General features: G+C 45.0%; 1 protein-coding gene across 1 annotated transcript; it reads left to right on the top strand.

Moving 5' to 3' along the window:
• Positions 1-10,004: 10,004 nt before the first annotated feature.
• GTF3C6 (general transcription factor IIIC subunit 6) lies at positions 10,005-133,819 on the top strand. Its single transcript, XM_085653681.1, has 6 exons — positions 10,005-10,170; positions 79,997-80,077; positions 105,950-106,013; positions 107,185-107,229; positions 107,451-107,561; positions 131,934-133,819. The coding sequence occupies exons 1-6, from the start codon at positions 10,087-10,089 to the stop codon at positions 132,242-132,244; spliced, it is 696 nt and encodes a 231-aa protein (XP_085509807.1). The 5' UTR covers positions 10,005-10,086; the 3' UTR covers positions 132,245-133,819.
• The last annotated feature ends 117,354 nt before the right edge of the window (positions 133,820-251,173 follow it).

Genomic DNA, 251,173 nt, shown 5'->3' with positions numbered 1-251,173 from the left:
CAGTAATTTTTCGATTTTGTAAAGTAGGGCTTTTAGTATATAAACGTGTGAAATTGGTAATGTCTTGTTCCAATTGATTTTGTTTAGCAATATTTTGTTTGTTGAACTGGGCTGCATCTCGCATAAGTCTACCACGAATATCAGCTTTAGCAGCAGCCCATATGACCCTGTGAGAATCCACTGAATTATGATTAAATGTGAGATAATCATGAAGATGTTCTTGCAATTGTTTTTTACGAAGGGGTGTTTTATGACGTTGGATGTTCATTCTCCAGGGTTTATGACCTGGTTTGGGTGTCCCAGTCTGTAGGCACAAGAGGACCGGAGAATGATCAGAGATGGATGCCTCCAAAATACAAGAATCTTGGATTGATTGGACCGTTCTTTGAGAAATTAAAAAGTAATCCAATCTTGATAAGGTGCCATGGGAGGGAGATGTGAATGTATATTCAACATCATTTGGGTGTGATAAGCGCCAATGATCTATAAGGCCGTTGTCTGCAATGATATCATTCATAAGGGCTCTGTCCGCTGCATTATTCTTATCAAGAGGTCCAGTTTTGTCCAAAACTGGATCTCTCACCAGGTTCCAATCGCCTCCGATGATGTATTGTGAGGCATCAATCTCCGACAGCAAACGATTCAAACGTAGAAAGAAATCTTTTTTAGCACCAGTAGGAGCATAAACTGAACCCACACATATATGAATATTACCAATGCACATTTTTGCAAAAACATATCTGCCTTGTGAGTCTTCCCATGTTTTAAGTACACGAACTGGTAATGTTTTTCTGCTAAGGATTGCTACCCCACATTTTCGAGTAGGGCCTGCTTCTGAAGAAGACCCATTGCTGATACTACTGTGGATAACTTTACCCACCCAATCTCTACGAAGTTTTTCAGACTCGAGTGTATTTAGATGAGTCTCTTGAAGAAGAGCCTCATCCACCTTTTTAGATTGTAAATAGGAAAGAACCTTCTTCCGTTTGATATAGTGTGTTAATCCATTGACATTCCAGGATATAGCAAATAAATCATGAGCAAGGACCATGTTAGAAATAAAAAAATAAAAAAATAAAAAAAAAAGAGAGAGACTTGCAAAAAGATGTGATGGAAATGGATATAGAAGAGGAAAGGGAAAAAGCCACCAATAAGAGAGATAAATAAAGATAAAGTATAGACAGCAAATAAAGAAAGATTTATAGACTACAAAAGAATAATAGAAAGAGTAGAATAGAATAACAATAGACTTTTAACCGCGGGTCTGGGCGCACTATAGCACCGCTCTGGGCCGGGACTCCATTAATAAGGAAAATCCAGGGCTAGAACATTTAAAGAGAGAAAAAAGAAGGAAAAAATTTAAAGTGGCCAATAACATTGATATGAGAAGCTAGGAAAGAAAACCCTGAAAGAATAAAATAAAGTAAAAATAGAAAATATGAACTAAGCTGGTAAGGAATATAAAGGGATATAAAATCTGCCCTTTAAAGGATAGCATATTAAGAGAGCATAACATTTATATTATAACATTTTGGAAATATATTAGAAGATTTAAGTCATAGTAAACTAAATATTGATAAAGATATAGGATTTGAAATATATAAATATCTAAGAATAGGTCAAATAGTCATCATAGATAAAATAACTATATTGCATGTGATAGATAAATCATGCACTAATAACCTATAAAGGACATCATCAAGAAATATAATAGTAGTGAATAATCAAAATCCATAACCTAAATAATAGCCCTAATAAAAAATAAGCATGAAAAGTTAATACTGAGACATTTTGATGACTAATATACTTAAAATGCTACAGAGTTGTGACTATCTATTCATGAATACAGGAAAATAAATAGAACATTCCAAAAGGACAAGAGAATTTAACCAGTAAAACAGCACAGAGATCATCTATATCTGTCAATTAGAGAGACATAAGCAAAAGTACCTGCAACCTATGGCTTAATAAGTTATATAGGAGCCATGACATCAAAATTATTTCTCATTAGAGGCAGACTTTAGAGGAGAACGGGACTTATCTCGACGTTGTTCCTGAGTTAAGGTGGAGACAGTGTTTAAGGCGGAAGATGTATCATCTTGACTGCGAATAGACCGTTCAAATTCTCTGCCTCTTTGACGGGATTCATGTGGATTGCGACGCATTTCATCCACAGATGTGGGAATAGCTTGAGGATTCCGAGAAGGAGCAGGGGTAGGAGCAGACTGCGTGTCCATGCCATGTCTTGAGATGTCATGTCAACCAAAAAACGTTGTAATTCATCTGGATTGTAGAAGTCTCTGGTGTCCCCATTCTTAGAGACTCGAAAGCGTGCTGGATCAAACAAACCATACTTAATGTCTAATTTCCTCAATTGAGGTCTCATGGAGAGAAACGCTTTCCTTCTTTCATTGGTGTCACGGGAAAAATCAGCTGCCAATCGTATTTCATAACCGTCATAAGAGTAGGAACCCTGAGTACGTGCTGCTATCAGTAGTTGTCGAACTTGCTCATGCCTTAGGAAACAAGCAATAAGGGGTCTTGGACGTGTGTCTTTACCGTGCCATGGATGACCTAATCGATGTGCTCTCTGGATCTCAAGCGGTGGATCGAACTGTATGCCAACTAATTTAGGGAGTACATCACACAAAAAGGCTCTGGTATTCTGGCCTTCAATTTTTTCTGGAAATCCAAAAAAACGAATATTGTCTCTTCTGCTGCGGTCTTCTAAATCCACTAACTTACTACGCAGAAAAGGAAGTTCTTCATCTCTAGACTGCGTTGATGCGATTTTATTTTCAACAATTGTCAAACGTTGATCAAGACCCTCTGTTTTAGCATGGAATAGTGCTATGTCAGCTCGTATTGATTTAGTTTCTGAGGTAAGAGATGAAATGTTTATATCCATGTCTGTTAGCCGACAGCTGATTGTTGAAATTTCTTGGAAAAGACGATCCATGGCAGCATTGGATACCGCCAAGGAAGTATTATGTGCCTTATTAGAAGTTGATGCAGTGGAGTTTTTTCCAGACATCTTGCGTGGTTGTTTTAATACATCAGCAAATAAAAGTGAATGAGAAGGTGTGTTTCCACTCTTGTTATTAGACATTCACTTCTAACTTCAAATGTTGGGGAATATTTAAAACTGCAGACAAACAACCCTTCAAGTAGAGCGATCCAAAAAGCAAGATATAATCAAGTGCTACTGGAGTCAAAAAGCATTGAGGAAAATATCGCAGCAGTTTTATGTAGATTAGAAAAGTAAGCAACCAGTAAACCTGCAGCTGAAAAATCTCCTTATTTTAATGAAAATTATCATGAGAGAAATACTTAAGTTGTGAGGAGAAAAATAAATGAGGAGTTTGCGCTATATGAATAGCATTGATGCATATTGATGTACATGCAGACAGCATTAAACCTTTCAGGGAATGCTGGAAAAATCACTGCAACAATGATTTCCCTCACTTTCTTTCAGTAATAATCCTCATGTGAGAGAAAAAAATGCAGATAGCGCAATTCTGAACTTTTATTATGTTAAGCCTCAAGTGGAGTTGTCATTCATCATATATAAAATATGAGACCGGGAATATTACATCCAGACTGAGGCCTGCAACACTTGTAGCCCAATTAGCAGGTAAGCAGTGAATATAATGTGCTATCAACTCACTTCCTTTTTTAACACATGTCTGTACACCAATTACTTTTAGCCAAAAGTAAAGCTGCCTTTTTTCATAAATAAATTTTCCATTGTTAGTCCATTTAGCAGAGGAGTCAGCAGGAATACAAGTCACACATGCTCCAGGAAACATAAATTATTACTGGGCCTGGCAGTCATGTGTTGATGCAATGTTTCTTATTTCACTGAAGCAGTTGAAAAAAGCTTAACCTTTACCAAGAGAACATAAATTACTGCTGGGCCTGGCAGAAGTGTATTGAAACAATGTTTCTTGCTTGAAAAGGAACTGTGGAAAAATGCTTAAAAAGGCAACTTAATAATATGAGACAGCAGAATTTCTTTAAATTGTTGTATTAGCAGTGAATTGTGAGTGTTTTTTTCCTCAGAATACAACACTTCAGTTATAGATGATTATAAAAAGGGCCGGTTTACCTCATGAAGAAAAAATGTTTTTGACCGGGAATGTTTCCTCCAGCCGTGTCTCTGGAGTCACAGCCCAATTAGCAGTGAGGTCATCGGGAGTTCAGGTTACGCAAGCACCGGGGATCCTAGGATTCTGCAAGGCCCGGCAAGCCACAATGTATCCACACTTCAGAAAAGCCAGTTAGAGATGGTCTAGCAGGACAGAATTTTCACAGCTGACAGCTTCAATGTTCCGATTGCTCAGAAATGCCAAAAGAACATCCTTAGACACCTGCAAATAGATGTTCAGTCCATTTGAGTGCCGGCCCAGAGCAGAGCCTCACAGTTAGGCGGCCATCTTCCTACGTGGCCAGACCACGCCCCCCGGGATATGATTCCTCGATGTTTGACACCAAACATGACATGGTTCTGTGCAGCCACTCTCAAGTTATCACGCTATCGCGATTACTTATAATGCGGTTAAGAGTATATGGTATGGCTGCACTACAAACAACCCAGCAATAGTTTTAACGAAGGTTGCAGAGGGGCACTACTCAGGTAGGGGTTCCCCCTCACACATATCTCAGCACCCTGCCTTGTAGGATTAGCAAGGCCTGCCTTAGGGGTGACCTATGAGGATATATGTGTTGTATTTAGGTGGGATACAGGATACCTATATCCCTGTAAGGGGTGCAAGTACCACCTTACCCAGACTACAGTAGTGGTCTGGTGGCGTCAGTCTGTATGGCTGTCCCAGGGGTGGCACAATAAGTGCTGCAGCCCCTGGTAGGCCTCTGAGGGACCCATGCCCTGGGTACCATCTACAAGGGGCTGATAGGGTGTCCTCAGTATCCAATTGATATGTACCTAGGGTACTCACATCAGTTTAGAGAGGAGGCAGATAGGCTGGGGTCCTGGATAGCAGGGCCACAGCCTGGCTAGAGTCAGAAAAGAGTCAAAACATCAGCAAAAAGTTGGGGGCAACTATGCAGTCAATGCCACTCTCCTACAGATCTAATTACTCTTTGGATGAAGTTATGGGTTTTGGAGATAATTCATTGATGACATTTCCTTCACTGGTAAATTGCATTTGACACAGTGTATTATAAGATCTTGCCTGAGTTCCTTTGTGCATGTACAAGCTTATATTTTATTTTAAAATTATTTCTTCTTGAAAGATCTTACTTTGTTCAAATTGCTATTTTCCTATTAGATCAATTATGAAGGTCCTTGTGGAGGAAGTAAAGAAGCCCTTACACAATGATGCAGCACAGCAGTTTGACTGGCCAGCAAATGGGAGTGCAAGGTTAGCAGGCAGGCACATAGTGGGGAATCTTTGTAGGGTGAAAGGATTCCCTCCTCCACGGGTGAGGCCATGGAGGGGGAATTATGGAAGCCCTCTCCAACCAGTGCGGAGTTTGTGTCGCTGTGACGTTACTGCTTGATTGAAGAAATGTATTACAAGTGAGTAGTGACATCATTTTCTTGTTATAGGAACGTTCTGATATCAGAAACATCGGATTCCTACTTATTGTACTAAAATCTGTGTGTCATGCATATTGTTGTGAATACTTATTGAAGAGATTCTATGACACTGAATCATGGAAGGCAATCAGTTGGCTTCAATTCAGTAATAAACGAGGTCAAACCCAATGGTTTTGACTTTTGTAAGTAAAAAAAGTTGCTCAAGTTTGACTATGACATTTGCAATCACTCCCAGGCATTTTGTTCTTAAAGGGACATAAATCATCAGGCTCACATTAACTTACCCTGCATTGCATAACAGGACATTGCTTTATTTACAGTATACCATACTCAATTAGCTTAGATCATTCTGATTACTATGAATTACTCTACATAAAGTGACTATGATTCTTTTTTTCTACTTTAGATGACCAGAGGGTTGTATCAGTTATGTGTCTTGTGGAATATCTGTATGCATAAGAATCTGTAAAACAGGCATGTCTGTAGTGTTGTATTTCAAGTATGTTTTATGAAGACATTTGCAGTTGGGAGCGGAGATACTGATGAGTTCAGACATCTTTCCCATTTCTCCTATTTGTTCATGTATATAAAGGTGCTACTGACTTATCTTTAAGTTACTGAAGTTTCTTTACATGGGGATTGTTGGAGCACTTTGCCCAGCATTTGATTACAGAACGAGATGTATGATGCTTTTCCTTGTGCTATAATACAAAAGCAGAGAGCTCTGATTAGACTGCATTTAATAAAGAATCACAGGCAAAGACAATAGGTCAGGTTGTATAAGTGAAAATACTTTTAAATTTTTTGACAATTGTGTATATGTATTGTTTTGTCAATGGGTCACAATGGGTCAACGGGTGGGTGGATGGCAGGAAGAGTGCGCAGCTTGATGAATGTGTGGATGACTGCATAAATTAAAGATTGCTTTGATGACTGTGGAAGTGTGTGTATAGAAAGGGAGATGAATGGCTAGAGAGATAAATAGGTAGAGGAGTGTGCTCTTGTGGTGTTGCCTGTCGCAGCCCAACATGTGCTTTGCACCATCACTCAGTAGTTCTGAGTGCATATGGCGATCTCACTCAGAAATCTTGACTCCATAGCCAGGATTTCCCCCATAAATCAGTAATCCTCAGAGCGTGTTCAGATGTGCACCTTCACTCATTGCTCATGAAGGCATATTCAAATCTGTGGCATCCCTCAATAATCTTTCATGTGTTTTCAGATCAGCCCATTTTTTTTTAGTAAACATTAATACATGTTCAGATTTGTACCATTACTGGTTATTGTCTGAAGTGCAATAGCCAGCAGCGAGCTCCAGAAGCAACCAATGCAGAGGAAAAGGAGCAACTAGAGATTGTGCAATAGTGCTCACCCTGTGACTGAATTTGGATGCTGAAATGGACCTGGAGCTACACTAGCTGAAGCACCATAGCTGTCAAGTTTTATATTGATTTGTGGTCGAAAGGCTTCAATCTATTTTGGTGATCCTTAAAAAGGATGCAGACTTCTAACCATTTAGCCGATCAAAATGTACAAAGGAATTCAACTAGCTCTCCATAAATTGTCAAAACCTTATAAATCAAGGCCAGAACTATAATAGGAAAAAGACAGTGAGGCTACAGCGACAGGCGGAGGAGATTGTAGTGACAACTGCCCTGAGAGGACAAAATAACAACCTAAAGACGAAGACTAAAGCACACATATCTGATATCATGGAACCATTTAGCCAGAAAATGAGTTCTAGGGGAAGACATGTTGGAGGGATGGAATGGGTATGGAGTGCTCTAAATGTGCTCTAAAGATAGAGGGGCTGGTTAGAAAAGGCTGCTTGGTTCTTAAACATTGTATCAGAGGTTGGGAGGTAGACACTAGGGACAAAAGGGAGCGTGAAACTGTCAGTCAGTGAGCATGGACTCCTGGGCTCAAGCAGAGGTTCAAGGGGCATGCCTAGGAAAAAGTCCCAATCAGGTCAAAGACCACCTCAACTCAACATGCAAACGGGCCAAAACTTACAAGAAAGCTAGAAAGATCAGTGCTCTCTATCTGAAGAGCCACATACAATCTGCTCTTATTTCCCTCTACCATCATTTCTTTGACGAATGAAGGATCTCATTTAAGGCTCTGTAAGGGACGTTCATATCCATACACAAAATAGGCTCCAGTTTATGTATATGAAGCACCTCTTACATTGACAGACCACACCAAGAACCCCAAGATCTAATGGCAATTTCCATTCCATTTCGCCAAGATTTAGTAAAAACTATATAAGTGCTCGAACTCTGGAAGCTCGGTAAATGCTTTTATGGCACTCCCTTCATAACCAACCTCCAACACTACTAACAGATCTTGGGATTCAACAAAGAGCTTAAGGGAAAACTCGAAACTACATGTGTTTCAAATAAACACAGCTATTACCTTTGCAACCTCACTGGGTCTTCGTTAGCATCAGGTCATTTCAGTAATTTATTTTTCTATCTTGTAATGGAGAAAAAAACAAATAAACATGGTCAATAATAAGGATTAAAATGAACTTTGAACATAGTTCTTGCGGTGGCTGGTGTGTTAGGCACTTCTGCTCAATATAAAATTGTCAGTTTACAAATCTGTTATTACAATGAATTTATCGCATGGAAAAAGTAGACAAATAGTCAATTTTGCAAAACAATAGGCAAAATATTAAGACAACTATGAAAAAGCAAGGTTGGCAAGAATGTGCCCATGTATATTTTCCCAAACTTCGCTATTCATTTAAACACTCTTTATTACATAGTTTCAAAATCACAAAATAAAATAGCATTGAATTTATAATGTTGCAGTTAATGACAAGAGACGCAATGTTAAACAGGGCAAAAGGACATTACTGCGCTAAAAGAAATGAAATAACTTTAAAGTATGGAAGCAGATTCAAAATGGCCTAATTGAATAGTGTAGGGACAATGCAAAGATAAGTGGGGAGAGATGAGGAGGGGATAAAGGAGAAACAACAAGCTTCTCATTCTTCAACTGTTGCCCTGTAGGGAAAATTGACAATTTTCTCTTGACCCTACAGTCCACCCTCGCGCACTTCTTACGAGCCCAGTATTAAATAATTGTCTGAACTTCACCTGTTCCTTCTCACAAGTGCATAGTGTTTAAAATCCTCTCCTAATCTGGTTCTTCCACTTTTCTACACTATATTTTCCTTTTAATTCTTCAGTTTACAGTTCTGTTACCTCTTCTATGACTTTGGCTTGAGCATCTTTTTCATGCTCCTATTTAAAACGTGAGTGGTGCGACATTAATATTAACATTAAAATAGAGTAACAAGAACATGACATATCTGTATTTAGACAATTGACCATGTCAAAAAGAGACCTAGATTCTACGACTCGTTCATGTGAAGGGACGAGCCACTTTGGACACATAGAATTGCTGATCCACAACTTTTGTCAGCGATTTGTCTACCTTAGATTTTGGTGTTATTCCATTCGTTTCATATGTATTTTGATTTCTTTACCATTTCCTATGTTATCACTGAGGTCAAAGATTGCATGGCATTCACTACTGAAAAGAGTAGTAAAATATGCTAATTAGCCCTCTCTACTAATACTTTTCAGAAATTCAGAGCTTTGGTTAAATATATTGTGTGAAAAAATAATATACCCGATTGAAATGTGGAAGGGTTTAAGACTTAGTCCTGCAATAATGTTGGATAGAACAATCTTAAATTATACGAGCATAGATAAAGTTAAATGTATAGGAAGTTGGATCAAACCTCACAGTCACTGAATACATCATGAGTATTACGAAACATAGTTTGCGTTGGTATAGCTAAACGGTGTGGTTGAATGCCATCTTAGCAAAGCTTTCTTTTTTGTGAAAAAAGTACTTACTAACTTTCCAAATCACTATGTAGTATGTTATCTGTCCGAAATAGTGCAGCGGAAAAGAAGATACGATCCCTATACTTTATCGATAATGAACTTCGCCATACTGCTAGTTTCGCCCAAGCCACGCATCGAGAACACAGAGAGCAAGCAGCCAGTTGCTCCAACTGGGCAACTGAATGAAAGAGTCCGCTCCTTCCTAATATGCCACTGTGACCAAAGGCGCCTTAGGGAGCGAGGTGAGCATGGTAGCCATCTTAGAGCAGCATCTCAGCGTCAAATTCAATGCTAATTTTGCAAAAATATTGAGAATCTAAACATTTTCGAATTCATTTCCAAAAAGATAATAATATGTATGCCACTGATAAATACTATAAACGTCGTGTAGATTTAATGTATTACGAAATTCATATTTAATTTATACCTCTATGTATGAAATGTGCGGTTTTCTGGCTTTCTCGTTTTCGTCGTGTTTTACATTGGTATTGTTACGCCCTGTTCCGTTTAGCGAATTATATGACCACCACGTTCCAAACAACTTCATTGTCCTTCGTTTGTCTCCACAGCAGTCATTGCTTGTCTTCTTCGTTCACCTGCAGCAGCCATGTTTGTAAAGTCAGCCGAGCCCTATTAGAAGGAAACGTACGGTGCTTTGAGATGGAGGTGCCCACCGTGGGCCCCGCGGGAACGGCTGGGGCTGGTCCACCGCAGGAGGATGACGATGATGATGAGGAAGAAGAGGTATGAACACCAGAGGGATGGTTGCCTCACAGTAACATTTTATGCTGGCAAGATGGCTTCCGTGAGTTAACGCAAGGCTAATATTCCGTAGGTCACGAGTTCGAACCCCGAAAGCGCCAGCTTCTTCCGCTAATCCTCCGATTTAGTAGAATTGTGCATCATTAAATAGGGATAATAATGCTGTGTATATATAGCGCATAGATGCGTTCAATAAAAACAACTTATTACTCAGAGTTACAGGAAGCTCTAGAATAATAAAATATAAGTAGTTATTTCTGTGCTTTTCCACAACGTCTCCTTGGTAAGAAACTTCAAAAGGTGCTTTCTACTCGTTTCATACCGTACTCTAGAATAACATTCAGTTCATAAATACAGCACCTACTATATAACTCCTGTAAGAAGGACCTAATAATCCTCCGACCTGGTTCTGGGTCTCATACTTCAGCGCCAAATAGACCAGGGAGCAAAGTTGATTCGCAGACCCACAATTCTAAGTAAAACAGGATGAACTACTCACATATGGAGCAGCGAAACTTGAAACCTGTGAGTCAGGAGTTCAAATGTTTTCCCAGATATGGTCTAAATACATCCTTCCAGTACCGTGCATTAGGGGTTAGACTAACGCATTTTAGAGCGGGTGTCCGCATCACCGCTTTAAAATGCCTAAGTCAGGCAAATATACCACCTCAGGGACCACTCTGATGGGTGCTGTAATTAGGGGAGGCTGCAATTCAATTAAGCAGCAAGGTCAATGTGCTGCCCAGATGCCTGCTTTTTTTACCTCGTCAAACTTAATTTCACCTTGAGAAAATTGAATACATAGCACCACACCGTGTCCCAGGAAATCACCCAGTTACTGAGGCAGTTTAATGAAGCGAGCCGCACTGCCCGGCTAGAGACAGTAGCAAGTGGTCTGTCTGTCGTGAACAGAGACAATCCGGACCTGCCATAAGTGCCAATGCTTTGGTCCCTCGCGTAGATCATGGGGTAGTGCATTGCCTCATATTTTAGCAATACCGGCAAGGCGCCTGCCTCACTGTGACCACTCTGCAGGATTGGCTGAGAGCAGACACTTGTTTTTCTTGCCGTGCCCACTTTGTCATCCGAGTGGCGCCTCATCCGTGTGCAACACAACAGGGTAGCAACCCAGGAGGATAGAGCTCATTGGCACTGAGCACACCTGTCATCAGTTTTTCACTGATCACTGCCAACTGATTGCCCCCAGCTGCCAGGCTTCGGCCCCCCACAGTAAATACAATGATCAGTGCTGTAGTCTCCTTCTGGCTTGAAACAGGAGGTGCAGTAACAGGGAGCACTGTTACATCTGAAGCCAGGCAGGCCGTGCCGGTACCGGATTTTCTCATCTTCAGTACTGTAGCACTCCAAGGTTCTGAATGATCATCCCCAGCCTTGTCGGCTGCATGAAAACACTAGCTCAGCCTGGCAGCGTGTAACTGGACTGTTTTTTTTTTTTTTACTTTTGGCACAGATGAGTTAAACGGGGCTGTGAATGGGGTTAAAGTAAGACTGGGATAGACCAGTAGCGTTCCCACCTTTCCAAGAAAATAATACCCTAGTGGTTCTTATTTTAAGATTTAGCAACGCCTGAACGGCTGCAATGTACAGGACAGGGCCGCACTGCTTCTATTGGATGGCAATGGGGTTAGAATGGTTTTGAACTGACTGGGCTGGCTCAGATGGATTTAAACAGTGTTAGAGCACATTGAGTGGGGTAGATCTGCTGGGTGTGAACAAGTTTTGAACACTCTGGGTGGGTTTGCTGTTTCTGATACTGTTAATGGAGTTAGGATGAACTGGGTTGGGTCAAGCTACTTATTAGGTGTCTTAATGGTGTTAGAATGTATCATGTATTCAGGCTAGTGCTTGTCATTGCTTGAAAGGTGGCATTTTGTGATATGAAGGACTTTCAATGGACTTTATTGCTTGGTTTTGCTGGTAAGAAAGTGTCACTTGAGGTGTCACACATTAGATAGTAGTATGGCACTCATGACCACACTGAACCTTTGGAAATGTCACACATAAGTAATCTGAAAACTGGGCAGCTATGTACATATCCTCCTTCCTTACCCCTTCTCTTATTTTATTCATAGCGGCCAGGTTTTAGCTTTGGTTATGTGTGTTATTTCTTTATTCTCAGTCTGCTTATGTCTGATATTTTAGTACTTTATGTGTAATACTTTGAGTGACACTCTAGCGCAAGTAGAACACAGGAGTAGCATCCACATACAGCAATACATTTCAGAAATAACCCTCATTTGTGAAATTCAGTGGGCTTAACTACTATCACACACTACTAACCAGACAATATGAGTATGACCCTTCCAATAACAATCTCTTCTAGCCAGCTCAGATACAGCATTTCACTCACACAACATAATACGGTCTACTACCCCTGCATAAATCACCAACACTACAACTGTGAAACTTATATAAACAATAAGGCGAAAAGGGACTAAAATAACTATGCCTCGAAAATATCTTTGCAACACCACGAGCTACAAATGGACTCTGCCCCCTAATACAAAGTATATATTACAAAATATCACATCAGAGCGTATTTCACCACCACTTTACAACTAACTCTCATGGTATCATGTAAACGCCTAAATAGATAGCACCGCACCCCACACATAGCTCTTTGTTAGACTTAGCATCCTTGGCGTGGTTCCCCTGACCTTTTGCCTCTACCTGCTGTATTATTTGATGCTGTGCTGGATTTCCTTTTTGCTGGCTTAGATGATTTGGGCACTTTGCCACTGCTGATCAGTGTCAAAGTGCAAGTGCTCCCTGTATAAATTGTGGTTGTAATTGGTTATCCATGATTGGCATTTTTGATTTACTGGTAAGACCCTGGTAAAGTACACCGAGTGTGCCAGCGCCTGTAAATCAAATGCTACTAGTGAACCTGCAGCATTGATTGTGCCACCCACATGAGTAGCCCTGTAAAGGTATCTCAGACCTGCCACTGCAGTGTCTGTTCACAGTTCTAAACTACCATGACGACCTGGCAAGTGCTCCCACTTGCCAGGCCCTAACCTTCCCTAACCTTCCTTTTCTTACATGTAAGGCACCCCTATGGTAGAGAAGTGGAGTTTAGGCTCTCTAAACTCAGAATTTAATAATACATTTTTAAGGAAGATGGTTTTTAAACTGTGTTTTTGAAAATGCCACTTTTTAGAAAGTAGGCATTTTCTTATTGAACCATTCTGTGTGCCTCTGCTATTTTGTGTATTGAGTGTCTAGGTTTGGAGTTACAGTGGCTGGGGATGTTCATTCACTGTAGACAGCCACCAGGGGGTTGAGGTGTGTCCTGCCTTTCCTGGGTGACTCATCACTGAGCTTAATAGACCTTGGCTGCATTTAGAGTAGTGGGAGGATTTTCACTTGCACCTGAAGAGGCAGTGACTCCTCTACACAATGCTGTCTCCACCCCCTGTAGTGGTGCTGACCCAAAGAGGACAGAACTGGTTTAGACTGGGCTCAGAGACCCATGCCACAAAGAGAACAAACAGTGGTTCTGCCACAACACACATCTAAATGGTTTACAAGTTCTTTTTTTATTCCTTTCACTGTTAGGACAACAATAAATGTTCATATACAGCAGTCTTAACTCATATTCAAAGTAAATAGCACAAACTAATTGTGTTATTCTGAAATTTATTTTTGTCAAAAAAGGATTTTTTTATTAACTCAAAGGAACAGGACATACACACTGTTTTGGTGCAAACAAGTGAAACAAGTGAAATAAAGTGTGAAGTATACACAAATCGTAAAAAATGCATTAGATACATACATAGGTGATATACATATTCAGGTACGGAGTTAAAATATATAAATATAATTATCGTCCGCCAGCGCCCTGGTTTTCCAAAAAATCTGAAAATAGAGAAAGCAAAATGTAAGGCGCTGGAAAGAAGGTGGAGGAAGAACTATGCTTCCAACTCCAAAACTGCTTATAAAATGGCCAAAAAAGAATATCAAAATCTTTGTAGGTCAGCTCGCGCGGAGTATGTATCAACAACCATCTTTGGTGCTCTGAACTGCTCCAAAACACTATTGAGCATGGTTAAGGAACTCGCTGGCTCCGGAACCCAATCTAGGCCCCCTTCACTTAATAATCGGCAGTGTGAGGAACTGGCTACTTTCTTTGTCCAGAAAGTAGAGAAAATATGTTCGGAAATAGTGAGCTTGCAGTGTGACAGCCCCCCTCCATAGCCGCCCACTCACTCCAACCAGTATTCGCACTGCCCTCAGCTGACAATATTCACCCTGACCAGGATAGGGTGCCTTAAGCACCTTTTAATAATCTGGATGCATGGCCCTTACTAAACACAACCTCCTTTAAATGTCTTCTAGACAGCGTAAAATCAGGATCGCCCAGGGACCCTTTTCCTATCTCTGTGCTCAAGCAACTTGAGCCGTCATCTCTGCTTGTAATTATGGATCTTTTGAATGCCTCCTTAAAGCAAGCCACAGTTCCATCAGAATGGAAGCATGCCATGGTGCTCCCCCTTTTGAAGAAGGCCAACGTGAATCCCGACTTGCCCTCTAACTATCGGCCCATTTCTTTGCTGCCGACTTTCTCCAAAATTTTAGAGAAACACATTCACGCTCAGCTTTCCAACTTTGTAGAATCAAAAAAGTTCCTTCACCCATCCCAATCGGGCTTCAGAGCCGGTTTCTCTACGGAAACACCTCTACTTGGGGTAACGGAAAGACTGCGTCTTCACCTGGATGCTGCAGACACGGTGGCTTTTATTTTGCTGGACTTAAGCGCAGCATTCGACATGGTGTCTCACACCGTGTTAGTGAAAACATTACGATCATTTGGTATCTGCGGCTCAGCTCTAAATTGGCTCATTTTATTTCTTGCCAACTGTACTTTCCAAGTCCTCGCCCCAACAGCCTGCTCCGATACCCATTCTTCACCTTATGGGGTACCTCAGGGGTCCATCCTTAGCCCTTTACTATTCAATCTATACGTTAGACCTTCAGCTGATGTTGCTGAAAATGCCGGGTTGTCCCTGTTCTCTTACACAGTTGACTCCCAGATTATCTTTTCTCTTCTCTTTCTATGAAGAATGCGGCTGAGTCTTCCCCCCCCCCCCCCCCCTCCAGCTGGGCTTGGGAAAAATTGCATCATGGATGCAGGCTAATTACCTTAAGCTCAACGGAGAGACGACTGAGGTCTTGATATTGGGTAAAAACAAAGATCTCTGGGGCCCACAACGTTGGCTTAGTGAGATGAGTGCACTTCCCCAACCCTCCCGTCAAGTCTGTAATTTGGGGGTCATCATTGATGACTCACTAACTATGCAACTTCACGCTGTCAAGGTAGTCGCCACATGTTTTACCACCCTGAAGTGGCTAAAAAAGATGCTGCGAGAGTCCACCCAGAGAACAGTAGTCCAGGCGCTAATCACCTCAAGACTGGACTACGGTAATGTTCTTTACCTAGGGTCCAACAAGGAGGTCACTCGCAGGCTGAAAATGGTTCAGAACTCCACTGCAAGGTTACTTTGCCGGGTTCCTAGAGCCACCTCTGTCTCCGGTCACCTGCGGGACCTGCAGTGGCTCAAGGTTGAGAACCGAATTAAGTTCAAAACCCTGAGCTACATGTTCCAAATCAAAACATGTGTAGCCCCTCAGTATCTGCAGTCTCTGATCTGCCCCTATGTGCCTCTTAGATGCCTTCGCGCATCTACTCAAGGGAAATTCTCTGTACCCAGAGCCAGACTATCTTGGATGGGTGGCAGATCGTTTGCATACCTCGGTCCCTTACTCTGGAATTCCCTTCCCTTATCTATTCTGAATGAAACGGTATATGGCCAATTTCACAAATCATTGAAAACATGGCTTTTTAACCAGTAATCATTTAAGCAGTTATACATTCCATGGTCTGCCTGGCGCCGGGAAACCCTTTTTGGGTAGCTGTTGCGCCTTATAAATTTAACTAATAATAATATAAGTCTCACAATGACCTAGAGATTAATCCTAATCAGTTTATGCTGGTCAAATTGGAATATGATGCTCCTAATTATGCGTCGACGTTTCGACCCCTGTAAATCTGTGCTACATATAAGCGCTCATGTGAACAGAAGAAACCCAAGCCTTTCTGTATCCATATCAACCTCACCCTGCTCGAACCCTAGGCTGACAGTCACTGCCTGCACACTGAGCAGCACTGTAATCTGATAGCTCGTGCTGGCGCAGCACCTCAAGTAATAAAACAAGGACTGAGGGATAAGCGCTGAAATGTGTTATTTTAACCCGTGATGCGTGGCATTTGGCAGGGGACTGTTTACTCATGTGAATTCTCAAATCCCAGACAGGGGACTCAGGGCATAGGAGGCACAAAATCTGGGGGCGTAACGTAGAGCTGCACCAGGGGGTCTGTCTTGGCTCTAATAGCCAAAGTCCGTGTGAGCCATCAAAAGATGTAATTCTGGTAACAAATGTCATAACAAAATGTGTTAAATATTATGAAATGAGAAGAATGTGTTTTTCAACATTCCTGTGTCTCAATTAAGTGCATTTGTTTATATAACTGAATTGACTGACCTTTATTGAAAGTTTTTTAAAAATACGAAATAATGAATAATACCTGCTTGTCCTAATGTTGTTGCCACTAGTTACCTAAAATCTGTCAGTTTGTCATGTTCTCTATTAATATAGCATGTATTGGTATCAAATGTGAAGGAATATTACTTTGTATTAACCATTAAATACAAGTGCCTTTTTTGCATAGCACACCTCTTCTACTGAATTACGTCAACATGCTCTCTAAAATCTTGGTTAAAGGAATAGGTATACAGGGAAGTAAAATGATGGGCCATGGATTACTCAGTTTCCAAGTGGGGAAGCTGGGATTCAAGTATTTGTTGCGTGTTGAAAAACAAAAAGTCTTTGGAATTATGCACTTGTAGGGCCTCATTTATGAGAAGTGACGCATCGCTGCGTGAAAGAAGCGATGCGTCACTTCTCAGTGTGCCCTCCTTGCGACATGATGGATGCGTCATATTTACTGTATGACGCATCATGTCGCGTGGAGTTACAGATGCGTCGGTAGGCGCAAAAGTGACGCATTGCTGGAGTGGGTTACAAAAGTGATGCAACTCCAGCAATGTGTCTCTTCACATGGGGCAAGCCCTGTGTGAAAGGGCCTGCGTCAGTCTTACGCCTGCTGCGAGGCAGGCGTAAGATATTGATGCATTTGCACCCTAGAGGTGGCACAGTGAAATCTGGTTGATTTCACTGCGTCACTTCTACGAGGCTTACTTACGTGGGAACGCCCACCCTGCATACATTACACCTGACGCAGGTATAATGTAGCGCAGGGGTTTACAAAGTAACGCATCTGCTTAGATGCGTGACTTTGTAAATAGGGCGCAACAGGAGGCATGTTTTACGCCGCCGATGCGTCACAAAAAGTGACACAACGGAAGCACAAAACTGTCGCAAGGCCTCATAAATAAATAAGGCCCATAGTATTTAGCATTCAAGCAAATAGGGTGTTTCGCAAGCATACTGAATTCGCATCCCTCGCATGGATTTATGATGTTTCGTCTTTTTTCACTAAGTTCAAGTACATCAGCAGTGGATCCTCTGAGATTCATGTTCAGGAAAGGGGTGTATTGTTTTTAAAGAGCACTTTGCTGATTAGAGAATATTTGAGCAGCAACCTCCTAGATGAATGCATTTATTTGGGCATTACCATCGTGCCAGGGCATGATAGGCTCTTCAGTTCTATATTTGTTTCCTCCACAGTCAACGCGGTTGAAAAAAGTTAGCTAGCTGGTCGATGTTTGTTGAACCAAGTGGGGGTGCGCAGCTCAAAAAAGTCCAACAGGCCAGTGTAAGTGGAAAACTAACTTCTTTATTCGAAAATTTTTCTTTTTATAAAGCATATGATTTTAGACAATCCTTCCAACGCGTTTTGTTCCCATATAGGGAACTTCCTCAGGGCAAACACAGTATCATACGAGTAGGTACTGATCGAAAGGTATATCTGCCAGAGTTGCAAGAGCCCGTTGTCTAAAAGCAATAGTTGTTCACACAGAATGAAATGCTCCTTTTTGATCCTGTTTCGGATAGAAAAGAAATTTCAAATCCGCAACTCAAGATTAGAGAGGAATCCAACTATGATAGGTTGAACCCATCCACATAAATCAATGATCTGGAGGTAGCTGCAAAGAACACCCATGCCCCTCCAGGATTGGAAGACGTATTAAGTCGATATGGCGAGGATGAGACCCAAGTCTAGGATCAGAGGGTAGCTGTAATCGTACCCATGCTACTTCAGGCTTAGCGGCATTCTCAGATCAGTATGACGACAATGAGGTACATCTCCAATTTTGGAACGTATCTGTGATAATACCGAAGATGCTCCAAGGTTGGAAGACTTCTCAGATCGGTATTGCGACAATGAGATATAACTCAAATGGCGAGTATCTTTTGCAGTATCATAAAGTCTTCATTACGTTATTCCAAGGCGGTGACTTCATTCAGCCCACGTGTATTGCATCATGGCTCATAAAGTGTAATTACTAAGTGCGCAGAGTTCCTATTAAACTCAATATCTGGAAACGTGCTGCATGTCTTCCTCCACTTACACTGGCCTGTTGGACTTTTTTGAGCTGCGCACCCCCACTTGGTTCAACTATCTTTGATCTGGAGCACAGCGACGCCACTCAACGGCTGACGTAGGGGTTGGTTGCACAGTGCCTCCACACATAGGAACTGGTACGAGGTGCGGCATAGAAGGTCCACCGTTGCTCTTTCGTTTTGGGTTTATGCTGGTCGATATTTGTGTTCAATGCTTGTCAGTTGTCAGTTGTGTTGAGTATAATCACTGTATGATTAAACTGTATTTCCTGTTACATGTGCTCCATTCGAACAGTCAGCCGATTCGGTTAGAGAACTAGTATATTGTCATGATCAGGGTTCTCTGCTTCATAACAAAACTTATATTTCTCTTATTGATAAGGATTATTACTGCACTGGTTGCTGAGCCACTCACTACACGCTGTCGGTATTACCGTCTGCAAATGCCACAGGACCTTCGATGGAGACTAGAGTGTTCATGACTTGTTTGCTTGTTGTTATTTAAAGTGAGATAGAGTCCTTGCATATTGCAAATTCCTGAAGTCTTTATACTGAAATGTATTTTTGTATAACTTAACACAGTTCTTTTCTTCACTATTGACGTGTTCTATAACGTTATGTGCCCTTTTAAAAGATGATCCTTCATTTTTTTTATAAAACGTTTCTCTAAATTTGTTTCACAACTAGAGTGCGGGACGGCGATCCAGTTACCTAGCAATGAGATTTACTGTCTAAATCTTCATCTCAATCTTTGTTTTTAAGCCACATGAACATGTTTTCCTTGGTGGATATTGTTCGAGGAAATTGTTGGATTAGAAAAGCCTTAACCTCTTCGATGCCGATGACGGAACGGTTCCGTCATGCACGCCGGTTGGGCTGTGCATATGACGGAACCGTTCCGTCATGGCCCCGCCCGCGCTCAGATCTTTCAGCACTGCGCGGGAATCCGCGCAGCGCTGAAGAGGTTAAAAACACAGTTCTACTAGTTTGTTTTTCACTGTGTTTCAGTTTTTATGCACAGACGTGTTAAACTCTTAAATTACATTGGAGCAATGGTTCTCAACCAGTTGTCTGCTGACCGCTGCGAGCACCGCAGCTGTTTAGGGAACTAAATATTAGCAGATTAATAAAGCATGCACTCATAAAAAATGCAGAATTCAAATGGAAAATTAAAAAATACTCTATAAATAGCTTGTGTGGCCTTTTCCTTCCTCTTCTTGTGTATGTCCCTTCCCTGGAACATGGATGCTTTACAAGTGTCCTTCCACTGCTTACTTTTCCACTACTACAATTTTCTTTGGGGTTAAGCACTCCATACATTAGAGTGCATGTGTAATCCGTTTTCTTCCTCCATCTACTTCTCTCCCTCTACAATCTGTGTTCCTATTTTCCTATTTGTCGCCTGTGTGGTTCTCCCCGACCATTCAATGTAACACTTGCTCTCATGTACTTCTCCACCTACACTGCTTTTATCACCTGTTTGGCACGCCACAGCCTATATCACGGTGCTGTCTCTCCTATTTCTTCTCCCAAACCTATTCTTTGTTGCTTCCATCCCTTGCTCTCTATCTTGCTTTGCACCTATCGAGCCCTTACAAGTTGCTTCCTACCTTCCACGACTCCCATGTTGTTTACCCCTGCTATGCCCATTATAATGCTTCCCCCACCCACATCCTTTGTGATGCTCCCCCCACCATAGTGATTCTTATTTTCTATTTACCAATCCAGGTTATGTGAGTTTCTTAGTCACGCTTCACAGCATTGTAGATGCTGTACAGCATAGCTAGAAACATTAGCAAAGCCATTAGGGCCCAAATATGAGACCTATTGGATTTGCAGCAATTTGCCCTCCCTTCTTCTTTTCCCATTTATTCTCTCTCTCCTACTTCTTCCTCATCCTATAATCTCTCTCCTACATCCTACCCTCCTTTTCTCAAACCCCAATTTAATTTCAATGTGCACTCTATACTCTTCAGCCCTTTCACTTTCATTTATAATTGTCTTTTTGATTTCTCTCTCTTTACCATCTCCTTTCTCTTTTACATCCTTATTGTTGCCATTTGATACCCTTTTTTAGGTCTCGACCTTGCTATTGCGTAAGCGATCGCAAAGCGAGACTATAGAAAGCGGGTTTGAAAAGTGCTCCCAAAAAGCGGATTGCATGGCTAGCACGCGCACAATCACGCGCATCGTGCCGCCATGCAATCCGCCTTTTGGGAGCACTTCAAAGGGTCCGCTCCCCCGCCCCCAAGTGCGCGCGCGCCATGCTCCGCCGGGCTGTTTTTTCTCCAGGGCTTAACAGCCCCAGTCAGATCCCGGCACATGCGCTCATAAATCTTGTTTTGGTTGTTGTGTGTTTTTAGGTCTCGGCTAGCGAAGGCTGCCCTTGCGCAGTCTCGCTCGTGAGACATAATGACTTGGAGAAGAGGGGCTTGAACCCGCCCCTCTTCTCTCCTCTTCTCCATTGGCTGGCCTCTTAAATGCTGGCCAGCCATTGGAGAAGAGGCTTGTCTCGCAAAACAAGCCCCGTCCTTTTCGGGTTCGTGGGTGTGTTTTTTCGTTGCTTTTCGCTGGGCGTGTTTAAACGCCCCCGAATCCGAAAATACGCCCCCGAATCTGAAAACGCCGCTGCCTTTCTCCGAGGCATTTCTGCTTCCCCTCGGAGAAAGGCAGTGGTGTGCTTGTTTTTTCCTGTGTGCAAACGAGGGAAAAACGCCCGAATCCTACAGAACTGCTGTCTTAAACATTGGTGAAAACGGCAGAAGAGAAATCGTAACCGAAGGGAACGTACATGGCCCTGAAAACAACGAAAGACCCACGGAGAGGAAAAAAACATTTTTTTTTCTTCAGCTCCGACCGTTGCACCAAAAGTGGGTGCGTGTGATGGTGTGGTGTATCAGGTACAGCCCCCCCAGTTCCCGGAAAGCATGTCAGGTTTGCACGTTCCGTGGTCAGTGGGGGGGGGGCGGTGATAGCAGATGAATGCGTGTGAGCGCCCCCACGCTTTCGGCAGGGGAGGAGGGTTCAAGAGTCTCACCGAGTGCTCGCAGCCCAACCACATGGGGAACTGCAGCCATTTCCTGCCGCAGTAGTGAAGCCTTGCCGGCTGGGCCCCGAGTACCGAAATGGCTGCAGGGAGCAGCCACGTCTGAGTTGCGTTCCTTGTTCGCTAATTAAATTTCTTTCTTTGCTGATCACTTCTAATAGGCTCGGACGGGAATAATTATGCGGAGACATTTCATGGCCTGCCGGATCAGGAATTCCCAGGGAGTTGGTGACAGGCCTTTCAGTCGCCGGCAGCCTTCCCCCCGGCGCCGAACAAGGCCCGAGCCGCGGCCCCGGGGGGAGCCGGGAGCCCAGCCTGCTCTCACTGTCACTCACACCCCGGCCTCCTCCTCCTCGGCGCCCCCACCCCTCCAATTCCCTCCCCTCCACTCCTCTTCACACCCACTCACTCCCCTCGCCCCTCCTCCGAATTCCGCCGCCACCCCCTCCTCCACACAGCCGATTCTACCCCTTCCCGCCCCCTCCCGCCCCCTGCTCCCTTTCTTGCCGCTGGCAGCCGCTGCGGGGGACCTCCAGCCCGGCCTCCACACTCACAGAATGAGCTTCTCTTAAAGGGCAGCTCTCGACGCCCCTTGATCTCTGATCCCCGAATAAGTGACTTTTTTTTTTTTACAATCCCAGTACTTTGGTATGGCCGATTTTGACTGTATCCCCATTGACTTTCACATTAGGTCGCCTCCGCATTTTATCCTTCCTGGCCCACCACTGACCCTACTCCCGCCAGGTTAGCCCCGCCCTTTCGTCCGTGTCTGGTCTCGCGCGGCACTCTCTCATGTTAATGAATGTTTTATCACACTAGGTGTACTTCTCAATGGAGGTCAGCGATTGTTTAAATTGTCATGTAAGCCCCTTTCATGTGAGCTTGTAGCAATCACAGAGTACGGACAGCGGCGGGGGGCCAGGTTCCTGCCCAGAGCAGCCCTCTCATCGGAGCATGCACACCCCCTGTAGTCCCCACTCCCAGTAAATACATCGGGTGTCTACTCTCTGTCGACACGATGTGTATGCAGGCCGTTGGGGCCTGCTGCCTTCTGGGACTCCACTGCATATATACAAGGGTGCCCCCCTCCTGTGAATACTCTACATTTACAGGTGTCATGCACGGGGGCACGGTGGGTGGCAGGACTGCTGTTCTCATCCACATTATAATATCCGCCGCCTCCTTCAGACCCCAGTATAAACAAGGGGTGTTCGCCTCCTGAGAACAGACACCATTAAGAGGAGTCATGTTGGGGGGTGGGGGGGAGAGGGGGGGCTCGGTGAAGGAAGAGTGGCAACACTCCTACCCTGGCACTATTCTAACCCTCATTATAATATCACCCCCTCTCAACCCCCTGTAAACAAGGGTGCCTCCCCCCCCCTCTGCATTTACAGGTGTGGTGTGCAGGGCACGGTGCAGGGAGGGTTGCAGACTGATGCCCTGGCACTATTCTCACTGCATTATTATACCACATATCCCCCTGAGGACCCATATAAACTCCTGGGACAGGCACCATTAACAGAATAGGGGCAGAGAGAGGAAAGGAGAGCTGTGACAATGCTCCCCCCAGCATCTCATCTCACCCCTGAACCCCTCCCTGCCCCCCTCCAGGTTCTCCACACCTCACAGTGAAAGCCCTCGCTCGTTTTGCCACCTTGATGTTTTCGGGGGTGTTCGACGTGTTTCGGCTCACCCACGTCTTTACTTCAAGCAGTGACTCCTAGGGGCCAAGACAGAGCATTGGTGCGTTCACCAGGTAACAGCAGAACAAGTGCAGCGGGCAGAGCAGGTCTGCGAGATTACTGCGCGCCGGGCTGTCTGTGGCTAACGCACCTATCTTGACACTGTATGCTACTTGTTCAGCGTGTGTGCTGAGCAGATAAATAAATACATACAGGATGCACCACAAACACCTGTCTTATCACAGGGTTCCTTGTGGATGGAAGGTGCGCTTAAACATAGGTTGAAATACATAAAAAACTGCAGTCAACATACAAAGCACTCAGGTGAGGCATACACTAATCGGAGGTGCACACGCGCATGTGTCTCAGCGCTTGGACGCGTGTGTTTCACAAGGCGACATAAATTCGACATTATCTCGCGGAGGGAGAATGGCATTGTGCGCCGACGAAGCGGTCCATTATTGACTACGTCTTTGCCAAAATAGGAAAGAGCCGCGTTAGCGCCATTTCATTAATGCATTCACACTCCATGCTCAGGTGCATCGCGGTCTGTCGCGACCAGACCCATGCCGCCCACGGACCCGATAGGCCATCCTTACAAGCGTCTGTTCTCCAGACTTCAATGGAACCCCCCTACCGTAAGCACGCGCTCTTGTGCGAGGGGGAGAAACATGCGCACGGTTACTCGCACACAAACATAACAGGTGTATTTACAGGGCGCACGTCCCCCTCACCCCCGCACACGTTTTGCGCTAGTAACTGATAACTGGTGCTTCTTTCACAAACACACGCGCTTTCACCAGCACCCTGTCCCGCTATACGCTGGTGAACACAGAAACACAAACCGATGCAATACACGAATTCACTTGCTGTCACACAGATGCACACAGAGATTTATCACACATACACAACATCCTTTCTTTCACCAGCACCCTGTCCCGCGATACGCTGGTGAACACAGAAACACAAACCGATGCAATACACGAATTCACACGCTGTCACTCTCACAGACAGATGCACACACAGAACTGTACTCGCACATACAAAACATACATGCTTTCGCCAGCACCCTCTCCCCCCACACACAGGTGTACTCACTCACATATTGATGCGATGCACACATGCACACACTATTCCTCTCACAGACAGATGCACGAGGAGACACACAGGGTTGTACTCACACACACACACAGACACATACAGAACACCAAATTGCACTCACACTCCCCCGTACTGTGTACTTTTCCTGTACTTTGTCCAGGTTTAAATAATTTGTTTCACTTTTTGTGCTCTGGTTGTTGTTCAATCAAATAAACTCTTTTTTTTAAAAAACATATAAGTCCAGTAAAGCAATACATGTGTTTACAACTTTCTCCCATAGACATCATACAATATTGCAGATATGCAAGATAAATATAAAACGTGGGGCATACATACATAGGTAGTAGTAGTGTGTAGGGTTTTGTTTCATCTACTGTTAAAAAACAGTTTCATTTTGAACCAATCTTACTCTGTCTGTGTGTGGGTAACTCTGTGTGTGTGTAGGTGGCTCTGTGTGGGTGGCTCTATTTGTGTGTGGGTTGCTCTATGTGAATAGCTCTGTGTAGGTGGCTCTGTGTGGGTTGCTCTTTGTGTGTGGGTGTCTTTGTGTGTGTGGCTCTGTGTGTGGGTGCAAATGCAATAGGTCTCGCATTTGAGAGACATTAAGCTATTGACATTGTAAATAACAATGCCGTTTCTTTAAATGTTTTAAAAACATAAACAAAAATAATGTCATGAGCAATGCCAATAGCTCTAACTTTAACAATGCCGAGACCATTGCATTGTAAATGCTTGTTTAATCGGCCAGCAGTTCCTCGGGTGCATCAAATTCATCTGGTAAAATACAATAAGTACAAACATTTTACGAACGTCCTCCTTAGTACTTCTCAGCATTGTTAATACTGAAGACTCATGCTATGGAAGGAAATATTTCATGGACACCAACCCTGAAATGTAATGTGGACAAGATACAGTGCAAGTAGTTTCTTCAAACAATTAGTGATTAAAAACACTGCTGCCTCGCGGGTAACGAGTTCGAGTCCCGCCTCAAACCACCCCAAGGTCAGTAAAGAAATACAGTAAATTCGGTAATAGTTCCTCTGTTGTTTACAGCTCGGAGTAGGACAGTTGTCGCCGCGGGTGCTGTCTGCTTATTAACGGTGCCGGCCATAACCTCCACTGGTCCCTTCACTGCCATGATTGACTTTACTAAGCTTTCTCGAGGGAAAAAACGCGACAGCCAATGCAGTTCAAACTTTCACTTTTGACTTACAACAACAATAATGTCACGCACACCACTTTCATATGTCACCAGCCACCACTGGAACTCAAGTAAGTTCACACCGCATTTCCTCTATCTTTACTCACCTTTTCATCTACCCTACTTCCATTCACTTTTAACATTTTCACTTTCCTTCTCCCTCCGTCTTCACCACCCTTCTGCTTTCACTCCCTCCTCAGTTCTCGCCTACACTTTTCCTCCCGCACGTTTCCTTCCTCCCCCTTTCACTCCCTATTGAGGTCATGCTTTTTGCACATGCCTTCTTGTCTGTCTCGTGCCATGGGCAGGCTGTGTTGTTTCCTGTCCTTAGTCATACGTAAGCGGGTCTTATGTAATTGTAAACCAGTTCTCTGCATGCAATGGGTGCCCTAAGCATGAGTCAGTGTGTGTGAAGTTGTGGGTGCATGCATGAACGCGTCGGTGTGTGTGTGTATTCGCGAGCATAAGTTAGCTTGTGTAAGTATGGGTTTGTCCGTGAGTGTATCAGCGTGTGATTAAGTGGTGGGTGTGAGTGTCGCCTGTGTGCAATTTGGATGTGTGTCCGTAAGTTGTGTGTGCCAGCGTGCATGTAAGCTTGAGTCAGTGTGTGCACAAGTTATGGTGTGTGTGTGTCAGCTTGTGTGCAAGTTGTGTGTGTGTGTGTGTGTGTGTGGAAGTATGAATGTGTGCATGAGTGTGCCAGTGTGTGCGCAAGTTATGGTGTGCGGGTGTCATCATGTGTCAGCATGTTGTGTGTGGGAGAGTGTAAGTGTGTGTGCAACTTGTGTGTGAGTGTCAGTGTGTGTGTAAGCACGAGTCATTGTGAGTGCAAGGTATGGTGTGTGTGTGTGTTCCAGCCTGCTGCGTTGTGAGTCTGTCTGCCTCGGCAGTACCCCGTCTCTTCTCCGATCTAGGCGAGGAATGCGCTCTCCTCCCACATCCTCAGCCAGCCTCCTCCGGCACTCCCTCCCACTCGCTCCTCCTGCAGCCTCTTCCTCCCCAGGGACAGCGGCCTACCCCTAAACATCCCCAGTCGGCCCACAACCTCAACCAGCCTCCCCCGTCACTGCTCCCCACCACAGCCTCGCCCTCCCCTGTCCCATCCCCAGCCTGCCCCACATCCTCACCCAGCCTCCCCCATCACTGCTCCCCGCCCCAGCCTCTCCCTGCCCAGGGACACCACCCACCTCCCCCCCCCCCCCCAGCACGCCCCAATCCGTCCAGCACTGGAGGGGGTCCTGCACCTACCGTGGCACCCTAGGTGCTGCAAGTGGGGGTGCTGCGCCTGCCCTGGCCCCCAAGGCGCTGGAGGTTGGCTACTAATGCGAGACCTATTGCATTGCAAATGCTTGTTCCCCTTGTCTCATTTTCTCTTCCTCTTTCATGTCCCTATCAACTTCTTCTTTCTAGTCTCCTTGCTATCTTTCACACCATCATTTTTATTGCCTTTTCTCTCTGTTCTGAATTTTGCCCTTTTGCACTCCTCCTTTTCCCTTCTTTATTCTTAACATTTTCTCTCTCCTCACTAGCCTGTCTCCATATCTTTGTCTCTCCGCCCTCTCATGTCTGCTGTCCCTTTTTGCACAACTTCCTTCTCCACTGGCAAACACAAAGCTGCAGTTTCTGACTTTTGACCTTTCACCAAGCCACAAAGTTTCCCAAAAGGCCAAACATTTCTGTGTTTTTCAAAGTCTTTATCCAAAACACATAGACTGGACTCCAAACTCAAAATGGACCGCCACATCAACGCAGTCTCGTCCTCCTGCTTCCACACCCTCCGCCTCCTACGCAAGACCTTCAAATGGATCCCCCTCGAACACAGAAAGACCGTCACTCACGCCCTGGTCACCAGCAGACTCGACTACGGCAACGCACTCTACGCTGGAATAAACAAAAACCTCACACGCAAGCTGCAGAACATCCAGAACGCCACCGCAAGACTGGTCTTAAACCTGCCAAGACACTGCCACATCTCCCAGCACCTGCACACACTCCACTGGCTCCCTATCGAAACCAGAGTCATCTTCAAGATGCTCACCCATGCTCACAAGGCCCTCCACGACACCGGACCAGCATACCTGAACAGTTGATTCAAATTCCACGCACCTCAAAGGACCCTACAATCAGCCCAGCTCTCCCACGCCGTGGTCCCCCCGCACCAGAAAGACCAGATCAGGCGGCCACTCCTTCTCCTTCCTCGCGGCCAGAGACTGGAACGCCCTCCTGCTCCACCTCAGACAAACAGCATCACTCCCCATCTCCACAAGAAACCTCAAAACCTGGCTCTTCGACAGCCCCCCTCCTTGATGGAATGGAACCTGCAAACCCCCCCTCCCCCAGTACCTTGAGACTCCTACGGGTGAGTAGTAGCGCTCAACAAAGGCATGATTGATTGATTGATTAATTTGCAATACCGATAGCTCTAACTCTCGCAAATGCGAGACCTAATGCATTGCAAATGCTTGTTTTTTCAGATTCGGGTCTAAGAAAGAGCTTTCCCAGCAGCCTGTGGCGGTGTGTTTAAAAAAAAAAAAACAAATTATGAAAACAAAAGTAAAATGAGGCTGCTGGCTCATGTTATTTTCACTTGCATCGGTGCTCGGAGGCATATTCCACCTCCCTCCCCAGCACCAATTTTGATGTTAGAGGTATTGTTCCAATGCTATAACTCCATACTGGATCCATACTTGGGTTTGGGGGGAATTGACTTACTAGAACCTACTGAGGGGGGAAGTGCCCCCCAGGCATAGTTAAGTGCTTGCCCAGAAAAAACAATCAGCCTTTGTGCCCCCCTCGACCCCTGGCGGTGATTGAGGGCGTTATACCCATCATCCATCCCGGAGGGCCAGAAAGTCTTTGACGCCAGGGATTTCAGCCGGCCAAAACTAAAAAAGGGGTGGTGCAGCCCATCCAGGCATTTGGGCCGTGCCCTAACCCCTGAATCGGCACAACTTTCTGCACTCCCTTGGGCGGATTGGGGGTTTACTCCAAATCAGCCCTCTAAGGGGGCAGAAAAAAATACTTGACACTAGGGAGAAAATAGGCCAAAATCAAGAAGGTGTGGGGGCTATCTAACCAGGCTTCGGGCCGTGCCTCTATACTAGAAAGTGTGCAAAAGTATTTTACTCCCAGTCTGCCCCCGGGAACCCACTAGACACCAGGGACCAGATGCCATCAAAAAGACGAGGTGGTGGCAGCATAATCTGGCATGGGACCATGCTTCCAACCCAGAACAGGCACAACAGACTTTCTGTCCTCCCCAGGGGCGAATTGGGGACTATACCTCAATCTGCCCACCCTGGGGAACAGAAAAGGCGCTAAGCACCAAGGGCAAGTGGCCCCCCCCCCAAAAAAAAAGAAATGAGTGGGGGGCTCCCCACTCACACATCAGGCTGTGCTCCCCCCTACAAGGAGCACAACAGTCTTTCTGCCAATACAGGGGCAGTATAGGGAGTTTGCCTCAATAGACCCCTCCAACCCGTGGGGCAGAAAGCTCACTAGACACCAGGGAAAAATAGTTCAAAGAACAGGTACCACAACCTGAGAGTTTAATGTACTCCTGAAATTTAGCCGTACTAATATTATTTTTCAAATTAGTGCTCAAAATTTTAGCTTGAAATCCTAGATCATCAGTGACTGTTTCAGAAGAAAATTTATAGTAAACCCCAATCTTTTTTTTTTTGGGCCATTGGCCATCGAGATAGCATTCAATTTAGCACAATACACTACAAGTTACTATCATTTTTAGGTCTCGCCTACGCAGCGCGCATGCGCTGCATAGGAAAGACCTTTAGCCGTCGCTACAGCTTTGAGGGCAAAAACGTGCACACGTTGCATTGCTTCCAATGGCAACGCGTGCACGTGTGGAGATTCACTTGCGGGAGCGAGCGGCTGGCGCCATATGTTATCAATTATCGCACGCCAGCCGCTCGCTCCCGCAAGTGAAACGAGCAGGCCCCCTCCTCTCCCCCTGCTGCCGTGCTTCTGTTCTCCTCCTCGTACATCGTAGAAAAGCGGTTTGACTTTTTCTGTGCATAATCGTGTCTAGTAGCAATTAAATAAAATGTCGGAAGTCAAATCCACCATAGCAACTTGGCAAGATTTCTGTTGTGTTTTATTCATATTAATGACAAGGGTCGGCTGTATAGGTCTCCGGATATCCGCTTTTGAAACGTTCGAAGCCTCAACGAAAAAATACATCAGGAATGTTAGTTGCGCTGCAACATTTGCGATTGGACTAGTGATCTCGCAAGAGTTCTTTGTGCGAGTCCCTGTGATATTAGCTGGTAGACCCCGTACATCTCTTTCACCCCCAACATGGCACCGAAGGCCAAGCATGTGGTCCGTTGGCTGCGCTTCCGACTTTGGTGAAGGAAACCAGGGTTCGAGCCTCGAGGTCCCGTCCACATCCTGTGATTCTGGGCAAATCACTTAATCTCCCCGTGCCTGAATATGTAATGTAAATACGGTGCTCATGTACAGCGCTCCAATACCTTCGGGTCGAGTTTGCGCTATATAAAAGATGCAGGACAAAGAAAAAAAAGAAGGAAGGTAAGAGCTGGTGGCCGAGTGAGCGGGCCTTTGGGGAATTTCTGGGGAAAAGAGCTCCCTGAAGGGATTGTTTTGTGGAGAAACGTGATAATTGGCAACGTACAGACTTTAATTGTACAATTTGTATATTTTGCCTGGTGTAGTAGCTCAGCAGGTGACCTAGAAAAAGGTACATATGTGCATGCTTTGGTTACAGGGAAACAAGTGCTGCCCACTACCGTAGTCTGACTACGAGCCTTGCTTGCAATTCCAAAACGACAGTTTGCAAAGGGAATATTGTCGAAGTAACGTTAAACTAATTGTCTCAAGCGGTTTTCTGAACTTGGCTGCTTAGCCCATTCGTCTTTACGAAATCTGTTCAACTTAATTGTTTTATCTGTTCTGTTTGTAATTTCATTTTTGCTTGCTTAACTGAGACTGTCTTCTTCCTAGCTGTCTCTGTTAAAACCGAAGCAAAGTCCAAGGCTTTGAAAGCCAAGCATTGACATAGCCAATAGGTCTCGCTTTTGGGACCTTATAAGTATTTAGTTATGCAGCACAATATCCTTGGTGCAACAACATCAACTGTTGCATGGCTAAACACTTATAAGGTCCCAAAAGCGAGACCTATTGGCTATGCCAATGCTTGTTTTGTATGAAATCTCTAGTTTTCAAATATTTAAAGAATGTTTCTGTTGGACAGCCATAGTTTTTGCTATAACTGCCAAATGGGATATAGCGAATGATCAGTTCATATATGGCCTAGTGGCTTAATTTCACACTGGTTCCAGATTTTGGTTTAGTCATCGCAAAAAATTGTTGGTAACAATGTATAGTTCCATAATGGGATGTAATAATTTTATATTTTTTGAATTTTAAACGTCTGTTTCCAAATTGACCATGTCTTAATATCAACTTATACAACTTTAAATAATTCTTTTTTGTACTAGTTCTGTTCCATAAGCTTAGTAAATTAATGAAACTCATTTTTGCTTAAGCTTAATTCGTAAATAGAGGGGTGTTTGTATATCGTTTACATACTGATTGAGATTAAAGAACACCTATGTTGAATTATGGCAGAGAAATAACAAAATCTGAAGTTTGGAAATGTTGAGCCGCCTCTTGCTATCGGAAGTCTAAGATATTTCAATGCCCCACCTGTGCGTCCATACAAATATAAAAAAGTTGGCACATATAGAATTAATTTACTTAAAACCAAATGGCATGTAGATCAAGAGGTACTTCTCAGAAAAAATTAAAGAATTTTGGAAGCCGTGCTGTATTGGAGTATGTACTTGAAGTTCCGCCTACTCTCCTCCCATATTTGACATTGGCTTTGTCATTGCCTTTCGTAGATGCTGGCTTCTGATTCGTTATTCGGCTTGTTAGTCCCTCCTTAGTACCACCTTGTCTTCATTTGTTACCTCCCATGAGGACTGGACCTTTTACTTCGGTTGTTACACAGTTCGTATTCTTTAGTCTGTAAGCACTATTTTCTTTAGTGATTTTCTCTTACTGCAGGGGGGCAGGAGGGTCAAGCATTTGGAATGCAATAGGTCTCGCATTTGTGATAGTTTAAGCTATTGGCATTGTAAATGGCATTGTCTTTTATTTATGTTTTAAAAACCAAAACATAAATAAAGGACATTGTCATTTACAATGCCAATAGCTCAAACTCGTGTAAATGCGAGCTCTATTGCATTGCAGATGCTAGTTTGCTATACCCTGAAGCCAAATCTAGTTGCCTCAGATTCTATTGCTCTGTGGTGACGTTGTCATAATAGCAACATCATTGGTGTATGCAAGAATTTTTTATAGGGTGTCTATTATAAAGAATCAGGGTTATACACTGATTCTTAGGAAGTTTGAAAATAAAGGATTCCAGAGATTTACCAAACAAAAGTGGAGTGCAACAACACCCTTGCTGAGTTCCACGCATTATCTTTATATGTTCTGGCTCCTTACCCAGCAAAGCGAAATGCGAAAGATCAACTAATCTTAACAGGATCCCTGAGTTTGGGGTAGGCACAATGATCCGAGCATACACATGGTAGTCCAGCAATCTCATATCTGCATGACTTTTTTCTCCTAAGGGTTGGGCCCTTCTATGGAGGGTCACTTGGGCACAGGGGGGTTATTGTTGGGGGGGGGGGGGGGGGGAGGGGGGGAGATATGTCGCTAAGGGAGATTTGGTGGCTAGAAATGTACAAGGGGGTGTTCAGCAAATTAATACAGGGCTTGACACCCATAATTAAATAGAAATAGAACTCGAATGGAGTTTATAAATGTGATGTTCAGATTGGTACAGACATACAGAAGCAATGGCTATGGGTAAAGTTAGAATCCTTTCTATGAATATCAAAGGACTCAATGACCGGAGGAAAAGGCATGCTTTCACAAGAACATCAGCTTTTTAATTGTGATTTGATTTTCATTCAATAAACTAATGTTGCATTTGCAGATAGGAACTGGTTTACTCATTTAGGGTATCAGCTGGTGGTTTATACAACTAAACCATCCTCAACTTGTGGGGTTTCACTCTTCTTGAGAAGAGACTGTGCTAAATGCAGAAGGAAATCAGCCGATCAATTTGGAAGATGGGTAATCGCTGATAAGTCTGCTGCAGCCAAGCAATGGGGTGGAGATGGAGGACACAACAGCGAGGTATAAAAAACTTACCAGTGGAAATGAGTAATTAGTCATTGTGAGTAGAATAAGTACTGGAATCCAATTCCCCAACGAGGCACCGAGACTAAGGGTGCGAAAATAGATAATCCAGTAACATATTTGCGCAGCAATGAAGAGCCCTGCGACATAGACCACTTGATTTCTATTAATAGACATTAAGGGGCCGATTCCGATTCCGGCCGCAAAACGAACCGACCGACACGGACCCGGACCGAATACCGACCGACACGGACCAGCGCCGTACGACCCGTGCAGTACGATGCAACGCGTGTGAATCACAACCGACATGTACGGAATACAAGCCGTAAGACCGAGCCGTAGGGAAAATAGTGATCCAGTCGGAAAACCGACGCGATTATCACCGACCGACACGAACCTGGAATGAACCCGACCGACCCGTACCCGTGATGTACGATTCGCGCAGTACGATGCAATGCGTGCAAAACCAGACCGACTCTCACGGAGACCAAGCCGCATGACCGACACGCACAGACAACCCGGCACACAAGCAATAGAGACCGCTACGACCGACGCGTACCAAACACAGAAGATAGGCAGCGTGAACGAGGCGGAGAAGCCCGCACGAGACAACAGCAGCGTCCGTTTCCGTCACATGAACATCTCCTTCATGCCTACAAAACCCAAAGGAAAAAAGACAAAAAAAGGACCAAACAAGCAATGACAAAGCCAATAAATACCAAAGAAAAAAACATGGGACAAAGACACACCCACAACTCCAACTATATAAAGGACTACAATCACTACTATCATCCCTTGCAAACAGGAGACACAGCCAGCAGCAAACACCAGTACACAGCAACCACAGACACACTCACAACTCCCCCATCACACAACTCACACACCATCAGCACCTCATACAAAAGCACACACACATACACCCAGCAAAACCAACACCAAACCACCCTCACTTGCACCCTCACACACACATCCCTCACCACCACCACCTATCACCATGCCCTCAAAGAAGAATCCAAAGTTCACAGATAGTGAGTTAGAAGTGCTGGTAGACGAGATCATCAGAGTAGAGCCACATTTGTTTGGTACATTGGTCCAAAGGACCCCCATCTCACAGAAAACCAAGATGTGGGCGAGGATTGTGGACAAGGTGAACGCCCAAGCACCAGCAAGGCACACAAAGGACGATATCCAGAACAGGTTGTATGACGTGCGCAGGAGGGTCAAGAAACTCATTGAAAAAGATCACGCCCTGAGTCAGTGCACCGGCGGTGGCCCTCCTGCCAAACCAGTCTACTTCAGGACCTGGGAGGAGAAGGTGCGGGACATCCTACCACCAGAGAGCGTCCATGCCCTAACAGACATCCCAGAGCCTGGTGAGTACACAAACAACATACCCAAGATTTTGTGGCAAGGGGACAGTGAAACCATGCACCGCAAGCAAAGCTACACTAACCAATAGATAATCAGCCCACGATGTGTATGCCAGTCAGACAAACACAATACCTGCCATCTCATAGTGACTGGGAACTGTGTCATGACATGCACTAACCTACAAACAAATAGAGCAAGCCAGTGGCGCAAAGCCAAATAGACCCTGCCAGACAGTTTGCCACCACAAACACCCCACCTCACAATGCAGCTGACTGTCAGGAAGGAATAGTGGGGATGCAGGTGAAGTGAGTGTTTCCAAAAGCATGATGGTGCCTGTAGTCACAGAGAATGCTCCCCCTCCTGATTGGCCCATCAAGACCTCTCTGAAACATGCCCACATCACAGGGAGTGGAAAATGACTGACAAGATCGCTGACACTGGGTCCTGCTGTGGGGAGCACCATGCCCTGCTCGGGGTTGTGTGCAAATCAGAAGCAGGACACCACTGACTAACATCCTGAAAGACAACTTGCACGCCCTACAATGGAAGCACGTTTCATGATGGGAAGGAGGACTGACAGCCCTGACCATACTTACCAGCATGGGGAGACACCCCCCCAACACAAACTCCACACAACTCACCGGGTACAATGTATTGACACACACCTCATTGAAATATCAGCAAAAGATACCCCGTACTGGGTGCTGGTGTGTGAAGCACAGGGGCTCACTTTGGACTTGTAGCCAAACAAACACCAGGATTTCACAGTCAGCCATCTTGCCACTGCTGTCACACCCCCTCACAGGGAAGTAGAGTCAAGAGGGAGGAAGTATGGGCATGCTGGGAAGGCGGTGTAGCCAAGAGTATGATGGGACTCTCAGTCACAGACAATCTACACTCACCCACATGGCCCAGCAAGATCAAACTGAACCATACTCCCCTCACAGGGAGTGGGAAGGGACTGACAAGATGTCTGACACTGAGCTCTGTTGTGGGAAGCACAAGGCCATGCTGGGAAATGGCCAACAACAAACATCAGGACTTCACAGTCAGCCATCTTGCCATTGCTGTCACACCCCCTCACAGGGAGGAAGTATGTGCATGCTGGGAAGGGGGGTGTAGCCAAGAGTATGATGGGACTTGCAGTTACAGACAATCTACACCCACCCACATGGCCCAGCAAGATCAAACTGAACCATACTCGCCTCACAGGGAGTGGGAAGGGACTGACAAGATGTCTGACACTGGGCTGTGTTGTGGGGAGCACAAGGCTATGCTGGAAAACGGCCAACAACAATATCAAACTCTGTCCGTGATAAGCTTTGAAAAAGCAGTGTACAGGCAGGCATCTGTTCGAAAAGTAGAAAAAGTCATGTTTGTGAACCATCAATGCATGTAGAAACATAACTCACATTGTGTGTCTCTTCCAAACACAGGTGGTGCTTGGCACCCAGCACCAAATGATGAGGATACCCAGTCCCAGACTCTGGCAGACACTGAGCTCTCTGGTCTGACTCTCTCACTGTCCTCTTCGGATGACGGCGACCAACCTGGCCCCTCCGGTGTGAGCCATCATGCAGCACCAGCAACATCAACATCTCATGTACCCACGCCTCCAGCATCTGCACACCAACAGGGCACCCCCGCCAACACGGACAGACCAAGGTCAATCAACACCCACAGCACAGGGACACAGGACCCCCTGGAAGCTACAGCAAACACCACCAGCAACACCACCCAAGGGGTCACAGTGTCACCTGTGCGCCCCGCCGCTGGTCCTGCCCGTGTGGATAGGGGTGCTGGGAGAGGTGGGTGGCAGAGGGCGCGCCTTGCAGAGGGGTCTGGACTGCATGATGACCCCCACCTGGCTAGCACCTGGATAGCACCAGAGGATTTGGCCAGGTAGTGGGTATCCTCAAGGACATGCAACACGAGCAGGTCGCCCACCATGCCAGCATGGAGGCCAAGTGGGATGCCATTACTGCGGTGCATCGGGACATACTCCAATGCCTCTGCCAGATCAACACCAACCTGTCCACACCACCCTGTGTGGCCACAACATCTGTCGCAACACCATCTGCCTGTGCCACAGGGAGGGAGGCGGACTCTGGCGGAGAGTCCCCTGCACCGCAGAGGCCTGTACCTGAGGATCCCCCCCCCTCCCCCCGGAAGAAGAGGGGTCGCCCGAAGAAGGACATGTGAGAGGCAGATGTCCCAGCACATCCCCCAGGGCCTCTAAACCTGTTCTGGACCATGTTCTTTGTGCGCAACCCGTTCACCTTGTCCAATCACACACAACTCGCCCACATGACATGGAGGGTTCATGTTGGGCCAATGTAGCAGATGACTGTGGACTTTACTCTGGACATTTCAGCTACCAGCACTTCCAACTCCAATGTGAACTTTGGATTCCTAAACCAATGTACAGCACCCACCATCCTGTGCACTTCCCAGACACATGTTTGTAAATAATCTCACCAGTACATCATACTTGCCTCTGTTGTGATTCCAACTTGTCATGTTCAGGGAGATGTCGATCTGCTACACAACACAGTGCATGCAAAATACTGCAACAATGTGACCAAAGTAAGGTGAGTCATGGTGATGTGACACATGTGTGGGAGACACACCACTATGGCAACACAAAACATACTCACCATGGCCATGTTACTCATCACACACAATGATGTTGACCTGAAACGCATTGGCATGCACAGACACAACACCAACCCCAGTCAGTGGTAACAAGTCCACAGGTGAGGTAAGCAGATTTCACTCAGATGTGGGAAGACAGACAACGCACATAACAAAGCGTAGCACAAGTTCATTACACATCAGCAACACGTTTATTCCACAATAGTTGCACGGTAATTCTACGTAACAGTGGACACATGCTCTCAATGTGTTGGAGAATGGAAGTCCAGAGATGTGTGGTACATCAGTTGATGGGAATTGTCAACTTCCACACTGGTGTTGGCTTCTGGGTGTTGGGGGTCAGTGTTGACCACACAACAGGCAAAGTACCCTGGGAAGGACAGACAAGATACAGTCAAAAGCACAGAAGAACAGGAGAGAAATGCAATACACATGCACAAAACATGTTGCAAGACACCTACACAAACACTAGTTAGCAGTACTACCCTATTGTGGAGTACACACCACCTGAATGGACACATCACAGCACGCATCCAGTCAAGTGGCTCACAGACACACTCAGACAGCAACAGAGCTGGCACAACACATTCCAGGTTACCTCCATACATTCACATAACAACCCTGGAAACTCACATTCAGGTGAAGAAGTTGTTGATGAGCTGTGAGCGGACGTCACCATCATCTTCATCATCACTGGCATCTTGGCCCAGGCCGGGATACTACACAGGTGCCGGAGGTTGGTCATCGTCATCGTCATCCTGGATGAGAGGCACCTCCTTCCGCACCGCCATGTTGTGTAGCATGCAGCAGACAAGGATTATTTTACACACATTTGCAGGCTCATATGGGAGGGCCCCTCTGGTCTTGTCCTGGCAGCGAAAGCGGCTTTTCAGGAGGCCGAATGTCCGCTCAATCACCCTCCTGCTCCGGCCATGTGCCTCATTGTAGCACAGTTCGGCTGGTATCACAGGGTTCCTGGGGGGTTTCAGCAACCACGGCATGTTGGGGTATCCGGAGTCACCTACACACGAACAATAATGAACACGTAGCTGAGTTTTGTAGGAGTGCGGAATACAACATTGACAAACACACACAATGAGAAACAGTCAGTACACACCAACAAGCCAGGCATGCTAAGCTGGCATCTGTGACATCAGCGTTGCAATGCGACTACTCCTCATAATGTAGGCATCGTGCGCAGAACCAGGGAACCATGCACACACATGTGTGATCGACATGTCAGCAAGACAGACCACCAGAGCATTGATCGAATGGTAGTGCTTCCTGTTACGGTATGCCTGCTCATGTGCCTGTGGTGGTATCAGGGCAACATGTGTCCCATCAATAGATCCGATGACGTTTGGCATCCTCCCCTGTGTATAAAAGGCATCCTTTATTTCAGGGAGTTCAGCTGGGCTCGGGAACTTGATATACAGGTCTAGGAATTGCAACATCCCCTCCAAGACATCGCGTAGCACCCTACTAAACATTGTTTGTGACATCCCACCAGCAGTAGCCACAGTGTACTGGAAGGTACCAGTAGCAAAGAAGTGCAGGGCTACCATCACCTTCACCTCTGGGGTCAGTGCTGTTGGGTATGTCTGGCCAGGTAGCGGATGTGGCGCCAACTGCTCCGCCAACTCCGCAATCAGTGGCCTGGTGAAGCGGTACCATCTGATGCAGTCGCGTTCCTGCATGGTTGCAAGGTCTGGGAATGGCCGATGGACAGCTGGTGCCCTGCAGTACAGAGATGCTCAAAGGAAGATTGTCAGTTCATTCACCCATGTGGCCATGGCCACGATCAATATCACATGCTAGATCATGACATTACACAATGTACTGAGGTGTGTGCTGTTGGGCATGGACACATATGTCACCTACAAGACCACCACCTCATATTTCCATTCCACATGTCCACATGAGTCCCATGTAGGGCAATGGCTAATCATCTGGCTGTGTCACCCAACCTATGTGCTGCTGCAACGTTCCAAACACACACCACAGTGACAAGTGAGGCCTCATGTCTCCCAGGTATCACAGATCTTTGCCATGCAGAAACCCAGGGTCCCTATATTGCCACATCAACACAGCAATGGACATGGCGTAGCACGTACACATCACAAGGCAAGCGTAAGTCCCACAGGTAGTGGCCACTGTTGTTCCTGCCGGCCCTACATGTACGTCTATTAGTCACACACCCCATCAAGGGTGATGCATATACCACATGGATGTGGAGACTGTCACCCATTGGGCACATTTGATCAGACACATCTGAGACACAACATTCACACAGACTGTGGGTGCACATCAGTATTGTGGCTACAGGTCTCACTGTGACGTACATGCCATCACCCCCAGGATTCAGGGTGTATGTGACCTGTCCTAAACATATCCAACCTGACACTGTGTCTGTGACTCATGCCTATTACTGTACAATTGCACATCACAGTGGTAATGTGCTCAATACACAAAGGATTCTGCCCCCATGTACACATGCACAGCCTGGGAGTGGCTGCACAAAGTGCCAGCCAAAAAAACAGATGTGGCCCCCCCCAAACACCCAGGGAATGCAGCCTTACATGCCATATGTGGCCAATGCTGTAGTGTGGTAGGTGTGCACAGGTGTCCCTGGCCAGTATATGTGTGTTGCATCCGTATAATAGTCACACTAATGAGGTCCGACGCGGGTGACCATGCGTACGCATTGCATGGGTCTGTCCGAGCTGTGTGTACGCTTTGTCATTGAATACAATGAGGTCCGACGCGGGTAACAATGCGTACGCATTGCATGGGTCATGTCCGAGCCGTGCATACACTTTGTCATTGAATGCAATGAGGTCCGACGCGGGTGACAATGCGTACACATTGCACGGGTCATGTCCGAGCCGTGCGTACGCTTTGTCATTTAATGCAATGAGGTCCGACGCGGGCGACAATGCGTACGCATTGCGCGGGTCATGTCCGAGCCGTGCATACGCTTTGTTATTGAATGCAATGAGTTTCGACTCGGGTGACAATGCGTACGCATTGCACGGGTCATGTCCGAGCTGTGCATACGCTTTGTCATTGCCTGCAATGAGGTTCGACGCAGGTGACTATCATGCATACGTGTCGGACAGGCATGGTCCGGCCATTGAATCGTATGGAGACGGGTGCATGTGTATATTCAAAATACGCGTTGTACAGTCAGTTGAACGAGCCGGGCGCACCCATTGGCTCCGGACTGTCATGGAGACGGATGCGGATTCAAAACATGTACGAGTTGTGCACTGGAAATTCAGTTGGATGCCTACAACAATGTTGCAATTTCAAGTGTTCCATGAAGGTGAAGATTTGAACGATGCGGAAGGTGTGTACAAGTTGTACTTTTAAATGGATTGGCCAGATTCATAGAATGCAACCGTGTTGGACCTATCACTTGGGACACATGGCACAGATTCTGCCTCTGCAGCACAGATATAAGGCTGGCTGGCCACCAGGGAGCTCACTTGCCTGCACTACATGCTACTGGACCACATCCCTGCTACCACTGCTGCTGTCTCTGCATCCTCTGGCTCCTGCTATGGCACGTACTCTGGAGAGGGCCCCAGCCTTCACTGAGGAGGAGAACCAGGCCCTGCTGGACGGGCTCCTTCCACAGTACAGCAAGCTCTATGGGAAACCAGGGGAGCAGGTGAGTGTGCAGTCCACTGCCTTCCTAATTATGCATGTTGTCTGACTAGCAGTGTGTACACCAGTGGCAAGCATTCTCACTGACTACTTTCATCCCCCAAAGTGTGTAGGTACATGTAATGAATAAGTTTCCTGCTGCTAAAGTGCATTATTGCAAGCTTAAACTATCCAGGCATTGTTAACATGTCAGACATGCAGGTTATTTCTCCTTCCCCATGGTTGCACTGCCTGTGTAATTCATTTCCCTTTGTGATGATGACATGTATATCCAAATGTGTGCTGCACAAATCTGGGGCATGTGTGTTAATTTACTTTTCACTTTGTCATCCTCACAGGTTGATGCCCACCAGAAGCAGGAGATATGGCTGACCATCGCCCGGGCAGTTCGTTCGGTGGGGGTCTACAAGCGCCGGATCCGCAACTGCCAGAAGAGATGGCAGGACCTTCGGGGCTGGACCCGGAGGATCGCAAGGGTCCAGCTGAAGCTGTCGCCTCCTCGCAGGAGGGGCGGACACCGGACCCTGACACCCCACATGCTCAGGATCCTGGCGGTAGTCTTCCCAGACCTGGATGGGCAGCTGAAGGCCAGACAGCAGCAAGGAGGGGGTAAGTCTATGCCTGATCTGTGTACTATGTCTGACATGCTAATAGCAGTCTTTTGGCCTGGTCACACTTCCACATTACGTAGGTCTTGTAGTCCAATACTCATGTCCCTCAATTGTGTGATGCACCCTCCTCATCTGTTCCACAGGTGTGGCCCCTACAGTCTGTTGCTTGTGTCACTAGGGCTCTGTGTCCCTGCAGTCAGCTATGCTTCAGTTACCGGTCAGCATCTGTTCCCGTGACTTTGTTGTGTGTTTCATGGGTGAGTCAATTGTTTACACAATGCCTGAGATCTGACATGTGATCTGTGTGTGCCCTTGAGATGTGTACCAATTGCTAGTCTGACTCGCAACATGTGGCTGGGGTATTCCAAACAAACCCATGCAGCAGGGGACTCCAATTGTTGGGTCTCAGGAGTATGTATATCAAGTATGTCACACTTGCTTAGCCACCTGACTACTGTCCAGGGCCAAACACTGTTTCACGTAGACCTTGCCAGTCATGCCTCCTCAAGGGCATTTAGAAACACTCTGTAATCCCACTCCTGTGTATGAAATTGCAGGTTGTGCTTAGTGACATGTGCTCTCAGGTGTCTGCCTCTGTGTCATTAGGGTGTGGCTTGTTGTTACGTACAACTGGGGTGTCCATGATTCAGAGGGTTAGCATGACATCTGAGATGTGACTGTGAGAGACAAGACCTGTGTGACATATAGGTGCGTGATCATCTGACAGCGCACAATGGTGTATGCAACTGTGTCCTTCATGCAGCTGGGTTACATGCATGGCAGACTGTGATGTGTTAATGTACAGGGATCTGTGTTTGCAGAGACTCATATGTATGATTTGCATGATGTGGGGTCTTCTGGGTCCTGGGTATGTTTTTTGCATGGGATGGGCAAGTGCGCCGGTCATCTGCAGAGTTAGCTTTACCCCTGAGCTAGGATTGTGAGTCAGTGCATACTGTTGTTGTCTGGATGCCCTGCCCCTGTGACAGGAGACAGTGTTGACTGACTTTCAGGGCATCCCAGTGCCATGGCATTTAACTTGCTATGAGTGGTCCTGCATTGTGTTCAAGTGTGCACGAGCACCCTATTGTGGCATTTCCCATCAGGACATGAGTACATCATAGTGTGTGTTGCTGGCATGCATCACAAGCATGTGAAATTAGTCTCTGCCCATCCCTTCATCTGGACACCTGTACTGAGTCAGTAGCAAGAGATGTGCTGTGTGTTTAGTGACATACTCCTACATGTTCACTGGCATGTACAACTAATGTGTGGGTGGTGCATGTTGGCACATTGGGGTGTTAGCATCCAACATGCAACAGACATATGTGTGAAAGTCAAGGAGGGATATGTGTGCCATGGTTGATGTTGAGAATGACAATTGTCTTATCCTAAACAGTGTTGGCACTTTGAGCTGTGTTCAGCTGATGATGCCAGGGCTTTCCCTGTGATGTGATGTACTCACTGTTGTGTGTGCAGTTGGTGCAGGTGACTGATGTTGTTCTCTTACTTCCTATTCCTATCCAGATACATCCACGGCCACAGGAGGGGACAGCTCCATGGACCTGGAGGAGCCACAGAGCCTTATAGGGACAGAAGGAGAGGAGTCGGGTGGACCCAGTGGCACGGAGGACGAATGGAGCCACACAGAGGAGTCGTCAGCACCATCCCCCCCAGCTGAGGGCCACAGCAGCTCTGAGGATGACTCCCTTGTGGAGGCGGGTGTCGGCAGCCACCAAACCCCAGCTAGTGAGGCTGTCCCCGCCACCGCCACCACCACCACCGCCCTCCCATCGGCTCCCATCCCAGAGGTCCCTGTGGGCTCCCGTGTTCGTGAGCATGTCTCCTTTGTGCCAGGCACCACACCCCCTGCCCCTGTGTCCCCTGCTGCCCTGAGTAAGGAGTCTGTGGACTTACTTAGACAGATCCATGTAGGGCAGACGTCGATGCTGAAGGTCCTCCATGCACACCCAGGTCTGTTGACACAACTGGTGTCATTCATGGAGGGCATTTCCTCGGGCATGTCTGCCCTACAGAGGACCAATCAGTCCGTGGCCTCCTCCCTGACGGCAGCAGTGTCCCTCCTCCAACAGTCCCGCACCCCTCCTACCCCTGCACCACCCACGATTCCTAGTACTCTACCTGTCCCAAGCACAGAAACACCCAAATCAAGGTCTAGACGTGCACACAAGCAAGCGCAGGGGACTGATACCACACTCACGGGGGCTGGTTTGCAGACTCACACAAAGTCATCCACAACCACTCCGCAGTCCTCCGAGACCTCTCCCTCCCAGCCCCCTTCCCTTGCATCACCTGCAACCCCATCTCCCCAGAAGCTCTTCCTCTGTGACCTTGGCCTCTTCCCCACCGACCCAGCAGATCCTGATTACAGGGGAAGAGGAAGTCCCCACACACAGAGGGACACCCTCCCCCAGGCGCAGTCAGACAGAGACCCCCACCCGCAAGTCCCCCCGGCACCAGAAGAGCAAGACCCCCCCGCCACCACGCAGCTCCAAGGCAAAGACTCCGTCCTCCATCCCCCAGGCCACCACTCCAGAGGTTCCCCTGCCACTCCCTGCCCCGGGTTCCCCCACTCACAGATACACCATCCCCAAAATGCTAAGGCCATCCCCCCCTAGCACTTGCTCCTCCACACCTGGTCAGACGGTTAGTGCCACTGATGTGGGGACCGTGTCCCCCCCCCCTGCCCTGCCGAGCTCACCTGCCCCCCATTCCACTCCCATGGATGTAGGCACTGCATTGGAGACCACGACCAGCCTGTCTGACTTGGGCACTGCAGTGGTGAGCCAATCCACTCCATCTGACCTGCCTACTGGAGTTGTGCCAGCACCCACCCCATCTGACTTGTGCCCCACACTTGTGACAGCACCCACCACTTCAGTCAGCTCCACTGCAGTTGCAAGTGTCTCGCCTGTATCCACCACCTCTTCACTGCCTCCTTATGCTGCGCCCTGATCCTTTCCCTGCGGTGCCTGGCCTGCCCCCATGTATGCCCCTCCGAGGGGATTACCCGGGTCCTTAGCAGTGCAGGCAAGCAAGGTGTGACAGTTGTCACTCTACTTCACTCCTTGGCATTTGGACATGGACTGGCCATTGGCCTTTTGTTTGAACAGACGTTTAACTTTTAATATGCTGAATAAAGCTTTTTTCTTTATCCCTGTGAACTAGATTTAGCTGTACATTATGTTGATGATGTTTAACATGCCCTTGCACCTATGATGCTTTGTTTACAATGTTGAATACTGATGTGTTGCTGTGAGGTACTCCCTGTGGTCCATGAGATATGTATCCTATTCTGGTGGGTATCCATGTCATCCTTTGCAGCTACCTGGGTGTGTCAGGATCAACTATTTGTGGACAACTCTCTGTGAGCATTTCATTTGCATGGTCACATCTGTGGCTTGCACCCCTGCACATATGATGTGCTTCCCATTGTCCAATTTGTCACATCCACAGACTTTGTGCTCATCAACACTGGATCTACAGGTGTGGGCATCATTGGTATAGGAGCAACTGGGTCCTCTGTGCAACTTGCTAGACATATGTTTTGGGTACGTGCAGATGACTTAGGGGAGACTCACATACCCAGGCTGCTGTGACCAGAGTCTTCATTGTGTGGTAACTGATGGCTGACTGACTAAGTGTTCTGCAGGCATGAGTGAGACTTGCGGTGAATATGTTTGGCACAGCTGGGCTTCCACAGGAGTTGGGTCCCCTCAAATAAGTGTGTTGTCCAGTGACATGGCCTGGGCCCATGGTGTGTGTTGTATCAGCATGTGTGTGTGTCCACATCCCTGTTCATACACAGACAGTGTTCCCTTGATATGTTCCTGTTGTTGATGCTTGCTGAGTCTTACTGGGTTCATCCCACTACTTTTCCAGTGGGCTACCAGATGTGTGGGTGCATAACACACTACTGTTAATTGGTGTATCATCATTGGGATTTGTCAGTTCTGGGTGGTGATGATGTTGTCAGACACAGATGGGACACAGTCAGGGTTCCTCAAGGCACCTGTTTATTTGCTAAATCATGTAGTTGTCCCTAGGTGGTACCTTTCAGTGATTGAGACATTTGTATGTGTGTGTGACTGCTCCCACTTGTCGGGTTCATGGCTGCGATGCTGGCAGGTGTCAGCATGTGTGCCTTGTGGTTCTCCTTGGCTTCTGCATTGTCCTGGGACTGTGGCAGGTATTCTGAAGGTTACGTGAGCTTTGAGGTCATGGCCATGTACCGCATACTGTGCAGTATGTCTGTCATTCCCCAGGGTTGTAAACTGTCCTTGTGTGATGTGTCTGTGCACCTTAGTTCCTCCCAACATTCCTGCTTTTTTCATGGGTGCATGTGCAATGTCACCTGTCCATGTGGGCTTCACAGATACACATTGTTGCAGTTCAGGGTGTGTGGTGTTGAGGGTGGACTGATGTGAATGTTTGCATGGATGGTCCCCTAGCTCCCGTTTGTCCATGGATGAGGGGCCATGCTGAGTGATTTGTGTTTGTGTATGTGTGATGTACGTTTGTGGCACAGGACACATGTCTGGGTTTCCCAGTTTTTACGACATCTGCCTTTGTCATCACAGTGGAGGTGTCATGCATGCTTGTGTCACCCCAATGTCTGGTCCCTGGGGGTAGTGCTGTTGTGTGCCAATCTCTTGCTGTGTTAGTTGGTTTACATTCCAGCTTTTGTCACATGTGTCTGTTGTGCTCCCTCTCATCTCCCAATGCCTGATTGCCCACTGAGGGTTTCCCATGATGGTTTACTTTAGTATGGCACTGTGTCCACATCTGTGTCACTGTGGTTCTGCCCCCCTCATGTGTTGTGTAGTTGCTGGGGATACTGTGACACACACAGATGTGCAGTGTGAGTTTGCCTGTTTGGGTTTGTGCATCTGCACCAGTGCATTGCTGTTGTGGGCCTTTGTCTGGATGTTTCTGTGATTTTGCCTGCTGTCCCTGTGAGTCATATCACATCATTGTGTACATTCATCCTGGTTGTTAGGTGCCATTGCTGGCATGGAGTGTGAGTTTGTGAGCTGATACCTACAGTCTACACATGTTGTTGTGATTGGTGTGTCTATTTTCGAGATGTATGCATGTTTGGTGATGGTCACTTCTGCTCTTGTGTTATTGTACACTGTATGCATTGTCAGCCCCCATGTGTGGTGCTTGTCTGCACATGGCCGAGAGTGTGTTATGTTTTCACAGCACTGTTAGCCTCACCACATCTCTGTGTGTATAGGACACAACCACTAGTTGGCCCCAAAAGTGTTTAATGTGTTGGGAGCAGGGATCATACATGCTGTTTGTTATTTGCAGCTTTGACCATGATCACACTTACCTTTTGGTCACTGTGATGAGGAGGGTTTAGTCCCCATCACCACAATTCTCAACATCTGCTGCATTTTGTAAGCCCACACTTAACTTCTGTTCTACACAGTGAGGGGGTGTTCTTTTTACATTGCCACAGTGCTATGGTGATGCTTGCATTGTGTATGTCACACTCATGTGTTGGGCACACATGTGCTGTTACTTACATTGTACGTAGTCATAATCACTGTTGTGGGCATTCGTCACAGACTACACACTGTTGACATGATGTTAGGGGGGATGTATTTTGCTGACATACCCGATGTTGGAGTATGCTGGATGTGTTGCGCATCACCCATCCTATGGCTGGGGGTGGCAGTGGTGATGGGCAACATAAGCCCTATGGCTGGGGGTGGCAGTAGTGATTGGCAACTGGTCCCCTTTGGCTGGGGCTGGCATGGGTGATGGGCAACTGGTCCCCTATGGGTATGGGTGGCAGGGGTGATGGGCAACATAAGCCCTATGGTTGGGGGTGGCAGTAGTGATGGGCAACATAAGCCCTATGGCTGGGGGTTGCAGTAGTGATGGGTGACAGGTCCCCTATGGCTGGGGCTGGCAGGGGTGATGGGCAACCTGTCCCCTATGGGTATGGGTGGCAGGGGTGATGGGCAACATAAGCCCTATGGCTGGGGGTGGCAGTAGTGATGGGCAACATAAGCCCTATGGCTGGGGGTGGCAGTAGTGATGGGCAACATACCCCCTATGGGTGGGGGTGGCAGTAGTGATGGACAACATACCCCCTATGGGTGTGGGTGGCAGGGGTGATGGGCAACATAAGTCCTATGGCTGGGGGTGGCAGTAGTGATGGGCAACAGGTCCCCTATGGCTGGGGCTGGCAGGGGTGATGGGCAACCGGTCCCCAATGGGTATGGGTGGCAGGGGTGATGGGCAACATAAGCCCTATGGCTGGGGGTGGCAGTAGTGATGGGCAACATACCCCCTATGGGTGGGGTGGCAGTAGTGATGGGCAACATAAGCCCTATTGGTGGGGGTGTTAGTGGTGCTGGCCATGCAACCCCTATGGTGGCCTGTTGTTTGTGGCCAGGATGTGGATCCCCTGTGTGTGTGTGTGCCATTTTGCGGGTACGTGTCGTTTGTTTATGTGGTAGATGTCTGACTTACCGCCTGCGCCATCGGCGTCGGTTCCTGAGCCGGTCATAGATGTAGAGTACTGGTATGACCCGCGCGATGGGATTCATGATGTGTTCGTGTCGTACACGCTGCTTGTTGCCCCGTCTCGTACCCGCTGCAAGCTGGTCCGTCTCGTACCAGTGTATTGATTTGTGGCGCGAATCGTAGCTGATATGCTTGTTCTCCGGATGCTGTGATGTCCCGTACGTGGCGACCCGTCCGGCGCGTAGGAAGTACGCATCGTACTTGTAATGCCGGAAACTGCTATGGACACTGCTTCCGGGCGACTCGGTTCAGCGTTAGGAGTTACGGCTCAGACGGAGAGTGGAGCTTCAATCACAGCCTACGTGTTGGTCGGGTTTTTGGCAGTTATGCGCATCATACTTACTCTACAGGATGGACCGGCTCCGGGTATGTGTCGGTCGCACGGTAAGGCTACGGACAGCTGTCCGACCGGCTATCGGAATCGGCCCCTGAGTGTTTAATCACATCACCACATGAGCAGCCAGGGGGTGAGGGGTGTTGCAAAATGTATGTTCAAATCTGTAAGGATATCATCCAGTGTTTCTGTACATATCATACGGTGACAATAAGGGTTGTGAAGTATACTGTATTGAGAAACCAATAAAAAATATAATTTAAAAAAAGTCTGCGTTAGCCACTATTTATGATGCATGACCCTAATGCGGTGATCCTGAGGTACATGAGTATCTAAATATGGAATTACACAGTGGCCCTCTCCATTAATTGTGTGTGGGGATTTTAATTTCAAGTATAGACAATGTAAGTATCTTTAAGGGAAGAAAACCAAAAGTAAAAGATGCTATACACACACTTATGTTCACACATGGGTTAATAGATACTTGACCTGTCCTACATCCACAGAACCCAGGTGGTTATATTGTTTTTCTTAACCACATAAAAAAATACAAGAATAGATTTTTTTCTTAGTATCTCAGAATTTCTTACATACTGCACATTTGAAAAAATATCCAAAGATAATATCAGATCATAACCCCGTAGCTCTCTAAATATTCATTGGTAAGACAACTAGATGAATATCAAGATGGACTTTTGAGACTGCTCTGTTACTAGATCTCTAAAAAAATTAGGTTTATTGAGCAATGGATCTGAAGTTTTTGGTCTTAAATGTTGGTTCTGCCAAACCACAAAATATATAGAACACATTTAAGACTGCTATTTGAGGGATTACACTGAGCTACACAATTAAAAAAGCAGAAGGTGGCAAAAGCTTTGCTATATGACCTCTATTTCCAATTAGCAGAGCTGGAAAGTAAACCTATATGTGCTATTCATAGAATTATCCAACTGAAAAGCAGTTACAAAATCAGATTGCAGTTTTGAAAGTAGATTTAAAGAAATTCTATTCTAAGGAATTGGCACAGTATTTTTATTATTAACAAAGTTCAGAATTATGAATAGAGTGAGTGTTTTGGTAAAGACATGACAAAATGTTACTAGAAATAGAATAGATGCATTATGCATTAAGTGTATTTTTCATCCATCCCAAGGTTATTATGCTTTTCGCCTGCACACTTCTGTGGAACGTGGCTTTGCGTAACTCCTTCGATACACGCGTTCGCCTGGCAGCTGCGCCCACACTTGGGCAGTTCCCGACTTCACTAAAACTCTGTAGACATGCGCAGCCTCTGACAGTGTTGCGGGTCCGCCCCGGGGAGAGCTAAGCAATCGCCTATCTTCAACAGCTCGGGCGGATTCAGCTTCATTTTAGCTTACGGAGCCTGCGCGAACTACCATTGCTGAATCAGGCACTTGCTCAATTTTTAGCGCACATCACAGGGGGACACCGGAGGCCGCGCACCTGGCGACACTCTCCCCAAATGCCGATCCACTTAACAGTAATTATCCAATTGGACTACACTATATATAGGCCAGCAACTCACTCCTCATTCCAACACCGGGGATGACCAGGAGCAGTCGCAATGGAGCAACACGGGAAACTATCCTTGAGGCAGTAAGAGTGTGTTTGAGTGCTGAATGACTGTTTGTCTGTTCGCAAGTCCCTCCAGGTCTGATTGTGATTTAATTTATTTTGTTTGCCCTTAGACCACAGTTCACGCCGATTGCGGTCTTTGTGTTTTTCTTTACAGGGTTTGACAACAGGGGTTTCCCCTCCCCTCCTCCCATGGAGCAAGTAGCTTTGGTATTTAGGGTAAGATCCGTGAAGCTTCACCTCACTCCATCATTCTTGGAATTGTGTACACATATAGAGTGTCACATGTCACACGAGTAGTCACTCACTTTTAACTGAATCAGTGCATGTATTGTGTTCAGTATCCTGTCATGACCCAGTTGTTGTTACATGTTCTACCTCTCAACTTCTATTTTCAGGCTTGAACTTGGAAGCCATCTCATAGCTGAGAGTGACACAGGTCACACCCGCACAGTGGTATCTTCTTGCCACCAGTTGGTAAGAACGGAGCCCCATATTCTTTACATTTATGTCCTGATGAATGCCCTGGACCCACCTGGGCCAACACGGCAGAAACATGTCGACCACTTATACTACGGTTAGGGGATGATAATTTCCCCACACACCGTCCACTGATTTTAATATCATTTAGTTACCAATCACATTAAAACACAATTTGATAACTATAATGATTTTTACCCTCACTCACTTAGCTTAGAAGTGCATCCCTGTCGTCAGGTGTATGCCCGCCCTCTATCAAACCAAGGTTTTAAGGGCGAGGACTGGTAAATGATGAAGCATGTCACCAGGTGGTGTGTGAGACCAGTCTGTCACTTTTTGTGAGATGCCTTCTTTCACAATATAACTAGAACTCAACAGTGGTCACCACGCTAGGAGCAGCTCTTGTTGTGGTTAACATTTCAGATATATTATCAGGGCATTGTTTCAGAAAACAAGCATCCTCCCCTAGAGTTTACAAACACCTAATTGTCTGATGTGCGAATTACCACTTCAAGAACTAGTGATAAAGAAATGCTTTATGTGCTTACAACTATGCAATGCTTGACATCCTCAATTGATAGTTTGGTACGAGAGAGGGTGATAGGACCTGATGCAGTATCTCTCAAGTTCTGTCAACCTTATTTTCTGTCATTTCAACAGTTTTACTCCTCTTAGTGAGGGATGTCCAGCTTGATGTGTATATATACTACAATCATGGATATCAACTAATATTGTAATATTTTAAAAGAAAAACATCATCCCTCTGTTTCTGGACTACATCACCCTATCTCATTAATTAATTGTGACTCAAAGGCCTATTCTAAGCCTTCTTGCAGGGGATCTTTGCCACAGTAGCATCACCATAGCAACATGTTTTTTCCCCGCTAGAGGCACTGTTAATCACACTGTTTATGGTTCCCTCTTCGCAATGATCCTGCTTGATGCAGAAAAGACCTTCAGCTGGGTCACATGGATGTACTCATGGGGAGCTGTGGAAATAACTGGATTCATGTTCTAATTATAAAAAAATCAATATAGAATTTTTATACTTATCTCGATGCTAAACTACAAACTACCAAGGCAAAAAAAATACAGATTAAAACATAGTCACCAACTGGTATTTGTTTCCTACTTATTTTCCTTATGTTTGAATTTCAATGATTAGGAAACACGCGAGCAGTCCGCACAAATGACCCCTTGATGAATTCAGAATTTTGTATATTTTCAAAAAATATATAGCTTTCTGGGTTCACCCATGAATTTCACACTTGGCTGGTAGAAGCTGCAAAAAAAATGCAAAAACGGTGGTAAGAAAATGTGTTTCCTTTTACAAATCTGTTTTGTCCTCAAAGCTGGTAAGGAGGTGATCTTAGCACAGAAAACCTTTTGTTGCTGCCATTTTTGCAGGGAAAGCATAGGTTTTCTTGCACAACACTTGCCCCATTTTTCCAACCCCAAAAACACAATTTGCTCTATTTTGGCTATATTCTCTGTTCCCTTCAGGAGAATCCACTAACCTGGGGCACCTCTAAAATTCCCAGAGTGCAGGGGAAAAACACAAAATTGACATTGGATACCTTCTGTGAAAAGAAGATATGGTAGCAAGGCTTAAGCCATAACGTCCCAAAACATCCAAAAACGGGCTAAGCACCAGGTGGGGAAAGCCCTAGCAGTCAAGTGGTTAAAACGCCCTCTCTGTTTAGTCAAGCCTCTTTAAACAAGCATTTGCAATAGAAATAGGTCTCGCATTTGTGAGTTAGAGCTATTGACATTGTAAATGGCAATGTTTTTTACCTACACGTTTTATTTTTGGAGTGAATGTATGTAGTGTGTAAAATCCCTTGGAAAGGTCCTGCACTTCGTAATAAATATATTGAAAAAGACGCAAAGTGTGGATTGTCTCAACAATTGCTTGGCACGTACGTCATGGGTGAAGTGTCGCCACACATGCACACCGTGTTGCTTTACTAATGCGAAACTCATTAATAAAAGTAGTGCTTACAGACTAACCAATGCGATCGGGATAGGAGTATGTGAATCCGAATCCCGGCTTCTCTTTCATTTTCTAGACTATTTGACTCACTCACCTGCGTCTTGGTTATTCCCCAAACACTGGGAGGCAATGAAGTTTGCCAAGGGGGCAGGGGTAGGGGGGGTACATGAAAATTTATTCATTGCCTAGTTGTTAAAGGTCGCCAGGTGCTATTAGTTAAAAGTGTGCAGATTTCATTAAGATATTAAGAGTACTTTACTCGCATCTATGAGAAAATCGACATTAACTAAACAAAATGCCAGAATGTGTGTCAGTTTTAACAGTGTTTTAGACAGTACTGGTTGCTTAGTTTCATTGCATTAATTTTTGTATTTACTCTTTTACACAGCATCCGAAGTAGGTTATCTAACCCCAAAGCCCAGAGTTGTTAAATGACCCATAGAAGGGAGTGTTATACAGTTGAGCAAATGTGTCCAAATGTAATTTTAGTAGTTCCATGGAATGATCAGCCAATGAGGTACTCGATGAGCAGGTATTTAACTACACGTTCAAAATGTACGGTATTGTGGCTGTTGTTTGTTTGTACACAACCACCTCTCTGAATGTGTTTATTAACACAGAGCTTCATCTACCAGACAGTGCTCACAGAGGGGCGACTAAAGCACAGAACAAAATGTATTAATTTATCCTGAGTGTGAAGGCACCTGGAAGGCTTAGGTTCCCGCCCGGAGAGGCTAGGGATCCAGCGCTTCTACAGACTCTGCCGTGCTCCTCTGCACCAGCAGAGCACAGCTCAGAATCTGCCGCTTCTGCTAAGAATAGGTGAGGGGGATGAGGTTGGGGCATGCGGGAGTTGCCGGAAGATTTCCAGGTTATTGAAAGTGATGATTCTGATTTGAGGCAATGGAGACTGACTTTGTCTGTTTGTCTGCACCTGTCTATTTCTCTACCATCTACCGGGCTCACTGTCATGTATCCATTCATCTCTCTTTGTTAGAGGTGAGCGAGCCAATATATATTAATTAACAGGTAGAGCCAGCCGGAGACGAGCCAAGCGTATACGAGCCAGTGGGCGAGCCGTGGAATAGATTGGCATGTTATTCATACAGTAAACATGATGTAAATGTGCGATAATGTCTCTACAGAATTCAAAAAAGTGCATTTCTTTAGCGCGTCACCTCAGTACACAAGATTATAGCACAGAATTGAGAGGAAGTTATTAAAAGTGCTTGTTTTAAGCATGAATTAAAACACTGCTGCTCCTCCCGCCCGACGACAATGCCATTTGTGAACTAAGAGGCGTCAATTGCCATGCATACTCCGACTGTTGCCTAGAGTCTTATTATATTTAGAGTAACATTAAAATCTAGTTCATTAAACACGAGAAGTTTTTGTACAGCACGCATCTTGAACTCACATATTTCAAGGTGGCAATAATAAAGATGAAAATGGAAGTGCCGGCAGGCAAGAAAACACGAACGAGAATGGGCGGGGGGGCCGGGGTGGGTGAGAAGTCACAGACTGAGGGAAGGGGCGGTGAGGTGGGGAGACAGGGAAGAAAATAGTGTTCGGATTCAAGGGGCCAATAGCTGTGGAAGGATACAAATGATGAATGAGGAGGGACTAACAAGCCTCAAACCAATCGGAAGGCAGCATTTAAGACAAAAGCCAATGGGCAGAGAGTGGGCGAAGCTTCTACACTACAGTATATACTGCATGTCTCGCAAAGCAATGGCAGCGCATTCACGCTGCAACGCTAGGCGAGACCTAAAAGAAAATAGTGTCAGGAGTAAAGGGGCCAATAGCCGTGGAAGGATACAAATGATGAATGAGGAGGGATTAACAGAGAGTGGGCGGAGCTTCCATGAAGCTTCCACACTACAGTATATGCTGCATGCCTCGCAAAGCGATGGCAGCACATTCACGCTGCAACGCTAGGCGAGACCTAAAAAACAACTTGCTGAAATTAACAGGCACAGATGGTGGAAACCAGCATTGTCCCTCTATACTTTTGGCTTTTTTTAGTGGAAAGGTTTTACTGAGCTTCAAGAAGACATAGAACACGTACTATATGTGTGCCCGCTTCTTTTACACATAGAATAAGTAGCATATCAGGCATGTTAGTGGTGCAAGCGTCTGCAGAACTCTCAAAACAGGCAGCACAAGTACTTCCGGGGTAAACGGATCCCTTTACACACAGAATAGGTATAGTAAAATGGATATTTTGAAAAATAAATCGGGAGAATTGATGTTCCTCATTGACTTGCAATGAAGTGGACACACTATTAGGAGGTTAATGACAAGGTATGGCTTTAAAGGGAGAAGTGCTGGAAATTAGACTCACCTAGCCCAGGAAACACACACATCCCCTGCCCAGCACTATCCACACACATACCTCGCACAGCAGGCAGTTACAGGGCAGGCAATCACACGAAAGTTAATGCACAGCAGAATATGGTAAGGACCCTGGATCAATGCTACCTGCAGGTGGTGATACCACTGTATGTAATTTTGCGGCAAAAAATATGCAAATCATGTAAGCATATGCTATAAACTGATAGTTTAATGGATGTCATGAAACATAACATTGGACATGCAGAATAATAAAAGCTTGTGCCCCCCCACCCCATCTCTCACACCTTCTCCATCACCCACTAGGCTCTGTGCTCAAGACAAGATAAGAGCACCTCGCTGGTCACTTACACACAACACCAAAGGGCTTCCCACAATGGATTGCAACAAATACAACACCCAGCCAACCATGTAAGCCCCACACGTGTTGCAAGGTCCCCATCTGATTATCTGTGTTGCCACCCCACAATTCTATATAAATGCTACAATACAATACAATACAATACAATACTGAGTCTAATGTGTAAATTTACTGCCTTTCATTGCAGTTCAGACACTTTTCACTGTTAGTATCATGTTTGCCTGCCACATTTGTGCCTTTTGGCAGAATTTTTTCAGTTGGTAGAATCTTCTCCTCACTTCATGTGTTGTTTGTTGTGCCTAGTACATTTTGCATGGACATTTTATGCAATACACTACATTTTTAGGCAGATGTTCGAAAATGCAATTTTGCATTTCCTAAATAGCGACTTCATTGGAATCGCGATTTAGGAAATGCAAAACGACGTGTATGAAATTACTGATTTCTTAATAGCGATTCCTACAGAGTAGGAATCGCTATTAGGAAATCACAATTGGGAAATCCCATGCCATTTGTACCAATGGGCTGGTTTTGCATTTCCTAAATAGCGATTTCCAATTATGAAATCGCTATTTAGGAAATGCTAAACCATGGATGGCTATGGGCATAAGGCCCCCCCGTAATGCACCCCAAAACTAGTGTTGCACATGTAGAGCACACATATGCCTGAGGGGCATTTGCGGGATCTATAGCACTTTTAAAAAAGAATCTTGAGGTGCGTTTTTTAAATTCCACATGGTTGCATTTAGGAAATGCTTTGTACATGTGCTGAGAAATTGCAACTAGGAAATCCCTATTTGCTAATTCGTTGCAGGGAATCGCACCTAGAAATCGCATTTTGTGATTCCCTAAAGTCCTTTGTACATAGAAAGTTAAAAAAAAAAACAGGAATAATGCTAACTGTGTTTGAGATATGAAACACAGTTCGCATAGATCAGCAAAATTTTTGGGAAATTGAGTTTGCAGCAGGCGCTGAATTTTAGAGACAGAACGGAGTGTTTGTAGAGCAAATGTCTCGGCCTCAGAAATCAGTGGCACCTCTTTCTAAGTAAAAATTACAATGAGCTTATTCTATTTATCAGGGCACATATTTGTTTGTTGATTTTTGGCCATTAAGCACTTTCAAAAACTTACACCAAAAACCTAAATTGAAGGAAAATAAAATAAAATTCCACAACATATTACTATTTTTTAACAGTTAACAAGTGCACAAAACTTGGGCTAACCCACAGCATGATGCATTTGTGTGAGTCACATGACTATAGTTTTTTTAACAATGTGTGATAAGAAAGAATGAAAGAAATAGATGTCGCAAGTAGCAGGGATAGGCTTCAGAGGATTGCAAGCACCAGGATCAGTTATGGCATCACAAAGAAGTGAGTGTCCTAAAGAATTAGTCCATAAAGAGGTTGCTAATGGAGGCAAGATTTCTGTTAGTCCAGCAATGATATTCAAAAGGAAAACTCCAATCGTGTTGTAGGACTATATTATACATTGGTTTCTACCATCCAAGCGATGCATGTTTCTGGTAGCCATCGAAATGAAAAGCAGTTAATAAAAAGGGAATTACTCCATGTTACATAAGATATGGGTCTTCAGTGACAGAAACATACATACTCTCTATGTGCTTGATTGTTAGAAGAATATAGGTTACCCTTTTTTTTACAAATTATTTGCTGTCTTACAGTAAGATTGTTAGAAGAAAGATTGCTGCATCATTTATCAATGACCAGGATACTTTATGTACCCGAGCCCACCTCAGCAGCCACGTTAGTGTGCACCAAATAATTTGAGCCATCCTGCAAAAGATTTGAAGCAGAGGTGGTGATACAAGAGGTGGTATGAATATAGTTAGAAAGAGAATCCACTGTCAATACATTTGAAAGTGGTTTGCATTGTTTCCCTGTCAGCTTTAATCCTTTTTGCAGCTTTCCTTTCGCAGTATGACTGTTCTTCTTTTATAGCCACATAGATTATTGTAGAAGTAAACATTTGATCCTTAACAGAATGTGGTCCTAAAAGAATATCACTCAAATTCATATCTTCACTTCTTTTCGACATATGCTTTTTTTCACAATCTTCAAACTAGATTGTATCAGTCACTTTTGGCACAACTTTCCTTCACTATAGGTAGTTATTGTCAGAAGAGAAAGGTACTGATTGGTGCCTTTAGATGGAAACCTGTACATATACGTCAGTATCTGCCTGTTACATCTAAAACAAACACTGTTAAATTCCATATTCAATGTATAGCCATTTCATTTAATTCAAAATCCGTAACGTTTTCTTTCCATTTCTAATATGTAAAATGTTTCAAATTGATTTTCGCAAGTGATGGCGTTTTTTAAGTCTGAAAGGGAAGTGAACCTCATGAAAGTTGTCTGCTCAACAGTGTTATTTCACAATATTATTTCTGTTGGAATAATACATGCTGTGAACAGGATATTAATGCTTTGAGTTTGCCAACATTTAGTTCCTCATATGCTTTTTTTGATTAATATTTTCCTTCCTATATGTATATTCTTGTTCTAGAAATGAATCGATAAACTGTGGTGAATAGATGAAACTCTGATGAGTAATCAAAATCTTTTTAAGCTTTTCACATTTTTTTAAATCATAAAATGCAGACTGGCCTGATCTGTCATTGCTATTGAAATCGGAAAATCTTTCCTGAAAAAGTTAAGGCCTATTTTCAGGTCTGTGGGGAAAAGAATGTGCAATTCCTTAACCATTGGAGATGGAATTAAACTTTCAGAAAGATAGTTCCCATGCACCATTAGTAAAATAATATTCAACATTGTAAATTGTAAAAGGAATTGTGATCTTGCACCGCAAATCCAAATGTGGGTTAGTTGGGTGGATATACCTATCACAGCCCTGCAATAGGTAAGAATCCATCAGTAGAGTTTGCTAATTGCAAAAGTGAATGTTTCCCACGAGGTGTTATGTTAATGGTGCCCTAACGTTTACCCTTCTCACAACAGGTGCCGCCATTGTAGGACAGAATCAATATGAGGTTCAAACATTAAATCAGATGTGGAAAAACCTTTACTAGTCAAGTGCCTAACAAACCCTTCAGCAGAGAGGTAGTTCTTCTCTGAACTGAGGGAGGAAACCAATATTACAACGGACGTCTCCGCAATTAATAAATATTGGTACAATCTTGTGTGTGTCATCAAGATGCAATCAAAGCTTTAACCCACATTTGGTGAAAATTTATGTTTTTTGCACCTCTGCAAAATACAGCCAGATTTTAGAAACCCTGCACTGTGGGCAAAGTGCAGACTCAAAGCCAACTTACCAATTCAAGACAGGGAATCTGTAACCCACAAGCCACCTATGCATCACATAAGATTGGTGGGGTCCAGGCATTTATTACTCATGTGAAACCAAGGATTATTTGTTTATTGGTGAGTTCTGAAACACCTTTCATCATGAATGGAGATACACAAGCCATCCACAGCACAGAATGTACTGGTGGTAATGTGTAGTTCCATTCCTGTTGTGGACGTGGTGTGGCCATTCGGCTCTGTGCGGCATGGCCGCAGCGTGTGCAGTTTCTTTCGGCTCTGATCCTGACTCTGTGTGCAGCTGCTTCGGCTGTTTTAGGGCCCTTCATGCTTGGGCGTACTGTGGCATATCAAGGGTACACTGAGGTGCTTGTAACAGCCAAGCTATGCCCAGCGAGTTGGCGAGTACGCTAGACTTAGCTGCCTGTAGGATTGAAGCAAAGGCCAGAGCAAATGCGGGCGAAACTTTGAGTAAACTGGGAATATTCAGGCAGTGCAGTCTCTGAGTAAGACTTGGTCATCTTGGTCATCTCCAGATCTCCGCTGCAGATGTGGCTATTTACTGGACCTTCAGCTTAGCTTGGACAGCCGCTCACTCACTGATTCTTCCTGTACTCCACCCCCCTACTCCGCTCCTGCCTCCCGCTGCCAGCCATTACTCCGCACCAACACAGGCAAATAGAGGGAGGTGAGCCCTTAAATGCTTAAATGAGCTTGTGAGTCAAGAGTGTTGGAGTGCTTGTGCTGACCCGGTAGGCCCTTATTTGCTGTACATATGTGCAAGTGCGGAAGCTCGTTGCTGCCTTACGTTAGATCTAATCCAGCCCCACGAGGACCATGGCTGTGAAGGAAGTGGTGGCCTTCAGTGTGGTGTCTGTTGTTGGATCTGGTACCATGCAGGCATGTCCCTAGCATCGCAGCCAAGCATAATCACACTGTGCAGCTGAGAGGACTGAGTGGGTGCAGGCAGCTCCAGGCTGCTTGCTGGTCACTGTGGCTGAACAAGTTTCTTTGCCAGTCAAATACTGGGTACTAGCAGCTCTTTTAAAATGTAGGATTGGTTGAACGAAGAATAGATAAAGGAGTACAGGAGGAAAGACAAAGCTTAAAAGATAGGGGTGTAAGTCAAAGGAAGGATAAAAAAAGAAGGGCAAAGAAAGAACAAAGGTTGCATGGGTATCAAAAGGAGGATTGGATTCCCCCTTCGAGGAATCTCCCCACAGCTCACCTATGAACCTTACTATTTCCATCTTTTGAAAGGGCTAAGTTTTACTGTATATACAGGATGAGATCTGGGAAGCACAGATCGGTTGTAAGGGCGTCAACAAAAAGAAGAATTCAAATGCCACCTTTAAGGAAATTAAAGTGAAAATACATAATACTTCGCCTTTAACTCTTTTTAATTTCTTTCATAGAGACCGTAATACAATAACCTCAAATCTAGATTGTAATAATATCACGTAGGCTTGCATAGTAAAACTGAAAAGCCCAACGGTCTCAATGAGAACACCACAGTTGGACGTACCATTGGAAGGCACCCTTGAAAGAAGAAGCACTAGGTCGAAATTGGCTCTTAGAACTCCCAGCAGGCAAATTGAAGTAGAGCCAACCACGGTCATCGATGTAGTGTCCACTTCAGGACTTAAGGAAGAAGCACCGGTGAAACAGGAGCAATTGACTGCTCACTCCATCCATTTAAGTCTCTTATTATGTAACCTAAGTCGGAATCTTGACAGCTCTGAAACATCTTCCAATACATTTTCAGAATCTACACGATTTATCTCAGAAGCCTCTTTGGCCAGTCATACAGAGGCCTTTACTCCTGAGCAGATTACACATTGCTTGGATATCCGTGCACTGTAACGTCCTTTAGCCAGAATAAATTGTCTCCTCAAATAGCAGCTGTGAATAAAACTTCATACTCCAAAAAGGCCCAAGCTCTAAGTATTTTACCATCTGAAGACACCGGTGTGGTGCTGTTAAACACGCTGCAAGCAGCAGTTGAAGCTTTCTCATGCCATTCTGACAAATTGGAAAGAAAAGTGGATCTATTAAATACAGTAGCTGTATATATTGCTGGGATAGATCACAAGCTAAATAACTTAAACAGTCTTATAACTCGAGCACAAAATCAGTCTTCTCTGATTGAAACTCTATGTCACTGCTCGCCGATTTTAGATAGACTAAGTGCCCTGCCCAGTGTTTTAAGTACCTTAATATCTAATTTAAGAAGAAATAATGCCTCCACAACGGACAAAGGCCACTCAAGGCATGATACAATTGTAATTCAACTGCATACAGGAACAAGTCTGTCAAGAGACTATAGGTAATCTCCATACCCACATTGAAAAGTAAACTGGAGATTTAACTAATGTACAGAATAACTAAAATACCCTCTTTCAAAGTTCAAAAACTTTAAATATTCAAAATGAGAGACTGATTACCATATCATTTGTGGCAGAAATACATTTGCCACTCAATGCTGACAGTTTTCCGGATCCTAAGACGGGTGGAACCACAAAGTCCTCTTGTTTGGAGCTGACATCTTATTCCAAGCAAAAGCCATTGACTGAAAAGGAATGGAAAAGGCTCCAGAAATCAAGGAACAAAAGATCTACCTCTCAATTGACCAGACCTGGGGCACAAACAGGAAAGTTGTTCCGAATGTTTAATCAAAGACCAGTTTCACATGAACTTGTTAATGATCAGGAGATCCAGTGTGAGGGACTTCTAACCGAATCTAATGCACACCCACCCTAAACTATACTAGGCCAGATGCAGGTCTAGTAAAAATGTCACAGGAAAAAACATCACCGGAAGGACACTATAAGAATGTACATCTCAGAAACGTGCTCATTCTGAAAGTACAGAATTACTCAATAAACGTGCATTAATAGAGAAAGCTGCTCAATTGGACATTGACATCGCTTAATACAGCAAGGTTGCAACAGAAAAGGTGAGCAGTGACTCAATCGACAGTCCGAATATGGATGTTCCTTTGTACATTACAACTTCGAAGTGCACTCAAAATGCCCATAGTTGTGAGAAGATCAACACTAAGACGGGAACAAATCATAAGTGAATCATTCAACTCTCTCAGTGAAACCTTTAGAGGAAAAATCTCAAGAAGTCCAGACCTACATGCCCTCCCTTCTAGGAATACTAAGAATAAAATGACTATTTGTTCCAAAGTACAAAACAAGAGGGGCTTGTCGCGTTGTCAGTTGTGGTAATATCATTAAGCTCCTACAGAGTATAAAGTCACTAGATCATTTAGGCTATTCAGCAATTGTTTCAGTAAAGTTTTTACCACCTCGAAACTACCAGCAATCTGAACCAAGTTTGGTTACATGGTCCTTGAAGTAGCAGACCCTGTTACTCTCTAAAAAAGATAACTTTGAAGAATGGGGGATAAGAGTTTTGAGGTACCTGTCCGGTGCTTATCCTCATATTCTTATACAGAAGTCCAGTAAAGTGGTCGTCGAAGATACCCTATTTCAGAAATTACAAGTTAACTCAATTCTACGCAACCCTATTGGGTGAACCATAACTGCCCTGAAAAATGCATCAAATCCAGATTGGTCTGTGTCTTGAAAATTATCTCCATTGACAGACGATTGGAGCTGGCTGCCAGAGGCTCTACCCCTCCAAGATCATCACTGAACAACTTTGATTACAGTCAAACTCGCTGCGTTACAAAAATTAAGATTCTGCTCCTGGAATATTGGAGGTTTATCAAGCAAATTAAATGGCCCTGAAGTTAAGAGACTACCTGGCAAGCTATCAAGTCCTAATGTTGCAAAAAACTTGAGCTCAATCTTCCTTACCAGTAATTGGGTTTCTAGAATTTACAAAGTCACCATCAAAATTCAAGAAAAAAGGTTGGCCCAAGGGTGGACTAGCAACGCACATAAGTTCTGATTTGAATGTTTTCTTCTCGTCTATTGAATCAGAAGAGCCATGACTTCTTGCTGTTGAATTAGTGTTGCAGGGGGAATGGCGACCATTCTCACTGATAATTATCAACATTCATATACAGCCGACAACTACTGAGAAGCAAAAGGCATTTCCCTATATTAACTCTTTAATAACAAAGTTAAAACAGGCACATAGTGAATCTCACTTTATAATATCTGGAGGCTTCAATATGAATCTGTTTAGAAATCGACTTACAGATGAACAATTAGCAGTACAGGATCTACTGTGGCATACACCTTTACAAGCAATTCCTCCAGTAAATCAGCATGATAAGTCACGAAAAAAGCTCTCAGACTAATTCATTAATATAGGGTTCAGATAAGTAAATCACAGGTTTAAGGAGGATAAACTGCCAGCCTGGGCACACATCACATCTGATTCGAAATCGATTATTATTTATTTATTAGTTAGCCTTTCTCTTTGGGGCCACCTTAGGCAATTTCAGATAGTTGCCCGAGCTGAAAGCGACCACCTTCTGCAGGGATTGAACTATCTTTTGCAATGCCTTTGCTGGCAGCATCAAACTGTCACTTCCTGCAACCAAAATCGAATATCAACTTAATCAGTTTTGTTTAGATCCGACACATCCTGAAGAGTACGTGAACAAAAATCAGGAAACATCCAAATAAATCAGTTCCAAACAGAGTTAACTATTGATGCGTAAATCAATTAGGACACGATTTACCTGACATAGAGAGCAAGGACAATTTATGTATGTATATACATACATATACACCCATATTTATGAAGATTAGCTTGCCCTAGGGAGAGTACAATCGTATGCGACTTGGGTGGGCTAATCCTCACGTCTGTGTCCTTAATAGAATTAACATTTTCTGTTGCGATAGCTAGGAAATTTTTGATTCTATGTCAGGACCGAAGGCGAGGATTATGCAGGTGTAAAACTTTTCGATAACCACTAAAGCCATGTTTGGGACTGGTTTAAATTAGAACCTTTTGAAGGTAGAATCTGACAACCAGTCTGCAGCATTTTGAATATCTTCTAGCCGAGCCCCAAGAGAGAACACCTTCGAAGCCATGGCCCCTCTAACTGAGTGGGTTCCAAATAACTTGGTATTAATTCCGGCTTCTTGCATAATATTATTCTGGGGTCATCAGATAGATACAGAGGGAGGATAAAGCAGGTGGGGGTCTCCCAGACAGTATTAGAATAACAGAGGAAAACTCTGCAGGACACCATTGCACCCTGAATGGTATAATGGGTTAATTCTACGCCTGGGCTGGTGTCCTCAAAGCCTTTATTTTGCCTGTGACAAGCGCTATGCGTAGATACTTATACAGACCCCTATATGGAAGTAATGCGAGGGGCACAACAAAACTGTGACAGGGCCTTAAAAAAGGCACTCGGGCAACTATAGAACGCTCCCGACCGGCTGCGCTGTCCAATTCTGATCATTTATCTCGAAATGAGCGCGCCAGTCCGGGAGACCTGCCAATGAGACGCGCTGATAGAGCATTGCACGTGGCGCCCTATGGTGGTCAGTTGACCACCCCGCATCTGCCCCTGAGAGTCTAAGTGCGAGTCAGAGATAGTAAGCGGGTGGGGAGGAGCATCAAGCGTTCCCGCGGCCACGCGGAGGAGGGAAAACCGGTATGGGCAGTAAAGCGCAAGCGTTACAATAATGCCACAACGGCAATACAAGAAAAGAGTCAATAAACACAAAAAAGCACATATAAGTGTCAGAGGGCTGGTGACACTTATCTGGCTGCTGGAGCAGCAAAGAAAGTGGAAGTGCCAGCAGAGGCAAGGGACTATCATGGGGACCCTAGATTGCTGATTGGACAATGATTAATGTTGCTATTTGATTTGACTTTTTCCCAAGGTGTACTGGGAAATGAAGTCTTGTTCTGTTTTTTACTTGGCTACTGTAGTAAAAAGTGAAGAAATTGTAGCATAATCCTCGCCTCCAGTCCTGACACAAAATGTTAAATCTGTTACAAAGGACTATAAAAACACTTTGTGTCTTAAAAAAGCAGCATGAAGATCTGTTTTGGGCTAAACTCTTATATGTAAGCAAAACCAACAACTCCAGGAAATTTTGGAAGATGGTAATTCAGATTGAGAGAGGGCCCCTAATAGCTAACAATGCAAACATTAGGGAGTTAGTTTGGTTCGAACTTATACAATTGCTTTATCAGAGACAAAAGGCCAGGGAGGAAGATGCAGGTTATATAAAAACATTGGACTCCCGGGAATCCATGTCAACCATGACTGGTTATGGCTCTATAGGGCAGCTGAATAATCCATTTAAAAATAACATTCTCGAAGCAACGGAGTCTTTGTCATATCCTCATGAGGAGGTTACTGATCTAATTTCACATAGCCTTAAGGTAGGCGCCCCTTGACCGGAATGGGTTTCCGCAAGCACTATTCAAGGTCAACCCAGTTTTCTGGTCTGTGAAGCTTGCCATGCTGTATAATCATGCGCTCATGAGCAACACAATTTCCGAATTATGGCAAGACGCAATTGTGCATCCTATTTATAAAGGAGGAGATAAATCATCTCCAGTTAATTATTTTTTAGATAAAAATGCCAAAATGTTTGCTTCACTTGTGGTTAAATATTTGGAGGATTGGGTGAATAGAAGGAAAGTTGTGCTCATGAACCAAACTGGCTTTAATAAAAGTACAGGATCTGTCACTAATTTATGTGCTCTTTCATTAATTATTGATAATACTGTGGCGTCCAAATCTTCCTTATTTGCCTATTTTGTTGATTTCAAATCTGCATTTGACAGTTCCGAGGACCATATTTTGAGAAAAACTGAAATTATGGCGCATTCCTGGAACTCTGCTTAAGGCAATCCAACTCTCGTATCATAATCCTCGGATCCGAGTTAGGATCGGTAACAGTCATAGGATCTTGCGCCAACTTCCTACTGTCATTGGATTGAAGCAGGGGTGCATGCTCGAATCCCTGCTGTACAATTTGTTCATCTCTGATCTTTGAAGTCAATTAGAGTGCGTAAACACTCACCCTTCGGAAGTTGGGGGAAACCCCTTTCCGACATGATTTATGCGGACAATGTGGTTCTTCTCAGCAAAACACAAGTTGACTTGCAGCGGCTGATTGATAAATTATATGAGTTTTCACCGCCAAATAAACTGTAGGTGAATGTAACCAAAACAAAAACAATGGTAATTAGAAAAAAAATTATAAAGCAGCAAGCAGTCTTGGTTTTTAATCAACATGCACATTGAAGGAAATAGAGAATATAAATACTTAGGATTAATGATTGTTCACTAAGGATCATTTTTAGCTCATAAGCAGTATACCCAAGTAAAGGCCCAAGCATTACTATATGCATTCATAACACTGTATACAACTCTGAAGGGGCCACTATTAGATCCAAAAGTGAATGACTTGAAGGCAAAGCTTTTACCAACAATAAGCTGCGGAAGTGTAGGCCTGTGTGGCACAGATGCCCCCTACTTGATAAAAGTGTGACAAAGACACATAAGCACCTCTTCCATTTTTCGAGGTCAGCCTCTTCCGTGTAGGTTCGATTAGAGTTTGGATTACTTAAACAAGTTATACCTAGGCAAGGGGTGTATACAAATTTTTGCTACAAGTTTAAATCAACAAAGTTTGACTCATGAAATTCTTTGCTTTGGGAAAAACTGATGCAGAGTAATTCCAATGTTTCATTCTGATCATCTATATTTGGAAAGAGCATTAACGAGCTTGGGAGCCAGAGACCTTTGGAATGCCTCAGTCACTGAGCTCGTTTTAAAGAAATATATTAATAGGGATATGAGAAAACTGTCTCACCTACAGTATCAGTCAATTTTAACTAAGCGATCCCACGCATGGATGGTGAGAAAACAATTATACAATCCTACAGAGTGCACAATCTTTTTCTGCGGGGTATCAGAGTCACGTAAAATATAAATGTATGCAATATCGATTTGTTTACCTGCCAATCTTCCACCCCCATAAAGGTCTAAGGAAAGGGGAAATAAGTTATGTAGTTTATGCAAAAAAGCAAACTTCTCATTAGCCTATTTAATTTGCATTTGCTCAGGCCTCATAAGGAAAGCCAAACCCTTTTGCAACATTTGCTTAACCAAAGGCAAATTCGATCATGTCGACATGCTGTCATAGGCGCTTTCTACCCGAATGATCTCATTTTAATTATAAATGTGGTACGATTCCTGATGCAGGCTGAAAAGAAACTAATGGTATCATTATTGTGTAGAGATGATTAGTGGCTCTGTAACCACTAGCAACGGAAAGGAAAGACTCCTAAGGAATCGTCCCAGTAGATGAAAAATATGACCACTACTGAGGAATGTGTACAGACGGTTGGTGACTCTGTATATTCTAGCTATGGGAAGGCAAGATGACTGAGGAAAAATGTATGGAAATTACTGGGGAACACTTTATTAAAGTTCATGTCCTAATCTAGTGGAGATCGTATGCTATATATAATTGCTAAGAGAAACAAAATACTGGCTATGAAACCAATTAAATAAGCAAAATATAAAAAATAATTGGGACATTGTGATGGTGCTTCAGCAATTCATTGCATTGAATGTTAGAAACGCTCCCTGTTGGCCATCCCTTCCCATCTAGGCCCTAACTAAACTGTCTTTGCATAAAAGTGCCCATGTGAGTTTCTTTAGGTGGCCTCTAGTCCACATACTTTAGGGGAACAACATTCTGTTGTTCTGTACTTTGAAATGGTCATGCTCTGTCTTAGTTGTGGTGTTCTCGAGCTGATTTTCTCGAGCTGATAAGGCTGTGCTAGCTCTGAGGAGCTGATGGCCTTTGCTAGAGATGTTTGCCACTCAGCCTCCATGTAGAAATTTCCCAGCAAGAAAACTAAAGATTCCTTTCTGTCTAATACATGTCTAAACCAAACTTAAATAGACCACTGTGATGAATGATGTAGAATGCTAGAATTAGTATAGTAATTATTTTGCACCTTCACTAAATTCTAGTACACATAAATCCCATTCACACATATGTATGAATAGTTGATGCACTGTCAAAATATAATAAAGCACGGTACGTGTTATACATGTGCAATTTTAATACTAGATGCAACATCTGTTTTTCTAAATGAAGAATGTGCACTCAGATATATGAATATATGAATGCAGTGGGGATACATAAGCAGAAAACACAAAGATAATGTCAGCAGTATGTTATAAATGAGACTCGGTGCCAAGACTACATCTAGACTGCAGAAAACACAAAACATGTAGTATGACTCTTCTTCCACCTGTAGAAATCTGCCCCTCTCACCCCTGCCATAATTGCACTGCATTGAAAGCAGATAAAGGAACAGTCAAAATTCAAGTGTATAAGGTGCTCCACATACATACCCTCGGACATTTCACAAAATTATTTTCAGTTTCACAACTGACCAGGCAACTAAAGCCAGTTTCCCAAACCAACCTCTGTCTACTCCTAGCGAGGTGCAAACATTTAAAGCCAGAAAGCTGCATAAATAAGGCCCCAGCCCTTAGACCTCCTTTCCAATCATAGCTAGTGTCTCCTAAGTATAAACAGTAGAAATCCGAAATTAGGAAAAATTTACAGCGAGACCAGCCACTAGCAATCAGAGGAAAGAGAGATGTTCTGTAATGAGAAGCAGTAGCATTAGGAATGTTGACCACAAAATCCTGAAGAAATTTCCAGATGGCATATTTTTGCTGTTCTCGACTAGCTCAGGCTTTTATCCCTGCCTCCTTACAAGCACCCTCTCAAAACCACAGATGTGTGTAAATGTGGCCCTTTGCAGTGATGTTCATTCCTGGACGTTCTGAAGTGACTGCTACCCTTTCTGAGTTGTTATGCTTTTGTAAATGCCACTTTGAAGGACTCCTTTGTCCATCATATTTCTGAATATTAAACCATGTACATAACTGTGAAGGGATTAAAGGCATACACCTTACTTTCTTACTTCTAATTTTGATTGTAAGACCATAACCATGCATGCTATACTAATATTGCCCTGCATTGGGTAGGACTGAATGACAGAGAATAAATTAAAGCAAATAAAAGGCGTTGCCATCCAAAATAGGTCTCCTTCTCAACTCATCCCTTCCACGTAAGAGAGGTAAACTTATTCCTGTAGTCTCTCAATTTGTTTATGTAATTTTATTACATATTTTTTATTGCCTTTTAAGTAGTCCTATAGCCAAAAACCTACATCATAAATATTTCAGTGGTGTTTCCCTTGTAGATTTGTTATGGTTCTGCTGTGTTTACCGTATCGCCTCTTCCAATTTGGTGTCCTGACTTGACCTCCAGCTTACCAAGCCTGGTCAGTGTTTGGCTATTCTACTTATCCTACCTTGTGTTTATCTATGAGGGTTGGCGGATGTAGGAGGTGTAGTGACATAAAAGAAGGCATGGACTTCAACCTGTACTCTGTCCCCTTTGTGTGTGTGTTTCCTGCAAGAACACCATGTCTGGGTTGTATCTTAGCAAGAAGTGGGTCACTGCCTCTCTAACTATCCTTTCTTTAAGACCAATGACATTTCAGATTAAAATACTAAGAATGTATTCTCCCTCCTTCCAGCCATCAGTGATCACCATTCCCTGTGAGGTGGAAAAGAGACCTTTTCCCGAGCTGGGCTTTCCTTCCCTCATTTTGTCCCCTTGGGATGTATTTACTTATCTCCATGTCTCTGGGGGGCAAATGAAGGCAAGTATTGATCATTTTGATAATTCCTAGATCTACTGTCCCCCTTACTCCAGATTAACTCCCCTTTTCCCCACTCTGCACTTGTGCTTAGTGAACTCAGAACTGCCCACTCCCCTCAACTTTGGAAGCATCGGTCACCCACTGCGCCCAAGCATAACATTGCACAACTGATCATGTAACCTTTCTCCCCAATAATCCCATCCATGACCCCACATTACTAAAATAATCAATAGTGACAATTGTCACTTGTACTCTAGGTTTCCATGGGTACTCCATTTAACTGTTGGAAACATCGACCACCTCATCTCTATCCATCATTTTTGGTTTCTTCAGGTATCCTCTCTAGTCTTACTTTGTTTTGTCTTTCAGCTCTTTCCCACAGCCTCCCCCACCTTGATCATATAATGACATTTCCAGTGGCAGAGTCATTGGCTGATCTCCTTCCCTGGTCTCTCAGAGAGATTTCTCCTCTCCGCCATCCATTCCTCTACTTCTTTGGGGGTCTGGAAGAAGAAAGAATTGTTTAGTTGAACAGTAACTTGAGTTTTGCCGTGAGTAGGAGCACGTATCTTAGCAGTTTCATTTTAACCTCAAAGGGCTTCCTTTGCTTTAACACCAGTCTAGTGTAGTCCAGAAAGAACATCACCTGGGCTTCACAGTACATCACCTTGCCTAGTCTACGTGCAGCTCTCTGTATTGCCTTTATCTCTGTAGTTAAATAGTTTGACAATTCGAGAGTGTGGCGGGCAACCGGGCGGGGGACCCCAGGGTTGGCTGCTCTGACAGTGCCTTCTGAGCCCTCACCATCTCAAAACTCTGGGACAGTTCATCTTTTAGAACTAGAGTACAGATCCAGTTGCCTATGAATTGTTGAAGCTTGGTCCTATCCAGGACCAGTCTCCCTGTTATGATCTCCTTTATTTCAATTGACCTCTGGGCCCCTTTATCCCCCACCCACCTCGAAAACACTGTCTTATGGGTGCTCGGGGTTTTGGTCCTCCGGCCAGGCTCATTGGAGAACTGTTTAGCCTCTCCCTCTGGCGAAGAAAGCCTTTTTCCCCACTCAGTTACGCACTCTCTGTACACTGTTCTACTCCTTTTGGCCATCGCACTGAGTGGAGATGCGTAAGATAGTGATATCCAGGGCATTCCATATTATCTAGAACACACAGGCATTCCAAAAACACCGGCAAAAATAGACAAAATTATAAAATGATTTACTGTTGATATTTGCAAATCGAAATTTCTTACATTTACATAAGAAATAGAGGACATCAAAATGTAAGGCACAAGAATTTTGAATCTTTATTTTTGTTTTACAAAGATAGTCTTTATTACACATAGATCACTTGCATTAAATTAGAGACATGGAGGCCCTTCAGATTCACTACAAATACTTCGGTTGTCGAATATGCATAAAACGTCAGTTAACTGTTTTAGAGAATAATGGCTACAATTCCATTCCTAATATTTTAAAACGTATTCCGTTTTAGGGAGAAATGGCTTCAACGGCAAAACACTGGATGTCTATAGTGGGTAGGTGATAGTCTGTCGGTCGGAAAGGCTCCAAACAGCATTCAGTTCGTCCGAATCCGTGTTGGAACCCATGTTTCCGACTGACAGGAAAACATTTATTGATCGACCGATAACGATACAAGGTAGTCGGTCGGTCATTCTGAATCGGTTCCGACCGGCATTCGGAGAGTCCGAGTCGGTCGAAGCCGAATCATAGAGGTCTACGGGCTGTGTTTCCGACCCACCAATTATGATGTCAGATTCTGACAGCCTTTCCGACTCGGTCTGTCCGACACAAAAAGGCACTGTGTGGCAGGCACCATGGGGTGCCCACCATAGGGTGCAAGATTTTCCGGAACAACCCCTTTTTTCAATGGGAGCCTGTATTGTTGGTCAGAACACGCTCTCATTCAAGTCAATGGGAGTCCGACCAAACGGTATTCGGAAACTTCGTAATCGGTCTGTTGGTTTCCCCGAACCCTAGTCGGTCAGAAAGCATTCCGACACAGAGTCGGTTGGAATGCTTTCTGACCGACATCGTAATCGGCCCCTTAGTATGTGCCTGCTATCTAGATTCTAGGAGCAATTGGTAAAATATACAATGTGAACAGTTAAATTAATTGTGCATACCATTTTGAAGAGGAAAAACACGTCCACAAGCAACCTTAATCCAACCGACGACAGAAGTGATAATTCAGGAACGCAGAAAAATATTATGGAAGTCTTTCACTTCTTGGCTTCCATTTTTTTCTGGGCTTAAAGTTCCCCAAGAATTTAACTGGAGGTGTGTCCACTGTTATTGTTGGGTATATGAATTACAGGTCATTTGCTAATTAACAATAGGTGTTCTTCATTGTATTCTAGAAATGTCACTTGTTCCTGTGCACATTACAAAGAATTCACCAGGTGCAGGTTTTCACAAAAGGTTATGTTTTCTCCATTTGTGCTTTAGGGCTTCATTATATCTGTTCTGTGCGTTCCACCGTCCAATCTAGGTCTGGTTCAAACAGCTCAGCATCACAGGCAGAAAAAATAAATAAAAGGGACTTTTGAGTGCCCCAAATATGTTCCTTGGGACCAAAGTTAGGTGCAATACTTTTCATTGGTTTTGCTGTCTCTCCGACCAAAATTATGTGCATGCATTATGCCTCTCGCTCTCTACCAATTGATGCAGTGGGCTTTCCTGCCAATCTCCCTCTCTAGGCCCCTCAGTAGCCTTATGTTGGCTATGTTGTGGTAAGTAAGGCAAGTAATGTGGTGTGTAAAAGTAGAACGAAGTCTTGAGCATTGTAGCTGATTTTCTTTTCTCCTTGGTGATTCTCACTGGCCAGTAGAAGAGATATAGGAACAATTGCCTTATCTTCAAGTTCCTTTACTGCCACTGTTGTGCTTTTGGAGTGGAGGATGAAATCCTCGAAAGGAAAGAGGTAGAATGAGTGGGAGACAGGGTTTTCACTCCTTACAGTCTCCTTTTCTCCCCACTGCATCACACTCCTGTCTTCAAGCCGGAGGCTTTGCCTGGACATATGAATCTTTATCCAGCATATAATGGTGGCAGCACTTGGCTATTTGAGGCTGGGTACATGGTTACAGTGTATGTTCGGCAGTACCCAGCATATGAGAGCTATACCCCGGCATATGAAACTGCAGCTAGGATAAAATGCCTGAATCTTGCATGTGAAGGCTGTGAATAAGTGTATATGGCTGCATATGAGCTGCTACTAGGCATGTAAGCTTTGCCTATTTTATATTGGCAGTGTCTGAATATGAGGTCGCATGGAGGGACGCATGTGTGCTTTACCATACCTGGTTGAGCGAAATCTGTACTGTCGCATTCTGTGGCTGTATCTGCATAAGACTGCAACATTTTGATGTCAGTATCTAGCCTTTTTAAGCCACCAAGTTGCAGGATGTAATTCTTAAGTAAGAGGCATTCAAGTGATAAAACGAAGCTAATTGCAGGTTTCACACATAGATGAGCTTGGCCCATCATATGAGCTACTACTCTGAAAAGACATGTCTTTTGGAAAGTAGCTGCCAATATAACAAACATAAAGGAGACTCTCTTAGACGGGAGCCTTGGTCATCAATCCAAAACCAAGTTATTGGCTCTTTGCTCAGAAAACAGTATCATCTGAACACCTGCGTTAAATACACTGAAGGACAAGCAATGAGCAATACCCGGTATGTCAGAAGAGGATGACAAACCAAACAAGCATTTACAATGCAATGGTCTCTGCATTGTTAAAGTTAGAGCTATTGGCATTGCTCATAACATTATTTATTTTTTGTTTTTAAAACATTTAACCCCTTGAGTGCCCCGCCCTTTCCCCGCCCTGTGCCGGCCCTTTCATTAGCGGGCGGGGTTCATGACGAGATAGTCTCGTCATGGGCACAGCGCAACCGCGGCCCATGACGAGACCATCTCGTCATGGGCACTCAAGAGGTTAAAGAAACGGTATTGTTATTTACAATGGCAATAGCTTAATCACTCTCAAATACATAGTTGAATCAGCAGACTGAAGTGGATGACCCTCCAATGCCCACCTTCTGCAAAACAGAACCAAAGAAGAAAGCAGGTAAAAGACAACACGGGCAGACGCAAAACTCACTTCCACAATAGTGCTGGCTGCACACCGCCACAGGTTTACGCACTGAGGGCAGGAGTGATGGAATCCATGGAAAATCTCCATTGTAGAAGTCTGATGAAGCAATGGATGAGGGCGCACGACTTACTCCTCACTGGTTGTCTGATTTACTCTTTACATTCACCTACTGAAATCAGACGGGGATCAAACACAATCCACACTGACCCAGTCATCTCCAGTGTAGATCTGGTCTACCCACCAATGGACATGTGCCGCTTAATCCAAGGCACATGCAAAACAGAAAATGCTTTGCCCTATCAGCTGGAATCGAGGCATGGGCACCAGAGTACCCTGGTGGCTCAAATAGATACAGACTGCCTTGGTTGTGGCCTATGCAGCGGTGTAAAATTAAAAAAACATTACGGTGCTTTCTTTTTTTACCTTGAACTGTTCTAGTGTCATCTGGGCATATGTATGACCCAGAAACACATAGTAAGGCGGATTGAACCAGAACTCCCACTCTGTACCATAAATTACTGCATTATGTATTATAAGCGGCACATCAAACTCAGTAGATAAACTAAAGCATTTTCTGATCAAATAAAAAATACAAAAAACAACAAACCTAATTAGAGAAATTCAAATATGTTCCCAGGGTCAGAGACCGAGCGCACCAGTGAGTGAAAACCGCGGAAGTACAAACAGAGTTAAATAATGTCTTACTCGTACTTACAGGAACAAAGTACTAACACCAGCAACGCCACATATCCAAAGCCCTTGCCCACTCCAGTCTCCCTGTCACGAATGATCCGCACAGTGTCCTTGGTTTGGGCACAGTCTTCATGCCCTTGCCTCTCGCCCTTCTGAGGCCAGTTGGATCAGTGGCAGTTCATTGTCAGCCGCGGTGCCTGCGGGCGCTCGGGGTGGGCACAATCGGGGGGGGGGGCGCCTTTGGGGTGTTAAGGGTGGGCGGTTGTTTATGCCAGTCAGGTATGCACGAGTGCTGGGAGATGCCAGAGCGGCAATTTGGGCTGCCATTCAGAGAGGATAGATGTGGTTGCCGGGCTCTGCCCACTAGCATGTGGCCATCTGTGAGGAATTCGAGGTGCTGCGGAGGGTTCAATCAGTGAGGTCAGCGGGTGGGGTGTAGAGCAGAGCGTCACCTTCTAAAGTGGGAGAGCATGAAACGTGGCAGAAGGAGCTCGGACAGGTGAGTCAGGAGAGTAAGGGCACCCCTATGCCCGGGCCCCAGAGGGCCCCACCGCTTTGGAAACGTGTGCACAGCAGACCAGTGGTGTGACCTTGTGCCGCGGACGGCTCTCACAGGAACGTGGGTGGGGTCCAGGTACAGTTGGGCGATAAGTGTAATGGATGGCTCAGAGTGCCTTCGCTTGCACAGGACAATAGGGGGCAGGTATGACGCTCTTGAGGTGTTTATTCTGGGTCTGGCACAATGGTGGTTTGAGGATTTGCAAGTTAGTGACATGCCGGGCTCCAGGGGCGGATGAGGTGACAGGAGGTCCAAGTGGGGAAGAGCGCGTTCTTTCATTAGTAGCTAAGGAGATGTGTGTCGGTTTATGGGTAGGTCACAATAAAATGGTGTTAAAGATACACAGAGTTTAGGGCCCTATACAATAGCGGTGGCCAGTGGATGGGTAGAAGCCACGCGAGTAGGACAGCACACGGGGGAGGGGGAGCGCTGGGAGGATCAGGAGTCATGATAGAGGAAACTGATTAGGGTTTCGACGGAGGCAAAAGCGCGCCAGGGGGAGCAGTAATTTAGGCAGCTAAGGAAGAGGTAGCGAGGGGTCTAATTACAGGGTTAATGGGGGTTGGGAGGGGGCAAGGCCGTCCAAATGAAGGAATTTAGTTTTGGGAGTGTGCAGTTCATCATTGGACAGTGGGTGCTTTTAACAGAAGTGTTTAGCCTCCGCCTCGGTGAAAGATTGCTGGGGTAACGGGGATTTGGTGGTACCTTGTCTCTGGTGAAGTCGCAGCATGACGGAAGTAAGGTTGGAGGGAGAAAAAATAAGCGCCATGGGGATCAGCAGTGGTGGGGGTTATGGGGCACTAACTTAGGCAGCTAGGGAAGAGGCAGCGTTGGGTTCAATCACAGGTTGAAAGGAGGGAAGGGGCCGTCCGAGGAGAGGAATTTCTCAGATAAGGAGAACAGGGAGGGCCGGCTATGGCCTATGGGGCGGTCCGGCAAATGTAGTCGGAACGGGGTGGGTGGGGGCTGCTCCACCAGGCACGGCAGGGAGCACCAAATACATGTGTTTTGGTGGTGTGGGATGCGGGGGCACCGGGAAGAGTTGGAACAGTTGGGCAGGTGTGGCATGCAGCTCCGCGGTGGGGTGCGGCTGGGACAGAGTGCCACCTTTCGGACCATGCACCGGAGCGCATGGAGTATTGCGAGCATGGAGAATTGCGCCCCCCCCCCCTGTGTTTGCTGAGGTTAAATAATGTGACAACTATCAATAAAAACAAAGGGACATGTAAAGGGACGTGTAAAAAATAACAGCCCCTGAACTTACATGGCGCATGCGCATTTACGAGAACAGATTTTCATTGCTATTTCGCCTATTGGTACTGCTTGTACTGTGCTGGGAGAATGAAAGGCGCGGTATCATGGATTCAAGCACAGATCTGTGTAGGGCTCTGCCTCTTTAGTCCACAGGGCCCCCTTCCTAACCTATTGTAGGAGTAACTGTGGAGTCCGTCCTTTAAAACTATAATTTGCTGAGTGGGGGCTGCGGAGTATAGCGGGGCATTTCGGTAGCGAGACAATGTGCTTACTTCTTGCCCCTCCATCCTGTGCCTGGGGATCAGTAAGAGCGCCGGCTCAGTGCAGGAGATGAATCACGCACTATAAAGGGAAGGAGAGGGCGACATCACTCCTGCGAGGAGGAAGTGGTGCAGGTCGCGGGGGTGTACCTCCGCGAGTGTGAACGCTGAAATGAGTGCGAAGCCCGGGAGTGGTAGCGCGAGAAGGAGCGAGCGTGTTTTATGTCTCACCGCTAAAAAATGGCGGATGGAAGCTTCGAAACTTTTTCGAATTCGGGGGCGTGTTCCTGCTGTTCTAAAAGGGCGTGGCTAAAAAGTGGAAAGAACAGCACGGAACACGCCCCCGAATCTGAAAAAGACGGAGCCTATTTGGAGGGACGGCTCTCTCCTCCAATGGCTGGCCTCCGTTTAGGAAGCCAGCCAATGAAGGAGAGGCAAAAAGAGAGGCGGGCTAAAGAGCCACTCTCAGAAACATTAAATCTCCGACTTCCGGTTCTGCCTTTGGCAGACCGGACGGTCCTTGACCTAAAAACCAAACACATGGATATTCCTAGAACATTGCCCCAGGAGATTAATAGGACGGGAGAAACAGTCCAAATTTTTCATCATTGAATGAGGCTTCAGATACTAGCGAGAAAACCTCGAGCAGGGGCAAAGCCTAGCCTCATCACAGAAGTAATTAATTACAGGGACACAGATGTTTATTGTTTAAGAAACCAGGAAGATTGGTCCCATTGGGTACAGCAAAAACGTAATTTGCATCGTAGCTGTTATCCTTCAGAAGTTTCACAGCCAGTTCGAAATGATGCTGCTAGGCACTGCATCTTAAATGTTTACTAATTCACCAAGTAAACCTGGATATGACGGATAGGCAGTGGCTTTTCTTCTGTTTTTTTCTTCAGAGTATTTATGGTGTATGGGAGTTGATTGAACGATGCTAGACGGGTTGTCTATTCCAGTTCTTAAGAGAAATAAAGGAACGATGTTAGACCAATAGGATGAAACCAATAATTGACACAGAGTGCAGAGGTGAAGAGACGCATGGAAAAGGGCTGCAAAGTGTGGCAGAGAGTACAGAAACGGAAAGTCCCTGCCATGGCTCTGAGAGCTTGCTCTCCCGCACTATGTTATTTCCCCTGTTTATACAATCACTGCGGCATTCAAACTTGCTGACAGTGGGCTCTCTCTGCTTGCAGTGCTTCGGGGTCAAGATGGACATCCAAAGTGGTAACTGAGGGAGTGACTACTCTGTCTAAACCAGGCTTTGTAGTACTGAAATTGGTGCAGTGCTATTTTTAGTGAAATACAGGATATTTCACGATTGGTTGTAGAGTAAATGCCAACTGTACTTCCCCTTACAAAAGGTCCTGCAGTCTCCTTTAACTATTTCACATCCATCTGATTGAGTATGAGTAAAAGGTTTATGTATACTGTCTGTATGGTGTAAGACAAGTGTGAAACCTGGGTGCATGTTTGTCAGAATGCAGGAGGTACCCATTTCAGGTTCCATCTGTGTATGTACGGCAACTGGTAGTGGGTTTTCTGCAAGGCTGCATGTGTCTCCGGTGATTTGGGAGTCCGCACCCTTGACATGCCTTACAGGCTTCTGTAGGTGAGAGTGTCAGCCTCCTCCCTCCGAGTCCTGTCCCTACTTCCTGCCTGATCTATATTGTCAAAGGATTTGCCCTACTGTCTGACCCATTAACTATCTGTATATGGTTGGAAACAACATAGGGATCCCTCCCTGTGTCCATGTCTCTGGTGTGAGCTGATTATGCAATGGCCATACAGGTTTCAATTGGAAAAGCTCCTTAAAACTTTGAACTTTGCAAATCAACTGCATGTTACCTTTGGCGATAAATATTAGCCACTAAACCAGTATTTTGCTCCAGGATCCTTGTTCAATCCAAGGCAGGACTGCACACCAGTGTAGCTAAGAGATGTGAGTTCCAGGAGCATCACTCTTCTGACGTCTGCTCTCCTTTCCAAGCTGGGCATAAGCTTGGACCGAGGAATATTCCTTGGAAGAGTTACTGTTGGACTGCTTTCCAAGGGGAAATGACCCGTCTGCTGTGAGAGGAATTGCTTGTGCTGCACCATGCAGTTCAGAGCCTTCCTTCATAAGGAGTTTATCAACCTAGCAGCCTGAGGACGTTTTAATATTTGTTGACCGTTCTGGTTCACCTCCGGACTAGAGGTCACCAGATGCTGTGCGGGAGGAAAATCACTAATAACTGTCTGCGTTCTTCATTGTTTAGTCAAAAGGAACATGACCTGTGTTTTGTTTGGCAAGCTTGCCTTTGTCCCTGACCCTACCAATACCACAGGAATACCTGTATCTGGTCAAGCTTGTCTTCTAGGGACACCGATGACCCTCTGGCATGGAGAGGTAGCTAGTTAAGGCGTTATTGAATCCGTTACTGCAAACTGTGTTTGAATCCATTGAGCAGTTGCATTGATGGCAGCATTTGAAACCCTGGCCTGTAACTGTTTCTGTGTCGCCAAAGTCTGTGTCCCTGGGTTTGTGGGTAAAGTCCATCTGCAACTGGAGATACAATTCTTTTTATTACAATCTGTAAAAGAGTAGGGATCCCCATGGATGGGCAATGGAATCCATTATAGTCCCTCAACATCCAGGAATCTTGTGAACCAGTGGCGTGGCTCACTGGTTAGAGGCAGCAGACCCGGAAGCAGAGGACGGCCTGGTACCAGGGTTCAATTCCCGACGCGGCAGGGTCGTGGACCAGGGCCAGCGGACTCGATAATTCTCGCCTCGGTGCCTACTCTAACCAGGGATCACACTCGGCAACTCTGGGCATTAGCTTGCCTCATCTCCACAACGGCCCCCCACATTCGCCGGGGATGCCTGGTTTCACCTTGGAGATACCCAGGAGGAACCATCTCACAGGGATAGCCAGGACGGGTTCCCCAGCGGTCTACAGCGCCACGACGCCTCAGGGCAGCAATGTGCTTTACAAGACACATACATTTACATTTACTTTCCTGGTCAAGGCACCAGCTTGCCTCGCTTTGTTTGGTTTCTCACCATTGCTCTTTTAGTTGGGAGGTGAGGATTAGTTCAAACCTGTGCGGTTTCTCTGGGAAGTCAAAGAGATGTTGTAGCAGCTTACAATCCTTTGAAGTGTTGCACGATCCCCCAGTCAAATAAAACACAATGATAGGTTCCCTCTTGAGATGTAGCAACCGGAACGTGTTACAGCTAAACTCTATCTAGTGAGAATTGCTTGAGCTTGCATGTTGCATTTTTGACTGTAGGGTCTGCAATTGTGTTTAGGACTGTGAACCCAGTATTTCTGAGCCGCATTGAAAAACATTTCCCATAAACTAAATGCAAAAAAAACAAAAGTCGCACCTAGCGCCGACAATCTATAATGGCATTTGGACATAGACATTTGGCTAGCAAGGTGCTAGATAGTACTGGTTTTCTTTTGTTTTTATGCGTACTATTTCCTTTTGTGATACTGAAGTACTATTTCATTTTACAGAGTAAAGGTTTGCAAATAACATTACATTATTAAGAAGATTTTGAGAGAGTTGGACTGTGTTCCAACACCAACTCCTTGTGGAAATTGGACTGCTCTCCCTCGTTACCATTTATAGTCGAGTACTAGAGAGCGGTACACTCCTCAAGTTGGAGCCCAGTAACTTCTAAGTATTGTGGCACAATGGGAACTACTAAGTTGTGTACATAATACTGTATTAGTGCTATTGCACATTTAGAACAGTTCCGTAGCACTCTCAAGCATATAGATACTCTGGAACCGTAACATTTGTCACTCATACCAACATTGGGGCTATTTTATAGAAGAGTGGTTGTAGGTACCTAAAATAAGCTTTTTTTAAAGTACAGTCTATGATCATAAGTAAAGTAAATGATGGACCAAAATGAAGTTAAAATGTGCCACAAGAAAATACATTAATCGTTTAGCAGTTGTATGCATTTAATGGATGTGAATGTCCATCTTTATACATATTAGAAAAGGGCATATTGCAAATCAGCACTGAGACCATCATAAGAGCAAGACTGTATGTGCCTTTCTTATGTTCTTGTTGCAGTCAAGATGCCAAGTTTGTTTTTATTCTACGAGATTTACCTTTTCTTATCTGCTTTTCTCCTAATTTTACTTTCAGGAGCAATTGGTTATGGTGGAGTTGTCCGGGATTCTCGATTCCGATTTTCTAGAAAAATGTGAAAATCGGTGTAAGATATTGGTGAGTGTGATGAAGTGAATTATGATGCCATGAAATTCTACAGCATAAACATTTAGCAAAAACCTTTAGAGTTTATATGCACGCTCTGGAGATCAATTCACATGGGTTGAAATCCACACAGTATCTACAGTCGTTTATCATATTAGACTGACAAAATAATGCATGTTATGAACCAAAAAAAACTTTTTTAAATGTATTACTTTAACATTGAGCATCATGTCTTGATAGTTTAGCAGTGAGATTGCGGTGTGGTTCGCTTTGAAAATATTTCCTTGCAGCACAGCTGTTGATGTAGAGTATGAAATGTAAAGACTGGTCTAGAAGTTGGCAGACAGATATCCCACCTGCCTTATTTCAATTGCATTTTATCCTATGGGACTAGCAATAAGGTAGTCGGTATATCCCACACATTATCAAGGAGTAACCTGTGCGCCAGAGTCCAAGGCAGGCCCTTAAACTTAAAATTACATACTGCCAATTTATCTGCATGCATGAATGTGCTCCGTTCACAAATTTATATGCACCTAATCCCACCACCAAGCAACTGCCTCCTGCATACACTAGTAGATAAGTTAAAATAGTAAATTATTGAGTCATACAATATCTGAGAAATTAGTTTGGCTAGATTAAAAGTTCAAAAGAGAGTCATTATGTGTGGGGTAGGTTTTTGAATGGTTGCTGGTTTAGCAGTCTGTATTGTTTCATTGTGTGTGTTCAAATGGACCTACAGTAAATGTACATTTTCCAGAATTTGGTTTTCAGTAGTTTTAGATGTGGGATCAGCACTCCCATGCTGTGTTGGAAGATCTACCAGAACATTTATAACATGTTTTAGCCTGCCATATTGTTGATGGTGATCTATTTATTTTGGTCTTAGATTAATACAGACTATGAAAATATGTATTATGATCCCCTTTCTAAGATTCTAGCAAGATTCGAATGATTTACACGGGTAAATGTACTCTCTACACTTTTGAGTAACTTTACTTCTTTTGACCTTTCGCAAACTCAGGGTGTAAAGTTACTCAAAAGTGTAGACTTACATGTTTCTAACCCCTGAAAAATATGGTGGAGCGCACTTACAAGTATAAGTTGCTAATGTAAACAAGCATTGAAAATGCAATAGGTCTCGCCTTTGATTAAGTTAAAGCCATTTCCTTTGCTAATGGTATTGTACAGCAAAGCAAATGGCTTTAACTTAATGAAAGGCGAGACCTATTGCATTTTTAATGCTTGTTGAAGGTCGATGACCGGTGCCTCTGTCCACAGCTTCCTGGGGTATATTGCAGTCGGCAAAAAGAGAAAGCGTGACAAACACACAGGAAGAGAGAAAAAGAGACAGGAACAGAGAGAAAGACAAGAATAGAGAGAGAGAGAAAGACCGGAATAGAGAGAAAGACAGGAACACAGAGAGAAAGACAGGAACAGAGAGAGAGAAAGACAGGAACAGAGAGAGAAAAATGCAGGAACAGAGAGAGAAAGGCAGGATCAGAGAGAGAAATACAGGAATAGAGAGAGAAAGACAGGAATAGATAGAGAAAAATGCAGGAACAGAGAGAGAAAGACAGGAACAGAGAGAGAAAGGCAGGAACAGAGAGAAAAACGCAGGACAGGAACAGAGACGACCTGTGCCTCTGTCCACAGCTCACCGGGGTATATGGCAGCCGGCAAAAACAGAAAGCGCACAAAAGACACAGGAAGAGAGAAAAAGAGACAGGAACAGAGAAAAAGACCGGAATAGAGAAAGACCAGAATAGAGAGAGAAAGACAGGAATAGAGAGAGAAAAAGAGGAATAGAAAGAGAAAGACAGGAACAGAGAGAGAAAAGCAGGAACAGAGAGAGAAAGACAGGAACAGAGAGAGAAAGGCAGGAGAGGAACAGAGACGACCAGTGCCTCTGTCCACAGCTCACCGGGTATATGGCAGCCGGCAAAAAGAGAAAGCGCGGAAAAGACACTGGAAGAGAGAAAAAGAGACTGGAACAGAGAGAAAGACAGGAATAGAGAAAGACAGGAACAGAGAGAGAGAGAAAGACAGGAATAGAGAGAGAAAGACCTGAATAGAGAGAGAAAGACAGGGAGAGATAAATGCAGGAACAGAGAGAGAAAGACAGGAAAAGAGAGAAAAAGGCAGGAACAGAGAGAGAAAGGCAAGACGGGAACAGAGAGAGAAAGACAGGAACAGAGAAAAAGACAGGAACAGAGAGAGAAAGGCAGGAACGGAGAGAGAAATACAGGAATAGAGAGAGAAAGACAGGAATAGATAGAGAAAAATGCAGGAACAGAGAGAGAAAGACAGGAACAGAGAGAGAAAGGCAGGACAGGAACAGAGACCACCGGTGCCTCTGTCCACAGCTCACTGGGTATATGGCAGCTGGCAAAAAGAGAAAGCACGGAAAAGACACAGGAAGAGAGAAAAAGAGACAGGAACAGAGAGAAAGACAGGAACAGAGAGAGATAAACAGGAATAGAGAGAGAAAGAAAGGAACAGAAAGAGAAAGACAGGAACAGAGAGAGAAAAATGCAGGAACTGAGAGAGAAAGGCTGGAACCGAGAGAGAAAGGCAGGAACGGAGAGAGAAATGCAGGAATAGAGAGAAAGACAGGAATAGATAGAGACAAATGCAGGAACAGAGAGAGAAAGACAGGAACAGAGAGAGAAAGGCAGGAACAGAGAGAGAAAGGCAGGAACAGAGAGAGAAAGGCAGGAACAGAGAGAGAAAGGCAGGAACAGAGTGAGAAAGGCAGGAACAGAGAGAGAAAGGCAGGACAGGAACAGAGTGAGAAAGACAGTAACAGAGTGAGAAAGACAGGAACAGAGAGAGAAAGGCAGGAACAGAGAGAGAAAGGCAGGACAGGAACAGAGACCACCGGTGCCTCTGTCTACAGCTCACTGGATATATGGCAGCCGGCAAAAAGAGTAAGCGCGGAAAAGACACAGGAAGAGAGAGAAAGACAGGAATAGAGTGAGAAAGACAGGAACAGAGAGAGAGAGAAAGACAGGAATAGAAAGAGACAGACAGGAACAGAGACAGAAAAATGCAGGAACAGAGATAAAAACAGGAACAGAGAGAGAAAGGCAGGAACAGAGAGAGAAATGCAGGAATAGAGAGAGAAAGACAGGAATAGATAGAGAAAGACAGGAACAGAGAGAGAAAGGCAGCAACAGAGAGAGAAAGGTCTCAGGACAGGAACAGAGATGACCGGTGCCTCTGTCCACAGCTCACCGGGTATTTGGCAGCTGGCAAAAAGAGAAAGCGCGGAAAAGACACAGGAACAGAGAAAAAGAGACAGGAACAGAGAGAAAGACAGGAATAGAGTGAGAAAGACAGGAACAGAGAGAGAGAGAGAGAAAGACAGGAATAGAGAGAGAAAGACAGGAACAGAGAGAGAAAGACTGGAATAGAAAGAGAAATACAGGAACAGAGAGAGAAAAATGCAGGAACAGAGAGAGAAAGACAGAAACAGAGAGAGAAAGGCAGGAACAGAGAGAGAAAGGCAGGAACAGAGAGAGAAATGCAGGAATAGAGAGAGAAAGACAGGACTAGATAGAGAAAAATGCAGGAACAGAGAGAGAAAGACAGGAACAGAGAGAGAAAGGTAGGAACAGAGAGAGAAAAGCAGGAACCGAGAGAAAAACGGAGGACAGGAACAGAGACGACCGGTGCCTCTGTCCACAGCTCACCGGGGTATATGGCAGCCGGCAAAAAGAGAAAGTTCGCAAAAGACAGGAAGAGAGAAAAAGAGACAGGAACAGAGAGAAAGACAGGAATAGAGTGAGAAAGACAGAAACAGAGAGAGAGAGAAAGACAGGAATAGAGAGAGAAAGACAGGAATACAAAGAGAAAGACAGGGACAGAGAGAGAAAGACAGGAACAGAGAGAGAAAGGCAGGAACAGAGAGAAAAATGCAGGAATAGAGAGAGAAAGACAGGAATAGATAGAGAAAAATGCAGGAACAGAGAGAGAAAGACGTGAACAGAGAGAGAAAGGCAGGAACAGAGAGAAAGGCAGGACAGGAACAGAGAGAGAAAGACAGGAACAGAGAGAGAAAGACAAATGGAAGTTTGTGCTTGCATTGGGAACATCACTTTCAAAGTAATAGGGAATCCTATCCCAGACTATGCCTGGCACCCCAAGCTGAGAGCACTTCACCGTCCAGAGTAGAACATTGCACACTATCCATAATATCACCCTGGTGGTATATGGGAATATTCATACAGTCAGGGTCAAACCAATCTCCCATCCTTCTGAGGTTGGTAAATTGGAGAAAGGTAAAACCTTTATTTACTAGAGCCTAGACACGTAGAAGTGCTCTGTGAAATTCTACATAAAAACAAATTGTTATTTCCAATAATGCAGAAAAGGCTGTACTGTCACGCTAAAATGCTATATTCCGTGGAAGAAAGCCTGCCTTTGCTTGATCTTTTATATGCCTGGAACGCTGCTCCTGGAGAAGCCTAATGGCATGTCACAGCAAAGACGTAAGCACTGTGAAATAGACAGGTTACACGCAACGTCTTTACAGACTCTGTCTATCTATTGCCTTCCTCCCTAAAGCGCACACAAGCAGCAATGTGTGATGAGGAACATACCGCCTCGATATTGTCGTGAGTGTGCTGAGAATGTTGATTTGCGCATTTTCTCCCAGCCTCTGGAAATGTTATGTCATTCCAGTACATCCTTACGAAGAGAACACTGAGCTCATGTTTTTAGGTCTCGCCTAGCGACGCAGCGCGAAGCTCTATCGCTAGCGAGATCTATTGTTGTCAACTTGCTTTAGAAGGGGGACAGGACATGAGCACACGCACAAAGGATTGCAATTGTGAACGCGTTCGCGAATGCGTACGACGGCATTAGGACTTGCCCCTGGACAACAGATGAGCACGCGCAGGCATCTCTTAACTTTCAAGCGCTCCCACCCACCGCGTGCTCGCCTGGTTAATGTGTCTGTACAGCTGACATTAATCCCCTACATTTCTAGAACTGTCTGTAAACGAGAAAATACCATTCAGACTGACCACGTCTTGCTGATCGTTGTCACAGACTCACTGTCCCCAGCTTGGCCGCCACTTAACTCGTCTCGCTCCTCTGGTCCCGCCTCCTCGCCTCACCTCCCTCCCACTGACTCGGCTCTCTCCCGTCTCTGCTGGGACATCCCTTCCGTAGCTTTCGCTTTCTGTTTGCAGTTCCACTCTGTTCTACTGCCAGTCATTGAAGGAGGGGGAAACATAGACACAAAAGGACAGCACGCGTACAATAAATAAACAGAGGAGGAAATGGAACAAAAAGCCGGAAAAAGAGTCAGCGAACAGCGGAAAGCTTGAGTTGACGGCACACCGGGCTCGCTCCATGGTATTTCTAAAGGTGAAGTCGGAAGCCAAGCAGAAGGTGAGAGCCAGTGGGTGCCGCTCACAGGTGGCAGTGGTAGCCACAGGGGGTTGAAACTAGCGACTCTGGGACAGCACGGGCACACATGCCAACATTCCCCATCCAGAGAGGAGGCTCACATTTTTTTAACCCAAAAATAACTTTACTTCGGATTTCCAAAAGTGAAAGCCACTGGGACAATTAATCGTTAACCGCCAATTATTTTCCAAATCTCACTGTTGACTGCGATGTATGGGTCAGGTGGAAGCATGGACCGGGGTGAGGAGACACCTGCTCCAGACACTGGGTGGCAGCACACTACATAGGGTAGCCTCGCAATCCACCAGGCGTCTGCACAGACGCGGCAGGTGCACTTACGCCTACATGGTCACGGGGTGGCGCTACACTCAACGGGCGGTCTGCCAGTGATAGCGGATTGGAGCATGCTTGTGACGTTTGGTGTGGCTTTTAACGTTGGAATCATGCGCACAAGAAGCACAGCAAGCCTAACGCTGTTGGCAGAGTGACTCAGCAAGTAGGCGCTGCAAGAAAGGGCATACCCAACCATAACCTGTTTGAAGGGGTCCATGTGGGAGCTGTAAATGTACAGGAGTTAATCAGCTGTTCACAACACGCATGGACAACAGGGCACACGTCCTAAAACAAGCATTTGCAATGCAATAGGTCTCGCATTTGCGAGAGTTTGAGCTATTGGCATTGTAAATGACAATGCTTTTTATTTATGTGTTTTGAAAAGGTGCAAGCGGTGTTTATAGTCCTTGCTAACGAGAAGCAAGGCTGGCAGTAACCGCGCCTTTTTTACTGCCAGCCTTGCTCCTATAAGTAGAAAGTGCGTATTTACACACCATTTGCAAGTTTTCAAAACACATAAATAAAAGGAGTTGTCATTTACAATGCCAATAGCTCAAACTCTCGCAAATGCGAGAACTATTCCGGGAGGCAAGATGGCCGCGAGTGAGCTGTGCTAAGCGGTCGCCCTAACCTCTCTCTCCCATCTGGAAATTAGCTATGGCTATAGCTATTACTGTTGGAGTTGGAGCGGGAGCAATTTGGCAATAACTGGTCTTACCGATGTCTATACCCACTTCGGGGATTAAGGAGTATATAATATCAGAATTACATCGGTTGAGAGAAAGCTGGAGAAGATTTGTTCGGGCCGTGGAGTGTATAAAGCTGAAATATACACAGTTTGGCGCAATGCCGCCTCGGTCCGCAAAAAGCGATAAAACTAAAGAAAAGGTAAAGACAAAGGAGCAAAAGGAGCAAATAGAAGAATGTAAGACTCTCCCAAAGGATCATGCCGAGATAACTACCTTTAATACTACTACTAAGGAACCAGGAGCGATTCGAAAGGCGATACAGCAACTGAACAAGAATACCACGGAAACACGAAGAGGGGAGAAGGCTGATTTACTCGCTTTACTCGGAGCTAATGCAACAGGATCCCAATCAAGTGATGCAAAGAGCAAGCCACCCTCCAAACAGGCTCCGACAATGGCGGATAAATCTGACGGAGGGGATAGAAGCAAAATCAAGCCTAAACCTCGAGAGACCCTGCTTAGACAACCCACCTTGACGGAGGCATTTTCCGGACATCACGGGCTAGCAGGGGATCAAACGCCAAACGAAATCGGCTGTCATGGAACTGGAGGCAGTGAACCGGGGAGCGTCCTCGAGGACGCGGTAGAAGCTGGAGGCGCGTCAGCTGCAGACGCTCCCGCTGCTAAGCAACACCAGCAGCGGCAGGCTCAGCAGTCTGTGGGAGAGCGCGAGCATGAGGCATTGGAGCTTGCTGTGGCCTCTCCGGTAGGATCTCTTGGTACTCAGCGGGATGAGTTTGTACATGTAAATGCTGGTGCAAATCCGGGTGCGAGTGAAGGTGGGGGCAAGAAGAACGATATGTTGAGTGCCATTTTGGTACTTGAAGCGGAGCTAAGCGCCCCCCAAAACTCCCCTAAAACCTCCAGAAACCCCCGAACCCCCCCGAATAAAGCCCTGGCTACTTGGGGAAGCTCTAATAGTCTGGGGGGGGAGAGGGGGGGGAGGGGAAAGAGGGGGGGAAGAGAAGAGGCAAATAAAGACACAAACAAGCAGAAAGTACATGATTCTAGAGAGGGGAGAACTGAAAAGGCGGAGGCTGGCTCAGGTGAAGGAGAGAGATTCTTTTCACTCAATGAGGACTCTGATTCTGTACAATCTGGTGGTGAAGCTTCAGATGAGCAAGACGAAGAGGAAGATGAAGATGATGAAGAAGTATTGCTCTCGGACACCAATTCATCTGGGGAGGATACAGCTACAGCAAGAGACTCGACTCTGAGAAAGAGACAGATAAAACCTAAACCAAAAAATATACAGAATGGCGGATTGGGAGAAACCGAGAAAGGGCTGCTGTGGGATTATTCGGCCACTACTCAGGTGTATGAAGCTGAAGATACTAATGAGCCAGGGAAACAATCTGCTTCTCTTGATATTCTGTTTAGCACGCTGAAACAGATGCAGGCAGAGGCCAGAGCCGTGAGTCGAAAAGCAAGACAAGATGCTAAGAAAATACAAGCCACTTTAAGAAAGACGAATAAACTTTATGAGGACCTGGTGGGGAGAGTAACTGAGGTGGAGGAGCGTACAAGCAAGCTCGAAGACGACTACAGCAACTGGCAAAACTTTAAAGAGGCACAAGGGAAGATGGCTCAGGACTTTCAGTGGAAGATGGAGGACTTTGAAAACCGCCAAAGGCGGAATAACATCAGAATTCTGGGAGTGGAGGAGGGTTTGGAAGGGCAAGACGCAAGGAACTATGTGATTAACCTGCTTAGAGGGGCATTTCCGGAGTCCCAGTGGCAGTGGGACAGGGAAGTGCAGAGAGCGCACAGATTTCCCTTCACACTCAGGAAAGAGCAGGGGACTAGTGGAGGTGGGAAACCCGCTTTTCCTAGAGCTATCCTAGTATATTTAGGAAATTTTTTATTAAGGCAGGAAATAATTGAGAAAGCCAGACCAGATTCTAAGAGGTCATTTGAGGGTATCTCCTTCTTCGCCAGGCCGGATTTCTGCCACGTCACTGTTGAACGGAGGTGGAGGTTGAGGCAGTTGATTTCTAAATTTCAAGGGCTGGGTTCAGAGGCTTACCTATTGTTTCCTGCTAAATTAAAAGTGGTTACTAGAGGGAGAGTTATGATGTTCTTCTCAGAGATTAAAGCCCAGCAGTACATGGATGAGCTGAAGAACCAACGTTCGTAAGGAAAGAAGGGATGGGAGAGAGGGCGCGATTGTTACGGCTCACTCACTCCGACTACACATAGGTCCCATGGACCTATTTGCCTGTACAAGGGGGGGGGGGTGGGGGTGGGTTAGGGTGGAGGGGTACACCACAAGGGTTAAAATTCGGGAATCAATTGGGTTTGATAATGCACATTGCTTTGCTATTTTTTGGTTTTTGGGAAACATCACACATACAATTTAGATCGTCTAGACAATGCCAAATGAGTGTAGGATGGTATACCTTTTGGTTAAACATGGTTAAGTTAGACTTGAGTAAGCATTATTTTTTGATACCCTTTAATGCCCTGTAGAATTGCCTCGATCAATGTATGTGGGCTTAACGATCCTAGGAAAAGGGCAAAGGTAGCAGGGTTACTGAGATTTTTACAGCTAGATCTGGTATGTCTGCAGGAGACCCATATCGAAGTAGCGCAGATATACCTTTTGAAACAATTGGGATTCGATGTCTTAGTGGCAAGTAAACAAAATACCAGAACCAGGGGGGTAGCAATACTAGGAAGATTTAAGGATCTGGTGGTGTATAGGAAAAAAGAGGATCAGTGGGGAAGATGGGTTATGGTGGATTTATGTTGGAAGGGGACACGGTTTACTTTAGTAACCATATATGGTTCTACTGGAGACGACCCTGATACTTGGCAATTTATGGATATGGAACTGTCGCATTGGCCGGAACCTATTATATGTTGTGGCGACTTTAATATCCATGACCCAACAAGCTCTTTTATAGCACCTAGGGGGAGGTATTTAGGGAGAAAGAAAAAATCGTACAGAGCTCTTGCCGATATGGTTCAGCATAATTCTCTTGGAGACCCATGGATGAAATATCACCCCCTATTAGATGGTAGCACCTTTTTTTCTCTACCACATAAAGTATTGGTTAGGCTAGATTATTTTTTAATCTCTAATTCTTTAATCCATCACTCAAAAATAGAGAAACAACCTAGGATTATATCTGATCATAATCCCCTGGTTTTAACACTGAATATCACTCAGATAAGTACTATAAAGGCTCAATGGACCTTTGAACGTAGCTTATTAAAAGATGAGGCATACCAGAGACATATGGAAAGGTGGATAATGGAATACTGGGAGGATAATAGAGGCACCGCACCACCAGGTGTAGTCTGGGATTGTTTTAAGGCTGGGGTCCGAGGGGAAACTATGAGCTTTGTGATAGCGAGACAGAAAAGGGAGAGAGGACACCTAGAAGATATAAGGCGCAAGTTATACTTAGCGGAAGAAAATTTGGCTATAGCCACAACGCAGGGAATCCCGCTGGACGCTTATATTTTAAGATTGGTCACTCTTAAGGGAGATGCTATGGAAGGTATTATCTCAAAAGCTGCTGAAAAATATCTGGCACACAAACAGGATACTTATGAACTTAGCGAGAAAGTTGGACATATTCTAGCGGTTAGAACTAGACAGCGTACAACAAATGCTGATATTAAGGAGATTCAGGACCTACAGGGAAAGTTAGGCACTGATTCAGATTTTATCAGAAAGTCTTTCCATAAGTTTTACACTAATTTGTACTCGTCGGAGGGCCTAAGGGATTCAATTGATATAGGAAGATATTTGGGAGATGTTTCTTCGGATTTGATACTGCCAGAAGATAGAGAGATATTGGATGCTCCTTTTCAGGTAGATGAGATTAGCAGGGCAATGGAATGTCTCCCTTCCGGGAAAGCTGCTGGACCAGATCAGATTCCGGTGGAATTTTATAAATTGTTTCATAATAAGGTACTCGTCGAGATGTTTAATGTAATGCTTCATACGCAGCAAGGAGGTTCCCCGCCTGAGACCTGGGGGGGGGCGGATATTGTAGTTATACTAAAAAAAGGGAAGCCTCCTGTATATCCGGCCTCATATAGACCGATTACCCTCATGAACGCCGATGTTAAAATCTACTCTAAAATTCTGGCGACAAGGCTCGCGGAGAATATAGAGCAGCTTGTAACTCCATCGCAACATGGTTTTATTCCAGGTAAGGGAACCACCCAACATGTGAGGACAGTCATTACAATGCTCGATGCTGCAGGAACACTGTGCGACCCTATGGCAGCACTCTTTTTAGACGCTGAAAAAGCCTTCGATAGGGTCGATTGGGAATATCTTTGGGCAGTTCTAAGATGGAGTGGTATAGGGGAAGGGTATATAACAGCTATCCAAGCTTTGTATAAAAGACCTACTGCCAGAATTAGAGTGAATAGAGGGTATACAGAGGTAGTTAAAATCTTTAGGGGGACAAGACAGGGCTGCCCCTCGTCACCCCTTCTTTTCGCATTGTTTCTTGAACCTTTTTTAAGACATCTGGCCAGAAATGAGGGGATTCCCCCAATGGTTTTGAATGGCAGAACAGTAAAAATTCTCGCATATGCTGACGATGTGGCTATATTAACCCCTGACCCGGATATGGCTATAATGGAGGTAGAACGTGAAGCCACTAAGTTTGGACAACTGTCAGGTTATAGTCTGAATAAATCAAAGACCTTGATAGTTAAAAATAAGTATACCTTATGTGCCGATTCCAGGGTGGTGCTATCAGCTATGTATCTTGGTATAGTAATTACAGCTAACATCGATGTTATTGTTGAGGAAAATATTTCCCCTGTCTTGGCCAAAGTAAAAGTAGACCTAAATAGAGCAAATAATTTACATCTCTCCTTAGTTGGGGTCACTAATATGGTGAAAATGACGATCTTGCCTAAGTTGCTGTATTTATTTAGAACAATACCATTATATTTTGAAGGTAAATGGTTTAACATACTGGAGGGTATTCTTAATAGGTTTATATGGGCGCATGGGAAAACGCGAAGAGCATATAGATTTATGTCACTACCCAGAGAAAGAGGAGGATGGGGAGCACCGGATTTTAGACTGTATTATATGGCAACTGCACTTCAATATATGCAGGGTCTGATTGGAGGAGGGGGGATCTTACAGAAAGTCACTTCCTCATCGACTGACGTTTATTCAATTTTATTGGGTCAAGAGACAGAAAATTGTCTGTTAAAATATGCTGACTTTGGGAGTCTTAAAAGAAAACAGTTTAAAACTTTAGCGGCGGCTATTAAAGTATGGAGCGCTTTTTTGAAAAAAATGGGGCTGGGTAGATACCATAGGTACATCAGATTATATAATAATAGATCCTTCCCCCCTGAAATTTTTTCAGATTCAGTCATGTCTGGCTGGGATCAAAAAGGTATAAAGCAAATTGGGGACTTAAAAGACTTAGAGGGAATACTACAGTTTAGTGTGTTGGCAAGGACATTCGATTTAAGGAACAGGGACTTTTTTAAATATCTGCAGATAAGGAGCTTTTTGGGCAACAAACAGGGTGGCGTAGCAGGGTTTCAAACCAACGACTTGCTCGAAACTTTAATTACTGGTGGCCAGCATACGATTAGGTCAGCATATGCTTTGTTAGTCCAAACTAAAGTGGATGATCTGGATAAATATAAACATAGGTGGACGGAGAAACTTCAATGTGAAATTAATGATTTCCAGGAGTCGTTGGAGTTGGGATGTACTATACTGTGCTCGGCTCCCCTGCAATCGCAACATTATAAAACATTGTTTTCACTGTATTATACACCAGACAGAATAGCTAAATGGGGTGGTACGAATGGGACTACCTGCCCTCGTTGCAGCTCAGTTAATGCAGATATAATACATATGTTCGCCACTTGTCCTCAATTATATACGTTAATTAGGGACATTGAGAATTTTTTAGCCCGGGCACTAGGATTACAGATAGTACTAAACCCTACGTTGATATTGTTGGGTATAGGGCGGATGGAAAACAATAGGAATACTGAGAAAGAATTTCTATTTATGATTATGGCTGTTTATAGATTAACTTTAGCTAGGGCCTGGCTTGATAAAACTCCCCCGCATATGCAAATATGGCTTGCGAACTTAATCTCTACATTTAATTTGGAAAAACCTATATATGCCAGGAAGGGAAGAGCTGGGAGAGCTTTAGGTGTAAGAATTTGGAACCCATTAGCACATTGGAGGGAAGGGATAGGGTAGAGAGTGGAGGACTTAGGGGGGCTCTTGGTTCTTGGTTTTCTGGGTTTTTTCTACTTCTTTTCTTGATTTTATTAAGTATTAAGAGTAATCATGGTGTGACGTGTTTTTACTTTCTTTTTTTTTTTTTGGTATGAGTAACTCCCAATGTTAAAAATGATATTTTGGATTACAAAATATGTATTGATGAATATAATGTGCAATGTGGAAAATAAAATAAAAATATATTAAAAAAAAAAAAAAAAAAAAAAAAGCAAATGCTTGTTTAGCCAGTCGCAGCCTGGGTGCCTCACATCCCTCCCGTGCCCACCTCCCCATGCTAACATGCCCTGCCCCGAAATCTATGGGCAATGGCTCGCCCATGCATGGCATGGAGCACTTCCTGTGGGGGAGTGTTTGGGGTGGTGGGGGTACTCAGTGGCTCTCAGGTGGTAGGTACAAAGGGGCTGTTGAGAAATCACAGATGTTCTGAGACTACAAATTGGGATTGGCTGTTGAACGCCGAAGCCACGGTAATTACACAGCTGTTTCAAAATGTATTTAAGTTATCATGCAATCGGTCTCGTCTTCTGCGTTACTGTGGATCATTTAAGCAACAGAAAAGCATTAAAAGTGTTGTACAAGCTCCAACATGATGCACATGCAAACATAAGCATATAACCACAATGCTTGGCAATGAAAAAATAGACTGTAGTAGGCTTTCTTGCAAGCGGTTATTTTCTTCACCAGAACATTTCAACACTTTTAGAAATTAACTGAGAAGTGAGTGCCTGAAATGTTAATGGTGGGCGTGCCAATTTTCATCATATTTTAAAGAAGGTTTATGTTGGGGCTCTGCCTTTTATTCAAGGCACAGATTTCACACGAGTGGCAGCAATAAGTGTTAATGAGCGAAGCGGGGAGATTAAGTGAACTGGATAGGTGGTGATGGGGCAGTGGTTGGAAGCCGAAGCTAAACAACACCGAAGTGCGTGCAGGAAAGAAATTATAAACAAGCACGAGGCTCAAAACAGTCTTCAAAATGTACATCTAACCCAAAGGGGCAAAAGGACAAACTGCGTGCACCTTTTGATTAAATGTGTGCATAGAGTGCTTTTAAGAACTTGCGATTATTCTAAAGAGTGTGTTAATTGTGGCTTACGTACACACAGCAGACACACTTCATTTTCGGTCTGCATTCTGTCGCTGGCTTGGCCTGGTGGTAGTCCACCTTTCCACCAGACCAAGAGGGGCGCAGCAGACTTCTGCATGGACGAAGTACGGAACATATATTGAAGTAAATAATGAATACAATTAAAAGACTGCTCATGAGGACATAACTGCAGTTTCATGCATCATTTTTTCTGCAGTTTTATATAGCACAAACAGACCTTTAGATATTGGAGCACTGTAGATGAGCACCAGTTACAACAAGGACTCACAAATCCCGGAACTGCTCACTGAAGCAACACAACCTGTGACAGGCAGCGTGTGTTGCTGAACACTGACATGAAGCTTTAAGCAGAAACTGCTGTGTAAACAGTCAGAGGTGAGCTCTGTTCAGCTCGCCTCTGACCGTTGACACAATTCAGCAACACATGCTGCTTGAAGTGTCCCAGGGACTCCCTCCACATTCTACATATGTGAACAGGGCCGTCTTACTTACTGGTGCGCCGAGGTTCTTCGTCTGTCTTCAGCAGTTGCTCTGTCACCCGGATAGCGGACAGGTTCCCGGACCGATATGCACCCGATGTTGTTTCCAGAAGAAGGAAGGAAATGGATGGGGAAGGGAGGGGGAACAATGGCGCATAGAGGAAGCGTCGCCACTGAAGGGACGGAGCATATGTAAAAGTTATAGTGGGAAGTCCATAAAGCGGGCGTCACGCTGATTTAAAATACCATGACAGGAGGGAGCGTCGAAGGGTTTGACAAACGAGCGCGGCCGCCAAAATGTTAATTTATTAAATTACACATATCTGACATTCATTACTAACTGTTCCACGTGTATGTACTTTTTGTGTTAATCGACTTCTGACCCGCACCCTGGGAAGTTAGGAGATCCTCCCTTTTCCTCCTCCCCCTCACCAATGGCCGGGTCACGAGCCTGAAAGTGGCGAAGGCGTGTCTTGTGCAGATGAAGGAGCAGGACTGCAATCGGAGAAGAGGCTGCGCCGTGTGTGGTGCAGAGGTGGGGGACAGATTAACAGAGGGCTTCCCCGAAATAAATAACGTAACTGGTGACCTTTGTGTCTGGTTCATGCTATAAAACAAGCATTTGAATGCACAAACGGGAAGGGGGGGGGGCGGCGGGCGAGCGAGAAGACACCGGACTGCGGAGGGTGGAGAGGTACCGGAAGAAATTGCCTTGCGCAAAAGGCAAAACTGAAACGAGCAAGCAGCTGTGCCTCTGAGAGAGACAGAGGAAAGGGTCTACTCGGGGAGAGACAGAGGGAAGGGAAAACAAATAGTGCTTACCCAGTAATTAAAGGCCATAGTCGAACGCCGCCAGTAAAAGATCCAATCCCGGTGGGTGGGGCCAAAAGGGGACAGGGCGGCAACAAGGAGGGACTAAAAAGCCTCCTTAACAATAGAATGCCAGCGTTTAGCCTAAGCTATGATGCAAGCCAATAGGAAGAGGGGGCGGGGCTTCAAGTCCCCTTCCTCAACCGTATTGATTTCAAGAAGCTCTCGAATGCCGAGGGCAGCGCATGCGCGCTGCTATCGCTAGCCGAGACCTAAAAACAGTAATAAGTCTAGCACTGCACATGGTCATCCTCTGGTAGTGCAACATTGTCCCATAGAAAATAATGAAGACCGGGACTTAAATGTAAACCCCATGGAAAATAATGTTAATTTTAATTAAAAGATTTTAAATAGTTAAAAATATAAATAAATATAATTTAATGTTAACAATAATTTATTTTTGAAAAAATAAATATTTTAAGTTTTTTTAAAGCAAAATTACTTTCAATACGTTGAATGCATGATATACATCACTTTTAACAAGTAATTTAGAAGGACATGTATTTCTTAATTTAAATTTCAGGAAAATAAATGTTATGTATTTTACTCACATTAAAGGTTTAATTCAAATTTAAGATTATACTTTTGTAGCATTTTTATTATTTTGTTCTACATGTGGATTAAATGTACAAAGTTCACTCACATTAATTTTAGCATAACATTTTTTGTAGTTGTTTTACATTTAACGTATATGTTACCGTGTGTAGATCACGGGCCCAACTGTTGAACCTCCCTTTAAAAAAGTATAAGGAAAATCTTTGCAATTTAATAAGAAAATATTTGTTTGATAAATATTAATGTAAATTTATTTTAGATATTTATTTTGAATAGAGAACTGAGTAAAAAAAATACTACTACACTATATTTTGAATTAAATCTTTAATATAATAAATAAAAATTATTTTTTGAAGTTTAAATTTAAAAAATAAACTCCAGCATTAGTTAAAAAAAATATTTTTTATTATTCATTAGAAATTATCCAAAGTGGTGTATATACTTTATTAAGAATAATTCAATTATATTTTATTAAAATGTATTGTTGCATTACATTTGACATGCAAAAAGTTATTAAAATATTTTATAATTAAATTACAAATGACTAGTATTTTCGGAACTGAAGTTCATCATCGTTTGCTGATGTGGCAGATAGCACCGAGCGCATTCCTTCCCGCGGAACTTGGCAACAGACACTTGTAGCTTAAAGGTCAAAGCAATCCAGCAAGCAAATAAACTCGTATGACGCGGGCTCGCTGATGCTGTCATTAGCGCGCGTTCAGGATCAGTCTGATTAAACTTTCATATAAGGAATGAACAGCGTCACTGGAAATAAGCGACGGTGGGGGACACATTTTTGCAGCAGCATTGACTAGTTTAGGGTTAATCCCTCACGCAGGAATTAGTGCGAATAGACTTCCTCGTTCCCCGAACTTGAACTTTGTTTAAATTATCGCTGCGCCTTGACTGCCTTGGAACGCGCGATCACCCCTTCTTTCATCCCGGACACAGGAATAATTTGTACGGGCCAATCACGCAATTATTATTTAACACTGCTGATTGCTGGTTTGAACTGTTGCACTCACCTGCTCTGAAGCGAACACAGAAATCTCCGGAGTTTTGGTCTCGAATGCATCGATGTTCTGATCGACTGCCTCTGCTTGCACCAACCTGCCGGACACCAGCTCCATCTAGTGGAGAGAAGAGGAATATTTTTTCTTTGGATTTCACATTATCCTCTTGGATGCTTATCTTGGGACTGTGACGAAACAGAACACGAGATTGAATCCTGGCGGCGCTCCACAGGGATTGACAAGCGGCTTGGGAAGAGCAACCCTTTGACTCTCGCAGCACAGCTCAGCACTGGCGTAGAGCCGCGAAGCTCCGGACCCAGGAAACGGCGGTTCCCCCAACGCTGAGCGGCAGTCGGGGGACATTCTGTGGAACTGGCCTTCCCCGTTAAACCTCAATAGTATATCAGCGCGAAATCACGCCTTGGTGACTTTAACTGCCTTGTGAGGATCGTGCCACTGGATTGTTGCTGCTGCCTTCCTGCCCCATTTCTCACCCATTTCTCACCCACGGCTCGCCGGACCCGCTACGCGGGTCCCGCAGCGCACCTACCATCAGCGGGAGCCGGAATACGGAGAGGGGCTGTGACCTGTAGTAGGACCTGGGGTGTGTCGTGTGGAAGCTGGGCTGCGAGCGTGGAAGCAGGGACTCCATCTCCCAGGAGCCCCTGTGAGCCCAATCTGTTCCACCCGGGCCGCTCTCCCTGCTTGCCCCGCCCACCCGCCCATTTTCCTTCCTACTTTAACAAGCCCTTACCCCCGCGCGCGGGAGAAGCGCGAAGTCCGGGCCAAGGGCGGGCCCGTTTCTGACCGGTCAAGACCGGACCGGGCCATCCCTCTTTGCCTCTGGGCCCCAGGTCTCTCATCTCCATCTGAACTATGTCTGGCAGGGAACTTAGAAGTAAGTCCTCGATTGTTGGGGGTTCCATTGAGGGAGGCATGGAAAAATTCCTAACTAGAGCAAATTCAATAGTGTCCAAAGAAATCTTAGTACTGGAAAAACGCATGTCGCAAGAACTTACTGCAACTAAAAGATCTTCACTGGGACCAATCGCTAATGCTATAACGCCGGATAGACACTTGCCTACGGCGGATAATGCACCCTGTATAACCGAGCAAGATAGCACCCCTGGAAGGGAGGAGAATAACTCTCAGGATCTGGACCTTTTGGTTAACGAAATAATGCCAGAAATTGATTTAATCCTCGACAACGTTGTGAACTCACCCATCACTCCAGGGGCTGCCCCCAATAATATTATGCATCTAGGGCCTAGAGAAGGGACTATCCCAAAAAGGAAAAGAGTATATAACAAGAAAGAGGGAAGTCTAGCGAAAGTTGCCAGGCAAAATAGTAGTAATATCAAACCAGGAAGGCCTGCTGCAGGGCTACCAGATTTGGGCAGTGGATTGGTAGACTTGACTTTGCCCCCTCCCGTTACCCATATCCCAGGCCAGCATGGTACTGCACTGACCCTTGAAAATCTGGGAGCGCTATTTAAATCTATTTTATATCCCCTAGAGGCCAAATTGGAACAGATTGAAACTAGATTGGCTAACATTGAGAGAGTAACGTCCATTTTAGTAGCAAGACCTACTCATGCCAATATTTCCAGTACAATTATTCCTGAGGGTGCTCTCCCCCCCTTAGCTAGTAGTATGCCTATCCCCAGCTGCAGATTGTCTGGACCACTGGGCTCTAAACCTCTTCCCTTGGTACCTCCTAGGCAGTCGCCGGCCTGCTCCCTGGCAGGTGCCAGAGGCAATGACAACCTGGGGGTTACAGTTACAGACAGGGGTAATAGGGCACCTCCAACGTCAGTGAAAGATATCAGGGCTAGTAAACCCCGAACCCCGGACCTTCCCCTTGAAGCTAACCGCTTTATGGTGGTCTTGGCGGGTGTCCCAGCCCTAGAAGAAGGGGAAGATGAATAATTTACCTCACTTAAAAGCAAGGTTGTCAAATGGCTTAATTGGAACAGACCCCTGCCAACCCAGCTGTCTAGTGAGATTGTAATGCTAAGAAGGGTACCTTGGGTGGGAAAGCTGGCAAAAACTATAAATGGGGACTGTATAACAATTAATTATAGGGACCCCAGAACAGTCCACCATATTTGTGCCGGTTTTAATAGGTCTTTTGACTCCACTATCCAGACCCTGCCGCTTTCTTTCTTTTATCCCCCATCCCCGATGACCTATGGGAGTGGCAGTAACGAGTGGACCAGGGTCAACTATAGGGGCAGAAATAGGAGATATCATGGCGTTCCAGGCCCTATGCCATCTAGAGCCATGTTTTGCGATTACAACTGTTTTAGCTGCCTTGATGCAGTCGACTGACTACCCCAGGAAACACAGCCATCTCTTGGGGAGGGGAGCACACCCCTGAGTGTAGAAGCTTTAACAGGAAGTACCAATCAGTTAGAATTGGCCTGTGCGGAGTATCTGCCAACGGCTGGTGCTCGGCTAGGGCCAAACACCCAGTCCCAATTTCCCTCCGTGTGTGCCAGTCAACTTAGTAGCTTGGCGGCCACTAAGGATTTGACATCCCTCAGTAGTCCCGTGGGGGATATCCCTGGATCTGATGCTGTGGATTATGGTGCAGGGTTTAAAATCTTGAGTTGGAACATCGCAGGCTGGCGTAAAAAGGAGGAGGCCCTAGGGTGGAGGGAAACTGTTAACGGCCAGGACATACTCTGCCTCCAAGAGACCTGGTCCACAGAAGAGATTCTCTTTGATGGCTTTGTCTCTTTTAACTGCCCGGCGCAGGCATCAGCCATGGGTAGGGCCAAAGGCGGTCTTGTGATCCTTTTGTCCGTAAGCTTCCCGGTGAAAGTTGAATCTCATACCATTGTAGGATCCCATTCACAGGTCCTCTGGCTGCAGCAAAGTGGGGGCCGTGATGTCCTGCTGATTAACCACTATAACAACATGTTTGATTCCTCGAGCTCATTTGTAGTCAATGAACTTGCAACTGTAATTGATAAACTATGTAGGGCTAACCCGGTTCCATTAGTTATTATCTGGGGGGGTGATTTTAATATTCCCACATGTACTTTCTCTTTTTCTAATGCCTGCAGATTTGATGGGGACCGAGGGGCCGACCGGGCTCATTTTGTACATACAACTTACGGAGAGTCATTAAATGCCTTATTGTTAAAATTGGATCTACTTGTTCATGTGCCCGCTAATGATAGGGAGGGCAACCCGGTCCCAACTTTCGTAGGGAGGAACTCAGCCCCTGTTATTGACCACCTGTTGGTTTCGGAGAACATCAGCTCTCTCTGTTCTGTCCCGCAAATTGTAGACCTGTCCCTTAGTGATCATAACGGAATTACTTTTACCACCTTGATTTGGGGGAGGAAGGTCCAAGTTGCCCGTAGGACAGTTGCTGAATTAATCCCTCATAGGCCTAATGGATGTAGAATAAAATGGTGCAGTGACAATTCTGAGAAGCTGATGTCAAAAATTGTGGCTGTAAGTCTCCCTGAGCTGCAGCGCTGTTTAGATGATAATACAAGTGCGGCAAGCATTATCGTTGACTTCGAGTAAATTAATGCCATAACTAAAAAAATACTTACTGCCCCCAACAGGCCCAGGGCTAACGTGGGATGGTTTGATAGGGCTTGTACGAAGTCCTTGCAGGAACTAAAGAAAGCCCTATGCAATCTCCCCAGGGACAAGTGTGTTGTTAAATCCCTCAGAGCAAACTATAAGGACCAGTTGTCCCGTAGGAAGCATGAATTACGGGAGGAAGCCTGGGATAATTTCTCCAAAGCAGCCGAATTGCGGGACAGCAAACTCTTCTGAAGTACTGTGAATAGTCCTTTTCTGCATCAGAAGGAGGCTTACCCAGTATTGTCAGCCCAGGTTAGTGAAGAAAACTGGGTTGTGTTTTATAATAGCATTTTTAATCCAGGGGGGAAACTAGTACGTGCCCTAGAGCAGCAGCCCTTGGTCCAAACCTTCCCCTAAATATTACAACTGACGAGGTAGTTACTGCCATCCAAAACAGCAAGGGAGGGAAGGCCCCAGGGCCTGATGGGGTGCCGATAGACCTTTACAAAGCTGACACTCTTTTGTGGGGCCCCCTTCTGACCAAAGTCTTCAACGCGGCAGTTATGGTAAGCTCCCCTCTTACATGGGGTGAATCAATTATTATACCAATCTACAAGAAGGGCGATAGGAGCGAGGCAAAGAACTACCGCCCTATCTCCCTTCTGGACTCCTCCCTAAAAATTATGAGTAGGGTGCTCCTACAGCGTCTGGAGGAATGGGCAGAGGTCAATGGTATCTTGGCTGACTCCCAATTTGGGTTTCGTAGGGGCCTTGGTACCGTTGAGCAGTGTGTTAATTTAGATCTTATCATAGGTAAATACACCCGAGCCAAACATGGCTCCTTATTCCTCTGCTTTGCTGATTTGTCCAGCGCTTTCGATTTGGTGAACCATGCCCTTCTGTGGACCACGTTATTAAATATGGGCGCCCCACCCGCAATTATTTATTTTCTGGCCAGACTATACAGTAAACTATCGGCCAGGATTCGTTATGGCCAAGCGGCTGAATGCACTGATGATATTGAGGTCAAATCAGGTATCAGACAAGGCTGCGTCCTTGCCCCACTGCTCTTCTATCTTTTTATTAATGACATGGACTCTGAATTGAGATTGGTCTCCGCTGATGCACCACAAGCCGAGGGCCAAGCCATTCCTGTACTGCTCTACGCAGACGATACTGTTTTATTGTCTAGAACTACAGTGGGTCTGCAGAGATTAATGGGTAGTTTTTTTAGTTTTATCCAGGGGAGGAAATTAAAAATTAATAACTCCAAGACGTTTATTATGGCTTGTGGCAAGAAAATAAAAAACCTGAGATCTTTCCAGTTTGTGGACCAAAAGATACAAGTGGTGGATACATTTTGCTATTTAGGCATCACTCTCAGCAGTAATGGCATGTGGGCACAGGAGACTTGTAACGTTAAGGCCAAAATGGGCAAAGCCATTTCTGGTGTTTTTAAATTCGCCTCAAAATTAGGAAGCCGGCGTCTTTGTGATATGTTGCACATTTACCGCCTTAGATGTGTTTCTGTGGCCCTCTATGGATCAGGGGTTTAGGGTCATTGTCGCCATGGAGACCTCCAGGTGGAGGAAAATAGCTTTTTAAAGAGGCTTCTTTGTCTTCCAACTTCAGCCTCCACTGGACTGTCCCACCTTGAGGTTGGGCTGGAATACCTGACTGACCTTACGGGGCTAGGCCCACTAATGACCTGGAGATCGATTTGGGCAAAGGAGGAAACTGGCTTCACTAGGAAAATTATCCAAGACTGCCTCCGTTTGGATAAACATAACCAGATCCCATGGCTTAATTACGTGATCTTATCCTATAGAGAGATATTTGATATGAATGTTTTGGTGGACCCTGCCAGGGCTGTAGATTCCTCAAAAAAGGAGCTAAAACTTATTTACTTGGGGACTAAATCCAAAGTGCGTAGAGACATAACCCGACCGATGGCTACTCACCAATTTCACTACTCCCTTAACCAGGCAAGTTTAGGTTTCAACAAGTACCTAAAAGTGGTCACCAAACAATCTCATCAGTATGTCCTCACCAGACTACGTCTAGGTATTGCCCACATTTTAGTGGCCTTTCCGTTGATTAATAATTACACGGCAATGCCCTGTCCCTGTGATGGGACTTCGAAGCAGAGTACCGAGCACTTTTTGCTTCTTTGCCCTCTGTATTTATATCTCCGAATTGCCTACCTCAAACCACTTTTTAAAAAATATTCAGTGTCTAATGTCAGATCTGCGACGAGCCTTCTTTTTGCACTTGACGAACCGGATGTATGCTTTTTTACAGCGACTTTTATTTTGCAATCTGTGTCCGTCAGGAAAAGTATGATCTACTGAAATTACATGTGAAATGATACTCGTAGATGTTGTCCATCTGGCTCACCCCCCCTTCCTGCCCCATTTTTTTTTATCGTTAACCGAATGTATTGTTATTTTATCATTTCATGTATTGTATTGTATTACTGATGCCATGTGCTTTTATGACTGTTTTTAAACAATCGAATAAAGTTTTGAAATGAATGACAAATATTTTTTATAAAACATTTTAACATATTTTTTTAATATGTTTAGCTATTTAAAATAATTTAATGGGGAATTTATTTTAACTCCCTAATTCTTTCTTTTCTTTTTTTCTTCTTTTTAAAAAACAAAAATATATTGGAGTTTTTTTCTTTTGTAACTGTCTTAGCTAATCTTTATTTTCAAGAGTGCTTGGCCATATGTGGTGCCAGACTTACTCCAGCTCTGAGCAGGTGTACTCTGCTACTGTTTTTGGGTCCTTTTTGGCTGTAGAAACTATAGAAGGGCAGTTTGTAAATAGCTATGGAATTACTCTTTAGTGGGGGGGGGGGTTGACGTCCCTCCCTAAACCCCTTCCTAATCCTTCTAAAACTCCTCCTTCATCCTCTCTAAACCTCTCCTCCTTATTTGTACATTTTACTCATTTTCAATTCATTCCCGAGTCCCTCCCACATTTACTTCTAAAATGTATACTAACGTGCAGAGACTGCAGTCAGGGCAAAGATCTCCTCACATATTGGTATAGGAAAGCCAGAGGCGTAAATTCCGTACCTAGGTTTGTGAATAGCATTTTGTGGTACGATTTGTATCCCGGAAAAACAATGGGAGAGAAAGAGTTTCTATGTTAGGGGTACACCTAGTCCCCTAGAACAAATTTTAACAAACAGTGGAAGGAGTACACCCTCAAAGGTAATTCAATACCTCAAGGATAAAGAGAGGTGCACTGAAAGGAATTTTTTTTAGCCTTTCTTATAGAAGACCCCTCACTCACCAACCTAGTTGGTGACATGCTTCATCATCGGGGTCCCACCCGGATAGCCGAGTGCCATCCGGGTGTGCTGCGACACCTGACTACAGTGGAGCTGGCCGATTTGTATCCCTACACATCATATTACAAAATGCAGTTTGTTAATAGGCTCCAAATGTATAAAAAATCTGTAAGTAAGGCAGTTAAGTCTATTGGTGTTTTTAGTAGTCAGTTCTCTGTTTTCCCGTAGAATTTATGTATGTACAGAAAGCCTATAAACATTACCTTTATTACCAGCAGGTTCTTCATTCCCTTCAAACATTATGATTGGCTCTTTCAGAAGAGCAATAGATCAGTATTCATACAGGTACTACCAGCATCAATGGTACAAACTATGCTGAGGCCAATTAGGATTATTTTTCACTTTGCCTAAGATACATTTAAACTGAAAAAAGAATATGAACTGCAACAGAATTCTTCTGGTATGTGCACACCTGTCTATTTACAGTCCTTGCCCTGTACGCCTTGTTCTCCAGATCTGTTGGTCCTGTGGCATATGCAAGGGTTGTAGTTGTATGTTTTGCCTTGCATTTAGCATTGGACAAAAAGGAATGCCTTGTTTACCATAGCCTGTTGGTTTTGAGAGGATAGTAAATCTCGAAATACATCAGAAAGAGATGGGTGATGTGCTCTACATAATAAATTTGGCTGTAATTATATGCCATCTGTTCCCAATTCTCGAGGGAAATATTACATTCCCATTCTTAAATTTAATTCTCGAATTTACAAATTCAGAATGTGCAGAACATTCTGTTTGGAGACGTCATTTATATGTGTAGGATTTCCACAAGATGTGCAAATTTTTTCCACCACAGAGTGGAAAGGTGGGCATTCCTGTGAAGTAGGCATTACTAATATTACATAATTCCACAAAAACCTAAGGGCCTGATTACAAGTGCGGTGGTCTTTCGACCACTGCACTTGCTGTGTTGTAGCAGTGGCGGTCCACCATCTGCCGTATTGTGACTCTCACTGTTGTACTGGCATTGGACCGCCGCCTGCGCCAGCTAACAGCTGTTCCCTTGCGCTGGCGCCGTGGAGGGGAAATGTAATATGCTGAGCGGCACTGGTGCAGACCCGCCGAGGATATTACAAGTTCCTCCACTGCCAGCCTTTTTATGGCGGTGAGCCCGCCACGAAATGGCTGGCGGTGGGGATGCCCCCCCCCCCCCGCCCTGGGGATGCATTCAGGGGTGCACAACATGCCATGTCTGCTTGCACCCCCAGTTCAGCATGGACTTCAAAGTCCATGCCGTGCTGGAACATTTTTGCCGTTCACATTGCAGTGACCTTTTTCAAGGGACCGGTGTGGGATAGGCAAAAAGACTGTCCGCCTGCACGAGTTGTAATCAGGCGGGCGGTCCTTGCATCGCTTTGGCACGGCCACGCCAACAAAAAGCGAGCGCAACTGTGCCAATGTCATAAGCAGGCCCGTAGTTCCTTTGTGCAACAAACCTTTACAATCTTCCACTTCCTACCTTACACATCAAGTCAAGCAGGTGTGGAAAAGTGCAAGCAACAACCCAGCTTTTGCGGGATCTTTAGCAGAAGGGTAAGCCTTCGCATTCAAATGTATTTTCTTTGCGGAGAAAATAAATCGCTGAAATTTCACATTAATCCTAAAGTTGCATTTATCTATTTCCACTATGGGGACACTCGGCAAACACTGTCGCTGTAACTATAATATAATAGTTTTCTCTGACATACCCGCGCCAGTTTGGTTTAATGCTGTGATTGGTGTGTTTTGTAGACAAGAATCCATACTGAGCCAGTGACCTAAAGCACTATAGTTTGTAACATATTAAATACATTGCCGTTATTGGCAAAATTGATGTCAGCGCCATTAGTTTTTTTTTCATTTTATTTTGTTATTGATGCCTTACAGTTGCTACTGAAGACTACGATTGCTTGTATGTACATATTTGTATTTCTTGTTCATCAGAATGCTTTATTGTGCAAAATGTTTGCATTGTTTTGTAAAATGAAAAGTCAAGTGAGTGCTTTTATGCATCAAAGGAGTGCGAAATAAATCTTAGCACTGCTTCTTAGATTTCTCTGTCACGTTGAAGGGTCATCTTCGTAAAGTCACTGTGGCAGGAGATTGTACGAATTTTCGGATAGATAATGTGAAACCATCTCTTCTTTCTGATGGGTCTTGCACACTTGTGCCTCTGAGTAAGAGCCATGTACTGCTCTTTTATTTTTGCAGGGAATAGACACAGAAAAGCCCATCTTACAAGTTGACAAGTATGTCTTTGCTGGGGAGTATTCAGGTATGACAAAACTGCAAATGAAAAGGCCTCTCTGCCCTTCCAACCTCTTGTTTTTAAGACATCTTTTTAATGAGTTTCACAGAAAAGAGAAAGGGCATCACATGTGGCAGAATAGTAGATAATAGCTTGTAATTCACATTAGTTAGGTAATTTCCAGTCAGCAGTGCCGCAACAGGCGTGACTTGTGCAGCACGTTACGTTGCTGAATTCTTGGCACCTCTCCGCATGTCCTACTGCAGCTGCACTTGTCAGTGCTATGGTACTTCCCCCAAGGACACTTTACTGACCTTATCTGGATCCTCTCCAAATTTTTTACACTCTTGTAAGAACTCCAAATGACATGTTCAAGGTTGTCACATAATATATAAAAAATGGCTGTTCTTTGCCAAACCTGCTTGCTTGTCTCTGCTTTAAGAACACCTCAGTGCACAAAAATCATCAGCGTTGGAACATAGAGCAAGAAACTGATTTCCCCTTGAACTCACAGAAGAATAGTTTTTGTGGAATTTTTAAAAGTAAATGTGAAACCTACCTATTTTCCCAACGAATTTAAGTTACTCAGATTGTCAGGAGTGTCTGATCAAGCGTCCTATTTCAGCGCTTTGACTCATAATAATGTGTATGCTGTACATTAAAAACTACAGTTCTTTGACGTCAACTTGCATAATTTGTGTAAAGTTGCTGTGTTTGCAAGTTTCTTGGATGCTTGTACAAATATGTGAGGTATAACTGCTGCACATGTTTGATTTGAATACCGACTTTGCTACGGTTTAAATTCAGTAACTATGGAGATCAAAAATATGTTTGCTGCCTGTTCAGTGAACTCTGGGAAAACAATGTGGGTTGGTTTGGTGGTTGCCCCTTTTCCAAGTTGGGAGATACCCACTAAAACCTCAGTTGGCATACTTGTTCATCAGAGCAGAGGTTGCATTGGAATTATTTATTTGAGGAGTTTTATATAGCGCGAAAATGACCCTTCAGGGTATCAGAGCGCTGTACATATAGCAGTAAGGTCATACATACAAGGGAAAACGCAAAAAGGAATATGAAGCTTGATTTGCCCTCACACCTTAGAGTCACAATGACAATGTTGACAATATTCACTCATTTTTAAAGAACAAAAAGTCTTTAATTTGTTTCTCATTCACTGGTGCTTATGTTCTTTTCACAGATACTCTAGGCACCTGTGTGATTTTTGAAGAAGATCCAGATCATGGTAAGCATCCGTTTTCCTCTGAGTTTCACCAGCAATACCCCTCTGCCTTCACTTCTTTCAGTAGAAATTGAGCGGTACTCGTAACATTAACATTAAGAACTTACTTTCACCATATTCTTGCAGCTGCGTGCCATTTTAATTAATGAGTGCCACCATTAAGCTTCCCAACGGTCCTCTTTTGTCCATCTTTTAAATTGTTCCCATTTGTGCTTCGTTTTCAGTGGAGAATGAGGGCAGTGCACCCCAGCTGAAATACAAGTGTCATACTATGAAGAAGCTGAGCATGACACGGACATTCCTAGTGGAGAAGAAAGAAGGCGAGGAAAGCTCAGGTCTGCCTCCGTACCCCATAATATTTACTTTGTTTAAAAAATTCTGTTTGGCATGGACTGGTGTGTGAACTTTGCTCAATGGGCGTTTAGTTGTCATGGGCATTAGTGTTGGCATTCTGATTAAGCTACAGAGGAGGTCAGCCATTTATAGGGTAAACAATACATCCTCAATGATTCTGAAAATTCAAACAGGGCTGGTGAGACCCTCAGCCTAGGCCTCTTGTGACAGCCAGCCACAACCCTTGCCAGTACCACCCACTGGACACCAGCCTGAGTCCTACTCAGAGCCGTTGGAGACAAGCTCAGACTAAAGCACTAAGTCACTACATGGCTTAAAGCAATAGTCCTTATGGCTGTAGAGTGGATACTCCTCACCTAAAATGGCGGCCAAGTCAAAACCTAATGACGCGCTGGCAGGTGTGAGCCTGCAAGGGAAATCCTTTCTCCAGATGGGCGAGCACCACTCAACCATGCTTCAGTTTGTGGCAGTCTGAGAATGTGCAGCAAGTTCTCCCAGCATTATTGCACCCTTGCTTGTGCTGTCTTGTGTGTGCTCACACTGCCAAATATGTCCCATGATACCTGGAGACACTATTTGAAGCAAGGGCACTGAAGGGACTATGATGGTTCTTAAACGCTATTTGCCAGAGCGTTCAACAGTATGCTAGGTGCATGCCCAAATCAGAAACTCCAGATCTTGCTGTGACCCCCTTTAGAAAGCCTTCAGCCAGCTGCCGCCACAAAAAGGGAACTCTCTCTCACCCCATTGCTCCTGCCTTCCCACTGTGTAACCCATAGTAAATAATAAATAAGTTAAAAAGCATATTTTCCTTTCAAAGAGTGACTTCTCTTCTAGAGGAAAATGGCCCAGAACCTGTTGACGGAGCCTGTCCAAGAAAGTCTTCCGAGCCTACAGAAAAGATTTATAAAGGTTATTGTTAGAATCCCCGGTTCCCTGGTTGGTTGAGGTAGGTACCTTAGGCCAAACAGGGACCCACGAACCCCCAACGTTAGGGAAAGACAGGTCACCTCTAGAGATAGCCCCCCCGCTCCACCCCCTTGGTAGCTTGGCACGAGCAGCCAGGCTTATCTTCAAGTGTAAAGTATTTGCAGTTACACTCACAGCAACCCAATGATGATGCCACAAATAGACTCCAAACGAGTTTCATAGAAAAACAAGTATATGTTTATAAAAAGATATACGATGCAACCACACAATACTAAAGCAACATATGCATCGGTGTAAAGCTCCCCCGGCCTAATATTATTGAGCTAAACTAAACAAACCTCTGTAATCCTAATGTCATAATATGCAGTTCGTTATGCAACAATCAGGTATTTCACAACATAAAAATAATGCAGATCGTAATACTGCTATCTTGTGATTTGTACTGTTATTGTAATGCAGTGCGTAATGCAAAAACGTGGTAAACTATTATGCCCCCGTAATGCAATGTGTACGGTCCCCTTCAGATACTCTGTTAGGAAAAAGCAATGCAACGTGTAATACAGTTATCAGGCAGTTCGTTATGCGAAACTAATGCAATGCGGAACACATATATCAGGCAGTTCGGTATGCAACACTAATGCAATGTGGAATACGACAATCCGGCAGTTCGTGATTCAGGACTAAGACAAGGCGTAACACACCAATCAGGCAGTTCGTTGTGCAAAACTAATGCAATGGGCAATACGACCAACAGACAGTTTGTTGTGCAGAAATAAGGCAATGCGTCATACAATCATCAGATACTCCAGTATGCAGGACTAATGCAATAAGTAATTTACTCCAGCACCGTTCACGGTGCCTCCGGCGGTCTCTCCGCCATTCGTGATGGCTTGCGGTTAGTCTCCGTCCACAGTACACAGGTAAGATATAACACAGTGAATGCAGCTTCGCACTCCGGCCTGGTGCTGCCACCCCCTTGGCACACGGGCCGCGATCCGCGCCGAAGCAGAGGCTCGCGCTGCAGGACAGAGAAAGAGGCCGAGAGCATCCCCCTCCGAGCCCACGCCCCGCCCAGGAGTTGACACACATTACCTGGGGGGCGCGAACCCACTCTCCTCGTCCAGCAACTTGGGCCTCCGATGCAATTTCTCTGAATTTCCGGGCAATGGGAAGATCCAAGGCTGCACACTACACCCGCACTCCGAGTCAATGAGACTCACTGGACTCCGGGTGCACGATAACCAGACAACTCCTCACGAGGGTCTCAGGCTGCACACGACACACGCACGCAGCGTCGCTGAGACACACTTTTTTTTTTTTTTTTTTTTTTAATTTTCAACAAACCTTTATTCAGCGGGAAGAAACAACACACAGCTTTTATGCCTACAACCATCATGTGGCCGGCAGCGGAGTATTAAAAATGAAAGGTGGCCGTGTACACAGCTGTCCGCCTACAACCCGCTTAGGGCCGGCAGCGTGATAAGAATCTTTGACATAGGTGATGGCAGTTAAGGGGATGGCAGTAGTCTGTGTTTCGCGTAGCCTGTATTTAATCAGTGAACAGAGGAACATGTGTAACGTGTCTTTGATAAATAATGCATCATAGTCCAGTGGTAGACCCATAGGTGTCGAGAGCGCTATGTACTGGAAAAACAGCACCCATCACCCCTACACAACAGATGAGTGGGCTGTGTTCGCACCTGGCCAACCCGTCAGTCTCCTACTAGAGTGGCAGTACACCAGACATGAGTGAGATAAACGGTCAACCTGCCCCTAGCGGAACAACCCTTCGGGCCCTTCACCGTAGTGGAAGTAGTAGGTTAGGGTCTGAGCAATAAACTACAGGGGGCCATGTCACGTCTGTGGATGTGATAACAGATAGGTTGTGAGAGGGCCCCAAATATCTACCGGTCTGGATGCTGAGGGCAATAGTTCTGCATATCTAAGCAGGGTATCCTGGCAGTGTACCTTGTCTTGGTTTTGCTACGAATCTTTGAATTTAGGGGCTCTGCCTCTCCCCCACCTACAAGCGATAAGTCTCTTCGCTATAAGAAGAGCGGTTGTGGTGAACCTGCGAACCGATCTCTTGACGTTTTTGGTGTAGCCTAGAAGTGCCTGTGTTGGAGACGGAGTCATAGGGATATCAATCATTTCCGAGATGCCAGCGTATACCTTACACCAATAGTCGGCGATTTCCCGGCAGTTCCAGGCCATGTGCAAAAAATCCGCCGCAGGTGAGCGGCAGCGCCAACAGAGATCATCCTCCCGCAGGCCCACCCTACACATGTGGGCGGGAGTGCAATACAGCCGATGTAGAAACCTGTAGTGAATAATCCTGAATCTACTGCTGGAGGAGATCTGCTCAGTCTGTAGGCAGCAAAAGCTCCAGAGGTCGTCGTCAAGGGGTACCCCTAGTTCTGCTTCCCACTTTGTGCGTGCCTTACAGGGTTCTAGGTCTGGTGTATTGCGTAGTGTGTGATAGAGCTTGGAGACTGCGTGTGATGGAGTGGTAGCCTGTAGCAATTGGTGTAAAGGGTCTAAAGTAGGTGGTTCATCTGGAAATCCCTCCGTAAGTGCACGAATACCACTGCGGAGTCGAATGTAGAGAAATGTGTCCATTGGGGTAGGTGTGCTGTCGGCTAAGATATGCGTCAGCGAGCGAAACTGTCCGTTTGTATAGAGATCTCCCCAGGTCTTAATGTGAAGTTTGTCTATAAATTTCTGAAATAATCGTTCCTGTAGGACGGGTAACTTAGGGTGGTACGCCAGGGGGAGTAGTGGGGAATATATGAAGGACGTGCGGAGTGTTTTTGCGATATGCCGCCATGCTAGGACTGAAGAGGAAACCGTGGTATGGTGTGCGCACCTTGTCTCTGGTGCACTAAATATGGCACCTTCCAATGGGATGGGATCCGCCAGCCAATGTTCTACCGCTATCTGTGGCATGAAGGGGGTGGGGTGGAACCAATGATAGACATAGTGCGCCTGAGCGCTATAATAGTAGAGCTCAAACTCTGGTAAATCAAATCCACCTTGCGCGAATGGGCGAGTTAAAACGTCCCAGCTCAGACGTGGTCGTCTCCCCCCCCAGACTAGACGAATAAGCTCTGAGCGCAAGCGTTGGAAAAAAGATTTGCCCGGATAATATGGGATATTTAAGAAGAGGTAGAGGAGTTTGGGAAGTACCACCATCTTTATGAGCGAGGCACGACCCGCAAAAGAAAGCGGCAGCGTGATCCATCTGGTCACACAAGTCTGAATATGTTCGAATGTGCGGCCGTAATTCATTCGCATCAATTCTTCCCGATCCCGAGAGAGCAGTATGCCTAAATATCGTACCTCATCGTCGCACCATTTCAGTGGATAATCAAGTTGGAACGGCCGAGCAGCCATAGTGAGCGGGAATATAGTGGATTTTCCCCAATTAATGTGGATACCGGACATGTGCGCGAACCTAATGAATTCCCTCAAGATAGGGTTAAGGTTAGCAGCAGGGTCGCGGAGATACAGCGTGATGTCATCCGCGTACAATGATATGAGCACCTCTCGCTGCAAGCAGCGCAGGGCCTTGTCCCTGTGATGCTGTCGGAGTCTAGCAGCCAACGGCTCCATCGCTATGGCGAACAGAAGTGGGGATAGGGGGCACCCCTGACGTGTCCCTCTCGATATAGCAAGGGCTTCGGATATCCGACCGTTCACCACCACCCGAGCTACCGGCCGATTATAAAGGATATCTATCCACCGCGTGAATCCGATCGGCAGTCCCATGTTGCGCAGGATACATTGGAGATAGTCCCATTCCAGGGAGTCAAATGCCTTAGTGGCGTCCAAAAAGACTGCCACCAGTGGCAATTCAGGGTCTACATTCTGCAAGATGGAGAAGAGGGTCCGGAGGTTGTGGGAGGTAGCCCTGCCTGGGACAAATCCCGCTTGATCTGACAACACCAGACCTCCCAGTATCAGCTGCATTCGGTTAGCCAATACTTTGGTCAGAATCTTGGCATCACAGTTGATTAAGGAGAGGGGGCGGTAAGAGTCGCAGTATTGAGGGGGTTTCCCGGGTTTTAGCAGGGAGGTAATCAGAGCTTCCTGCATTGATGGTGGGAGCGCCCCGGTTTCGTGAGCCTCCACATAAACCTCGCGCAGTAGTGGTGCCAGGATATCTACATAGGCTTTGTAGAAATCCATGGGGAAGCCATCCAGGCCGGGGGCCTTACCCGGCGCCATCTGTCCAATTGCGTCTCTAATTTCCTCCAGGCTTATGGGCTCTGCCAGGAACTCCCGCTGCCGGTCCGAAAGCCATCCCAATGTGAGTTCCCTCAGATAGTCATCTATATCGAGATTACCCACTCTGGTGGTAGAGTATAGGGTCGAGTAGTGTGCAGTGAAGGCATCAAGGAGCGATTTAGTGTCCCGCAAAGGTGACCCCTCTACGCTTTCCAGCTCCAATACAAAATTTGAGCTCCGAGGAGGGCGGACCACTCCCGCCAGGAATCTCCCGGGGCGCTCTCCCTCCCCATAAGCCCTCGCCGTGAAGTATTTACCCCTGAAGTTAACCTCTCTCTCCGCGGTAGATTTGTAGTCCGACAACGCCGTCCTGTATTGTGCTTGCGTATCCGAGTTAGTGGCAAAATCGGGTTGAGTTTCTAGTGCATGCAATGTAGTTTCCAAGTCGTGCAGAGTGGTACGTAAGGCTCGCAGCACTCCTGAGCCCTTGGAGATACAAATACCCCGCATTGTGACCTTCAGCGCCTCCCATAGGGTGGCGACTCGTTCTACTGACCCTTTGTTATGCGACAGGAAGTCCTCAATGTCTTGACACAGCTCGGTGCGGAACAGTTCATCAAGTAAAATGTTGGGTTGGAGGCGCCAGGAGGGCGACCTCCCCATCACGTCAGGTAAGCGGAATTTAGCCAGCACCGGGGAGTGGTCAGAGAACGTACGACTTACATGTTGTACTGTGACCAGAGAGGGAGCTAAATTTCTGGAAGTGAATAGGTAATCCAGTCTGGCCCATGTGGCGCGTGCCGTATTCCAGTGTGTGCCCTCCTTCCGCGTCGGATGCAAATGTCGCCACGTATCTATGATGTCCTGTGTATTACAAAGGTCGCGTAAATATCTGTGTGTGTTGGTGTAGTGCAAGGTAGAGGGATTGGATCTATCGAGCTCAGGGTTAAGCACTGCGTTAAAGTCGCCCCCCCATATGAGGTGCGTGGATCCCACTTCCCCAATTCTGTTCCAGAGAGCAACGAAACTACTAGGGTCATCCCAGTTAGGGCCATAGGAGCAGGCCAGAGTGATGGTGTCCATTCCTATCCTTCCCCAAGCCATACAATATCGTCCTTCCCGGTCAGCTACCTCGCCCAGGGGAATGTAGGGGACTCCTCTTTTTATCAGAATAGCGGTGCCTCTCGCATAGGACGAGTAGGGCGCAAAGGTAGAGTGGGCCGCCCACCTGGCGGCGAATGTGCTACTACGACGGGGATCCATATGGGTCTCTTGTAGGAAGACTACCTGTACCTTCAATCTATCCAACGCTCCTAGTATGTGTCGTCGCTTCCTTGGATCTCCCAGGCCTCTAACATTCCAAGTGATAGTCGAGAGGAGCCCTCCCCCATCTATGTCAGTGTTGACGGGGCTACCCATGTCCGTAGATAGTGGAAGAATAGGTCAGGGAGCATACCACGTTATTCCCTTCTTTATGCCACTGGAGGTCAAAGATGTCGGCTGGTACAACAATACGATGCATGTTCACTTCCCCAGAACTGAATTCAACAAAAACAAATACAACCCCCTGAAAACCACCCCGCCCACCCACACCGACATCCCAATCATGTCGAGCATCACCCCCACCCCATATAAACTCACAATACCAAGTCATTACCCTACTGGGGAACACCCAATTGGGGGACACAAGGGGTCCGGACCTGCCTTCCACCTCCCCCAATATTTCACCCGCTGTCCGCCAGACACTTTAGCCAGCGACAGGTGCGGGAAGGGGAGGGAAATGCCGGGGCGAGGTCATAGTTAAGGAACAGCTGGGAAACCCATAAAGGCTGCAGAGTTCAGTTAGCGGCGGTCCACCACGCGAGGACCAGGGCACTTACCAAAGTGCGCCACAATCGCCCAGGCCCGAGGCCACGGCGTGTGCGGAAGCAACACTGGAGGAACTTGATGGGCCCAAGTAACGACCACAATACCTTTAATCAATCCAGTGCAGAAGTGGGCGATCTGGAACCAGATCTCTCCGAAGGGGGCCCGGTCGTTCCTCTGGGGCCCCGGTAGTCTTTAAGAAAGAGTTCCACTTGAGAAGGGTCTTGAAAAACGTGAGGTTTGCCATGATGGACCACCCTTAGGCGAGCCGGGTACAGCATGGAGTATTGAAGTCCGCTTTGGATCAGGCGTTTCTTAACCGCTCCAAATTTGCGACGCGCATCCTGCACTGATTGTGTAAAGTCTGGGAAAAAGGAGAGTGTAGTGTTTTCAAATTGTACAGGTTGTTTCTCCCGGGCTAGACGAAGTAGAGTATCGCGATCCCTATAGTTGAGAAAGCGGATGACGATGGGTCGTGGGGGAGCTCCAGGCACTGGACGAGGGCCCAGGGTGCGGTGGGCACGTTCAACCACCAACTGCGGAGAGAAGGCGGCCGCGCCAAATAGATCGGTCAGAAGCTTTTCAATGAAGAGTTCCATTTTGCCTACAGGTGTAGATTCCGCCAGACCAATGAGGCGCACGTTATTGCGGCGCGACCTCGCTTCCAAATCCTCATTTTTGTCGGCGATTACCTTCAGTAGCCTCTCCATTTGCGTTACTTTGACGGAAGTGTCCGTCGCCCCATCTTCCAGCCCAGAAATTCGCTGCTCTGCCTCCTTAACGCGCTCCTCTTGTTGGTCGAGCCTATGTACTACAGAGTCTAGGCGTCGAGACATTCCGTCAATTTTTGTGTCAATGGAGGTGAGGCTAGTTTGCATGTTAAGCAGGAGCGCTCTCCAGTCCACTTCCGCATCATCTCCTCCCTCAGAATCGCCGTCTCCCGGTGGCAGATCGCGGTTCTTTTTTTCTTTTTTTTTTTGAGTTTCGAAAGGGAGTCGGGATTGCTTGGTGTCTGTTTTCCCCATTATATCCAGGTATCTGGGACAAGGCCCCCCCCGGTCACTAGGAAGGGGATCGCACTCTGGAGAAGTTGGGATCACGGTGTGTATCCGGGCAATGACTGCCCACGGCTCCACTCGCAGTGCGCGAAGAAGGTGAAGGGCTCGATGTCACCGGCGCGGGGGGACCACCCCACAGAGAGCGCCTAGCCCAGGATGATCGATCTTCTAACGGCGCACATCTGAGGGGACAGCAGTTAGTAGTGGTGGGGCCGAAAGGCCTGCAGCTTCCTTAACCGCAAGCAATACGCTGTGCCCGGGGGCCAGTCTGCGACAGTCCTCCCCCCCCCGCTGGACACCGGGAGGTATGTGTTGGCGGTATTTGCGGGAGCAGCTCTCCTCAGTGGAACAGGAGGGGGGGGAAAAGGGGGGGGTATGTGCTATCGGGGTTCGTGCCGTTCAGCACCTCCAGGGGCAGCCACGGGCAGGTGTCGCACCTCCCCCCCTCCTGTCTAGGAACGCAGAGATCCGGCAAGTGTCGTCCGCCATGCAGCTCCGAGCCCCCAGCAGCGTCCCAGTATGGTACCACCTTACCGGCCCCACCGCAGGTCCGCCGCAGTAGTCGGAAGGTCCGTCTTCAGCGCCAGCCACCTCTCGCCGTCTTACGTCCGCCTCCGTGCACCGCGGCCCTCCGTCCACGTGTAGGCCGCGGCGTCGCGTAGATATGCACGCCGGGTTCCACGCTCCGGCAAGGCCACAGCAGCTGCCGCTGGATCTTTCGGCAACAATTACTCCCGTTCCACCAGGCAGATCGGCCCCAGACTCGCCACAAGTATTCACCTCCGCCAGCTGAACACTCGACGTTGGTAAGAAGTTTGTTTCCTCAGTGTAGGATGGACTAGTGGAGTAATAGCTCGCCCGGCTGGCGAGAGCCTCACAGGTGTGCGGCCATTACAGTCCGGCGCCCTCTAGCGCCGTCGCTGAGACACACTTGATCTTCTGGTGCCCACGATCACAGGGCACAACTTGTGCAGGTCTCCGGTGGTAGAAAGCACGCGCACTCCGCTTTGCGGAGACACTCTTTATCTTCTGGTAACCCCGATCACAGGGCACACTTGCGCAGGTCTCAGGCTGTAGAAAGCACATGCACACAGCGTCGCTCGGGACACGCTTGATCTTCGGTTGCCCCCGATCACAGGGCAGTTCTGGCGAGGGTCTCAGGCTGCAAACAACACACGCACACAACGTTGCTGAGACATACTTGCCCTTCTGGTGTGCCCGATCACAGGACAATCCACGTGAAACTCTCAGGCTGCACCAAGCACACGCACACCGCGTCGCTGAGACTTACTTGGCTTCTCGGTCCAAACGATCACAGGACGATCCTCTCAAAGGACTCAGGCAGCACACGCACACTGCGTTGCTGAGTCTCGTTTGGAACTCCACGTGCCCAAGATCAAAGGGCACAACTTACGAAGGTCTCTGGCTAGAAAGAGCACACACACACAGGGTCTCTGAGAGTCTTCTCTGGAAACATTTGTGTTCCTGTGTTTCCGAACAGGGAGCCAGCTCACCTCAGGCCCTTGGGGACAGTTACTTCAGGACACAGCACACCGCAAAGTCCTTCAAGCAGGGGAACACAGCACACAGCAAAATCCCTTTAGTCTTTCCTTGGTTGAAACAGCAAACTGCAGTCCAGCCCCAGATCACACAGCAAGAGCAGTCCTATCCATCAGTCTCTTCAGTTGTTTCTTCCTTGGCAAAGGTCCTCTTGACCACGAAGTAGCTCCAGTCTTGTTCACACTTGATCAAGCCATTCTCCAAAGTTCAGGGGCTTCAGCTCGCATAGTTATACCCCTCAATGGCTTTGAAGTCTTTGTGTTACTGGGGGCACTGACCCCTGCTAAAACCAGTTCTGGGTGCCTCCCTACCAGTGACACCTCTCTTCCTTTGATTAGTGGGGGGTCTGGATTCTCAATCACTCAGCAGGAGATGGGACAATTATTTTACAGCAGCAGCCCAGAGCTCTTCACCTCTAGAGGCTTCTCCTCCCCCTACACTCCAGATGCAGGTCAGCCTGTTGCTGTCTCACCTCCTCCCCTGGGTCAAGACATTCCCCAGATCCTATCGCTTTCAAATCCAGACAGTCAATCTACAGCCAGCCAGAGACACACAGACATCTCAGAGCACAAAAACGCAGCCACTTTCAAAAGAGTGAACGCACAATGCAAAAACCACCTACATAAAAAGATGTGTTATTACATTGTGAGTTCAGGCATACTAAACTTCACCTTTCCATCTTAAGCCCTTGGGAGGACAGGCTGGAAAACATATTACACAGCCCTCCCATTCTGTCCTATGGGCAAGATGGCCTTTCAACAGTGAAAAACGAAATGGAGATTAATTCACTGTCTGGACATGACACACACCTTAGTACATGTCCTACCTTTCACATGCACTACACCCTGTCCAGGGGGGGGCTCTAGACCTACCATAGGGGTGTCTTAGGTGTACAGAAAGGGATGGGTAAGGTCTGGCAAGTGAGTGCACTTGACAGAACAACATGGCAGTTTCACAAACTGCGCGCAGGCCCTGCAATGACAGGCATGAGTTCCCTTTTAAGGCTACTTGTGTGGGTGGCGCAAATAGTGCTGCAGGCCCACTAGTAGCAGTTGCATTACCAGCCCTGGCACACATAGTGCACTTTACCAGGGACTTTACTAGTAAGGCAGTCATACCAATCATGGACAACCAATTACCATAACACTTTATACAGAGAGCATATGCACTTTAGCACTGATCAGCAGTGGTAAAGTGCCCAGAGTCCTAAAACCAACAAAAACAGGTCACAAACGATACAGGAGGAAGGCAAAAAGTTCAGGGATGACCCTGCAAAAAGGGCCAAGTCCAACAGTTCTGATCTGAGATCAGATGTACTCATATCTAAGGCTCCTGTAATAATCATTTATGTAGTTCCTACACTACACTTGTTTGCATCTTCAACAAGGGAAATTGATTTTGATACAAACAGACAATCTCACCACAGTGTTCTGTACCAGAAACTTAGAAAAACAATATCCCCAGTCTTCTCAAAAGAAGCTATGATGATGGATCACACTGTAGATTTTCATACAGTAAAGTCACACTTTCCCGATGGTGGTATTGTGTGGTTTCAGGAAAGAAAAGGCAACTGAAACGCACAAACACGCAAGAATGATATTTAGGTCTGGCATGTCATCGTCTTTTTTTGATGCAGCTGAACATTAAGAGGAGATTGAGTAAAGAAGTTCTGTGATGTTCCGCAGAAATTGTGTAATAGTTTTTCACTGAATGTTGCATCAGCTGAAAAGAAGTGACTGCCAAAAACACAGTAGAAACTAAGACTGAGCTTTAGCAGAGGCTAGGAATCTCAGCATTAGATCACATGATCTTACAATGCTAACTCAAGACTATTGACTACAAAAGTATTAATTAAGCCTAGGGAGTGGCCAAAATCCCACAGTACAAACTTATTCAGAACTATGTGGTTTTCAGACCATCTCTGCCTTGAGTGAAGTTATTAATTGGTGATTCTTTTAGCTAGCGCAAACTTTTCAAGAAGTGTATGGCAAGATAATTTGCTGAGTGAAGTGCTTGTTACTAACAACTGTGTGTGGCCTGCAAGTCAAAATCTGCAATAGACCAACTCAGACACTCATAATTAGGGCTTCCGGTTTTATGGTATTTATCTTTTTGACATTTCTGTCTGTATTTATCTATATTTATCTATTGGCCATTTTATTGGTATTGATCCATAGTTATTTCGAGTATAATTGGAGTTATAAAATGGTATATTTCCACATTTATTTAACTCTTAGACGTGCACTCCTACGTGGATGCCTGTCGCGTTTAAGCAAATTAAACAGCCACATATAACAAAACAGTACACTCACAGGTACATATTAGCATTATATTACAAATATATGTTAACATGTGCCTGTATTAAGGAAATCTCATCCTTTTTATTAACTTCCCAGGCTATCGATCAGCATTTGCCTGGAATTCATGAAAGACAGCAGGGAGTATCACTCACAAGAAGCACCATTTTCAGTATTTTTTCGCTTTTAAACATAAATCCAGACAGGAAACACATTGTTTTCTGTCTGTATGTAAATGTAAATATCAGTAAAAGCAGAAAACTGGGAGCCATATTCATATAGTCGAGGAATTGAGTCCCATTAAACTGTAATAGTAAGGCCTTTTATAAACCGGGATTAGAAACTGCAAAACTGTGGCAATAAGTGCCATTTTAAAAAGCTGTGATCATTACGTGAAAATATAAAACTAAACAGTTTATTTATTTGAGTTTGTTATAGTGCGAACTGGACTCGAAGGTATTAGAGCACTTAACAGAGTAAGCACCACAACAATAAATTATATATTGCGTACTTGACCCGAAGGTATCATAGCGCCTCACAGAGTAAGCATAGGAACATGACAGGAGGTACATATAGAATAGATAAAATATAAAGTAACTGTAAAAAGAATGAACGGTATACAATGGGATATGGCAGCAAATAGCAGCAAATACCAAGTTATATAAAGCGTAGATAAAAATACAAAGCATGTGTAGACGTAAGGAACTGAGGGAGCTGCAAGGGTGGGGAGAGTAGGTGCATAGTTCTCCCCGAGGTGGTGAACATGGCAGCTTAGCACTCACAATCAAGACAACTTAGCACTTTACAGAGTAAGCACAACAGCAATAACAGGAGGTACATAGGGAGTATTAAAAATATGTAATCACAGTTAAAAAGAGTAAACGACCTACGGTGGGATAAGTAAACCGAATAGTAGCCAGAACCCAAGTTACATGAAGTGTAAATAAAATATAAATTTCGACAATAAAAAGGAAGGGAAAAAGATAGCATAGATAAGAGTCCTGAGATAGTTGTGGAGGGGGATGCAAGGGAGGAGAGAGTCGATTAACATTTTTCCCCCAGAGGTAGTGATGCATAGATTTATGCTAGGGGTGTAGAGTACCACAGACCCAACACTCAGGCATGTTACGGTGTGACTGGGGGCAGCGGACAGAATGGCACTATATTTCAGTTATAAACTCTACATAACCTACCTATTGGCTGACATTAATAACATGCATTTTGGACAAATAAATCCGATATCACAAGAGCAGCCAGAGGCCAAGAAATCTGTTAATGTTGTACTGAACAAACACCAGGGCCATACTGGAAATAAGAAACCGCCCAGGCAAAAATACTCAGTAAAGTTCTACATCACAGGATGCAGCGGCTAAAATGGGGCCACAGTGCTTTCACAGCAGGATAATGTTAGCTCTTACAGCTCTTAAATCCAAAGGCAAAATGCCAGAGTGACATTCAATGTAATGCATTTCAGCGTTTGTAGAACATCATTCCTCCTGCTACTACAAAAACCAGCGTTGAACCAAACATTGTGCAACTGGATCCTCCGCTTAATCCCCATTGTAAATTTTTGAAAGCATCCAAATCTCAGTTTAGGGAACCGTATCCTAGGGAAAATAAATATGAACATAAAGCCAAGATGGAAGGGATGAGACAAATTTCAAGAGGATGAGAGTTTCAGCAACAAACTCAAGATTAAACCAGCCACCTGCACCATTACTTTTCGCAGTATGATACACTGATTAGTTGTTACTGCGTCATTTTCTCCCTTGGTACATGCTGGGACGGAAAAGTCTTTTGCATGGTAAGATGTGTACCCCTGCTCTGAGTGTCCAACTGAACTACTATAGGGGAAATCAACTTGCCTAAATCTAGGATATATATAATGCCCAAATAGGGTCAATCAATATTGGACAACACTGGGCTAACATCACTCTCAATTCGAAACATTCTAACAAACATATACATAGTTAAAACAGTCAAGGATGATATGTAGCCAAATGATGTAAAAATCGCGGGCTTTCGTGTATTCTCCCAATGATGGATAGAGACTTGATCCAAATACACGAGTTAATTTAGCGCCAACGCGCGTTTCGGTGTATTAGCCCAGGAGGGCTACACCTTCATCAGGGCGATAAACATGAGACATGTGCGGGACACACAAGAAAACACCCTTTATAGCAATCATCCACTTAGATTTTAGGAAAAACATGTATTATAGAGGCCAGATCAACAGGATGACATCCAGAGGAATGTATAGAGGATGAATTCCAGGAGTGTTGTGTGGCTTCAAAGATAAAAACGAAGGAGAGAAATGGTGCATCCGTCAGTTGTTAACGGTTTTATGGCTTTGATTGATCCAGTAGATTTCAAAAATATCTAAGTGAGATTCAAGCGGCGCCGCATATAGCATCTTGTGACAGCAAATCGGGGCAGTAGGCTCCACGAGTCGAGTCTGTCTGAGTGTCCAACTGTACTGTTGTTTGGATCCCTAATGCTGATTTTTTTTTTTTGCCAGAGGTGAACATAGATCATGCGTGTGCACCATAACTTAGGCCTGTCTCCCAGACTGTGGTCATGTTGGACTGGGAGGAGTGCCCAGGCGATATCCTAATAGTGGTGGAAGGCTACCACCTTCACCAGGAGTTAAGCAACACAAGTGCAGTGGTGGCATTATACCATGTAGTGATCAGTAGTAGTGAACAGGACGTTCGTACCAGGCTCACTTACCTTTTTAGAAGTTCAGCTGCTGTGTGCTTAACTCACCCTTAGCCTACATCAGGTAGATGTGAAGTGCTGCCCAGCGCAGGAGTAGTGATTCTGTGTTGGTTGTATGTGTGCCTGGGAAGGAAACAGTACATCGATGGAGCAGTACTGTGCAGTGCATGTGTGGTTAGTACACATACTAGGTGTATTTATGCCGGAGATGAATATATGACATGAGAGATGTAGTGCTGTGCTGTGCGTGCGTGTATGGTGGGTGTATGTGTTCTTGGGTGAAGTACAATACATGGAGGGTGAAGTCTTGTGCAACACACACATAGTGAGTGTGTGTGCTGGCAGTGTGTGTGTGTTTTAAAAGAATACACCCTGGTTAAATATAGAAAAGATTCAGTGCTGAAAAGTGTGCACAGACTAAGTGTGTTTGCTGAGTGCATGTGTACATGTAAGGTATTAGTGCTGGACAGTACGTGTGCTGTGAGTGTACACTGAGAAAATGTGCGTGCAACAGTGCATTGTATGGGGATCCTGGGTTCCAATTCGGGAAGCCCTGGCCTGCTTGGGTAAGACATGAGGAGGAGAGGAATACCACCAGACAGAGTTGTGGATCACGCATTAATGTGTGCTGGGTGAGAACACACTGGAGCGAGAATGAGGAGATTCCCTTTATGTTTGAAAATACTTTTCTTTGATTCAGTGATAGCTCACAAGGAAGGAGCCTGAACACATCTCAGGAAAGGAGATGGGGCTGCTTAGGGAATCATAAAGAGTAAGGCTGGGGGTCTGGGATCAACCTTTTGCTGTACATATCACTGTGACCAACATCCAAGTGTGAACTCTGGTCACTTCCTTCGGAGTCCTGCCTACTGTGACCGGCATCTTTCATGAAGAAAGATGAAAAGGAGAAGTGCCCACTTCAAGGGAAGCAGAACCCCAACATAAAAATTCAAAGATCCAGACCCTAAATCACATTTGGTGTCTGGAAAAGGATTATAAGAAGGGGTGATTGAGTCTCCAAAAATATGTAATCTGTCAAGCACCCAGATGGGCTGTGTGAGAAGGGGAAGCTTTGCAAGACTTCTGCATGTGAACAGGACTGGAGTCCAAGGCCTGCTAGTCTCCCTGCTGGGTTAGGGTACATCACCCAGGGAAACCAAGATCACCTGCCCTGGAACCTGGCGCACCACCGCCTTCCTGCTTGCCAAGGCCTGCGTACCCTGTGAGGAAGAGGAGAGCATTGGAGGGAGCAAGGTACAGTGGGGGGCCCTACTGTGAGGACTCTCTGTGCGAGGTGTAAGGATTCAGCTGTGCACCAATCTGGCCACCACCCATGGGCAGGATTGTTTTTGGTGACCCCCTTATTCCAGAAGAGGGTGGCCCTTGACTGAGTCGTGTGTTGAGTGCCATGCCAGTCTTGCTACACCTGTACTGCCGCACTGTGGTGGCCCTGTATGCCAGAGGGGCCACCGGTAGAATGCCATTTCAAGGAGTGCCAAAAGGTGTGACAGTCTGGGCTGGGGTTGGAAGTGCCTGCGCCCATATCACAACGTACCGTGGCAACCCTGTATGCGAGGAGGGGCTGTCGGTACCAATGTTGCCAAAGGATTCGGACGGCTGCCCAAAGAAGAGACTGAGGGTATGACTCGCAGGTTGTACCCACACTGCGAAGGAACTGCCCCGACTCACCTCGAAGGCTGCCGGACATGCTGTGGATGACGTTGCATCCTTGCTGACTCCAATCGGGAGCTGAAGAAAGAATTCCCACCCCATTGAGCAAAGTCAGCTTACTGTGGCTTGCAAGCAGGGAGCTGCTTCGACATCTGAGAGACCTCTAGCAGCTCCGCTTAAGAGAGAGAGCCGTGTGGGCCGCGATCAGCCTGACTTCTCCAAGTTGAGTAGGACTTGCAGGTGCACATTGAGAGCGGGTAAGACGTGAACCGGGCTAGTGGGGCCCTAGGGGACTTGCTGCTCATGGTGCTGCCGCACCATAGACCCTTATGACTGCATTCCTAAAGAGTCAAAGGGAGAACTCTTGAGTACGCCCTAATAGTTTGCATTTCCTGATGCGGCCATTAATGAATGCGGAATAACCCTGAACACGTTACATGAATGAGGCTGGGACAGGGATTCGCCTGACAATTACTAGGGCCCTGACCTCAAGGGGGATTGTGTTGTTGCTTCTGAATGTCATACTTCATTGCATTCATAGATCTAGAAATAAAATGCTCCTGCCCCAGGGAGCCTTGACTGCTCAGCCACAGCTACCACTGACCAGCAAGTGCAGAAGTGATACTTGGTCCAGCTGAGTGGGTCGTAGGACATCAGGAGTAAAGGTCCTCAACCCTTATCGTTGGGCCCAGTGACCCCTGCGTGCCCTGTGGCCCTCTGAAAGGGTTTCTGACAATGCATACTATAAAAGCTGCTGAAGTCTCAGAAACATCTCTTAAAGGCCTGTTACTTTGTTCCCCTTCACTGATATGGCCTTCAGTATCTGGCTACAGGTCGGCTCGGTTCCCAGCTCAGTGCAATGACTACAGCCATTTTCAAGCCAGTGCCAAGAAAGATAGTGTAATGACAGTGGAGGCAACATTTAGAGAGTGAACAATAATCCATCCTATCTCATAAATCCCATTTTAGTTCAGCAAGAGTCATTGGGGAGATACATCCCCTAAAACCCCTCATGCAAACAGCCAACTTAAAACTTCAGACCATCAAAGAATTATAGGAGACACTGAGTAAGACTGCGGTGGAGAAGATGGTCAGAAATAGAGTGACTGGAAACCAGAGAAGCACATTTCAAAAAATACGGTGCAAATCCTAAATAAGACCTTGAGAATAGGGGCACCCCAACAAACTGCATATTTATAGTCCTTCTCTTCTCTTGGCGTTATGCTGCTAAACATTTAGGTGAGACTGAGCTCCTCTATTGCAATCCACTGCATGACAACGTGGCCACAAATAGACACTTAGTATTAAGTTTAATCTCAGCTAATTATTTACTCCACATTTCTTTTTTTCCCCTTAATTTTGTTCCTTGCCCTTTATCTTCTTGGGCTGTTTTCCTGCTTTTCTCCAGTCTCCACTTCATTTGAGGGGAACCTCTTCTTCTCCTTCCCACCATATAAGAATAGAGCCCTATTCTGTGAAAGATGTAATGCTGGTACTAACATGTCACAAGAAGCGCTACATGCTGTAACTCATCAAAGACAACGAGGAAGGCCTCAACACAGACCACTGCACACACATCACCTGCTACCATCTGGCTCATTAAATTTCTGCCTACAGTCAAGCAAACCTGTTTGTCTTGGTTTTCTGGAGGTTAGATGCAACTTGTTGGGTATTCCGTTTGTCGTCTTCATTGCTCTTGGTAGAACACTTTCCAGTCCTGTGGTTTTCCTTCATATGATATGAAAACCTTGTTAGTCTGTGTTCTGGCTTCTACAGTTATATGCTGCAATTTGGGAGATCCATAAGGTCACGTTTTGGGTGTCAGTGAGAGTTGGCTCAAGGATTCGTGCCCTACTATGTCTGATGCAGTACTTCCTGTTTTCTTCTTTTTTGTAGAAATGGCCTAACTGTTCTGGAGGACGAGTTTCCTTGGTAGTCAAAGACCACTTTGCAACATCTTCTTTCTTCCTGCTCTACCTTCATGAACTTGTTAAACTCTCCAAAAATAGAGCAAGATGCTGCTTTGCTTAATTGTCCCTTACTGGGAAACGTCTCAGCCTTTTCCCCTGTCCCTCCTTTCTGAGCCTGCACTGAGGAGAGATCTATAGATTCAGTGTTCCGTTCACCCCGAGGTACTGCAAGCACTGCGTTTTCACTGGTCTTAGATTTAAGGTATTTCTTGTGGGAATATAAATGTCAAATTCCAAATCTTACAGCAGCATCTGTATAGTTGATTGTACGCCTGACCCACCGCTCAGAATCAGGACTTAACCTGATTGGCCATCAGTGGAACATGACATCACCCTCTTTCTCCTGTTATTACAACCTTCTTCAAGAAATTGACATTCATCATTCCTACTTTAACCTTTCTCACAGGGAGTCCAGGTGCCCGCGGTATCTTTTCTGTTTGGGCCTGTTTAAGCTTAAAAGGTCTTGGAGCCAGCATCCTTCCCCCTCTCCCCATACTCCTCACCCATAACTCACATCCCAGCTTCTTACTTCTATTACTTGCTTCAGAAGGACTGTCTTTCTTGCCTTCTCTCGTGGTCCCAAATAGCACCCACAGTTGTGGGCTGTGCCTTATTACTTCTGATTGGCCTCATTAACCCTTAGATACGCTTTTCTGATCTTTATGGCTATGCAAGAGTCATGTCATCCCCACTTCTGGATTGGCCTCGTAAACTTTCTACTGTGATGCTTCTAACTAGGCTTGAGTTGTAGCAGCTCCAACTCAGGGTGTACACTCAGACCTCCTATTTTGGTGTCTTCGGTTATTGAGATGCATCTTCTCCACTTCATGGTTGGCCCCATTTGCCCACTGTGTGGTCATCCTTTGGGTGCACATCTGCTGTTCCAGAATGGACCTGTCATGTTTCCTACATAAACATACCCAGTTGCCAGAAATATAAACTCAGTATGGTAGCTATAATAGGTAAATGCAAATGGGATTCTGTCTCTCACACACCTCTCCGCTATATGCCATACTTTAGTGTTTTTTTCTGCTGTGGCAAGTTTGGAGCACTACTCCAGGTCTCATGCAAATACCAATTTTTTGGGCAGATAAACACTACTCTACCAACTACGCCTATTCAACAGAGTAGATACTAAGCCGTTCAGAAAGCACTCTCATACTTGCTAGGTATAGGAAAGCTCTAAACAAATGGCAATTTCATGCAGTATAAATAGTGAGAGGTCATTTAGACTTTAGGGCAAAATTAATTAACCGAATCTCACTGGCACAAATTAATATTCTCACCATGTGATCTGAAAGTTTGTATGACCATGACCAAGTTAGCAGTTTTCTCACATTTTCAGCAATAAGATCTCAGTTTTACAACTATATTATGGCTGGTAATAAAACTGATGTATAAACCCAAGCTAAAGCAGTGCGCTCTCAGCTCCTAATTGCAAAGCGCACTGGCAAACCCACTAAGTTCTACATTTATAATGTGACTGCTGAGATTGTTGGCTTTGATAATGTTTGCTTGTAAGGTATTGTTGAAAAAAGAATTTAAAAAAATAACTGCAAAATAATGGAGGAAAAACTAGTTCTTATCTTCTAGTTTCCCAAACCTATACAGTTGAATTCAATGCTTTCATTCTTCATGAATGGCTTTGTTTATTTCTCAAACATTTTTTCACTGAGAAAACTCTGAACAGAATTAAAAAAGAATAAGGAAGTGACAGAATGTAACACTTGTAAAGGACTAATTTATTTTCTACAGGATTCATCCGTTTGGCATTCTGTAGCACTCTATGGCCCCCATGCGAAGTGTCACAAGTTATGCCTCAGATGCCTGCTGACTGAATGCAGCCGATGGCCCTTCCCCCAGCGCCATAAAAGCTTTTCTGTGATAAAGTTTGTGATTCCAAGCAATCTGTGAAATGCAGAGTATGAAAAAAAACAACTCTTAAAGTCTGTTCTTTTACTACTCCACAGCAAATACATTCCTGTTGCTGTGCATTTGCAGACAAGCGTAGATGGATCTGGAGCACCACAGAGCAGAGGGAGGTTAGAGGGGGTCGTATTTGAGGATGTGAAGAATGGCACAAGAGGGACAGACCTAGAAAATACATGCACTATCAAGGAGTGATGAATATAACAAATAAAAAAAACAGTTCTCTAAAGGTGAGCAGTGGAAGGAGCAACTTAAAAAATTGTTATGAGGCTATGCTCCAGGAGATGGACAAACACAAGAAGAACAAGCATTGGCATAGCCAATAGGTCTCGCCTTTGGGACCTTATAAGTGTTTAGCCATGCAACAGTTGATGTTGTTGAACTAAGGATATTGTGCTGCATAACTAAATACTTAGAAGGTCCCAAAAGCGAGACCTATTGGCTATGCCAATGCTTGTTTATAGGTACAGTCGAGGTACAGCTTTGAATATATCGTAAGACTCATGAAATAACAAGCATTGGCAAAGACAATTGATCTAGCCATGGCAAATTGATGTAAAGATTAATTTATTATATTTTTTATTGCAAGTGTATGAAACTTAAATGTGGCTCCCATTCTTATGCAATGCAAATTTAAAATGTAAAAACATTCACCGATCTGGCTATTTTACTATTGATTTGTTTTTAAATACCAGTCCTTTGGGTTGAGCTATGCATTGTATTATTATTATTTGTGAAGGAGGCAAGGATAAATCATCATCGCAGGCAGCCACAATGTTATAGTGTCACTTTATAACACCTACTTTAACAAGGACTGTCAATGCTACCCTGCTGAACATTCAGGTGTTCGTTGATTTTGCTTTCTATCTTTGTCTATGATGATTGAATGCCAGCAAACGTTGGAAAGGGATTTCTACAAAAGGAAACTCATTCCAAGATGGCCACTTTATAAGGAGGAACTGGACAGCAAGACATCACAATGGGCCTCCTTGTATAGTGCATAAAGAGGGACATTATATAATTTAAAATAGTGTCTCAGCCATCTTGGATTGGGAAGAGAATGTAACAAAATAGTTTACAGGTGCAGTTTTGAATTCATTTGTAGCTCCATGGAAATTATTTAATTGATTCAGGAAATTGGAACTACTGCAGTCAGTTGAACTAATATGGCAAACTTTTGGCACAAAGCTGCCCTGCATGTGGTGTTATTCTGAAGCCGACTTATCAAGGGAATCACCCAATATTCCCCCATTCGGTCGGGAAAACCGTCATCACTGTGTTGTTACAATGAATGAATAATTAGGCGAACGAATTGAACCAGGGCAAAGACATAACCTCGGCTGGGAGATTGGTAAGTGTTAGAGCAGCGAAAGAAATGTTAGCTTGACCGCAGCTGTTAGAAAGGTCTACGCTCTGGCCTGTCAGTTTAAAAAGGCACAGAGCGAACGGGGAGCACAGGCAGAATAAGGAGAACACCAGCCACCTGAAGGGGATAAAGTGGCAACTGAAGTTGTACGGTGCTAAGGCGCTTACCTGCAGTCTCTTTCAAAGGCGTATCAGCTCACGGAACAGCATAAGTGGGATGGGCCAAGAAGCCGGTATTTATGGAATTTAAGTGGCGCGCAAAAACAGGCATTCAAAATGCACGAAGAAAGACTTAGTTGGCATCGGGCCAACTGAATGTGCAATCTATTGAAGCATTGGCTCCAAAAGTGAAAGTAATTGCAGTAAAGCGCGGCGCGCGCGCCCGCGCACATGCACTGTAGCTCTAGACTGGCCTGGTAGCACTTTCTGGAGCCCTCTCAAAAAGTCTCGCCAGACCAGCGCATGCGCTGGGTCAGGCGAGACCTAAAAAGGCCAGTCATCTAATAAAAAGTTAGTAAACAAGGGTGACAATAAAGCCAACCGATGGTAAGCAATGGGTGGGTTGTAAGTCCACTTTCTTCAGAGACAAAAAGTAAAGATATACAACTACGCCTATGACATGCAGTTACTCTTTAACATCAATGACACGCCAGAATCCACTGAATTCTTCCAGAATTCCATGATCATTATTCGCGACTGGATGAATTGCCATCAACTGAAATTGAACTCAGATAAAATCGAGGTGATGATGTTTAAAAATATACTGCATTGTTGGAGTCCATCTTACGGGCCTCAGGGTTTGCCCTCCACCCCATCCCAAAAACAGCGGTCAACAGTCTTGGCATACTTGTTGATGAAGACTTCTCAATGAAGCTGCACATTGGGGCAGTGGGTCACCATTCACATTGATATTGCCCTTGTCATGTCACAAATTGATTACGCCAATGCTCTCTACTTGAGTCTTCCGAAGTGACTGAGTCACACACCGCAGCTAATCCAACATCAAGAAGCCAGACTGGTCTGGCGCCAACCTATACCAAACCCTTGCTGAAGAAACTACATTGTATCTCAGTAGCTCAGAGAGCCCTTTTTAAAAAATTGATGTATTATTTTCAAAATCTTCCACGGCATATCCCTTACCTTTGTGTCCTTCAGGATTCGGAATTACATCCCCAAGCGCAATCTCAGACCAGCACACCACACTTCCTTAGAGGTCCCCAGTTATCGCAGGAAGAGATTGGGTGGAACCAGGTTTGCTGTTCTGATTCCTGGATTTTGGAACTCTCTCCCCCTCAACTTGAGAACCGCAACCTCGTACAAGCGTTTCAGAAACCTCTTAAAATCCTGGCTCTTTAGACAAGCCTATGATTAATGCCTCCTCACTTTTCCTCTTGTGCTCTCAGCACCATGAAACCTCTTTGGTGAACGTGCGCTTTAGAAGCTCCCTGTAACGTAACATAACATAACAATAGGTCTTTCGCAATCAGACAGCTGGCGCTGTATGGTAGGCAAGACCCACCAAATGGGCACAAGGCCTTCTAGCTCTAAATCGGCCCCCTGGTAATCAAATGCAAATTTGTGCTAAATTTTATTTTGCCTTTTTAAGTTGTATGTCAGACAATGAGATATGAAAACATTTTAAGGACATCTTTCTAACAATTATTATGACCACCTGAAAAGACCCATTTATGAAACACTAACTGTTTCTCAATCTATGTTTTTCTTTATTTCAGTAAAAAATAGAACGCTACAGAATTGACTTCTCAGTATCATAAGTACCAGTGGATTTCACGTCATTGTGACACCCCCTGACAGTCTTGGTTTTTAAGCCAACAGCATTATGCAGTCGCTGAAATGTACTACAATCTTTTCCAGAATAAGTATGGGCTATGAAGTTCCAAAATTCCAAGTGCTGTTAGCCAAAAAGTAACCCTGGGCGTAGTTCGCGAAGTAGCACTTCGCGAAGCTACGCAAAGTGCAGTTCGCACTACGCGAGCTACGCGTAGCACTTCGCGAACTGCGTAGTACCTTGTTCGCACTGTGCCAGATGTCGTTTTCAATGATTGCACAGTGCGGACAAGCAACCGGCACTGTGCAATCATTGAAAATGGCATCTTGCACAGTGCGAGCTGTAGTTTTCTGCTGCTCGAGTAGATTTTTACTCGAGCGGCAGCTTTCTCAACGCGAACTGGTAGTTTCTCATCGCGAGCGGTCGCAAGCATACACGACCACTCACAATGAGAAACCTGACCTCCTCGCGTTGGGAATCTCGCCGGGAGGTTTATTTTCCATGCTCGCGATCGCCCACTTGATGTTGCTGATCGCGAACAAGGAAAAAGTCTCGCCGGGATGTCATTTTGCTTGCTCGCGGTCGCCAACTGGACGTTGAGGACCGCGAGGAAGCACAAAATGACCGCAGCACTACGCTACGCGTGTTCGCACTGTGCTACGTGCAGTTCGCGTAGTGCGAAGTAGCGCGAACTTCGCAAACTACGCGAGTGTAGCGTAGTGCTTTGCCCAGGCTTACCAAAAAGCTAGAGCTAGCAGGTGTCACTGACCTTGGAGCTACTAACTGTTATGTCCAGTCACTGGTATGAGTCACAAATGCATGTAATCTTTCACGCACACACGTGTATATATATCTTAGTTTCTAAAGAGTGTTGACCATAACAAAAATTACAAAGTATGTCTCAAAATTTGAGAATAGGATAAAAGGTTTAAATACATTCTTATGTTCGGTGTAATTTGTTTGCTGCTTGCAGGTGGTGTGGAATATTTCCAAATCAAAGAAAACGATTTCTCGCAGAGGTCCAATCTGATTTGCAGCTTCATGCACCAGGAGAATGATGATGGAGCAGCAGCATCACGCGCCTCAGATGATCAGGTGGACGAGTCCCAGGACGGGATGGGGCAAGAGGGAAACTCTGACCTTAGTGGTGAACTCGAGAAACCAGACTTTGAAATGGAGGATGCTTCTTCTAACCAAGAAAGTCTGCCAATTACAACAGAGGATTCTGTTACCACTGAAAATGTGGCCACAACTGCAGAAACGGCCTCTGAAGACTTAAGCTAGCACCATGGCAGAGAGGCACATGTCTGACCTCTATGACTCCCGTAGACTGGAATGGAAGAGTTTGTTCTGTGAGCTGGACCAATCACTGGTGGTTCTCATCTAAATGTTGTTGAGGCAGAGCACACACATTACTCTTTCCCCTTTAAAAGGGAAGACAATCTTGGAAAACCTGACGAAACTCAAAGAAACAAACACCAATGTATCTTCTGAAATTCTATGACTACAGGAAGACAATATTTTTCACTTGAATTGTAGTATTGCATTTTTTATTTAATGTTTGTATTAAGTGTAATCTGTGGATAATTAAAACTGTATTTACATGATATTTGAAACATGATATTTGAATGGGCCTTCATGCATTAATATTGTTTACCAAATTTCAGCTTTGGAAAACACAGTGGCCTTTTTAAACACTCTGCTCTCTCTGTGTAAATGGTTAGTGTTCGTCAAAAGCAGAGACCTCAAGTTGGCATGTGGCCTGGGGTGGGCGCACGGATACAGCTCATAAACTTGCTACTTTAAAAAACCCTTTGCAAACTTAGCCCTCCACATAGTTTTCAAAGATTATGCATTACTATGAGTCAGCTGAAGTTGCAACTTTGTGTACCCTTCTTAAAATCCCAATTGTTTTGTAGTTAAACAAAGGTACTGGTTGAGTGTGCCATAAAATTCACCAATTTTAATAGTTTTTCTAAAACCTCAACATATTGTATAATTTTCATGTACAAATATCAGGGAAGGAATAAACCCCCAACGCCCTTGAGGCATTAATGCGGGGGACTATGCCACCCAAAAGATATAGGGGCTGATTACGATAGCGGGCGGACCTAGTCCGCCCGCCATCGTAGCCGTGTTTGGGACAGCCCGGCAGACATGCGGCAGCCCCACCACTGCGATTAGGATGCGCCCGTCATACTGGCGGGCACATCCAGGGCTTTTAACATTGCGGGCGGTGCTTCTGGCTGCAACACCGTACGCAATGTTAATAGTGCTTGCACTGCATTTCCCTGCACTACATGACAGGCACCAAGCGGTGCCTGCCACTTAGTGCATGGAAATGCAAGGGGGTACCCCCCAGTGCAGTGACACCCCCCCAACAAGGGAGGCCAGCAACGGGCCACCAAACCCAATCCCCGCCAGCCTTTCCATGGCGGCTTTGCCACCATATAAAGGCCTTTCAAATACCCACATCCTAATTTGGTGGACGGTGCCTGCTAGGCGCTGCCACCATTTTAGGGGCCCTGCACCATCCGCCAGGCAATCGGTGCGACTTTCCGTCAGCTGCGGTACCCACCACCATCCTAATTAGGCGGTGGGTAATGACCTTGCTGATGGCGGAGGACCGCCGGCCCGGCAGTGGAGGTCCTTCCGCCATCATAATGACCCCCTATAGTCTCCACTATGGACCTGTTAATAAAGATAAAGTATTGTAGCATAAATGTGTTTTATATCAGCAAGTTTTGTGATTAACCATTTTTTTCAGCCCACTTGTTCATTATGTAAGTTTATGTCACCCCCATTATAAGAAATAAGCAGTAGTTCTGAACTTAAACAAATGTTCTTCAAAAGAGAAAAGTTTGTATCTTTTTTGCATATCTGTGCATGTACATAGTCTCTGATTCGTTTGGATTTTCTAATGTGGTCAACTTTGAAACTCTAGGCTGAAGATGCCCAGTATCGGCAATGTAACATCCAATGCACATTTCAGTAAGTACTTATCACACCTTTGCCTCTTACTGGTATGTAATTTGTTCATTTGGTCGGTGAGAGGTAGTTCTCTTTATATGAATGGCTGATGGCCTCATAGATTCCCGCTTGCCTTTCCTACTACTGATAGAGCGCGGGTCACCAGCTCAGGTTAAACACACACATACCTAAATACTCACCTGGGCCCAGACCATTCACACAAATGAGCTAGCAAACCCCGCTGATATCAGTTTTCGAGTTACCTGTAATTTTGATTTCACCTTTACCAAGTCTTACCAGTTTTATCTCCTTAATGATTTCTTTCTCGATTAATCAGGTTTCTGAGATAGTTTAAGGTAGAAAATGACATTTATCTTATACTCAAAATAACCACAACCTCAGAAAGTTTTGAAAACCTTTATCTAAATTAATAATTTTGTGAGTCAAAATCAATCACATCTTAAACACATTATTACAAGAGGCAAAAATTGAGTCAAAACATAATAATAATAATGATCAATGAAGACGGTACCTGAAAAAGGAAAAGAGAGAGAGCAGGTACAATGACAGTCTTCTCAGATTTATATTTAGTGATAGATGAATCCAACTCTTTGAAGATAAGCCAGATAGAATCTGTCAGGACAAGATGTGGACAGAGGATTTGGACAGATTCAGATCTGCGAAGGTGACCTCTTCTAAGTGCAACGCCAGTGTCGCACCCCTCTCTCTGATACTACTCTCCTCAAGTGTCCCTCTTCCGCAATTCCTTCTAGAGGATTAGATTAGCGATCAGTATCTCAATTTCTCGAGCAGAGTTTCTGGCAGCAGCAGGGTCTGAGACAGCGTCTCAGACAGGATAGCAGCATACACGTTGGGTCGGTGACGAGTCGGAATGGTGGATCTGACAAGTCTGACAAATTAACTAAATTACCTTTTTCATATTATTCTTTATTCATGTACCACCCCCAATGTATCTAAGTTTGTGTTTTCCCTTATTCTAATTGGTCAGGGTCAGAGGTGAGTTCATCACACCATAATAAAAGTAATAAGTTTACTGTGGACTATTGTTCTATGTTTCCGCCCCTTAATTTACTTTCCCATAACTTTATTCCCACCCACACTTCACATTATGTTCAATAAGACTTTGCAACATTTATTTGTTTCAAGTTTTAGGTCCAAAAGTTCAGTTTCCCAAGCGACTTCAGCTTGAGGTGGCCTTGGATATGATTCAAGTTCTTTGTGGGTTTCCGGCCAGTCTTTATGCACATGCGCACTGGTCAGATGGTATAGGGATTTCAATCACCCTCCGAGGCCCAAATAAGAACTAATAATAAAATCAGAAAGAGATACGTTAGAATGTGACAATAAATGATTTCACTGTATACCACTTATCCCTACTCTATCCCCATTTACTTATTTAAATCTTTCGCATTAGTGTTTAGTAGAACTTACGAGATTTAGTTTAGCAGTAACATACGCATAAATGTGTGAGTTTCAAGTGGCCATTTTAAAAGCTACTGCACAGCTGCAAAGTTTTCCCACTAAGCGACAGAATACGTCATACTATGTAGGTGCAGTAGACGCATGCGCAATGAAGTTCCCGCGTTTTTGGCATCCATATTAAGACACTCGGTTTACTTGTTAGTAATACACATAGAAAAGCTTCACCTAGATACAGTATAGGGTGTGTAATGCAATATTAATATTCACAAAACAAGTTGATTATAGTGTTACACGTTATTTGAGAGGATTGCGTCCGAGCATGTCTCTTTATTTACTAAACTTTGCTCCATCACTCCGCTCTCTGGCGGCATTTACTGCCATCACTAATTTCTACTTAATCAGATGCCAACTTTAGCACATCTCAATTTCTTCTTCGACCTTTTCATTTCTTTCTTTTTCCTTCTTTCACTGTAGTCCTCTCTTCTTTTGTAAAAATCTCCTTTTAATTCTTCTATTTGTATTTCCTCAAATTTTCTTTTCTTACCGCTTTCATTCAATTCATATTTCTTTCTCCCTTTGCAACATTTATGCCAGAACATTATAGCTAATACTAAGAGTGTTATTCCCATTATGGGCAATATTATATGACCTAGAATACCATTACCTATGTTAGAAAACCAACTATCTACACTAGTAATGCTATTTGCAGATTTTGTCCAAACATTTTCAACTTCCAGTGGTTTCAACTCTTCTTCTGATTTCGTAATATTCTTAATGTATTTCCTAATTTCAACACTTTTATCTGGAATATACGTGCAACAATGTTGTGGTTTCAATAGTTTACAGACTCCACCCTCTTTTGCCAATAATATGTCAAGTGCAAGTCGATTTTGCATAACCATAGAACTGACCGCAACTAATTCAGTGTTAATCATCAAGAATCCTCCAGCAGTGTCGGTAGATAACTGATCAACTACTGTAGACAACTGACAAATTGTCTGTGAATTTAGAAGAACTCCCACTGAAGGAATCAATGCACCAAAAATATCACCTACTATTTCTGAAAAACAAGCTCTTTTTGCACACGTTAGTTCATTATTGCCTTCGTTGCTTCCAGGGATTCTCTTTACATGATAAACTTTAGGGAATACTATTCCAAAATAGCAACTGCCACACCAGTGGTCAGGCAGCCTAAAGTAGGCTTTATTACCACACACTTAATAGATTCCAGGAAATACTGGATCTGTCCCTCCTTTTAGTCCCCATCCCCCAATTACTAAAAATGAAAGTTCACATTCACTGGAACCAATAAACATATGGTTATATTCAGTCTTTAACCTATGAAGACAGATTTTTCCCTTCTTTTCAAGATCCAGCATGAGTCTTGCCATTAGCATAATACTCTTCCTCCTCAGCCCATTTAGGTATCTGAGGTTTAGGTTCAGCAGCTCTCTTTTGAAAATCCGGTCTCCTTCCCTCAACTAAATTTAAAAAAATGTTCTCTTCTTCATGTAATTTACAAGTTAAATTGTGCGTGTGTGCTTCGGCTATATCTAAGGCTTTCATTGTTAGAAAATATTCACCCATAAATTGTGAGTCTCTCGTACTAAGGACAGGGTTCTTACTTTTTCGCATAGGAATCTCAGAAAAAATTACATCTACATTAGAATAATAATACTGCAATTTTCCTGTTCTATAAAATAAACTAGCTAAAACGCTACACGAAATACCATATGTCAATGGTAAATGATGATATGTTACTCCTTCTGCTACAGATGCGGGTAATTTCATACATACATAACAATCACTAACTTCCTTTGTTTCTACATATTGTACTAACAGGTTGGTAAAACATTCAAGTCTGTATCATTTTTATTAACAGTGTGATGTAAATCTAACTCATCTGGTGCTTCTAATTCTACTTTGTCTCCTTTGATGGTATCTACCTTTCCATGTGTATTAGTGCTATTTCTTACATTTGTAACCATCAAATAAGGAATGGCCACAGTTAGTACTAACCATATTATGAGTACTAAAAATATACTACCTATACATATTCTACAACATTTCTTCACACAATTCGGTTTTCCAGCAGCTCTATTGTCAGCCATTTATCAATTGGGATAAGAAGATTTCTCTTCTTTACATTGGTATTTAATTTCCCAACTGTTCATAAAGGGAAATTCTTTTCAAGTTGGTCTCACTTTTTCATCAATTTGGTCTGCATTTAAACTTTCATCATCTTCTCCAATTATTTCCACATTTTTTAAATCTTCAAGAATAACATATGTCCATTCAGGTCCCTTGAATTATTTATTATTTTTAATCTTGGACTTCTTCGTCTTGGCACTTCAGATGACGGTCCTGATTGACTGGATACTTCGTCTACTTGTTCTGTTATAGGCTTAAAACTGTACTTCACTCTTTTGATGAAACTAGGCCAATTATCACCTCTCCTGATTCTTTTAGCTTGCACTGCGCTTTCACCTTTTTCAAGTGTTCTTTTATTTTCACTATGGTGTGGCACAACTTGGTTATTTTCGTTCTCCAAATTCCTCTCTACCTGACTTTGTCCAGGGCTTCTTATTTTGATTTCTTCGGCCTGGATGCGTTCTTCTTCCCTAATCTGACCCTGTTCAGGTTCAGTTTTAATTGGCTTTTCTTCTTTCTTTACCTGAACTTGTTTGACTTCACCTGTTTGGTCCTGCTCAGGTGTTTCTGTTTCTTGATTTTCTTCTGTCTGAATGTTTTTCTAGGACCGATCTGTCCCTCCTCAGTCACTGGGGCTGTAACTTCAACTTCGCCTGTCTGAGTAGATTGCTCTTTCCTTATCTGGTCCTGCTCAGGTTCCCTAACAATCGTTATTTCACTTACCTGAGCGTGTTCTTCTGTTCCTACCTGGTCCTCACTCTTTTCCCGACTAGCTAATCTAGTTTGGCTCCTTGTCCTTATAATTTCTTTTTTCTTCTTCTTTTTTTTTGAGGCCACAGACAGAAAATAAATAAAGTTGCAACAGATTACATGGACAGAAATTTTTTTCCTTACAGAAATATACCATTTTACCAACAGCGATCATAAGCAGCTAAGTAAGAAAAGGCAAAAAAAAAAAATTACGCAAAGAGAGAAAAAAAAAGGGCAGGGGAGAAACAAAAAGAAGTCAAGGACCAGGAAGCATAAACAAAAAAGACAAGAAAAACACAGGAGAGCAGGGACATAGCCACATTGAATTTTACAATAATTTAAAGATTGTGCTCTCAATCCCATTGAAGGCAAAACCATGTCTTTTCAAATTTACGCCGAGACCGAGGACCTCTAGCTTTAGCTAGTGCCATCTCCATTTCGTAGATATTTCTTAACAGACCCCAGAATTTGTTAACGCTTGGGCCCTTGCTCTGAATCCAAGAGCGTGCAACACATAGGCGAGTGCAAGCAGATACAATAGAGACAAAAGGTTTAGTAAGACAACCTAAATCTGAAAACATTCCCAGAGCGAGCACTTTCTCATTGATTACTTTATCGTACCCAGCCCAGACTGCGAGAGCAAGAGAGATACCAGCCCAGAATTTCTTCAGATGAGTACATGAGAAAAACATGTGATATAGATCCGCAGCGAATTCCAAGCATTTCGGACAATATGTTCTTGGGTTGTTCGAGCTGGTAGCCCATTTAGATATTCGCTCCGGGGTATAATACAGCATGAAAATTAATCTAGTTTGCTGGAGTTTCAGATTGACCGAGGTTACTGCCGTATCTATAGTTTCCAGAGATTCGTTAATCTCCTCCTTAGTTATAGTACAGTTAAAAATCCAAGTTAATTTATCTGTATCCCTTCATCACTAGCTGCCCGATTAGTTTCTGTTTTGCCGATGGTCCCTTGTCTGGCTGCCCCAAAGAAAGCAGGCAGAACTTCAAAAAAAGGTCCATTGGACTCCAGCTCTAACATGCCTAGCCCTCAAACTAAATAATCCCTGATTTTCAGGTAAAAAAAATATCTGTGTGGTAGGGAGAATTCCTCTCTCAGAGACTGGAAGGATTGAAAGCCCTGCCCGTCGTAGAGATGACCCAACCGGGTTACACCCTTATATTGCTATCCTTTGCCGACATAGTCGTGAAATATACTCGGCAGTAGAGGATTCCCCCATAATACAGTATAAGGATGCAAATCGGGAAATTCGTATGCCTTAGAGATTTCGCGCCATACATTAGCTATGTCCCTAACTATCTTAAATCGCACCCTCTTAAAATAATTAGGATCTGATGTTTTATAAAACAGATACCCAGAATCAGATCCCGAGACTTGCTGATAAGAAAGCCAAGTGAGACCGATTTCTAGTCCTTTCACTAAGCTCTGTATTCGCCCTGTGAATGCGGCCCAAAAGTATAACTTAAAATCTGGAAGTTTAATACTGCCCTGATTAAATGATAATTTTATATAACGTAAAGCTCTCCTGCACGCCTATAACCCCAGGCCATCCAGGCGTTTAAAAAAGGTTTGAGGGACCTTCAGTGGAATAGTACGAAAAAAATACAGATATTTTGGAAGAACATTCATTTTGATTATATTACATCTCCCATATATACTCAGTGGGAGCCGGTGCCAACCACGTAGGTTAGAGACTACTTTCTTCAAAAGAGGTTCATAGTTCAAAGATATGATGTCCCTAACTTGACTACTTAGAGTAACTCCCAAGTATATTGCACTTTTTGTAGTACCTAAAGCCGTTGGGAGAGTATCGGGTTCAAAATTGAGTAGTGACTGTGTTTTATTCAGATTAAGCTTATACCCAGAAAAGAAGCCGAATCGCTGGGTCCCTGTGGTTATGGCACCCAGAGCAGTTATCGGCTGACTCGAGAAGACCGCTATGTTGTCCGCGTATGCTGTTAGTTTGAGATCTATCCCGTTTAAAGTAACTGGTTTAATATCAGCACTACATAGTAGATGTTTAATAAAAGGCTCGATGTAGATGGCGAACAGCAGCGGGGATAGTGGACAGCCCTGCCGCGTGCCCCGGTGTATTGCGAAGTTTGATTGCAGCAGTTGGACTCCTATACATTTTTGTATGGCCGAGATAAACCTTTGACCGAGGCCCATGAAAGTCATTGTTGTCCATAGAGCTCCCCAACTAACTCGGTCAAAAGCCTTCTCGGCATCTAACATCAGCATCCCCAGCTGCTGACCTAAATGCCCCGAGATGTCAAATGCCGCGATTGCAGTATTAATATGTTCCGCCGTATCTCTTCCGGGGACGAAACCATGTTGTTGGTCAGAAACCAATAGATGGATAATGGGAGCCAATCGTGTAGCAAGAATTTTTGAAAAAAGTTTTGCATCAGCATTTTTCAATGCTATTGGCTGAAAAGAACCCATTTCATCTATAGGCTTCCCCTTTTTCGGAAAGACCACAATATTCATGCCATTCCAAGAGGGGGGGACTTCTCCACCTTCCATAATAGAATCACAGAGCTCTATAAATAAGGGGACTAATGTACTTTTAAAGAGTTTATAAAAATTTGAGCGGGATCTTATCCTCCCCAACTGCCTTGCCAGCAGGCAAAGCTGTGATTGCATCCTCAACTTCCTGATCCCGAATGGTGTTTTGGAGAAGCCAAAGATAAATAGGATCCAGAACCGGCATAGCACACTCCTGAATATAGGCTGAAGCGGCTTGCTGATCGAAGTGACCTCAATCACCATAGAGGTCGGCGTAGAATAACCGAAATTGTTCTAAAATATCTATGGATTTTGTATAGGTCAGACCCATCTACATCTTTGATTGTTTTAACAAATGATTTAGCCCTTCGATCCGCGATTTTGATTAGCCAGTAGTCGATCCACTTTCTCGCCATATTCGTACTGATTTGTTAGCAATTTATGGTGGCTATGAGCGGCTTTGTCCCGTAACCTCCTTGAAATCTTGGCTTTAGCCTCACTAACCTGCTGGTAAACCTCTTGTTCGGCGGGGTCTTTGGAAACAATGGCTGTTGCATGTAAACGCTCAAGGTCTACACAGCGCCTTTGTTCTTGCTTCGAGTTGGAAGAGTCCTGTTGATTTTGTTTGATAACATATTGGAGCGTGGTGCCTCTAACGCATGCTTTAAGACAATCCCAAACTATTGCGATAGCAGCCGCACCCCTGTTGTTGACTATATACTCTTCTAATAAGGTTTTAAAAAAATCAAGATAGTCCTAATTATTGAGGAGATGCCTAGGAAAAGTAAATTCCCTAGCGAGTTCATGGGAATAACACTGTAGCTGTATAGTTAGCATTACCGTGTTCTGATCAGATGTTATTTTGGGGCATACCGTAACAAGAGCATTCTCTAAAATAGCCCTGCCAGCAAATATCATGTCTATCCTTGAATACTGTGTATGCGGCATAGAATAGAAAGTGAAGCCCGGTATATTTGGAAATAACCTTCTCCATGAGTCCTCTAACTGAAGAAGATGGAGGAGTTCTAAAACTGCGGTCCTGGTTCTACACATTCTGGACCGTGCAGCAGTGTTGGTAGTATAAAATTTCCTATCCAAAATGCAATTAAAATCTCCCATCACAATCTTTTCACCGGGCCACTCGAGGAGCTCAGAAGTTAACTGAGAGATGACATTCGGGCAATCGATATTCGGACCGTATACCATGCAAATTGTAAACATATGCCCTGAAATTAACATCTGAGAGCTAGCCCATCTCCCCTTAGAGTTGGCCAAAGATCGAAGGATAATAGCCCCACATCTCTTAGATTTAAAAAGAGCCACCCCCGAATAGAAATAGTTTGTGATGTGCAGACAATAGCATCATACCCTAACTGCTTTAACAATGCGCTATCTTTATAGGCAATATGCGTTTCTGCTAGTCCCAGTATATGCAGCTTACATACGCGTAGCTCTTCAGCGACTGACCATCGCTTATTAGCTTGGTTAAGCCCGGCTACTTTCCAGCACATACATTTAAGTTCAGACATCGGTTAATAAAAATGAGCCTGATCCCAACGTCCCCCCCCCAAATGCACATCCTTCCCTCCGATATTCTGCCCATGTGTATTCCGCTAGACTGTGGCCTTTTAAATTCCCCCTCCACAACCCTCCCTTCCTCTCACCCCCACACCCCTTCCTCCTTCCCCCTCCTCCCACCCCAGTACCTACGAAAAGGAATCTCCCCCTTCTTTGCTGTCCCATGATGACAGCATGCTGAGGACGCCCTCACGATACCCCAACCAACACCCCGTGCCCCCCTCACCCGAGCCAACCCAGCACAACCAGCTAATATGGCTTAGTATCGTGTATCTAACAAGACAGCCGCCACTTTGTCCGAGTTGTTTGCCAATACAAATCTAGGATATTATATCCGGGGAAAAAAAGAAACAGATGGAGGGGAGTTTTTTGAAGAAACAGAAAAAGAGTAAGAAAATAGAAAAAGAAGACCCCCGCCTCTCTTCTCATAGTCAGTCCTTGCCGGTTGCTTGCCATCTTGAAAGAGCTTGTTTAGCATCCTGCTCATAAAGAAAGAGTGCTGACGGCCATCTTTTACAATCTTCAGACGAGCAGGTTCTTGTAGGAACACTTGTGAGCAGACACTTTTGAAGGGATCCATCAACTGGCGAAGCTTCCATCGTTTATCCATGGTTACCTTACAAAGATCGGACCGCACAAAGATGGACATTGTGTCTACCCTAACTGGAGATGATGGGCGTGCCTTAAAGTATATGACTTGACGTAACAAAAAATTACCGAAGCAAACGAGAATAGGTCTAGCAAAGCTAGGTTTAGCACGGTTTCCTTGGGAGATTGATAGTGGTAGTCGGTGTGTGCGTTGTACTTGCGTGTCCATGTCCCAGTCACCAAGGTCTGGGAAGGCGTCGTGCATGAGTTTGACGATGAAGGTCCGTGGGTCGCTACCCTCTCTCCCTTCCAGGATGTCAAAGATCCGTAAGTTCTCGCGCCTCTGTCTATTTTCATGGTCCTCGATCTTTGACTGCATTAGCAACATTTGAGAGTCCCGTAACTTAACCTGATTTACTGTATATGAGTTAGATTCCTCGACTGCAGCAACTCGTTGCTGTAAGTCTGTCACTTCCGATGATAACAGACTGACTTTTGACATTACCTCTACCAAGGCCAGCTTGATCTCCTTGCTATCGTCACTTGCCTGTTTGAAGAATACCTGAGCCTCTGCTCTCTGGGCGCATAAGGCTTGTATTATGCTAGACAGTGATGGTTCTTCTTCTGTCTGCGCCAAGTAGGAGCAGTTGAGCCAGGTCCGAGCACCGTTGACGGTATTAGTGGGACTGTAGAGTTGGTTACTGGGGAAAAAACTGAGGGCATTGGGGGGCTGCCACTAGCGGGGGGAGCAGGTTTTATTCCTCCGCCATCTGCTTGGTTAGTACCAGCACTAGCCGCCTCCTGTATTTCTGTAGGAGTAGTTGCTGTACTGCTGGCATTAGAAAGCCTGGAAACTTCTCCTTTTGAGGATACCCACTTCCGTAGTGGGCTGACCCCAGGACCAAGTTTAGAAGTATTAATTGAAGCCTCCTTTAAATGTCCCATTGTATCAATCACTTGCTGCTTTAAACCACCACCTTGCCCCCCTCCCTCGGTTTTTCCCACTTTTGCCGCCTTTAAATGTCTTAGTGTTTTTGGGGCTGTTAATTTTCGCTTTACTGACCGCACCCCCATCGGTGGCGATGTAACTGTTATCTCGTACGCCCTCCCAGCTTCGGGCCGAATTCAACATTCCAGTATCAAGAGCTGTCGAAGTATTACAATGACCAGTAGTCCCAGCATCTGAAACAGTGTTCGTATCAGCAGATAGGTTGGTATAGTTATGGACCTGTCGCCCTGCTAGCTCTGATCGCTCCGACTGTAGATCACTAATGACTCCGGAACTGCCGCAATTTTCCCTGCGGTTTTCCCTGTTGCACCCCTTCAGGGGGCTTTCCCCAATAAATGTCTGATCGGGAATTTCCACTGGGTCCTCACATTCCTGCACAGTTAGGTCATTATGTACAGCAGGTCGGGCCATATTTGTTGTAGAACTGTCTATTGTTTTATTCTGTGAATTATCTTTCTCTGAAACAGAATGATTGGCCAGGCAAGTTACTAAGTTAGTTGAGTTGAAACCTTTCCCAGCTTCCTAAGGTGAAGATAGATGGCACATAGCTGCAGATGTGACCCTAGCACTTCCCAAACAGGCCTCACTGCCTCTGATGTCTACAATAGCAGCATTCAGCACTTCGGCCATGACAACACCCGGAATGGAGTTTTCCGAACCACATGACCGAAGCAGTTCGGTTGCCCTCCCGGATTGAAGTAATTTCAAAATTGGCTTGCCTAGCTGTGCCCCTCTCCCAAGCTCAGCCCTGGAACTAGCACTGGTGGGCTCGACAGTATCAGCGTGAGTCAAAACAGCATCAGAAAAGGAAGAACAGAGGCTCTGCTCACCGATTAATGAAGCCTCAGCACTGTATCCTTCTTTCCTGTCATTCTTCTCTTTTTCCTTGTTGGCAGTTTTGCCAACCAGACTTGTATTCAAATTGGCATTTTCGTTGCAACGTCCTTTAGTCATACGTGGTGGAGTCATGGCACTCCGTAGCTTCCCCTCCGTAGCTGCAGTAAGCGAGGGAGCAATCCCTGAAGACTGTGGAAGACGTTGGGGCAATGCGTGCAATGTGCGAGATGTCTGGGAGTGCCGGAAAGCCTGGAGCGGAGCCAGCCGCAGAGTCCTCCAAGCAGCACGGAGCACCGATACCCCGTTAGCAACAGATGAGATGCGGCACATTTGCCGGTTCAGGCCGCCGTCCAATGCCACCCAATACAGGCAGGAGTAACCAGCTTGAGTGATACCGGCAGGTGAGAGTGTGCTGGGCGCTAGATGACGGCGCACGGGAGGCTAGGTAAAGGACACATGAAGAGCTTCCTCAGGCCGGCGGCACTACTCCGCCATCTTCCTTTTCGCTCTCAATGTCCTTATAATTTCTTCAGGTATCTCAACTGTTGGGATCCAATTATCTTGACTGGTGCTTGGTTGTTCTTGCTCAGCTACTTCAGAATTTATTACGCGTGATCCTTCAGCCGTACAACCTTCCGCCCCTTCTCTCGTTTGACTCTGTTGAGATTCTTCCTCGTCTGGTGCTGGTACTCTTTTTGTATGGCTTGCATGAATCCAATTAGGCAAACCTGCACATTTTACTGCTGTTGTTGCAATTAATATAACCTGATGTGGTTTTTCCCACCTGGGTGCTAGGCATGATTCTCGAGTATGATTCTTCACTACAATCCAGTCTCCGGGATTCAGATCATGCGCTGGGTTCAGCTGCCTGGGGACTGCGTGTTCTCCAACCTGGTGAGATATAGAGCGCACTTGGTCAGCCAACTCTTTGCAATACTCCAGTACCAAATCATCAGTTATATTTAACAGCTTGTGTCCTGGTATGCATGCCTGCCTCATTGTTCTTCCCATGATTATTTCATGGGGACTCAATCTGGTATTCTTGTCTGGAATACTTCTAAGTCCCATCAGAACAAGAGGTAAAGCATCAGGCCAATCCAGTGGAGTGGATGCACACACCTTTCCCAGTCTTGACTTAATTGTGCCATTCAATTATTCAACTACTCCAGATGCCTCTGGGCGGTAAGCACAGTGCAGTTTTTGTTCAATTTTGAAGGCTTCACAAATCAATCAAATTATTTCATTATTAAAATGAGACCCTCGGTCTGATTCAATAGTTACTGGAAAACCGAAACGTGGTATGAGCCCTCTGAATAGGAGTCAAGCTGTCATTTCTTCTGGTGGGGTATGCCTCCACCCACTTTGAAAATAGACAAACGATGACAAGTACATATTTTAATCCTCGACAAACAGGCAATTGAATGAAATCAATTTGAAGTCTTATAAAAGGACCTTCAGCTTTTCCAATTTTCCCTGTATAGACTATTGTTTTGTGCCAGGATTCCTTTGCTAACCTGTTAAGCATCTTTGACAAAGGCTCTCTGCAATGTTCCTGAAACTTGGATTAAACCAATCCTGTCTAAAGAGTCTAATCATTGCATCTCTACCTATGTGGGTATCTCCATGATACATCCTAACCATGGGTACAAGCATAGAGTCTGGCAATACGGGTCTGTCATCTGAGTAAACCCATACACCGTCTTCTGCCCTTTTCTGACAACCAATTTTCTCCCACTCTTCTCTTTCTTTGGTCTCTGCTTCATCTTGAAGTTCTCTTACTTCTCTCCATGTTTGTAATCCTGACAATAGCATAAGTTGGCAGCTGATTGCACAATTTTCAATTTTCCTGTTTACTGCCATTTGAAACTTAGCACGGTGTTGGGCAACCTGTTCTGCATACCGATTGCCTGCAGTCACACGGTCATTTCCTGACTTGTGTGCGGCACATTTGACCACTGCCACCTCTTTTGGTAATTGTATCGCTTCAAGCAACTCTTTAACAAAAATTCTGTTTTTAATAGGAGACCCTGAAGAGGTCAGGAAGTCCCGCTGCATCCAAAGCTGGCCAAAATCATGCACAACCCCGTAACCATACTGACTATCAGTATAAATGGTTACTCTCCAATTTTTCCCATTTTTGCAGGCTTTAATTTAAGCTATCAATTTGGCTACTTGTGCAGATTTGACTCCTGGTAAATAGGATGCTTCGACTATTCCAGTCAATGTACATACAGCATAAGCAGCACATAACCCTCCTTTCTCATGGCGCATACACGAACCATCTACAAAAAGTTAGTGCTCAGCATCTTTCAAAGGTTCATCCTGTATGTCTGGTCGGGGTTTGGTACTGAGACCTGTTAGATCAAGACTTTTGTGTTCAGCTTCATCTTTCACTTCTTCATTGTATGGGTCTGGCAATAAGGTAACTGGGTTCAGAATTGTACATCTGGTTATGGTCACATTTTCTGCTCCAAACATGATCCTTTCATATTTGGTCAATCTGCTCGGGGGGAGATACTGAGTACTTGTTATTGTTAGCAGAATTTCAACTGCATGAGGGACGTATACCTTAACAGGATGTCCCATTACAATTGACTCACTTTGTTCTATACTTACACATGTTGCAGCCACAGCTTTTAAGCATCCTGGCAATGCAGATGCTACAGGATCTAGGGTAGCAGAAAAATACACCACTGGACGTTGCATTAGACCATGTCTCTGTGTTAAAACTGAGAGGGCACAGTTTTCTTTCTCACAACAGAACAATGCAAATTGTTTCGAATAATCTGGCATACCTAGAGCAGGTGCTTCACATAAACGATTTCGCAATTTTACAAAAGATTGCATGCTCAAATCATCCCACTCTACTGGGTCCTTTGCTCGTTTCTTTGTCATTTGTATTAAGGGTTTTGCCAGTAGAGAAAACCCTATAATCCATTGCCTGCAATATCTCACAACACCAAGAAACATTCTTATTTCTTTTTGTGTCTGTGGTAGTTTCATTTGCTTTATTATTTTTATTCTCTCAGTGGTCACTGTTCTAGATCCTCGTTCTATTTGATGTCCTAAATATTTTACTTCGCTTCTGCAGAATTGCAATTTTTCAGGGGACACTTTATGTCCACCCTTTGCTAGATGGTTCAATATGGCAATGGAATCAGTTACACAATCACTTCTTGTTTTAGATGCGACCAAGAGGTCATCCATATACTGCACCAAAATTGATTCCCTAGGCAACACCAATGTCTCAAGGCATTTTTTCAAAATTTGGTTAAAAATTGACGGACTTTCTGTGTACCCTTAAGGAACGCGATTCCAAACATAGTCACGATCCTCAAATTTGAAGGAAAATAAAACCTGACTATCAGGATGTAATGGGATGAGAAAAAAGCATGGCATAAATCAATTACAGTGAACCATCTTGCATTCCATGGTATTTGGTACAAAATCACCGCAGGGTTGGGTACTATAGGGCAACATGGCACAACAATCTTGTTGATCTTTCTTAAATCTTGAACTACCCTATATTTTCCGCTTGGTTTCTTAATGCCAATTATAGGGGAATTACAGGGACTACTCATGATTTCTTTTAAAATGCCCTGTTCGACCATTCGATCAATTTCTGCAGCAACACCTGCCTTTACTTCGGGACTCATCTTGTACTGTTGAATATTTGGATAGACTGCACCTTCTTTCACAGTCACTTTAACAGGGTCTACGTTTGTCATTAACCCTACTTCTTTTCCTGTAAAATCCCATACGTCAGAATTCACTGTTATTTTGACTTCATCGGGTAAGTTGTCTTTGGTCATTACTGAATATAATTCATCTACCCCTGTTCCTTGCTTGGCTAACATAATTTTATATATTCCATCTTCATCATGGGTCTGAATGGCAACAACGTCCTGTGTGCAAAATATGGTGCAATTCATCTTGCACAACAAGTCTCTTCCTAATACATTTATAGGACTAGAATCGCATACTACAAATTTGTGCATTTCTTTAAAGTTTCCAATACACACTTCCATTGGTTTTGTAATAGGGGTCCTAATCTGTTTATTAGAAACACCCACTACTTGGACCGCTTCTCCCAAGAGGGGTAGGTTTGGGATGTCTGCTGTTCTCACAGTAGAACGGGGAGCACCAGTGTCCCAACAAAAAGTTGATGTCATTTCCTTCTACCTTTCCGTCAACGTACGGACCTGACTGATCTACCGGTAAGGATGAGCCAAGTACGCACCCCTCTTCCCCCCTCTCAGGCACCGTCCTTGATCTTGATCTCCAAAATATGTGTCCTGCAAAAGAAACTGCGATGTTACATAGTTTTTCTTACCACTTTCTTCTTGGAATCCTGTGTCTGCACTGTACTTGGCTTGACTCACAAACTTTTGCAAAGGGGCAGGTGGCAATTGACGCTGTAGGTTTACAACCTGCTGGGGCTGATTCATTAGCACCTCATTCTGCGTCTGTAGATTTAAAGTTTGATTTGGGCCATTATTATTTTGTATGCTTTTATACTCGTTCTTCCAATGCCCCAATTTTCCGCACCCATGACAGGGAAACCTCTTTTTGGCCTCTTCCCTACTTAACCGTCCTTTTAGTTTACCCCCATTATTTTCCCCCTGACCTTGCCCCCTTCCTGTATTTCCCGCCTGATTCTGTAACTGGAGTTCTTGCTGTTCTGCCAATTTCACTTGAGCCCACATTACTTTTTCTTCTAAATTCTTTCGTCTATTGTCAATTTCATCTCCACAATATTTCTCATATTTTAAAATCTCTTCTATTGGCTTTGCTTGCCAGCACAAATGATGCTGCTTAATCATTTCAGATATTTCTTTTCGTTACCCTGACACAAATCAATACACAAAACGCGTCATGTCCTTGTCCCCAATACTCTCAAAACCACTGTACTGTTTGAACACCTGTAAAAGGCTCTCATAATACGCATGTACAGATTCATCCTTTTCCTGGGTTGTTCTATCAATTTTTACCAATCTGTTTCCTTTGGGGAAATTTTACCTTTCAAGAAAGTTATTACTTGGTTGTATTTCTTCATGACCTCCTCTGAGGGAGCTCCTGTTTTCTCATTTCTCGGGTACTCTTTATTAGGCCAATCAACTGTGATTTTATATTCAGTCCACAAATCAGCAGGCACCACTATATCAAAGAGACCATCTAAATCTTTCAGCAAAACGTTCGATACTTTCACAAACCTTTCAACTTGCCTATACCATTCCACTGGTTTTTCTCTCAATTTTGGGAAATCATTGGTAAATGAAAATATATTCTGTCGGGTCCATGGGACATGTACATATCCCCCTCCTGGAACCTCTCTCATTGGGTACAACTTCTCTGCCTTTTCTGTTTCTTTTACTAAATATTCAGATGTGACCCTATTTATCTGGGCGTCCTCTTTCTTCTTTGACCACCGAACTCTCCACCTGTCCAAATCTCCCCATTTCTGCAATGTCATCATTAATTCTCTAACCTGTAAATTTTTTCCTGACACATTCATGTTTTCTAAATATTTATCTGAAAATTCTGCTCTATAACGTTTTTGCAATACTTTGGATCGCCCTATTTCTATGCCCATTTCAGAGGCTAAATTTACCAATATTTCATGAAAGGTTTTTGTGTTTCGTGCTATGCTTCTGCAAATAAATAGCAATTCTTCCTAGTTATAGGTATTTAACCTATTTAGTCCTACATTCCCAGCTATCATTTCTTCTAATTCAACTTTCAATTTGAATATGTCTAATATTTTTGGTGGTGAATTTGGTTTTTCTATGTCTTGTGCCCATCTCTCTATTTCTTCTGGGGTTACAATTGTGGCATTGTTCAATCCGGTGGCAGTCTTGATTCGTACTTCTTTTGAGCCGCTTGGGGTGACTCTTCTGGGTGTGTCATTTATTTGCCCTCTTATCGGTAAGTCTATTAATGAGATCACCGACTCGCAATCACTAACTTGGTCATCAATTACTAACTTTTCTTTTCTCGGCTCAATAATGGGTGTAGTCATGACAGATGTTTTAGGACAATTTGTTTTATCCCTGTACAGTGGGACAACAAGACCTATAGTCACTGGTATAGTCAGAGCTTCAGGAAGTGCGTTTATCTGCGTTATCTTCCGTATTAATTTGTCTCTATTCTTATTTATCGCTTCCCTTTCTTTTTCCTGAAGTACCCTTTCCATTGTTCTTTCATTTACTATTTGTGGCACTAAGGGTGTGTCTCGAATCGGAGCACTCGGGGTAGTTCTATTAAGTCTTTCTTGATAAGGCGGAGGATTTTTTATTAAAATATCTTCTAAATAATCATCTTCTGATTCCCCACAACCAGTTAACGTTAAATGCTTTTTCTTTTCTGTGCACTTGCCTCCTGTTTGTTCTTCTGTCACCAATACAGGATATAACCCTTCAGTTAGCATGGCCTATCTCCATTGTTTCAATTGCTTATCCAGAGTTTCACGTGGAAACTTTGGATAATATCTGCTCAAATTTCTGTCACTCCTAAGTCTATCTCGCTGAAATGCCTCAGTTTCCCATTCTTCTAGGGCTTCATACTGAGTTAATCTGGTCTTGGTTCTAACTCATTCATTCTAGTGCGTAAGTTATGCAAACTTCTTCCATTAAATGTTTCGTTCTCTGGGAAGGCTAATATTCCATCATCTTTTGTATATTCTATCCAATTTTCTATCCATACACAAGTATGATAACCTCTTTTTACCATCATATAGGATGCAAGAGTTTTCGGAGGAGGAATGAGAATTCCCTCTCTAGTCTTAATGGGTTTATCCTTTTTAAAATAATTCTTAATTCTCTGTATAAATGACATTTTTCTGTTTTCTCCATACATTTTGCGTGATCTTTCTTTTATGTACTGTTTGTAAGCGTATCCTAAATACTTTCTGTCCGGGCGATTCCCTATTAATGTAGGATCGTGTATCCACATGCAAGACCCGCTATCAATTAATATTATGGCTTTCATTTTCAACTAATCAAATGTTTGCTTTTACTTTAACAACTGACCAATACCAGCACAGATTATTTTCCTTCTCACCAATCTTATTCTGTTTTGCTATGTGTTTAGCCAATACTAGCGCAACTCTCAATGACGTCAGTATCACTCCTCACTACTGACCCCTCCTTTACAATTCTTCACGACAGTCACACGCCTGCTGTTTTAAACAATCGCAGTGCGGCCCTCTGTGACGTCAGTGCATGCACCCGCAACTGACCCCTCCTTCGCAAGGTAAATACGAAAACTTATTTTCTCACAATTTTACATATAATTTTCAGTAATCAACAACATAGAAACATTTGCTACTGTGTCTGATCTTCTAAATTCAAAGAATAGTCAGCTTTTTCTGAGAGCAAACCTTTTCTGCTTACTATTCACACGCTACGAGTAAAACCCTTCCGCTTACTCCTCATACACTACGAGTAAAACTTTCCGCTTACTCTTCGCACAGGCATCAGAGAACCTGCTACTCCTTCAATATTACCCTTTCTAGGTGATATAAGACCAAAGTTTCACCGGCAGTCTCCTTTTCTTCCAATTACTCTCACTTTTATATGAAAGAAAGTAATCCCTAATTCAGTGCTTCTAGTCCTGCGTAACTTTCAGCACTTTCCTGATCCAGACAAGTAACCTCACTGCGGTATGGCTTCCATTCGCCACCCACTATTCAATATTCCCAGGAATTTCTAGACAACATGAAACATAACATTTAACGAATAGTGGTTGTTAATGCATAAATCAAAAAATATTTTAATCCACAATATTTTCTACCTAACTAACTAGAAACTAACCATGCCTCTTCTACCAAAAGAAAAATTGATAGAGCGCGGGTCACCAGCTCAGGTTAAACACACACATACCTAAATACTCACCTGGGCCCAGACCATTCACACAAATGAGCTAGCAAACCCCGCTGATATCAGTTTTCGAGTTACCTGTAACTTTGATTTCACCTTTACCAAGTCATACCAATGTTATCTCCTTAATGATTTCTTTCTCGATGAATCAGGTCTCTGAGATAGTTTAAGGTAGAAAATGACATTTATCTTATACTCGAAATAACCACAAACTCAGAAAGTTTGGAAAACCTTTATCTAAATTAATAATTTTGTGAGTCAAAATCAATCACAGCTTAAACACATTATTACAAGAGGCAAAAATTGAGTCAAACAAAACATAATCATAATAATGATCAATGAAGACGGTACCTGAAAAAGGAAAAGAGAGACAGCAGGTACAATGACAGTCTTCTCAGATTTATATTTACCTAAAGTGATAGATGAACCCAACTCTTTGAAGATAAGCCAGATAGAATCTGTCAGGACAAGATGCAGACAGAGGATTTGGACAGATTTGGATCTGCAAAGGTGACCTCTTCTAAGTGCAACGCCAGCATCGCACCCCTCTCTCTGATACTACTTTCCTCGGGTGTACCTCTTCCGCAATTCCCTCTAGATGATTAGATTAGCGATCAGTATCTCAATTTCTTGAGCAGAGTTTCTGGCAGCAGTAGGGTCTGAGACAGCGTCTTAGACAGGATAGCAGCATACACGTTGGGTCGGTGACGAGTCGGAATGGTGGATCTGACAAGTCTGACAAATTAACTAAATTACCTTTTTCATATTATTCTTTATTCATGTACCACCCCCAATGTATCCAAGTTTGTGTTTTCCTTTATTCTAATTGGTCAGGGTCAGAGGTGAGTTCATCACACCATATTAAAAGTAATAATTTTACTGTGGACTATTGTTCTATGTTTCCGCCCCTTAATTTACTTTCCCATAGCTTTATTCCCACCCACATTTCACATTATGTTCAATAAGACTTTGCAACATTTATTTGTTTCAAGTTTTAGGCCCAAAAGTTCAGTTTCCCAGGTGACTTCAGCTTGAGTTGGCCTTGGATGTGATTCAAGTTCTTCGTGGGTTTCTGGCCAGACTTTATGCGCGTGCGCACTGGTCAGATGGGATAGGGATTTCAATCACCCTCCGAGGCCCAAATAAGAACTAATAATAAAATCAGAAAGAGATACGTTAGAATGTGACATTAAATTATTTCACTGTATACCACTTATCTCTACTCTATCCCCATTTACTTATTTAAATCTTTCGCATTAGTGTTTAGTAGAACGTACGAGATTTAGTTTAGCAGTAGCATATGCATAAATGTGTGAGTTTCAAGCGCCCATTTTAAAAGCTATTGCACATGTGTACAAAGAGGATAAGTCTAAGGCTATAAGCAAATATTCAGACCTCCAACATATATCCTTGATCTTTCTTAAAAAATCACATGTATCCTGTACATAGGACTTCAACTTTTTGACATACATCTGCAGGAAGAAGTCAATATATCTGGACATATTCTTCAAGGGCCCCTCGCATGCTGCAATGATGGGCCTCCCCGGTGGTCTCTTGATGTTCTTGAGTATTTTTGGTATAAAATAGATCACCGGGATCAAGGGATGCTCCTTTTTGATAAATGTATATTCCTTCCAACTGAAGTCCCAGACTCTTCCATACTAGGTGTTTAAAAAGGGAGTCCTGCGTGTTTTTTAATTTGAGTGGAGAACTTTTGTTGTAGCACTCCTTATCATTTAATTGACTGTACGCCTCCTTCCTATTCCTCCAATGGCCGTAGGACGATATTGCCGCCCTTATCGGAGTTCCTAATCACCACAATTTTTTCTTCTCTTAACTTGGTGATTCACTGATTATATTTTCTTTCCTGGTTGATATATTATCTAGTTGATCCATTTATAGTGATGTTCAATTTCTTGATCTGAGATACAACATGCTCACTGAAAACATACAAGGCATCTCGAGCCATGATGGGGACAAATTTGGATTTGGTCCTGAAAGGAGTAATCGGTCTTGCACATACTCCTAAGGGGAAAAGGTCCTGGTCTCGATTTGTGATCTCAGTTTCCTGGAGCAGACCTGCATCCGATTCCTCTTTAGACAGCCTCATTGTCATTTGTTCCCGCAGCTTCTGCCCGGAATGAGAATCTCCTTCCTGCTGCTTTATTTCACTTTCCAATTCGTCTATCTTTGTCTGCAAATCGCCTCTATCAATCTCCGCATACTTGACCAGTATCTGCACCAGTCTGCGGGACGACTCTAAATTGCATTCCCCCCACTCCACCATCATGAGTGGGTTGAGCGCCTCATAGCTGGGGGCGATCATTATGCGGAGACCCCTGGGGATTCTCCCCACATCCAGGTACCTCTTGAGTGACCGCGCCTCCCACTACTTCGATTGCTCCAGGCGTTTGAGCTTTTCTAGCATTTTAAAGTTCTCCTTGAGCACCTTGACTTTAACGCTCTGCTCTTCACCGGCCCCATTACTGGCATCTAACAGTTCCGTAGGAGAATCTGAAAACATCTCCTCTGCTGCTAACTCACGGTTCCTAAGCATGTCAGCAGACATGATGGCTTTGTGCAATACTAAAACTTCCTGCTAACCTCCACGGCAGTACCAATTCCTTTCGCGGGTTGCTGGAATGCACACCTCCCAACCTGTGCGTTGCTGCTTTGTCAGCGTACCTTCAGTGTAGAGCAGCGATCCGCAGCTGTCCTTCTCCGGTATCCACTCGGCCGAGTAGACCCCCCGTATCTAGCACCGCTCACCCAGCTCTCCACCAGCCTGGCACTGCTGTTACGGCTGTATCCTTGTAGCACAGGGGGCTCCGTCCTTTCTGTTATCGGACTTGTAAAGTGCCCCGGGGGACCACGCCAACACAACACCACAAGCCCATAGTGCCGCAGGCAGGACTGCCGGGAACAAAGACTACCAACTACGGAGTCTGCTTCTTGGGCGGTGGTCCATGAGCCAGAGGAAGTCAAACCGGCACAAATATCCAACCGCTCGCTGCCACTTCACCTCCAAGGAAAACGAGCGCGGACCCAAGTTAGTGCAATTATAGTTTTATTGCCAAAATTTGTCTGCCATGACGCGTTTCTGCCGAACTAGCGGCCTTGATCACATGACAAAGCTTAGACTGTCCAACTGCCTTTTAAAGTGCTAGTGCAAACAATTAAACAATGGACATAGAAGACATATTTCCTGCATAGGCTTCTTACTGTGCTTAAATGCCTGGATAAACTGTTACATATTAGATACTATATTTAACTATTATATATATATATATATATATATATATACATATATATATATATATATATATATATTCACTTAAAAAACCATAGGTTTCACACATGTTATAGTTAGCTGGGCATTTCCCTCGTAAAAAACCAATGAAATTCCCTCGTTATAGTTAGTGCAGGCAACTATAACTCACGCGACCGCAATCCGCTGCTGATGACGTCAGATATTACATCACTGTATTTAGACACTTATTTACCCATGTCTTCTTCCATTCATCTTTAGCTATACATATATTTCATTTTTTTTTTTTCAGAAAGACACATATGTCATCAGTGATGTAATATCTGACGTCATCAGCAGCGGATTGCGGTCGCGTGAGTTATAGTTGCCTGCACTAACTATAACGGGGGAATTTCATTGGTTTTTTACGAGGGAAATGCCCAGCTAACTATAACATGTGTGAAACCTATGGTTTTTTAAGTGAATTTGCAAGGTTTTTTAAATGCTAATTCCTAACTATAACGTGTGTGAAACCTATGGTTTTTTCAGTGAATTTGTACGGTTTTTTAAATGCTAAGTTATGTATTTATTAATATATATATTTTTTTAAACTTTTTCACGGCGCGCGCGCAGTGGGCACGCGGTGCGCTTTGCGCACCGCGCGCCCACTTTACGCAGTTCGTGCCGTGCGCACACGATGCACGGCACGGTGCGCTTCGCGCACCGTGCTTGCACAGTGGGCATGCGGTGCGCTTCGCACACACTTTACGCAGTTCGTGCCGTGGGCGCGCGGTGGGCACGGAGCGCTTCGACCCCAAGGGCCAAATAAATGTGTTTTTTTTTCGAAAAATCGCGGAGTGCGCGCACGCTGCGCGAACTTCGCAGAATTTTTTCCGTTTGGGTGGTGCGCGCAGGGTGCGGGCACTCGGCGATTTTTCGAAAAAAAATAAAATAAAATTTTTGCCCTTGGGGGTCCTTCTGGGACCCCCTGACCACGGCTAGGGGTTCAGGAACTGTCCACCCTGCCCCCTTTTCACGTTCTCCACATTTGTTTTTCACCCCCTCAGAGTACGAGAAACAAAATGGCGGCCGACACTTCCTGGTTTCGACCGATTCGAATGTTTACTAAGATCTAACAACCAATCAGAATTGCGCGCGCGCACGGCAAGGTGCGCGCACCCAGCGCGCACCCAGCGCGTACAGATATATATATTGATTTAAATGCTATTTTCTCTGGAAATACTGAGCAGATTTACACCAAACCTGCAAAAGGCACTTCATGGACCTTATCGCTACCTCTCTGCCAAATTTCACATAATTCTGTTCAGCCGTTCGGGCTGTAGCTGCGACTAAAGTCCCTATGGAAAAATCCATGGGGAAAACGCGTTTTGGGACCCCCCCTTTTTCTCGGCCCCCGCTTGACGAATCACCCCGAGACTTTCAGGGTAGGAGCGGAGCGGAGCGCCCCATTAGTTTTGAAAATTTCGCGAGGATTCGTCAATTGGCGCCAAAGTTATTCAAAATAGAATTTTGAGATTTCCTATGGAAACTCGGTCCTAACTATAACTATCTACTGGCGACCGCCAGTAGATAATATACATATATATATATATCTCTTCCAACTCTCCCCCAAAAGAGGAGCAAAGGAGGCGCATTCGCACAGTTGGCGTCCAACAATTTTTTATAAATCTGGCAATCCTGACGCGTTTCAGTCTTACAAAGACCTTTCTCAAAGGTAAACCAAGCACTCTACGGCACTGTTCAAATCCACAAAATGATTGCCTAAATTTCTATTTATAGCCCGCTAGTGTACACAATCACAGTTCGAAAGGCCTACTGGAACTTGTGGTCCTTTAAACAGTATTAGTCCGTACCCTCCAGTGGGCGGTGCCTCGTTGACGATAATATTGTAGCGTTTGTTGAATTCAGCTCATACTCATGCTCTGTGTGCAACCCATTTTCAAGGTTGTACGGAATCATACCGGAGACAGTCTTCGGTGGCAGCTATTTGCCCTTACACTTTTGCGATCTATAAACAAGGGTTCAAGGATGTGCAAGTCTGGCGCACTTGCTGGTGGTGTGTACCTCCGCGGCAGAACCAAGACGTGTATGTATAGATATATATGTGTGTGTGGATAGATATATATGTATGTGTTCAGGTTTCCCTCATACAAAAACAGTGAAATTCAGCAGTTATATTTAGCTGAGCTAACTATAACTTGGGTCCCCGCAATGCACTGCTTATGACCTCACATATTACATCACTCATGACATGGTCAGTGACATCACCGATGACATCTCAAATGACATCACTGATGACATCATCCAGTGAATGTGAGTGTTTGTAAAATGTTTATGATTGTTAAATATATATACACCAAGTTTATTGGAAAATCAGTGGGTATATATGTGCCTGTATGAATGATTCAGTGGGTGCATGACTGACTGTATAAGTGGGTGATTAGGTGTCTCAATGAATGTATGGGTGAGTGACTGGTTGTGTGAATGTCTGTATCAGTCTATCAGTTGGGGTCTAAGTGGCTGTATGGATGTGTTCAAGTGGGTACGTGACTGGCTGTATGGGTTAGTGAGTGCATTTGTGAGGGGCTGTATGGGTGAGTGAGTGTGTGTATGGCTGTGTGGGTGGGTGAGTGGATGTGCCATGGTATATGGGTGAGTACCTGGCTATGTAAAATGTAGTATAGGTGAGTGATGGGTATATGAGTGACTGTATGGATGAGTGAATGAATGTGAGAGTGGCTGTATGGGTGAGTACGTGCTTGTGTCAGTGACTGTATAGGTGAGTGAGTATATGTTAGTATCTGTATAAGTAAGTGACTGGGGGTGTGTGTATCTGTATGGGTGAGTAAGTGGCTGTGTGATTACTGTATGGGTGAATGATTAGGTGTGTGAGCTCTATGGGTGACTGACTCAATGTGTGAGTGGATGTACGAGTGTATATGTCTGGCTCTATTACTGAGTGAGTGGCTGTATGGGTCAGTGAGTGGATTTGTGTGTAGCTCTATGATTCAGTGAGTGGGTGTGTAAGTACTGGTATGGGTCTGTGAATGGCTGTGTGCGAGTGGGTGTATGAAAGGTTCTAAGCGGCATGAGTGGGTGCGTCAATGATTCTGTGGATATCATCAGTGATGTCATTTAAGATGATCTGGTCATAAGTGATGTAATATGTGAGGTCATAAGCAGTGCATTGCGGGGCGCGGGTTATAATTAGCTCAGCCTACTATAAATGGGGAATTTCACTGGTTTTGGACAAATGAAACCTGAGCCTAACTATAACGTCCCTGTAACCTCTTTTTTTCAGTGAATTTCTAAGGTTGTTTAATTGGTAGTCACGTTTTCAGAGTGGTGGAGGTGAACCTCATCCCCCAACCAGTAGTGCGCCAGGAGGCGTGTTGTCTGAGTGGTGGAGAAAGAAGGCGTGGCCTCTCACAACCTCTCAGCAATCCTTCACTGTGGAACTTACTGGAGGTAACAGGAGGGGTAGTTGGCCCCCAAGCACCCTTTGGAGCCAAGGGGACTTCATTCCCCAATAAGCAGTGCACCAGGAGGCGCATTTACAGAGTGGTGGAAAAAGGGGGCGGGCCTCCGGCGACTTGCAGGTCTTTTGTATTTTAAATTTATTTATTCAGAGAGGGGGTCATGTGGCCCTCCTTTCCTGGGACAATTTTGGCCCTTGGGACCCCATCTCCTGGGGCCAGGTCTATTTTGAATAGGGTAGGGGGACTGCATGCCCCGCCTCCCTGGGCCGATTCTGGGCCGATTTTGACCCCGGGTACCCCATCCCCCAGGGCCTAGTCTTTTTTATTTATTTATTTTTTACACTAAAAGGGAAAGGGGCTGAGCGTCCCCCCTCCTAAGCCGATTTTGGCCACAGGGACCCAATCCCAGCCTCTTTAAAAAAGGTTCTTGATGAATAAATAATGCGAGGGGGGCTGCGCGTCCTTCCCGTTCTGTGCAGATTTTGGCTCCGTGAACCCTATCCTCTGGGGTCCGGCCCCTAGTGTGGGTACCCTTGTCCCTCCCATGGCACCCACTTTCTATTGTTGGGGATGGTGGGGGGAGCCTGAAGGCCCCCGCGGTCCCTGCCGGTTCCTCCAGCGGGAGCCGGCATTGCTTTGACAGAGGGAGCTGCTAACATGCAATTGTGCTCTGCTTTGAGCAAGTGAGAGCAAAATGCTGTTGCTTGCTCAAAGCGGAGCACAGTTTGCTATGGCTTTGTGAGAGCAGCAAAGCTCCTGCCAAGCCATAGCAAAAACAGGAATATCCCGGTGGTGGGCACCCCGGGATATAGCAGGAGCCGGCCCTGGGGGTGCGGTTCCCAGGGCCATCTAGGGCTCCAGGAGGTGGGGGGTGCGGCCCACCTCCATTGCAGCTCACAGCTTCGGGGAGGTGGTGGTTCCCCACTTTTATTATTACCATTTGCCCCAGGAGGTGGCAGTCCTCTGAACTGCTGGGGGGCCTGAGCCCCCCGCATTAATATTGCATTTAGCCCCAGGGAGTGGCGGTCCCCAGGGCTGCCGGGTGGGCCGCTTGGCCCCCTGCATTTATGTCAAATTTCACCTCGGGGAGGTGGCGCCCCCCCGTATTAATACATCATTTTCCCTGGGGAGGTAGTAGTCCCCAGGGCACTCCTCCCAAGAGAAACTAGAAGGTTTACTTCTAGCTGACGTGACAGTTGTCTGAAAGTTGTTACATTCATGAGATGCCTACAAGGCGTGGTTCGGTGTTAAAAAAGTCTCTCACCACACCGTGCAGTATCATTATGAAGAAATCCATGAGCAACCAGTATATACAGATAGCTGCATCATACACCTGCCTAGCAATGATTTAAAGCAATGTATAACAAATAAATCCCAAGCAGTCAAAAAGACAATCAAGAATATCTGCCACTTAACAGCTTGGGAATATCGTAAACATCCCCAACAAAGAGCACACAATTATTGTATAGTATAACTGATGGCGTCACAGTTTATAAAGAGAAAAATAAACCTTACAGAGAACACCCTCCCTCTCCAAGCCCTCCCCTGTAGCTTCTGTCCGGTATCGTCACATATATCGAAAGGACTTCCCAGTGTTGTTCACAGTCCTGGCGCCAGAAAATATTTTGAATATAGTTTTTCACACACGTTCAGGTGCACAGACCTATTTTATCAGGACCACTCTACCCGACCCCCCTCAACTTACCCCTCTTTCAAGCGGTTCCACCAAGAGACTCCGCTATTGCTTGCGTCATTGTGCCCCAGTCTAACAGGGTATCTGTTGCCTTCACATCTCTGCGTGTTTTTTCTCATATGTGCCTCTTCCACCCTGGCCCACTCAATTAGGGGATAGGATGTGGCCTAACAGCTAGAGCGGGTGACCTCGAAGCTGTGGATCCAGGTTCGAGTCTTGGCCGAGATGCTCAACATTCTGTGGTTCTAGGCAAATCACGTAATCTCTCAGTGCCTACCAAAATGAATGTGTCAGTCAGAGGCACATCTAGAGCAAATTTCAGGGGGGGGGCTAAAAAAACAAAAATCAGGGGGGAGGGGGGGCTAATTCTTCCAGCCTTAGGCAGAGTGGAGATGCAGGGGCTCTAAGAAGCAGTGAAAAAACAACAAAGCCTTGTTAACAAGTAAATGGTCTTTTAAAGACCTGTGAAATACTCGGGTGCGGCTGTAATAAAAGGGACGGCAGACCAGCCAGCCGAGAAAAGGCGGGGTCGGCATCGGACACTCCGAGAGTATGGCGGTCATGCCGGCCCCTGACGACCGGGGAGGCGGGCCTGGCGCACACCGCAGTGACGCGACAGGCGCACCCCCGACATGTTTGGTCGTGGGGGCGTGACCCAGAAGTGATGCGAATCGCTTCTGGGTCACGCAAGTAGCCAGCAATAGGCCGGCTAGAACCGGTCTGGAAAATGGCCATAAAAGGCTGGGGAGCAGAGGAATCTTCCTCTTTGCCATTTGCGCTCCCCAGCTTGTAAACCAGCCTCGCTAGGAGGCTGCTATTTCATGTATAGGTGAGTGATGGGTATATGAGTGACTGTATGGATGAGTGAATGAATGTGAGAGTGGCTGTATGGGTGAGTACGTGCTTGTGTCAGTGACTGTATAGGTGAGTGAGTATCTGTTAGTATCTGTATAAGTAAGTGAGTGGGGGTGTGTGTATCTGTATAGGTGAGTAAGTGGTTGTGTGATTACTGTATGGGTGAATGATTAGGTGTGTGAGCTCTATGGGTGACTGGCTCAATGTGTGAGTGGATGTACGTGTGTATATGTCAGTGGCTCTATTACTGGGTAAGTGGCTGTATGGGTCAGTGAGTGGATGTGTATGTAGCTCTATGATTCAGTGAGTGGGTGTGTAAGTACTGGTATGGGTCTGTGAATGGCTGTGTGCGAGTGGGTGTATGAAAGGTTCTATGCGGCATGAGTGGGTGCATCAATGATTCTGTGGATATCATCAGTGATGTCATTTAAGATGATCTGGTCATAAGTGATGTAATATGTGAGGTCATAAGCAGTGCATTGCGGGGCGCGGGTTATAATTAGCTCAGCTAACTATAAATGGTGAATTTCACTGGTTATGGACAAATGAAACCTGAGCCTAACTATAACGTCCCTGTAACCTCTTTTTTTCAGTGAATTTCTAAGGTTGTTTAACTGGTAGTCACGTTTGCAGAGTGGTGGAGGGGAACCTCATCCCCCAACCAGCAGTGCGCCAGGAGGCGTGTTGTCTGAGTGGTGGAGAAAGAAGGCGTGGCCTCCCACATCTCTCAGCAATCCTTCACTGTGGAACTTACTGGAGGTAACAGGAGGGCTAGTTGGCCCCCAAGGACCCTCAGCAGCCAAGTGGACTTAAGCCCCCAACCAGCAGTGCGGAAGGAGGTGCGTTTGTACAGTGTTTGAGAAAGGGGGCGAGGCCTCCTAATTCCTCTCAGCAATCCCGCAGTGTGGGACTTACTGGAGGTAGCAGGAGAGGTTGTTGGCCCCCAAGCACCCTTTGGAGCCAAGGGGACTTCATTCCCCAATCAGCAGTGCACCAGGAGGCGCATTTACAGAGTGGTGGAAAAAGGGGGCGGGCCTCCGGCGACTTGCAGGTCTTCTGTTTTTTAAATGTATTTATTCAGAGAGGGGGTCACGTGGCCCGCCTTACCTGGGACAATTTTGGCCCTTGGAACCCCATCTCCTGGGGCCAGATCTATTTTGAATAGGGTAGGGGGACTGTGTGCCCCGCCTCCCTGGGCCGATTTTGACCCCGGGTACCCCATCCCCCGGGGCCTAGCCTTTTTAATTTTTATTTTTTTTACACTAAAAGGGAAAGGGGCTGAGCGTCCCCCCTCCTAGGCCGATTTTGGCCACAGGGACCCAATCCCAGCCTCTTTAAAAAAGGTTTTTAATGAATAAATAATGCGAGGGGGGCTGCGCGTCTTTCCCCTTCTGTGCCGATTTTGGCTCCGGGAACCCTATCCTCTGGGGTCTGGCCCCTAGTGTGGGTACCCTTGTCCCTCCCAGGGCACCCACTTTCTACTGTTGGGGATGGTGGGGGGAGCCTCAAGGCCCCCGCGGTCCCTGCCGGTTCCTCCGGTGGGAGCCGGCATTGCTTTGACAGAGGGAGCTGCTAACATGCAATTGTGCTCTGCTTTGAGCAAGTGAGAGCAAAATGCTGTTGCTTGCTCAAAGCGGAGCACAGTTTGCTATGGCTTTGCGAGAGCAGCAAAGCTCCTGCCAAGCCATAGCAAAAACAGGAATGTCCCGGTGGTGGACCCCCCGGGATATAGCAGGAGCCGGACCTGGGGGTGCGGTCCCCAGGGCCATCTAGGGCTCTAGGAGGTGGGGGGGTGCGGCCCACCTCCATTGCAGCTGACAGCTCTAGGGAGGTGGTGGTTCCCCACTTTTATTATTACCATTTGCCCCAGGAGGTGGCAGTCCTCTGGACTGCTGGGGGGCCTGAGCCCCCCGCATTAATATTGCATTTAGCCCCAGGGAGTGGCGGTCCCCAGGGCTGCCGGGTGGGCCGCTTGGCCCCCTGCATTTATGTCAAATTTCACCTCTGGGAGGTGGCGCCCCCCCCCGTATTAATACATCATGTTCCCTGGGGAGGTAGTAGTCCCCAGGGCACTCCTCCCAAGAGAAACTAGAAGGTTTACTTCTAGCTGACGTGACAGTTGTCTGAAAGTTGTTACATTCATGAGATGCCTACAAGGCGTGGTTCGGTGTTAAAAAACTCTCTCACCACACCGTGCAGTATCATTATGAAGAAATCCATGAGCAACCAGTATATACAGATAGCTGCATCATACACCTGCCTAGCAATGATGCAAAGCAATGTATAACAAATAAATCCCAAGCAGTCAAAAAGACAATCAAGAATATCTGCCACTTAACAGCTTGGGAATATCGTAAACCTCCCCAACAAAGAGCACACAATTATTGTATAGTATAACTGATGGCGTCACAGTTTATAAAGAGAAAAATAAACCTTATAGAGAACACCCTCCCTCTCCAAGCCCTCCCCTGTAGCTTCTGTCCGGTTTCGTCACATATATCGAAAGGAGTTCCCAGTGTCGTTCACAGTTCTGGCGCCAGAAAATATTTTGAATATAGTTTTTCACACATGTTCAGGTGCACAAACCTATTCTATCAGGACCACTCTACCCGACCCTCCTCAACTTCCCCCTCTTTAAAGCGGTTCCACCAAGAGACTCCGCTATTGCTTGCGTCATTGTGCCCCAGTCTAACAGGGTATCTGTTGCCTTCACAACTCTGCGTGTTTTTTATCATATGTGCCTCTTCCAACCTGGCCCACTCAATTAGGGGAGAGGATGTGGCCTAACGGCTAGAGCAGGTGACCTCGAAGCTGGGGATCCAGGTTCGAGTCTTGGCCGAGATGCTCAACATTCTGTGATTCTAGGCAAATCACGTAATCTCTCAGTGCCTACTAAAATGAATGTGTCAGTTAGCGGCACATCTAGAGCCAAATTTCAGGGGGGGGGCTAAAAAAACAAAAATCGGGGGGGGGGGGCTAATTCTTCCAGCCTTAGGCAGAGTGGAGATGCAGGGGCTCTAAGAAGCAGTGAAAAAACAACAAAGCCTTGTTAACAAGTAAATGGTCTTTTAAAGACCTGTGAAATACTCGTGTGCGGCTGTATTAAATGGGACGGCAGACCAGCCAGCCGAGAAAAGGCGAGGTCGGCATCGGACACACCGAGAGTATGGCGGTCATGCCGGCCCCTGACGACCGGGGAGGCGGTCCTGGCGCACACTGCAGTGACGCGACAGGCGCACCCCCGACATGATTGGTCGTGGGGGCGTGACCCAGAAGTGATGCGAATCACTTCTGGGTCACGCAAGTAGCCAGCAATAGGCCGGCTAGAACCGGTCTGGAAAATGGCCATAAAAGGCTGGGAAGCAGAGGAATCTTCCTCTTTGCCATGTGCGCTCCCCAGCTTGTAAACCAGCCTCGCTAGGAGGCTGCTATTTCATTTCTGTTTTTCTTTTTCAGAAGTCCGTGAGGAGCGTCGCAATCCTAGCCTTCCGAGGATCGTCGCTGGAGCGGTTTGCGAGTGCCCCTTGGGAATCAAGGGCTTCCTGAAGTCTGCCGGAGCGACATTCAAGTTTGTTTCCCCCGGCAGCAACAAGTTGCTGGGGACGTCGGACTGCTGCGGGAACAGAGGCTGTCAGAGCAGGAGCGAGTTTGCGTCTGGTTGCAGGCTCGTCGGTAGCGAAGCGGGGAAGACCGGGTGAGTGCTGACACGATCAGCTCAAAGGAGGGCCAGCACACGAGTTAGGAGAGTCACCGTGGCCTAAAAGTGGTCTGAGATTCTTACTCTCAAGGTTAATTGTTCAATTCCCAAAGCTTCTGTTTCTGTTAGATCTCTTACGGCAGGGTGTGCACGCATTGGGTATTTGCGCGTCACAGGGGCGGGGAGCGGATAACAACCCAGAGCGCTAATAACAGAGAAGGGCGCTTGGTTAGTGTGCGCGCAGGCAGCTTCGGGGATGTTTTAGTAGGCTTGCTGCTGTATCGACTTTACCAGGCTGTAAAGGGGGAAAGGGCACATATACAGTCCTCTGAGAGTGCAGCACTCACGAGGGTATTTAAGCTCTCGCATTGTTTAAAGGCACACACAGTGGGGGAGGCAGTGCATTTCCTTTAATTGAGCAGATTGTTACAGGACAAGGGTACATTGATAATAAGGGGGAGGCAACGCACCGCCTTACTGTAACAGATTCTTAAAGGGACAACAGTGCATTGTTATTAAAGGGTGGACATTGAGCATCACATAAATAGGCGTGCATATTACAACCTATATCAGTTTGTGGGTCACACCTGGGTTTGGTGTTGACCAGTGGGGGCGTGGACTGCACGGGATCTTTGTGTTTCATCTATTACAGTGAATAAGTGCTGAAAAGTCTCATCAACCGGGATAAGAAGCGGGAGTTTTACGGAGTCCAGCCATCAATTGGAGCAACACAGGTGATATCCAAGGTGGGGCACGTGCAGGCCTGCACTTCACCGCTTCTGTGAGCCGCGCGGGCTGAAATTAGTCGCCTAACCCACCGGATTAGCTGGTGTGGCGCGGCTCTGGTTGCGTGGGTGCTTACGGCTGGTCGTGTACCTACAACAGAAGGTAAGGGCCTTGAAGCAGTGTGGGGAGGTTGTTCCATTGTGTGCCATTGCCAACTTAAGCGTGTAAGCGGGGCTAGCATTGTATACGCGGTGGTAGTCACAGCACGGTCAACGTAATCAGCAGTAATTTAAGCAGCAATGGCAGGTAAAATGAAACGGGGCGATAAGTGCTCCCGCATGGAGTACATGATGGAGACAATGATGCGCAAGATGGTTACCATGGACAGGAGATGGAAGAAAGTGGATAAATTAGGGCAGAACCTGGCAGATCTCAGGGAGAGGGTTGAAGGTCAAGAGGGGGCTTTGGAAAGGCCCAGGCGCAATATAGTACCCCCCAGGTCCAGAGGAAAATTAGATCCCCTTCCTAAGTGGGTTAGGCCCAAGAAAGGGAGTACAAAGCCGAAAACACTGGTGCCAGTTTCTCAGCCCAGGGATGAAGAGGTGCCTGGTCCATCAGGAGTAGGACCACTGGGAGGGATTCCATTGGGTGCCCCGTTCCCGGCTGTTCCCGCGGGGGTAGTCCCTCTAGGGGGGTCCATCGGGAGGGGTTCCCCTGGGAGGTGTTCCTTTGGGCACCCCTGTACTGGTCGTTCCTGCGGGGGTGGTTCCGGCAGGCAGCAAGGCACAAGTTTCAGGGGCTACGGAGGGTGGGGTCCCAAAGGATAACCCGGTGGACGCTAACCCGGTCCCACCAGATTTAGTGGCACCTTTAGCGGGAGTTCTCACTTGGTTGGGGAGAGCAGGGATGTTGTCAGCATCGGTAGGGGCGAAAGAGATGCAGGGGGACCCGGAGACAGAAGCAAGGAAGTTGGTAGCTCAGTTTCTGGCAACACCTGGGGGATCGCTGGGGGGGGGGGGGGGACAGGGTACTCCTTCTATTCCCAACCCAAACAATGGGGTTCCTCCACTGGAAGTCAACAAGTAAGTGCCGGTGGTCAGCCAGGCGAAGGAGAAGTTGACCGAGCCTGCTGGAACGACTTCAGTAGGTAAGCAGGTGACACTGCCAATGCTGGGCGTGGGTAAATCACGTACCGGGAGAGAGAATGTGGCTAGACACGTGACGCAGGAGGTGAAACAACTCATATGGTCAGGCAGCTATGTTAATATGTTCTCTTTGCTCTTGGATGAAAGAGAAAGGGAGGAAGCTAAGAAACAGAAGGACTGGATGTTCCTGAGAGAATGGGCAACTGAGTTGTTAAAATTCAGGGTGGAAGAGAACTTGAATAACTGTATCAGGGGTTTCTCAGTATTCATGGCAGTAACGGCTGAACGTTTTCCTAACATACAGGCAGAGATGGCATGTTACCAGAACTGCATTACTATGGCTCATGACAAATATGGGGGAGGTGGTTGGAAGCAGTATGACATAGACTTCAGGAGGGCTAAGTTAGCTGACCCAGCCCTTTCCTGGAACCAGGTCGACACAATCTCGTGGTTGGAACATGTTTGGGGCAGCACAGTCCAATAATCAGTTTTATACAGCGCAATTTAATAACAGGGGACAGACAGTCCAAACCTTTCACCCTTATCAGCCCTTTCGGCATTCCCAAAACACTCGCCCTGCCAATAGCCCAGGGGGCTGGGGAGGACGGAAGGGGACATGTTGGGATTTTAATAGGAGGACATGCACCAGGACACCAGGCACATGCAAGTTCAAACACGCCTGCTCTATCTGCGCTAACCCATCACACCCAGAGCCCAAGTGTCTCTAGAAATCTAGGGATAAAGGAAGGAGGAAACAGGAATGAGGGTAGGGTACACCAGGTGGCACACTCACCCATTGACATAACAGCTATGACCCCTTGGCTGAACAAGTACCCTTGTCATTCCACTGCTAGGACCCTGCAAGAAGGTTTCATGTATGGGTTTAGGATCCCTGCACCTGACTCTGTTGGGCACCTGAATGCAAAAATCAACTTTCGGTTAAGACCAATCCAGGCGTGGCGGCAACTAAGATTACTAAAGAACTACACCTGGGAAGAATAATGGAACCATTTGACTGCATCCCAGTGAACAATTTTGTTTGCTCTCCGTTTGGGGTGGTCCCCAAAAAAGAGGAGGGCGAGTTCAGGTTGATTCACAATCTATTTGCACCTAAGGGCAACTCATTGAATGACGCCATCAGTGACGAGATTTGTAGTGTAAAATACGCGTCATTTGACCAGGCGGTGGAAATGCTTAGGGGCCTGGGCCCTGGTGCATTGCTGCCGAAATCGGATATTGAGTCTGCTTTTCGTTTGTTGCCAGTTCACCCTGCGGACTTTCACTTGCTAGGATTTAACTTTCAAGAAAAACTCTACATGGATATGTGTATGCCCATGGGTTGCTCAGTCTCCTGCGCTTACTTTGAAAATTTCAGTTCATTTTTGGAATGGGTTTTTAGACAGGTGACCGGGCATCAGTTTGTCATGCACTATCTAGACGACTTCTGTATCCTGGGGTCAGCAGGCTCCTGGAGGTGTGCATGGGCACTGCAGGAATTCTGCATGCTCATGCGGGCTTTTGGGGTCCCCCTGGCTCCGAGAAAGACAGTGGGACCACCGACAATGATAGAATTCTTAGGCATTGAGTTAGATTCAAGATTTAAAAAATTCTGGACAGCTTTGCAGCAATGCCTCACCAAGGATAAGGTCACCTTGCATCAGTTACAGCAGACAGTAGGGCAGTTGAACTTTGCTCTCAGAGTGATACCAATAGCACGACCATTCTCCCGCTCCATCTCCCAGGCCATGGCCGGTCTCAAAGAAAAGAAAGAAAAGCACCACCACACCAGGCTGTCGGCTGAGGTTAGGCAGGACATGCGGATTTGGATGGCATTCCTGCAGGACTTCAACGGCAGGATAGTGTGGCCCAGTCCACCCACTACCTCTGCAGAGTTAGGATTATGGACTGACGCTGCGGGTAGTGTGGAATTTGGTGCCATACTTGGTAATTAGTGGGTGGCACAGCAGTGGCCAGCATCATGGGTGCAGAATGGGTTAACAGCCAACATTGGTTTCTTTGAATTGTTTCCTATCTGGGTGGCCTTAATAGTTTGGCCTGAGAGACTGCGTAATCAATCAGTGGTGTTTTGGTCTGACAACATGACTGTAGTCGAATGCATCAATCAACAAGCAGCACGGTGTAAAATGATTCTCCGCCTGTTAAAAGAGATAGTGCTGTTGTGTATGAAAGAGAACATATTGTTTAGGGCTAAACATGTGCCAGGTGTGTTAAATTATGCTGCTGATGCACTCTCTCGCTTCAAGATGCAGGCTTCAGAGCACACCTCCCCTCTACAGAAGTGAATCCAACATCCTTCCCAGAAGTACTTTGGCAGATTGGTGCCCCCAGCTACCGAACCTCGTGGCAGCTAGCCTAGCTCCCAGGACCAGGAAAGCTTATGAAGGGGCGTTTTGGGAATATTGTACATTCTTGGGAAGGGATTGGGCAGAAGAGTGGCATGACACAGGGGCACTCCTGCGTTACTTGGGTGCTTTAAATGAAGAGGGGCGCTCAGCGGCAGCAGCCAGGCGCCACGTGGCGGCAATATCTTTCTTTGCGCAAATCAGAGACAGGGGGGATCCCACCAATAGCTTCACAGTCAGGAAGGATTTAAAAGGATGGCAGCGCCTCCAAGGGTCAGCACCAGACTCGAGACGTCCAATAGGAGTGGAGTTGCTAACATCCTTACTGGGGGCGCTTGACACGGTTTGTATCACCACGGGGGAAGCTCTGCTATTCAGAGCGGCCTTTTCATTAGCCTTTTATGGTGCTTTTCGGATAGGGGAATTGGTGGCCCAGAATAAACAGGATGTGCAAGGGGGGTTTACAGTTAGACCATGCATAAGTACAAGGCAACGCCTTATTGATATCCATTAGGAGGTCCAAAATTGACCAAGAGGCCCGTGGTGAAGGGATAGTGCTACATCGGGCACATGGTAATCCTTGCTGCCCCGTAGCACAGTTAGAGGCATTTTTACAGCAGAGAACAATTACAAGGGGGGGGGGGGACATTGTTAATCCATGCAGACGGTACCCCGCTCACCAGGTTTCAGTTTAAAAAAGTCATGGATATGGCAGTGCAGAAGGCGTGTTTGGATCCTAGTTGCTTTGGAACTCATTCTTTCAGAATAGGGGCTGCCACTGAGGCGACAGCAAGAGGTTTTCACAGCAGCAATGTCAAAAGGATTGGGAGGTGGTCCTCCAATTGTTACAAACGCTATGTGCGGCTGCACATGTTGTGAGTGGGACGTTTGCATGGTACTGAGGCATGTCTTTCTCTGCTTATCTTTACAGTTTCTCGAACCTGTCACGCGGGGGGAAACTGGCACTGGACCCTCAGCGAATACCACCAAAGCAAGGACATGCACATCCATCGGAACCGGGACCACATGTGGTTTGGATTATAGGCCATTCATATGTGAGACGTTTCAATGCATTTTTCTTTTCAGGAAATTACAAATCCAGAGCTGAGCAGGCTGGTTTTAGGGTCTCACTCCATGGTAAAGGGGGGTCTCCGCTTGAGTCAGTTCAGGGGTTTTGCAGGGACTTGCTGAGCAAGGGTGAGCCTCTCCCTAGTATCATTATCTTACACCTGGGGGGGAATGATCTGGTGAATCTGGGTATAAGAGGCCTAGTGGAATCCATAATCACGGAAGTGGGTTGGTTAGCTAAAACATGCCAGGGATGCACCATAGCATGGTCCCAGATGGTACCCAGATGTCAATGGAGTGGGGGGGGGGAGTTCATTGAGGGCACTGAACCACTCAGTAAGAAGGATCAATAACAAAATAGAGAGGTTGTTTAGGTCTCCACAGTTACAGACGATCGCCCACGGGTGCACCAGGGGGGATCCGTGCTTCTTAAAAGACGGTGTCCATCTCTCAAAAGTAGGTAATGCAATCCTCTTAGAGAATCCGCTGGCATGGTTAGGGGGCTTCAGAAGCAGGGCATGCCCTTCTGGTTAGCATAGTGGGGGGGGGGGGGCAGATAGTCGGTCAACTATGCTGGCCTGTGGCGGTAAGGTCATGATTGGTGAGCAGTAAATTTAAGGTTCTTAGAGGGCGGCGCCATTCTTGAATGGGGTCGCCCAAGGGGGAGGGACAAGTGGTCCCTCCTAGAACTCCAGGGGCAGTTACAGCCTGGTTGGCTGGATGGGTGCGGGGGAGTGGGGAGTTACGCTTTTCCTAGGCTGGTTGGCCACCCCGCACGTGCACAATGGCGCCAGTAAAGGGCGCAGAACTGCAAGGGCCCCTTTATGGAGATAGTATACAGAGCGTATGGGGTAACTGAGGGGGAAGTACCCTCACGGTGAACGGGCCCTCTGCGCATGCGCACTCCGGCTGGAGGGCAGGGTTAATTTGATAAGGATCTGACACCAGTTATTGACCTTGCCGTAGGCTCAAATATGGATACGCAGAAAAGTAATTGCCATTATGATTATTGATGATGATATGTTTAGATTCGGATAGGAATAACTTGTTTTAAAGTTATGTTAAGGTTAGCCATCTGACATCTGGTGCAGATTGATTACATTGATAGGTACTATCAATATAATCAATGTCAATTGTATATTTTCTGCGTAATTTTGTAAATATTGTTAATATTAATTGTTTAATTGTTTGTTAATAAATACGTCCGGGGGTTATCTACGACCCCCTTTTCCTGAGAAATACTTGTTCTTGATATTATGTGGATCTTGACAAGGGAGGAGGGGGTATAGGTATGTACCAGGCCATATACAGCAGCTCAAAAACTGTCTTTGTGTGTCAGCCCAAGAAAGCTGTCTCAGCCTGGGCTGACACACACGACGGAGGGGGGGTGGGGGTGGGGGGGGGGCTGAAGCCCTTTGAGCCCTACGGGCGTTGCACGCCTGCTGTCTGTAATGCAACTTTTGCTTATATATAGAGCTCTGATACCTTTGGGTCAAATTTGCTCTTTATAAAACTGCAACAAAGAAAAAGTATGTCTCTTTTCCATGCCTCGGCCATCGAGGGTCGAGGACTCAGCTAGCTGCTGGCTGTACGCTGTTTTAACACAGTAAGCCCCAATATTGTGTAGCGCCTAGTGCCTCTTTTGGGCTGTTGAGGATCAGTCCTAGCACACACGGGGCAATGCGCCGGCGCACGTCCCAGCCAGTAGTGTGTTTGATGTGGGACAGTACCCATCCTATCGGGTATGGTAGCTGTACATTGCCACAACATATGGAGGAAATCGGCTACCACAGCTGGGACAACGCTGCTCCCTAGTTGGGTAAACGGAATGCACTCTCTTAGGAGATGTGCACACCATGGGAACGGTGTTATACTGAATCTGTTTGCATCGGGCACACAGACACCCTTGGAACCCCGGCATGAATTTTGAGCCGGGGTTTGGGAGTGATGGGCTCATCCTAACGCGTTGCTAGGCCTCTTCTATTCGTAGCAGCGCTAGCTGCTTATCTGCGCGCAGTGCCCTGTATGGCTGTGTAATGAGCCTACACCCACCAGAGACAGTAAAGCCACCAGTGTGTGATGGCTCAGGAGCCCCAGGGAAGGGCGGCCATAGCTGGTGTACCACACCGCTTCTTGTGCTGGAAGCACAGAGTGCCTAACCATGGGGTGTAGTGCAGAGTGTAAGAATAGATGCTGCCACACATGCAGGGTCTTACCAAAGATAGGGTGGAGGGTATGAAATGTTCACCAGAACTTCCTCATGTGTGTTCAAATGTGTACTGGTGTGCTGGGTTGTCTTTTCTTACTCTTGTATGGAACTGTTTCTGAAGTACATTTTTCTCTTCTTATGATGTTCCTCGCAGTTTTATTGCCCATTTCTGTACTACACGGAGAGATACACTTTGCTTTTGAGTCTGACAACTGTTTTTCTCTGAACATGCCATTGTATGACAAGTATACCTCTGCATTTATCAATATGCCAATCCATCTACCTGGAAGTCCCTAGAGGAAAACTACAGCAACATCTGTTCTCTGCCAAGAAGCAAAAAGGCTTCTCTGTTTTTATATTGTTTTGTGTGAAAAGGCCAGCCGATAATGCTCTGAATACAGGTAGGTTGTGGTATGTTATCTTGCGTCTTTCCTATAATTCGATGAAGATTGGATCTTTGTAAAGCAAAACAATGATAAATGGTTATCAGAATTGGGATTCAGTAAGTGAAGGACTTCGATAAATTGCAGAATTACATAATGTTAAAAATAATGTGTGGAAGGCCTCCAAGTATACTGGATCACAGTCATGGGCTGCTTGACTGTCTCCTAGAGACATGGGCTCGCTTGACCGTCTCCTAGAGACATGGGCTCGCTTGACTGTCTCCTAGAGACCCTTCATCTATTCCTGCGGCCCAACTTAAGACTTCATACTCCCAAAATGAAGGCACAGTGTTTTCGTTTCGCCTCACCAAAATGTTGACTTTATTTTTGTCACCTGGATTTCCTTGTCACTTATACTCCCAGAATTTTAAGTGAGAATGTATTGAGACTTCCAGAGGAATTGGAATCCGCGGAATTAGCCCTCCTGCTTTTCTACCCACCGTTGTGCGCCTTGGACGGGCTCCGTGCGGTGTTCTCGGTTCATCAAGCCAGCTATAAGATAATTTGCGGCCACCACCTTCTTTTCCATGATCACCAGAGAACTGCCAGCTAGAAAAGAATTTGTACTGCCATTGAACCGGTTCGATTTTGAACTGGATCTGCAAGTGGAAGGCTACAAGGTAGGGGTGTCCAACGCAGATCCAAGCCACTGAATCCATCCACACCAGATTTTCAGGATAACCATAGATTACAAAAATAAACTCCTCTTCGATTCGTATCATGTAAATGTGTTTTCAATAGATACCTGGCAAATCAGACATAGATCGTGCGCTCCCGAACCTAAGTTGACATGCATGTTACATGTTTGTCCATTCGTCGTGGGATACCTGTGTCTGGGCTCCCTCCTCCTGCACTCACACTTCGTAAAAGGCTTCGTGAGTCTTGTTTGTGAACCCCTTGGTGACTGACACCTCCAGCTATTTTCCAGCAGAGCGCAAGTTCTCCCAGGGGAGAGCGCCTTGGCAACATGACGGAGACGGGACTTCATTTCACCAGCTCGCAGGGTAGGAAAAAGGAAAGTTGTTTGTTACTGGCCCCTTAGAGGGCACGCAGAAGCAACACGTTAGCAGGCGAACACCACGACACAAACAAAGCAAGTGACGTGTCCTGGGGATCTAGGGCCTGCCTCCAGGCCCGAGGAAAGTCTGCAATGATGCGCCTTCTGTTGGACCAGGTTAAGCTTCCCAGCAACAGACTATCGGCCTTTCAGAGAGGGCTTCCCTCCCAGTCTTTCCTTGGGTGGGAGGTGTGGGTGTGTACTCTTACCCTTTATATTGGAATCTCACCTCGAAGGCGAGCTCTATTCTTCTTACTAAAACTTTTCAAAACAGTCTTTATCTCAATTAATAATCAATCAGTAAGCTTGCACCGCACACTTTATGAATTGCCTCGTCTTAATTTGCACAAATCATTACCCACCTCATGCTGTCCAGGTGATAGGATCATGGTGACATTTAAATGAAAAAAATGAAAAATGTAAATATCTTTAACAGTAGTTGTGTCGTAGTGCCACCCCACGGCAGCGTTTCCCCTTTACATCGTTTAGGACTGGCGCGAACCGGGGAGCTGTCACCATACCTTCTGCGGTCAACAGAAAAAAGCTTCAAGAAGCACTACAAAAGAGGGGCGTTGCCTCCTGCTACCTGTTTGTTCCCTTAACAAGCATTTTATTGGGCATAAGTTGTGTGAGTCCACTGAAAGAGTGCTTGTGTTTCACTTTATGTCTTGTTTGGAAAGTTTGTGCTCCATATAATAAGCCTGAATTGGTTGTGATGGCGAGTCAATGATGCTGTTTGCAGATGCCACAGGTCTAGTGTGTTATGAAAAGTTATGACAAAGGTAGGAGGCCTGACTTAAATATTGTGAAAAGCAATGTTAAACTGATAAGGCGTGTAAGAGTGAACAGTTAACACACGGTTGTATAGCTTGTGCACAGGTGTTTGTTACATGGATCTTACAGGTTAATGTGGGAGGCAAAGAGTTTGGTGTTGGTTGCCCTTCCTGACAAATCTTTGGGGTAGGACATTTGCACTATGAGAATCTCCCTTAAGCCCTCTTAGGAGGGGTGTATATTGTTTTGTGAACTCTGTACATATTTTAAACATCATGACTATATGCAAATAGTTGCTTTGTTTGAAAGCCTTTGTTCAGTACAGTGGGCCTACATTGACTATGGTGGCAAACCAGCTGTGAAGGCTGCAGGCCTAATTTATTCACCAGGAATAATTTAGTGAAATGCCATATGTCCTATTGGTTTATTATGAAATAAGGATGACTCGTTCATTGTGAAATGCATATGGTAAGGTCAATAGGCCTGTAGGATTGATTTTTGTTACACTGTGGTAAAATCTGTGACATGAAATCTCACAGATTGCCATAGTATGCAAGGATTTTGGTGTGAGTTACCATCTCTGACAAACCCCTGGGGTACATGATTTTCATTTTAAGAATCCCCGTTAAACCCACTTAGGAGGGGTGTACATTGTTTGCCAACTCTAATTCTGTGTATATTTGTAATTTTATGATTGTATGCAACTGGTCGCCTTCAGGAAAATCCGATGTTCCCGGCAGTAGGCCTGAGTTGATTATGTTGACAAGTCATTGATGAAGGCTATAGGCTTGGTTTGTTCATTTGGGGTTAAGTTTATCTGTTTATGACTTATTTATTTTGAAATGTTTCAAAAAAAGTCATAGGACTGACCGATTTATAGGGAAAGCACAGGTCAAAGTCAATAGCCGTGTAAGAGAGGATTGTTATTACGCTGTGGTAAAACATAAAACAGGTATTTTGTTTCATGAAATTGCACAGATTACTGAGGTGGTCCAGGATTTTGCTGCTGATTAACCCCCTCCCTGAGTAACCCTCATGGTAGAAGAATTGCTCTTTGACAATTTTAGTTAGGCCCACATAGGAGGGTTTAGACATTCTTTTGCCAATTTTTTTTTTTTTTACCTAAATTTAATTATACACATGTATGCCTGGTGGCTACCTTGTGGCAAAGCTAATAGTCAGTACAGTAGGCCAGCTTTGATAATGGCGACAAGCCAATGATAAAGATTCCAGACCTGATTGGTTAAGTGGAAAAACGTTATGTCATATCTGTATGTCTGTTAGTTTTATGACAAAAATCTATGATGAAGGTAGTAGGGCGGACTTATTTGTAGTGAAAAACATACAATAAAGACAATAGGTCTTTTAGGGTGGGTTGTTATTACACTGGATTAAAACCTGCAGAGAGGAATTGTTACTTGGAATCTGGCAGATTCATATAGCAGGCAGGAGTTTTGGTGTTAGTTGCCACCCTGACAAACGTGTAGGGTAGAGGATTTGCACTTGAGAATCCTCGTTACTCTTCTTAGGAAGGGTAGCATATTTTTTGCCAAATATAATCTTATACATGTTTGTAATTGTATGATTATCGCCATGTGGGAAAACGTATGCGCAATACTGTCAGCCTAAATTGCCTATTTTGGCAGGCCAATGACACAGTTTATAGGCCATGCACAGCATTTAGCAGTGTATGTATTAAAGTGCTTTTTACATACGGCCTGACAACTTTAATTGACTGACAGTATCGTGTAATAGACAAATCCATACATGTCTTTGGGCAGCCCTCCCCAGCCATTAGGTAGTCTGTGTCATTTACGTTCTCTTTCTACCCATTACAGCATATAGGTGGGGTCATGGGTCAGCCCACTTCAGGCATCGGCTCTATTGCTCTCTGCGTGTGCCATTTTGCCCGATCACGTGCACTGCCCAATTAAATTGGGTGCACGTCAGTGCCAGGGTTTGTGCACCAGTCACTTTAGTTTTGCATCTTCTTTCTTTTATAGATCCCCCCTTTTTTCTTTCTTTCCTCTTTCATTCAATTGTTTATATGGATCGCTCTGGAGCTCCCTAGATAGTGGGTCTGGGCCGCTCGTATACTGCTCATTTCATCATTAATGCACTGCATTCCTCTTGGTTGCTAATTCTAAAACGGATGGCCATCTTGAAGGATATTGGCAATAGTGTATGATTGTTTTACTGTTGCGATGACTGTCGCACTAAGACTAAATATGTCAGCCATCTTAGATTGGTACAGCAATTAATCATTATACACAGCACCATTCCAAGATAGCTGCTCACTGTTATGTTTAATTTTTCTTTCTTTATTTTGAATTACATCATGTCTACCATGTTAATGTGGAACCATATTTCTTTTTCAAATTATTTATTCATTTGATTTATGTTGTATATGCTTGTTGAAGTTGTGTGTGTGTTTTACTGTGGATGCACATGTAGATGAATGTAAGAATGGGGCAGTGAGTGGATGAATGGCTGTATGAGTGCAAGGATGAGTGACAGAATGCATGTTTGATGAGGTATGGAGTACATAAACTCACCAGTAACTGAAGTGGTGCTTTCGTTTACAAACCAGACCTATTGGCATATCCAATGCTTGTCAGGTGAAATTAGCCCCCCATGTTAAAGTTACATTTGTGAACATGTATAGTTTAAAGTGAGTGTCGATCAGACTGTAACATAACATCCACCATCAAGTTAGACACAGACTGCTAGTGTACGGAGCCAAACAAAATACTGCATTGGAACCCCTGTAACGTATGGCTCCTCTTTGTACCCCCAAAATGCTTTTGCATTACATTTTATCCCCATTCCAACCCCTTTTTCTTTGGTTATCAGTCGTGTACAAATGTCCTCAGCCTAAATGAGGTCAGTGGTCCAGTCCAATGATTTTAATTGTGTGTCAGTCACACAGTTTGAACAGGCAATACTTAAAGGCAATTATAACAAAATGCACTAGGATTGCAAAAAGAACAAGACAGGGAGGCATAAATCGTAATGTCACTTAATGTAAGGAGTGATCTGTATTTAAAGCAAGGTAAGAAAAAGACAATAATAACACTCTGTTACATTAAATGTATATATAAGCTGCACAGTCTTGTGCACGATAGTGCTCGTGCAAAACAACGTGAACGGTGCAAGTGGCAAGAGTGAAAAGTAGCGAAAAATGGCGCTGGAAGGACAAGGTTTGCATTTTGTTATAATCGCCCTAAGTATTGCCTGTTGAGACATTGTTTGCTATACTAATCACCTGGTATCAACTGGGTTTAAGGGTACCCTCCTGTAGCCTGTATCTAGTCCCACAGTTTGAGCACAGATCCATTCTATAATGACGTGAATCAAGTAAAGGGACTAATGTTTCCACGTTGATTTCACATGGTTGCATACATGTGATGATGACGAAACTCATACCTCAAAACATCTTTGAGAACTGGGTGTTTGTGAGATCTTCTATAGGTGGGCCATTCTTATTTCTCGCATGGCCACTGCATTGAGACTAGCCACTCTGACTGCTTTCTGAGCCCCCGTTTTGAATTTAGATATCGTAGCAAAAATAATATCAACCATGTCGGGGACACTGCCCTCTCGTTGCAAGAGACGAAAGTGCAGATACTGACGTCTTAGTACATAACTGACGTTCAAAATTGTGTGTAGAAACAAATGATTAAGCAGGCTAGTTAGTATCAAAGCTCCTCGGTCCATACCTATGAAGTATTTACTTAAGGCTGGCCACGAGCAACAGCAGAAGTGATGGGCATTCCTTGGGGCTGCTGGCAAAGCGGAACTTTCTTCTTGTCGATGGAACACCTGGAGAATAGGAAGACACCTTTCATAGCTGCTGAATCAGCAAAGGACCGAGCAGCTGGTACCGATACCATGTGGCACTGGAGAATAGTGGGTAATCCAGGCAATGATGATGATTGTGGGCACATCGCGCAAACTCCTTTTAGATGCTAAGCAGAGAGAGAATGCATAATGCCCCCAAAAATGTCGGGAGCGCCTTGAACATACTTTGATATCACTCTGTGCCTCTTTGTTGAGCCAAAACCCGTTTTTCTCGCCCTCTGACGGACTATTACAGAGCATTCTCACTGAACATCACCCTCGCCTCGGGTGACGAAGGGAGTGGTTTGAGGCCACCAGTGAACACAACTCTCTTTCCCTGCAGTGTCTGCTGATCCTTGGCACTCTTCTTTGGAAGCCTCATTCAGAGTACAGAACTTCCTAGAAAAGCTGGGGTGAGACATCCACTCTGCACAATTACCACGAACGAATTCATTCAGTTTGTAAAGTTCCCTGATACCACAAGTCTTCGTGCCAGGATGTCTCAGAAAACAGAAAGAAACAGAGAAAAAAGGCCTAAGGATAAGAGGATTAAAAAAACAGAATTTACAATGTGTTTTGGTAGTGGTGGAACTTTGCTGACTACGAAGAATGGGGCCATCAGTTGTGGGACCAAATGTTTGGAGGACCCGACAAAAATGATGATCCTTTTTATCACCATTTAGCTTGAGGCAGTTGTTCAATGTTTTGCTACTAAGAAGGCAAAAGATTAGCCTCCCGATTTCATCTTTTGAATCTTAGAGACTCTGGCCAAGCAGACCGTAGAAAAACAACGTTTTCTACTATAGAAACAGAAGTGGAATTTCCAGTGGAGAAATTATCCCTTACGCTATTCAGCACTCTTTAAAACATGCATATCCTTTTAAAGATGGCGTGTCCAAGGAAGATGGCTGCCAGGACGAAGCTTTCTGAGCTCCCATCCTGGACCGTTAAAATCCTGCCTCATCCGAGCAGATAGCTGCCGCATGAATAATCCACGACGCAGGGCTCCTCGATATTTGCACTTCCTGGCGATAACAGACCGCGCGGTCTCCAGTTCGGCAGATGCGGCGACCCGACGCCCTCTACCAGCAGTAAAATTGAGGAGTGGGAGGTACATTGATTCCCTGCCTCATTTGCCTGGACATTACACATTGGGAGGCCACCTGCATCAGAGCACCGGGCACGCTGTCCTGCTGTGGCGGTGGGTGGTCACAGGCCCCGAGACTGTGGCATGATTAATGGGCCTTGATCCAGCTGCATGGGCTCCTGGGGACATTATCACTTGCTTGGACCGCGTGGTCTCCATACCGGGAGATGCAGTGAATTAGACTGACTGGATTATCTGTGCAGCCAGTACACCCTCTGTGCTGGGGGAAGCCTAGATAATCACTTGTCATGCACAAACTCGGAATCCCCCCTTGGACGCTGCCACACAGGTGCTGACCAGAAGCTGACTCCGGGGAGTTTGCGGCAGGGCACTATAGCTGTGAGGACCGGTTGCTGGGAGCTTAAGACTTGCAGAACCCCTCCCCACCGACCACTGCCAGGGGATCTCCCTTGAGAGACTGATCAGCCCTTGGTGCATAGAGGTACCTCACCCCGGCGACTGCAGTACTCGGCCCTGGTGTAGTATTGATGCCTCGCTCTGGGCCTTTGCCCCCTGCAAGGAATGAACCTGACCCTGCTACATTGTGAGGGATAGGGTGGATCACACCCTGGGCCTGCCCTCTGAGAGCTAAGCATTTGAAATACTCCGTTGTGCTCCTTAGTAAATTGCGCTCAGACTGTCCAGAATCGTGATCAGACATTAAGTGCTGCAGACAACTGCACAAGAAGCAGTGGATGTTGAAAGGAAGTCTGGCCAGCTCCCCTAGTTGGGTGAAATTCATTATGGGGAAAGACAGGCCACAGATAGGGGCTCAACAAACCAAGATGGACCAATTCACGGCTCGGGGACAAATGCAACAAATCCCCCACCCCTGGAACATGAGGGGCACATGGGAGAGCCACACGGTCCTGAAGATACTAGCCACAATTGAGGCCTTCAGTGGAACAGTTCAGGCATAAAATGAAGTTGCCTCACAGGTTGTTGGACTGCTGTGGGTGGACCTCCGTAATGTGGCAGAATGTTCCTTGGCCACGGAGCAATGCATTACCAAACTTCAGGAGGAGATTCTCTCTCTGAGAACTGAACTGGGAGCTCTATCAGCCTGTACGACCACGTTGAAATCTAGAGCTGAAGATGTGGAGGGACGCTCCCGCAGCTGCAACCTGTGATTCGTCGGCTTTCTTGAGGATGCAGACGGGCAGAACCCAGAGCTGTCTCTTGAACAATGGATAGTGCCCATGGACCCATCGGCTCATCTGACCCCATTCTTTGTGGTAGAGAGGGCTCATCATGCTCTGGGGCTGAGGCCACCAGTTGGAGCACCCCCTGCTCACTGTGATAGCGTAAGTGCTCAACTACAGAGACAGGGACGCCATTCTGCGAGCAGTTCGGTATACTGTGGACCCCAGGTTCGAAAACCATGTGATCTGCATATTCACGGACTACACAAGGCAGGTACAACAGCTATGCCTTGCAGATGGGGGAGTCCAGCAGAAGCTGAAGGCCATGAGACTGTGCTACATGATCCAATACTCGGCAAAGCTGAAGTTGATCCACAACGATCGATCACACTTCTTTACCACCCCTGAAGTGGTGTGGGACGGGCTGGAGGTCCATGGTGAGGGCTGGATCCCAGCCTGACTCCCCAGTGTGCAGGAAACTGGACAGGGAGCTTGTGCTGCTCTCGGCAGGCAGGGAGGAGGCGAAAACAAGGCAAGATAAAACGTTGTACTTGGAGCAACACAGATCAAAATAGGAAGCGGATAAGGTGCTGGTGGAGGTTGTGGCGGCCTCCAATTCAGACGAGAGTGCTAGGGATGTAGTGGACGATACCCCGGAACTGAGAGAGACATGACTTTACCTGTGCCCTGGCAGATGCGGCTGATCCTCCAGCCTAGTGCACCGCAGGGTGTTCACTCTACTGCAGGTGCATGTCTTTGACTTTCCCGACAGGGTGCGAAGCCAAGGGTCCCCGAAGGATCCCGCCAAGGTGGACTGGTAAAATGGGCCCCTTGTTCTGAGTGAACACATGCGAGTATGGGTAAATTGGTGACATGTGCTGTATGTAACGGGTGGGCCGCCTCTTATCCCCCTTGTAGTTAGTTAGCTTTTCTTGATTTTTGTTTTAGTTTTATTCTCTTTGCATTGGCGAGGGGACTGATTGACCTCTGTGTGTAGCAGTAAGTGATTTTATGTGCTGTCAGTGCGGGATTGTGACTGCGCACCTTGCAGCCATAAATCATGGTACATACGGCCGCTTTGACGACCCGGGGTTCAATATGGATAGATGGCTTCTCCTCAACGGTGCTTACAGCCGAGCACTTTATTCCAAACCAGGCAGGTATCCACTTACAGGTCCCACCGGGCACGCAGTTGGAATCTGGCATTCAGCTAATAAATCACTTGGTTGGAGACAGAAGCTTACTCTTGCTACACCTTTATGGGATTCTCAGGACTTGGGAGATCTATAGAACTCAAAAGGCTTCGAAAAATGGGAACTAATAGGTATATCGCACATCAAAGACCTCTGGGACGCAGGTGACGTGAAACCCTTTGACATTCTCCAGCGTCAATATGAGTTGGCAGATTCGAAACATTTCCGCTATCTGCAAGTCCGACACGCGTTGCGATCAGTCTTGTCCCGAAACACCTCCCTTCCAGACTCATCCCCACTAGAGGACAGAATACTCGATGGTCATTTGCCTGAAAAAGCCATTTTCCTCACTTACAGGAAGCTCATCAACAATATGGAAGATTCTTTATGCCCACTGCGGGAAAAATGGGTTAGAGATGGTATCGAACTGGATGACGAAGATTGGCAAGTGGCAGTCTCCTCCCCCAAAACTGTTGCTATCCCATCACGTCTCAGATTAGTACAACTGAAGATCCTACACAGAATATACATTATGGGTCCCCAATTGCTACACATGGGAGGGCCAACGGATGGGTCATGCAGGCGGGGATGCAACCAACTGGGCATGTTCATGCACATAATATGGCACTGTGAACCTATCCAAGAATACTGGCTGAAGATACACGAGGTGATGGGTGAAATTCTGGGGGTTGTGCTTCGCCCGGAGGCGCGTAGATGCCTCCTTAATATCTGGGAGCCTACTGACCTCACCACTCACACTACACAATGGGTCACACTTGGTTACATGGTTGCCAAAAGGAACATTGCTCAGCTCTGGGGGGCCTCGCATGCACCCAAAATTATAGACTGGAAGAAAGACCTCGAGTGGTGTATGTTACGGAAAAAGACGGTGTACATGGCCCAAGGCTGCCCCCGGAAATGGTCCAAGATATGGGACCCCTGGAATGTTTACCGTGGTAATATTTGTGTTCCACCCCGTAATTTTGAGTGTGAGGATGCCCCTTCTCCGTGATTTCCAATGAATTATCCTACTGTATCTGTATAGGTAATTGTCTCCACTGTAATTTCACCTGTCATGTTTGCGGTTCTGTACGTTTATATCGATTTTTGTTAATAAAAAGATTTATAAAAAAAAAAGAATATTTAGTGGGGTGGGAGTAGTGAGGTTAAGATGCTTGGGGAGATATGTGTTGTCCACTTGTGTTTACCCGGTAGTAGAGATAGGCTGATTCCTGTAAGTTGTGTTATGTGTTGTGGTGGTTCGGTGTGTGGCGGGGGTGCGGCTGGGCAGGGGTGCATGGGAAACTGGGATCTATTAGGTGCCATGGCTGCCTGATTTAAAGTGGTGACTTGGATGTGTGGGGGCTCAATACCTATGTCAAGCGGTACTGTGTAAAAACATATCTCCACCAGCAGGGCATGCACATAGCACTGTTACAGGAGACTCACCAGATGGAACGTGAGGTACAGAAGGTGTAAAAGAAGTGGAGGGGGCAGTTGTACTCAGCCACATATTCTAATTATGCCTACAGGGTTTTAATATGGATAGTCCCTCAGGTCCGCTTTCAGGTCTGAGGATTCAAGGAGGATGCGGAAGGTAGATATCTGTTGCTGCATGGTTTGTTAGATGGGCAGGAAATGCGCCTACTGAACGTGTACGCACCCAACACTGATGATGAGACATTCTACCCTGTCATAGAGAGACAACTCCTCCAGTACACCGGGACCTCCCTGATGTGGGCAGGAGACTTCAATTGTGAGACTGGGATCGCCACCCCCTGTGGCTCAGCACAATCCCATTAATGCTGGTTGCGCTGAAGGGTGTGATGAAACACATGGGTTGCCTGGATATCTGGCACAAAACACTCTGAGGCCAGAAATTCACATGCTATATGCCAGCTCGTGAGGCATACAGCTGCCTCAAAAGGTTCCAGGTATCAGAGAATCTCACTGCTGAGTTCGTGGAAGTTCAGATATTGGGTAGGTTCGTCTCTGACCATGCCCTGCTGCTCCTGGAGTGGGGAGTGTGTGGTGACAGACCCAAGGTGCCACTCTGACACCTGCGTCCTGAGATGCTTGGAGACTCCCAGTTCCGTGAGGAACTCAGGCAGTGATGGTCAGCTACTTTAAGGTCAGTTGGTCAACAACGGCACACAGGGGGATGGAGTGGGAGCTCTGTAGGTGGTGACCCAGTGGAGTGGCTGTCCCATATTAGTTGTAATTCACAACAAGAGCACCCATATAAGGTCGGCCAGGGACCATGGGAAATTAAGTAATTATAAACAACAAAGGTCCCTAGGCATGAATGAATAAGAAGGGAGTGAATAAGGACCCAATCAGTGCTTATTTTAGAGACTTGTCCAGCCGGACAGTGGTCACAAATTTTTACTAAAAAAGTAATATACGCAGCAGAATACAAAGGAATTCTCAAAGTAGGACACAAGCCTGTGTACCGTACAACTTATAAGGGAAAAAGCTAATTACAGAAGGAGTGATTCAGGCAAAAAAATGTTTGTAACAATGAAAAAAAGTGGAAAATAAGATTAACAAACATTACATAGAAAACCCTTATGTACATAATATAATGTCATTAGGAACATATAGGGTATATACAATTGTCGACGACGTTTCGATCCTCACACATAATACTGGGATCATCATCAGGACAACATAATTAAAGCCTGTACATTTGACCTGAATGACCGAATTGGAAAAAGCGAAGAAGAGGAATTGAGAAAAAAATGAAATTGAAATAAAAAGAGAGAGAAGAGAGAATAATGCATAATTAGTAAGGAAAAACCAATAGAATAAGGTCTGACTAAAGACTGTATGACTATGATTACGTGAAATTTAATGGTCATAGGCTGTAATCGTCGTGAGGCCAAGGAGGAAGTGAAGGAGGGAGTGAAGAGGAGCGATCTGTAATAGCGAGTAAATTGCGCTGTTACAAGAATTAATGACAAGGATACGGTGCAGAAATTCCGAAGGTGTGAGTAGCCGGTATTGTGGCATGCAGAAGGCATAATTATTAAGGAGTAAGCAGCTGCATCAGAAGCATAACGGGAAGCTGTGGATGAGTACAACTGTACGGAAATGGGTGTCACTATGTGGCGTGACGATGCCTGAGAATGAGGCAGTGAGCCGAAAACCTACGAGTGAATTACGAACATCGTGAACGGTTGAGGGAATGAGAACAATGAACTAACCAGAGTCGGAGGTGAATAATCCGAATTGAGGGATCCAATTAAAATGGCGCCAAGTCAGCAGAGCAGAATGGAGGGATCGGAGGCACAGGGACGTTCAAAAGTGAGCCTGCAACGGAGCACTATGAGAAAATAGGAGAGGGGACTAAGGGGACGAGGCACCCAGGAATTAAAACAGGGCGAATAAGCCAGGGGGTGGTGTGACTCACCTCAATGGTGCTAGTTATTCAATCGAGAATTGCAGGGACGCTCGGGATAGGAAACTCCAAGGGCTTGGAGAGGGACACAATTTTGTGCTAAAGGGATAAGGAGACGGAGTGGTTAATGAGGGCTGAGTAAAACCCGGGAGGAAGAGATCAAGCGGAGAATGGAACTTACCAATTGATGAAGCGTACTGGGTATATGGGGACCCAGGGGACTTGGCAGGATCGGAGAATCCGTGGCAATGCGCTGCAAGGGGAGGAGCAGGGGTTTTTAGTAGTTGCAAGGGGGGCAATGTGAAGAATTTGAAAACCGGCGAGCCTTACCGGAAACGAGGAATGATTGATTGCAAAAGCGTCAATGCGTGAGGCAGAGTCCGGAAATACGGCTGCTCTAGGTGGAGGAAATTTGAGCTGTGATATGGAATCAAGGTGCGTGCTGATTGGTGGGGCACGTCGGAGGTGTGGGAAGGGAGGAAGGACTACCACAATGGGGATGGGGGCCATCTTAGAGTGGTAAGGGAACCCATAGACCTGGTGAGTATCATGGAATAGTGCAATGGAAACGAATTAGTTTTAGAACGAGATATATAGAAGAGTATACATTATAGTAAGTAAAAACAATTAAGTACAATTGCAGACAGAATTCAGAGTTGTGGCATAAAAAGGAATGACGAAGTACATACAGACGTAATTGCAGGAGGAAACTATGAAATTCAGAGGTTAGTAGACCAGTCCTCATGCCTGTTCAATCCAGAGTTAAGACTATCAGTCTTTAAAATCCACTTTAGTTCTTCTCTGTTGAGTGTCCTCAACATATCTCCTCCACGTGGGGGCAGTTTGACAGCAGAAATGATGGTCCATCGAATTTCGTTCTCAGAATGTCTTTTTTCTAGAAAGTGCTCAACCAGTGGTGCTGTCATAATTTTGCATCTGATCCTGCTGCGGTGCTGGGAAATGCGTAAACGAATCTTTTGCGTGGTCTGGCCTACGTAGATTTTGTTGCAAGGACAGAAAATTGCATAGATCACATTTGTAGAGTTACAATTTGTAAATGTTTTCAATTCGTTTCTAATTTGGCCAAAAACGAAACATTTGCACTCAATGGTCATTGAACAAACAACACAATTTCCACATTTGACATGGCCTTTTAATGGTGGGAGAGACCACATATCATCCAGAGTAGTGAGGTTGGATTTATTGGAGGTGGTTGGAAGGGCCGCGCGGACAAGATGATCTTTAATATTTTTATTTTTCTTGAATGCAAAGAGTGGGCGTTCTAGATGAAGAGTGCCAGCATTTAATACTGGCCAGTGCTTAAGAATACTTTTACGTATATGATTAGAGACTGTGGAGAAAGTAGTAACACAGACCAGTCTACTTGTTTCAGTTTTAGATTTAGGTTCAAGGAGGGTTTCACGTGGGCAATACCATGCACGTTTCATGGAGTTTCGTATAAGTCTTTTAGGATAACCTCTCGTGGACAATTTGGCTGAAAGTAATTTAGCTTCGTAGAAATAGTCCTCTTTAAGGGAACAATTTCTGCGGATTCTCAGAAACTGCGAGAAGGGGAGAGAATCTTTTAGGGCACGTGGGTGGCTGCTTTTGTAGCTAAGCAGAGTATTCCTTTCTGTGGGTTTACGGAAAAGGCCAGTGACTAGATAACCATCAACATGCTTGATCATAAGGTCAAGAAAGGGGATGGATTCCTTTTGGTGACTTAGTGTAAATTTAAGGCCCCCGCAATTGTTATTGAGCCAGTGCAGGAACGAGGTGAGTTGGTTTTCATCAGACTGCCATATCATAAAAATGTCGTCGATATATCTTTTCCACGTGTAGATACAGGATGAGAAAGGATTGGTAGTAGTAAGGATACGATTCCTTTCTAAGGCATCCATGTATAGAATGGCCAGATTTGGGGCAAAAATTGCACCCATGGATGTACCTTTAATTTGTTGATAAAAGTTGTCTTCAAACATAAAATTTTTTTTTGTAAGACAGACTTCCAAGAGTTGTAATATAAAGTTAGTGGGTACTGCATGGGGACGTGGTCTACGGTCTAAGACATTTTCCATCACTAATAGTGAATCCCTTTGTGGTATGTTGGTATAAAGGGATTCTACATCCAGAGTACAGAGTTAATTCCTGGGTGCCTCGTCCCCTTAGTCCCCTCTCCTATTTTCTCATAGTGCTCCGTTGCAGGCTCACTTTTGAACGTCCCTGTGCCTCCGATCCCTCCATTCTGCTCTGCTGACTTGGCGCCATTTTAATTGGATCCCTCAATTCGGATTATTCACCTCCGACTCTGGTTAGTTCATTGTTCTCATTCCCTCAACCGTTCACGATGTTCGTAATTCACTCGTAGGTTTTCGGCTCACTGCCTCATTCTCAGGCATCGTCACGCCACATAGTGACACCCATTTCCGTATAGTTGTACTCATCCACAGCTTCCCGTTATGCTTCTGATGCAGCTGCTTACTCCTTAATAATTATGCCTTCTGCATGCCACAATACCGGCTACTCACACCTTCGGAATTTCTGCACCGTATCCTTGTCATTAATTCTTGTAACAGCGCAATTTACTCGCTATTACAGATCGCTCCTCTTCACTCCCTCCTTCACTTCCTCCTTGGCCTCACGACGATTACAGCCTATGACCATTAAATTTCACGTAATCATAGTCATACAGTCTTTAGTCAGACCTTATTCTATTGGTTTTTCCTTACTAATTATGCATTATTCTCTCTTCTCTCTCTTTTTATTTCAATTTCATTTTTTTCTCAATTCCTCTTCTTCGCTTTTTCCAATTCGGTCATTCAGGTCAAATGTACAGGCTTTAATTATGTTGTCCTGATGATGATCCCAGTATTATGTGTGAGGATCGAAACGTCGTCGACAATTGTATATACCCTATATGTTCCTAATGACATTATATTATGTACATAAGGGTTTTCTATGTAATGTTTGTTAATCTTATTTTCCACTTTTTTTCATTGTTACAAACATTTTTTTGCCTGAATCACTCCTTCTGTAATTAGCTTTTTCCCTTATAAGTTGTACGGTACACAGGCTTGTGTCCTACTTTGAGAATTCCTTTGTATTCTGCTGCGTATATTACTTTTTTAGTAAAAATTTGTGACCACTGTCCGGCTGGACAAGTCTCTAAAATAAGCACTGATTGGGTCCTTATTCACTCCCTTATTATTCATTCATGCCTAGGGACCTTTGTTGTTTATAATTAGTCCCATATTAGTGGCACTAGACACCGTCTAGAGGTGCCGCTAGCTGAGGAGAAGCGACCATTGGTGAACCTCCAATGGAATGCCCATGCTTTCGGGCAAAGGCGTGACACACTGCTGACTGCCCAGATAGCAGTGGGGAGACCTGGGATAGACTGGACTGACTAGCTAGACGTGATTATCGCCAACTACTACATAAGTAAGATGACCAGTCTGAATGCCTTCTAGCGTGGTTGCTTAAAAGGGAACGACTGCCCAGTGATACTCTTGCTGTAGCAGCAAGACAGCTCCATTGCTGGATCACAGGCCGGATTCAATCTCCTTCTATGGGAACACCTTACAATGGTTTATAAAGATGTGGGGGTTGACAAACTGACAGGGGCCTGCAGATTATTGGACCACCAGATGTTCCCTTGCCTCACGACGGAACAGGAGGCGGGGCTCTGCGACCAGACTACGGGTGTGGTTACCCACTTTGTGCACAGTGATCAGTGCTGCTTCATGCCAGGTAGAGGGACAGAGATGAACTTGCAGAGGCTAACTTAAGTACGGCATTCGAACCCAGACAGAAAGCTGGAGGCAGTGATAATCGCTTTAGACATCTTAAAGGCACTTGATACCCTCAACTGGGAATACCTCTGGGAGGTTCTCTGGCGAATGGGACTAGGACTGGTCTTTATGTCGTGCGTGTGGCTGCTCTATGCTGGCCCAATTGTGCGTGTACACACAGGACGTGTAGTGTTCAGGTGTTTCCCTATTGAGAGAGGCACGAGACAGGGATGTCCCCTGTCACCACTCCTCTTCGCCATAGCGATGGAGCCACTGCCGATTTGGCGACATGGTCGAGTGGGATATTGAAATCAGTGGAGCTACCCACATGGTCTCGCTTTATGTGGATGACACGCTGATCTACATCACGTATCCGGATCGAGGGGTAGGGAAGTTGCTGCGAATCATGACTGACTTTGGTGCAGCAACAAGCCTACGGGTCAACATGCACAAAACTGAGTTGTTCCTCCTGGCGGCACTGGCACGTTCGCAACTGGCTGACCTCCCTGCAACTGAGCTTCAGTGAGAAAGGGATCACTTCGGCTATCTGGGAATTCAAGTGGCGCATTCCCAGGAGACCACTATAGGCTCAACATGGGTAGAGTCATTGGATTCTGGAGGAGTTGATTCAATTCTGGGTGTGCTTCCCACTTTCAGTGATGGGCAGAGTTGCACTGAGCAAAATGATCCTACTACCCCGCTGTTTATACACCCTACAGAATGCTATGTATGACGTCCCGAAATCCACATTCACTACATTAAATAGCCCACTGCTGTCGGCTGGCAGGACAAGCATGGCTTAATTGGATATTCTAAAATTAGATGCTGAGCTGGGGTGTCTGGGGCTGCCGGACCTACAATAATATTATTTTGCGAGCCTTCTGCAGTATGTGACACATTGATAGGTGGACGGCCCAAATGAGGAAAAACGCCTTTCTGGCAGAGTGGGGTACAAATGTGGATCTCCTGCACAGTCTCATGCTAGGGTAGAGTATCCGAAGCGACTACTGCTTTATTGTCAGGCAGGTGGCAGGGGCCTTATGCACACAGTGACACAGTGTTGAAGCAGGCACCTTTTGCTAAGCTGTTGCCCCTTCAATGGCTATACCCTATTCGGGCTATTCAATCCATGATGGATGTGCCACAATGGTTTGACTGGTCTGTAACACAGCTGGTGTCCTCTACCTCAATGGTGCTTTCTTACAGTGTGGGAGGCACAGGAATTGTTTGGCCTACACCAAGGCCAGTTTCTGCAATAAACTAAGATATCCTGCACATTCCGTGAGATCTGGACAGATTTACCCAATGAACCTGCGGAATCCCAGACGCAACTAGTACTTTTGGACCTGGGTTCAACTAGGGGATTGATCTCACATGTTTATAAGGCCCTCAAAGCCGACAGCTGAGTTAGCATAACAGGAGTCTGAAGATGACTACCTACCTGCCAACACCACTCTCCGAAGGTGCCTGGAAAAGGGCGTACGTGAGATCAGGGAGGTGGCTAGTAATGCGAGATTCAAGCTCACCAAGTTCTTTTACCTGACCCAAACCTATCTGACCCCACAACTTTTATATATGATCAATGCTGCTCAGTCAGATTCTTGCCCCAGATGTGGTTCAGCTCCGGCATCCTTTCTTTACATGACATGGGACTGCAGCAAATTACAAGGGTTCTGGGGTGAGGTCAAGATGCTTGTGGAGGTCTCTGTTAGTCACTGCCTCCTCAGGGCACTGAAGACACCCAAACACGGTGCCAAGATGAATCGCCGGTTGGAAATCCTGGGGTTGGTGCTCGCTAAGCAGCGTTTGGCTATCCATTGGATACAATCCCTGCGCCAACGGTTTGGAAATGGATGGAGGATATTCATGAACGGGGAGTGGCAGAGGAGAGGAGACTTCATTCAGTATGCACAGATAGACATGTTGAACACAATCTAGAAATCTGGGAGGACATGTAGAACAGTCTGACGGAGGTGGGTTTGTCATTGTGGGGGGGGCACGCCTGCAACTCAAGATGCAGGGCTGGTGTCACCCCCCCACCCCGCGGTGGAGAATCCGAGAAGAAAGCAGGATGGCACAATCTAGCTAGATAAACCCTCTAGGATGGGTCCTTATGACTACCCATCCATCTCCCCCCACCCCCAGGTCGCATTACGCCACACTTACATGCTCTAACATCCATGGACCCCACGCTGTGTGGTGTGTGAGATTGTAGGGGGCTTATACTATTAGCAGTCTGCTGATCCGTCCACTTGCTGCTGCTGCTCACTGTTGTATTTTCTTTTACATTTTAAGTAGCTCTTTACGGACTGTTTTATATAAATAATTGGCCACATTCCAAAGGTATTGAGTTACCACTGAGATGAGAATGGACATTTCTCTGCATTAATATAACCATATGTACTGTCCTACCGAGCCTTGTTTTATGCTGATTACAATAAAAAACCTGTTAAAAAATATAATTAAAAAAATGGCTCTGTTGGCCATACGGAGCCAGTGAAGGTAAAGAAGCAAGCCTGAGATGGATGCAAAGAAGGCAAAGAAGGAAAAGAAGCAAGCCTGAGGTGGATGCAAAGACGGCAAAGAAGGAAAAGAAGCAAGCCTGAGATGGATGCAAAGAAGGCAAAGAAGGAAAAGAAGCAAGCCTGAGATGGATGCAAAGAAGGCAAAGAAGGTAAAGAAGTAAGCCTGAGATGGATGCACTGGCCGGAAGGCTAAGGAGAGCCCAGCAGCAGCATTGTGCATAAGTTGAAGCTGCTGAAGATGTAGTTTGTCACAATATACAGGATGGCGTTACCCGGGTCAATAACGTAACATAAACAATGGTTCATCGGCTTAAAATGATTTTGATTGCATACACATTCGAAGGGAGTCCTCCCAAGCAGATCTACCCAGCTACCCACTCGAGTTATTAAAAACAGACAGGGAAGTAACATATACAAATAAACATCACACAACACAGTCGAATTTCAACAAATATATTGTCTTCACCTACTAGTTTACACGATGAAAACAGCATGACTTAAGATGCTCAATGAGTGGTGCATAGGAAATGCTTGTGCATTTGAAAATAAAATAGTGATTGTTATAATGGTGACAATATTAAATCTGTCCACGTGTCACTGTACAACTGAACGGGCTAATCCATGACTCCAATCAGATCCTTTCATGGTAGTGGTACAGAAAGATGTTACTTCGACTTTTCGACCCCAAAACTTCATGTGCCAACAACTGATCAACTAGTGACTTCTACAGGACAAAAAGGAAAGGAGAGCACCCTAAGGGCAAAAATGAAGTGGTGACAGTGCTGTGCGTATATGTTACTCCTAACATGAATAGAGAAAAATGCTCTAAAACAACTCACCCAATGAAGGGAAAATCAGGGGGAAAATGACACAATATTCCAACCGGTTCCCTATTGTGCGATAGCTCTGAATCAAAAACAAGCATAAAATATCATAAGCGAGGGTAAAAGTGTAGTGAATTCGGCAAGAACGTGTGTAAGAGAGGAAAAAATAGCCCTCACCCGTTCTGTATAATTAGGGTTATCTTGCTCCAAAAAACAGTGTATTAAAGGCTCCAACCGGTCGCGTGATGGTAGTGGTCATTACAGACTCACGGGTCACAACTTTAGTCCATACTGAATGCTCCTCAATTGGCGTAAAGTGTTATGCTTATATGTGGCATGCTCCGAGTCCTTACTGTGTATCAGCTGTAATTATGCTCTTTGCCATTCTGCACTGCATTGTATAATCTTCTTGCTGCAAACTTTAAAATTCAATAAACAGATTTCTAAATAAATTAAAGGCTCCAACCGGTAGCCTATTGAGAGTGAAAAAGCAAAACTGACCTTAATGTTCAATTAGCGAAGTGTAAATTCCAATACACATAGGAAAAAAACAAAGGAGTGGAAAAAAAAACACTCACTGCTCTGATGGGCGTGATGTGTGTACATTTTTTTTATAGAGTTTTATATTGCGTGAACTAGATCCGAAGATATCAGATATCAGAGCGCTTTACATTGGCAACAGTTTTGTTACACTAGGACACATTCATTTTATTAGTCACGGGGAGATGGAGTTATTTGTCCAGAATCACAGGATGTTGACTGTCGTTGCCAAGACTCAAACACGGTTCCCCAGCTTCAAGGTTGCCGCTCTAGCCGTAAGGCTGCATCCTCTCCCCTGAGTGTATACTTTTGAATTCACATGTACATATCGACTCTGGGAGTGAAAGACAGAAGTTGTGGTTGGAAAAAGAAGTTCCAAGAGGTTGAGAAAAGCTCAGACCAATCTTACCACCTTGGGCGCGCCTCCCTGACTGATCGTTCAAACGCCACTCCGCTCCACTCTTCTATACAGCACTCTACTCCAGTTTACTTTATGTCACTCCACTCTACTCTTCCACTCTACTCTGCTCCACGCCACTCCACTCCATGCCACACTAAGCCACTTCACTCTATTCTACTCAACTCTACTTTAAGCCACTCCATTCTACGCCACTGCACACCACTCCGCTCTGCTCCACTCCTTTCTACTGTATGCCACTTCACGCCACTCTACTCCACTCCACTCTACGCCATTACATTCCACTCCACTCCACTCTACACAACTCAATTCTACACACCTCTATGCCACTCCAATATATTCTATGCTACTCTATTCTATGCCACTCTACTCCACTCTATCCTATGCCACTCTACTCCACTCTACCCTATGCCACTCTACTCCACTCTACCCCACTTTATTCTACACCATTCCATTCCACTCTACTATACTCCACACTACACTACACCACTCCACTGTATGCCACTATACTTTATGCCACTCTCCCCTCCATGCCACTGCACTCAACGCTATCCTACTCCACTCTTCTCTAGAGTGACACAGAGTAGAGTGGTATAGAGTGGAGATGCCAGTCTATGATACTCCACTCTTCTTCACTCTATCCCACTCTCCTCTATGCGGCTCTACGCCACTCCACTCCACACCACTCTACTTTATGCTCGCCACTCTACCCCACTCTACTCAACGATACTTCACTGCAATCTATGCCACTCTACTCTGCACCACTTCATTTCACTCTATGCCACTCCACTCTACGCAGGTCCACTCTACTCTAGCCATGTGTAGGAGAGTAGGATCTGCACTTATGTTGCCCCCACTTTTTTTCTGATGTTAACACTGGTTTCTGGCTATAGTCTGGCTGGGTCCCTGCTAATCAGGGCCCCAGTCTCTCTGTTCTCTCTAAACAACTTGGAGTGCATATTAAATGCACTAGTGATTGGATACTGTGGTACCTTATGAGCCCCTAGTATATGGTACCTTAGTTACCAAGGGCAAAGGTACTTCACAGGCCTACCAGGGGCTGAAGCATGTATTATGCCACCCCTCGGAAGCAGACTAAATCTGACACCACAGGCCTGCTACTGCAGCCTGGGTGAGGTAGTGTTAGCACTCCTCACTGAGGTATAGGTTCCCTATATCTCACCATACACACACATATAAACCTATCAGTCACCCCTAAGGCAGGCCCTATCAATCCTGAGGGCAGGGTGCTTGGTTTACAATGTGAGGGGGTGCCTCTGCATGAGCAGGGCCCCTCTGCAGCTGGCAGAGTCTATTCTCTGTGGCTGTTTGTGGATGCGGTTAAACCATATACTCTTAAGTGCATTATAACCTACTGGTAAATGCTAACTTTGGAATGACTGCATCAATCAACAACTTGGAATCATACCCCCACACCAGTAACTGGTATGGGAGTGATGATCCCACCCTTCTAGAGGGGAAGACATGTACCTACTGTGGAAACACGGTAGAAATCTGAAAGAGCCCTGGCATCACAAAATGGATGCCACCAGCACAGACACTGGGCTGCCCTCCTGCTGCTGACTGAAACTCGCAGTGGAGGAGGCCCAACAATAGGCATCCTGTCACAGGGAGGTGTAACCACCTTCCAGACAGGATTTAGTGTATTGGGGCTGGGTGGGTGTACTCCTAGAGTACTTTGAAGTCCTGCACTGGGGGAGCAGTAGGCTCCTCTGTGCATATGCCAGCTCAAACCGGTTCAGGGGCTACCTGCCCCTGCTTTGGCATGAAACTGGACAAAGGGAAGTGGGTGTAACCACCCACTCCCCTGACCCTCCCATAGGACTGGTCATAGAGCTAGTCCCTCCCTTTTCTTTAGTATAAGATAGGGAAACCTTGCCATTGCAAATCAGATATCCCTGGATGACGCTCTACAAGAAGAATCCTGGACCTTCGACGTTCCACTACCTTTGGAAGACAGAAGAATCTCCCTTGGAGTCAAGGAGTAACTCCCCTGCTTGGCAGGCACCAAAAACTTGAAGCAACAGTCGCAAACTTTCCCGCTCCCACTGGAGTCCAAAGTCCCTGCAGCCCCAGAAGAGGATTTCCTGACTTCCCGACAGCCATTGTGAGTCCCCAGCAAAGCTGAGGCGAGTGAACCCCACGAGTGACGAGGAACAGCAATACCCGGATACCGTGCACTATTGTCGAGTGGAACCCCTTCACGACATTCTATGAACTTGTTCATTGGACCACGTATGGTTTCCCTTTAAAATCAGAGGCCTACCTCATCCCGAGTGACCGTGGGCTCCTGTGAAGCGAATCCTCATGAGGCATCTTCGCGATCCCTTGCCGGCTGGCTTGTGGTTCCCCTGAAGACTTTCTCATCAAACCAAAGGGCTCCCCTGGTTGCTCCAGGCCTGCCCTGACTTACCTTTGCTGTGTGAGTCCCTCAGACCTTGCTGGTCTGCACCGCTGACTTTCTTCACTTTCCACAAGACTTGCTGTTGCCAAGGCTTGTTGGCTCCAATCCGGTTGCCAATACAAAAAACAGAGGCACATTCCCCCCACTGATGCAATATTCATAGGCAATACGTCCATAAATTAGAATGTGCCCACAGACCAAGCATAATATTTATATTGTTTTTACTTTCATTTATTTATCAAAAATAATTTTATACATTTTGATATGAATGTTGTAGTGATATCACTACTAATGTTCATTTAAAAAAAAAAGCAGACACATTTTAAATTCAGCATTGACACAATATATAGTTTAGAAAAGAGAAACAATCCATATACCCAACAAGAGAAGCAATTAAACATACAGACAATGCATACAATGGGTCAATACATACAAAGGCACAAAGAAATACCTAGGAAGAACAAAAGCTGAACAATGCACAATACAATATAACATACATAAAGGACAATAAACAAAACAGAAGAGCGCCGACGCGCGTTTCAGAGATCCCAAAAATATCCAATGAGCTCCTTCCTCAGGGCGCAGGTAGCATAACAGTCTTAGTAGAAATAGCCAAATAGATTACTTAAGACCGAATATTAATTTACATTTCGGGCTTCATTCACATAAAAGCTGTTGGTTTAAAGGAAAACGTCCCGGCGGAACTTTTTAATCCACGGTGTGAGCGTAGCTTCAACACCGATCACAGAAATACGTACATTTTTGCTGGGGACTCAGACAAGAAAGGCCAGATCTAAGCTGTGTAGTACGAACAATAGATCGACGTATACAGGTCTAGAGATAAAAGATGGCATACAGAAAATACTGCATAGAGTAAAATGAAATGCAGCGGGTTCTGCAAGGAGGACTTGCAAGAATACATAAATCAGTCTGCTGAGAGAATCTTCTAGCACCAGGACTGAAAAAACACGGACTGACCGCTGGTCTGGGTGAGTAGGATGTAAGCAAAGTTTACACAGTGCTCCCCGGGTGTCACTTGAATCGAGTACGAACCAAAACAATGCCTTAAGAAACAGCGAGTCCCGCAGCAGGCCGCGGGTTGCTGACACCTCAGTAAGCTGCAAACTTTGTGGGACACTCCGAATCCAGCTCCTGGTTGTCATCGACGCCTCCTGGACCTCGTGGCTGAAGACTCAAAACACCCTTGATCACCTGAAATCACCCGATTTCCGTGGGCATCCATCTTCCTGGCCCCGGGTCACTGGCAAGGGACTGTGAACACTGTCCCTTCTGCTTTCAGGTCTTCTTCATCCTGAATCCAGCCTTGGTTTCCATCGGACACTTCTCCAGTCTTCAGAAGCAGCAAAAATATTCGGCTTCCATTGAAAACAACGACGCGACCCAACACCAAAAGACACCTATGCACCCGGCTTCCCTGGGTGAGGTAACTCGTGCACTCCGGTGCTCCTGTGGGAACTACTTACCTTGTAAGTGGCTTGCTTGTAGACTCTCTAGAAGTACCCTAAAACTTTTTAAATTCCAACCGCGACTTGCTCCATTGAAATCAATAGGGAACCTGCGGCTGTGTTCTCACACTGCACGCGTCTCCCGTGGGTCCTTTACTTACCTGCCTTGGGTGGATTAGTGAGGCCCCAGTCATTCTACAGGCCCTAGGCCTTGTCCCCTTGCAAGTCGACATTCCTAAACCTCTTTTTTAGTATATGGTCTGGTACGCCCCTAGGGCCCCAGCTATATTTGTGCTTAACTTATTGTGAAACATTGATATTTGCATATGTTCCTGACTTCTAATCTCATAAAGAGATTAGTAGAGTGTGTCTAGTAATAAATACATATATATTTGATATATATACTTGTGTGGTGCCCTTTCATTTGGTAATTCAAGAGATTATAAGGTAAAACTAGCTGCTTGACATTCCTCTGAGACTTAGCCTGAAGGCTGCTCTCCACAGCTACCACTAGGATAGCTTTCTTTAAAAGGTTGTCTTAAACCTATCTACCATAAAAGTCGAATTGGACTGGTGCAAGGTGGCCACTTTAACTTGTGACCAGCATATGCCAGGCCAACTTCTCACACCATGCAATGCTACTTCGCTCATGCCAATCTACTTTACTCCAATCTGCTCTTCACCATTCTACTCCATTCCACTCCACGCTATTCTACGCCACTCCACGCCGCTGTATGCCACACCACTCTTTTTTATTCTGTTCCACTCTATGCCATGCCCTCAATCTACCCGACCTTAGTCTATGCCACTTCACCCTACGCCACTCCACTCAATGCCTTTCTATGCCACTCTATTCTAATCTCTGCTACACCAGTCTACTCCACTCCACTGTACTCTGTGCCACTCTACACCACTCCACGCCACTCCCCTCCATGCGACATCACACCATTCTACTAAACACCACTCTACTCCACTCCAGTTTATGCCACTCCACTCTATGCTACTCTACTCTAAGCCACTCTAAGCTACTATTCTCTACACCTCTCCACTTAATGCCACGCTACTCTATGCCACTCCAATCTATGCCACTTCACTCTATGCCACTCAACTCTATGCCATTTCACTCTATGCCACTCTACTCTATGCCACTCCACTGTACTCCACTCTACACCATGCCACTCAACTCCACATCACTCTATGCCTCTCTACTCTATGGCGCTCCATTTTACACAACTCTGTACCACCTTAATCTATGCCACTCCACTCTGCGACACTTCAATCTATGCCATGCCACTCAACTCAATGCCACTCTATTCCACTCTACCCTACTCTAAGTGACTCCACGGCACAGCTCTCTACCCAACTCTATGCCACTCCACTCTATGCCACTCTACCCCACCCTACCCCACCCTACTCTATACGACTCAACTCCACTCTACACCACATTACTCTACGCCACTCCACATCACTCCATGCCACTCTGTTCCACACCATTTCACTCTGTCACTCAACTTCACTCTACGTCACTCCACTAAACACCACTCCACTCTGCACCACTCCACTCTGTGCTACTCTACTCTGCACCACTCCACTCCCATCCACCCTACGCCCTTCCCTCTATGCCACTCACCTTTATGCCACTCTATGCCACTCTGCTCTACCTACTTCACTCCACACTGTGCTACTCTATGCCACTCCAAGCCACTCCGCTCTACGGCACTCTACTCCATGCCTCTATACTCTGACTATACTCTATGCCACACTGCTGTACAAAATGCCTAAAAGACATTGGCAAAGCAAGTAGCTTTCGCATAGGCAAGAACTACATTTGGCTTAAGGGGTAGATTTAAAAATAAGTTAAAACATAGTGCCTATTTACTAAACCTTATGAAGGCCAGCGAACAAAGTGCAAAAATGTGTTGCACCACACACTCGCCTGTGCATACCTTAGTAAATCCTCCCCTAAATATGTGAATTTCACCATAGGCACAACTCTGCTTCAGAACCTCTTGTCTGTATTTACAGAGCTTATACAAAGCCCTCCTCTTGCGTGCAGCCATTACTAGGCAAAGATCACCACACAGTGGGTGATGAAACAACAAACAAGAAGCATCTCTGCTCATAAGCACGTCCAGTTTTACGCATCTCTGAGATCAGGGGCATCCGTACTGTAGTGTATGACGTAGCCATCTGGTGAGTGGCTCGTTCATTCCTTCGGTTTCATACCATTCAAGGTTTTCCAATGAGAACTGGAGGTAAGGACACGTGCGCGCATTCCTTTCCCTGGCTTCCTGCGTGGTTGCTTGTTTATGAAGCTTTGCCTTTCTGAGATGCAAATATTATATTTGTTTTAACAAGCCTCTAAAATAGCCATCGCGTTTGCTCGTGAATGACACGTGTGCTGTGGGAAAATGCACTGTGAAAGATCAACAACAAAACCGGTCCGAAAGGAGTGGGTACAGCACACTCGGCTACGGGTGATCTCTGTAGGGATGGCGTGTGGACCAGTTGTCTGGATGATACAGGGCACGTGAAGGCGAATCCAGGATCTTCAACAGCCCACTGAAGTCTTAGAATCTAGGATTCTACAGAAACCTGGCTATACAATGTATTAGATGTTCACTTCAGGCATACTTCACAAAGCTGTTAACACTTGTAAGTTTATGTCACACATGCAAATAACCTTTTTACGAGTTTCAAAACTCTTACAATTCCTATAAGTTGGGTTTATGCTTTAAAAATGATTTCATGTGAATAAATATACTCCTAGGTCGCGGTGGGGCGTTACAGGAAGGGAATGCCCTGAAAGTTTGGGAACAACCACAAATTTACTTGTTTCTGTGTATTCACAAACCTTTTCCCAAACCATTCCCACCCCGGAAATGGTAGGAGATTTCCTCCTGTCAACCACAAAAGTAAACCCCTTTGAGGGCGGAATTAGGAAGGGAGCTCTTCTAAAATTTGTGAGGCCATATAGGAAGGGGTTTCTCCGTGTTGAAAACATAATTTCCCAGTGAAGAAGATAAAGAACCGAAAAATTGGAATGCATACATGGAAAGGTGAAGGGATTGCCCGCGCATAACTGCATTTTTTGAACTGTCAATCACAAACATAGGAGATAGTTAATGGGATTCCGTGTTCAGCAAAAATAGAATTGATTGATCTTGCGCTGGGTTTGGCATCCTCAAACTAGTCAGTGGAGTAAAGAGATTTTCTCATTTTTAAATTTACAGAAAAGATTAGACAGAAACTGCAGCAAAATCAGATGAAACAAGCAGGAGACTGGCATAACAGTGTAGGGCTTAGGTCGATCGCTAGGTGATTATACCACATGATTTTAACAATGACCATATATTTTAACTGATCGAGGACACCTCGCAATCAAGGATGCTGTCGACTGCTTTTGGTCTGTGATATTGAAGTAAAATCATATGTTTGAGCTTCAGGGCTGGGAAACTGCTAGCCTGGAGGCCACCGGGCAATAGGGTGGTGTGGCCTGTCTTGCGTCCCTCATTTGTTTGAATCTGTTTATTGCAATTTTCTTTTTTAGCTTAAACATTTCCATACAACACAATAGCAAGTCAATGGCAGCTAACATTCCATATAATGACATCACCGCGCAATATGGTCGTATTGTCAATTATACAATTGTGTCATAGAGTCTACTTGCATTAACTTGCCCATGTATGGGGAGAAACTCGGTGACGATTTTCCCAGCATGACACGTCAGCCGGCCGTATGGACTTGCATAAGCAAAGGAGCTCCGTCATGGTATCCCCTGCGATAAACTACAGGACCGTCGGGGTGCCAGTGAAGCCATACCAGATAGCAAAAATCAGAGCCATACATTTTAATAAAAGTATTGTATTGCCTTGGGATCCTCATGGTAGGAGCTAGCGGTGATGTGCATTGATCACTCATATTTAAAGTACACATTTTAGATATGATATTAGGACTCTCACTTAAAAGTCTTTTGGAGACAACTGGTGCAATACTGTGCATTTTTAAAGAAGAAGATTTATGTAATCATTTGTGTCCTTAAGTTGATGTGGCCTTTGTCATTTTTTGAATAATCTCTGTTCTCTGTCTCCATTTCTTGCATTAAATTTGTTTTGCCCTGGGTTTTGACAGCTCCGCTCTCAAACAGACCTCGTCTTTTTAATGTACATAAAGTGTAGGTACGCCTTCTTCAACTGTTGGCTGTTTTATCCAGCCTATTTAAGCCACGCGCTTGAGACTTTGTTACTATTGTCTTAACTCAGCTCAGTGGACTATTTCTGTCTCACAACCAAAATTCACTTTGCACTTTGGGTGTGTCCTTTTGCTGCCAATCAAGTACTTGTATTCAGGGCACAAGTCCTAAAAAAGAAGTGGGGGGACTAACCTAGTTAGGCAGTATGCAAATGACATCATGGCACTCGACATCACAGCGCGCGACGTCACGGCGCACAACATCATGTCGCACAACATCACAGCGCATGACATCACACATGGCATCACAAGTCTTGACATCATAGAAAGTGGCATCACAAGCCACGATGTTACAGGAAGTGGCATCACAAGAAGTGACATCAGATCTAAAGCCCTCACATATATGTTTAGCAGGTCTATCATGTGTACGTTTGAGCGCATTGCGAAGATAATAGCACAGTGAGCAATGGAAGATGATATATGACTTCTACACTTCGCAATTCCCCAGTTTCATGGAACACATCCTATGCATTCATTTACAAACGTATATAATTTAACTGTACTTGTAATATGGACGTGTTGATGTAAAGGGCTCTGACACCCTACCTTGAGAAGAGTAGGGCTATACAAGAGAAAATAGTGGTACTTAAATTATTTCCACGCCTCCTCAGGGGAAGTAAGCTCTATAGAAATGCAATTTGTTTTGTGTAAATACTGGGAAAGACCAACACATCTGACATTCTTACAGTGCATGCATATCTCCTAAATAGGGACTGAACAAAGTGAAAAGTTGCCTCTCTTAAGTATGTGTGAAGTGCTAACAAGGTGTGAGCCTTTGTTTCCCCTTCACTTCATTTGCATCAGGTGTGAGGCTCCTAACTGCTCCCAGCCAAGAGACGTGAACAAAAGGAGGCCTGATGACCCCTCAAACTCGGCCTTTGTTATGGGCCCAGCAGGAGTCTTAAATAAGAAGGCCCCCTCCCTGCCTGCACTTTGTTGCTTGCTGCTGATGGAAAGCAGCCAATGGGTGGGCGCTGCTGAAAGTGTCCCGGTGTTTGGACATTACACTGGACGTGCTCAGCACATTATTCAGTGGGGCCCAAATTCTTGGCAGGGTGGATGGCGTTAACCCTGTGAAAAGAGTGGATGGACACCGTCCACCTGCGTGTACCCCCGACTCGTGCCCTGCTTGTATTGCATAGCATGATGGACTATTTTACATTTGAAAAGTAAACTCAGTACATCACATTGTTTATCACAATCAGTTATTTGACCTGCATTCTGTACCGTTATTAATTAAAAAAAAAAAAATTACTTTACAGTGTATCAAGCTTCTTGTTTTGCTTTTGTCAGCGCTCTGTCTTGAGCCTGACTCTGTCATGCCACTCAATTGACTTTTCTTGTCTCCCTATTGGAACACTAATCCCTAAAATGGGTGTCCTATCTTGAAAGGCCTTGGTGCCATATTGGGGTCAAGCATTCTTATATATCAGAACGAAAAAACAACCTTACAGTTCTACTTGTCAATACCTTAAATGAACCTTAATCGGCAAAGAAGGCTTCCTTATAGTTCTTCGTTTCTTTCTGTGTCATGGAAATGAAGGAAAGACAATAATGATGTTCCCCTGCCTCCTGACGTTTATTTCACATACAAAGAAACAAAGGCAAAAAAGCTGAGACCACAGCGTCGTTTTCGTTTCTTAAATTCCTGTGACTTTAAAGTGCTAGCATTGTTTCTCCACTCATTAGAACACCAAAGCCTATCCTATCCACGTTTATTTGTTTTAAAATACAGTGAAGACCATTTTCTACCACTCCACTCGGCCCAATGTTAGGGGTGGGCGAGCCAGCAAATTAACAGGGAGAGCCGAGCCAAGGGCTGTCTCGGATCTTAGCGCCCGTGCACGAGCCAACCCTGAAAATATTTGCTAAGTAAATCATACAACAAACATGATGTAAATTATGATAAAGTCTCTTCGAAATTCAAAAAAGTGTATTTCTTGAACACAAGGAAGATGTGTCACTAAAGGGCACATTATAGCACTGCACTGAGAAGTACTTATTAAACGTGATATCCTTGTAAACTGGAAGCCTTAGCTTCTATTTTTGAAAGTGCTTTCATACAAGATAATGAAGTAAAAAGAGTTTTCCTGAAGTAAATCATTTGACTAAGATAACACAATTTAAACAGAGAAGTCACAATTTGTCAAGGTTTTCTGGTTTCACTTTGTACAAATCAACCAATAAATGGATATCTATTTGTCTTTCCTTTTGCTGAGGCTTTGTTTTTAACTCTCCTTGCATTTTTCTGCATTTTTAAAATGTAACTCAAACTCAACCGAAGGTGATTGAAGCATTTTAAATGAGCATTGGTTATATTACACAAGGTTACATGCATTGTTTATAGGCATAGAGAGCTTAAGTGATTTGCCCAGAATCACAGGATGCTGAGTCAACGTCGAGACTCGAATCCGGTTCCCCAGTTCCACAGTCGGCAGCTCTGGGTTACAAGGAGACAGGTTGAAGCCACATGAAAGCTTGGCTAGTTATGGGTTTCAGGTCCAACAAGACCTCGAGATGAGCCAGAGCCAGGCTTCAAGCTCGAGTCTGGCTCGAGCTTTCATTGACTCGCCCACCTCTACATAATATAGCGTGTGTCTGTAGAGTGCAAGGTTGTTCCCAAAGAGGTCTCTTGGAGCCTTTGACAGCTAACAGATCTGTATTATTACCCAATTCACTGATACTCATTTCATCAACCTCAGAGGGACGAAAGGCTGAGTGGATCCACCAGGGCTCGTACGTGTCTTTGACCATGGGTCCAAACACGGATAGCTGGAGTGGACAAATGAGTCCACAGAGCCAGCAGACTGGATTCTACCTGTCGTTACAACCTGCACAAGGGACATGGGTTTACTGGACCTATTCACAAGTATTCCCTATGCCCAAAGCTAGAACCATCCATTCTAACCTGTTGCCGCCATAATCTTACTCTCCTCGACTCTGAGGAGATAGCCAGTTTATTGAAACAGGATCCGTCCTTAAATGTCATCACTCAGAAACACTCCATTAATAAAAAACTGTTCTACATGCGCAGTTTATGATTGACTCAGTTTTGTTCCTCTCTATGACTGGAAAAGCAGACCAGCATAGGCAACGTCCCTGAAAAGTAAGCCATTTTAGATAATGTAGCCTGGTTTCAGCAACAAGTATACCATAAAAAATCTTCAGTTATAAAAATAACCTATTTTCATCTTAGAAATCCCATAATTAGTCAACAGGCCCATGGAGGAGATCTGTGTGTGCGCTGTACAGCATACAACTCGAATCCTAGCGGAGGTAACTCAGCCTTCCAGCCTACCAAGATGAATAACAAGCATTTGCAATGCAATAGGTCTCGCATTATAAAAGTTTGAGCTATTGGCATTGCTAATAATAATGCAACACCAGTAGCGCAAACATTCAGTAATGCGAGACCTATTGCACTGCAAACGTTTTTTGTTTGTTGCTTTTTTATATAGCGCGACTTGACCGAAAGGCGTGCATTTATGTTGTATTGAGTTCAGTGCAATTATGTGGTATGTTATTATGTGGCACAGAGTGGTATTATGCGGAGTGTATTTATGTTGCATTAAGTATAGAGTAATTATGTGATGTTGCATTATGTAGTATTGAGTGGTATGTGGAGTGCATGTATGTTGCATTGAATACAGTAATTATGTGACATGTAATTATGTGGTACTGAGTGGTATTATGTTGAGTGCAGTTATGTTGCATTGAGTAGAGTGTAAATATGTGGTGTGTAATTCTGTGGTACTGAGTGGTATTTTGTGGAGTGTATTTATGTTGCATTGAGTAGATTGCAATTATGTGGCTTGCAATTGTGTGGCACTGAGTGGTATTGGGGCGTATTTATGTTGCATTGAGTAGAGTGTAAATATGTGGGATGTAATTATGTGGCACTGAGTGGTATTATGTGGAGTGTATTTTGCATTTAGTAGAGTGTAATTATGTGGCGTGTTATTACGTGCCACAGAGTGGAGTGCGAGAGTGAGAGGGAAGAGGGATAAAGAGAGAGAGGGAGGAAGAGAAAGAGAGCTAGAGAGAGAAAGAGGGAGAGAGAGGGGGTTAGAAAGAGAGAAAGAGAGAGAAAGAGAGAGGGGGAGAGAGAGAGAAAGAGAGAGGGAGAGAGATAGAAACAGAGGGAGAGAGGGAGGAGAGATAAAGAGAAAGCGGGAGGGAAAGAGAGAAAGAGGGAGGGAGGGATGGAGAGAGAGAGAGACGGAGAAAGAGAAATAGAGAGGAGAGAGTGAAAGAGTGAGAGAGAGAGCTAGAGAGGGTGGGAGAAACTGAGAAAGAGAGAGAGAGAGAGAAAGAGGAGAGAGGTAGAGAGGGGGAGGAGAGAAAGAGATAGAGGGAGAGAGAGAAAGAAAGAGGGAGGGAGAGAGAGAGAGTAAGAGAGAGGAGACGAGAGAGGAAGGGAAAGAGTGAGAAAGAGAGAGAGAGGGAGAGAGAGAGATAGAGAGAGCGGGAGGGATATCGGGGTGATTCCCACTTCCGAAATGAATAAAGTAAGGCCGTGAGAAATGTGGGGCAGAGGGGTCATTATGTCACAATTCTCCCACTGTGTTTCAGGTCTCTTGTGCTGTGATATTTAGTCAGAGCTGCAGTTTAAAATGTTATGCTACAACTCCTGCTTAGTAAAATTAGGATAAGAGCAAACTTGGCACCTCGCTGCTGTCCGAAGTATCATCGTTTTGAGTTTAACAAGGGTCAGAAAGTACTTGAGACAAGAGAAGCTGTTTAAATGCAGACAAACATAGATGAGCCACAGCTCCTAACAGCCTTCCAGCAGCCTTTGAGTGCTATGTACCTGGGATCAGACTGGTCGCTCTCGTTTGGCCAAAAGTAACCGACTGCAAACTGAGTGAAATGTTGACATAATTATGGATACAGTAACAGACATGTTCCAGTCAGGAAGGCTTTAGAGACGAGTACCTCATTTAAATAAACATGTTCAAATCGGCGAGATTTTAGAGAAGAGTGCGGTTCTTTGTAAATATTACTGGGAACAATTAAACTGCATTTCCTGGGATGTTAATGCTACCTTCAGCAAGGCAAAAAGAGCCTTTCAAACATTCAAGCATGAAAGGGAAGGATATGCAGAGTGCCGGGCAGTTTGTTACAGTAAGGGGTCACATTGGGGGAAAGACTGTAACTACTATGATAATACCAAGCCAAGCCACCCGTGACGCTGGGCCATGAAGAGCCGAAAAACCCCACCGCTTTATTACAAGCGTGCTGAGCTACAAATCCGAGCCGCCAAGGGAGGGGGTGGCAAATGGTGAGCACTTTCGCAGCCGCTTTGATGTTCTCAGTGGCTGCGCGGCTCACTGAGAACATCAAAGCGGCCGCGAAAGTGATCAGCAGGCTGACAAATGGTGCGCGCGCCTGGCGCACATGCACTGTATTTGGAGGCCTGAAAAGCACTAGTCTGCACTTCCAAATCCCCCGTTTACTAAAGCTCTCGCCAGAGCAGCGCTAAAGCGCTGGCTCAGGCGAGACCTACAAATGAGTGCCGCACTGTAGTGGGCATTAGTCATACCTCCCAGGTACTGTAATCATAAAGTACAAGATAGTCAGCAAACCTTATCTCCTTCTCCTATCAATGTGTGCATCCCTCCTTCTAGAATGTCTATAATGTTTCCAACCATCCTCGACCAAGTGCTTGGAAATCTGAAGGGATAGGTAAATATGGAATACATTTGCATAAAACCGCAGGCTACTGCTGCTGCTCAAAGAGGAACAGACAGTGAATGTGTGCTGTGCTGTGTCCCGGTGTGCGCCCACTTCACCAGGACACTGATGGGAAGAATCACTGGGACCAGCCCAGATCTTGAATCTGGTTCATTAATAGCTTCCAGATCTGGAATCTAGTTGGATCCCTCTATATTACAACACTGCTACTTGCCATCTTTTTACTTCAGAAATTAAAATCGACCTCAGCGGCTAAAACAAAAAGTGAAACTAGGAAGAAAAAAGATGATCCCAGTTTGTTAATTAATAAATTAATCAGGATAAACATCACATGCAAACAAGTCTTGGATGTAAACATTGTCTGGAAAATGTAACAAAGAGCATCCTCACATTGTTTATCGTCTGTTTTTAATGATTATGATCACTGTTAAAAAATGTGTAGACTTCAGACATATTTTTCCGAAAGACCTTGTTACAAAATTATGGCTTACATAACCTTTGAGGGCCACGCTCCCAAAAAGTATTTCTGTCAAAAAGTGCATCACAAACTCCAATTTTTTAGCTTGGCTTGACACCGCAATTGTCGTCAGACCTTATTTTATAACATGAAAAATAGCTTTATGAAGTACTACTGTGAGTGAGCCATAGGGGCTGATTACGACTTTGACGCAGTTGCTCTGGCTCTCCGTTGACACAGCTGTGCCAAAGCCGTGCAAGGACCGCCTGACTTATTACGAGTTGAACTTGTGTAAGGCGGACGGTCCTTTGTCTTTACCATGGTGGTGTTTGGAAAATAGGCATCGCCATTGGGAACGGCAAAACAATTCCAGCACAGCATGGACGGGGATGTCCAAGCCGTGCTGGAACTTTGGGGGAGTACAGATAGGCGGGACATGTTGTTCCCTCCGAATGTATCCCCATGGCAGGGGGTGCATGGGGTCCCTACAGGGCCCCCTTTGTTCCAACACCGCCAGCCTTTTCAGGCTGGCTCAGCATGTTACATTGTGGTGCAGCTCCACCACCGCCGGGGAACGACTGTTCCCTGGCGCAGCCAGTGGTACTCCGCTGAAATGATTTTTGAAGTCATAATGCGGCGGAGGGACGACTGCCACCTCGAGTGCGCCGGTCAGAAGATCATTGCACCTGTAATCAGGTCCTTCGACTCCACATAGGCATTAATCATCCTCCCTACAATTTAAGATTGGGCAGATGGTGCCTGCTTCCACTCAAAATAAGTGCTTGTATTGCACTTTTTGTGCCCTATGGGAAAGCTTATTTTTAATATCGTAGGTCAAGCCAGTGAAAACAGCAGATGTGTTTATTATGAAATGTTATGAAAAAGTCAGTAAGCCTGACATTTTGAAAAACATATGTTAAAGGCAATAGGTCTTTAAGGGTGGATTTTTAATACATTGTGTTAAAATTTGTGAACAGGTGCTTCATTACATGAATCTCACAGATTGAAATTTTAGGCAGGGGGTTTGGTGATGGATGCGCCCTCTGACAATCCTGAATATAGCAGATTTGCACTGTGGTAATCAATGTCGGGCCATTTTAGGAACTCTTGTACATTGTTTTGCTAACCACAGTTGTGTATATAATTGTGATTATATGAAGTTATACCTAGTAGTTGCTTTGGGATAGCCTATGATCAGTACGGTATGCTTGAGTTGTTTATGATGACAAGTCAATGATAAAGGCAAAAGACCTAATTTGTGCATTAGGAATCATTATATAGATGCCAGGTGTGCATTGTGTTTATTATGAACAATTATGAGACCGTCAATGGACCTGTTGTATTTATTGTGAAAAGCATTAGTTAAAACCAATAAGGATTTAAAGGTGGATTAGTATTACATTTTGCATCCACTATGCACAATACCATTCCAAGATGGTTTATGGTGCTATGTTTAATGTTGTAGTTATGTATTGCAAGTACATGCACACCACGCTTATGAGAGTTTTTATTCTTTTTTTATAATTGAATTCTTTACATTTATCTTCCATGTGCTTGTTGAATCTATTTGTTTCATTGTGGATGCTGAGTGGTAAATGCCAGAATGAGTCACTGAGTAGATGAATGGATCCATGAGTAAAATGATGAGTGACAGACTGCATATATGATGAGTTATTGAGTGCCTCAGCTCACCACTAGCTGAAAAGGCATTTACAGTTATAAGCCAAGCCTACTGGCATCACCAAGACTTGTTTGCATGTGATGTTTATCCTGATTATTTTATTAATTAACAAACTGGGATCCTCTTTTTTCTTCCTAGTTTCACTTTTTGTTTTAGTCGCTGAGGTCGATTTTAATTTCTGAAGTAAAAAAGATGGCAAGTACCAGTGTTGTAATAGAGAGGGATGCAGCTAGATTCCAGATCTGGAAGCTATTTATGAACCAGATCCAGGATCTGGGCTGGTCCCAGTGATTCTTCCCATCAGTGTCCTGGGGAAGTGGGCGCACACCGGGACACAGCACAGCACACATTCACTGTCTGCTCCTCTTTGAGCAGCAGCAGTAGCCTGCGGTTTTATGCAAATGTCTTCCATATTTACCTATCATCTGCTTTTATTCAGGCTGATGACCGCTGGAGCTCACACTGAGCAGAGCTGAAGCGTGATGCCTGCCCATCAGGGTAAACTAGGACATATCACAGTGTCACTAAACAAGATGCCAAAGGCTAAAGTAAGATGGTAAAAGGGCTTTTTTAGATTTTATTAAGTTCAGTATGTATGTAGGGTGATGCATGCTCTGTGACGGGTTGTATGGCAGAGGCACGCATTGCTAAAGCACGTGTGACTCTACAACTCTGTCCGAACAATGAATGCATCTGAACAATGCATTCTTTTACCACGCATACCTTTACTACGCAATTTTGTGGTAAAGGCATGACTGGTAAAGGGATGTGTTGTAAAGATCACACCCCAGACCCCCTGCCCTTAGTCCTAAAAATGACTTGTCCCCCACAAGCCCAAAAATGACCCTGCCCCCCTGAGCCCTAAATACTACCCGACACCCCCCGAGCCCTAAAAACGACCTCAACCCCCTTGAGCCCTAAACACTACCCTACCCCCGAGCCCTAACAACTACCTGATCCCTTTTGAGTCTTAAAAACGTCCCCAACTCCCGAGCCCTAAAAACTACCCTGACCCCCTTGAGTCCTAACAACGACCCCTACGCCCCCCCATTGAGCCCTAAAAACTACCCAGACCCCACCAAGACCTAACACTACCCCAATTCCCCGAGCCCAAAAACTATCCCGACCATGCCCTGAGCCCTAAAAATTACTGCAACCCTTAAAAACTACTCCCAGCTTCACTGTCCAGACTGTGTCCTCTCCCGATCCTTCCTCTTCCTGTGCCCGCCCATCCCAGCAAACCAGACCATGCACTGCTTTAACCACGCATGTGCGTGGTTAAGACATATGCGTGGTTAAGGAAAGCATGGTTCTGCTTGCGGGGAAACAGCTTGCGTGGCTCCGCCAGCGTTGTAAAGGCTGTTACCCTCTGCGACAATGTCTTAGTTTGTAGAGTGTGTTGCTGCATGGCATACTATACAAACTGAGGGTCAGTTTTTGAGTTTGATAGACTCCTTCACAAAAATGATGGAGTACCTTGTTTGCCAAGCCCTCTGTCCGCCCGCTTTATTTTGAGTCAGGCAGAATGGCAGTTTTCCAATGGCAGTGCCCAAGCTGGCTTCGCCATTGGAAAACTTAATCTGGTGGCTCGACGGAGTAGGGGCCGACAGAGTGAGGGCATCAGACCACCCACTGTATTTATAATGGACAGTCCGATGTTCTTTTCTTTCTGTCCTTACAAACAGAAAACAACAAGCATTTGCAATGCAATCGGTCTCGCCTTTGGAACCTTGTAAGTGTTTAGTATTCCTTTCATTAGTAGGGCACTGGCTCCAAGGAACTGCAGGTACTGTGGAATAGTCTGTTTCATTTCCTTGCGTCCACTAGGCAGTTAAATAAATCTGCGTCCAAAACTAAACAAACTTACTACTTACAGAATGTAATCACAGGACACTAGGCTAAATCGGGCACACATGCCGTGCCATAATTATGCTAGACGGTGCTGATCATGCCAACAAACATGTCTGATGATGCAGAGGACACATTGCCATTTAAATAAATCACAATCTGGATGAGAAGGAAGTCTGGGAGCTACAATATAGCAAAGTATTTGTTTTATACCAACACAGCTTGGTTTTCACATCTGTAACTTTAAAGATAAAGAGTATTGGTGTTCCGGCTACACCACACAGGCTTGGATAACTTAGAATTAAGAAAAACAAAACATCAAATATCCCTCATATGATGGTTGCACAGCATCGGCACTCAGAAGTAAATTACAGCGCGCCACAAAAACGAATGCCTTGCAAACGTACTATAAAGAGGGCAGCAGTGTCCCTCATATTGAAGCATCTCGAACGAGTGGAGCAAAGCCTGCCTTTTTCATCAAAGCAGAGCGGCATGGCTGGGCTGGGGGCAGCTATGAAAATCTAAACAACTATCTTCCCGCTTCCATCTCCCCCTACTCGAGAACTAACATTTATGTTCCGCTCGAGCCATCCCAGTGCACAGACAATAATACAACGGGTAAGAGGGGAGCCATACTTACAGCCCTGCCGCTGCCCAGACGTGGCGCTCTGCATTGAGGAGACGCGTTAGGCAAAGGGAGGAACTTCATTCAAAGTCAGGAGAGACCAGAAGGAACATCGCGACAGAGGCGTGAACATTGCAAATCATCTTGGTAAGCTCTGTTTTCCTCTGGCCGGTGTGCGGGGCTCTCCATGGTGCACAGGAGCCCCGCCCACACTCAGGCACGAGACGCCTGACTTCTGGTCTTCTCGCTTCCTTATCGGGGCGCGTCTACAACCAGGCATGGGTGCCTGACTTCCGGGTTGTGCTGCTTTCGCTGGCTACGAAGTGCAGGGTAGGCTCCCGCCTTTAACTGAGCAGAACTGCAGGGTGGGCTCCCGCCTCAAGGAACACAGAATGCGGGGTGGGCTCCCGCTCAATCACAATGCGGGGTGTGCTCCCGCTCACAGAGTGGCGTGCTTGTGACTGCACACTACTTTAAAACAAGCATTTGCAATGCAATACGACTCGCATTTATGAGAGACGTATTGCATTACAAATGGGAGTGCGGGCATTAAGAAGGCACGAACAGGAGTGGAGGAGGTGATGGGAGACGAGAAATGACAAACTGTAGGAGGGGCAGGGGCGTCTGTAGGGTATAAAATAGTGTTTGAGTAAAGGGGCCAATAGCCAGGGAAGGATACAAATGACAAGATGGCCGTCAGAAGGAGGAACTAAGAGGCCTAAAACCAATCAGAAGGCAGCATTTAGGATGTAAGCTAATCAAAAAGATGGGCGGAGAAGATAGGCGGAGAGTGGGCAGAGCTTCCAGAAAGCTTTCACGCTTTCATGTCTCAACTGCAGATTTAAAAGGTCACAATTGTACCATTAACATTCTACCAAGATTGAAATTTTTTAAAAGCGTCTCAGAATTGTTCATTACCTCATAGTTCTGCTTCTCTGTCCAGTCATTGCAGTATGTGGGTGTCACACATACTGACTGATTGGGAAAAGGAATAAGGCGTATGGAGTAGTCGAGGTCACCGGTAAACAAACGGGGTATTTTACATATGGGTTTGTCAGAACATGACAAGGATGACAGACAACTGGCATTGAGAAGCTGCCCCATGGGTGAAACCAACATTATTTAGGAAGTATAAAGAAAGTTAACTCAATGCACCTCAACAGGTCTGTAATATTTAATATGATAAAGCATTTAAATAGCAAGCACAGCAAATTGAAATGTGTTTTTTTAGATTAAATTATAAGTGTCGATTTTACCCAATTAAATGGCATTTTTTCATAGGACACAAGACAGACTTGACCTTACTGTGTTGGAAACCTTCAATCTTCAGTTCACCAACCGATCTCTATTATCAACTTTTTTTCCCCCAGCTTTAGATGGCGACAGTGTTTTTGTAAAACAAGCATAAGTCTACCTGCAACATTTAAGCATTTGGGAAAAACCATGTTCCTTGCCAAATGCTGGGATGGTCAGTAAGGACAGCATGGCCACTCATGTTTCTGCAGTGATTTGAAAAAACTGGCCGACTAGATTTCTCCATTACCCAATCAACGCATTTTATCAAAGCGTTAATCCCAGTATATCGCTGTCCACCCTTTGCTTGCACAACACTACTTCCTGTGCCCATATCCTGTCACTAACTCAGCTGTCCACTGACCCCCATTGTACTCTGGTTACTGGGGCTTTTAGGCCACATTTATAATGGGAAGAGGGGTACCGCAATTCACACAATCCAAGTGCTGCAGACAAAAAAGCCAGGCCAGACAGAAAGTGCTCCTCATGACCTGAGGCAAGATGTGCACTTTAGAGTTACAATAATTAACTATCCGAGCACACACTTAGAAATCATATAAACATCTGATAAACATTTATGACACATTTCTTTTTATCCTCTTGATCTTTATTTTCTTTCTCCGTTACCCAGCCAGCCAACACGTGTTTCGTCGTCTGGGGTGTACCCCACGACTTCCTCAGGGCTGTCTTCCTGAAATGTTGCTTGTCAATCCCTCCACCCCGGTTGTACTTCAATCCCGGCAAGCACTTCAATTTCTATCCCCCTCGGTCCACTTTAGAGTTGTTGGCCTTCACGCCACGTGTCTGCACAGTGGCTACACTGCTAGCCAAGAAGACAAGGACCAAAGGGAGTACATGGCAGCTGATTCACCATTAAGCATCGCCTCTTTGTGAAAAACCACGTGTTATGGGACAAATGTGCTGCGCTAAACATGGCCATGAAACAAGTCCCGTGCCCTTTAGAAAGAGGACTGTCAGGTTAGTGCACATGAGTATTGCAAACACACTCTGCTGCCTCACCCTCCGGCCGCTGCCAGCATCTACTGAATGTGTAGGTGGGCATCTGCGCCGTAAGAAGCCCTACCTACAGTTGTTAAGATAGCAAAAAACGGGAGCTTAACAGGAGGCTTCTATGCAAGGGAATAACTGATTAAACAATATTTTGTATCTCACTGGCAAAACAAAAAAAATCTCCTAGATTGCTTTGTTGTTATCGCGAAACCACAATTATCTAAATTGAGAAGACGAACACTCAGCAGTGACACTAAATGCGCTTTTATCTTCTAATTTAGAAGTTATTAAACTATTATTGAATTGAAATGGTCTGTGCGCAGTTTGCGCAGAGGGAAAAGGCAGCTTACCAGCCTAAAAGCACGAGGGGCTCTTTCGTCCTGAACGTTCCCTGCCGTCCATCAGCCTCAATATGCTCCATCCGGACTTCCTACCTGATATTCACAAAGCCACACAGATGCGCAGATTGGGAGGTAATTGCTGCAGCTCCCTGATGGCACGAAAGGGCAGGCAAGAAACCCGGGGGCAGATTTACAAGCCCCTTGCGCCACTTTTGCGTCACTTTTAACATGGGAAAATTGACGCAAAATTGGTGCAAGGGGCTTGTAAATCTGCCCCCGAAGTTTAAACATGCCGTGATCACCAGGCAACAGTAAAAGAGCATTTTAATGGCTAACAGATTTTGGAGACGCACCTCGGGTACCAGTCTGGACACGATGCAAACAATATAATAACTTAGGGGCATATCAACAACAACCGGCGATAATTATCGCTAAGCGCACTTAGCGCTAGGATAATTATCGCCGGCTAGCGTGGATTTTTATCGCTGAGATAGCGTGCTATTAGCAACGCTTATCTCAAAAGCGATAAAAATCCTCACGCTAATTGCCTAACGTGAGATTATCACTGGAAACCAAGCGATAATCTCACGTTAGCTTGTTGATAGGGACTCACAAACTTAGCCATGATATCCACCTTCCAAAGGATATCATGGCTAAGTCAGTCCTGAAGCAGGCGTAAGGAAAGTAGCGATAACAGGAGTTATCGCTACTTTTCCTGCCGCTATGCTTCATAGCGTGTGGCTTGATGATATATCATGTCAGGTCAGGAACACCCACTTTGCATCTCATTAGAGATGCAAAGCTGGGTGTTAGGAATCCCCATGCTAAAGCAACGTTTCACGCGTTAGTGTGACCTTGCTAATTAGGCGATAAAATTATCGCCGCTTTTCGGCCGAAAACGGCCGCTAAAGCAGTGATAATTTATTATCGCCTCCTTGTAGATATGCCCCTTGGTGATTGAGGTGCAAAGATTTTGGGGGAAAAATCTAGAGCATAGAACGGGTTAAGAAACTCAACAATCTGGCACAGTTTGGTTGATGTCGTAAAGGAAAGGTGTCAAGGGTCTGTATTTCATAAGCAGTCGGTAAGTAAGGTCGCTGCGTGCTGAACGCTACAAACCAAAACAACGCACCTTTCTGTTGTTTTTTACAAAGCAACGGCGCCATATTCTACCATATAGGGGGGCTGCGGCTTGAAATGTCCCTTCCATCTCTCGCGCGCAATCTCTCGCTCTGCCCCTGCCTCTTCCTCCCACATCCCCTGCAGTTAGAGGATTTTTTGTTTGAAAAGCCACACAAGAACCTGAACGGTCAAGATTCTGGCACCCCGCAGACACACCCACGCATACAAGACCTATAAAAAAAACACGCAGACGCTGCTACTCACCCAGCAATTAATATTCAGGGGCCAGCAACCTAACTGTTGGAAGAAAGCTAGCCCCGTGCCAAGGAGCCCACCTTTTTCACCCATCTCCCTCATCACCTGCCATCGCTGAATCCCTGGGGTACATGGCTGTGACGCCCCACAGTCTGTTAACTTCCAAAAACTCGTAGTTTTGTTTCTTCTGTCTTGGTTGTGTTGTTTTAAGGATGCCAATAATATATTCCTCGCGAGACACCTGACTTCCGGTCTTCGCGCTTCCTTTTCGGGGCCCGCCTAGAGCCAGGCACGGGCGCCTGACTTCCGGGTCGCGCTGCTTTCTCCGGCTCTGAAGTGCGGGGTAGGCTCCCGCATTTAACTGAGCACAACTGCAGGGTGGGCTCCCGCCTCAAGGAACACAGAATGCGTGGTGGGCTCCCGCTCAACCACAATGCGGGTTGGGCTCCCGCTCACAGAATGGCATGCATGTGACTGCGCACTACTTTAAAATGAGCAAATGCAATACGACTCGCATACACGAGACATATTGCATTACAAATGGGAGTGCGGGCATTTAAGAAGGCACCAACGGGAGTGAAGTGGGTGATGGGGGGGCGAGACGTGATGAATTGCAGGAGGGGGAGGGGGGACACAGGGCATAAAATAGTGTTTGAGTAAAGGGGCCAGTAGCCAGGGAAGGATACAAATGACAAGATGGCCGTCAGGAGGAGGGACTAACAAGCCTAAAACCAATCAGAAGGCAGCATTTAGGATGTAAGCCAATCAAAAAGTTGGGCGGAGAGTGGGCGGAGCTTCCAGAAAGCTTCCACGCTATAGTATATACTGTATGTCTCAACGAGACAACACAAGCGCTGCCTAGGCAAGGCAAATGACACCGCACACCCTGAAAGAAAACTCTCAGGGTTTGAGGGCCATTCGTTTTTTGTTTTTCTGAAGCAAACTCTGCCTTTTGGAGTTTGTTTCTTAAAACCAAAAACGTTTGTTGCGCTGCCACATAAAAATGGTGGATATGCATCAAACATTCCGTGCCCACAAGGAGCCGCCATTGTGACGGCTCCTGTGAACGCACAGAGATCACAGCTGCCAAACTCAAGATATGTCAGACTTCTGTCTGTGAGGGTAGTGAATGTAATATCCTCTTCCACCCTGATAGATAAAGGAAAGATTAACTTGGCCTAAATCAGCCCCTTAGCTATTTTGGAACCAACTAATGTTTAGTACTAACAATAAGAACCCAATTTTTTCAGTCTTGGAATTAGAAAGACTCAGTTCGAAGGAGCAAGTTCAAAACTTATGCAGATTGCATGGACCTGTTTGAAGCAGCCTGGTTAATATTTCCACAGTTTTACAACAGTTTTATCTACAGTACCCTAGGATCACCAAAGGAACAGCACTGGGGCTAGGAGAGCCAGAAAAGAACCAGTGCCAGGAGTAGCACAAGGAATAGGAGACTCATGACCTGAAGGCCCAAGAGCAAGGGGTTTTCCAGGATGACAAGGGCCAAGCAAACCAGGGAAGGGAGAGCCAGAGCCATGAGGAACTTACCTCGGAGGACCAGGACAAGAAAGACCAAGAAGATGATGGCCAAGAGGACCAAGACTATGAGGATCAACAGGCTAGGATTCGAAAACAGAATCAGCCCAGGCAAAGAGGATCAAATGAGACTCACACTGCCAGAGAATAACTAGCACTAACAGAGGCAATGATGGGGTCTTGGCAACCCATCTAGCTCTGGTAGCAACCCCCCCTTGCCTGCATCCAACCAAGAAAATGCCACAGTGGCACAATGGCCAGTCCTACTCGGAGACCAGTGTCAGGGGGACCGGGGAAATCAGGAACATAAGGATGAACAACTGGACTAAGGCCTGGAGGAAGACCAAAGCCCGAAAGACCAGGTGTAAGAGGACTGGGCGGGCCGATACCAAGAGACTAGGACCTGGAGGAATAGAAACAGAAGGCCAAGTATTACTAGGAGGACCAGGAGGAACAAAAGGATCCTGAGCATGAGAACCCGGGGGCTCAAAAGCAGGAATACCAAACGGGCCATGGCCTGACGGACAGTTACACCGGTAGGATCGGGCGTGCCAGGGCAAAGAAAATCAATTGAACTAGGGTCAGGTGGGCCAGTGTTGGGAGAATTAGAAAAAGGGAGACTAGGACCATGGGGACCGGCATTGGGAGGCCCTTCATTAGGAGGATTAGGACAAGCAGGACCAGGAGAAACATGAGAAGCAGAACCAGGCCTGGAAAAGCCTAATGCCTGATCAAGAGAAGAGAGAATCAGATCTGGATCCGGAGGACCATGACGAGGAAGATCAAGGCCTGGAGGACCTGAACCAAAAAGATTAATAGGATCAGGGTCAGAAGGATCAGGCAGGATGAACAGGACAAGAGAACCAGTAAGAAGTGGATCAGGGAGATCAGGAGAAGGAGAGTCAGAAAAATGAGGACCAAGAGAACCACAACTATTGCAACCAGGTCCAGGGTAACCAGGACTGTGGGAGTCAGTTGCAGGTTCAGGAGGACCAATAACAGAACCAGAACTAGGACCAGGACGAGGATCAACATTAGAATGGCCAAGCAGACCGAGAGGCTCAGGACCAAGAAGACCAGAACCCTGGAGCACCAGGATCTATTAAAATGAGGAGGAATGGGAAGACCCCTGGATGAAAATGACCAGTTAAGGACCACATGCTGGAAAACCAGCAAGAGGATTTGAAGGAAAATGATGACCAGGAGACAGATCAGAAAGAGGCCCTGGGCCAGGAGTATGAAGGCCAGGAGAAGGAGACGGTCAGAGCCAGGGGGACCATGACCCACAGAAACAGAACCAGGAGGATGGGGATCAGTACTTAAAGGACCAGGAACAGGACCAGGATCCAGAGGAGGATCAGGACTGTGACTATGCTCAGGAGGACCATGATAAAGGGGACCAGTACAGGGCCAGGACCCTGAAGAGGACTAGGAGGGGGAATAGGAGGAAAGGGAAGAAAAGAGGCAGACCGGGAGGAGAAGGAGGATCAGGAGCAGGAGGAGGAGGAGGAGAGGATGTAAAAAAGGAGACATACCAGGATGAAGATGAGCAGGAGGATTATGATGACAAGGAGGAGAAGGATCAAGAGTGCGAGGCAATCCAGGAAGAAACTGAAGAATAAGCCCAGTAGAAGGTGGAAGCATAGGCTAATGGGATTCTAGACCACATGTTTAAGGACATGCCCTTGGTTATTGAGGTTACACCTCTTATAAATGACTCTTCATGACTCTTCCTAGGCCACAACCACTGGCGGCTCATTCATAATGGGCTTTTGGGCCACGCCCCATCAATTATAACCTGAAGGGCTGCAGAGATCTATGTAAACAAGTATTGGCATAGCCAATAGGTCTCGCCTTTGGGACCTTATAAGTATTTAGTTATGCAGCAAGTCGAACAGCTTGAGAGGTTGATTTTTGGCGTTCTCCAGTTCAGCTCTGAAGAATTATTTTTTAGTTTTGAGGATTTTCTTATTGTAGACATTTCTGGCCTGTCGAAGGAGTTTTAGATGTGCTGCAGATGGGTGTTGTTTCCAGATTCGTTCAGACTGTCGAAGGGATCTCCTCTATGCTGAACCAGGGATTTCTGTCTTTGATATGGGTTCTTTTCAGTTTTAGTGGTGCCAGGTCATCAAGAATGTCGGATATGGTGGAGGAGTAATGGTCCGCTAGGTTGGTGACAGATGTGCACTGGGGGGAGGGGGGGGTCAGACTCACAATGTGCTGCCAGTTTCTCGTGGTTGAGGTTCTTGGTGTCCCTAACCCATCGTTTGGGAATCACGGGTTGGGGTGTCCATGATTTGTGGGTGCTGGGCAGGAGCAAAGTGATGGCGTGGTGATCAGACCAATCACAAGGATCAATGGAGATAAGTTTGACCGCTGATTCCTTAGCAATAATCCAGTCAAGGGTGGTACCTTTCGAATGAGTAGGGAGGGAGCAGGCCTTGGGTAAGGGCTTGATCGGCCAAGAGGTCTCTGATGGCATTAACCTGAGGGTCCTTGGGATCGTTCCAATGCAAGTTAAAGTCACCAAGGAAAATGTTGTTAGAGTTTAGGGACACCTTGGCTGTGATGATTGCCATGAGGAGGTCCGTAAAGGTGTCGTTCTTGCCGGGGGTGGTAAAAGATTAGAAGTTTGCACAGCTGTGAGATGTTGTTGGAGATGGCGACTGCGAGGTTTTCGCAGGAGTCTGTGGGTTCCACCGGCAGTTCCGTAACAAGGAGGTTGGAACGGTAGATATAGGCAATGCCACCCCCTTTTTTCTTTGGATGCCTGTCCATCCTAACGATGCTATAGTTGGGCGGGACTAAGAGGTCAAGGTAGGGCGATGAGGAATCCTTGAGCCAAGATTCCGTCAAGATTGCTAGGTCCGATTTATGACTAAGAATAAGGTCGGCGACATCCGATGCATGCTTTACAGCTGACTGGCAGTTTATTAGGAGGCCGGCTAGGGAGGGGTATGAGTGGGTGTCGCAAGTAGAGGCAGAGGGGGGCACTTTAGCTATGTTGCTATTGATCACCCCTCTGATGCGGCGGGTAGCAGGTCTGTAAGGGTTGGTTGCAACCGTGCAGATAGAGTTTTCTCCCTTCAGGTCTAAGGAGCATGGGGTTGTCAAGGCAGAGTCATAGCTACTGAGGAGGTCAGCCACTTCTTCCTCCGTGAGTTCTGAGGGATTGGTCGTGCCGGGGGGGGGGTTTGTAGGTGTGAAGGAGAGCAAGAATTTCCTCCTCAGAGAGGGGACAGGGTTGCTTGCGTGGGCACAAGTGTCTCTGGGATAGTGGTATAGGGTGAAGGAGGAGCTTCGTGAGAGGGATGTGAGTCGCATTCTGAGAGAGCCATAGTTTAGAGAAGGAGAGTTTAGTGATGTGAAGGAGGTGCTTTAGGTCCAGAATCGATTTGTGAATGCTCATTGTTAACTTGGAGGATCTACGGTGGAGAATATCAATATCTCTAAGAGAGGTATGTTCTGGTAGGCCAGGGGCCAGTTGTCAGGGAGCGGTTCTGAAGGTATGTTCAGGTAGCCTAGAGATGGGTTCAGGTGGGCTGAGGGCTGGGAGCGGGCGAGCTATTGGGATGGAGTGAGGGGGGCTAGGTCGATCCGCGTCCCTATGTGAGGGGAGGTCTTGTGGGCAGTGGGCCAAGAGGGTGGGTGCAATTTCGTCTGATTGAAATTGCAACCTAGTGGTGGGGCTAACTCGACCAGAGTTCTGTGCCATATTAAGAGTTTCCATATCAGTGTTGTGAACCCTAGCGGGGGTTACGGTAGGCCGGTAGCAGGCGGTTAAGGGTTTAGGGACGCTACTGGTGTGTGCTGGAAGCGTGATGGCGGGGCTGGGTTGGCATGAGAAGTGGGCCCTAGGGGGAGTTTCAGAGTTCGATGGAGCGGGGATTCCTGGGAGGTCTAGGTGCGGTGGTAGAGGGGCGCAGTGGATGGCATGCGTGGGCGAATGGGTGACAGGGCCGGGTCGCCCATAGGTAAGAGCACTGGCAGGAGTGGTTGGTGAGAGGCAAGGTATACTTGGCAGAGTGGGCATGAGGTGGAGCGGCGGGAGCGTGGACTGAGATGGGTTGTGAACATGTTTTTTAAGGAGGGTGAAGAGGTCTGCAAATTTTATGAGGTTTTTGAGAGGTCTTTGAATCAGGATAGTGCCACTGTTGTATAAAGTGATGGTAAGGTCTGCACGCAGATTTGCAGAAGGAGTGATTTTGAGGTTTTTTCCGTGAGGGATGTCCCTTGTTTCTTGGACTTTGAGGAGGCTCGAGAAGGCATTGCGCCAGAGGGACGTTTTCCTGGAATGGAAGATGAGGTCGTTGATGACAGTGCCCTGGTTTATGCAGAGACGATGGTCAGATATCAGCGTTTCAGGATGACTTTTCAGGATGGAGTGTTTAAGGGTTTTGGAGGCAGATTTGGAGAGATTAGGAGGGTAGATAACGGTGTAATAATTGGCTCCTGTGGAGGACAGGCCAGACCAGGCTCAGCCATGCTGTGGAAAGTGAAAAAAGTTGCAGCTCCAGTGGTCGGTTTGCGTGGTGATACGACTCTGCAGGTCTGCCCTACAATCAAGGTTTGCTTACAGAAAGTGCTACCACGGCAAGATGGCCTGCCTTAGATGAATAGCGAAAAGCAAAATGCAGGGCAGGTCCATTTATACTAGCTAAGAGTGGTGCAAGTGGGTTTCCAGAGCAGTGGGTTGAAGAAGCTGTAGAATAAAAGCCCATGTCCAGATGACCACTAAAGTGCAAATGTTGATTAGTCATGCCACTCTACACTAATTAGTACAAGTTAATATTTAGAATGATTACATAATTAAATTTCATGCAAAATAGAGGAGGTATACAATTTTTCTTTACTTGCTCCATCAGTAGCATTACGCATTTTGACCCCCCACAGGGTCTTACTCATATGCAAATATCTATGAAATGTATTTGAAGATGGAGTTATTTTCTGGATGGATATATGTGTGCATATATATTTATATATAGATGTAAAACCTTATCGATCCCCAACCCCTCAACTCAACAACCCCAAACACTAAATAAACCTTTACCACCCAATACCCTTTTCCACTCCTTAATCCTAAAAATACCTCTCCCACCCAATACCCCTACCCCCCTAAACCCTAAAAATACCCTTACCACCCAATACCCTTATTCACCCATAAACCCTAAAAACACCCTCGCCACCCAGTACCCCTACACACCCAAAACCCTGAAACACCCTTACAACCCAACACCCTTACCCACCCCATAACCCTATAAATATCCTTTCCACCCAATACCCCTACCCACACTAAACCCTAAAAACACCCTTACTACCCAATACCCCTACCCACACTAAACACTTAAAATACCCTTACCACCCATTACAGTGCGGTTAAAGTTACTTCCATCTTAGACTCACTCGCTAACACCTAGATATCAAGCAACACCACTTGCTTGCCCTCTTTTTGATGCAGAGTTCTGCCCTCAAGAGCCTGGCACACCCAGGGTATGCAAACAGCCTTATCACCCCATCACTGAAATCCAATGTCATGCCAGGAATGTGCCAAGATTAGCAAGTGCACGCCTTCCAGGAGAGACAGTGCAACTTAAACAACAAAGAAAATAGAATCCATGGCATCACGACCGGGGCATTTAAACTGTGCCCGGTCATTGAAGTTTCACTCAATGTTTTTATAGCGAGGCCGGTTAGGTTCCACGTGGCAAGCCATTGGTAAGTGATGTACCTTTGCTAGAAATATTTGTACGGCTCTGAGCCAAGCATTGTTCTAATTTTTGCGTGTGAGTGCAGAATGATATGTTTTGCAGAACAGGATTAGCTAGCATTTTTCAGAGGCACAGCGGCTCTCCTGTGCACTCCTCCTCAGACACTGGCATTGTCTTGTGGCAATGCAGAAATTGCTTTTTAAGCTGAATGTAGAAGAACTGTAGAAGCAAGTGATGTATGAAAACAAATCATTATTATCTATGTGTCCCCCTCTGCAAAAAATCCCTCCTCGCCCAGCACGCAAATCCCTACCCCGGTTCACTCTTTCCAGCCACTGATATGGGCCCAGTCTTGCTTTGCGCTGGTCCATTTAGCCAGAAAATGTTAATCTTTTTTTCTGTGAGCCAGTGGCGTCGGTAGAAGTGATTAAACTGGCGGGCCTCCTGCACACAGAAATTGTCAAAAGTGAGTATATTACCCAGTGGCTCAGTTGACAGATCGCTCTATTGCACCGGAGATGGGAGCTTGCCTGCTGCTTTGGTTTCCCCACACCCGCCGAACGAAGATTACCAGTAAGTTCTATGACTTAGGGTTGATCATGGCCAAGAGGGAACTGACCATGCATTGGAAAACACGGGCGGGACCTAGCTTTTTGAGGTGGAGGACGGCGTTTGCGAGATGGGCAGGCGCAGAGGGCACTCTCCGGTTGCAATTAGCCCTTCGGAGGGATGATGAAAAGGCACTAGCGACGGCCCGAGCTTGGGAGGCGCTGGTGGTGGAACTTCAGAGGCTGATGTCTGATGTGGGTGGAGAAGGTAGCACCTCTGATCGACAGGAGGAAGCGGCGAGCGGGGAGTAGGCAGGGGGTCGTGGTGAGGTATGGATGCATAAAGTGTGGGTCGACATGGGGGAAAGCCCGAGTCGCCTAGGGAAGGTTGAGCACCCGTACACGATTCATAGTAATGAGGGGGGCGCGTCAGGAGGGGGGTAGGTAGAGGGGGGCACACTGACATGGGGTGCGGGAGGGAGAGGGAGGGGGGCTTCACGCGGGAAGGGTGACTTTTCTCCTGCATACTTGGGGGCAATGCTGAATGTAAAAGACTACTTTGGAGGGGGGGGGGGGGGTTGTTGGGAACTGTACTGAGTTGTTGGTACGAAAACAATAAAAAATGTTTAAAAAAATAAAAATATTACCCAGTGGCTGTCACCACTGGGTAGGTATAGTTTCCACAGGAAAGGCATTTTTTGGTTTGCTAATATTTTTGTCACGGTTTGACGGTGAAAAATCTGCATGAAACTAAAACAAAAAAGTTCAAACAAGTTAGCTCCTCCTTTGTGAAAACTTTCATGGTGATCTGTCAGCGGGGGCAGAGAAAAAGGGAGGATCCCACAACACGATCTCATTTTCATTTTCCATAGGAAAATTAGACACAGCTACAGCCAAAACTGCTGCATGGAATTACACTAATTTTGGCAGAAAGGTTTAAAATGTACCTATGTATCACACCACGGAGGATCCACAGAGTCAACAGCTCTCTAGATAAGATGTAATTGCTTGCCACCACATCATGAAAGATGTGGTCGCAGACATCTTAGGAAACGGGGACTCAGTCCCCTTTCCTAGAAAAAAAAAACAATCTATAGGGGGGCATGCAGCCCCCTGTCGTTGGCCTCTTTGAGGCTCCACAAACCCCACCCTCAAGGCTAATGTTTTTCCAAGGGAGGGTTGCCGCCCCCCAACCCTGGCCGTAGGTCCGCCCTTAGGGACCACAACTCTTGGGGCCCGATCAAAGCAGTGTCCCGGGAACCCCATTGTCTGGAACACTACTGTTTCCTTCCCTGGTGAATTTTGCTGGTCTTTTGAGATTCAAATTTTATGTTTTATGCTTTGCAGCTCTTTGGTTGATAGGGAACTCATGCTTGGGTGCGCGGGTTGCAGTGGCGGAGCTAACCACTTTATAGCCTAAAGTTCTGATGCTGCCATATCAACCATAATAATCTGCATTTAATTATAGTTGAATAATTTCTTTTCAGTGTGTGACACAGTGTAAAACCCCTCTGAACGTGTTTTGGCCTGGCGTGGCATTAATCATGGAAGCAAGGCCATGTCGGTCCGAAACGTATCACTTGCACCGCTGTGATGCTCTGCTTAGGACCTCAATTTTTACATCACTGATGACATCTGAAATTTATGGCAGTTGAAGTTATACTCATGTCACTTATGAATAACTGTCAAATGTCCATGTTTTTTTTAAGCTGCAGTGCTTTTTCAGTGAATTTCTAAGTTTTTTTATAACATAAGTTAAAATGTTACCACCTTGGGGGGGAACATGGCAGCCGTTAGGTAGTGAGCTCTCCTAGGCGGGCAGCAGCGGCAAGGTTTTTTCGTATACCTGTGTCTTCTAAGTATGCCGAATGCAGGTTGAGGTCTTTGCGGGAATCAAGTGTGGAGGTCTGCGTGAGTGTCCGGTTAGACGGGTGAGCGAGTTGGAGGTCGTCCCGGTGGGGCCAAGCAGATCCAGCGCGGCAGGTCTGAAAATAAAAGTAGCCAGGAACACGAACGCTGGGAGGAGTGTGGGCGGAGGCTGCAGCGCGGCTCAGTTGGAGCTGACGCGCTGCTGCGAGAATCGGCTTTCTGGGAAGCAGGTCCAGTTTGTGCCCGTTTGTGGTGGAGATTGGACATGAAAGATTGAGAAAACTCCAGAACAGTAGACTTTGCGAAGGTTGGCGGTCAGGAGATGATACAGAGGGAACCCTGATGACCACGTTAAGGAGAAGGGATCGGGCTCCACCAGATGACAGTTATCTTACCAGCACCAGTGTTTCTAAACAAAATCCAATCGCCCCAGCCAGATTTAAGAGAAGAGGGAGGACGGGTCCCAGTGAGGGAAACGTGAACAGATATATTTTAGGAAGTAGAGGGGTATGGGGAAAGGGAGACTCGGGTTTGAGCACATATATTCCCCCAAAGACCTCAGTGGTGTCACCAATATCATCTCAACAAACAGAACAGGGTTGCACTGCCCCCCAGACTGCAAGTATACATTGTGACATTAAAGCTAAAAAAACGCCTGTGGAGAAGGTGGGTCAGAAGTCAAGTAACAAGCAATCGAGAAAAAGATAGAAAGTATAAGAATAACGCCCTCGCTCCGATCTTACTTTAATGTCCAGGAACAAACTACTTCACATAACACTGAAAAAATGCCACATAGACAAGGGAAAGATGGTACGGAAAGTATGGAAGCTGTAGGACTTAGGAAAACCAAGACTAATCCTATACAATTAGAAAATAAGTTTGATCCCCTAGCAGAGGAAAACCTAGAATTGAGTCTAGTAATAGCCCTAGTCTCAGTCCTAGCTCTTGTTCTATACCCTCTGTACCTTCTGTACCTATTTTGACACCTTCAAAAAAATCAGCCCCAGGCCGAGGCAGGTGTGGACCAAATCAATACCCCTGAACTTGAAAAGTTAATATCCACCCTGTTAACAGAAGTGAGGGAGAAATTTGCAACTTCAGAACTCAACCAACAAAAAATTCAGGGTACTGGCGAGGCCATGGAAGAGAAAATAAACAGCTTGGTAGAAAGAGTTGAGGCTATTGAAGCTTCTTTGGAAGATCTCTCTAAAAAGGTAAACATCAACCAAGAAGAAATTAAGGAGCATATTATCAAGACAGGCAATAAAATTATCGCCTCTTTAGCGGCAGAAAACTGCTGCTAAAACGGCGATAATGGGCTTGATAATATGCTCTATGGAATTCCAATTGAAGCCCATGTTAGATGTGAAGGACATCTAACATGGGCTTCAACTGGAATTCCAAAGAGCATATTATCAAGCCCGTTATCGCCATTTTAGCGTCAGTTTTCTGCAGCTTAAGCGGCAATAATTTTATTGCCTGTCTTGATAATATGCCCCCAAGAAATTGAAGAACAGTGAAAAGGACCTTAGAGACAAATTAGAATCACTTGAAAACAGCGCGATAAGGAATAATGTCAGAATTCTAAATGTTCCTGAGGGCCTTGAAGGGGGGGATAAAAAAGCTTTTGTGATCCATCTTCTGAGGAATTTAATATGGATATTGACCAGCACAACTTAGAAGAAGACATTCAGAGAGTCCATCGGGATCCTTTTGTGAGTCGCCCAGGGAGAAAAACCGAAAGAAGGATTCTTGTGAATTTTAAATCATTCTCCTTGAAGGAAAGAATCCTCTCTGGGGCCCTAAAGGCAGGATCATACAAAAAAACCAAATGGTCCTTTCGCATCATGTCCGACATTTTACGTGCCACTCAGGATAGACAGTGGGAACTGGGCAAATGTATTCAGGAGTTGAGAGAACTGGGCACTACAGCAAATATAAGATTTCCAGCTTCCCTAAGGGTCATGAGAAACAATAAGATGCATGATTTCAGGGACCCATGAGATGTGAGGAACTTCATAGAGCAGATTAAGGCACAATCGGTATAATTTATTTTCAAAGCCGGTTGCCATGATGTAGGAGAGCTCTTATGAGGTAATCAACAGTATACCTCTAGTTAGTAGGGAGGGTTCCCCAGGCTGGGTTGGGGGGGTCACATGTAAAAATGCAAATTCACAAAAAAACTAAAAAAATGGGCACACATTGGGTGGGGGAGCATTTGGGAGAAAATCATAAAAAAATCCTCTTTTGTCAATTTTAGGAGAAAATTCCCTTTGCCAAATATTTCTTCTTAGAGAGTGGCTAAACTATTTAGGTCTTTCTCGGTTTCCTTTTTCTTTTTCAAGTCTTTTTATATTCTATGGATGGTCCGGAATGTCAGTGGTCTCAGGGTACCCTCAAGAAGGAGAAAGATCTTGGAGTACCTTAAGCTTAGTGAATCAGATATAATTTTTTTCCAGGAATCGCATCTCCTTAAAGGAAGAATGGCGGGAGATCTTAAAAAGTCAACAGTGGATCGAACATTGTGTATGCACTTCCCAGACCTGCACAGTAAAAGGCGTTGCCCTGCTTTTTAAAAAGTCTTCACAAGCTTTATTAGGGGAGTGTGTAGTTGATCCCTAAGGTAGATGGGCAATTGCCAAAGTCAAAATCTACGGTGTCTGGTTAGCATTTGTTGGATATTACGGCCCGAATTTAGACAACCCTATGCCCGAACGTACCTTATTTCTAAACCTAGTGGACATAAACAAACCAATTATTTTGGGCGGAGATTTAATGTTTTTTTGGATCCAGCTCAAGGGACAACCTCTAAGAGGGCAGCCGCTGCCACTCCCAAAATGAGAGGGGTTTTGAAACAACTAATATGTGATACAGGTCTCATTGATATTTGGAAAGCCATGAGTTTTAAGGAGAGGGTTGAGGAGGGTAAGTTTACCTTCCATAGCAAAAAAACACGGACATAGTTCCAGGATTGATTTTTTTCTGGTAGACTTAGCCATTAGTAACAATACCAGGAAAGTTAGCCATATCCCCGAGCACTTATCGGACCATTCAGCGGTTTCCCTCGAGATTCTTTTTAAGGATAATGTTCCATCACGGCGTTGGACTCTAAACTCTGCTCTTAGATTCTTCTGTAGTGGAAGATCTCAAAAAAAGCAACAACTGAGTTTTTTACCTTTAATCTTGATTCAGCCCCTTTGAATGAGGTATGGGATGCATACATAGCCTACCTTAGAGATATTTTATCCAGTTTAAGCTCAGCCAAAATAAAAAGGGCAGGGAGGAGATCAAAACCTTTGAAGCTTCCGTCAAGACTTTGCAGGTTGCTTTAGTGCATACCCCCAACCTCATAATAAAAAAGCAAATAAAAAAGTGATCTGACAAAGGGAAAATCTAATTTAGCTGACTATTTGGAGGCTAGGGTAAGGCGAAAATGGGAAGCCAGTAGATCTTCCAATTATGAATATGGGGAAGGGTGTGGGAAACTTTTGGCATGGAAGACAAAAGCAAATCAAGCCAGAAATCACATTAAAGATCTAAAATGTCAAGTCACAGGCAATATAATCTCCGAGGATGGCGAGATAAAAGATGCATTTGTTCAGTTCTTCCAAGACTTGTATACAGAGGATAAAGCCATTTATAAGGAACAGCTTGGGGCGTTCTTTCAGGATTTAGATCTTCCATCACTTAACGGGACTCCAAAAAGTAAACTGAATGGCCCCATAACTATTGAGAAAACCCATAATGTAAGTAGTTTAAACAAGCATTTGCAATGCAATAGGTCTCGCATTTGTGAGAGTTTAAGCTATTGTAATTGTAAATGACAATGCCTTTTATTTATATTTAAAAAACCACAACATAAATAAAAGGCATTGTCATTTACAATGCCAATAGCTCAAACGCGCGTAAATGCGAGACCTATTCCATTGCAAATGCTTGTTTGACAGTTGAGAACTGATGTTCAGTACATTCAGGCAGATTAGGTGATTCGTCCAGGAGCACACAATGCGGTGAAGTGCGCCTTTGCTTAAATGTTAATCTATGTATATAGCGCCTAACCACGTGTTTTAGCACGGTTCTCAGCACTCCCTGTGTTGACAGTTGCCATTTCATGCTCGGGGAGATTGGGGTATTCGTCCATGAGCACACAGTGCGGTCACGTATATAACCCAGGCCGCCTACATCAATAGTCTGACATGATTAGGCACTCGTATGTGGTACAGAATTGTCAATTGAACCGCCTATAAGCCCTAGCTGCTCAAAGCGCAGCCAGTATTGTGCGTCATAAGCCATTGTTATGTTATATTGGGAATTTGCAAAGCACGACAAACCACCCGAAGGTATCTAGGCGCTATAGCTGAAAGACGGGTTAGTTTAAAGGAAAGGAAGTGAGTTAAAGTGAAAAAAGATAGGCATTTAGCCATTTTCTGAACAGTAGAAGAGATGAAAATTTGTATCCTGAGACTTTGTTATTGTTTTCCCCTTGTGCACGGAGGACTACAAGTCCTACAATTAACAGAAAAAACACTGAACTGTGCAAGCAACTTACGTCTGACGTAGGGTAGGGCGCCTGTAGAGCTATGGGAAGACAGGAATAACAACCGGTGGGAGGGAAGCCTTTTGCTGAAGGTCGGGTGTGCATGATCTAACGGGGGTTGGTCGGGCAGGGGGCCATTGATACATTCAGTAGAGAGCACACTGTGAAAGTTTGGATTCTAGGCGCTTGTTGTAGCTGAGCCGATGCTGAGCCTGCGATATCGGTGTGACAGAATAGCTCGTGAAATTACCTTGTAAACATGCCCTGTGCACCCATCGCCCCCGGGGTCAGCGCTTTTAGAACATGTTAAGTTGTGCGCGCGCGTTGACAGACGTGGACTCCATTCCTAGGCCAGGGCACGCTAGGATAATGTTTGACACCGCACAGACCGAGCACCCCCACCTGCAGCTGTCCAGTCCTATCCCGCACGCGGTACAGAGCTGGACTGGCCACAGTGGACGCTAGCTCAGTGGGTGAATGCGCCTCCTGCACAGATTCACGTGCAGCTTGCCTGTCACGGGTTTAAACCCCAGCGTACTAGCCCGGAAATTTGACGCGCCTTCTACAGGCATTTGTGGATGACTTACAGGCTCTTTGCTTAAATTCCGCCACGATAGCTGAGATAGTCAATGCGCCTGCTGCAGAGCTGTGTGTATAATCTACAGACCCCAGGTTCCAACCGCAGCAAGATAGCGCAGAAGGTTAACGCGCCTTGATCCTGATCTGCTTGACGCCTGTTATTGACTGTAGTTTGAGAAAGCACTATTAAAACACCACTTTATTGTTATTAGTTCGTTTGAGAGCCACAGTGTTGCCAAAAGTTCACCCACCTTCAAGGAACTGCAGCTGCTGCTCTAAATATCTGTGGCGGGCCCTCCTCACCCACGGAGCTGCTGTTGGCTATTAATGTTCTATGGATGAGTTTCTGAGAAGGGATTCACTTGAACTGCTTGGCTCTCTCCTCTGGATGAGCCTAGAAGTCAGTTCTCAAGTCCATCACTGGGCTTTTTCTCTTAGATAGTTTAAAAAAAGCAAGTTTAGTGTCCTTAAATTGTTTAGCTCAGAGAGAGTCTGGATTGTGTTATGTTCTCATTAAGTTCTTGTTGAAATGATAATATTAATAATAAAACTAACAATAATAACAATACATTTTCTTATGGTACTTTGTATCACATGCTCACAGCTTTCCAGTACTGTGAACAAGGGGTGTTAGTATCGAACACATTATCTTCCTTGGACGAATGAAAGGCAGAGTCAGCGCTGCAGTTGTCATGACCTATGACCTGTAGGTTACAGGGACATCTCTGTAACAGCCAATCATGGGCGAATGATATTCCTGTCCACCCACTTTGGGGGATGCTGACTTGCTCTGTCGCAAAATGTTAACTAGTCTTCAAGCCGGAGGTCAGGTGCCCTTGCCCGGGATGTGGGCGGGGCCTGCTCCGGCAAAAACAGAAACCGGCGTGCCGTGCTAACACGGGGCTCCCATGTTGAAGGGAGAGCCCCGTGGTGGCGGCCGGAGTGAAGAGAAGCCCCGGGTCCCAGGAGGGGGCCCGGGTGAAGAATGCGGAGGCCGAGGATGTCCACAGCAGCGCTGGGCTCCCAGGAGTGCAGGGAAGCCCCGCAACAGAAGTGCTGCAGCCGCGAGGAGGAGCCCGGTGAGTAAAGATGGGCTGGGGGGGCTCCGTGTGGGCTATTGTTGCTCAGAATTGCAAAAGTACACTTTGCACCAACAATAGCCCACACGGAGCCTCCAACGGGGCTGGCATGTTATCGGAAGCGGGACAGGAGATGTGCACATCGCGTGTGTGCACGTGCGCGTACACCAACTCAAATCCGCCACGAGCCTGCGCGTGCCCATCTCCTGTCCCACTTCCGAGGCAAGTCAGCAACAATAGATCTCGCTGGCGGACAGCAGCGCTTCGCGCTGCGTTCGCAGGCGAGACCTAAAAAAGGGAAGGCTTCAGGCCCAGACGCCCTCCCAAATGAAATTTACATTCCATTAAAAAAAGAACTAGCCCCAATTTTGCTTAAACTTTTTAATTCAGCCTTTACCTTAAATCAAGAACTTCCATCTTCCTGGGATCTCACCACCATTACAATTCTCCTTAAACCCAACAAAAATCAGAGGGTGTGTGAGTCATATAGACCTATCTTGCTTCTTAATAGCGACTCTAAGGTCTATACTCAGATTCTCACTAGGCGTTTAGATCAGATTGTATGGTCTTTGATACATACCGATCAAAAAGGTTTCATAAAAGAGAGGCAGTTACAAGATCTGACGCATGAGTTACTTTGCGCTATTGATCTGGCCGCAGAGTTTGGTAACCCCCTGACGATTATGACATGCGATGCAGCAAAAGCCTTTGATAGGGTTAGCTGGCCCTTTCTTTGCGAGGTGATTCAAAGGTTTAATTTAGGAGAAATCTTTGTATCGGCCATCAAAGCTCTCTACAAAAATCCCTTAGCTAGAGTGTTGGTCAATGGGAATCTGTCTGAACCATTAAAGATCGGTAGGGGAACCAGACAGGGATGCCCTTTATCTCTCCTTCTTTTCTACCTTTACATTGAACCGTTGGCCCTAAAATTAAGAACATGTAGGGAAATTTCCTCTTTTACGTGTTATGGCTGCGAGAAAAAGATTGGGCTTTATGCTGACGATTTGATGATTTTTACAGGTCATCTACAGTCATCTTGGTCAGCAATTTGGGAAACGTTAGAGAGCTTTGGTAAAATATCTGGTTATGCAATAAACCAACAGAAGACTGAAATTATGCAATGGAATACCAACTACACCTGTACCTTAACCAGACACAACATAAGGTATTTAGGTATTCAAGTTGTCCAAGATTTGGAGAGAATAGCAAAAGTGAACTTTGATATGGTAACATCTAAAGTAAGGAAACAACTTCAGGTTTGGGAAGCTCTACTCCTTATCATTCTTGGGAAGATCAAACCTTTTAAAAATGTCCATCCTCTCTAAATATAGCTTTTTATTTAATACAATCCCCTTAGAGTTTAAGAAGGAGTGGATTAAGAAGGTCACGAACTATGTAATACGTGAGGTAATTATCAGTGCATTTTGAGGGTGCAAATTGCAGTTACCTTAGGGCACGAGTTATAGTTTCTTGATATAACCATAACTGGTGAATTTCTATGGATTTATGTGTGTAAAATCTGAACCTAACTGTAACGTCCCTGTAACATTTATTTTGTTTGTGAATTTTTAAGGTTTTCTTAATTCTATTTCCTAACTATAACGGTATTGTAACCTTTGTTTTTTCAGTGAATTTCATGTTTTTAAATGCTATTTCCTAACTATAATGTCCCTGTAACATTTGTTTTTTCAGTGAATTTCTAGAACTTCTTTGAAGTAAAGTTCTATTAAATTACCATAGGTTAATACATCCGCCTCCTGGCCCCCTACCTGGGCCAAATTGGGTCCCCGGGGACTCAACCCTCGGGCCCAGCCCTTCCAGCTTCAGTGAGGACAGGAAAACAGATGAAACTTCCGCTCTCAGCAGATAGGAGCATTTTTAATGACCCTGACTGCTGTGAGTAGACTTGGTGTTTTCTACTGCTTGGTGGAAGTCTTGAAATTGCTCCTGCCAAGCGAGAGAAAACACCAGTGTGGTCAGGGAAACAGCTATGTCCCGGGGTGGGCTCCCTGGGGCATAGCCTGAGCCAGCTCTGGGTGATGGGATCCCCAGGGCCATTAATGGCTGGGGAAGAGGGGGCTGTGTGGTCTCCATGTGCTCCTGTGTGCCCCCCTCGCCCTTTTTGAATCTGCCTGTGCCCCGGGAGATGGGGTCCCCAGGGCTGAAATTGGCCTGGGAAGTGCCCCCTCCCACTTTATTTTAAAAGGTCAGGCCACGTGGTATGGTGTTGCCGGGGCTGAAATCTCCTTAGGGTGGGGGGCCACATGCACCTGCCTTTTCCCAAATACATATTCTTCCCCCCGTGGGCATAAAAGAAACAAGAGCAGGAGACTGCGCTTGTTTTTTATTTTGTCATGGATCCTCCACGAATTTGCAGCATATTTAAAAAAACAACAAAAAAAACATTGTGACCTCACCACCAGGACTGGGGGGGGGGGGGGGGGGTCAGGGTATTCCTACCCTGCCCCCCTAGTGGGTTTTTTTGCCTTTTTTCTTAGGACTCGGGCTAAGTCCTGAGTGCTAAAATGGCTACCACCACTTCCTGGTTGAATTCAATCGGCAGTCAATCAGATCTCATTTTGAGATTTGTTGAGTCAGCAGAAGATTTCCGTCTCTAGATATAAATACATCTTTTTGTCTTTAATAACTCCAAAACCACTGAACTGATTTACACTAAAATCCCTATGGAGAATTGAATGCGGAAAACGCATTTTGGGACACCCTCCTTTTTCTCAGCCCCCACTTGATGAATGGCCCCAAAACTTTCCAAACAGCACCTGCAGCAAATGGCAAACTAGTTTTGAAAATTTCTTGAAGATTCATCAAACGGTGCCTAGGTTATTAGCCAAATAAAAAATGCTTTTCCTATGGAAACTAGGTCCTAACTATAACTACCTACTGGCAACCACCAGTATGTAATATTATGTACATTGCATTAACGAAGTCCTAAAGGGGCGGGAACATTTGGTATAAAGTCTTCATAGCTGCCGGGACTTTTGTGTTTAGCCATTGAGAAAGGGCAGGAGCCCGAAATGCATTTGGCGCTGTTCATGGGGAAGTCAGCATGCTGTGTTTGTGACCGCAATAAAAGAGGAAGTAACTCGCAATTGTGCTGGCGTTCTTGAAATAGGGTAACCTTGTGTTTTTGGATATAATAGCGGCGCGTCTCGCCGTAAGAATGCCCCGCCGCAAATCCAGAGCGGACCTGGCATATGAACTTTCGAGTGCCGTTGGAGTTGCGAGTGCCCAGTATTGCGGTATGTGACATTCTCAGGCACAGAGGTGCCGATTTTCCATGGAAACCCACTTGGGGAATGAAATTTGTGGCATGAAAACCCGATTAAGCAACCATTTGGTAAATATATTGACTACCAGTCCCATCATACATTGCATTAACGAAGTCCTAAAGGGGCGGGAACATTTGGTATAAAGTCTTCATAGCTGCCGGGACTTTTGTGTTTAACCATTGAGAAAGGGCAGGAGCCCGAAATGCATTTGGCGCTGTTCATGGGGAAGTCAGCATGCTGTGTTTGTGACCGCAATAAAAGAGGAAGTAACTCGCAATTGTGCTGGCTTCTGGAAATAGAGCAACCTTGTGTTTTTGGATATAATAGCGGCTCGTCTCGCCGTAAGAATGCCCCGCCGCAAATCCAGAGCGGAACTGGCACATGAACTTTCGAATGCCGTTGGAGTTGCGAGCGCCTAGTATTGTGGTATGTGACATTCTCAGGCACAGAGGTGCCGATTCTCCATGGAAACCCACTTGGGGAATGAAATTTGTGGCATGAAAACGCGATCAAGCAACCATTTGGTAAAATGATTGACTACCAGTCCAATCATACATTGCATTAACGAAGTCCTAAAGGGGCGGGATCATTTGGTATAAAGTCTTCATAGCTGCCGGAACTTTTGTGTTTAGGCATTGAGAAAGGGCAGGAGCCCGAAATGCATCTGGCGCTGTTCATGGGGAAGTCAGCATGCTGTGTTTGTGACCGCAATAAAAGAGGAAGTAACTCGCAATTGTGCTGGCGTTCTTGAAATAGGGCAACCTTGTGTTTTTGGATATAATAGCGGCGCGTCTCACCGTAAGAATGCCCCACTGCAAATCCAGAGCGGACCTGGCACATGAAATTTCGAGTGCCGTTGGAGTTGCGAGTGCCTAGTATTGCGGTATGTGACATTCTCAGGCACAGAGGTGCCGATTCTCCATGGAAACCCACTTGGGGAATGAAATTTGTGGCATGAAAACCCGATCGAGCAACCATTTGGTAAATATATTGACTACCAGTCCCATCATACATTGCATTAACTAAGTCCTAAAGGGGCGGGAACATTTGGTATAAAGTCTTCATAGCTGCGGGGACTTTTGTGTTTAGCCATTGAGAAAGGGCCGGAGCCCGAAATGCATTTGGCGCTGTTCATGGGGAAGTCAGCATGCTGTGTTTGTGACCGCAATAAAAGAGGAAGTAACTCGCAATTGTGCTGGCGTTCTTGAAATAAGGCAACCTTTGTTTAAAATGTTTACATCTGACTTCGTATGGATTTGTGCACATATCTTTATCTGTATATCTATATATAGATACACATATATACAGACATACATAAATGTCAGATTTAAACATTTTAAGTAAACATGCAGGCTCATCTACAGCCTCAAACAAACATTGCTTTGCAGGGAAAGGAGGATGGACAAATAAATGTGTGTGTAAACGTGCAGTGTCTATTTGTTTCTGAGTTGCCTCTAGACACATTCAACAACTACGGTGGTGGGGCCCAAGTGGGGAAAAGGACAAATAGAGCTAGTGCACATACCCCATCTGTCCCCCTCTAGAGATGGCCCCACTGCGCGCCCAAGGCTAATCTGTTTATCTGTTTTTTTTCTTCATCATCATCTTAAACATCCGTCACTGAGGTGGAGTATACCGCTCAAGTCCAACTTCATGACGCTTATTCTCTGCAGAAGACAGTTTGAGGAAGCCTAGATTTGTATGGCCTTTAATCCCTACATTGACAGCAATTCCATAACACAACATGATGGGCCGCCAGGCCCTCATGCAGAATGTGACGTGAGGCACCTGAGACTCCAATATCTCACAGATATCCATAGGCTTATACTGAATGGGGTGGGAGAAGGCTGTGGAGCTGCAGAGGTCATTGTTACATCCTTGGTTGACACTCTCCACTGAACAGTAAATGATCAACACTACAATACACATTGACCCTTATCCTGACATGCCAGGGTATAGAGGTGGGTAGGTAGCATTGGAAACAACATCTGGTAACTCAGATGGAGGGAGTTTCGGCTCCTCCATAAAGCTGCGCCCTCTAATCTAGGGCTTCTTTCAGCCATTCAGAGATAAACCATTTGGGTTCCATTTGTGTGTGAGTAGCTCCTTCCAGTGCCAAATAGATGACATGGCAACCTCCCCAACCCGCTGCACCCACTCCATCCTCACATACCTGTTCCTGTCCATTCCAGGTTGTTTGATGTAATTTCCTTTAAAGTGAATAGCTTTCCTGGCACCACCTAGTAACATCTAACTGTTGAAAGGATCCCTGCTTCTATTGTTGCAACACACCACAGATGCAGGTTGTTCCAGCGATAAATATGGCTCACATCAAATCCCTCAAAGAGCTTCTTACCCTCTTCTCAACACAAAACATAGAAGAAATTCATGGGGAACAGATCTAAGGATGAGCACACTTGCTTGGTGCCAACAGTCTTTTTCAAGTAATATTTCTGGTAAACATTTGAGGAGGCTGAAGGATAAAGGAGTGAAGCTAAATTTTTCTACATATATCAGGCACTTCTATGCTTTTTTTTTACATCTGATACTTATTTTAATTCTGTATTCCCTTCTATGTTTCATTTCCCTAGGCTTCTATTAATACTGGATATGTTCAGTACTCATGGCACGCGCCCTTCAATGATCTTCTTCCTCCTTGCTCATTGGACTTTATGTTGTCCCTAGGATTGCTCTCTCAAAGTACTAGGCTCAAAGAGGGCAGTGAAATCACCCTGTATTCTTCCTAACACATAGTTATTTATTTGCTCAATTTATCATGTGCTGGTTACTCTTGAACACTGGGATTTAGTCGGGAAGCACTGCTGGAGGTCCCCGTTTACTACCTAACGTGGTCCGTGTGCATTGAACCAGTTCCTTGAAGCCACTCGTATAGGTAAGGGTAGGCTGACGGCCATCATATAGCATTAGCACTGGCACTGACTGGATTCAGTTTAGTGCACATGTAGTATTTCAGTGAAATTTATGTTTCCCACAGCCTTTCTGTTCTGGCCTTTCCGACATGGAAAGGCTGTCGGACACTGACATTAGGGGCCCTCGCAGGGTCCCCTTGCCTCCGCGGCCTACCGTTTGTGGCCTACCTGGCTTGGCAGTTCGGTCTGGACTATTCCCATGAGGCGCAAGGTCAAGACTGATTTGCACATGGCTGGGTCCGAACTGGGGCGGCGAAGTGAGGTAAAGAACGATGATGGATCCAACCCAGATCTGGTACTGGGGGTGAGTGTCTGAAAAGTTACAGCACTCCGTCCATCATCTCCTTATGTTTGATTAATACATAAATGCCATAAGTACACCTACATTATATATCAACAATTTATATGCATATGTGCATCTTAACCAAAAAAAATGACCCCATCAAAATTGACTGCCACTTCAATATGCCCCCTTTGATTGATATCCATGAATTTACAAACACCAAGATTAAGCTGAATATCCAAAATCTCTGCTACATTGTGTGAAGAACAACCAAAGTTATTAGCAAATCAAAAATATTATGACCCCTCTCCTAAATTTTGGCCTCCTTATTAAATCTGCAAAAAATCCGAAACTCATGCACTGGGTGCAACTTGCTAACATCTTGCCACTTTTCATGTAGATTCTTGGGACAGCACCAAAATTATAACAAAATGAAAATTGTATGGCCCCCCCTCTTTAACTTTGCCACACCCTTTCACGGATTGGCAAAAGCTTGATGCTACCAATAAAATACCAATCTCCAAACTTCTGCCAAATTTTGTGCAGACTCGTCAAACAGTACCAAAATTAACACCGTTTTGCGCTCCTTTTAAAACCGGAACCTTTCTCGACGGATGTGCATGAATTTGAAAATAGAAGAGTAAGCAAAACTTGTTCTGTGATTAATTTCATGCATATTTTACAAAACGTTACATGCAAACTAAGAAATGCCCTTTCTACTTTCAACATATATAAATGTGGTATCCTTTTCAAGCCTACCTGGCATCTGTTTTAAATGCTTCTATCTTGAAAAATAGTGAACAGATTTACACCAAACTACAAGAAGGATGCTGTTGTAGGGGTGGAAAGAGTCCTAGTAACATGGCGAAGAATGGGATGGAGAAGAGGATTGCGATGCCAGAGTAGGTCCCAAGAGAATGATCCTTGGGTGATTGCTACGAGGGTAAGAAGGAAGTAGAAATCGTCCATCCGATAAAAAAGAGAAGTAGGAGAAGGTATCATCTGATGTCAGAATGCAGGAAAACACGGAGGCAGCAGGAGTAGCCAGGGACGCTTTGGAATTCATGAAGTTGGGCAAGGTGGAGCTGAACGGAGGAGAAGCGGCCTCCAGACAGGAGGAATGTGAAGAAAGGGAACAGGGGTCTGGGGACCAGCAGCGATGCCACACAAGACAATCGAAAGAACCTGGAAGACGCCGACCCTGAAGTTTCTTCAGATGGAGAGGCACAACACTCCACTGCCAGGGTTGAGGGACAGTCCCATTATTGGCGACACACTCCACCCACATCACAACAGAGTATGCATGCAATAAATACACAACACAACTTTTGTTTGGGAAAAATATTGCTGCAGGTTTATTCCATACAAAAATATGCAATATGATGGGTTATCTTACGGGCGATCCAAGGGCAGGCAGCTGTACTAACCTATGCTGCCCTGCCCGCCTGATGAGCCTACATTTGCGACGTCTATTACACTCAGGACGCGCAAGGATACTTCACCAATCGCAGCAGACAAAATACAAGAAGGTTTGCCACCTTTTCAAATTCTTCCTTTGGCAGTGGGTCAGACAACGAATCAGATCAGCCCAGCACAAGTTCAGACTTACGCACTTACCCTTCAGGACCACGGTTTCAGCCACAAGAATCGAGTCATCAACAGGGACCAATATATCAATCACATTCTACATACCAAGATAACTTTGGCCCTTCTACTTCATCCTCTCCTTTTTTAGGGGAACCCATTTGGACCAGTCGGGACCAGAATTGGAGGAGACCGCCGAGATGGAACCAAGGGAAAGGCAATCAACGCGGCAACACGAGAGTTCGTTTTCAAACGCAGCCACCTCAGAACCATGGCGAAATTCGAACCAGACGACAGACGTATCGTTGGTAATTCCTACAATGATAAATGAAGTAGAAGTTGGTCCATCACGTGTTGACAATCAAAAAGATCCCATTGTGAATATCTCAAAGTATACTTTGAACAAGGCTGAACATGACGTACTAGCACGAGGGTTGTCCTTTGTACCTACCACCATACCAAATTCGTTTAACATCAAACTGGAATTGCAGCAATTCTTCAGAAAAATTCGTCTAAAGCACTATTTCCTAAAGAAAGGTGATTACAACAAGAAGATAGCGGCAACAGACTTCCGTCCAGCATCTACATTTACACCAGCTGGGTACCTAATGAACGAAAGAATCATAGCCTTTGAAAAAATTGTTGTGAGTGAGGTCATGGATTTATTGAGCAATACGAAATACATCAGACATAACATCACAAAAGAGGAAAGACTCGCTCTCCATTCACTTAATGAAAATAAGTTGATCGTGATTAAAACTGCAGATAAGGGGGGAGCTGTGGTGGTGCAAAATACAGAGGACTATGTATATGAGATTAACCAACAGCTCAGCTGCACAACAAGTTATGCTCGTATCCCTGGTGACCCTACTAAGGAGATCACTAAACTGATTAGAGACCTTACGAACCGAGGGGTGGAGGAAGGCTTCCTTTCGGAACCTGAATGTAAGTTCCTCAATAAAATCAATCCGAGGATCCCTACAACATATACAATTCCCAAAATACACAAAAATCTACACAAACCTCCGGGAAGACCAATCGTATCCGGGTGTGGATCAGTGTTGGAGCCCCTGAATCAATACCTTGACAGTTTTTTACAGCCTTTTGTACAGGAAACAAGATCGTACCTTCGTGATACGATGCACACCATTCAGTTGTTTGAAGACCAACCGTTTGACAAATCCATACAACTATTTGTCACACTGGATGTGTGCTCACTATATACGAGTATTTCACAAAAAGAAGCAATTGAAGTCATCAGCAGTGTATTGGATACTCGCCCAAAACCACATTGGATCCCCACTGAGTTTTTGGTACAACTTCTACAGATCGCGATGACGAAAAATTATTTCATCTTTCAGAATGTTTTTTATTTCCAGTGCAAAGGTGTAGCGATGGGCGCTGGATTCGCGCCAAGCCTAGCGAACCTGTTCATGGACCATTTTGAGGATAAGAACATCTACTCGAACCAAAACCCATACATTAACAATATATCAGCATGGAAGCGATATATTGACGATGTTGTCATGCTTTGGACAGGGTCCGTGGATCAATTGACGTCATTTCTGACTTGGCTTAATTCCTGCAGCACCGACATTCAATTCACCATAACTTACAACATGGATTCGATTCCATTCCTAGACTTGACATTGGAGGAAGAGAATGGTAAAATAGTAATGAATTTATACAAAAAGCCGACAGATAGGAACACCCTATTACAATACCATTCACATCACCCTAGGAATCTCAGGGATAACCTCCCATATGGACAATTTTTGCGGCTACGTCGCAATTGTAGCAGAAGAGGTGACTACTTCAAGGAAACCGACATCCTCATTGCCAAACTGAGGGAGAGAGGATATCCCAAAGGACTCCTTAACAGAGCCAGAAAAAGAGCCTGGTACAGACCAAGGGAAACCTTACTTGAGATATTACCGAAGAACCAAGAAATGGACAAGCTAGTATGCGTTACCACCTTTAACACCCGCAGTAACGAGATCAAAAAGGTGATCAGAAAATATTGGAACCTGGTGGGTCCCGAAATCAAAATGCCTAAACCACCTTTATTTGCATTTAAACGTGCTAAGAACGTTAAAGACCATGTGGTGTCGTCATATTTAGAACCACCGTCCCAACCAGACATTAGATCACAATTCAATCTACCACCCATAACTGGACATCATAGATGTAGTCACTGCAAAGCATGTCAATATACCATATCTGGAAATAACTTTGTGCATCGGGGTAAAACATATGGCCTTGAACAATTTACAAACTGTAATAGCCAAAATGTAATTTATGCAATCAGATGCCCGTGTACATTAATTTATGTAGGACAAACGACTCAAAAAGTGAAGAATTGAATTCTCCAACATGTAAGTAGAGTAAAATGCAAGACACAGGGAGCTCCCCTTGTAGAACATTACTCTAGGCTGGGTCATACTCATGAACAAATTGAGTGGTGAGTGATTGAAAAAATGGTTATACACCAGAGAGGTGGTAGTGTTGCGGGCTCCCTTAATTATAAGGAATGTCGTTGGATACATGTCCTCGAAACGGTTAATCATGGCCTTAATGAACACGAGGAGACCTACATTCAGATGAGCAAGCTGTAAGGATATATTTTTGATGCTGTGGGCTTTTAACCTACTTTGAAATGTAACCTGTACATCTGATACGAACTTTTCAAGTATAATTTGTGTTTACACTTGAGCCTTGCCCAATTACAACTGTGGCCTTATCTGTAATTTAATAATTGATCTGTTTAAGTTGTAACCAACTTTACTGAGCATCGTGACTATTACCAATGTGAGTATCTAAGTCTCTGTTTTCATGAGAATATAGGCCTTTCTACAAGATATATTATACCATACAGATATATTTGTGTAAGCATGGATGAATTTGATTGACAACGCCCTCCATTTAGTGGTTTGTGATAGTTGTTACATACACCTTTTATATATTGTAATAGATATTACTATGCGCAACTGTGAATTGTTTTTTCCGGTGTTCTGCGTCCTTTTGCATGCAGGATTAGCATAAGGCGACATATATGCCTCTGCTTCTTTTGGAATTTACTGCACCACAAACGTTGTAAGCAGTTGGTTCCCCCATTTAATCAACATATCTCCACACACATTGGGAGAGAGTATAATTGTGTCACCGCGATTTTATAAATGGTCTTTATTTTTCTATGAGCGTCCTGACCATAACCCAGGCTATCGGGATGTCACCTGGTTTTACGATCAGTTTAAATCGGAAACGAGCATCTTGACAAAAATCCATGGCATGTCTTACGAGTAGCCGACGCCTTGGTTTCGCACACGTATAAAAACGGCTGGATCCTTTTCCTGCGTTCGAGCATTTCTTGTCCGGCGTGTTGGGAACTGGAAGCTGATTTATTGCGCTCCGAGTAAGTAATCGAGTATGCTGGTTTGAGTATAGGGTTGTTATGAAACCAAGTCCGTTGGGGAATTTATCGTAGATGTACTCGTAGTCTCGTGTTTAAATGTAGACTTGAGTTTCGTTTAATACCCGTAGCCGGTCCTTGACTTAAAAACAGGTGACTATTGTTTAAATCGTTTATGCGCCGACTTGCCTTAATATAACGGTAAGAACGGCCTCATTCAGGATTAAGGCTATGACTCCATTAATGACTATATAGTTTTTCATCGGGGGGGATATAGACGCACACACCATCCGTGTCTTTGCACTATAAAGGAATTTGCGATTAAGGTCTGGTGACTAGTTTGACTTTACTGGAGCGACACTTGTGAGTTTTAACTATTAGGTCACTATGTATTAAGGGGATAGCGACTCATTTTGGTCCGTTTCTCCCCGTGTTTAGATTTCGGTGATCGTTTTGACGGCACCATCCCCCGACCTGTGACTGTTCAATCCCTAAGGTATGTGGTTGACGCTATGCATTCACAATATTGATTGTGAATACTATACAGATCATACAAGATGGTTATTATTCATTATTTATTCTAGAGTAAATATTGAACAGACGAAGAGCGAAGTCCATTGAATTTACCATATGTGACACTAGGATTGATTAATTTTCCTAGCCTTCAGGTGAGCCTTAGTTTCACACGTGCTCTAGTTTTAATACAAATCACACACACACAGATCTTTTGATTATACGTTTTGTCATTACAGGCTGACATTTAGACTATTGTCCTGAGGAAGACCCGCCATTGATGCGTACAAACTTACACATTAACCTAGGGTCGAAACGTCGACGTTGTTCATCAGATTGGTCCATGCAATTTCATCATTTGAAAAATAGAAGATATATGTTGTGGTGTTATATGCAATTTACTCTGGATCAACTTCATTTAAAAATACACATATTTGTTTAAATTTGTGTGTATTCAGTTTGATGTTATGTATGTTGATTGTCACGTTACTATGCACTGTTGGTCATTATATATGTTGTGATTTAAATGTTTTTTTTTTTTTTTGGTCAGTCCTGTACAGTAATAATATATATGTGGATTCAAATATAGTTTAAAAGGAAAATTATCTCTCTGTTTTTTCAAATTAATGATTTCTATATGTGTGTGTATGAAAGTGATTAAGCATAAATTTCAATAGCTATCTAAACACATTTAATGTCATTTAAATTAAGCGTATTCCCAACAGAACCAATTTTTTTGCTCTACGCCTGATGAGCCAAGCACTGTGGAGAATCCAATCAACACTACCCTTATGGGGGTGATCCCCTTACTGGATCATGTGACACATTGGTCCCTTATTACTCACGCCTCTTTCAGGGTGGAGCGTAGCAAGGCAAGCCCCCGGTTGTTCAGCCCCCCAATTGCCCGAAGGACTAACGGGGCGCCGATGTAATTATTCCAGGCCTCTCTGCTGAGGTTCCTGGATTCGGCTCTGGCACCCCAATTGTGCTCTTGCAGAGGTACCGTTCTGTACCCATATGCTTCCATATCGCCCTGTAACTCCGCCTGCAATGACAAAAGAAAACATTACAACGTTCTATGTACTTCGCCTGACGACCCCACGGTAAGGTGGGAGACGGCTTGTCCGGCGCAAAGAGGACGCCAAGATGGCCGGGGGAGGCATAAATACCTCCCCACCTCCTCGGAGCACCGGAAGTGACACGCCTCTCGCGTCTGGTAATGGGACTCCTCCTAGAGTCCCACAATAGTAGTGGGGGTGGGGAAATGCCCAAATGGTACTAACGGGGCCGCCCGTTTAGGGTGGACCCCTGCGGGGGCCGCGGGCAGCCGCAGAACCTTGATTTGAGGTAAGTGCTGGAGCACTCTTCAGACATAGCCTGAGCAGTCAGAGGCCTGCTCACTTCGCCGTTACCACAGTAACAAAAACAGAGGAGGGGCACTTGGCATGAAACCATGTGCCACTTTGGCTACTTAGTTCGATAACATTGCAGGTGATGGGGGTAGGCCTTTCATTTCTTACTAACAACTGGAAGAGGCACAATTGTGTCACTTAGTATTTGTATTTCTTTTGTATTTTTATATTTATTTTGAGGTATTTGATGAGACGTCTGTTGTCCTGAGTCAGGCTGCAGAAGAAAAAGAAGGGGACGGGACAAGAAGACACAAAAGAGGAAAAAGCACATAACTATGCCCAAGGGGGAAGGTTTAGGTCTTTGTAGACTTGTTTTATAAGAAAAGAAGTGACATGACTACTAACAAAAGAGAGCAAAGAAATAACGTCCTGCGGAATCCTTTTTGGTTAAATAATTATTTTGATTGTGTTAGGAAAAGATAGATGTACCGTAAAAAGAACTCTGTTAACTTCATTCCTAAGGCCTCCCAGAAAAAATGACATACAAAACGTTTTCCAAGTAAGATTCTTCTTTTTTTTGGCCAAGTTTGACATAAATCTGTTCATTGTTTTTTGCTGTAACAGGGAGCAAAATTTCCTTTGTGACCTAAACTGGAAACACACATCTTTTTGTACCCCCTTAACATTTTCCACCTGGATGGAACTGCATGAAAATTGGCATGCTATACCTATGCTGCTTACACTGAGTGCCAAATTTGGTGCAGATGCATACATAGGCATTATAGTTATAGACAAAAAAAAGAAATTATTTTCTATGTAAATTGTGGCTCAACCCTAACTACACAGTGGTGACCACCACTTTGTAATACTCACATATGTTATATGGCACAGCAGGCATTAGCCGCGGGGCGTTGACTTTGACTAGGCCTGTTGCCCATCCATTGTGGTTAGCCAACCCCCAATGCGTATGGTTTTTGCCTGAAACAACGATTGTTGGCCGCAGGGCATGGCCGTTAGCCCGGCTCTGTTGCCAACCATCCGCTGTCAACCAACACCTGCTGCACAAGGTCTTTGACCAGGTCTTTTTATTTTGAGATTCACAAATCTGGAAAAGGATTCTTTAATAAGAGCTTTTTGTTTTATTCCCGGGTATCTTGAACCCAGGGCAACCTTCTCTGATTTATGCCTCCCCTTCTGTGGCTCCTTGGTTCTAAATCCATCATTGCAAATCCCCACAAATCAACATTGGTTGAGGAAGATTGCCCTTGACCTATAATTCTTGGGAATAGAGCTTGCCATCTTCACTGATCCTTTTTGGGATTTCTGAATGCTTGACATCCATTACCTGTATTTGTATCACTGGCCCTTGCCTTCATTTTAGGTGTTGGGATTTACGAATGGTGCGTGGAGTCTGCGCTAACTTTATCAGTACCGTGGACCCTGCTGCTATTTTAGGAGTCGGGATCTTCAAATCTCAAAAAGGATCCACAAAGCTTGCAACACTTTGATTTTTTTTCTTTTAACTTAAATTTATGGGAGCCCTTTGAGAGTACCCCCACCATGACCTTGGGGATAGGGTGTGGTAACCATAGACCCTTTATTACCTTTTTATTTTTGTATCCAGAATTCAGGGACTGTGACCCCGCAGTTTTTCTTCCTCTTGTGGCAGCCAATCTGGTCACCCAGCTCGGCGATACCAACTTTGGAACCGTGAATCGGAATATAACAATAGGAGAAAAACCTCCATCATCCAAGTAGATTACTTTATTTTTTCTAATTTCTTGCTTTGAAAAGGATTTGCAAATCCCATGCGGTACAGATATACAAAAATGTTAACAGTTTAAAGCCTGCTTTACAACGTTTGTAAAAGCTTACCATTTACAAACTACTGAACGAGTTTACACTAAACCAAAAAAACAAGGTTTCTGAGCTTAGTTCTAGTTTCCTTCTAAGTTTGGTGTAAGTCCATTCAGCGCTTTGGGGTGTAGACAAGGATGTTTTTCAGACTCCTTAATTTTGTTTCTTTCACAGACCCTACACAAAAATCGGCGTGCTGCACTTCAGATGACTATGGCAAACGAAAGCCAAACTTGGTGCAAATCTGTCCATGGGGTCCAAAGCTACAGGCAAATCAAAACATGCCTTTTCAGTGGAAAGTGTGGTTGAACTATATATATATATGGTGGACTCTTACAATCAATAAAAACAAAATTGCACTAAATTATTGTGGTCCGTGTTCATTGTGTGCCAGAAAACTGATGTTAATGAGCGGAATATCCAGATATATATTTATATAATCAGGCAGGTGGCTAAATCCAAAAAGCTTCTTCAGGTGTAATAACTTTAAAGTTTACCAAATCACTTAGAACACAAAAGAGATTAGAATGGCAAACAATAAAATCTAGAGAATTAACCAACTGATAACTTGTAAAAGACAATTTGTTGTGTATATAATCGAATGCACGTGTGCTCTAAAATATGTTGGGAGTACCATATGTGAATTTAAGAAATGCATTTTAGAACATGTGAGAGCGACAGTCAACACAGATCGCAGCAACGCAGTGGCCAAACATATGGAACAATACTATGGCGGGGACTGGAAAAAGTTGAGGTTTTATGCTTTTGAATCTGTGGAATGCCACGAGAGAGGTGGCGACAGGGAACGCAAATTAAGACAAAGAGAATCACAACATATAATTGACTTGCGTACCTTAACTCCAAATGGATTGAATTAGGATGAAGAGCTTTACTCACACCTGTAAATGGCCACCCCTCCCCTTTTCTGTCTTCCCTACCTGTATAGCATTTTTTTATTGTCATTGCACTTTTCACTTGCACTATTGAGCACTTAGATATATAGGCAAAGGATTGATAGCCCGGATCGATTTATTGTGATGAAATGTTTATCTAAGGAGGTCACAATTTGACAAAAATTGTCAATGTGTGGCTGGTAAACTGAGGTAGAATAACAAAAATGATTGGGCCCCTGGTGGGTCACAAACTTCTGTATTTGCAACTGTTCCAAAACAACAATTGTGATTGCATCTTGTGATTTGGGCTAATTGATTAATTAATCAGGATTGTATTTGATATCCATCAAGGGCCCAAACCATACAAGTACGATTGGGCATGGTAAGCCCTTGAGTTCAAATCTATTTTGTTCAAGGTTATCCACATATTAACCATATAACCATAGTTCTAATATATTTTAGCTTGCCTACTGATCCTGATGCAAAAGGATTATATGTGGTCAGAACAGTAGGTTCATAAATCAAATGATTATTGTAGTTGATGTGGTATTACTCTAAACAATAGGATTAACATAGTCTGATTTGGTGCAATGATGTTTGTATCTAGGAACAAAAATGATAAATGTTTTCAATCACAGGCATCTATGAGATAAGAAAGCAAAATCATGTGCGATAGTTTGTTCACTTACTGCACAAATATTTCTTTAGTTGGTGTTTCGTTTCTTAAATGTTTAACTTTTTTATGTATACACTACATTATCCACAAATCAAAGCGGTGATACAACAGGAAGTGATGATGTAACACCCTCATTGTACTTATTGAGCTGAGAACTTCCGCTTTTGTTACCTGTGAACAAGGTCTTTATAACACTGAAGCACATCAGGGCTTCTGTTGGTCCTGGCTTACATGGTTTTTGAAAAATTAAAGAAGGATTATGAGCGACCCGTGAGCGCGACTGAACTTTTCTTTTAAAGAAATATGGTGAATATGATTAACGACTGGGCTCTTCCGTCTTCGGTTCCGCACCACCATAGATGCGCCAGTAAATACAGCGACAAATGAGCCGTTTCAGGATACATATATATATAAATATATATATGCAGGAACTTCGCCACAGTATTCAAAGTGGTAGAAAAGGACGAAGCGGACCCAGTATCTGTGCAAGAAATTTATTCCAAAGGTATGTCCAGCACCGCCATGACGCGTTTCGGCCTCAGATAGGCCTTGATCACATGACGCTGGCTAAGGCAGCCCATAGGTTTATAAAGTGCATAGTACGAATCAGGTGATAGGTGGGCCAATAGACATAGAAAACATACATTGTGTCAATACTTAACATGCTGGTAAAATACGGACATAAATGGCATTTTGCAAAATCATAAAATCCACTTGTTATCATAGCATAGTTTTATATATAAAACCCACAATTATAGTTTTATATAAAAAAAGGGAGAGAAAAAGGCGAAGACTCATTTGCATGCCCAAATACCAAAGCAATGAATGGTGAGCTTACACGTCGCTTCTGCCATACATAAAGAAATGTTTCTAGAGAGCACAAGCAGGGTGATATTGCAAAAATCACTATAATGCTGGTATTGAGATTAATCCCAATTATGCGAGAATAGTGCAAAGACAGGTACAAATGTGCAAAAAATGCGAGTGCAAATTAAATGCAAGGAACCATTGGGTACGTACCATAGTCACAGTGAAATCACCGTTGTTCCTTTGTCTGTTTAATACAATACTGATACCAGTTAGAGTCCTTGATGGGCAAAGTAACGCAAGTGCAAATAGCAATTATACATGTGCAAATAATGCAAGTGCAAAAAACAGCATGATATAGCTCATTTGTGTGTATGGTACCACTTAGTAACCCGCAAGGACCCTGGTTTTGCACAGGTTACTCTAATGCTCATGTGAGCTGACTCGCTGCTCTCGCTGGTATAGCTGTGAAATTAAAAAGAAGAACTAGGCTGCGCATCTAATATCTCTAAAGATTATATATATATATTTGCGAAAATCCTTAAGAAAGGAGAGACGATGCCATGTGCGATTATACTTGTTTATTCTGTCAATCCGCCATCCTCCTTTTCGAGTGGTAGAACTACATTGTTATAAACATAAACAACAGATTTGTAGTTTTTGCGGAAAAAATTCATCGGGTTAATACACAATAAATTGTGATAAATGCTCTTCAGCTTATTTAAACATTCAAGCCTCATATTGCCTATTCACCTAGTGCAATATATTGCAACAGTGAATTAGTGAACATATCTGTTCAATTGGTATTTCGCATTAGTTCATTAAGACACATTTCATAGCATTGTTTGTTTTGTAAATGTAATTTTTTGCTATAGCGTGAATGCCCACTGGGACTCATACAACAAATAATGCATTGTGCAATACTCAATCAATGCGTGAACGCAATTGTGCGGTATTGAAATAATGT

This window comes from Triturus cristatus, chromosome 4_1 (genome assembly GCF_964204655.1).
Source record: "Triturus cristatus chromosome 4_1, aTriCri1.1, whole genome shotgun sequence".
NCBI lineage: Eukaryota > Metazoa > Chordata > Amphibia > Caudata > Salamandridae > Triturus > Triturus cristatus.
The sequence above is the reverse complement of the archived record's forward strand: the minus strand, read 5'-3'. Positions and strand labels throughout refer to the sequence as shown.

Excerpts from the sequence above, each read along its gene's own strand:
- GTF3C6 (XM_085653681.1), top strand. The coding sequence starts at position 10,087 with ATGGAGGTGCCCACCGTGGGCCCCGCGGGAACGGCTGGGGCTGGTCCA. Across the intron at positions 80,078-105,949 it reads AAAATCGGTGTAAGATATTG|GGAATAGACACAGAAAAGCC; the intron begins GTGAGTGTGATG and ends TTATTTTTGCAG. Across the intron at positions 106,014-107,184 it reads CTTTGCTGGGGAGTATTCAG|ATACTCTAGGCACCTGTGTG; the intron begins GTATGACAAAAC and ends TTCTTTTCACAG.